This window comes from Trachypithecus francoisi, unplaced genomic scaffold (genome assembly GCF_009764315.1).
Source record: "Trachypithecus francoisi isolate TF-2019V2 unplaced genomic scaffold, Tfra_2.0 Contig01558, whole genome shotgun sequence".
Classification (NCBI taxonomy): domain Eukaryota; kingdom Metazoa; phylum Chordata; class Mammalia; order Primates; family Cercopithecidae; genus Trachypithecus; species Trachypithecus francoisi.
This window is the reverse complement of record NW_022681440.1, coordinates 6516385-6804742: the sequence shown is the minus strand read 5'-3', so window position 1 is coordinate 6804742 and position 288358 is coordinate 6516385. Positions and strand designations below refer to the sequence as shown.

Below are 288358 nucleotides of genomic sequence, written 5' to 3'. Positions count from 1 at the left end.
ATTTAAGCTGTATGGCACAAACTATGAGAGAATGAAACTATAGATCAAAGGAATGTGGAGGAGTCTTCATCCAAAGCTCTAACTGTTAAACAGGAGAAATCACATCACAAAAATTCTGTACCTGTCATCAATGTGAAAATGCCATCCTTTAAACAAATGAGTAAAACTGACAGGCGAGCAACCATACGTCTGTAATTGCTGTGCACTGTCATTCAGCTAAGCACCAGTTTTGGTGTCTGCAAGAAAATTCATTATCAGGTAACTGATAAAAACAGGAAATTTGTGAAAATATTTTTATTAGGTGGATGAGGCCTCTTGCACAATTCCAGAAATTCATAGTAGAGAAATTATTCAGTGAGAAATCCTTCTCTTAATACAGCAGCACTTCTATAATAGATCAGAATTCACATGGTGTAGAACGCTCAGTGACATGAATGGAGGGCAGTCCTCAGTAAATTACTCATTCCTTAGTCAATACCAGCATTTTTCCACTAAGAAAACAATCTTGACATGATAGTAGAAGAACCTTCAGGCAGCCTTCATGTCAAAAAAGACAGGAAAGAAAACTCTAAAAAGCCATTGAGATGTATAGCTGGGGGACAAGACATAAAGCCATCAAGCACATGCTTGAGAAAAAAAGTATAGTTTTGAGCAAAGACTTTCTACTTAAAATATGTGGGATGAAATGTACAACTCTGAAATAACCTGGGAATATTGAATGCAGAATTGCGTGAGAAGTAATAAGATTAAATTAGTACTGTCAAAAATGCAAGCATTAAATGTTGTTGCTGAATAATCTAATAGGTTGATTAAACTCCTGTGTTTTTTTTTTTGTTTGTTTGTTTGTTTTTTGACACAGTCTCGCTCTGTTGCCCAGGCTGGAGTGCAGTGGCGTGATCTTGGCTCACTGCAAGCTCCACCTCCTGGGTTCACACCATTCTTCTGCCTCAGCCTCCAGAGTAGCTGAGACTACAGGCACCCACCACCACACCCAGCTAATTTTTTGTATTTTTAGTAGAGATGGGGTTTCACTGTATTAGCCAGGATGGTCTCAATCTCCTGACCTTGTGATCTGCCCGCCTCGGCCTCCCAAAGTGCTGGGATTACAGGCATGAGCCACCGTGCCCAGCCCAAACTCTATGTTTTTAATTCAGTTTTAAACACATAGATTTGGGTCAGTTAGAAAATGGGGACGGGCATGGTGGGTCACACCTGTAATCCCAGCACTTTGGGAGGCTGATATGGGTGGATCACTTGAGGTCAGGAGTTCGACACCAGCCTGGCCAACATGGTGAAACCCCATGTCTACTAAAAATACAAAATTAGTTGGGCATGATGGTGTATGCCTGTAGTCCTAGCTATTCAGGAGGCTGAGGCAGGAGAATCACTTGAACCCAGGAGGCAGAGGTTGCAGTGAGCCAAGATCATGCTACTGCACTCCAGCCTGGGCAAAAAAGTGAGACTCTGGCTCAAAACAAAAAGACAGTGACATTCAATGGAACTAATATATGTAGAACATAAAATTACATGTCCTAACTATATTAGTGGTATATATGTACATGGTAATGATTAAATCAAACATGGATTATGAAAGACTCACTTTAAAAGTACATTCTTATGGTGCATACATTTGCCTTTTTGTTTTTAAACCACTTTATCAAAGTGAATTGACAAAAGCTGTTATTTAATGTATACAACTTAATAAGTTTAGAGATAAGGATAAGCCCATGAAGCCGTCACCATCATCTTTGCCACATTCATCCTCTCCAAAGGTTGCTTCCCTCATTTGTCATTGTTTTCTTTATGATAAAACCACTTACATAACATCAACCTGTAGCAAATTTTTAAGTATATAATATAGTATTGATAACTGTAGGCAATATATTACAAAATTTAACATTGCAAAAACTAATTACAAATGAATCTATTTAAATAAAAATTGGCAGTGCTGGATAATTGTGGTTAAATTTGCATGAATATCTTCCAGAATCAGGTACAAGTGTCGTAACATAGAGATTTTTGTTGCCATGGGCTTTTTTTTCTTTAAGAACCTTTCTGTTCTGTGTGTAAATGTTTAATATTCTCACTTCTCCTAACAAGGACTCTTTTACTTTTGGAATCTTAGCTTATGTCTTCCTCTCTGGCCTTTAAAGCTTACAATTTAAATGAGTCCGTTTTTTTTTTTTTTTCTATATTTGTTTCATCTTTATTCACTGCATCCTACCCAGAAGCAGAAGCCCCACTATTTTGCACAAAACAAAAATTTCAGCTTATTTTTCCTCAGCCTAGATAGGCTATCTTTCTTCTGGGGCTTTATATTCCCTTGATGCTAATTTTCAAGTGCTTGAGAAAAACCAGTGTGATACATCATTGACTCTCCCCTTTCTCATGAATTCGACCTCAGAAAATCCTGTCTCAACAGGCTACCCTCATGCCTTAAAGCAGCTGTTTCATGTATTTCATTTCAGTTTTGTTACTGTTAATGGTGGGTTGGTCCAATGAAAGCCACAAAGTCATGATGGGAACAAAAATGTTTAACTCAAATATTTTAAGCCAAGTAATGGTTCAACTATTTTTATGGGTGAAATATTTAAATCAGAATTTTCACAATAATGACTATTTCTATAGGAAAACGTTCTCCACAGTTCACAGCTTAAAATCACATTAAATCCATTGGTGTCACCTACCTCATTTACCACATGCCACCATAAGGCCCTGCTCTTTTGGGCTGTGACAGAAGTCAGTATATTTTCTCCCTGTGCCACATGTGTCCCTGCTCCCAGTCCTGGGTTTCTGTGTTGATGCCAAGGTATCAGATACCCATAGTAAGAGCACACACATGCACAGCCAGATTTCCTTTGATATCAGATTAGTGATTCATGCAGAACTTTTTAGGTAAGGGGTAGTAAGTTTTGAGTCATCAGGTCATTGCCATGGAAAGGGAGGTAACCCCCAGGTGTTGCCATGGCCGTGGTAAATAGATACGGCACACTGGTGGGTATGTCTGGAAAGTTGCTTTTGCTCTGGCTTTGTTTTAGCTAATCGTCAATCTGGTCCAGTGTCTGAGCCCTGCCTCTGGAGTGAAGTCCCACCTCCTACCTCATCCTCTCCTCAGAGATTAGGTATTCCTCCTTAATCTTAAGGGTGCTGTAGAAGGGCAGAGGTCTGTATTCTGTAACTGTTTCCTGCTGAGCTTATGGGCATCGGCCCTGCCTAGCACTGGAGGAGTAAAAATCCCTGGGTAACTCAACTAAGGGACCCAGAGGCAGGACACTTTTTCATTATCTGGGTCAGTAGACAGGATGGGTTAGAATTCTTCTGCCAGCATTGTCTTTACCTGGAAGTTTTGTAATCCAGAAGACGCAAACTTTACTAAGAGGTTAAACAAGGAAGTGACAAAGAATAGTAACACGATAGCTATCAAAGGTCCTAGGAGACGTAAAAACCAGGTGAGACTCGGAAGGTGCTTTTGATAGTTGACCAGATATAGCTGGGAGTCAGTGCCCTGATTATGTAACCAGGTAACTTGCTCATAGATCTTTTGAATGTTAATCTCAACTTGTCCAGATTTGTTAATATATGTGCAGCAGGTTTTACTAATAACTTCACAGACTCCTTGTTCAGCTAGTAAATAATTCAACGCTAGTCTCTTATAGAGAATTACATTTGCCAGAATCTAAGGACTTGAATTCCCTTTCATGCCTGACCTGTGATGGTGGCTAAGGTTTCTAAGGGTTTGAGTCAAGTTCCTTAGGGATTATGAGCTTTAATCCTTAAGTGGATTATGAGCTTCAAATGGGCAGTTGGATTTTGAACCTAAATGCCACAGACAGCAGTGGTTGGTAAAGAGGTGGGCTAAACAAACGGAAGGGAGGGACTGTGGAAGGGAGAAACGGAAGAGGTAAACAGTGCTGCCCAAGGGGAGACCTCAGAGGCCCTGACCTGCTGGAGAACCTATCCAGTAGCAGAGACACTGAAAAAAATACTCACGTGGCCAATTTTCTACCATTGTAGGTGGTTCTCCATTATGCCAGGGGCCTGAGAACTCCCAATTCCTTTGACCAAGAGTGGCTTGAGCAAGCTAGTTGGAAGACAGCACACAGGAAGAGGTTAGCAACTTGCTATTAAAATGCTTCTAACTTATAGGGCAGAAAAGGGCAAGACCAATACTCCCCTAGGGAGAGGGCTATAACTCATATATCCCTCAGAATCCTAGAGGGAATGTCAACACAAATACCCCAGAGCATCCGGAGGGCGGCCAAAATACCAATGCTGAAAACTCAGAAGGGCCACGTTTCAACCAAAAAGGGTCCCTTCACCAAATGCTGAAAACCCCGGGGCACCCAGAGAGTGGCCAACAGTCAATCCAAGACCAAATTGGGGTCACCGAACAACCTGACTCTAGCACCCCAGAGTGAAAACAGTGGGGACCTCTCACAACCAAGTGCCCTGCCTTAATTGCCCCCAAACAATTAACAGAAAGTTAAAACCAAACATAAGACTGCACACATTTTAGGACTGAAAATAAAATAACTAATGGAACAATACAATGGAGTCTGAAGAGAAAGCACTCAGGGAAGGGGTGACAAGGACGTGGTCTAGCCAAAGGCTTTTATTTTATTTCCTAGTTCTCCTGATACTATGGGGTGGGGGCAGAAGGGACACTCACCTGTCCAGCAGGACAGATGTGGTGCTGACTGATTTTCCCCATGGGACCCAGGTGAAGCTCTCCCCAGGATACCTCAGCTGGGGTGGACTTAACTGCCACAATGGGCGGGGCCTGCACAGGGGGTCCAGTAACCCACTGGTCTGCCAGTCAGAGAGGTGGGTGTCACATAAGGTGGTGACACTATGGCTGCCCTGCCAGTGGGCTCAGCTGCTGCAGTGGGAGGGGCCTGCACTGTGTCAGTGACCCACCAGGCTGCTGGTGGGAGTGGTAGGCCCCACATGAGGCAGTGTCACTATGGCTGCTTGCCCATCTGAATGGCTCCACTGCCTGCCAGGGAAAATGATGGTTCTGAAAAGAGCCTTTGATTCATGTTACAGCTCAGATGTTACAGCTAGGCTTCGACGCCTTTCCACTCCTCATCCCACCAACTGCCATCCTGCTGATCACTGTCCTGCTGACCAGCATCCCGCTGATCACTGACTGCCTAGCCTATTGTCAACTGCTGCATCGCAGACTGCTGCTGGCCAATCACCGATTCACAGACTGCTGCTGGCTGCTGATGGCAGATTGCCACTCCTCAATTACCAATTGCCATCTCCCATGACATTGTCTTTTCTTCATGCCATGTTGGGTGCCAAGCTGATGCAAGGTGAGCCCCACAGTGGGGCTTAGCCCAGAGGGTGCTTGGCTTTGCCCAGGAAATAATTCAAGGGCAAACTAGAGGTCAAAGAAAACAACTTTATTGAAGAGCAATGTTACAGCTCCAGCAGGGTTACAGCTCTGTGACTGCTCCTGCAGAGCAGGGCTACTCCATAGGCAGACAGTAGCAGCTCGGGGCAGTTTTGCAGTCAACTTTATATCCACTTTTAATTACATGCAGATTAAGGGGCTGTTTATGCAGAAAACTCTAGGGAAAGGGTAGTGACTTTCGGGTCACTAGGTCATTCCCATGGAAAGGTGTGGTAACCCCTGGGTGTTGCCTTGGTAATGGTAAATTGACATGGCACATTGGTGGGCATGTCTGATTGGAAAGCCGCTTCTGCTCCAGTCCCTTTTTAGCTGCTCCTCAACCTGGTCCGGTGTCCCAGCCCCACCTCCTACCTCGATAAGAGGATACAGTAAAGAAACCAGCCTAAATCAACTACAAGAAAGATGGTTAGAACAGCAACCTTCACTGCTCATTATATGCGAATTATAATGCATTAGCATGCTAGGAAACACCCCCACCAGTGTCATCACAGTTTACAAGTGCCATGGCAATGTCTGGAATTTATTCTAAATGGTCTGTGGGGGAGACACCTGATTCCAGGCATTCCCTGCCCCTTTCCTAGAAAACTCATGAATAATCCACCCCTTATTTAGCATATAATCAAGAAATAGCTATAAAATACCCATCTAGCAGCCTGTAAGGTAGCCCTGCTTTGCCTATGGAGCAGCCGCACTTGTATTCCTTTACTTTTTAATAAATTTGCTTTCACTCTACTGTGGTGGCTCATTCTTAAATTCTTTCCTGCTTAAAGCCAAGAACCCACCTGACCTCCTGTGCTGAGCCTAAATTTTGGGGATAGAGATGGCCCTGCATATCACTAATCATGAACAGAAATAAATGTAGTTAAATCCTTGCCTTTTGTGATATCCATGAATAAACATGGTATGCAAGTGCTAAGTATAAACTTGGAAAACATGAAAACATTATTTAGAAAATTTAGAATAAAATTTAATTATATCAAAAATCTGAGAGAAAACAAAACAATAAATATAATCAGGCAATTCACAGGTTGGTAACAATATATGGCCCAAAACCCTGGCCAAAACAAAGGGGCTACAGGACCCATGCAAGTCCAAAATCCAGCGAGGCAATCAAATCCTAAGCTCCAAAATGATCTCCTTTGACTCCATGTCTCATATCCAGGTCATGCTGATGAAAGAGATGGGCTCCCATGGTCTTGGGCAGCTCTGCCACTGTGGCTTTTCAGGATATAGCTGCCCTCCCAGCTGCTTTCATGGACTGGCATTGAGTGTCTGCAGCTTTTCCAGATGCACAGTGCAAACTTGGTGGATCTACCATTCTGGGGTCTGGAGGATGGTGGGCATCTTCTCACAGCTCCAGTAGGTGGTGCCCCAGTAGGGACTCTGTGTGGGAGCTCCAACCCTACATTTCCCTTCCACACTGCCCTAGCAGAGGTTTTCCATGAGGGCCTCACCCCTGCAGCAAACTTCTGCCTGGGCACCCAGGCATTTCCATACATTGTTTGAAATCTAGGCAGAGGTTCCCAAACCCCAATTCCTGACTTCCATGTACTCGTGGGCTCAACACTATGTGGAAGTTGCCAAGACTTGGGGCTTGCAGTCTTTGAAGCCACAGCCCGAACTCTACATTGACCCCCTTCAGCCATGGCTGGAGTGGCTGGGATGCAGGGCACAAAGTCCCTAGGCTGCACATAGCACAGGGACCCCGTGCCTCGCCCGTGAAACCACTTTTCCTCCTAGGCCTCCAGGCCTGTGATAGGCAGGGATGCTGTGAAAATCTTTGACAAGGCCTGGAGATATTTTCCCCATTGTCTTGGGGATTAACATTTGGCTCCTCATTACTTACACAAATTTCTGCAGCTGGCTTGAATTTCTCCTCAGAAAATGGGATTTTCTTTTCTATCACATTGTTAGGCTGCAAATATTCTGAACTTTTATGCTCTGCTTCCCTTATAAAACTCAATGCCTTTAACACCACCCAAGTCACATCTTGAACATTTTACTGCTTAGAAATTTCTTCTGCCAGATACCCTAAATCATCTCTCTCAAGTTCAAAGTTCCACATATCTCTAGGGCAGGGGCAAAATACTGGTGGTCTCTTTGCTAAAACATAACAAGGGTCACCTTTGCTCCAGTTCCTAACAAGTTCCTCATCTCCATCTGAGACCACCTCAGCCTGGATTTCATTGTCCATATCATTATCCGCATTTTGGTTAAAGCCATTCAACAAGTCTCTAGGAAGATCTGAACTTTCTCATATTTTCTTGTCTTCATCTAAGCCCTCCCAAGTGTTAGAACCTCTGCCTGTTACCCAGTTCCAAAGTCGCTTCCACATTTTTGGCTAGTTTTTCAGCAGCACCCAACTCTACTGGTACCAATTTATAATATTAGTCTAATTTTCATGCTGCTGATAAAGACATACCCAAGGATGGGCAATTTGAAAAAAAAAAAACAAAGGTTTAATGGACTTACAGTCTCACATTGCTGGGGAGGCCTCACAGTCATGGCAGAAGGCAAGGAGAAGCAAGTCACATCTTAGGTGGATGGCATCAGGCAAAGACAGAGCTTGTGCAGAGAAGCTCCTTCTTATAATATCAGATCTCGTGAGACTTATTCGCTATCACGAGAACAACACGGGAAAGACTTGCCTCCATTATTCAATTACGTCTCACCTGGTTCATCCCACAACACCAACCATGCTTGGCTAAATTTTTATTTTTAGTTTCATAGAGATGGGCTCTCACTATGTTCTAGCCTGATGTCAAACTCCTGGGTAAAGAGACCATCCCACCTCAGCCTCCCAAAGTGCTGGGATTACAGGCGTGAGCCACCAAAGCTGGCCTGTTTTTCTTGATATATCAAAATTATTCCATACGTCCAGATAACTTTTCATGTGGTTACTAGGAGCCATGGATTTCCCTGTCCAAGGTACCAGTTTTTCGGTTACGTTTCTCTATGATACAGGGTGCACTCACAGCCCCGGACAACTCTCCACCTGTCTGATGAAATTCAAGTAACCTTTTCACTAGGTTTAACTTCCAAATAATCTAAATGGGCTTCTTATAAACAAAAGCAATCGCACTACAGGAAATTTTTCTTTACCTTTCTCATAACTAGCCTAAAAGACAAAAATAAAGATTGTGCATGTTTTCAAGGCAACTCCTGTCTTGTCTTAATTAGGTTTTAGATTACTTAGGAAAACAGAGCTATAAAAGGGTTAATGTTTTTACATTAACCCTTTTTACATTAATGTAAAAAACCCTTTTTACAAAGGGTTAGTGTTTTTACAAGTAACTTTCTGTATTGCTATGATTTAACGATGACCCCTGATTCTGTTTGATTGAGTGTTTCGAGTCTTCTGACATCTTTGGCAGGTTTCTTCAAGATTAAAAACCTACATTAATTCTTTTTGGCCTAAAACTAACTTTGGGATTTTGAAGGTTGACACCTGGAAACCCTCAAAAATATTGCTTCTTACCTTATAGAGATTAAATGGTTAGACTTATTTGATAAAATATATGGGAGACATTGTCAAGTGCTAAGTGATGGAAGATCTTTCAGTTACACTTATAGGCATGCTATTTTGACATAAATGTTCCAAAAATTATATAAATTCATGAAAATCTGTTATCAGTCATACTTTTGTTTTGTTAAATATCTTCTAAAGTTATATTCATATAAATATGTTATAAATGTAAGTATTCTAATTTTATATACCACTTATAAAGATCTCAGGGACCTGATGCGAAGCTGTAAGACATGATTCTGGTTGTTATAAAATGCTACATGTAATAAATATAACCAAAGTTTCTTGTCAATTGGGAACTTTTGTCAGATTTTAACCATGGTTAGGATCAGCACAGTGGCTCATACCTGAAATTCAAGGACTTTGGGAGGTTGAGGTGGGACAACCTCTTGAGCCCAGGAGTTCAAGGCCAGCCTGGGCAACATAGTGTGACCATGGCTCTACAACAGAAAACGAAGTTAGCTGAATGTGGTGGCATGCGCCTGTAGTCCCAGGTAGTCAGGAGGCTGAGATGTGAGGATGGCTTGAGACCAGGAAGTCAAGGTTGCACTGAGCTATGATTGTGCCACTGCACTCCAGTCTGGGTGACATAGTGAGAATCTGTCTCAAAAAGATTAAAAAACAAAATTTATAACAGTATTACTGTTCCTTCAAAAGCTACTCTTACAGGAGTGGCACAAAAGATATCAGGGGAAAAAAATACCTCTTAAGTGCTATTCCCATTGTCTTCCCACAAAAAATTGCCTGGTTCATTATCCAGTCATGAAAACAAACAAAAAGGATAAACCAGTTCCTTATTACAGACCTGGACTAAACTCTTATGTATAAAATCATTCTAGGCTTAAAATACATAATGGAACAACTGAAGTGCTTTACAGTCTTTTAAATGAATAAACTCTTAACAGAGCTTGGTGACCAGATTAAAAAATATAAGATTGGATAGAAAGTCATTGATATGACCCAACTGGTCACTACGAGTAAGCTCTTTGAAAGACATTTAGAGCAATAAAAAATGCTAAAAGAAAGAATGAACAGGCTAATAAACTAATATCTTTACAAGTACAACAGCTATAGGAACAGACCTCCTTGTATATATTATAACTCAAAACTGAGCTGTCCTAAACAAAGGAACCCTGGGTGAGGTCTGTATCTCGAGATGGCTGCATTCATTGCAAACAATGAGGTCTCTGGAAGACATGTCATCCACTCTTGAAGTAGTCCTCTAATAGGCGGGCTCCCTTTGGGCCACACTGTTTTCCCATCAGAGAAAGTCCTTGAGGGTTTGACAATAATCCACTCTGCAGAGGTGGAGGACCTGAGTAATTATCTGGTGAGGTACTTCCTGTAATACCTTTTTTTGAAGTTAAAAAAAATGTAGGTACATAGTAGGTATATATATTTATGGGGCACATGTGATGTTATGATACAGATATGCAATGTAAAATAAGCACATCATAGAGAATGGGGTAATGCATCCCCTCAACCATTTATCCTTTGAGTTACAAACAATCCAGTTACACTCTTCTAGTTATTTTTATTTTATTTTTTTTGAGACGGAGTCTCGCTCTGTCACCCAAGCTGGAGTGCACTGGCCAGATCTCAGCTCACTGCAAGCTCCGCCTCCCGGGTTCACGCCATTCTCCTGCCTCAGCCTCCCGAGTAGCTGGGACTACAGGCGCCCGCCACCTCGCCCGGCTAGTTTTTTGTATTTTTTAGTAGAGACGGGGTTTCACCGTGTTAGCCAAGATGGTCTCGATCTCCTGACCTTGTGATCCGCCCGCCTCGGCCTCCCAAAGTGCTGGGATTACAGGCTTGAGCCACCGCGCCCGGCGTCTTCTAGTTATTTTTTAATGTACAATTAAGTTATTATTGACTATAGTCACCCTATTGTGCTATCAAATAGTAGGTTTTATTTATTCTATTTTTTTGTACCCATTAACCATTCCCACCTCCCCACTGCCAGCTCCCCCACCCACTACCCTTTCCAACCTCTGGTAACCATCCTTCTACTCTATATGTCCATGCGTTGAATTATTTTCTTTTCTATTTGTTTGTTTTTTGTGTTTTGTTTTTTTGAGACAGAGTCTCACCCTGTTGCCTAGGCTGGAGTACCATGGCATGAACTTGCCTCACTGCAGCATCCACCTCCTGGGTTCAAATAATTCTCCGGCCTCAGCCTCCCGAGTGACTGGGATTACAGGTGCCCACCACCATGCCCAGCTAATTTTTTTATTTTTAGTAGAGATGGGGTTTCACCATGTTGGCCAGGCTAGTCTCGAACTCCTGACCTCGTGATCTGCCCCCTCTTAGCCTCCCAAAATGCTGGGATTACAGGTGTGCACCACCGCGTCCAGCCCAATTGTTTTCATTTTTAGATCCCACAAATACGTGAGAACATGTGATGTTTGTCTTTCTGTGCCTGGCTGAATTCACTTAATATAATGATCTTCAGTTCCATCTATATTGTTGCAAGTGACTGGATCTCTTTGTTTTTTATGGCTGAATAGTACTCCACTGTGTATACATAACACATTTTCTTTATTCATTCATTTGTTGATGGACACAGGTTGCTTCCAAATCTTAGCTATTAACTAATATTAAGATGATGAAGATTCTTGTACACTATTTGTGGTTACTGGAGTCACTGTATTCACTTTAATAACAACTCTAATAAATCAAAATATCCCTCTGAGTAAAAAAATATTTCTGTGGTGGGTGTTTCAAGTCATATCCAGGGAATCCTCATGTCTCAACCTGTCCAAATCATTCTTGGACCGTTTTAGAAAAACATACTTTCCTCCTATGTGATATTGCCCCAGGAAATTTGATGGAATAAGATTTACTTTCTGAGTTGAGAGAACACATAACATTCTCTTTCAAGGGAGAAATCATCTTGGAGTTTCCAGATTCGCCAGAACACAAAGTTCTCTGTTCTCTACAGGCAGGAATTGATAACATTGACACTCAGATGTACACAAACCCTCACCTTTCTAAAGTACTCAAATCTTGTGGGTGTTCTCCTCAAATGACATAAGAAAAATGAAAAGTATTAAACCTATAAAATATCAAATAGACTATTCTAAACCATTGCCTAAATTTTCCCAATATCCACTAAAATTGGAGGCAGTTCAGGGACTTTCAACAATTATAGAGGAATTAATTAAGTGAGGATTTATAATCTCTTGCCTAGTCCCTACAACATTCCAATCCTACCAGTCAAAAATCTAATGGACAAGTTGGAGATTTGTTCAAGGTTTATGTGCAGCAAACAAAGTTGTAATCCCAAGATTTCCTGTGGCCCTAAATCCAGAAACCAAACAGAGGAAAATTTAATGGTGCCAGGTCTTTATGGAGGTCACTGTCACCACACATGAATAACCTGGATGCAAAATCCGGGGACATAATCAACCTTCCTTAACTGGATATACACAATTGCCTGAGGAGAAATGTTTTGCTAAAGAGGCTAAGCTTGATTAGATTTGGCTTAATAGGACCCAAGTTATTCAGCTGGGTCCTTTGGATTATATGGTTGATGAGATGATAGGAGTGATTAGCACATATAATTGATGAGGCTATCAACTGCATAAAAAGAGGGTTCACCACTCAAATGGTGCTTTCCTGGGAGAGTGGAAGAAGCTCTGAGCACTGGAGTGTGGTGACGGCGACCTCCATAAAGACCTGGCTCCATGGGATATTCCTCTGTTTGGTTTCTAGTGAGTACTGGAGAAATTTTCGCCAGGGCAGACACGCCCCATTTATTTTGGTCAATAAATTTTAATGTGAAAATTATTATTGTTTAATTGGACTACAGGTATTTGGTGGCAAGCTCTCTGAGGGGAGTTTAGGTTACTGCAGACATGTAATTTTTCTCAAATTCTGGTTCATATGTAACGGTCAGAGGAAAACTTATCTAATCTTGGCACACAGGAGGTGATTTTTCTGGGCTGGGCTTGTTGGTTAATGCCTGTAATCCCACCACTTTAGAAGGCTGAGTCGGGAGGATCACTTGAGGCCAGAAGTTGGATACCAGCATGGCAAACATACTGAGGTCCCATCTCTACAAAAAAATTTAAAGTTACCTGGGCATGGTGGTGGCTCATGCCTATAGTCCTAGCTGCTCAGAAGGCTGAGGCAGGAGGACCACCCTGAGCCCAGGAATTGGAGGTTACACAGAGCTGTGGTCATACCACTGCACTCCAGCCTGGGGGGACAGAGAGAGACCCTGTCTGGAAAAAAAAAAAAAAAAAAGTTGATTTTCTGTAATTAGATTAGTGGAAGTATGCAGTACACAAATAAGTACAATAGGCTGAGATCCAGAGAATAGTTCTCTGAGGAGTGACATATATGTTTAGACTGTGGGAAGGAAGAATGAAGAAAAAAATGTGTGTGGATTGAGGTGGATGTACATGTGGATGAAGGGTGATAGTAAACAGGGAACAGATAAAGTCATGCTTAATTGTGATTGTCCACTTCTTAGGAGCCCTGTAAAAGATTGGTTCATGGATGCCTGGTGTTGTCATTAACAAATATTGGCAACTAGGGGGTGTATTTTTATATGGTTTTGTGGGGGAGGTAATGTCCGCAGACATTTCATTGTCTGCAACTATGCAAGTGGAAATGATCTCAGAAGTAGAATCCAGACAAGAATCTGTCACTGTCAGTTTGGAGATAGCAACGGAAGAAATGGAAGCAATTGAATTAAGAGTTCCAAGATAGTGTGCAAAAAGAAGAGAGAAGAGAGTCTAGGATGGAATTCTGGGTCATTTTCATAGTATGATTTGTGCTCTTTGCAGAGAACTCAGGGGAATAGAGACTACAGAGTAATTTTAAAACAGTAGTATGAAAAGGAGATAATAGTTCAGTTCTTTTTTGTTCCAAGTAAAAGACTAAGGATCACCCATTAGGTATTTTATAGAACAATTATTGGTGGTGCTGGCAAGACATATTAATGAACAGACCATTGGTGGTCTTAGTAAGTCAAACGGTGAGAGGGGATGAGGAAATGCTACCATTTTGACTTTCAATTTTCAGTTCAACTGTGAGGGAAAGCAAAGGAAAGCAGATACTAGAGAGAAAATAGGTTTAAATTAGGTTTTTATTTCAAAAGCTTCATGATGATAGATTGGGAAGAGTAGGAGAGGGAGCTGGTAAAGGAGATTTATCGTATAAGTGGTAACATGAAGCTCCCAAGGGCAGGAGATAAAGTTTGAGTTTGAATCCATTAAACATGACAAGGGAAGAAAATACTTCAGTTTTATGGGCAAGAAGTAGTAATGGATGGGTATGGATTAAAGTATAACTGTAGACTTCATGGCAGAGAGCTAAGGTAATTGGTGAGAAAATTTAATTCATCTTTGTAGGAGAAGGAAATTCCATCTGTGTAAAGTATGATAAAGATAAGTATGTGCATGATGCAAAAGCCATGGAGTAGATCTGCAGTATTTATGGAGCTACAAGAATAATTTAGATAGCAAGATGCAGCGGGATTGCCAGATACATTGGAGAGTTACTGGTTATTGTGTGTCCATATTAGGCCAGGATCAATCTCCTAGTCATGTTCTCTGTCAGAACTGGCTGCCGAATAGGAAAAAATATGAAGCCACTAAGATTGGTGTTTAGATCCAGAGTAAGATCAGATAGTACGAGGTAGTAAGAGGTCAAATGGACAGATAATTTTTGATGCTGCTGGTCAATATTGAAGAGCATCATGGTGATTAAGCTAAGCAGTGAAAATGATGAACTTTGAGGGCCAATGGAAAGAAACTAGGTTCTACTAACTCTAGGGTCCCTGCAGTAGAAAAATGTGGGCATTGGAAATGATTCTGTGAACATGCCCAAAGGAGAGAAGGTTATGATCATGGGGTGTAGCCTCTGATTTTTTAAAATTTGAAATCAACGGTAAAACCTAGGTATAGGATGTACTTCTCAAGGTGACCATATTTAGATATGTGAGTGTGTGAGTAGTATTACAGTTAGACGAGAATTAAAATCTTACCAGACATGTGGCACATGTCTATAGTCCCAGCTGCTGGGGAGACTGAGATGGGAGGGTTGTCTGAACTCAAGAGTTGGAGGCTGCAGCAAGATATTGCACCACTGCACTCCTGCCTGAGCAACAGAGGGAGACCCCCTATAAAAAAAACAAACAAAAAGAAAAAGCTGTACTGGACCCAGTTTGGAGCTGTGAAATTTTGTCATGTTACTAAAGCCTTCTGAGCCCACATTCAGCTCACTTGTTACACTGATAAAGAACCCCAACAGCAGGGTTATTAGGAGTTATTTAGACAAATAGATACGTATATAACTAGGTAAACCTGTATCTATATCTATGATCTTCAAGGAGAGGGTCACATGTAATTAAAGTTTAAATAATTTACTTTTTATTTTTGTCTGAACCTTAGGTGAAAGGAGTGAGTTAAGGCTACGTGAAGAACTCTGTCAGAGAGTGCATTGATCACCCACCTGAACCTGGGAAGACGGGAAACTGACTGAGACGCACCACCTCAGATGACACTGACAGGGCAGGATCTTAGGCCCCCACTGCCACATCTGAAACAAGCTCCAGGTCCAGTCTATTACCCAGCACCTGGCCAGTCTCTATTAGCAAAACTGCTGACTGAAGAAGAACAAGTTAGAATAGCTCGAAGACTAAGCCTTCTACAGTGTCTGCCTAAAGAAGTTTATGGCCCTGGAAGAGATAAATCAGAAGAGGAGATGCCAGAGTCTGTAGTTTGTTTACTGGAATTTGTTTGATGTCTGCCATGCAAGCACTCCTTTCACCTGGACTGCATAGACTTGGCTGCTGTGATCTTCCACATGTCCCTGCTGCTGGAGGCCAGTGGATGCAGCGCTGTCTTCCCTGAGACCAACTTGGTGACTCCAAGAGAAACATAATTTTTGATGGTTTTGGTTTTTTGCCACTAAACCAAACAGCCAGGGAATAAAAATTATGATGATGCACAAAAAGTTTTCTAAAATTTTTTAAATAACTATAGATGCTGGGATACAGTAAATGACATTTTAGAAACTTAGAGGAAAAAATAGGGTGATTTTTCTTATGGACAGCTTGACCAAAGTTTTATAAATACAAATGCATTTAGATTTTGTTTTGGCTCTAGTACATAAGAATTGTATAGTGTTGCAGCAGCTGTATTTGTTTTAATTGTATGTGAAGATGAGGAAAAAGATTGTGGTCATTTTCACTAAATGAAATAACTTCTCCCAAGTGCAAACCCTTAACTAAAGTTACTGTCATTTACTTTAAGTTTTTTTTTAAAGAGCTGCATTTAAATGTTCAAATAAACTCTCACAAGGCCCTTATTTTTTTTCTCCATCATTTTATGAGAGGTTTAACTTTTTAAATGTCTCATAAACCCAATCAAAGTTTTAAAAGGGGAGCATCCCACACAAGAAGCCCAGATGAGTTTGATACCTATGTAATCAGGATATGTCCCCAGGAACGTAGTGCTAATTAAGTTTATTCTCTGTGTTCCCTGCTTAAGGAGAGCTTTCCTGTGTAACCTGCCTCTGTGTGTGTGTGTTTCTTTTCTTTTCTTTCTTTCTTTTTTTTTTTTTTTTTGGTAAAGGGGTCTCACTATATTAACCAGGCTGGTCTTGAACCCCTGAGCTCAAGTAATTCAACTACCTTGGCATCCCAAAGTGCTGGGATTATAGGCATGAGCCACCCTGCCCAGCCTCTGAAATCTGCCTCTGAATCTAATTGGCTCCTGTCTCCAGTTTTGAGTCTTCCACTAAACTAGAAGTGAGCCAGCCTCATTTCATTTCCATTTATTTTATAAATGGCTATATAATTTTGAAACCATTTTTCTACTGTTAAAAAACTATGAGGTCTGTGGGAAGAAAAGGGAGAACTTTATTTTATGTTTAAGAAAAAAAAAAACTGGCACGGTGTGATAGCTCAAGCTCTGAGCCCAGGAGTTCGATACAAGACTGGGCAACACAGTGAGACATGCGGCCAGGTTACTTTGGAATCTATTTAATGGTAGGTGGAGCAAGAGACTTTCAACATGCAAATCTAGCACCAAAATCCACTGTGCAAGAAACAAGAGCACATGTAATAATGCTACTGTTGTGTCCCACGTCTCCCAAAGGGCAGGTCAGCACATGAATTATAGGGCAAGGGAGTCAGATTTGGAGGAAATTCAGCTGACTCCAGATATCTTTGTGAAATCTAGAGTTTTGCTTTAGTAATTATCATTAGCAGTAATATCCCTTAATTTCCTAATTTATGGATATAAAAAGCATTTGTCAAATTTAAGTACCATATAAGACAACGTTAATAACTACAGCATGGGCAAATGACCATGTATCATGTGTATCATGAAGGGTTAGGATTACCACCCTTTAAGTCTGAAGTACCAGAAAAAGAAGAAAAATTCTAGTACTAGTAATTGAGATCTGGTGACTGTGATTTGCATACATCTGATTTTTTAATACTCACAATAACCTTGCTATTTACAGATCAGTGTCCCATTTATATGAACCAGGTTCAGAAAGCTTTATTAATATGACAAAATTACATGGCTAGAAAATGACAGAGCTAGAATTGTAATGAAGGTCTGTCTCTGAATCTCAAATTTCTAAAAGGGATTATTTTGAGGAATAGATATCAGACCCAGCTTTATCACCTGTCAGATAAATTATCAGAGACCCTCTCCTTATCACAACCCTTCTCCTTTCATCCAGTTCGCATGATGAGTCCTCATGCCCTCCCACATGGTAAACTCCACTGCGCTGACCCTACTTCCCAAACGTCAGGCCCCAGCTCTCCTGACTGTACTCACACTTACCCATTTCAGCACATACACACCAGACAAATGATTCCCACAGCCCTCCGGTATTTCACCACATCTGCTGATCAAGAGCCGAGTCCAAGACGACTCTGAATAGCTCTTCTTTCCGAGGCTTCCTTTGCCAATTTAGAGTTATCATAAAGTCAACATAGCTAGTCACGGAGCTAATGATAAAAAGGGATCTGTGCCTTATTTGTGTAATAAAATCCAAAAGGAATTTTTAATGTTCCTGGGAAATCATGCTACCCCTGAAATGCAACTAAGAATATCAGAAGGAAAATGTTTTCTTACCTTTTAATTGTACACCAGAATTAGCTGACAATGTTTATTTATTTATTTATTTATTTATTTATATTTTTTTGAGACAGAGTCTTGCTGTGTCACCCAGGCTGGAGTGCAGTGGCACAATCCCGACTCATAGAAACCTCCACCTCCCGGGCTCAAGCAATTCTTGTGCCTCAGCCTCCTGAGTAGGTGGGACTACAGGTGCGTGCCACCACGCCCAGCTTTTTTTTTTTTTTTTTTTTTTTTGTATTTTTAGTAGAGATGGGGTTTCACCATGTTGGCCAGGCTGCTTTCAAACTCCTGACCTCAGGTGATCCTCCCGCCTTGGCCTCCCAAAGTGCTGGGATTACAGGCGTGAGCCACCACACCCAGCCCTAGCTGACAATGTTTAATATGAACATATCATAAAGTATGTTCATATTAAATATACAGTTATAGCAGTGGAAGAAAGCTTTATTGAAATAAAATAATTGATATGGTCTAGTTTAAGAAATTATTAATAAATTAAAAACAATGACATAAAAATGCTTTTGGCCAGAGATATAATAATGGACAATTATGACAGCTGCAAAAATGGGTAGAAGCCATCATTTCCCATTTCCAAATTATTAAGCTAAATCTGCCTTGCTCAGCTCATAATTTAATACGCAAAACTTGTTTCTATGCACACAAATATGATAACCACTTAAAATAGGCTACAAAGTGTCTACATTTTTTTGCTAATTCCCTAAGCACATGGGGAATAGACCATGCAAAGATATAATGAGTCTTAAATGCATATTTCTTAATGAAAGCAGCCAATCTGAAGAGATCACATACTATTTGATGTCACTTATATGACATCCTGGAAACGGCAAAACTACAGAGCTGTAAACAGAGCAGTGGTTGTTAGTGGCTTGTTGGGGTTGGAGTGCTGCAGAGGAGGTCCAATGGACAGGCTGAGTCGACCTCCCTTGGTTGGCACAATCACGCTGGGCATGTGTGGGAAAGCTGGGATGTGCAGTGCCAGGATGAAAAAGAAGGCCACTTTCCGTGCTATCAGAGGAAGGTCTTCTTCCATCACACATGTAAGGCTGTCAAGGCCAGTTCTGAGGAAGATATTTTGCAGATATTTTGTATGATTCCATAAATGATTCTGTACATGGGGACAACTTCACTCTCTGGTATTCAGTTTTTCCTACGCTGGGCAGGGAAGTTCCTTTATTTCATTCTCTGTGTTCAACTCAATTCCTTTGGTCTCTGTTTCCTGCTATTCAACCATCTTAGGAAATGTGTTCTAGCAGCTCAAGAATGGCCCATGGGCCTTAACCTCCTCTGAGAGGTTTTTGTCCCGACAGGGGACACTTTGCATTTATCCCTGAAGCAGTTCCACTCCTCAAGGCAGCCTTCTGTGGCTACCTGGACTGTGCTCCTTTGGAAGAAGACCTCCAGACCTCAGCTTCTTCCTGTCTGAGATTAGGGAGGCTGGTATTTACATACTCATTAAAAATTCATATCTTAAAGCATTTTCCAGCCAATCCACCCCCAAAAGATAACATTTTTTTTGAGTCTCCTAAACCAATTATTTAGTAATGCGCTGTGATACCCACCCAGTGCAGGCTTGAGTCAAGATGGGGTGTGGACTCTCGGGAGGTGGCGGCTCCAGGCGTCCACCTGAGCGGGGCTTGGGGTCCCTGAGACGGCGCGGCTGAAGAGTTGGTTTAGGTTTAATTAGAAATAACTTGGCAAATCTGAAAAACATAATTGGGAAAAGTGTTTAAAAAAGACGAAGCCCAGGAGCAAGAGACAAAATCTGGCAGTTCCCTCTCGCGGCCGCCAGGGGTCAGTGCGCACCTGCGGAGGGGGCGGCCATGGTCAGTGCGCACCTGCGGAGGGGACGGGCTGGGGGTCAGTGCGCATTTGCGGAAGGGGCGGTCCGGGCGTCAGTGCCCCGCTGCGGAGGGGGTGGCCGGGGGGGGGGGTGTCAGTGCGCACCGCAGGAGGGTGCGGTCCCGGGGTCAGTGCTCACCTGGGGAGGTGGCAGTCGGAGGCCGGTGTGCACCTGGGGACGGGGCAGTCCAGGGGTCAGTGCACACCTGGAGAGGCAGCAGTCGCGGAGTCACTGCGCACCTGCGGCGGGGGCAGCCGGGGGTCCGTGCACACCTTGGGAGGGGGCGGCCAGGGGTCAGTGCGCACCTGGGGAGGGGCGGTTGGGGGTCAGTGAGCACCTGAGGAGGGGACGGTCGGGGTCAGGGCGCACCTGCGGAGGTAGGGGCGGCCGGGGGTCAGTGCGCATTTGCGGAAGGGGCGGTCCGGGCGTCAGTGCCCTCCTGCGGAGGGGGTGGCCGGGGGTCAGTGTGCATCTACAGAGGGTGCAGTCCGGGGGTCAGTGATCACCTGGGGAGGTGGCAGTCGGGGGCCGGTGTGCACCTGGGGACGGGACAGTCCAGTAGTCAGTGCGCACCTGGAGAGGGGGCAGTCTGGGTGTCAGTGCGCACCTGAGGCCGGGGCAGCCGGGGGCCAGTGCTCACCTGGGGACGGGGTGGTCCAGGGATCAGTGCGCACCTGCCTAGGGGGCAGTTGGGGACCGGTGTGCACCTGGGGACCAGGCAGTCGAGGGTCAGTGCACACCTGGGGAGGGGGCAGTCTCGGGGTCAGTGCGCACTTGCGGAGGTGGGGACGGCCGGAGATCAGTGAGCAGCTGAGGAGGGGGCGGCCGGGGGTCAGTGAGCACCTGCGGAGGAGGCGGCGGGAGTGGGGAGAGGGGACCAGAAGAGGCGTGTGGGGAGATGGGAGAGGAGCTTGGAGGGAACCCTGGAGTGAGATTTGGGGGGGGCAGGGAGTGGGGTCTGAGGGGACAGGGGAGTGTTAGGAGGATCCTGCAGTGGAATGTGAAGGGACGGAGACGGGGGGTGTGGGGGGACCAGCAGGGGATATGGAGGCATGAGGGCTTGGGAGGGTTAGGGGGACCCTGGAGTGGGATGTAGGGCGACCAGGAAGGGATGTCTGGGAAACAGGGGCGGTGGGGTCTGTGGGGAGATGGGGGAGGGGATTGGGTGTGACCTGGAGTGGGACGTGGGAGGATTGGCAGGTGGACTTTGGGGACAAGCGTGGCTAAGGGACCCTGGAGGGGGATGTAGGGGGAACTCTCTGTGGGATGTTGGGAACAACTTGGCTGGGGGCTGGACAGAGTGGGGCAGACTTCCTGTGCTCTTGTGAAAATGCAGCCTGCATAATGGCTAGACCAGAAGACCACAGCACAGAGCAATTTTAGTTGACAGAGCCCATAATGTGATGCTAAATCCATATGGACGTGCTTAGATAGACATGAGATTTTTCTGGAGGGATTCTTCAACTGCTAAGAGTGGGAGTAGAAATAGAAGAGTGGGGAAGGGCACAAAACCTTATTTTTCATTTCTTAACCTCTTAATTTTTTTCTGTTGTGCATGTATTACCATGTAATAAAAATAAAAAATAAAAAATTTAAATAAAAATAAAAATTAATTTAAAATACATGTAATAAGAGTGTAGAGGCATGAAGGACTAAGATAAGGCATGAATAAATTATAGTGTGCTTGAAGTCTTCGCCATAGGATGAAAGGACAAATAGAACTAGTGTTGTTTTCCACATCAAAATATCATGACTTGGCTGAAGAAATATATCTAACTGTATCTGAAATCAAAGTTAATGTTATCAAATAATTCAGACTTAGAATTTTCAATAAATGTATAGAAATTGTTTTATTCAAAGACTAAGGGAAAGGGTGAGAAATTAAGTCTGGCAGTACAATTATAGAACCTCTGGTGTATTCTTATTGGAAAACTAATGTTTTAGGTAAAATGGAGAGGACAGTAGTTACGATAAATACTATGAAATTACTGACTTTGGTAGTCCAGCCAAACATTTGCTTCAGGAAAAGCATCCAGAAATATAATAATTTAGGGACATCAAGGTATACTATATAAAGCGTTGTTGTATGTATTATTTCCTCTTTTCCCTTGAGAGGTAAGATCTGAATTATTATCAGACTCCTAATGAGGAAACACTCTGAGAAGTGAGAAGCCTGCCTTGTGTCAGAGTGGGCAAATCAGAGAGACAAAGGTGTTAGGGCTTGAACTCAGGCCCTCTGACTTTGCAGGGCTGTTTTGAAGTGGCCGCCTTGCCTGAGGCCATAAGGCTGAAGGGGTGGACAGGGCAATCAATACACTGTGGTCATTCACATCTTAAATTATCATCTTACCAAGGAACTACCTTTCCCGATTAGGTGACCAATTCACTATTTATCCTTTTACTATTTCTTAGAAAGCCCAAAGTCAATATATATGCTATCCCTTAGTATAAATTGTAAGGTCGGTAAAGTTGAACTTATTGTTTCAGGCCACTCTGATAAAGGTACATTGAGTACAGCGTAAACCTAAAACAGCTTGGGTTGGGAGACTTTTCAAAGATTTTGGTGCCAATTTATGTTTTCCCCATTGCTACCCTCATATTCTCTTTGCTTTTAGGCATTTTTTCCTTCAGATATATAGGTTTTATGCACAAATGTTAGTGAAACAGACTGTGAAATGGGAAGTGAAATTTTTATCCAGCAAATTTTAGTTTCCACATGAAATGTTTCACTGAATATGGATAATTTGAAAACAAGAATATATTATTTTATAAATTGTTAACTGTTTTGAATTTGGTTAGGGGAAGACAGTGTGGTGATTCCTCGAAGACCTAGAACCAGAAATACCATTTGACCCAGCAATCCCATTACTGTGTCTATACTCAAAGGAATATGAAACATTCTATTATAAAGTTACATGCATGTGTATGTTCATTGCAGCACTATTCACATTGGGAAAGACATGGAATCAACCCAAATGCCCATCAGTGACAGACTCTGGATAAAGAAAACATGGTACATACACACCATTTAATACTACGCAGTCAGAAAAAAGAATGTGATCACATCCTTTGCAAGGATATGGATGGAGCTGGAAGCCATTATCGTCAGTAAACTAACGCAGAAACAGAAAACTCAACACTGCATGTTCTCACTTATAAGTGTGAAGTGAACAATGAGAACACACGGACACAGGGATGGAAACAACACACACTGGGACCTGTTGCGGGGGTGGAGCAGGGAGAGGGAGAGCATCAGGAAAAATAGCTAATGGATGCACGATTTAATACCTAGGTGATGGGTTGATAGGTGCAGCAAACCACCATGGCACATGTTTACCTATGTAACAAACCTGCACATCCTATACAAGTATCCCATAACTGAAAATAAAATAAAATAAAAATAAAATTCAGAAATAACCACCCTCCCCCAAGAAAAAAAGAAGGAAGGATGAGAAAAGTAAGAGGTTTGTTTCTGTGCCACCCTGTTCCAGAAAAGATTTGAAATGGTTTACAATGAAATATTTAATAACATAAAACCAAATGAAGATAGAAAATAATTATAAAGTAAAAATGGAATATCAAGACAGGAATATTAGGAGACGGGTAAGTGATGGGCATTGTCACAGATCTTATTAGAGGCCTAGCTCCTATGCAGAACCCATGAATAACTGGACCTAAACTCTATGCAGCTACCTGATAGATGTATTATGCTCTAAAAGATGTCAGCAAGCGGTGGATAGTGGTTGAATCTGAGCCTGAGTGTATGTTGTATAAAGACGATGTATAAGGAGTAATGTGTTCCCTTATCCACGTAACACCGTCACTGAACAAAAAGCAAAAAGAAAGAGAGGGAGGGAGGGAGGGAAAGTATCTGTCCTATATGTTGACTGTAAGGTTACATTGTTTGAATACCAATGTAAGGAGCTCTGGCACCACATTTACAGACTGCCTTGAGTTCACACATTCTCAACCTTAACAACAATGTAATTTTTGCAACTGGAGACTTAAAAAATTAGGGCGGACAACTACATTCAAAACAGCAGGCTCTGTCACTTCAAGATCTGCTTTGAGAAAGGCACTGACAATTGAGAGAGTCTCTGCTAAGGTGACTAAAAAAATGAACACAAAGGGTTTTTTTCTGTGAACTGAAATGAGCACTGTCATTTTGAACTTTCATAATTTTAGGAACACATAGTTGGTTTTCATTAAGCTGAGGATGGCTTTGACCACTCGGTAAAGACTACAATCTCACAGAGGTCGAAACCATGGCAGATGCTTTAGATGTAGACATAGTCATGTAAATTATAATGCTTCGTTGAAGTGAGAAGAAATCACACTTACATAGTTTAAAAATATCTCACTGGATTTTGCTCAAATTTGTATCAAATATTGTACTGAAGCACTATTCAAGATCAGAGCCCCATGGATAAGCTCAGGAGTTATCAAGAAAAATAGGAACAGATGTGTTGATTTTCAGATACATAGAACTCTAGAGAAAGGATGCGATCAAGCAAAAAAACCTAACATTTCCAAGTGTCAAAACCAAGGCCCAGAGTGGGGAGGGGACTTACCCAGATTCACAGTGAGCAGTGCCAAAGCTGGGCCAGACACACATCCCCCTGGAGCCAGCCATCTCCCCGACATAGGACAGATCAGAGAAGGGTATGAGAGAGGAAGCTCCAAGGAGACTAAATCCAGAGATCAGCAACCTGGTACACTGCAGGGAACAAAGAGGACTCTTGGGTAATACTTGAAAATGTACAGTTCACTATGTAGGATTTGTGTTCCTGGAGAAGCAAGTCGGTCGGTGGCGGCGGGGAAGGTGGGCAAGTGAAATGTACAAATGAATACTGTGATCCCTAAATACCCAAGGACATGAGGGAACCCAGAGCTAGTGACATCAGGGGAGTCAGAGATGGCGCCGTGACAGGCTTGAGTAAGGAGGTGGAGCAGATCAGAGTTCCTGGACAGGACAGTGGGTGGGGTGGACACCTGGGTAAATGGGAAAGCAGGAACCAGAGGCCTGGGGGAATTCATGCTGGACTAGGTCACCTTACGCCATGTGGGCGAAGGGGATCAAACGATTAATTTTAAAAAAGAAACAGATTGTACATCTCCTCCAGATTTAGCACCAGAGATATACAAAGTAATAAGACACAGTTCCAGCCCCTCAGCCTCACCACACAGAGCAGACAACAAAGCCTAAACTGATCAATGCATGCAATGAGAGGAATGTCGCACCAGGAACTCAACAGGGCACTGGGGACTCAACAGGGCACTGGGGAACTCCACAGGGCATGGAAGACCTGTGCAAACTGTTAAGAAAATGAGACGAATTATCTGGGAAAGTGTGGCAGGTTCTGAAGAGCAGCAACCCAAGAGCGGCCGTGGGGGCTCTGAGAGTGGAGTGAGGGGAGGGCAATGAGAAGCACTGCTGACCAAATCCCACACTGGAGCCTGCAGGCTCCCCAGCTCCAGCTCTAGGCCTATGTCCACCTCCCACCAAACGTGTCTCCCCCGCCCGCCTCTGTCCCACATTCTCACTCTGAAGTCATGACACCAGTTTGCTCTTTCCAGAAACATCTGTAATTCCAAAGGAAAAAATCTAAAAGAATATCTAATGATGAACTTTCTCATTAAAATACCTTTTTGATGTTATTTGCCTTCTAGTGAAAATCATACCATTTTTGAATTAATTTTTTAAGTTTTTGAAATATCAAAAGAATATTACATTTTCTAAATTGGTCAGTTGGGTTAAACACACACCAATAGAGACACACACAAAAGAAGCAATACCTGAGGCTTATAGTCAACCGTTACCCAAAATGGACACTCAGAAATCGTTGTGTTACTTATTTTTACTGCATCCTATCTCCTTTGAATAGTAGTATCTGAGATTGGAGGAGGCAATGAGTTGCAGTTCTTTGAGAGCACTGCATTCCTACAGATATATTTGTTTTGTTCGTTTTCTCACTTACCTTTTTCATTCTTGTTCATCAAAGCCATGACGTAACAGGTCCACAGATCTGGAAAACACCTTATTACATAAGGGGGGAAATCGGATTCACACTGCCTTGACCTTAGTCCAAGCCCAGATGGCAGAGTCTCCTCCAGGGTGGGAAAGTAGCCGTGAGCATCCGTTTTGGTCGCCTCAGGTGTGTAATCACTCCACATGTGTAGTCGCCCCATGTGTGTAATCACTCCACGTGTGTAGTCGCCCCATGTGTGTAATCACTCCACGTGTGTAGTCGCCCCATGTGTGTAATCACTCCACGTGTGTAGTCGCCCCATGTGTGTAATCACTCCACGTGTGTAGTCACCCCATGTGTGTAATCGCTCCACGTGTGTAATCGCTCCATGTGTAATTGCTCCATGTGTGTAATCGCTCCACGTGTGTAATCGCTCCACGTGTGTAATCACTCCACATGTGTAGTCGCCCCACGTGTGTAATTGCTCCACGTATGTAGTTGCTCCACGTGTGTAATCGCCCAACGTGTAATCGCTCCACGTGTGTAGTCACCCCACGTGTGTAATCGCTCCATGTGTAATTGCTCCACGTGTGTAATTGCTCCATGTGTGTAATCGCCCCACATGTGTAATCACTCCACGTGTGTAATCACTCCACGTGTGTAATCGCCCCACATGTGTAATCACTCCACGTGTGTCATCGCTCCACGTGTGTAATCACCTCACGTGTGTAGTCGTCCCACGTGTGTAATCACTCCACGTATGTAATCACTCCACGTGTAATCGCTCCATGTGTGTAATCGCTCCATGTGTAATCGTTCGTGTGTAGTCACTCCACGTGTAGTCACTCCACGTGTAATCTCTCCACGTGTATAATCGCTCCACATGTGTAATCACTCCATGTGTGTAATCACTCCACATGTATTCACATAAGCTGCGGGGGGCCCCAGAGGCCAGGTGGCCACTGGTTCTGGGGACGTGTTTTACAAGAGCAAACACACCAGGTGCCAGGTTTTAGAAAGCTTTTCACACCCTGGCCATCATGTTTCCCCTAAAGCAGACCCCAAAACCCAGCAACGCTGAGCGCCCAGGACCGTTTATATCTGTGTTATTGGCTGTTAGAGAATATATGGCATGCAAAGATATTATTAAAGTTGGTAGTGCAAGAACACACAGGAATTCACATCCTGTAGTCTAGATAAAATATTATAGTCTCTGCCACATTTGTGTCACCCAAGGCAAGGACACAGGGACTCTCATTATGATGCATCTGTGCCGTCTGCACACACAGGGCCATTCAAATGCAGCGACAAGCAGGATGGTGGAGTCATTGCCCAGGAAGGGTGCGCCCTCACGTGACCAGGGAGATGGCTCCAACAAATCGTCTGCACACAGGCTTGGAGCTACAGATTCCCCACACTTAGAAGCCATATGCCCCTTCCCAAGGCTGTGAGTGCCTTGGGGCAGGGAGTTTTACCTTATTTATTTATTACCTTTTAAAATTCTGGTAAACTATATATAATATACAATTTACCATCCTAACCATTTTCATGTGTACAATTCCAGCATCTTACTTTCTCAGCCTTGCCACCTTAGTGTCTAGTGTGCGGTCACCTAGCAGGCACTGATTCAATGTGCAATTAACTAACTTTACACATTAAGAAAAGCTGAGGGCCCACATGTGCAGAGACCAAGACCAAAGAGTACACATTTAGAGTAAGGACAGGCACACGCTTTATCTGTGACTTCTTGTCAGTTGCCTTGGGTAGCCTTATTTTCCAGGACTCAGGGTGCTTCCTTGTGGACAGCCAGCTTCTGCTGTTTTTTGCAAGCACACAGCTGTTGAGCCTGAGAGGGTTCCCTCCTCTGTGTGTCCTGAGCTGCTTGTGCCACACCGTGGGGCCTCCCAAGAGGAATCCCTGTCTGCTGACTCTAGAACCAGGAAGAGCAACACATTCCCTGAGTAAGGGCTTGTTTTAATCTTGTGGACTCTGAATCAAGGCTGGCTCATGATGACCCCCTTTTGGCAAATACTTCCAGAAAGCTTGGAACCAGAAGTGCAGCAAACTCACATGTCTATGTCGATGTCATCTCCATTTGAGTTTTATTGCTTTTCTTGCTTAATTACTGCCTACCTTTTTCCCCTTCTTTCATCTTAATTATGATTCAGGCTGCTTTATTCTACTTTTGGGGTGACCAACAAAATCTTTTATGCAGGTGGGCAGAGGGGCAGAGTGCTTCCAGTGCCAGCCCCTCCACTGCTCCTGCACACAAAGGTCATGGGCTCTGATTGCAGGTGCACAACGTCCATTGTCGGAATGCTGTGGCCGGGGACAACTAAAGTCCAAGTGAAGCTGTTGACCTCGGCCTCTCTTCCCTTCCCCAACCTCCTGGTAGCTTTACTCACTGGGACCTGTGACCCCAGCATCCTGGGAGCTCCACGTAGCCCACCTTAGCGTTGGGGTCCAAAGCACTTATCCAACTCACACCTCGCACTGCTGCCGCTCACAGAAGAGACTGAGCTGCTGGGAGCGTGGAGCCGTGCTGACTTTCCTTGTCACTGCCCTGGCTTGAACACAGGACATCCTGCATGGAGCATGGGGAGGGGTGTGGTGGGTATTCCTTGGCTTCCTGCTGCATGTCCCCAGTCATCACATTCTCCTGAGCAGGTGCTTCCTCAGTGAGTGGGATGCTCCATCTGTAGTGAGGACAATTGCATCCTGCAGGCAGAGTGATAAAGAGGTTGAGAATAGGGGAAGGCTGCCCAAGGGGGAGCTTTGAAGCTGTTTAATCTGAGGCCTTTTGTGGAGCCCGACCACCTCACCCTCTCTCACAGAAGGAGGCAATTGAGAAGTTGTGACCCAGTGCAGGCTGGGCTGCTTGCCGTGTGCAAACTCAACAGCAAGAGCAGTGAATGGAAAGCCACTTTATTTCCATGGCTACAGGGGAAGTGGCCAGGTTTACACCTAGAGAAACTGCTTTGAAGGTTGGGCTGAGGGCAGGGGTTTAAGAAGGACAGCTTGATGTGGGAGGTATTTCACTTTGTAATGGTAAGTGAGTGATGTGGGGTGTGAGATCTGTGTCTCTTGTTTCAGCGGCTATCTCGGGTCACAGTCCTCCTGGAGCATGGACTGATAAACTGGCATAATCACAACAATGACCAGGTTGTGGACTAACGGCTTCAAGGGGATCTCTGGAATTTTGCAGCTGGGTCTCCAGGTTTGGTCTGTCTCAAGGTTGACCCTTGTAACTTCTAAGTAAGCATACAGTTAGATACTGTGGAAAGGGTTTACCGTGGGAGAGGGAGGGATGTGGAGTCTATTTTAAGGTTAAGGGGAAAAGGCTTCTGCAGTCGGCTTGAGACTAGTAAGAAAAGAGAAAGAAAAAGAAAATTTCCGACTGCATTTTGAAGCCAAACTGCTCAGTTACAAGGTTAAGGGTTATGAGCCAAGGGGATCCCCTCACCTCTGCATCAGCATGAAAGTCAACATCATCCGCACAGACGTGTGAAGAAACGAGTTCAGAAAGATGGGATATGGCATCCAGGGAGCCCCAAATGGCAGGGCCGGGATTCACTCCCAGGTTTAGTTTAAGCTAAAGACCATGCTTCTTCCAGGACCATGGACTTCCTTAGCACTGCCCCCCGCCCAGTGCTCTAGGGCCCGGGATCCTGAAGATAGGCGGCGTCCCTGGGTCAGATTTGTCCCATGCCACCCTCCTGGGTGAGGCCTGCAGTAAATAAACCAGGGCCCAGGAAGGCCAAGGGCAGGGCCCTGCCCCACAGTGAGGAAGAAGGAAAGAAACGCAGGAGCCAGAAGTGGAAGGCACACAGGAGGGAGGTAGTGAGTGTGGGAGTGGGGGGTTGGGGGACTGAGGGGTGGGGGTGGGAACAGGGGTTGGGGTGCAGATGAGGGGTGGGGGAAGGGGGTGTGGGGTGGTATGTGTAGGGTGGGGATGGGGGTGAGGGGTGAGGGGTGGGAGGTGGAGAGTGGAAGGTATAGGATGGGGATGGGGGTGAGGAGTGGGAGGTGGGGGTTGGGAGTAGGGGATGGGAGGTGGGGGTTGGGGTACAGGTGAGGGGTTGGGGCATGGGGCTTGGGGTGGAGGGGGTGGAAGGTATAGGGTGGGGACTGTGGGGTGAGAGGTGGGAGGTGGTGGTGGGGGTAAAGGTGGGGGGTGTGGGATATGGGGCTGGGGACTGTAGGGTGGGGTGGGAGTAGAGGGTAGGGTTGGGGTGAAGATTGTGGGATGGGGTGGAGGTGGGGGGCAGGAGATGTGGGGTGTGGGGTGCAAGATGGGAGGTATGGGTGGGGTTGGGGGTGTCAGGTGGGAGGTCTGCCCTCCCCTTGGCTCCCACAGGACCAGCTGGAAAACACATTTCCAGTGCCCTCCCAGGAACCGATGTGATTCAAAGAAGTGAAACAGACTCTCAGAAAGGCTTAGCGGGTTTAGCATGCAGTCTCGGCGAGCGCTGGGATTAATCCAGCTGCTGTGAAGTGTGCATGCTTGGGTTTGGTTCCTTTTCAAAGTCAGGTGCTTCTTATCTATCAACTGGGGGTCCCAAAAGGCAAGCTCACCTGGTTAAATAGGGATTAAATGCGCTTTCTATGCAGACTTGAGGCTTTTCCCAGCATGTAATCTGTCAAGGGCCTGAGATAACAAGGGGGTGGAGCCCTGCAGGAAGGCAGCTCTGGGAAGATACTCTGGGCACCGGCAGCTGCCAGCGGAATGGCTGGTCTGCTGCTTGTTTACACAGCAAATTACACTTTCCAATAACATATCATAACAGATTAAGCCTGAAAAACACATTCTTTCCGGGCCAGCAAGTGCTTCAGAGGATTACTCAGCCCACAGGGCTCCTGACCTCCCTGCTCTCAAGGTCAGGGGAGTGCAGGTTCCCATCTGCCGCCTCCAGGGCCCAGTCTGAATCTGGAACGCAGCTGACATCAGCATGGAGCTGCCCTGCGGTCACCACACCTGAGAGCTGGAACTCACAGAGGCCACTGAGAGTTACTTTCTCCTAGGAGACGCAGCCAGCTCTTATTTTAAAGCACATAGCATCCACTTAAATGAATGAGCACTTTAAAAAAATTAGTTTGGAATGACTACAGGGGCTAATTAAAGGCCACTTCTTGGGGCTTGGTTTTTCTGTCGAAGGAATGCTTGATCGCTTCAGCAGCTGCTCCTGGGGAACTACTATATTCCTGCTGATAAAAAATAAATCCATTCCCAGGGGAGGTACCCTTGGGGTCCAGTTGCCCCAGGATCCAGGAGAGCTGGTCTTTCTTGGAGAGGTCAGGAGAAGCAGGGATAACATGCTGTTCCATGGGTCATGAATTTTGGTGGCAGAGGCTGCCCATGAGTGGCCCATGAACATTTGGGGTGTTTGTTCCTGAAAGTGATAGTGTGCCTCACTCTACGGCTCTGACTTAACACAACTACTGGACCCCACAGCTCAAACCCAGTTCTGCCCCCTCACTACTGGGGCTCTTGTTATGGCATTGACTGAGTGCCCCCTGTGGGGCAGAGGCTTGCAGAGAGGCCTGCCTGCTTCCCAGTGCCTGTTCTCGTGGCCTGCACATGCATAAAACCCACACTGTGGGAGTCATTCCTCTGTCCAGGAAGGCACTGCAGCCTCTTCCTCCCTTCACAAAGGCTGCCAAACTCTCACGTAAGAGAGGAACTCATGAAGCCTGCTCCACTGAGACACCGGTGGCAGAATCGGGCCATGTCAGATTTGGGATCATTCAGCAAACACTTACAGAACACTAACCCTGGCCACAGGGCCCAGGGCTCTAGGAGTGTGGCAAACAGGACAGGCAAGGGTCTGGCTTTCAGGAAAATGTATATGAGTGGCAAGAAAGAGCACATGTGGTGACTTGGTGACTACATAGACCAGAAAAGCTCACAGAGCGATGAGCCTGTGTCACACAGTGCATCGTGTGGGGGCTTCCTCCTCCCAGCCTGTTAGAGTCACAGGAAGCCTGGGAAAGTGGGAAGGTCGGGGTGAGGCAGAGCGAAAAGCAAGGAGACGCAGCGGGGAGGGTGCTCGCCCCGTCGAAGTTCAGAAAGAAACCCTGAGGGGCTGCCCTGAGAGCCAGGGCGCCAGCGGGACCCAAAGCTGCAGGGAAGGGTTTGGCTTCTTTTCATCTTTCAATGTGGATGTGACTGGCCTCGATCTCCCTCCTTAGGGCTCATTTCCTCTGTACTGCGGAGAGTGAGAGGCCAGTTGGAAGGTGTTGGTTCCGTTGAGAGATGACTTTGGCAAAAGAATCAACAGGACTGCTTTGAGACTGGACACTGGGGATGGGGAAGGAGGAAGGGAAGTGGAGGAGGCAGATTCCACCGCCTGTAGGAGGAACACCCACGCGCAGAGATTTCCTAGCTCCCTGGTGCTTCTGTCAGCAGCGGACAGCCTAGGCCAGAAGCAAGCCTGGTTTCAGTGATGTCTGGAAGAGGATGTGGGTAACCCCACCTGCTCCTTTGCGGCAAAATTTCCCCAGTGATTTACCCTTAGCTGGAATAAAGGTCAGACTCTCTCTGACCTTCAGTGAGTGTGGGGAGAGGAGTGGAGTGGGTCAGAGAATGGGCACAGAACAGACAGGAAGAAGCATGAGAGGGAAGAGGCCGCTGGGCCTAGAGGCAGCAGCGTTGCCCACACAGCTGCAGGAGCCGTTAGCTCTGTGTATGGTTACTGTGTGACGGACTCCAGATGCCCCCTGGGAGACCACAAGCCACTGCCCCCAAGGGGGGAATAGAATAGCTGCCCTCTCACCAGAAGCATTTTGCTGAAATGGACTCTCAGGCTCTTCCATATTTAAAATCAAAATAGATAAAGCACCGTGGATGTGATAAAGCATGCAGAAAATGCACATACCTTTGGTAGCTCAGCTTCTGGCTAGGGTTGAGTCAGGAAGACAACCTCTTTGGTGAGGTTTTGGTACAATTCAGATTGCTTTTGTTGCTGCAGGGTGGCACACAAACCCAGTGTCACAGTACGCACATCCAGTTCTGGTCTACAAGTGAGGCTGCTTAGGATTCTGCAGCACTCACAGCCCTGTAGGATGGGGTCCATTCCTGTTCCCTTCCAGATGTGTATGTATGTTTGGCTTTGTACTTATTTATTTTGCTTTTTATTTTTATTATGGAAATTTACCAATATGTACAAAAGACAGAATAAAATGTACAAGTCCCTGGCTCACAGAATTGTAAGCAAATAAAATGGGTGTTATTTTAGGCCACTGTGTTTTGGGGTGGCATGTTACACAGCAACAGACAAATAAAATATCCACATTTCCTCAAATGCCTGCCAATCATACTCAGAGTTTTTTGGTTTGAATCAGAGGGTCTCATCCATGATTAATTGGTGTGTCTCTTGCATTTCTTGTAACCTTAGAGTTGGCCCTTCCTCTCCTTTTTTGTCCAAGATACAGAATTGTCTGATTTCCCACAGCGTTCCCATGAGCCATTTAACACATTTCTCCACCTCCGGTACTTGGATCTAGAGGTTGGACCAGTGTGAGGCCCACTTTCTCGTTTTATTTCTTGCCGAATGATGGAAGATGCATGTAGATGCAGCAGCTCCTTTCCTCCTTTTGGGAGCTCAGCAATGAGCAATCTCAGCTGGACCCGGCTGCCCTCAGGAGCCTCAGGGTTTTTGGGTGGTGTTGGCATCCCAGGTGGGCACAGCTGTCCGGGCTCCGTCATGGACCAAATGTTTGTGTCTGCCCCACAAATTTCTGTGTTGAAGCCCTAACCCCAGTGGCATGGTACGAGGAGGAGCCCTAACCCCAGTGGGATGGTATGAGGAGGAGCCCTAACTCCAGTGGGATGGTATGAGGAGGTGGGGCCTCTGGGAGGTCTCTAGGGTTAGATGAGGTCCCGTAATGGGATTGGTGTCAAAAGAAGAGGAGGAGACCAGAGCCCTCCGTCCTCCTGGTGAGGACACAGGCAGAAGGGCCGTCTATGAACCCAGTACCACCAGAACCCAACTGCTGGCACCTTTCTTCGTCTCAGACTTGCGGCCCACAGGATGGTGAGAAAGTAGCCCAGGTGGTGGTGAGCAAACCCTCCTTCCAGATGTCTGCTCCCTCTCCGGGATCCTGGCCTGGAGCTCCCTGGACAGATCACTCATGATGCAGAGAAACTCGCCGTCCCCACCTCTGAGCTGGCTCTGCCCTGCAAGGGTGTTGGCACACACAAGCCTGACAGCCAGGCCCCCTCCCAAACCTGGTGCACCCGAAACTTCTATATTCAGCCCATGCTGTAGAAGAGTGAGCATCCGTCACTTCTGTGTGACAAGTTTTGAACATGAAGCCCTATGTTGTATCTGCACATGTGGCAAGAGTGGCTGTTCCTGAGCTTCTCCCACGGCGCAAGCAAGGTCCACCTGCAGCACATGGTGTCTGGTGGCCTCTCCCTGTGGTGTCCGCAGCCACTGAAGACCATTGCCTAGATTTACTGATGCATTAGGAGCTATGAAATGATGATATTTCAATTCCAAATTTTTATTAAAGAAAAAATTCCTAATTGACTAGTTGTTTACCTTGAGGTCAAGTTCGTATTTTGGGCTTTTTATTTTACTTTGTTTTAGTATCACCATTAACTCATAAATTAATTGTGCTTCAATAGAGTGTTTATTTTCCTTATTGATGCTCACATTCTTACATCATTGGCCAATGGGGGCTTATTTGGGTGAGCCTTTGGAGGTAAGTTCGGCAGGCTCTGTTAAGTCTGTTCCTTTGGGTGTGGTGTGCTGTTGCAGGTGCAGCTGGGATGTGCTTGGCTCAGGCCTGGAACTCTGCATTTCTCCAGAAGCCACAGCTCATTTGCTGAGAGAGGCCACGAGCGACCACAGTCTACTCACAAGGTGTTCACTGACCTGGATTTCATGCCTGTTTTTAGTTTTTTTGTTTTTTTTTTTTTTGGTTGAACTAGTCATTTCATATTGCGTGATTCAAATTCAGGAATACAGTGTTTTGAGTTAACCTCATCCGTTGCACAACGATTGCCTTTCAATCATATCAAAAACTTTGATTCTCAATGATACGAAAGTAATACTCAAATTACGCAGCATATAAATGCCCACCTTGCCTCCAGGGATGTAACTTCACGTTTTTATTTTAACTTGTTTGCTTTCATCATTATTGTTATAGTTGTTAACATAGTGATTTATTTTTAATATTCAGGAAATCTATATTTTCCTGACTTGCTTTTATGGTGGGTGGGATTTGACAATGCTTGTGTGGAGTTTCCCATGGTGGTTTTGTGCTATCCTGAGCGAGCGAGACAGGGCAGGAGACTGGGATAGCTCCCCGAGTGCCGCGGCTCCAGAATTTCTATTGTCTCCACAGCGACATCTTGGCCTTGTGCGTTCAGAAACCAGCCTTCCCCGCTCCCCAGTCTGGTGTGAAGTTTCCTCCCTTTGCTGTATTGCACTGGTCCTGCTCCTGCTTGACTTGGATCTGAGTCTGCTCCTGGCAGCTTTCCTGCAGGGCAGGGATGTGCTCCATACAGGAGTTTGTAGCGAGCAAATGGCTCCATGACTGTGGGATCCTGTTCCATTCATGCTCCCTGTGGCTCAGCTCCAAATTTTGTCCTTTAAGAGCTCCTGGGCCGGGCTCCCTGCTCATACCTCACTTCCCCATGAATTCCTTTTGGCACCTTGAGGTGCTTCTGCTTGTGGGGCCATCGGAAGCATATTTCCCTTCCCAACTTCCTTCAACACAGAGCTTTGAGCTGTGGTGTTTGTCTCTGCCCTGCCACACGTGGGGGCCTTTGTTTCGCTGTAAAATCTAGTACGTGTATGTTTCTGGGAGAATTTGGGGACATACAAAAGCAACAGAACATTGCTGCCACCTTCGCAGAATTCCTCTTAAATGTGCTTTTAATTCTCTGAGGAAACTTAGGACAGGGTTAATAGTAGAAAAGATCGGGTGCATGTTATGTTTAGCTCTACAGAACTCTATGATGTACAGATTCCCATGCATTCAATGGAAATGAATACATCATTGTAAATTGTGTCCAATATAGGCATTCCTCCGACTCAAATTCAGTGTGACTTTCTGGTACCCAGAATTCTCTAGAAATGTCATCTTCTCCAAAAGTTCTTGACTGTGCTGTACTTTTGATATTATTTTGCCACCAAAATTATGAAATAACTCTTCTAACCACAAAGCAAATATGTTCACTATATGCCTCCTCCCTCACAGGAGTACTGTGCATGGTATCGGCCATGGAATCCTGAGAGCAGGGATGCTGGAGAGCAGCTCAGAAGAGGAAAGACAGGGGTTCTGGGTTAGTTCCTGCAGCTGCTGTAAAAAGTCACCACACACTTAGTGGCTTAAACAATTTAATTTTCTTACAGTTCTGGAGGCCCAAAGTCCTGAAATCAAGGTGTGAGCAGGGCTGTGTTCCTCTGGAGCCTCTGGGGGGAAATCTGTTCCCAGCCTTTTCCAGCTTTCAGAGGGGCCCGTCTTTCTGGGCTTGTGCCCATCCTCCATCCTCAAGGCCAGCAGGGCAGCACCTTCAGTCGCCAACGGTGACCTCTGCTTGCATCCTCACACCTTTCTCCTGCCTCCCCCTGTATGGACCTGTGACAAACGCAGATAACCAGATCATCTCCATCTCAAGATCCTTAACCTAGTCACATCTGCAAAGCCCCTGTTCCAGGTGAGATAGAGTATCCACAGACTCTGGGGACTAGGATGTAGGGGCATTTGGGACCTTTGGGGCCGTTATTCTGTGCACTGGCATTCTAGGAAAAACGACCAAGATTCGGGCATTATTCTGACAGGTGAAGCCAAGACGAAACGTTTCTGAACATCATGATGAACAGCATAAGAAGGAGGAACAAGGCTACTCCTGAGGCCCCTTCACCAGTGCAGTCACCCCCATTCCCCAGCCTTGCATCTTCAGGGTGCACCCAGGCTCCTCAGTGAACTGCAGGGTGAGAAGAGTGGCCCTGGCCAGAGGATTCCTCAGCCGAGGAAAGCAGATGAATAAATGACTCATTGTAATTTTAGATTGAAAATCAATCATAGGTACGCACAATGTGGCCAGGGAGTGCCAGAGAGGAAAAGGCAAACCCTGCCTGGGGAAGTGGGGAATGCTGAAATAAGTTCTGATACCTGCTCAGTGTAGAAAAGAAGACAAGAATTCTAGGCTACAAAATCCCGGTAAACGCACAAGGACAAATGGGAGAACATGATTTTTGAGAGACCTGTGAGTGGCTGGGTGTGGCTAAAACCTAAAGGGTCCGGACTGTAGGTGAGGAGAAAACAGAGGACGGAGAAGGAAAATGGATTCTGATGGCGAATGTCTCTGTAGGAAGTTGTACGGGGTTAGGTCTTCTCCTGCAGACAATGCGGAGACCTTGGACATTCATAATCAGAGCTACTTTGGAAAGACCCCCCCTCAGAATACCCTGACAAACATTGTCCGCATCATGGCCTTCTGTGCACAAGTATTTCTTCCTTTACTAATTTGTAAACTCGTTGCAAGTCAAGGCTGCATTTGTCTTAGTTTTCCTTCCCTGTAACTTAAGTTTTCAAAACAATTTTTATAGTTAAATTAAGTTGGACTGAATTGAGACCACCAAATACTATGAAATGATGGAACTTTTATATAATAGGTATATTTATATTAAAGACATATTTAAGACAAATACAATAAAATGTTAATTTACATATTCTATTATGGAATTTAAATAAGCATGTCTTCATTCTAATACCTCATATGCACACGCTTTTTAGAACACCATACTCAGGCACTCAAAAACAACCTGAATTTGAAGGTGTGTTCTCATGTGATGGTTAATTTTATGTGTCAACTTAACTGGGCCATGAGATGCCCAGACAGCTGTTAAAACATGGTTTCTGGGTGTGTCTGCAAGGATGGTTCTGGAAGACATGAGCATTTGAATCAGTGGACTGAGTGAAGATCATGTGCTGGACTCTTCCAATCCTCTGCAGGCCTGAATAGAGCAAAAGGCGGAGGAATGTTGAATTTCCTCTCTGCCTGATGGTGGGGCTGGAACACCAGTCTTCTCTTGCCCTTGACTTTCTGGCTCTCAGGCCTTTGCACAAAGCCACCGGCTTTCCCTGATCTCTGCCTTGCAGATGACAGGCTGTGGACTTTGCAGCTTCCATGATCACGTGAACCAGTACCTCACAGGAAAGCGCACTGTCGCTCTTTCTCCAGTCTTCAGACAGAAGGTTCTCTGTTAGGCACAAGAACAAGCTGTCCCAGCTGTGCTGTCTGTGCTGGAAAGGGCCTTATTGGAGACGCTCTGTGTTGGAGTCCATACTCCACGTTCAAGCGCAGGCCATGTGTCCTCTTCCCTGTTGCCCCAACACCTCCCCTCAACCCCCAGTCCAATTCTGAGGCTGTGGGGGTCTGGGTGGGGTCACACTGGTGTTGAGTGGGGTGTGAGGTCACTAGCCAGGGCCCCTGCAGCTGTGGGGGAAGCACCTTGCCTGAGGAGCCGTGCTTTTCAGTTTCCGGTTTCTAGGGATCTCCAAACTCTGTACCTTCCAAACAGGCTGCGCATCAGGCATTTTCCAATTTTCTTTGTCCTGTAATCTTCCTTTCATCTCAGACTTCACAGTGGAAAGTGGTCTGCAGAGATTGCCCTGTGAATCTCAGTTCCTGGGTCAAACTGAACGTAAGATCAAATTTCTAATCAGTTTGGCACCTGACCACTTTCTCCCAGGACTAACCTGCCTCCTGCATCCCTCTGTGCTCAACTCTCTGCCACCAGGGACCTCGGTCATGTCTCCTGCAGAACCACAGAGCAAGAAAGTGCTGAAAGCTGGATCTGCAGCAGCAATTGAAAGGCAGTGCAGTCACAGCATTCTTTATACAGGCGGCATGGGGTCGGGGCATGCATTTATACAGTGAGGCAGTGGATTTTGTAAAACTTTTCCATCTGAGAAGACAGCGGCCTTGAGAAGTAGCAACAGGACTAACCAGTACAACATTTTACATGCCCATCATGTCTCAGTAAAGTGGTCTTATAAAAGACTGAGGCTTATGACAAAAACAAAGCAAGAAAGCAAAAAAGAAAGAAAAGAAAAAAAAGAACGCAGGTCTGAGGTGGATTCCAGGCAGCAGCAACCGTGGTGGATGGGCTCAGACCAACCCTCGGCAGGGGGGACTGGGGAAGACCCCACAGCTGCCTCGCTAGGGAATGACTGTGGGAAGCTGGCCTAATCCCAGAGTTCCCAGTGCCCTCACGATTGTTAACACAGGACATCCCTAACACACCAGTCTCATAAAAAGAGGCGGGTCCCTAAAGAGCACCCAGGTCCCTCCAGGCCACCCAGGCCCGGGGTCAGTCTGGACCTCCCGTCTCCTGCTTGTCCCCTCCAGGACCTGCCTCTGACACCAGCTGAGTGTGGCCTTTGACATTTCCGGGCCTCCATGTCGTCAGCTGTGAGGTCATCTCTTGTCTTTCTTTCCCTCAGTGTTGGACACTTTCAAATAACGTCGCACTCAGAACTCAACTTGCAACACTCCCATAGGGACACCTTCGGTGACGCCGGCCGGCAGCTGCACCCCTCATCCTGTCTGGGCTGCTTCTAGTCCTTTCTTGGGATCTGAATTTTACCCCTAAACTCTGTGCCAGGGGTAGAGGCCACGGTGCATGCTGAATGACGTCCCGAAGCTGCACTCAAGAACAGCTCAAGATGGCGAGGCACAGACCAAGTGCTGCCTCAGTCAGAAGGAGCCACTCAGACTTTAGACAAACCCAGAGAGAACCCCAGAGGTGAGGATGCCTGGTGCTGGCTGGGACCCGTGCCCTTCCCCACGGCCGACACAGCAGGGCCTCAGATACAGGGCAGACACGCCCAGCCCTGCAGGGAGCAGCCAACAGGCTTCTGGCGGGGACGTGGAATCCGCTGCAGAGTTGTCTGTGTCCCGGGGCATTGTGTTCACTAAATGGTTCACTGAAGTGCTGTCCTGGAGAGATTTTTCAGCTTTAGCATATTTCTCAGTTGCCTTTTAGGAGAAATATCTGGTAGTGATCAAGAAAGCACAGTTGTCGTAAATCAATAACTTTTTTAATGGATTTTTTTCTTTTAAATAGACTTTAGTTTTTAGAACAGTAACATTAAGTGGAAAGTACAGAAAGTTCCCATCACTCCTCCCCTCACGTGGCCTTCGCACTCTCAATGTCCCCCACAGAGAGCTGCATTTGTGACAGTCAATGGGGCCGAGTAGATCCTTGTCACCCAGAGTCCATGGTTTACATCAGGGTTCACTCTGGGTGTTGTTATTCTATAGGTTCAAACAAGTACAGTGATGTATATCCCCCATCACAGCATCATGCAGGGTGGTTTCACTGCCCTAAGAATCCTCTGCGTTCCCACTGTTCATCCCTCCCTCACTCTAACCCCTGACTACCGCAGGTGCTTTACTCCCCTCTAACCCCTGACCACCACGGGTGCTTTACTGTTTCCATAATTTTGCCTGTTCCAGAACGTCGTATAGTTGGAATCATACAGGTATGTACCCTTTCCAGGTTGACTTCTTTCACTTGAGACCATGCATTTAAGCTTCTTTCATGTCTTTTCATGACCTGACAGCTCACTTCTGCTTAGCTGTGAGTCATACTCCGTTGTCTGATGTACCACAGTTTATCCATTCCACTGGAGGGCATCTTGGTTGCTTGCAAGTGTTGGCAGTTATGAATAAAGCTGCTGTAAACCTCTGTGTGCAGGTTTTTGCGTGGACATATGTTTTCAGTTTATTTGGGTAAATACCAGGGAGCATGATTGCTGGATTTTGTGGTAAAATGTTTCGTTTTATAAGAAACTGCCAAACGGTCTTCCAAAGTGGGCTGCGCTGTTTTGCATTCGCACTTTGGAATGGATGAGAGTTCCTGTTGCTCCACCTCCTGGTCAGCATTGGGTGCTGTCAGGGTCTGGATGTTGGCCCCTCACAGGGGTGTGGCAGTGTCTTGCTGACATTTTAATTGCATTTCCCTGGTAACATACCATGTGGAGCATCTTTTTCATACGCTCCTTTGTCATCTTTATGAATTTTACTTCAGTTTTCAACATTCTTAGAGGAAAAAAGAAGATTTTCAGGTAAAGTTTTCTGGTAAATTGAAGATGTAACACATATCTATTCATATGGAAAGTGATGTCACCTCTGAAACATTGATAATTTTCAAGGAGAAGTTTCCACAGAGGACACAGCACAGCAAGCTCTAAGTATTCTAGCTTTGGCCAATTGTGAGAGGCTCTTTAGGTTAAAGACAGAACAAGGTTATTAAAACCACAGGGAAAAGGGGGCATTCTCCAGTCTCTTCATAAAGAAATTGGAGTCTGGAATAAAATGTGCCCCTTTGTTAACAAAATATTATTGCTCAAGAAGTAGAAATATATAAAATGTATATATCATATATATAAGACACACACACACAGAGAGCAAAGAAAAGATGGTTCCAAATTCATTCAAACTGGTTCTGTACTGTGCGCACTTCCATTCTCATGTCAGATGCCGGGTTGGAAGGATTTTGGGTGTCATGTAATCTGAAGCCTAATGATCCAAACAGATTGGATGTGAAGTCAGTAAGAATTTTTTATTGCTTTTTATAGGATGTTTACTGATTTGAAAACAGAATGTTTTTTAAGAGAAAGACGTTAAGTGCCACACACTTCAATTTAAAATGTGAGATGAAGTACATTTCCTTGCCAACAGACACAAAAACATGTAGCTTTTTCTTTTTCCACAGACTTTATAGAGCAGATCCATTATTTCTGTGGAAACCCCTGGTGTGCCTGTTGATGGAATAAACAGTGAGCTTGGGGCACCTCGCGGCTCCCCTGCCACAGGCCTTCCACAGCTTCCCCTGGCTCTGGGGTGTGTCCGGGTTCCGTAGCCCCTGAAGGACGCCTTCCACTCCTCAGGCCCCACAGTCGGCACACTGTGTTCCAACTCTGGAACACATGAAAAGCTCGTCTCCTCTTAATTCCACTGACCATGTTTGTCTCTTTCCTCTTCACATTTGTTGCTGGTTCCCCGCACATGAATGCCGGCCCCTTTTTCTCCAACAGTTAGCAGATGCCCAAGCTTCCCAGCCACCACAAAGGAGTCCTGCCTGAGGCAGGCAGTGCGTCTACGCTGCCTTGGAATCAGATGACCTGGGCTCAAATTCAGCCACTCAGGAGAACCGTGGAAGCACTTACATTACTTCAGCTCTTCAAGCTTCAATCTACCCTGACAGTGGAGTTGACATAATTTAAGAGACGGCACGTGCCTGGTGCCTGCTCCATGCTGGACACGGTCTCAGCTGCGAGGGATGGCAGAGAGGAAGGTGGAGCTCACCCAGGAGGCCAGGCCATGCAGGGCTGTGGGCCACAGTGAGGGGCAGGGGCTTTATTCTGAGGGTGACAGGATTTCACTGCTGGGTTTTGAGCAAGGGAATGCTGTGATGGTATTTACCTTTCACAAAGGGCTCCGGCTGCAGTGTGGAGAGTGGAGGAGGGAGGCAGCGGGAGGCCAGGTCGCACGGGGCTGCCAAGCTCCTGTGGAAGGGACAGTGGCGCTTGGACCCAGTGTAGGATGAGGCGGCCGACAACCTGTCCAGTTTGGAATGTGTGTTGAGTGTAGAGGCATCAAGGCTCACTGGATGGCAGGAGGTGTGGGTTTAAAGACAGTTCCTAAGTCTGGGCCGCGAGCAGCCCGGTAAATGGGGTGTCACTTTCTACAGCGAGGGACAGAGCACGGAGAGAAGTCAAAAGTTCTGTTTTGAACCAGACTTCCAAGTGGAGATGTCCCACAAGAAGTTGGATAAGTGAGCCCAGAGATCAGGGCTGAGGATAGAAATCTGTGAATCCACCAGCATCATGACTCCTGGGACGGCGGGGCATGGCCTGGGGAGGAACAGAGGAAAGGCAGGACCGTACCCTGGAGCTTTACAAAATGGACAGGCTGGGAGAGAAGGGTCCAACTGTGTAGCAAGGAGACAGAAGGAAAGTCAGAAAGGTGGTGCCTTGGAAGCCAAGTGAAAAAACTGTTCACAGAAAAATATTTCAAATGTTGGTTTCTAAAAGGTTAGCGAAAGTGTCCAAGTGAGACCTCATCTCTAAAAAAAAAAAAAAAAAAAGCTGGGCGTTGGGGCACATGCCTGTAGTCCCAACTACTCAGAAAGCTGAGATGGGAGGATCGCTTGAGACAGGGAGGTAGAGGTTGCAGTGAGCCATGATCACACCACTGCACTGCCTGCAGCCTGGGTGTTAGAGTAAGACTCTCAAAATGATAATAATAAAAAAGTGTCCAAACACTATTGAGAGGACAAAGAAGGTGAAGAGTGAGGTTTTTTACTGGATTTTGCAAAATGGACATTAATGGAAACTTGGTTAAGAGCAGTTCCTTTTGAACCCTAGAGTTGGAGGCAACAGAGAGAGGGAGAAGTGGCTAAACGGAGAAAGGAGGACGGGCGGCTCTTTTGGGGGTTTACAGTGACAGGACGGGCTGGTGTCTGGAGGTGGCGGCATGAGCACCAGAGAGGGAAATCAGGGTTTCTGCTGCTTTTTGTTTGCTTTAGTTTTGGATGGAGAGTAGCGTATTTGCATATTGATGGGTTGATAACTCTGGGTTATGAAAAGATCTCATTAATGAATATGGAATACCTAGTCATGCAAGACGTTTAGTAAATGCTGGCTGTTATTTTCATCACTGTCACCTTTTTCTAAGCCTCTCTTCACACGTTCTGGCTGATCCCGGTTTGAGTTAGAGCACTGAGTTTGAGCCACACTTCTGGTTTTATCAAACACTACCTCATTCTACGTACTTCTCACATGGGCCTTTGCTTCTCGGGTTTGGTACAAACTCATGGATGGCAAATTCTGTGCCTTGTCCACTGTCCACCCTGCACTGTGCTGGCTCACTGAGCTTCAAAACCGCGTCCAAGACTCATCTGGAGGAACGTGTTTCTTCTCTCGGGGCGTGCAGACCCAACCTGAGGGAGCAGATGCTCTGTCTTCACCTCCCTCTGTCCCGAGGTCGGGCAGGAGGAGGAGTGGCACAGGCAGCTGTTGTACCTCCCTGTGAACAGGAACCCCAGTGGCGGAGTTCAGATTTCTGTGGCTGGACACGTTCTTGGCCTCAAACTGCACACAAATCACAGTAATTTGGCTCCAAGTTCTGAAAGGGTGGCTTGTGAAAAAAGAACTCTGGAGAAAAATTAAAGCTCAACTTCCAAGGAATTTCTAGTCTGTGTAGTTGTGTTTTATCCCCAGTTGATGATGACATCTAGAAGCCCAAAAGGAAGGCAGCTTCACGTCTGAGAGTAAGCACCAACTTGGAAGTCTAAAAGGCACCATGCATGAGCCCCGTCTCCCGTCCTCAAACGCTTGAGGCTCCTGCACGTGGCACCCGACAGCGTCCCCTTCTCAGGAGGAGAAACCACCACATGATGTGCAGACATGGAACACACTTCCCCCAAGTGCGTGCAACGGAGGTCAGAGCACTAAAGCCGTAACATTAGAGGCAGAGGTGTTAACAAGACAACGCGAGGCCAAAGCCTTCCTAGTCTGCTTTTTCATCTAGTGCTAAATAAAGGAGAATAGAGTTCAGTGCAAGAGAAACTTTGAAGCCAATAAAATAGCAGGAAAAATGGAAAATAACAGGGGGGCAGCCAGGTGATTTAGGATGTATTTTAAGTTTTACGGCAGAAACAGACACAAAAACCTGAGAAAGACAAGTACAAATTTAAATGACAAAATGAAAAGCACATTGTTTGTTTTCAGGATACATAAGACAATGACACAAGCATGCAAATGAGTTCATTTCACAACGAGAACACCTGGACACAGGAAGGGGAACATCACACACTGGGGCCTGCTGTGGGGTGGGGTGCGGGGAGGGATAGCATTAGAGACACACGTAATGTAAATGACGAGTTGATGGGTGCAGCACACCAACATGGCACATGTATACGTATGTAACAAACCTGCGTGTTGTGCACAGGTACCCTAGAACTTAAAGTATAATAAAAAAGAAAAGAAAAGACAAAGAGGAAAATGAGTTCATTTCTACAATTACATGAATCATCCAAACGGGCATTAATGTCTGCATATTACACATCTTGTCTCTTCTGCAGTTCTGTCCTCATTTCTCCACCCTCCTTCAGAGTCTCCATTATTTTCCTCTGGAGATTGGCCTTCAAGGCCAATGGCGGCTCCATGTCAACTCTCTGAAGGGAGTTTGTTTCCATCCTCATTTTTCCTGCCTTATCTTTCAAGAGGCTTCCTTTACCTTCCCTTCTGTGGTTTGTTTCTAAATACGGAGAAGGAATGCAGGCAAGGGAGTACCAAGCCGTCTTTTTAAAAGACAAAAAGGGCACATTCTTCTTCCTTCCTGAGCAACCCATACACCAAATATGTACAGAACACCTGTAAATGGTAGAGGATTCAGATATTTTTAAAGCACAAAACCTACTCTTGAAGAACATACAACTGCTGAGTGGTAACAAAGTTTTGGCCGCTATAGCTGCTAAAAATAAAGTTGTTATATCCTAAAATTAAAAATACAGAAATACATCAATGATCAAATACACTCGATGGCCTTCATTTGCATACGCTCATGACAAGCCTGGTGGGAGGTGTAAGAATGCCTGGGTGTTAGCCCCACCCCCGGGGAACTCCCGATGACGATGTTCACAGCATGCTGCGTGTTGCTCACGTTGTCATTCGTAACGCGTTTTTCTCACATGCACCTAAACTCTTCTGCAGTGCAGCTGGGGAAGGCACCGCTTTTCTATTTCTCAGGTGTCAAAACTGAGGGTCTCAAAGAGGCAAGCACTTGCCAAACTCATGCAGCAAGCAAGGACAAATGAGAGGGAGGCGTCTCCAACCAGGTGCAGGCTGGCAGACGTGGGCCCGTGAGCGCCACCTACCCTCAGATCGCCACAGGGGTCAGATGAGTGAGAGCCACGTGAGAGGCCGTCCTCTTGGGGTTGAGGAGAGAGGCCACGCTCCTCTAGGGGGTCTTGAAGGATGTCTCTGTACAGGGTGGGCAGAGAGGAGAGGGGGACCTTCTCAGAGCAGGGAGGTGCACGCCGTCACCAGGAGCCGGCCAAGAGGCTCGCCAGAGCTGTGGTGGAGGCCGTGCGGACTGTGCGGCAGGGCTGGAAGCTGGTTTCATACAAACAACAGGGAAAACACAGAGTTCTGAGCTGGAGAGGTGCATGGCCGGATGAGCCGCACAGGTGGGTGATGGAGCAAAGGCCACAGTGGTCAGGAAATGCTGTGAGGGGACAGTGAGGAAAGGGGATGTCCCAGGGCCTTCATGCCTGTGACCACAAAGAGGAGATGGCTGGGCCAGGCTCCCCCTTAGCAGGCCTCGTAGCAGTTATGCAGGTGTGATCATCAGTTAATTGAAGAGCTCTCAGGTGAAAAGACACAGAATACTTCCCATGTCGTTGGTGCCAGGGTGGGTTTTTATCTCAAAGAAGGCCCATGCCCTGCAGCTGGGAAATGCCACTCCCTTCACCGCTGCTTCTGCATTTAAAAGTCCTATCAGTGCTCATGGAACTCACAAATGCCTCATGCAGGGGAAAACACACTGCATGAATAGGGATAGCAATTTATAGGACTGATTGAACTCAAAGGCACTGAGATTACATCCTGCAGAAAGAGGCTGGCATACAATCCAAACACTGGCCAAGTCAGGTGGCATTCAGAATGAACGTCAGAAATAGCCTCTATTTTGGCCTCAATCAGCCTCTGCATATTCTTTTTCTTAAAAGCTTAAAGCAAACAGAAGGACACACTCAGTCCTAAAGGTTCTTTGTGGCCCAAGGTATTCTGGCACGAAAACTGCCCTATGCCAGGAGGTAAGTGTTCCAGGAAAGGAGGTGTGGATGGTTTTCAGCCACAGGAACGAGATCCTTGTGACAGCCAATCCTGGGAATTAACTCTGTGACACCAGAGTAAGTATCCAAGGACCGAATGTCTCTTGGGTAAGGCAAATCAGTTCTCCAACTTTCGAACACACCTTCCCTTTTCCAGCCTCAGCCAAAGGAGGCTGGAGCTCAGGTCAGGCTCTAGCATGTGCACGGCCTGTCATGGATGCCCATGTGTGCCTGGGCAACAGACAAGGAGGGTGTGTCTTGCTGGCCCCTTCTGTAGTGCCCTGGCTAGCCCAACACCCGTTGTAAGAGGAGGGTGCTGAGGCCTGTGGAAGCTGCTGCAAGGTCACCAGCGCTTGCCTCTGGGGAAATCCGTGTGGTCCCCGCTCTCAATCTGCACATGTCATATCTCCTCCTTCAGGGAGGCTTCCCATCCCCTCTGAACACAGTGAAAAGTGAGTGTGGTTGAAAGCACTGGCCTCAGTCCATGTTCCCTGATAGACACAGCCAAGTCTGTTCAATGTTTTTTTTCCTGTCAATCTAACCTTTGGCCACAGCACCTGCAGGAAACCAAGGCCCAGGCTGTAAAGAAAGGACGCGACAGAGCCTGCACACCACGGCCTTCACGGGAGCCTGCGTGAGGGGGTGATACAGATGTGGCTCCTCACGACCTGTGGGTGAAGCTGGAACTCTGAGGCTTCTCCATCACTGGTTCCCCACTTCCCCAGTTTCAACGCTCTCCTCTCTCCCCACCCCTGCAAACACATCCTATCATCTAATTTAGCATTTTTCAATGTATTCACAAAAGTCATTTATTGCTCACGAAGGGATCAAGGTCCGTTCTCACAAGCATTATTCCGGTTGACACAGCATCTTCTCGCTTCTGTGACAGACTCACTTAGGCTTGTGCACCTTCTCAGATCGTGTTTCCTTCGGCACACAACGTCCAATTGGTGAAAGACGGGACCCTGACCCCAGCAAGACCAGCATGTTACACCCAAATTTGGCCAGAAGTCTTGAGGGAAAGTCCTCTCTGGTGCACTGGCTGCAAAGCATCATGCAGGCCCTGAGCTTTGTTACAGTTGTGCAGAGAAAACCATGTTAGAAATGAAGCCCACACAGAGACAGCAGAGTCAGAGAGGGAGACAGATTTCCAGATGGTGCTGAGCACCTGGATCCAGCCATGCCTGACGCTCACACTGGGACTTTTTGTTACTTATAAGCCATTTTGAACGGGGCTTCAGCCCCCATTGCCACATAAAATGTCCTGGTCATTCCCCATGAATCTCCATATCAGAGGGGAGCCAGCACCACAGTCAGGCAGCATGGAAGATGGTGCTCAGGGAAGAGAGAGAGGAGTTTCTGCTGCGGGGTCCTTGTCATCCTGCAGACCCAAACATCCAGCACAGTCAGGGCATTCTGGGCGAGGAACCGATCATTAGCCCCTCAGCCACCACAGAGGGAACGAGTAACAGTCACCAAACAGGAGAAGCAAGAAAGCATCACGTGGCTTTGCCTTCACAAGGCCCAGCCTCCACCCACTGTGACAACGATAACACTGACCTAGAGGAGATGTGGAGAGGACTCTGGCTCCCCTTCTGCTGCTCTGTGCCCATGCTGAGAGGTGCAGCTTCTGGAAGAGCTGCTATTTCCATGCCCCCTTGTTTATCTTTTGTTGTCAGATTACAGTATTTCTGATCGCTGGCAGAAATTGGATGTTTCAGTCTGCTGACTTTTGAATCCAACTGGCAGCTTTCAGTGAAGTTATGATGCTCAGTCTATCATCCTTCTCTTTCTCTCCATCTGTCTGTCAATCATCTATCATCCATCCATCTATCATCTAGCTACTATCTACCATCTATCAACTATCTATCATCCATCCATCTATCATCCATCTATTTATCTACCATCTCTACCTACTATCTACCTATCTACCATCTATCAATCATCTATCATCCATCCATCTATCATCATCTCTATCTACTATCTACCTATCACATTATCTACTATCTACCTATCAATCAATTATCCATCATCATCTATCATCCATCTATCATCTCTATCTACTATCTACCTATCTACCATCTATCAATCATTTATCATCCACCTATCTATTTATAATTTATCTACCTATCATCTATCAATCAAGTATCTATCATCCATCTATTTATCTATCTATAATCTACTATCTACCTATCATCTATCAATGATCTATCATCCATCTATGAATCATCTATATACTATCAACCTATCTACTATCAATTAATTACCAATATCTGTCATTTACCTATCCATAAATCACCTATGTTTCTATCATCTGTCCGTCTTCACATGCACACGTGTGCACATGCACACATCTGTGTACATGACGTATGTGTGTATATTCACACTCACGTATATAAGGGCAATTCTTATTTCTTATTTTCAGTATCTCCTCCCTGATCAGTGCTCGAGCTGTCCAGGAGATGCATGGCTGCTCGATGGGTCTCAGAGCCAGTCTGACTGCCCCTACACTCCGTTCTCTCCACACTGTAATGTAACATGACAGGAGAAAATAGTCATTTATTTTAATGAATTCTCCTCAGCAAAATGAAAGATTACTTCAAAATCGAAGCAGCCAGGGCCAACACCCTGGGTGAAAATAATTACACCAATTGCTATGGGGATGTTAGAAACTCTTACAGAGGGCTGAGAAGAAAGTCAGCTTAGAACGTCCACATTCAAAAGTGAAGTTAGTGCTTACAAAGGTCAGGGAACAGTCTAAGGCTGTGAACCCAAGCCCAGGGGGCCTCTGGGCATCAGCGCCAGGCGAGGGATTAGAGAAGTCCAGCTCGGAGAGTACAAAACAGGCGAGATGTCTGAAGTGCATCGCGCCACTGAGGAGAGAGGCCATTTCTCTTACTGTCTCCTGTCTGAAGAGAAGGAGGAAGTAAAAGTTGAAAAACAACAGGAATGAAGTTAGCGGCAAGACCAGCTGGTGCCACTGATGACCAGGCCTGAGGTTAAAAGATTAACCCCCACTCTAACCACGTATGCTCTCGATCTATCACGACCCTTCCACATGGAACCCCTTAGAGTTGTAAACCCTTAAAAAGGCCAGGAACTCTGTCTTCGGAGAGTGCTGTTCTTGCGACGTGAGTCTGTGGAAGCTCCCGGCGGAATAAAACCAAATCATTCCTTAACCCAGCGTCTGAGGGGTTTTGTCCGCGGCTCGTCCTGCTACACCACCAAGAAGTGCCAAGAAGGAAAAAGGCCTCTGGCCCATGGGTGTTGGGTGGAGTCAGAGAAGGTGGGCAGGAGAACCAGAGGGCCTGTGGCACTGACATTAGCAGGCACAGGGACGGTGTCTCGCTCCTGGAGCCTAGAATAGGAAGGATGATGGTGGGAGCTGGGAGGGATGGAGGGAGGGCATTTGATGTGGACAGGACTTCTGCCTTCAAAGAAGGGCATGTCTTTAGGTTCCCTGATAAGTTCAACTTCTCCTGGGCTCAGCCTCCAGCAAAAAGAAGGTGGGGCCAGGTGCAGTGGCTCCTGCCTGGAATCCCAGCCTTTTGGGAGGCCAAGGCACGAGGATTGGCTGAGCCCAGGAGTCCAAGACCAGCCTGGGCAACATAGGGAGACCTTGTCTCTACAAAAACGTTTAAAAATTAGCTGGGCACAGTGGCGTGTGCCTGTGGTCCCAGTTAGGAGGCTGAGGTGGAGGATCGCTTGAGCCCCTGGAGGTGGAGGTTGTAGTGAGCCAAGGTTGTACCACTGCACTCCGGCCTGGGTGAAGAGCAAGACCCTGTCTCCAAAAAAAAAAAAAAAAAGATGGTACTGATGATTCTAGCACCTTCCTCAGGTTTCTTTAGATTCCTGGTTCTACCTGCATGAAGCATTTTGTATGGCAGGAATTTTTTCTTCTTGTAATAAACAGTACACAGGAAATTGTGCAATGAAATGAAGCCCAAGTCATTCTGTCAACAAAGGCAGTGTTTTAGTTAATTTTCAGATAAGATTTCTCAGCACTCTGCTGTGAATTTGCCTTTCTGATTGTTGCAGATAATGAAAGAGGTCATAAAACCTTCTTTATGGGTATTGTCTTCAATGTCATGCAATTCTAGAAATCAAAGCTGGAAAGAAACTAAGACAATTTGTAGGTAATTTCACAGGTGTAGTAGAGGTGTGTTTAATAATTCAGGGCTGCAGTTCTGAAGTGAAGCTAAGATGCCTCCAATAAGAGCCCACACTGCTGGAGGTGTGCGGCAAGGGGTACTTGCAAACACTAGTCATGGGTTAATTGATGAAAGCTTCATGGAAATCAGTATGTCAATCAAGAACTGTGATACACACTGACCTTTAGATGTAGGAATTTTAGTTTTTAGGAAACTAGACTAAGGAAATAATTAGAAATATAAATATTCTTGTACAAATATATGCATGACAGTATTATTATAATGGAAATTATTGAAAATATGTGAATCCAAAATGATGAAGAAGTAGTTAAATAACAAATGATATATAAATGCAATGAAATGCTGTATCGTCATTAAAATCACTGTTTTGACAAATTTTTATCTGCTGGAAAAATGTTTATAAAGAAATATTAAGTGAAATGTTGAGAAATGTATAGAACTTTACGTAAAATATATTAGCCATGCAAATACATGAGTGTACGCTTTTTGTGGATAGATATAAATATTGCATGGAGAAAAAAATAGAAAAGAATCCATCAAGACATGAACTACAAATTTTTCTAAGTTACATGTGTCTTAGTGTTATAGGTGCAGGTTATTAAAATTTCCTTCTCTGTACTTTCTAAAATTTTAATAAAAAGAATGTACTTTTTATTTTATTTTATTTTATTTATTTTTTTTGAGATGGAGTCTCGCTCTGTCACCCAGGCTGGAATGTAGTGGCCGGATCTCAGCTCACTGCAAGCTCCGCCTCCCGGGTTTATGCCATTCTCCTGCCTCAGCCTCCCGAAAGAATGTACTTTTTAAATAATTTTTTTTAACTGGAATAAAACAATTATTCAGGTTATTCACATGATCACCTGAAGTCCCCATTTTCTCAACTTAATAGAGAACTTAACTGACCTCTTCTTATTCCTTTTTTTCTATCCTGGTTCACGCAGTGGATGGAAGATGGCACTGAAGGAGCTCTCAAGTCCTCTCCAAGCCTCACTGTTTACGACGTGATCATGGCAGCGAAGGTACCCGTCTCGTGCTGGGCTCCATTTGCTCTGTACTCAGCCACCAGTCTGGATAGGGTTTGGAATGCTGCCTCAGGCCTGCCTTCTCTCCCATGGGAAGGACATTTGGCCCCAAACCTGGAGCTGAAGGGTTTGGCAGAAGCACCCTACGTGTGGCCTATAGCACAGCACGGTGCCCTGGGCGGCTCCCCACTCACCTGGCTCAACACCACCCTCTTCCTTCCTTCCCGCTGGGCTGCCCTCTCGCCTGCATTTCTTGTTGTCTACGGAACTGAAACTACATAGCAGCATTTTAGGGCATCTCCCTTAAAACCCGCTCCTTTGTTCTCATCCACATAGCTTGTTACTACTTTCCAATGTCATCTCCTGCGGTGATGACCACCTTCCAGGCCAGCGGCCTCGTGGGGTGGCATCCCCAGCCCCGCCGTTCCCATCCCCAACCCGGAGCACCCTTCCCCTGGCCACACAGTGAAAGGCTGGGCTGTGAGAGCTTTGGTGGAAACCAGGTCTTCACTACTTCGTCTCCCTTTATGCCACACACAGGTTTTGCAAGTTCTGGATACCTGTAATTTTTTAAAAAATAAATTGCTATTTTAGTCAATATCTGAACAATGTATGAAAACAATTAGTTTTTAGACCCACTTATTTTTTTTTTTTTTTTTTTTTTGAGGCGGAGTCTCGCTCTGTCGCCCGGACTGGAGTGCAGTGGCCGGATCTCAGCTCACTGCAAGCTCCGTCTCCCGGGTTTACGCCATTCTCCTGCCTCAGCCTCCCGAGTAGCTGGGACTACAGGCGCCCGCCGCCTCGCCCGGCTAGTTTTTGTATTTTTAGTAGAGACGGGGTTTCACCGTGTTCACCAGGATGGTCTCGATCTCCTGACCTCGTGATCCGCCCGTCTCGGCCTCCCAAAGTGCTGGGATTACAGGCTTGAGCCACCGCGCCCGGCCTAGACCCACTTATTTTTAAGCCCAAATGACATCACTCACCCTCGACCACTCTCCTTATTCAGGATACTCAGATTGGAACCGTTCAGCTCCTTAGAAAATAAAACACACTCTTCAATGATCAAGTTTTGCCACCAGAGAGTAGATCTTACACCATTGATTATGGAGGCTGTTTCAAAACAAACAGTTCAAAGAAAGCTTGAACAGCGGTAAGATCACTGCCACCAGTAGGTGGCCTCCAAGAAGCTCCATTTTCAGTTCTCATTTAAAGGCAGATATTTCTATATTTAAAAAAACCAACCTGTGCTGTATAGTCATATCTTATGCACCTGTCTCCCAATTCTAAAACTGACCCCTTAAGAAAAAAAAAAAAAAAGAAAGAAAGAAAGAAAGAAAAAGGAATTGAATCAGCACAAATCACCGGCAAGACAAAGCTCAACTAACATCATATATGGACATTTTCTCTTTGATATTTAAGTTCCAGAAAATCACTAGGGTTTTAAAATTAAACTGACGTTAGTTTTTATATGCTTCTTGTCACAAGCCACGTACTCAGGAATAGTCACAACTAAAATTTTGGGATGGTGAGGGGGAGAGAAAAAAATCAAACAGTGCTTCAGAAACCTTCACTGGGAAGCTGCTCAGGCCTCTCATTTCCCCCCATGCACCTTTCCTGATCCCTGTGAGTCCTGCCCACTCGGTCACTGCTTCTCATAATTCCTCTCCTTCTTTGGTGATTAGGCCTTTCCAAACGAGTGAAGAGTCAGCTTGTTCTCTGTTCATCTTTGCTTCTTGGGCTTTCTCCTGGTAATTCTCCTCAGCCCATAAATAATTCTATTTATTATCTCCCTATTCTTGACCATTTGTTCTGCATTTTCTCCATCGTCCTTGTGATTAGAAACCTCAAACAGAATGTTGGTCATTGGACTCCCAGGCATTTCCTTTGCCTCTAAAATAGGCAGAGCTCCACTCCTGTAGGTCCTAATTGTAATCAAATCGGTCCGTCCTTTTTTTCCCAGCCTCATCAGCTTTGGGCTTCCACTAACGGAGTTTTAGGTTGCATGTCTCTATGTGGACATGTCTTGCTGTGGACAGAGCTGATCGGGAAGGAAACTTATTTTATAAGAATGGGAAGAAATTATCAAGTTAACTGATGTGTAAGGGAGGTGTACCTGGAAGAGACTCTTTAACAGGCAATGCATGTGTGGGGATATTTTAAAGTTTTATTGGTAGAAATAAAATACATTGAACACAAATCGAGCAAATATGACTTGGTGGTTAACAACCTCCCTCTGATGAAGCAGGAGTGCTGCTGTGAGAAAGGGTTGTGCCATTCTTCAAGCACATGAGGGTCGCTGGGTTTTACGGTAGTCTCTGTGGAGAATGGTGACTGGACCACGTGGGAGAGGGGCTTGAGGCAGGAAGGGGAGCAGACTCCAGAGTTCAAGAGGTGTCTGCACACAGTACCCTCTCGTTCTCCTTACGGTATGGCTGTGGGCAGCATTGAGAACCAAGGGTTCAGCAACCCATGCTGGCCTGCCGGTCCCACCTGACCTGAGAGTGGAGGGCACTCTGCGTTTCAGCAAGCTGCTTCCTTGACGATGCCTTTGGTCTCTTATTGTTGCCGGGGAGGCAGGAGTCCACCCAAATCGAGTGGGAAGTGCTGTCAGCTGCTACCTCACTTACCTAGGAGCTTTAGAGGCTCAAGGGCATGACCGGAACAGACTGGAACCCAATGGAAGAGTTTGGATGCAGTGTCTGTCCTGCTCCACCGAGCCCCAGGAAGGAAGCCTTGGCCACTGGCTGCACTGAAGAAGGTCCAATCTGAGTGTGAGGCAGAGGAGCAGCGGCGTCCTCAAAGAGAAGGCCAGGGCTGCAAACCACAGGAGCAGGGCATCCTGAGAAGCAATGGGAGCAAAATCAAGATGCTCAGAGTCTTGGGGCTGTTTCAGAAACCCCAAAAGCAAGAACACGGGGTGTCCGGTAGGTGGAGTCAGCAGTCCCAGTGCCACTTGGGAGTTCAGTCACAGGAAGAACTTGCAAATGGCAGCACAGTGCTGGGCACTTGACCAGTGGGGGACCCTGCACCCCTGAGGTGGCTCAGGGGACAGGACAGAGGCAGGACCTTGGATCCAGGGATGGGGAGCAGAGCACAGCAGGACAAACCTAAACTCGTCTCCATCGTTCAGAAAATCCCCAGCAGCTGGGGAAAGAAGAGAGCGAAGGCGAGAGCCAGGCAAAGCTGGCAGCACCTGGTGCACGGGCTGCCTCTTCACCCCGGCTTGTTTGGGATGGAATTTAAAACACTTTTTGCAAGATCGATTGTGAGCTTTAGAGTGAGAAAAGTATTTCACAAGAACTTTACTTCATTTATAAAGGAGTAGACACGGAGACAAGGCGTCCGTGGCCTGCAGTATTTAATGCACTCGAAACACATTTAACTTCCAGGGTAGATCTGATGTCCTCCCTCCTCCCGTAACTCCCCTGAAATCTCCCTTGTGTTTAGCAGTGCTGTGCGTGCTTTCTCTCACACACACTGCTCAGCCCTTGTGACTCATCTCGAGAACACACGCATCTCAATTCTCAGCCTCCCTACAGCCCGGACTTCTGTTCTAACCTCACGGCTGCCCAGCATGATGGCTGTGTCCAGCCCTGCTGATAGACTGACCGTTTCAGTGTGAATCCCAGGTGTGTCCTGGGTCGTCCAGAGCAACAGCTGTTCACAACAACAGGTCAAGTCACCTCCAGAGTGAATATTATCACTAACGTAACCTATTTGAGAAAGAAAGAAGGGTTTATGTTTTTTGAGAATATTTCCATTAGACGCTTAGACAATGTAGATACTTAAAGAGTTTAACATCTAGAAGACCACAGAACTATTAGAGAATCTTCTACTGAAAATTAACCTGTCATTTTATGGCAGGATACTGACAGAGTATTTTCTCAGGACTGCAACATGGCTGCATTTTTTCGTCATTACACAAGATGTATCCAAGACATTTTCCCTGTTTCAGGCCATTACTCATCATGCGCAGCCACTGAGCAAAGCAGGTTGCAGCGTCCTCAACTGTGAAGTGGCGACGTGAGACACACGACCTCCTGTAACCCTCAGTCTCCAAGAGTCTGGGATTCAGTAGACACAGACTCACTGTGAAGGGTGAGGCCACTCACACAGAGGTGCGCTGCCCGCCTCACCCTCTGAGGGCGACTTTCCACGGCTGGGACTGGAGGAGCCTGGGGCAGATGTAAAAACTACGATCCCAGACGCACAGACCCAGAATAACCACAGCCTGGCTTGTGTTGCTCGGGGGGTGACAAGCGGCACTGGGCATCCCTGCTGGCTGAGACTCAGCCCCAGCCACCTCCCAAGGTTCTAGAATGTTCCAGAACCAAAACGAGAAGCAGATGGCTGCAAGTGAGGGAAATACTATTTCTCAGTAATCATTTACAACCAGCAGCTCCTAAATGCTTTTTTAAAATGTTGATGACGTCACTAACTCAAAGAGACACAGTCCTTCCTGGAGGCAGGGAGAGCAGGAAGAGCTGGCAGGGTGCAGCAGCAGTCCTTGAAATAGTAGGAAAATCCCACTTGCACACTTTGTCTGTGCAGATCCACATCTCCATGGAGAAGAAGCCTAACTCCTATGTTTAGATCTGCCTCTGTTTAGCATTCCCTGCACAGCGTGACGTGAATGCAGAGGGGGATGACATTTGCTGACTGGTGCTTCTAAAGACCTATTAAGGAAAAATGGGACTTGCCCTTAGGCCAAGAAGGCCTAGATACATCCATCATCCCTGGCCAGCTCTTGCTTTTGGTGTGCCCACTGAGCAGCATGAGGGCAGCCTCAAAGACTCACTTGCCGAGCAAACACTGCCAAATGTCACTGCTCTGCACCAACTACCGAGTCAGGGTCCTTCTCTGAAGGCTTCTCCGCCTACTGGGCACATAGAAACAAGTTTAAAATCTGCAGACAATTGAGTCCAAGTGAATCTGACTGGTGCTGAAGTGATCCCAAAGCGGTGAGTTTGGGCAGCCTGACCAACTGCTGCCATGGGGGGCTACACAGAGCTGCCTGCCCTGAGGGCCGGGCCTGGCACAGTGAGGCCTCTTCATAACCATTCTTGGGAATGCCCGGCTCCTCTCGCAGCACTCCATTTTTATGAACCATTTTGAAGTCAGTGGAAATGTGTTTCTCAGGGCCCTTGCTATGGTTTGAACATGTCCCCAAAGTTCATGTGTTATAAATTTAACCCCCAGTACAACCATGCTGAGAGGGAGCCTTTAAGAGGTAATGGGGTCACGAAGGCTCTGCCCTGCTGAATGGATTAATTATCATGGGAGTGGATCTGTTGTGAAAGTGAAACCGGCCCTCTCTCACTGTCTCACACGTGATGCCTTCTGCCATGTTATAAGGCAGCAAGAAGCCCTTGCAAGATGCGGCCCCTTAATCTGGGACTTCCCAGCCTCCAGGAGCATAAGCCAAATAAACTTCTATTGTTTATAAATTACCAAGTCTGTGGTATTCTGTTACAGCAGCAAAAATCAGACTAAGACAGTTGGTCTTCAGAGAGCAGACCTTTTCATATTTGAGGATATTTCATCCTTCAGGGATGATATTTCTCTTATTTTCTCTAAAAATAAGAAAAATAAAAGTCAGATAGAAAGAACAATGAGTGAACACCATGCTTTTTCTCACTCCCCAAGTGGAAAATACATCTGTCTTAAATAAGTGAGTGAACAGTCCTGGATGGCTTCACAACAGCATGTTGTAGAATCAATGCATTCTTCTTAAAACTGCCTACAAAAAGAAAAAACTATTCAATAGCCACAATGCTGTACTCTTTTATTCCATCCCAATGCCAGAAGTACAAGCATGATTCTCCCTTTGCATCCCTCTTGCATCGACCGGAAGTTGAGTTGTGAAGTGAAGTGAAAACCATTAAATAATCCCTATATATATTTTCGTTTTTGAATATTCACTTTATCTTTAGCTAATCTCCTCTAAAGAAGGTGAACAATAGTCCATGGGAAGTACATGATGAGGCCTCAAAGCGAAGATGCTGATAAACCTCAATCCTTTCTGGTTCAGTGTAAACCTTTCCCTCTTGAACTATATGTGTTAACAAACAATTGAAGTTTTTTGTTTTTGCTGTGAGTTCAGGAGACAGAGAGAGATGGGAACCCCACAGCCTCATGCCGGGCAGAGTGGAAGGGCTGGTTCCTGGTTCGCTGACGTTCTCGGTGTCTGCAGGTCCCTATGTGCAGAGCAGCCTGCTCCCCAACGTCCTCTTTCAAGAGCTGCTTGGACCTGAGCTTTCCCAGGCTCTGACCTCCCTCATGCTCGAATGGATACTACAGCCACTTAGATCAGTGTCATCCCATTTAAGAAGTCACACTCCTCAAAGACCCCAAAGACCTGAGACCTGAGAAATCCTTACCTGAGGGACCAACGTGTAGTTCGCTAAAAAAACACTTTTAAACTGTGAATTAACAGTACAAAAGAGAAGCATTTTCTGTACAGCATTTAACTTGAAAAGAATTCATCATAAGTGCCATGATGGATTTGAGGTGACTGTCAGTTTGGCACCAGAAATATGTTTCTCAAACACACACAGTTCCCAATAATATATCAGTGAACCTCATGGGTTCTGAAGACCCCAGTTTAAGAAACACATTTTGATATGGTCACTCTTATATCCAGGTTCATTTTCTCCAAACAACTATACCTTCATTCATTAATGTGTCATTTCTTTCAGGAACTGTTTTCTGAGTCCCAAACATATTTCACAGCACTGTCAAGCTTGAGGTCTGCCTGAACACACCTCTCCTCATTTTCTTTTGTGACTCTTCATTTTATATGGAATTAAACCTGAATTCCTATACATGGCTTTCATAATTATCCAAGAGTGTTTTCTAGACATTTCCAATTCTGACCCATTGCTGTAGTCCCAAGAGCACCTCACTAGCACACAGCTCTGCCCATTTACTTGATTTATTCATTTCTTTAGTAACCACTGGCTGCATTCTAATTTCTGCAGAGAACTGTGCCAGGCACTTGTTGGGGTTCAAAGAAAAATTCAGCAGAGGCCTCCTTCATGACGGACCCTTCTGTCAACACTGGGAATCTCCCTGCACAGGGCTTATTGTCTAATGTAACACTGTGCTTAGGGCCACAGGGTTTGGAATCAGATCTGTGTGAATTTGAGTCCCAGTTCTGCCACTCAACAAGGAGTCACACAATGACTTACCCACACCTGAGCCCCAATGTCTCCATCTATCCAAGAGTGGGCGAACCCCATGGCATTGTTGCAAGCATCGTCTGAGAACCAAGGTAACGAACTGACTGCGGACCCAGGGCAGGCACTCAACCGCAGGATTTTAAGGGCCACAGATAGGGGAATGAAGAACTCCACAGAAGATAATGATGGAAACTGATAGAAGTGAGTGAGACGTTCGTTCGGAGGGAAAGGAAACCTTCATACCACCCTGTCTTAGCAAGATCACACTTCCTTCTTTCCAGCCATTCAAATTACATGAGGGCCCAGCCCAGGCTGTTCATATCCTGGGATCCCTCCTGAACATTTCAGACCTGGGCGCATCCTGCACTCACTCTGAGTTCCTACCTTGCGCCAGGTCCTGTCATCAGCCCAGACAGCCATGGTAAGATTCACCATTTCCTTGGAAAGTCTTGTGGGCTGTCTTCCTGTCCTCTCACCTCAGCCTCTGACCTCCCAGATTCAGCCCGTGTGCCAGGACTTCTCAGCCCGCTCTGTGGGTAGTGGAGAAACACGTGCCCTTCTCCACCTCACCATCTCGGGAACACAGTCCTTTCTCCTGGCCTCTTTCACTCTGGGGCCAGAATCCAAATAGTCTATGAATCTCTATCACTCCCTCAGTGTATTTCAAGGAGCACCAATCTTATAAGACGTTCCCAGAAGAAACTGTTTCTGGGGCCAACTGGTTATGGGAAACATGACTCTCTGTATCATCCTCTTAGAGATTTAAAGTGTGTATTGACTATGAGAAATCTTGCAGTAAGGAAGCCTGTTGATATTTGCCTAACCCAGCATTTCCTAAACTCACTCGTCCATGGAAGCCTCTTGCAAGTGACAGCCGTGCACAATCAACAGGGCCAGGGCTCCACCGGGCATGTTCTGGGAAATGTGCCTGTATGTATCATTGTTCTGTTTCCACTTTTGTTAGCTTTGATGGCAGCAAGATTGAAGGCGCCTTGAGAGAAGTGACCTTGTTTTGAATTGTTTAGTAACAATAATAGCTAATAGGAAACTTTAAGCAACAGACGGGCATATAGTAGGTTCTTAATAAGTGTCCCTCGACAGCTCAGCCTCCCTGGAGTGATCATTTTTCAGGACTCAGATTTACCTGACTCATACCAATATCACTGGCTTTGGCTGTATGCACGCCCAGCCTCATTGCTTTGGTGTATTTTTAAATAAACTATTTTTAGAGCAGTTTTAGATTCAGAGCAAAACCGAGCAGCAAGTACGGAGATTTCCCACATACCCACCTCCCCACATGCATGGCCTCCCCCATTATCAACATCCCCCTCCAGAGTGATGCATTTGTTCCAGTCCATGAACCTCCATTGACACACTGTTGTTACCCAGAGTCCACAGTTCACATTGGGGTTCACCGCTGGCGTTGTACATGCTGTGGGTTTGGTAAAGGGTCTGGTGGCATGAACTCATCATTGCAGTATCACACAGAGTAGACTGGCTGCCTTAAAACTCCCCTGTGCTCACCCATTCACCCTTCCCCACACCACCAGTCCTTATCTCACACAGAGTAGACTGGCTGCCTCAAAACTCCCCTGTGCTCACCCATTCATCCTTCCCCACACCACCAGTCCTTATCTTCCACTGCGTCCGTAATTCTGCTGTTTCCAGGATGTCCTATAGTTGGAAGCACACGGGGTGTAGCCTCTTCAGACTGGCTTCTTTCACTCAGTAATCTGCATTTAAAGTTCCCCTGTATTTTTTCATGGCTTGATAGCTCATTTCTTTTTGCATTGAATAATATTCCGCTGCCTGGACATGCACCGTTTATCCGTTCGTCTACTGAAGGACATCTTGGTTGATTCTGAGTTTGGGCGATCATGAATAAAAATAAATAAGCTTCCATAAACATCCAAGTGCAGGTGTTTGCAATGGATGTATGCTTTGGTGCATTTTTGGTGTGTGCGCTTGAAAACTGGGCTGACAGTTACCTGAACCAAGCCTGGAGAGCAGGACGTGCCCTGGCTGGCTCCTCACCTGGTTCTGAACAAAGAGAGGCACTTTGACCCCCTACACCTCAGGAATGTGACTTCTAGAGTGAGGCTCAGCCTAGCCTGAGGCTGACTGAATTACCTAGCTCTTAATTTAGCAGTGTCTGAAGGCAAAGAGAGATAGGAATAGGCAAATAGCACTTTGCTTCTTAGCAAGAAATTGCAGCAGGTAAGTTTGGAGTACAGAGAGGAAAGATGGTTTTATGTGTTTCTTTAAGCAACTCTCCAAAGATTACAAACTTTCATGAGAGTAAGTGAATTTTCTGGTTCAGAGATTGCAGTTCAAATCTGTTCTACCTTGTAGGCAATTTGATTCATGCCAAACAGAAATGTAATAGAGGAATGGAAGGGCGCTAGCTTAAGTCACGACTTGGATTAAATGGAGAAATTCAGGTCTTGTTGTTAGAAAGTGTGGCTCCCATCTCATAAACCATTCTGAATCTGCAGCCTGCAAACCCCAACCCGGGCCTGTCCTTAACTGAGTTTGTTCCCATCGGAGACTCATTGCAAAGCTTTTGGGGGACATAGCACTTGTGTTCCAAGCGGGCTCTGAGGTAACTTACTGGGTTCCACCAGTACCTTGTGGGCCATTGCTACTCCTGCTTTGTGAGGACCTCACCCTGGGCTAAGGGGGAAAAGCAGCAGGGCCCCATGGACCTATCCAAAAGGAGATTAATCCAGGGTACTCAGGAAAATCTGTGTTGGAAATCCCTGAAAAAATAGGGAAGCAGCATGATGTGTGATTCAGTACAAACTATAAAAGACCTGGAGAAACAAGGCTTCCATGTGAGATTCTTCGGAGCTCTGTGACCTTAGGCCACAAGCTCTAAGCCAGCATTGCCTCACATGTCTGCGTACACTTAGTGATAATACTCATTGCAATTTAAATTAATTAAAATAGAATAAAATGAAAACTTCAGGTCCCCAGCCTCAAAGGCTGCCATATCCCACATATGGTGAGGAAGACCCTGCCAGAGAAAGCTCCCCTGGCAGCTGTGGAGAGCCGTGCCTTACAGGAACGCTCTGACACTTGCTACATGAACTGGTGACTGCAGAAAGGAACAGGCTCACGTGGCACACAGGAGGGTTGCTCCAGCCCTTTTCGGCTTTCTTGGCAGCAGGACGCTGATCAAGGTACAGAGAAACCTGTCAGTTCGAATCCACACTGGCAGAACCACCACAGCCCATGCAAGGCAAGGGCCTGAAAGGGGCAAGAGTGTGGGAGAACCAGCCCCACCCTACTCCCCGCAGACCCAGCTTCCTGCTTGACAAACGTATACAGAAGCTGCTATTGCTCTTTGAGATACTCCACGTAGATTTCATTTTTTTTTCTTAAAAACTCAAAACTCACAAGATTCCCACTTACTTAAAGATCACTGTCATAACCTGTTAAGCATCATCACACACAGCATCTGGCCTGCAAAGGGACCAACATCTGCTCAGAGTGAGGGAGCCTGGCCTAGCTCCAATGGCGCAGACACTAAGGGAGCCCTGAACTGCTGAGAGAGGAAAAGCGTTTTAGGGTTCACCTGCTGGGAGGCTCCGAGTTTCCATCTACAGCTAAAGAAACACTTGGAGTTTGCAGAGGGGCCATGGTGCACTCAACTGCACGCACGTCTCCAGCACTGGACACCCTTGGGCTGTGGCTGCCGGTAGACACTGGGTTGTCCCTGTCCTCAGGCTTCACACATCAGCCACCACAGGTGATAGGAGGGCTGGACAGGTGGGATCACTGGAGGCCACATGAAGCCAGTCCAGAAAATGGGAAACTTTGAAGGGAAAGGAGATGAGGGAGGCCGGGAGAGGGGCAGGTGCTCAGGACAAAGGCAGGAGGTGAGACAAAGCAGCTGGGCAATGGGGCCACGGGGCCATGGGGACAGAGAAGGCCACATTCCCCAGGAGCAGGCCCCAGGTAAGACCACCAACGCTGTGATGGGAGGGAGATGCAAGGTCACCGTAACCACTGTAGATAGAGAGCAGATTATAAATCTAACACACAAGGTACACACCATATATCACATGCAGATAATATCTGAAAATATAAACATGGGTGCTGCATACTGTATTTATATAACCATAAATATACATAGACTACAAGTAGATAAATAACCAGAGGCTGAAAAGCAGAGAAGTTAACACTTTGTGACATATTTATCCATGTGGGGCTGGACCAACCCCCAGTGGGATTTCAACTCCTGGATGTTAGCACAGTTCTTAGGGCACTTTCTTGGTGGAAGGATCCTAGAATCAGACTGAAGCAGTTGAAGCATCACTTTAGATCCTAGGTTAGCTTGCTGGCACTGCCACAACCAAGCACCATAGACTGCGTGGCTTAAACAACAGACGCTTCTCTCTCACAGCCCTGGAGTCTGGACGTCCCAGATCAAGGTGTGGGCAGGGCTGGTTCCTCCCGAGGCCTCTCTCCTTGGCGCACAGATGCCATCCTCTCCCTGTGTCCTCACACAATCCTCCCTCTGTATGTGTCTGTGTCCTCATGTCCTCTTAGGAGGATGCCAGATTGCATCAGAGCCCACCTGATGATCTCATTTTACGTTAATCACCTCCCTAAAAAGCCCTGTCTCCAAATCTAGTCCCACTGGGGGTAAAGACTTCAACATAAGAATTCGGACAGGACAAAATTCAACCCATAACAGATCCACACCAAGATGTTCGAATCACCTGGGCAAAATTGGGACATTGTTCTCTCTCACAGCAGGCGTCACAGGGTTCATTTGTTCAGATGCTGGAACGTTCTTCAAGCCCTGTCTCAGAATCTCAGAGTAGGGGCTTCAGAGGGGCCCTCAGTGACATTGCCTGCTTGAGGGCTGCACCTGAGCTGCTGCCATGGGGGTGACAGCCTGGAACTCGCCCCAGAGTCACCCACTTGTCGCTGATGGTGCCTTGAGCGCGGCCTCCCCAGGTAGAGCTAATTTGATCATGAGCATTGACTCCTGTGATCGGCCTTGGACATTTTTCTTACCTTTGCGTTATTTTCCTATTCCTATTTGGTATTCTCTAGTGATTCAAGTAAGAAGGTAACTAAGTTTCCTGTTTTAATGATACGTTTAGGAAATTCTGATGTCATTTCAAGTGTCTTTAAAAACAATCTACTTAATTGTCAACAACCAAGTGTATGGAAAGTTACATAAAATCCTCTTTACAGATGAGAGAAGGTGGCTGCTGTGGTGACAGCACAGTCAGCAAAGAGGTCCAGAGGATGATGTGCAGAGCTCTTGGCGGCCTGGAGAGCTCCCCAGGTCTCATCCCATCTCGTTTTCATCTCAAGGCCCTGGGCACCCCCCTCTTGCAGATCTGCTTCTATTTTCTGGGTAGTTTGGGAAAATCACACTCTTTAATCCTGAACACTTCGGATCACTTCAAAAAAAGATGCTCAGAAAAAGGAAACTCTAATCTGTCAACCAGGGAAATAAAGTAGCTGTCTAATTACACAGCATCCCCACGGTGAGCAGCCACTGGGCCGGGACAGAGCAGACCTGCGTCCAGGTGCCTAGACTGCCCCCACCTTCGAATTCAGAGAAAAACAGTCCCCATTCACTGCAGCAGCGTTTCTAGGAATAAGGGGAGGGCGTGTGCCCTGATCACTCCTGGTGTGAGCACGGAGAGGGGTCGACTGGTCGGCGCTGCTGAAGGCCGCCGTGCAGTTGTTCTGTCCAACATACCCGCTTCGGGCAGCAGGCTTTGGGCACCCAGAGGGCTGGTAATGGTGAGTGAGAAAGACTCACAGAGGCTGTCGGGTGCGGCCGAGGAGGGTGACTGAGTGAATCACGGGTGGTCGGAACAGGCAGCAGGAGGTGTTGCAGGAGAGGTGGAGACCTGTGGCTCTGGGAGCCCTTAGGTGGGAGGAAGGATCAGTGTCTCTTCCAGTTAGGTTTGAAGGAGGGTGCAGGACTCCCCAGTGAGCCCGGTGGACATGAACTCCAGCTGCTGGGCCCGTTGCCTGGGATGCATCCCAAGGCACACTGCAGGACCTAACCAGTGTCTTCAGCCTCTGCTAGGAGCTTCCAGTCAGAGTCCACCTGCACATTCAAATGTGTGACAAGCGTTCTCGATGGTTCGCCAATGCCCAGGATTTGACTCCAGCCAATCTTTGCACAGTTGTCCACCTCCCTGTTCACTTTCCTTTAAGTCGTGGATAACAAAGGGTGGAGATTTGATGGTGTTGCTTTCTTCCACCGAGTGTGGTATAGCCCACCAGGGCCTCTGAACACTTCACCATCCGTTCTCCAGCCATTTCTCTTCGTCCCAGACCCTTCGCCCTTTGATCTGCCGCCAGACAAGAAGACGTGGAACTGATTTTGCAGATCAGGACCAAACACCTTTGGTGGGTGGAACTGCTGGGTGCACGCGCTTCCTCTCCCTCCCCTACTGTCCGGGCCCTGAAGCTGGAGCTGGTGAAGCATTAGGGCTGGTGAGAGGAGGGAAGTTCCTCCTGGGAGGACAGGCACCCCTACTCGCCTTCACGGAGGCTTTCTTCAGCTCCCAGTAGGTTAGCAGGAGTTTCAGGAAAGAGACGACAGAGGCCATCATATACACAGATGACATTTTTAAGTGAAAGGAAATACAGTCCAAAACTTTCATTTTAGAAATGAAAGAAGCGAGGTCCCGAGAGACCCACGGTTGCGCAGCGTGGGCTGCCGATGGCTGCCCGGGCCTGGTGCGTGTGGTTTCTTGTCTGCTGTGCACTGAGCACAATCTACATGCCAGGCTCTGCCCTGTGCTTCTAAGACATTATTTTTCAATATTCGTGGCAAACTTATGACGTAGATATTGATGCCTCCTTTTCAGAGTAGAAAACAGAGGCTCGCGATGCTGAGAGCTTTGCCCGAGGCGACACAGGACGCTAACCTGTGCTTCCCAGACCCGTGTGCCCCGGGGGGTCTTACCACAATGAAGCTTTGGATTCAGTTCATCTGGGTTGGGGCCTGAGACTCTGAATTTCTAATGAGTTCCAGGTAATGTGGATACGGGAGGCCCCTGGACTGCCCTGTGAGTAGCAAGTCTCTAAACCTTCTGCTTGTCATCACAGAGCTGCACAGGCTGATTCTGCAGCCCTCTCCTGGCTGCCGCTGGCCTCGGCGCCCACTTGCAGAGAAAACTGGTCCTGGCTGTGGAGGTTCAGGGCCTCACCTGGAGTGTGATTCTCGAGGCCACGACCATCACAGCGGCCCGTGGGCGGGGCCCCCACACACCTTCCAGGTCACCCTTTCTCTGCCCAGGGTCTGGCTTTAACCCTGAGGCACTGAATACTCACAGCTTTTCACAAACGCCTGTCACTGGTGAGATTCCTACAAAACAAGAGGCATCGTTTTTCCTGAAACTGATACCATCACATCATAGACAAAAAAGCAAAAACGCTGAGCATTCTGACACTGTCTTGTTGCTTGTTATTTGAAGAGGCAATAAATGGATTAGTAAGACATTTAGGACATGTCAGCTGACAAACTCAAACATTATTCAGCCATTGTTATCAAAAGCCAGATTGCACTTAGCCCATAAAATACTGAAGAAAAAAACTGCGATGAATAATATTTTAAAATTTCTTGGCAAGGGTTTGATATGTACCTACACAGCATCACAAAGTGTGCCTCTGCCTGTGATTCCACCACACCTCACCAATGCGTTCATGAAAACAGTCTGCATGGGCTGTAAATGCTGAGGCCAATGGAACAAGTAAAAAGGGAAGCTCTATTACCTGGGGAAATGGTTTTACTTGACATGACTGAAACAGATGCTGAACAAAACACATCACCTAGAATCAAGAGTATTGAGATTCATAAGTAAATTCATCATAGAAACGTTTCAGAGTCTTTCAAGGTATTGTGTCCTTGAGTTACTCAATAATTTGTTGTTAAGGCAGGTGGAAGAAAAGAAACTTTAGATTCACACAGACCTGGGTTTGGATTCTGTCTCTGATGAATATTTGCTGTGGATGAATATTTCTGGGGAAGTTATGTAGCTAATTTTGAGTTTCTGGATAACAGAGCCCTCCACTAAAGACTGGTTTTACAATTATGTACACAAAATTCTATTCTTCTTTTCTTTTGTTCTTTTTTTAACACTTCAATGGTTGTTAGTACATTCACAGAGCTGTGAAATCATCACATTTTTGTCATTCCCTAAGGGAAACATATGCCCATTAATACTCATTTCCTTCTTTCTTGCACCCACATCGCAAGCCCAGGCGACTGTAAATCTACTTTCTACCTCTACGGATTTGCTGTTCTGGACATTTCATATAAATGGGATTATGCAGTATGTGGCCATTTCCTTAATCCATTACAGTTTTTTCCATTTGCCTCCTTTGTACTGTTACTGTAACATATATTACATTTCTGTATGTTATGGGTCCAATAATATAATTCCACACTTATTGTTCTATGCAGTTGCTTTTCAAAACAAGAGAAAACAGGAGAAAATATATGCATTTATACTTTTTAAAAAATTACATATTTACCTTTACTACTGCTCTTTGTTTGTGTGGATTTGAAAATCGTTTGAGTTCACTTGGTTTCAGCCTGAAGAATTCCTTTAGCATCTCATAAGGCAGTTCTGCTAGCAACAAATTCTCTTGGTGTTTGCTTATCTGGAAATTTCTTCATTTCACCTTCATGTCTGACAGATGGCCTTGCTGGATGTAGGATTATTGATTAATAGTTTCTTCCCTTGAGCACTTTGAGTGTGTTATCCCACTGCCTTCTGGCCTCCAGTGTTTTACGGAGAGGTCAAGTGTTAATCTTACTGGGTTCCCTTCTTTGTGGCGAGCCGTTTTATTCTTGTTCATTCACGATTTCTCCTTGCCTTTGTCTTTCAACATTTTGATTAGGATGTGTCTAGGTATGTATCTCTTTGTGTAGAGTTTGTTGGGCTTCTTGGATGTGTAGGTTAACATTTTTCAGCAAGTTTGGGAGCTCTCCAGCTATTATTTCTTGGACATTTTTTCTGCTTGGAATGTTTTTTTTTTCTGCTTCTTTCTCTCTCACATCTCCTCTGGTACTCTCATTAAGGGTGTCCCGCACTTCTATTCATTTTCCTTAATTATTTTTCCCTCTCTGTTTTTCAGGTTGTATAATCTCTATTGATATAACTTCAGGTCTGCTGGTTCTTTCTTCTGACTGCTCCCATTTACCCCTGGGCTCCTGAGTGAATTTTTCATTTCAGTTATCGTTCTTTCCAACTCCACAATTTTTTGTTTTTTAAAATAACTTTTATTTCTTTATTGATATTCCTTATTAGAAGAGACATTGTCATCATAATTTCTTTTAATTCTTTTAACATGGTCTCCTTTAGTAATTTGAATGTGTTTCTATGGCTGCTTTGACATTGGCTGTCTTTGTCTGTTAATCTGATGTCGGAACCTGTCGTAGACAGTTTCTGTTGCCTTCTGTTTTCCTGAGCATGGGTTTCACTTTCGTGTTTTCTTGCATTTTTGTGGAAACTGGGCATTTTAGGTAACATATCATAGCAAATCTGGATTCTGGTCCTGACCCCCAGGGACTGTTATTTCTGTTTGATTGTTTGCTTGATTATTTGATTAGGGACGTGGCTCTGACATTGCTCCTCAGAGGGCACAGCTTTGGACTTGCACAGAGTCTCTCTGACCACCTGTGGTATCTGTGGTGTGTTCTGGGCTCTCTGTTAAGCTTCTGCTGGTCTGTCTCTCGTTGGTGTCACACACAGATGTTAACATCCACTAAATGTAAGTGCTCTATCATTTTTAAAAGTTCCTGGGGCATAAATTGCTCCACAGACTGATTCAATAAACATCAGGCCCTTTTGCAGGGGCAGAGTGTTGCCAGCTTTTCAAGTCTGCTCAGACTCCTGGAGCTCTTCTCAACAATCTCCCTTCCTGGTTCCCTCTGTTCAAGTTCTAGCTAGCCTGCCATTTCACCCACTCTTAATTGTTGATCAACAAAATCTCCACTATTTTTGCCAACTCCCTTGGGCTTGAACTTCCCCATGCTGTGTTCCAAATAAAGTCTGTCACCTCAGGGACATGCTTTGCTCTTAGTCCTACCTCTGCTCCTGGGGACCGTGATCCAGTTCCACCAGAGTGACACCCTTGCTGCACGAGCCGGTAGCTGGGTCGGTGTGGTAGCCCCTCATCTTCCTAGCTGGCGCCTCCAGACATAGAACCTCCACACTGTGAGTGACTTGGTGTGGGGCCATCCAGGCACATGTCCTCAGTCTGCCACGTCTGGGATGGGGCTCCCACCCTCTGAGGACAAGCACAGGCTGAAGCAGGGTCCTCTCAGTTGCAACCTCCTGGAACAGTGCTTCTGCAGTGCAAACTGAAAGGGATGAGAGATGCTGGTGGCCTGCCTTCCTGGGGAGAAACCACAACCCCAGACCAGGAGCTGGGGAGACAGACCACAGCATCTTGTTAGCTGGAACTTCCTGGAGCAGAGCTTTCATCACACTGTGCTTTGGGGGTGAGGAAGGGTGGATTGTGGCTCTGATACCACTGATTCTTACCGTTCTTACTGAGATTTGATCAATTTATTTGAGTAAATATTTATCCACCTGCTGGATGCCTTTAGGATAATTTCTAGTTTAAAAAAATTAATGTTCTGTGGTTAAATGGTTATTTCCCTGCATAGAGGGCCTGCCACGCTCCTCACATCACCATTCCGGAAACTCTCCTCCACTGCTTCTTTCTGTAAATAAAGTTTTATTGGAACATCCAGACATGATCATTCCTTTACATATTGCCTACCCATGCCTTCACCCTTCCACAGCAGAGTTCGTAACTGCCACAGAAACTGTTGTTTAAAAGCTTAAAACAGTTATCTGGCCCTTTACAGGATTTTTATTCCAGTGTTTGTCCTAGATAATAATTTGATACAAATTTGTGTTCATTTGTTAATTCAAAAATATGTAACTATTTATATGCTGGGATAAACCAAAGAGACACAAAGTTTCATCCCTCAGGAGATTTCAGGTTGGGAGAAAAGATCGTTTATTTAAGTCAGAAAGACCACAAACATAGGCCAGGCTTGGTGGCTCAAGCCTGTAATCCCAGCACTTTGGGAGGCTGAGGCAGGAGGATCACTCGGAGTTTGAGACCAGCCTGGGCAACTCCGGATTCAGATCTCTCTCCCACGGCACTGCCCTCTTTCATCCCTCTGCTCAGAATCAAGTCTGAAAACGCTGTACACAAATGGAAAAAGCCAGGGCATACCTGGGCCTGAGTTGCCAAGAAAAGCTTGGAAAGCAGTTCCTGAACTCTCCTTAGAGAGGCAAGATTCATAAGGGAATAATTCCCCCAAACATAATAGAGACTTGCACATGTCAGTAGGTGAGCAGTGGCATTACAAGTGACGGTCACATCAAGGAGAACGAGGGTGTCCTCCTCTGCGGATCACAGCAACTCAGCTCTGTGCACGATGCTGTATAGGGTCATTAATGCTTTTGCCAATGTGTCTGTTTCCTAACCCTGGACTCTGACTCCTAAAGAACAGATCCAGGTTTTCATCATATTTGCTTCCCTTGTGTCTAGGATGGGACCTGGTACATAGGAGGTGCCGAATGCCCAGTTGCCGCATGGTGGGTTGGGAAGCATGAGATCTCAGTGCAGCGCAGCACAGGCTCTGCCTCTGTGGTTACACTTCTCTTGGGTGTGTGTTGACGACTGAATTAACTCTCTCATGTTCCCAACCCCAAGGTTCCTTATACGTGAATGCGTATGCTGCATGTCTCCAACAACAAGTTTGCAAAATATTTAAGACTTCTCCTGTTGCTTTAAAACTCTCACCACATTAATAAATATAGCATCTGAAAATGTTCTTGCTGGAAAATGTGACCCTCTGGAAAGCATTCAAAGCATTTTCTGTGTTTTGTGCCTGGATTTCTAAGGGGACCACAAATGGGTTAGATGTTCTTAAAATATCATTACATGTGATTTTGCATCTTGAGTGGAAGATCCTCAGACATTACAATAACTCACTGTGACCATTTTAAGTATGCAAATGTAGCACAAATTTGTCTGCATTTCTACTTAAAGTTTTCCTGAAAATGTGTAACGGATTTCACTATTCAGAACCAAATACAACTTAATATATGTTTATAATTGGAAGTGTGGAAACGAAGTCTGTAAAGTGGTGTGAATGTTATGTGAAATTAATGGCATAAAATATTTACTATTTGCCTTTAGCACAGGAAATGTTATTGATACAGCTGCAGACATTTTTAGGACTTCATAGGAAACCAAAAATTCTAAGCTTACTAATGACAATAATACATAAGTCTTTCTTTTTCATGAAAAATAATTTGTTTGGGAAAAGGAATTGTTTGGATCTCACTTTTAAGAATGTATGAAATGGCTAAAAGAAACCTTTAGCCTCTGTCTTGCATTTGGAGAAAACTAGCTCATTCTTCTAAAAAATATATGAAATATTTTAAATAAGTATTGGTTTAATGAAATCAAATTTCCAGTGTACCTTGTTGCTGTCTAGGGTCCAGACCAAGATGAAAATGGGACTCGGCATCACTGATATCTTAATATCAAACCATCTTTTCAATCTGCTTTCATTTTTTCTGACATTTCCCACTATCTCCTTTCTGGGATATGCCTCCTTGCAATTTTTGTAAGCCTTTGTCCAGCTTGATCTTTCCGTTGGTATCTCCACAATCACTCATCAACATGGAATGCCCAACATCTGGCATAAGAACTGAGGAATAACCAAACTGGTTCTGATCCAGGATCCTTCCAGACATGCACTCCAGCTCCCAAGACCGGATTCTGTGAGGCCTTGGCTGTTCTCCTTGAAGTCAACCCCAAGTCTAGAGACCACTCCTTGGGGATGTTCTGGAAGAGACAGTCTGGAGGAATGGCAGCAAGGCCCTTTGCACGGAGGCTCTGGGAGCCCCTCACAGCTGAGCTGAACACTGGTTCATTCATCTTCTATCATCACACCCTTCCCACTGCCCACAGTGGGGCTTGGAGCCACCTCCCATCCATGTTTTTTGCCACACACTCAGGGGAGCTTCAACTCCGCAAGGTTCGGCATTTGTCCCTGAGGGACGACATTTCCATTTCTTTCCAGAGAAGCACCTGTTTACCCTTACCTCGTCTTTCTCATCTTTAAGTCAGGTTTTTGCACTTGCTTTTAAATCTGATATAAATTACCAACAGCCATGCCTTTTATCCCTCTATATGCATATGCTGTGGAAAATCTAGATTGCTCAAGCCACCTTCTGCCAACAGAAATAATGCTGCCTTTCAGCAAGGTTTGCTTTTCTGAAATTTTCAGTCATCCCACCCTCTAGAAGGAACAACTTTAGAGAATAAGACTGGCCAATATGCAACTCCCAGAATTTTCTCAGAAATGTTTCAAAAATCTATTGTTATTCTGGACACTGAGAGAGCTCATAGTCCCCCTTTATCTGAGGAGGATATCTTCCAAGACCCCCAGTGGATGCCTGAAACCACAGATGGTACCGAGCCCAACTGCCGTCAATTCTTTTCCTGTCCTCCCCTCCACCCCCAAAATTTAATGGCCTTTTTTATCTGAACCAAGCACTTACTGTGCACTGTGGCTGTACCTTTTGCACTCTGAGGTGTGACAGCAAAACTTGGATGCATTTCTTTTTCCTTCCTCACAAGCTCATGCATAGAAGATTCATTCTTACCATAGACATTAGGAACCTCAGCGCAGGATTTTCTCCTTAGTAAGTCAAGAACTTTCACCTGTTTACTTAAAGGAGTCACTTTGCAGCATCTCTTTCATATTTCTGAATTACAGCACCACCACTCTGGCACTTAAGTAAAACGAGGGTTCCTTGAAAACAAGGCATGATATCATCAAGGTATCATGACGATCTGACGACCAAGAGGGCCACTAAGTGGCTAACAAGCAGGTGGTGTAGACAGGGTGGGTCTGCTGGACAGGCAGGTGGGGTAGACAGGGTGGGTCTACTGGACAGGCAGGTAGTGTAGACAGGGTGGGTCTGCTGGACAGGCAGGTAGTGTAGACAGGGTGGGTCTGCTGGACAGGCAGGTAGTGTAGACAGGGTGGGTCTGCTGGACAGGCAGGTGGTATAGCCAGGGTGGATCTGCTGGACAGGCAGGTAGTGTAGGGAGGGTGGGTCTGCTGGACAGGCAGGTGGTGTAGACAGGGTGGGTCTGCTGGACAGGCAGGTGGTGTAGACGGGGGGGTCTGCTGGACAGGCAGGTGGTGTAGCCAGGGTGGATCTGCTGGACAGGCAGGTGGTGCAGACAGGGTGGGTCTGCTGGACAGGCAGGTGGTGTAGACAGGGTGGATCTGTTGGACAGGCAGGTGGTGTAGAGAGGGTGGGTCTGCTGGACAAAGGGAGGAGTCACACCCCAGGTGGGGCTGAATGGGATGGTATGAGACTTCATCACCCTACTCAGAAAGAAACACGATTTAAAACATATGAATTGTTTATTTCTGGAATTTTTCATTTGATGTTTTTGTACCATGATTGATGGAGAGTAACTGAAACCTCAGAAGGCAAAACAGTGGGTAAGAGTGACTTGCCGAACTTAACAAAATTTGCTCCTAGAAGCTGTGTGTGGTTGGTTGTCTGATCTGTGACTTCCTTTAATTCACTTCTCTGAGTTCCTTAAAGGTAGGAATCATGTTTCATTCATCTCATGGCCATATTTCCTCAAAAAGTAATTGGTGAATGGTGGAAAATCTAGATTGCTCAAGCTGCCTTCTGCCAACAGAAATAATGTTGCCTTTCAGCAATGGTTTGCTTTTCTGAAATTTTCAGTCATCCCACCCTTTTTAGAAGGAGCAACTTTAGAGAATAAGATTGGCCAATATGCAACTCCCAGAATTTTCTCAGGAATGTTTTAAAAATCTATTGTTATTCTAGATACTGGTGACCAGATGCGCGAGTGGCTCAGGCTCTGCCACCGGCCTTCTCCATGACTGTGTTTGTAGGGACAAAGCATGGTAGCGAACAACCTCAAAACCTCCGTGGCTTGAAAACACAAAGCTTAATCACTTGTCCATGCTTCTGTTCCACTGCAGGCTGGAAGTAGCTCCCGCATCCTCAGGCCCAGGTGAAATAATTGTACCATCCTGAGCACTGCCAGGCTCATGGCAGAGGGGGAGGGTGCAGGAACGTTGTGCGGCTTTCAAAGTTTCTGCTAATAAGGGGCAGAGTCACTTCCATTCCCGTTCCATTGGCTGGGCCTGGCCACGGGATGAGTAGCAGAACCTTTCCAGCCAGGAGAAGCAGAGAGTGTCTGGAGGAAGAATACAAACTGCCCCCAGCTCCCAGAGTTAATCCTACGAATTCATCAACACAGTGATACGCTTGCCTCACTGGCTTCGTTTCGAATAGACAGAATCACAGAGGCTAGTTGTGCTGGGAGATTTGTAGGTCTTGCAGTCCAGGGACACAAAATTAGAAGCCAATGATGAGGTGCAAGCCTGACAGAGGAGGCTAACGGAGTCCGGAGGGCGGGGGCTGCGGGCTGAGTACACACGCCCCACTGGGGAGCAGCCATCTCCGCGGCAGCCAACGTTGCCCCAGAGAGATGAATGCAGGCGCAATGTTGGCAGCTATTCCAATGTGAAAGAAACTAAAAATCCAGATTTTTGTGTAACAATATTCTAATCTTTACAACATTAATCAACTGGGGGAAAAAAGGTCCACAGAACTTTTGCAGCCTGTGAACCACCCATTTCTACCCAAATTTAGCCCAAACCTCTAACCATGCACAAGCTCACACAAATATAGCAAAGCCAGAAAAGTATCCAGAACTCCAGACGCACTTCACTACTAACAGGCCTCCAACCTGGGTAAGCGTCGGAACCGTTTATCTAAACACTGAGGTGCCCTGCCAGGCCAGTGAAGTGCATGCTGCTCGTGTGTGACCCATTTGTAACCCCTCAAGGCATAATAAGTTGACTATTGTGATTTCAGTTAATAAGTTGATTTTACACCAGTCCTTCCTGATACAGCTGAATCAGGTCTTTCCCATTATTCACTCCTCAGTATATCACCCCTTCTGTTGAACAAAATTAAGTAAATATTTAAAATCTCTTACCCAGGGGTCAGCAGATTATGATGCAGAGGTCAAGCCGAGCCCGTCTGCTTTTGTATACAAAGTTCTCGTGGAACAGAGCTGTGAGCCTGCCGTGTGTGGTCTCTGGCTGCCCCTGGACACAGCTGCAGAGCTGATTCCAGCACAGACCTTGGGGCCCACAGAGGAGGCGCCTTCCCTCCGTCATCCCCACAGAGCACCAGCCACCGCAGCTGCTAAAACCTGCAGAACACACTCCATGTCCCTTGTTGGCTTTCTTCACATCAAGTGGATAAAACTGGGTCTGTACAGCCTAAAGCAGCCCATGCCAAGGTGCTCCTCTGGGACTGAGCCTTAGTCACAGTCCTTGTGACTACAGCACATCCATAGATGGGAGCTGGCTGAGGAATCCATGTGTCTCCAACTGCTCAGAGTTGGGAAGAATCCATACTGGAAAAATGTTCCGTCAGTGCTCTTCCTTCTGGGAAAAAAACTCGGGGAGCTAGGTCAACCTTGAGGGTTAATGTTGCTTGAATATAATCATAATAAATATTCAGCATGTCTCCTAAGACCTGGAGTAACATCAGAGACCAAGCTTGGAAAACCACAAGGAATGACACCCAGTTTCCGAGAGTCATTCCACGCTTTACAATCAGCCCACAACCAGTGAGTCCCAGGAAGCCCAGCGAGACTGTGGCAGGTCCTGACGCGCGGCATCAGCCTAAGTCTGAGCCCAGAAGAAGCCTCTGCTGCCACAACCACTGTGTGTGGTCACGGCTCGGGTGCAGGCCCAACAACAGTGGGCCAAGGGCAGGCTGGGATGTGGCCTGGACTGGACGGCTGGCTCAAGGGGGATGGCTTGAAAGAGAATAGAAAGGAAAAGGGAAGAATGCAAGTGTCCAGGTGGTTCCCAGAGCCAGGAAGGAACCACGTACCACAGACAGAATTTCGCAGGTGCGACGGCCGTCCTCCAGCCACACCTGACTCCTAGCTGTGCTGCCCACTTCCTCCAGGGCCTCGAGGGCCCAGGATGCTGCTTCCTTAAAAGGAGTGATTTTCCTCCAGAAACCTGGTTCTCTCTCTCCAGGTTCCAGTCATTCCTAAAGTTCAGTTCCTTCAGGCTTGTGGAGGAAATTCCCGCAACAGCATGGCTTCTCGGGCATGCAGTAAGTCAGACGCTTGGCTTGGCACACATCAAGCATTTAATAAAATCTATTGGAAAAGGAGGAATGCCTGGCTGACTCCAGATCACAGCCGCAAGGGGCTGGCAAACAAAGCTCTGGATGGTCAGCACCTGCAGCTGGAAAACAGGGACTCAGGCATGGTGAGGCTCCATCCACCCCTCGGCTTCTCTGATGGTCTGACTCCCCCAGCCATCCTTGCCCCTGAGCCTTGTGCACAGAACATCCCTGGGAAGATACAACCAGCTTCACCGACTTCCTTCCCCGTCTCAGCCCCATAGACACGTAACTGAGAGGGGGGCGTGAAGAGTGAGCTTCCAGCACGTGGCACAGGAAGCCTGGACGCCGGCAGGAGAGGAAACTGCGGTGTCACTGCCCGCCGGCCATGGAGGCTGCAACCAGCGCGGCTCACGGGGTATTCTTCGTATCACCGGCCTCCACATTTCGTTCTCTCCAGGCCAAGCGCACACAGTGGGACCATGAATCTGTGCACATTTTTACTGCCATCATGTAAGCCACTCTGACCAGAACAATTTTTAATTTTTAGAACTATTTTCTAATCTTTTCATAAATTTGAGAGAAAGAAACATTTCAAGCAATTCTTGCTATAAAATAATGGCTATAGCATTTATGCAGCACTGAGCCTCACAAAGCACCCCATTCACATCGTCTCACTTCACCATCCTAACGGCTTCTGAAACAGCCATCTCCAGACTTCACTGCATCCAAGACAGCATCTGTTGAAAAACACGGCAATATGTTATGTGTCACTGAGAAAGAAAATAACACTGCTGTTTAAGCCACAATACGTGGTGACTTGGAAATGATGAAAAGCAGCATTTCCCACACTTTTTAAAGGAGGAGAGTGAGGTGATGAGGTCATCCAGAGAACAGTGGCAGAGCTAGGTTTTCACTTGAGCCTGCAGAGTCTAAATGATGCACAGTGCACTCTGCAGCTGGTCCCTGACTGCACACAGCAGGTGGACACAACAGCTTCTCGCTCATGCTCCTGGGATGCTGGACACAACCAGGACCCTGGGGCTAGAACTGGAATTCCCAGTGTGGGGAGAGGAAAGCCTCCCCTCCTTGCCTCTGGCATCTCCCCTCCCAGCCCATCTCCCCACATGTCCTGCCACAGCAATGCCCTTCCTTGCAGCGTTTCTGGAAGCCGACAGCAGCTACATACCTAGATGAGCAACAGGCTCCTCCCAGTAAGACTGGGAATCGTCTACTGTCTGAGACAGTGGAATCCATGTTTACAGTCTCCCAGGCAGCGTAAAGTGGAAGATGGTCTTCCCCATTCTCTGAAAGTCAGACTTCCTGGCTGGGTGGGCACTCCCCGGGCTGCACTGTCCCTGGGCTCCACGTGTGGGGTGCGTGATCCCCACTGTAGCTGGGAATGGCAGGAAGGAGACCCCCAGCAGGAATACACGTTGCAGGAACCCCACAGCCGAGGCTGGTTGCTGACTCTCACGCGGGCACTCCGAGCCGGTGTCCTTGTTTCCTGGAGAAAGCGGGGCGCTGCGGCAGGTGTCCTGGTGGCTAGAACGGCCCTCCCATGCCGGTCCTCTGGCATCTGCCGTGTGACTTCCTCCAGCCGATGGAACGGAAACAGAAACCAGCACATCAGCTCCAAGTGGAAGCTTCTGAGCCTGCGAGAAACCTGTGTCCAGTGTCCGAACCCCCACCTGGGTCCTGGGGGACACCACAAGCAGAACCTCTGGGTCAAATTTTATGTACACGTGACAAAAACAAAAAAGAATGTTTTTTTCCTTCAAATCACTGAGATTTTCAAGCTGCTTGTCCACGTGGCATAACCTGTCCTGACTGGACGCACACTCCGCTCTCCTGTGCCAAGCATCAATACCGATTTTTGGTGAAATTTTTCCACATCGGCAGGGCAAGCCCCTGCATGTTTCCTCAAGTGGAGACAATGACAGCACAAGCAAACATTTTGGATCACACACAAATATTCACAAATAAGATGTGTTTAATGAGCATGATGCTTCATGCAATAATAGCAGTGGCAAAAACGGCCCACACCTACATTCTTATTATGTTCCCCGTGCTATTCCCAGTGTTTCTCTGTCACTGTATTTGCTGGTTTGCTGAGAGCATTATGAGATTCAGTGTTCCCCAGTGACTTTTCACATTGGCTAATGAATTCGGCAAGACACTTATTAGCGACTTCGTATGGCCTCGTTGTGGCAATAACTTAGTATGATTAAACTTAATCAAACACCATGTCAGTAAATGACATGATGTCACTCCACCGATGACATTCATAAACAAAATATTAGGGACCAGACGTTCCTTGAAGTAACTTTCCAGGATGCTGCTGGTGGTGTGTTCACAAGGTTACATAATCAGGAAATTAATCGTACCTCGTGCTCCACAATTTGGAGCAAATCATCCACCTGAGACCTCACCAGACTCTCCCGTCAGCAGCGGCTTCTACCTGGAGGCTGCAGACAGGAGCGCAGAGGCCTGTCCGTCATTCCACCTCCATGCCCTAAAATCCAGCCCTGACTTCTTAATCCCAAGCCCAGTTCTCAGATTTAAGGCCCTGTCTTCTCTCGCGTTGCCATTGCCGTATTCTATAATGTTATTTAGACCAACAACTTAGGAACAAAGACGCGGATGATGATACGACCCAAAGTGCAATCAATGCTGAGCAGGGGTGCGGGCGCAAGGAAGGCCCACCAGGAGCCCGGGCTGAGTAGATTTTCCGATAGGAGCACAAACTTCCATTCTGAGGTTCCTGTCAGCAAAAAATTCATTAAATGAGAGAACACTGAGGGCTTCACCGTCACAGCTAAGAAAACATGTTCATCTCTTTAGAGAGAGCTTCCCCACAGCCCTAACTGCTGCAGACCCCACTCCCCGCCACTTCCGCATCTGTAAATCCTGCACACTCGGGTGAGCGCTGTCTCCAAACCTTCTCCATGGAGAAGGACGAGTCCTCCTCACTCCAGTGAGAGACCACCACACCCGTGGCCAGGCACTGGGGCTGGCATGAGGCTGCCCTGAACACCGGGAACAGGGTCTTGACTAGTTCAAATTAGGTCAAGATTTTGCACTTCCCAAAGCAGGCCTTTGCTCTGTTTCTCCAGTCCCAGGGGCTTCCTGAAACGTGGGGGTCCTTCTGTCACCTGGGCTCCCACTTCTCTAAAACTCCCCCAGGCTCCCACTTCTCTGAAACGCCCCCAGGTGTGACTCTCGCCTGGGAAAAGGACATCTTCTCCCATTACCTTTTAGCTTGTTACAACTGGAGAAACTCACTCAAAAGGCTCTGGACTTGTACCTGCCCCCGAGAGGCCAGCGGGGAAGGCCCCTACCTTGGCCCTGAACCTCCGCAAGGCCTCATCTCCTCCGCAGCTCTCCCGCTGCTCTGATAAGAGAACCACCACTTAGACCCGGCACTCCAGCTCCCAGGAGACTGAAACACGGGCATTCCCAATGTTGGCTCCTACGGCCTCAGCATTTCTTCCTCAATGAGCAACGTATGCACATTGAGAGCCGTCTTCACCTCGAATTTCAGATTTGCCCATTTTACTTCTCCTCACTCTGCCCCAGCTCTGCTCTCCTGCCTCAGTTTCCCAGAGAGTGTGGAATCCTCTGAGAACACAGTCACCTTCCCAGCCTCTGGACACCATCACAGTCTCTTCTTCCTGACTCTCCACAAGGCTGCCTCTTCTGCCACTACTTTCTCAAAACATAGCAGGAGAAGGAGACAGGCAGCTTCAGACAGTGAGAAAGAGAGGCAGACGTGAGCCGCAGACACCTCTCCATGCCCAAGGTGGGACGCTGTTCTTTCCTCTTTTAAGTGGGAGCAGCTCCCCACTCTCTCTCCTGCAGGTCTTCTGGGGGACCCTGGCCCTGCTCCCTGAGGAACCTGCAGTGGGGAGGGAGAGAGTCCCAGAGAGGTAGAGACAGAGACAGGGACAGAGAGAAAGACAGAGACAGACAGGGACAGAGAGAGGGAGAGACAGGGACAGAGACAAGAACAGAGAGAGAAGGGGAGGCAGAGACAGGGACAGAGAGAGACATAAAGAGAGGCAGAGTGAGATAGAGGGGACAGCGAGCTTTGAGCTCACACCACCCACTGGCACATATGGAAGGTCAGAGGGACACTGCCAGCCTGAGGGGTGGCTGCGTTTACCAACTAGAAGACGAATCTACTAGTGAATATGCAGGAAAGCATGAATGTTCAGGCTTGCACACACATTATGACTCAGAAATTCCCATTCCTAGATATTTTCCCTAGAAAACCTCTTGTGAGAGTTCACTGAGAGGCAAGTGCAGACATGTCCCTATCAGCACTGGTTGAACGAAACACAGCAACATGGTGGGATCTTAGAAAGGTAAAAAGAAGAACAAAGCAAGCCACAGAGAACACAATAATAACGTCGTAATAGATCTCAGAAATGCTAAAATATGTATTGTACAGATATTGAAACTATTTTTTAAATGAGGGAATACTTTGTTTAATGCTGGAGAGTGGCCACATCTCCCAGGGAAGCAGGAACGCAGGGCCAGGAAGGAGCCGCAGCAGCTTCAGAGGTCTGGGGGGTTTCCATAGATTGAGAGGGACAGCCTCTCCACAGGGGTTCATTTCATCAGTAAATTTCAATGCTTTCACATACTATTATGTATGTTCTATATTTACCACATTTTCTTAATAAAAAATAAAGAATATTTTCCCATCTTAATATCACCAATACCTTAAATTGAGGTAACATTCTCCCGAGCCCAGTGCAGCTTTCCAGTCACTGAGTGAGGACAGGAGGCAGCTTTCCCCAGCAGCCACGGAGGCCCCAGTGGGGGCGGGCAGGAGGGTATGTCCAGGTCCCTGAGAACCAAGTCGGTGCTCTTCTGATCAGAAGCCTGAGCGATCTTTGTGGTCTTCCAGCAGCTGCTATTGCACAGAAGCTATCCAAGGGCCACCCCAGGACTCACCAGCCTCCTGTGGGAGGCGTAGATCTCCAGAAAATTTAGACTTGGAGTCTGATCTTCATCAGCAACCAGACCACCGATGCTGGGACCCCACGTGGGACTGGGACTTTGCACCCAGAAAGTCACTAAGTTCCAAGGAAATTGCCTGGTTTACTTTGCAAAATTGAACCTGGATCCATCCAAAGGTGGTTTATAGAGCACAGATTCCCTGGATTAATCCGGTTGGCCATGGCCACTTGAACCCCAATATCTCAGTGGCTGAGCAAAGCAAGGCCTTATCTGTTGCCCACATGGCACACGGATGACTACAGTCACCACATGCCTTCTTGTGCCAGGGCCTGGGCTCCAGCAGCAGCTCCCATCTGGAAGGCACCATTCTTACGCAGAGCAAGCAAGAGTCAGCCACAAAATGGATTTTAATTGGTTTGCTTAGCTTTGGCACATGCTTGTCTGTGTATGTCAGTGTCTGTGCATGTCACATGTGAGAGCAAGTCCATGGCCCGCTGACCATCACAGGGGCAGAACATGATGTTCCCCGCAAGGGACACACGCGGGGCGGGCCCTTGCCCGACGGAAGCCAAGTAGTTGGATTTAATAACACAACTATTGCATCCTCACACCCTAACTCTCTTCTCTTAGTGTTTGGACTAACTTTAAATTTTTCAAAAAATGTTTAATTAAAAGCAATTATTTGAGATAGGGTCTCACTGTGCTGTCCAGGCTGGTTTGGAACTCTTGAGTTGACACAGTTCTCCAACCTCCACTGGGACTGTGGGTGCATGCCCCCGTGCCCCCGTGCCCCCATGCCCCCGTGCCCAGCTGATTTTAACTTTGATCATGCATGAGACCGACTGGTGTTGGGAACCTTCCATAGAATGGACACCTGTGGGATTCCATGGACTACACACCTGGCAGCAGGGCTCTAACCACCTGGGCTCCAATCCCAGCACCAGCACTGGCCAATTGAGACTGATTTTCACAACGAAGACCAACTGTACTCAGGAACTGGGCGAAACAGGCAGTTGTGATTGTACTAAGGGACCAGTGGGTTTCCTTACATGTGAACTTCAGCTTTTCCACTTCCAGCTTTTCCTGTCTTTGTCTGCAGACCTCCTGGGGCTCTTGCTGGCACTGTCCTCCCTTTAGACTGTACTGTCTTCATTGACTGCTCCCAAGGAGGTGTTAAGACACACAGTGGGCTTCCCTCTGAAAGACCTTTTTAAACAAACACCTTTCTCCCCTACACTGCAGCCCTGGGAGGTTTTGTCAGGATGTTTAGCTAATTGGCAGGTTCTGCTTCCGCGGGGGGAGATGCACCATTTAAGAGGATTAAACGAGGTTTGTTTAAGTCTCTCGTATATACGGCTCAAATAAGCTGTTGTGTTTGCTTTAGACTTCACAAGATCCTTCTTGCATGTTTAAACAGATAGTCCAACAGGTAGTTTCAGCTGCCAGCTGCTTCCTGCATTTAAATCCCAGCCTCACGGAGTTTATTTATAGAAGATGTTTTCTGAACCCATGAAGCACATCCCTGAACGCACAAGAGAAAAGTGATGCTTGCTGTTAGTCTGCAGCTTTGTGCAGCCAGTGTCCTCTCCATGAGCTGTGCCACAGGGCACATTTCCCGGCCAACACCACACCCTGTGACACGGTGGGATTCGTGCTGACTAATGGAAAAAACACCAGATGCTGGAAAGAGATAAAGGAGAGCGTTACTGCAACACTGTGTAGAAGAAAGGCCATAGATGAGAAAATACAAACCAGTCTTGTCACCTACAAAGACACTGGAGCCCCGGACACAGAGCTCGAAAAGCCTCCTTGGGGTCCCGTGGACAATCCTCAACTCCAGGCGTAGCGTCCAGGAGAGAAAAGAGGTGAGAGAAAGGTCCTTGGAGACCAGCCCAGCAATGAGGGCACAAAGGAATGGCCCCACATCGATACATGACACACGCACATCGCCGGCACACAACACGTGCATGCGTATTACATGTATGACACATGTATGTAACATGCACACATCACACTTGGACGCCTGTGGTACATGCATTCGGTGACACACACAGGTATGGGACACGTGTAAAATGTACCCTACATTAGACTGTAATATATGACAACCATAAACAAAGTTTCTGAAATAAATGAAATGTTTCATCTTCCCACACAGAGTGGACGCGGCGTCCCAATAAGCCTGCACTGAGTCCCTCTGGCCGCTAAGCGGCGCTGGAGCCGTCCGTGAGGCGGCGGGTCCCCGCCCAGGACTGTCCTTAGCGCAGAAGAGGCGGACCGGCCCTGCGGACCCTCAGCACCAGATGCCGGTGTGACCCGCAGGACTGTTTCCCTCAGCGCCAGGATGCGGGTGTGACCCGCAGGACTGTGTCCCTCAGCACCAGATGGGAGTGTGACCCCCAGGACTGTGTGCAGGGCAGGGTGAGCGGCTCCGAAGCACGTGCCACCTGGTTGTGAAGCAGCCTGAGCTGCCCCCAGGGGCAGGAGACCCTCTCTGGCCCCCAGGCTGCCTCCCTGGTGCTGGCCTCGGAGAGGACGTTCTCCCACCAGTCCGTGCCGCAGCCGTCACTTCAGACCTGGCCTTGAACCTCTGCCCGGGGTCCAGGTGCCTCAGACCCTTCGTTCGTGGGCGAAAGTGCAGGCCTCACTCCTTGTCGTGCACCCAGGCTTGGTCCCCGCCCAGTCTCTGGCCTGAGGACACTAACATGGGCGCCGTCTACGTGGAGGCCAGAAAGTGGAAGTCAAACACATGTGCCTGCTAATTATTTAAATTTATTTCTTATTCTTCCTATTTATTTATTCAGAGAGAGGATCTCACTCTGTCGCCCAGGCCAGAGTGCATTGGCGATCATGGCTTACTGCACCGTTGACCTCCCAGGCTCAAGCAATTCTCCCACCTCAGCCTCCTAAGTAGCTGGGACCACAAACATGCACCACCACACCTGGCTATTTTTTAAATTTTGTAGAGATGGGGTCTCATCGTGTTGCCAAGGCTGGTCTCAAACCTCTGGGCTCAAGCAATCCTCCCACCTAGACCTCCCAAAGTTCTGGGATTGCAGGAATGAGCAACTGTGCCTGACCACAGTTTTCTTTGTTAGCAGTCAAAATGAAAAAGAAGAGGCAGAAAGAAGATGTTCAGCTGTAATTCCTAGGAAAAAAAATATGTTTGGGCCAGGCACAGTGGCTCACGCCTGTAATCCCAGCACTTTGGGAGGCTGAGGCGAGCGGATCACGAGGTCAGGAGATTGAGACCATCCTGGCTAATACGGTGAAACCCCGTCTCTACTAAAATTATAAAAAATTAGCCAGGTGTGGTGGCGGGCACCTGTAGTCCTGGCTACTCGGGAGGCTGAGGCAGGGGAATCACTTGAACCCGGGAGACAGAGGTTGCGGTGAGCTGAGATTATACTACTGCATTCCAGCCTGGGCGACAGAGTGAGACTTCATCTCAGAAAAAAAAAAAAAAAAAGAGAGAGAGAGAAAGGAAAAAAAGAAAAAATATGTTTGCTTTCATTATGATCTTCTTGAACAAAGATGAACTGAAAAAAAAGGAAAGGAAAAGTCACCGGAAGTAAATTAGAAGAACAAAACAACAACTCAGGAGGCTGGGAGAAAAAGCCGTGTTTGGAAAACACAGGAAACTGTGAGGCTTTTCTGCCGCATCTGTGTGATCCTACCCAAGCTCTGGTGTGGGAAGCGTCCACGCGGAGGCCCTTCTAAGTGGCTGAGTTTGGAGACATTGGAAGACCCGGATGTACAGAACGGGCCTGAACATAAACACAGATTCTTGCACTTGAAACAAAACACTGAAAATGAAACTTAGCAGAAAACCAAACGTATCAACGTCCTTTGAGAACGAATAAGCATAGGGGTGTGGAAGAGAGCCGGGCCAGCCTCAGACTCAGCCTCCCTGGAGCCTGAGACGTCCACTTCTGTGTGGTCCCAAGGGAAGGGGTGTGGTCCTCTTCTAGCCAGCCACGTTTTCCTTTAAGTAAAAAGGCAACCGACAATCTTTCTCAAGCCATCAAAAACCCAATGAAAATCCATCCAAACAACGACAGAAATCAACCAAAGAAATAGGCCAAGAACAAGGATGGCAAAGTTAAAATTCACTTCAACAGGCCGGGCACAGTGGCTCACGACTGTAATCCCAGCACTTTGGGAGGCCGAGGCAGGCAGATCACCTGAGGTCGGGAGTTCGAGACCAGCCTGACCAACATGGAGAAACCCCATCTCTACTAAAAATACAAAATTAGCCAGGCATGGTGGCCCATGCCTGTAATCCCAGCTACTCCAGAGGCTGAGGCAGGAGAATCGCTTGAACCTGGAAGGCAGAGGTTGTAGAGAGCTGAGATCAGGCCACAGCACTGCAGCCTGGGCAACAAGAGCAAAACTCTGTCTCAAAAAAAAAAAAAAAAAATTTCACTTTGACAGAGAAACTAAGACTCAACTAATGTGAGCATTATAAATAAAGAGAATGTAAATGTTATGAAGTTGAAACATTAAGTTGGAGTTTACTGAAGAGAAAGCTTTTTCACGGCCCATACCTCTCCTGCCTTTACAGATTTTCTTTTCCTCGAGCTACCAAAAGATGCCTTTGTCCTTGAGGTCTGGTTACAAATCAAGGGACTTTACGACATTCATCTTTATCACTTGGAACAGACGATAAACAGGTACAAATGTTTCATTTTTTTTTTAAAGATGCTTTGTGTTCTCAGATCTTTGATTTTTTTCATTTCTTCGGTCTTCTTTAAGAGCACCAACTGCGCACATGCTATTTTCCCGTCGTCTCCAAAGCTACCGTCTTCTCGGAGGTCACTGCAGTCGCATTGCTGTTTTTCGTGTCACCCTGTGTGACTTCCTCAGATCTGTTCCACGCGTCAAGGGCTGTTTCCTGTCAATTTATTCTACTTCTTCGGGCTTCTTTGTCAGCTTACATCTGTTTACATCTGGAAGGTTTTCCTCTCGTGTTTATTTCCTGATTCTTTCCTCACTCCACAACCTCCCCCGGCCCTTACACCCTTCAGTTCTTTTCCCCAGAAGGGTTGGACTCTTATTTTTGAGCTATTTTGTTGTTTCTTTGGATGATTTCTTCCTTTTTTGCCCTTTTCAGTTTTGCTTTTTTTTTTTTTTTTTTTTTTTTTTTAAGATCCCAAAGTGCTAGGATTATAGCCTGTCACCAGGCTGGAGCGTAGTGGTGAGATCTCGGCTCACTGCAACCTCCGCCTCCCGGGTTCAAGCAATTCTTCTGCCTCTGCCTCTTGAGTAGCTGGGGCTACAGGCGTGTGCCACCACGTCCGGCTAATTTTTTGTATTTTTAGTAGAGATAGGGTTTCACCATGTTAGCCAGGATGGTCTCAATCTCCTGACCTTGTGATCCACCGGTCTCAGCCTCCAGAGTGCTGGAATTACAGGCATGAGCCACTGCGCCCAGCCTTGAAACATTTTAAAGACAAAAAAAGAACAAATAATTGTATAAAACAGTCATATTCCCACAACCAGAATTAACAAAATATTTTGTCACGTTGGTTTCTAGTCCTTTGAAAAGGGCTCCGGCGAGGTGGAGGGATCCTTAAAATAACACAGGTGCAGCCTCTCCCACCCCGGGCGGCCAGTTTGAGGTGTTTGGTTTGTATTTTTATATTATTGTCTTTTAAGTTTCACATATCTATATATTTGCATTTATCCATTACATAAGCCTGTCTTTTGAGCATGTTACTGACATAAAGGGCACTGCATGGCGTTGATAACTCCGCTCCTTCCTCTTTTCACTGTGCTAGTTATCACAAAACCCATTTGGTCTATTTCATTCACTAGTTTTTGGCTGTTCACACCTAGGCTTTATCTAGGCTATTTATCTAAAGTAGCCTTTTGAGGGTAGAATGAGGCAGGGGCCCTGTTCCGCAGATGGAAGCCCAGTCCCCCGGCTGTGTGCTGGGTGCCTTCTTCCCCGACTTGGGAAGCTGCCTCCTGGAGTCACAGACTCCCCTGCGAGACTCTGCCTCTGAGCTCTGCACTTTTCTGCTGACCTGTTAATGCCACACTGTTTTCATTACCATACCTTTGTATACCTTTGTATATATTTGCTTTCTCTTCCAATTTGGCTTTTTTTTTTTTCCAAAAAAGTGTTTTAACTGTTTTTTCTCCTCAAACCTTTTAAATGCTGTATTTTAAAAAATGTTAAAAAAAACAAAAGTAGATGGGACAGGAGAGTCAGCTCCTATGTGTCTGTCCTCAGCATCAAAAAATCACCGAATCAGGCCCAATTTCATTGCCTCTGCTCCCCCACCAGGCTCTCCTCCTCCCCCAGACTCTTTTAAAGCCAATTACAGTTTTAAAGCCAATTACTACACCATGTCATCTGGGAGCATTTCTGAAGGCATTTATTCATGTATATTCTTCTATATGTGCTCTAGAATCAGTTTGTTAAAGTCCCTCTATATTTTCATGAATCTTGATGGAATGTTCACTGAATGCTAAGATGTTGGAGAATTTACTGTTATCCAAAGTGTAACATTCCTGTCCGAAACACTGGTGCTTCTCCTCCTCAAATTCTTCCTTTGTGCCTTTCAATAACATGTTTATAGTTCTCTAAAGGAAGGTCTTGCACATATTTTTGGATTTTGCTGCAACCCTGACTGTCACAGATTTTACTGTAGCCATGAGTGGTCCACGTTTAGGGTTCTATTCCCCGTCTGGTGACTGCAGAGTAAATAAATGCTAAGAAATCCTGGTATGGCTCTTGTTCTCTGCAATCCTGCCGAACCCTTGTATTGATATTAGTAATTTAATCATAGATTCTCTTTAATTCTATCTGTATAGAATCATAGCATCTGCAAGAAAATCAATCTTTTGCTTTACTTTTTTTTTTTTTTTTTTGACGGAGTCTCGCTCTGTCGCCCAGGCTGGAGTGCAGTGGCCGGATCTCAGCTCACTGCAGCTCCGCCTCCCGGGTTTACGCCATTCTCCTGCCTCAGCCTCCCGAGTAGCTGGGACTACAGGCGCCCGCCACCTCGCCCGCTAGTTTTTTTTTTGTATTTTTTAGTAGAGACGGGTTCACCCTGTAGCCAGGATGGTCTCGATCTCCTGACCTCGTGATCCGCCCGTCTCGGCCTCCCAATGCTGGGATTACAGGCTTGAGCCACCGCGCCCGGCCTTGCTTTACTTTTTTATTGTTATAGTTATTCTTTTTTTTTTTTTTGTACTTTTAAATTGAATGGCGATGGCTTGGAATTTCAATGTGTTGCTGAATAAGAGCAATGATAACTGGCAGCAATTTTTGTGTTCCTGATATTTACAGGCAGTGTATGCTTTCCATCTGCCTAATGTCTTTTTCCTGCCTACGTGTTTGATTTTTCCTGGTGTCTCTGTGTAGCCCTGTGCCATTCCTGGCTGGTGTCGTTCCTCTGGGGAAGAAGGCAGCTCTGCTGAACCAGCTACATCCCCCGGCCCGGCAGGAGGCAGGACGAGGGAGTGAGCTGTGGAAAGAACACGTCCACCTGGGCTTGCTCCTCTGAACACCTTCGACACTTGCACCCTCCTCTTCCACTCCGTTCTCCTCCTCTGAGCTTTCTCGAATCACCAGTGGGTGGAGGCGGCCTCTCGCTCCTGTCCACCGCATCACAGGCCGACACCCTAATCACGGACAATGGAAACAGCTCCTGGACTCAGGTGCATTCTCACCCCCACATCTCCATTCCTCCTTCCCAGTGGCCCCTCAGCCGTGGTGCCTGTCTGCAGCCAACACTGGGGCAGAACCTGGCTTTGGGGCAACGAGTCCTCCACAGAGTGGGTCGATGGGGTGGGGCATTCAGGCAGAGTGACACGCGGGTTTGCCCAAACTTCACCTCCGGTAGGGGGTTCTTAGGTGTCCCACAAAGGCTGGCAGGGATCAGAGGGCAGGACTCTGCCCTGGCTGGGCCTGTTTCTGTCTGCCTGCTCTTTCCCTCCCCTGCCCTGCTCATTGCCAAGTGTGTGGACATGAGATGCAGCAGGGACAGAGAGCTTGGACGTGGGGGGGGCCTGTGACCCTGGGGACTTACGGAGCCTGCTTGGGTCACACCGTACCTCCTCTCTGCCCTGCGCCTGGCACTAAGCTGCCTTTCAAGGCTGATAATGTGGGCTCTGTTTTCCATCTGTCTGCATCATTTATGTTGAGAAGCTCGCAGTCGTCTGATTTGCCATGTTATCACCTCAGGACAGTTAAACAATTAACGGTTTAGCAGCAGGAAGGTAACTGCCACATACACAGTAAGTGTCCTGGTTAGAAAACAAGCAATCAGAGAAAATACACTTTGAAAAGAATGAGTGGGCGGCTGAGTTTCCTATCTTTCACCTGGTAGATTAATGGCTGTATGTCGACACAGCGACAGGCTAACATTTTCAAGTAGAAAGACATATGATTAAATCTCTCTCTTGATGTTTTCTGCAAATTGCTTCTCTAAGCTCTGCTTCCAAAGGGCAGCTCTCCAATTAGAGTCAGAGATTATTATTACGGGGTTGGCAATCACTCCGCTCCCGTAGCTGACTCATTCTTTAACGTGCTAATTAGCAAATATATCCCATGTCTTGTATCATATTTGACCTTCAAGTTGTGTTCTTTTCGAACTGGAACCATTTCATGCCATTCCAATGAAATGGAGACATTGCTCTGAGGTTTCTGACCCCTCCCTCCAAAGGGCCCCGTGATCGGCCGCGAAGCCACGCACACACCCCTCTCTGGATCATTATTTTCCAGAGGTTGATGACTTAATAAGTTCACTTTCATTCTGCAAGTTTACCATCACTCTTCTTAAAGCGATAGTTTGTGTGTTCGTGACAATTTGGAATTGTTACTGAAGTGGACCTCACACTGGGGTCTGGAATCCTAAATTGCTACCTAACGGTCACTGTGAAGAGAGGGTGCTGTACCAACCGCGTCTGCACCCCACGGGGTCCAGAGAGGACCAGAGGCCTGGGCCCCACCAGCTCACGGAGTTGGTCACGAATTCCTCTTCTCCTTTCTCTCCTTACTTCACGTAGTACATTCTTTCTAAAAAGATTAAACGGCGTCGCATAAAACTGATACACCCGCTTCTCGCTCTTTCAGCTTCCAGAGGCTCCAAGGCCCTCGGTCCTGGCCAGGCCCCTCCATGGTCACAGCAGTGATGGCCTCGTCCTTCCCACATGAGGGCCCCGAGGGTGGCCCCGGATAACTCAGCGTGATCTCCCACCCACGGGCCCTGCCTGGAGCCCGAGTCCGCCTCAGCTGGGTGTCCTTTCCCCCAAGCCCAACACGCTCAGTCTCTGGGGATCAGGGTCTGTGCGTCTCTGGTGAGGGCTCCACCTGCCCCAGCAGGGCGCCGTGGCTGCGTGGGTCCTGTGCCAGCATCTGCCTGGCTGTCACCATGGACGTCTGCCTGAAGGCAGCAGTTCTCCGCCTTCCCGCCTGCTGGGAACCTGGTTTCTGCTGCCTGGTTTCTGCCTGGCTCCCACGGAAAAGATCGCCACATTCTCTGCTTCTCTCCACTGTCTGCCCTGCTCCGACAAGCACAGCCGTTTCTGTCGAGTGCCTCTCAACCTCAGAGTTCCTGCAACGCTTGAGGTGAACAGAAAGCCCAGGTCTCTCCATTCAGGGCGGGTTCGCAGACTCTCACAGCCCCTACACTTGTCGCTCTCAGCAGCTATCTCAGAACCTGTTATTTATTAACCAAGTGATGTGATTGGTCTCTCTGCTCATTAGACCATGACCTCTATGGGGACGTGAACCTGTTTGTTCCCACACTGAGGCTTCAACCCAGGGCCTACACTTAGGAAATACTTGACATTTTTGAGTTTGTGAACAGACGAGCACGTCCCCCATTAAATGAAGCTGAGTGAAGTGGAGGCTTGAGGACAGGGTGACAGCGGGAGATGCAGCCGTGGGGGCAGATTCTCCCTTTCAGTGACGTTGTCACCAATGCAGCAGCTGACTGGCAGCTGACTGTGTACTGGGGTCAATTGGGCAGCTTCGGTCTGTCCCTCTGCAGAGATGGCTCATGGTGCAGATATGCAGCGAGCAGGCCTGGCTCTCCTGCAGGTCAGTACTCACCCACCTGTGCCTCAGTTTCCTCTTTTATAAAACAGTGACAAGGCAGTCCTCCCCTCGTAGCAATGTGGGGGTGGCTGAGGGAGCTGTGAGCCCTTGTCCCTGGACTTAGGACAGGGTCTGGTGCCCTTTGAGACTGGGCCACCCTGTAAGCTCCAGCACTCCAGTGACTCCAGCAGCATCAGCTGTGCTCCACTCCCACGAAGATGCTCTAGAATGTAGACACACCATTGCTTTCATGGAACCAAGAGAGGAAAAACCCTTCCAATTAAACTATGACAAGCCATGTAACTAAGATACATTCTGATTCCTGAAATGTGAGGCTGTGATCACCATGTGTGCCCCAGCATCTCAAAGATACCAAGGTCCCGAGGGAAGAGACTGAGGACTATGCTGGGGCGGTGCCCAGTGGGGCACGATGGCTGAGCAGGCTGGTGGGGGCCAGCTGCCAAGCCGGGTGGGCTAGAGCCCGGGTCCCATATCACCTCCTGGCCCAGGAGCTGGCAGAATGCGCCTTCACGTGGTTTTTGCTGTGGCTCCTGACTCTGCCAGGATGAAACACATTTTTCTCAAAATTTCTCGCGAACACAAACTTGATATTTTTGTTCTCAGAATATTTACTGGGAAAGGGCATAAGGACAAAAAGGCACTTTGTTTAGTAACATTTTACTGAATTCGTATTTAATTCATCACAAAAGCATCTAAGCGCCTTGGTGGACCCAAAACCACACCTGGAGACACATCAGTCTCAGACCACAGTTGCTAGAAGGGCCCTTGTGACACCTCAACATGTTCCCAGGGGTCCCAAGACCTCAGCCTGGGACTCTGCACCCCAAAATGAGATTTCAGCCCTTAGTCGGATCTGCAAGTTCTTAGCTTCTACAGCAGCCTCCAAGATGGGCGCTCATTTAACATGGCCCTGTACACCCTTGAGCACCCCAACTCTGAGTCTCCCCAGCAGCCAGGTGTTGTCCTGCTGTGCAGAAGCACCTGACTGTTTTTAAGCTGGTGTCGACACACTTCCCTGTCATTTACCCTCGTTGCACTTGTAAACTGTGCCTGCGCGATTCAGGTCTGTGTTGCTGTGGGGCTTGTGAAGACCCTGCTGCAAGGTGGGCTGTTACCCCTGAGGCATCTTCTTCAAAGCCTGGATTTCTATTAGTTCATTTTCAGGGGTGGAATGGCTGCATGCATTTCCCACCTGTGCACCCTGCCCATGGTAGACCAGAAGGAAGATTAGGAGGAAGGAGTTTGCAGCAAAAGAAATGTTTTTCTTAATCTCTAAGCAGACTATACAGACTGTCCTAGCCTTATCTCACAGCCAGTAGTGAATTAATCAAAACCCAGAAAGCTGCTTCTGCAGGAGGGATGAGCACTGCTAAGAAGCTGCTGCTAATGTCCTTCGGGTGATCCTCTTGTTTTTTTAAAACATAGACTTGTCTCCATTGGATTATTTCCCTTCTCTGAGAGCCCCTGCAGTGGCTCATGCTCAGATCAGCATGAGCCCAGATGCTCCAGGGTCCAGCACAATGACCACACCCAGCCCCTCGGTTACCTGAGGTGAGGACGAGTGAAGGGGAATGAGGAAGGCCCTGCTGCAGGGCGGGCAGCGCGGAGGGAGGGGCTCGAAGGGGCCGGGAGTCTGCTTTCTCTGGGAGGGGCCATGGGTGCAGGCGACAGACACACCTGAGTACTTGGGGAATCATCTTCCTGACTTCTCAGCTCTGGGCTCCAGGGTCCAGTCCGGCTCCCACCCACACAGAAGGAAAAGGATGAACAAACTGAAAATCAACAACTCTTCTTTCACCAGTCAGAGAGGTGAGTCACCGGGCAAAGCACGGCCCCCAAATCTGGAGGCACAGGCAAGCGGGTTCCGAGAACCTCAGCTGACAGGAGCAGAACCTCTGTGGGGCCAGCGCCAGGGCCCTGAGCTGCCCCTGATCAATCTCTGGAGACGCCACCTGGACAAGTGAGAGAGAAAAAATCCAGGGGGACCCAGTCATGGGGGACCTGCACTTGGTGAATTTTACCTCTGAGAGCTCGACCAGGTTCCCACAGTAAAGAGGAAAAATCGGCCGGGTGCGGTGGCTGCGCCTGTAATCCCAGCACTTTGAGGGGCTGAGGCGGGCCAATTGCCTGAGCTCAGGAGTTCGAGTCCACCCTGGGCAACGTGGTGAAACCTCGTCTCTACTAAAATAGAAAAAATTAGCCAGGCGTGGTGGCGGGTGCCTATAGTCCCAGCTACTCCGGAGGCTAAGGCAGGAGAATCGCTTGAACCCAAAGGCCGAGGTTGCAGCGAGCCAAGATCGTGCCACTGCACTCCAGCCCAGTGACAGAGGGAGACCCTGTCCCAAAAAAAAAAAAAAAAAAAAAAGGGAGAGGGGAAAATCCCCTCTTACTTACAGCCGGGGGAAGGATTATTTTGAAATACACCCTGTTCTCATGAGGGCTGCTTCAGGGGAAATTATTTCACCAGAGTCTAACAGACCCGAGTTCTTCATCAGTCTAACCTACCTGGGGAAAAGCAAGCCCCAACTCCAGCCCCCTCTGGCCTTTCCATCCCACCCAAGGGGGAAGGGGAGATACAAACTCAGCAGCACTTTGTGAGGTCATGGCACAGGGCACAGGCTCTGGAAACTCTGGTCCTAAATCCTAGGGCCGTGTGCACACCTTCCAACCACCACAGTTCCCTGTCTGCAGGCCCCTCAGCAATAACGGGTGCTTCCCAGGAAGAATGCTCGTTTCAGGCCTGACTCTAGGAGAACTGCCTTTCTGATGTTAAGGTGTCAGAGGGCTCGCTTCCAAACCCTGGGTTAAATCATTTAGTGGCACATTTAGCCATTACCCTGTGAGAGTTCAGAGAGAACGAACGTTCACATGCAAAGAAACAGTAAACAGGCCGGCGCCGTGGCGCACGCCTGTCATCCCAGCGCTTTGGGAGGCTGAGGCAGGCTGATTGCTTGAGCCTAGGAGTTTGAGACCCGCCTGGGCAATGTGGCAAGACCCCTCCTACACAAAAACTACAAAAATTAGGTGGGCGTGATGCCCCATCCCTGTAGTCCCGACTACTTGGGAGGCTAAGGCAGAAGAATCACTGAGCCTGGGAGGTGAAGGTTGCGGTAAGCTGAGATTGCCCCGATCCACTCCAATGTGGGCTGCAGGAGTGAAACCCTGTTTAAAAAAAAAAAAAAAAGGTAAAAAGAAGAACAGTAAGCAAGTTTGCGTCTCTACTCCTCCTCAAGGAGAAGCAGCCATTGTCCCGTAATATTCATAAACCTGCTGTTGAGCGTTCTCAGGGAGTCTTCCCTTTCTCTCCTGTGTATTTGTAACGGCCTCTCCTGTGCCGTGCTGACGTCTCCCTGCCATTGTTTCTGCTCTAAGTGCCAACTTGGGGTTCAGGTCTCACCGTTACCAGCCTGGTGTCTGCACCATCCCTTGTGGTTTTCTTAAACTCTCCTCACAATTTTGTCCACAGTCCTTTTATTAAACCCTCCTTAAGTGATCCTAACTTGAATGTTTCTTTGTTTCCTCTCTAGTGGGACTCTGACTGACACCCCTGAGAAGGCAGAGGAGGATCAACAATGTAACATAGACCTCTTTCCATCCCCTTTGGCAAATACACATGTCACGTGGTTGCTGTTCTCTGTCTTAATTTGGATGGTGGAAGTACTTTGCCACTTCACTGATCTCTCCCTCACCTCCTCTTGGGAGAAGGGCAGAGAAATGTCGACGCCACAGCAAACCACAATGAGTACCCAAGCGCCTGCAGGACCACGGGGAATTCTGGGCACCGCTCTGCCAAGAATCCTTCCTACCCCCTATTTTCTCAACCAAAATGCTGTCTAATATACTTTCCTCACTTCCCTGTACCCACATGAAAAATGCTCGGAAACTGACATTGGGTCAAGTATATAGAAATAGTCAGTATTTAGTTTTACCTCAGAAATTGTGGTCGTTCTGTTATTTATAGCGTCTGCGGAAAACGCTCATTTGCTCTTGGAATCCAACGTTCTTCATAGGATGTCAAGCCATGTTTTCCAGGCACGCAGGGTTTATATAGTAGAGCCAGGAGCGTTTCATTTGTCCTTCTTGCTGGCACCCCCCTGGGCCGCTCAGCACAGGAGGAGCAAAGCGTGAACTGAATATTGGCATCCAGCTGGGCCACGTCCAGAGGTTGGCAGACATCCCAGTATGTCATGCTTTGCTCCTCCTCTGCTGCATTTGTTCCACGAATGTTGATGGCACAATGACCACACCCAGACCCTCTGTTACGTCCCCTGTGGGAGGTCAAATAAATGAAAATGACTTGGTGCTGTCTTCAGAGAGGCTGCAGTTCAGCCCAGCCACGTGAGGTCACCATCAAGACCACCTTTTACCCAGAGCCCCTCAGGACTAATGTGGAGATTTGGGGAGCCTGAGTCTGCCCGGATTCTCTGATTTGAATAGAGCAATAACACTTTCATTTGCTTTACATGTTAAGTGAAAGCCCAGTCAGTCATTGGAACAAAGAGTTTGAGGGTTTAAAAGTCAGGTAGGAACGCACGGATCTGTAGCAGGGTTCCAAGCCTGTCTACCCAGGATCAGTTGGAAAGATGTTTGATAATGGAGGGTGCAAGTTTTACCACCATTAAAATGAACGACACCTGGTGGAGGTATGTTCCAGAGCTTTAGCAAGCTCTGCAGGCGAGCCTGGGTGCACAGCCTGGCAGACTTGGGCGCCATGTGTCTAGACCCGGGGTGAAGGTGGTGCTGTGCATTAGGGCGACAAGCTACTTGTTTATGCCTAGACCCCATCCCAGAAAATCTGTGTGGGCATGACAGGGCTTGAGCATCCATATTTGAAATAAACAGTGCAGTATTGCAGGTGACTCTAGTGCAAGCAGCCTGGGGACCACAGGCGGAGAAGCATGGTGCAGAGGACCCCGAAACACAGGAGCACAGCACCAGCACATGTGCCGTGGCTGGGGTTCTGCACATGATGGCTTCAGCTCCACAGATGGCGGTTTCCCTTAGAACCATTTGAGGCTTCACTTAAAAAGAACAGTGGCTATTTCTGAGCGGTGGAATGATGGGTGGTTTGTAAATGTGTCTTCCTATGTTTGTCTGAACTTTCTGGGTTTTTTTTTTTTCTATCTTCATCCATTTATTGATGCAATAAATATTAAGCATATAGTATATGCCACCTACTATATTGTGTCAGCAAAGTGAGAGTGATTGATAATGTAACAATATAGTAATTAATATAGGAGCACAACTAATAAATCTGTCTGCTTTCTAAGCAATAATTTTGGAGAGGTATTTTTATCCTCCATAGTTTGGTTCTTGGCCTCCTCATTCATAGAAATCATATTATATACACTACCCAGGGCCTTGTCAAAGCCTATTTAATCAATAGCAACCTGACATATTTTATTTGCTCCCTTTGAGTTGACTCATCTATTTTATAAACGTGCGGGGTGAGGCTTTCTCTTCTTCTTCGGGTTCCTTTCCCTTATCTTTTTATTTTCTGCAACCTCTTATTGTTCATAACCACACTTCTCTTATTTGTCATCTTCCCTGGTTTTAATCTCTAGTTAATATAGGAAAAGCTTCATACAAAGTACTGACAACAGTAGCAAATCAGTATCCTAATGTTCTACAGCTGTATTAAGCAAGGAGCCTGTCAAACTTCAGTAAATAAAACAGCAACAGAATCTGCAAATATCTCCCTTTACCAACCTTCTTCATGCATTCTTTCAGTTACACTGTGTAATGAATAGACTCTTCTGGCCCAGAACAATAACATCCATAGATAAGACTGCTTATACGAGAAATGTGTTCTGTAATTTGTCCATTCATTCATTTATTAACCAAGTATTTGTTTAGTGTCTGCTATGTGCCTGGACCTTGGATGCAGTAGACAAAAGAGACAAAAATTTCCGCCGTGGTGAAGCTTATGTCTTGCGGGTAGAGACAGACAGAATAAATAGGTAGAAGACACAGTATGTTAAAAGTTGGAGAAATAAGCACGTGTGAGGCGTCCCTGAGTGTGTGGAGTGGCAGTTCTAACTGAAATAGTCAGGGGAGTGCTAATAAGCAGTGGCTTTTGAGCAAACCCTTGATGAGGTGAGGAACCACTCATGCCGTAAAAGACACCTGCAGGTTAGGGTGTCCTCAGGCTGAGAAGTGGCTTATCTCATGCCACCTTTTCAACTTGAAAGATACAGTTTTTGGATGATACTGCACAGATACTGTCTTACTGGGCAACATTCCTTCCATTAATAAAAGGTAAAACCAGAGGGCACTTTACACATCACAGCAAGAATCACAATGAATCTATGTTTCCTTCTTATAAGTGCTCTTTTAAAGTTTGATAGCTCAACAAGTATTGTAGACTGTACAGCTGTCCTTCAGTGGAAGGAGAAACATCTACACAAAGTATGTCATTTATTTTCTTCTCAAGCTCTTTCTTTAAAATACCTGCCATTTGCCATGGACCGCTAAGGCTGTCTGGCTCATAATGTTAGCAGGATCTTTTCCACTTGTGTAATTTGCTCCCGGTAAGGCAAAAAAATCTCAAAATAATAATATTCTTGCATTTTTTTTCCTCTGCTTCCTTCTACATGACTCTGTACTCACTAGTTGATTACAGCATCCACATTGCCTTGAAAAGAAGTAGGATTTTTTTTTTTTGAGCTGAAATGAAAAGTGGAAGAAAGAGTAAATGCTCCTTTTTTTTTTTTTTTTTTTTTTGCTTCCCAAACAGGAACAGTACAACATGAGGAAGTGGAATCAATGCACAGAAATTAAGCTAATATCTTCAGTCTTTGTAACATCACTTGAGCAGCTTAACAAAGTCACTCATGCCTAGTGGCCCTATTAGTTGCCCTTCTCCCATCAATGTGCTTTGGAATTTCCATCAGTAGCTGGCTATGCATTACTCACGGATCAGAGAGCAGAAAGACTCAGACCTTGCCAAGTCCCACCTAGGTAGCTACACAGGGAGCCCTCTATTGACCATGGCCCAGAACAGGTGCAAGCTACTTCCCATATGAGAGGGAGGGGCACTGGGTTAAGAACCTGGTGACTGAGAAGGAAATATCCCCACCAGTGCTTTGGTGGGAGTAGAAAATGGAGCCCACTCCTGACACCAGGAAGTGCCCATCTGAAGTTTAATTGAAGACAAAAACCCCAATTTTGGTGCCCAAATGTCTCTGCCTTTTGAAATTATCATGTAAATTCACTGATAATTCTCTTAGATTCATGTGGAGACATTAGTATTTTAACTGTTATTCATGCCTTTTAAAGTGATCTTTAGAAGGCCCTACATTGTGTTCTACTTGCTTGGCAGGGCTCCCTCCTAGAAGCTGGGACAATAAACTTATGCACATGTGGACTGCAACATCAGAGCCCTGGTTCTGTTGAGTAAAATTATAGAGAATTTTTCGGAAAACAGGCAGAAGTGTGGTATTTTTGCTATTCTTTGCTTCACTTATCTACAGAGGTGGATCAAGACACCTGGGAAGTGGAAAATGTGGGTTAGCAAAGAGAGAAGAGGCTGCTACTAGGCTGGGAAGTGCCTCCCTCATTTACAACTAGCCGGAGACACTGAACTTGGCTGTCCAGGCAAGCCTGGCCTGGGATATACGAAATAAACCTTGGCCTTTATACCGACTTATTCCTTAAGCCAAGTTGTTTCACCAACTTGGTTCTGAAGATCCAGATCCCAGTTGGCATGAGTCCATCCCCCTTGCCATCTTCAGCCCTCCCGGTGGAGTGGAGGTTCTCACCTAAATAGAGAAGCTAAATTTCTACGTCCTGATTTTACCTTTTCCATGTGTGCATCAGGCATTTTTCTCCAAAAGATAGGAATCATTTGTGTTGACATCTTCACTTATTCAATTCCACTTTCTCTTCTAACTTAGTAAGGATCTCTGCTAGTTGAATTGGCTTTAATTTCTTTTTCTCCCAGAAGTTATTGGAAGAATGCCCATTAACCATTTCATCATATTATATCTATATGCCAAATTAATTTTCCAGAACGTGCAGCATATCACCATAATGGTTTGCTAAGACCAGTTGCATTAGAAAATATTGCCTTTCTATTTTTTCTGTATTTTTAAATTCAATCAAAAAGGAATAAACTTCTGCTGACAAAACTGCTTGGAAAAACCCATGCTGTTTAACACGCAATTTTCCAATCTTCAGTTTACTAGCTTCTTTGCCGAAACCCTGGTGATGCGGCATCTGTGGCAAGTTGTCATCAGTTGTACAACTAGTGGCCCTAACTGGAAACTTGGAAAATTCCCACTCCTGGACAGTCTGGCACATGGAAACATTCTTCTCAAGATGTGTTAGAATGAAGACTCATTAATGAACAGAAAACACCAACAGCTCTCATAGTTTACAACAGGCACAGGCCCAGTGCAGGGCTGGCGGTGGCTGGAATCGGCTTGGGGGAGTGGACCAAGTGCACCCCTTCCCGGCTTCTCATTCAGTGTTGTCTCATGGGCAGTGTGAAATTAGCCATGGTTGGAGTCTATACATAACAGAAATTAGCAAACGCTACAAATAAGGGCTACCTCACACGCCTGCCCCTCTTCAGAAGAGCTCACCCTGGACATAATGCACTTGGCTACCTGGGCCGTGGCCAGGGTCTGAATGTTTGGTTCCCCTCTAAGATTCCGATGTTGAAATCCTAATCCCCATATGACAGTGTTAGGAGGCAGGGTCTTGAGAGGTGATGAGGTCATGGAGAGGAGCTCTTGTAAATGGGATTCATGCCCTTAGAAGGAGACCCCAGAGAGCTGCCTCTCCCCTCCAGTCACGGTGGGCAGGAGATCTGGGTGAGTGAAGTCAGAGGCTGTCTGAGGGCCAGCTGAGAGGTCCTGCTGCCTGGACACCCCGCCACCAGTGGCCTCATATTTGGTGGACATAGGGAGAGAGCTCTAGGAATTCCAGGCTCAAATGACAACAGAGACAGACACCATCTGTTGTATGAGCAAATTGCAGCCAGGAGTTTGGTCTGGGTCTGAGTTCTGCCATCCCTGCCTGGGCTGTGATCTCATTGCTCGGATCTCATGTAAGGCAACAGAGAAACAAAAAAGCCATGCCACCATGGAAATAACCATTAACATGATGAGCAAACACTGATACCACATCTGACATGACTTTGTGGCCTTGGCCCCTCCCGGCGTTTCAGCAAAAATTGTGCCCTTTGGATTGTGCATTTCCAGCTAGATCTGCAGCCTGTCTGTTGCACCTCTCTTTCCATTCCTTCTCCACCATTAGAGGTAGATATTCAAGGCTCCAAAAAGTATAAGACTTTCATCTCAGCCTTCAGAGGGCTTTCAGTCTCCATGGGGAAGTGAGTTTTTCTTTTTCTTTTTCTTTTTTAGTAGAGAGCAGGGCTGGGCTAAGATTTAAATAACTGAAACTAATCATAAGATGCTGAGTTTCCTGGAAGACAACCTAGGCCATACCATCCTGGACACAGGAAAGGGCAAAGATTTCATGACGAACACACCAAAAGCAATAGCAACAAAAGCAAAAATTGACAAATCGGATCCAACTAAACTTAAGAGCTTCTGGACAGCAAAAGAAACTATCAGCTGAGAAAACAGATCATCTATGGAATGGGAGAAAATATTTGCAAACTATGTATTTGACAAAGGTCTAATATCCAGCATCTATAGGGAACTTAAATTTACAAGGAAAAAAAAACCAAACCACCCCATTAAAAAGTGGGCAAAGGACATGAACATACACTTTTCAAAAGAAGACATACATGTGGCTAACAAGCACATTTTTGAAAGCTCAGTATCACTGATCATTAGAGAAATGCAAATTGAAACCATGATAAGACACCATCTCACACCAGTCAGAACAGCTATTACTAAAAAGTCAAATAATAACAGATGCTGGCAAGGTTGCAGAGAAAAGGGACACTTATACGCTGATGACAGGAGTGTAAATTAGTTCAACCATTGTGGAAGGCAGTGTGGTGACTTCTCAAAGAGCTAAAGGCAGAATTGCCATTCGACTCAGCAATCCCATTACTGGGTACATACCCAGAGGAATATAAATTGTTCGACCATAAAGATGCATGCATGTGTATGTGCACTGCAATCCACAGCTCACTGCAAGCTCCGCCTCATGGGCTCAAGCAACTGCCCCACCTCAGCCTCCTGAGTAGCTGGGACCATAAGCCCACACCACCCTGTTCACAATGGCAAAGGGAATAAATCAACCTATTGCCCATCAATGATAGACTAAATAAAATAGAAAAGTGCTACATATACACTGTGGAATACTATGCAGCCATAAAAAAGAACAAGATCCTGTTTTCTGCAGGAACATAGAAGGAACTGGAGGCCATTATCCTCATATCCTAAATTATGAGAACACATGGACACATAGAGGGGAACAATACACACTGGGGCCTACTTGAGGTGGGAGGGTGGGAGGAGGGAGCGGATCAGAAAGAATATCTGTTGGGTACTAGGCCAATACCTGGGTGATGAAATAATCTGTACAACAAACCCCCAAGACATGAGTTTACGTATGTAACAAACCTGTACATGTAGCCCTGAACCTAAAATAACAGATGTTTTTTGAAGATCCTGGGTTTCTGAAGTCCCCAGGAGGTCAGGAGGAAGAGTGAACATATGAGACCGGCGTGGTCAGTGAGGAACTTGCAGGGATGGCAGAGGGGCAGGGAGCAGCAGAGTTTGAGGAGAGGAACCAGAAGCCCAGCCCTGGGCCCACCTCTGCCTTCCCCTGTGTGTGCCTAACTCAGCTTTCAGGTGAGAGCTGGAGCTCAGGAGGTTATGTGCTCACTTGGAGTTGCACATCTAGGAATCCAGATGATGGTCCCACATCTGCTGTGCGCCCGCCCTAGTATATTGCTAGGACAGTTAACCTCCACTCAGGGGCTGCAGCCGGCCAGCTGGCATCTACCAGGCTCAGCTGAGAGGGGTTCAGAGCCTAAAGGAGCTGTGGCGCGCCAGGTCTAGGCTGCCTGCTGGCTGCTGTCAGGATGAATCCTGTTGTAGATTGATTTCTTTTTAGCAACCAGAGACTTTCAAACGTCAATGGCCATACAGTCTCCATGTTATCCTTCCCATCCTGGCACCACACACTCCTTCTGCGGCAGCCACCATGGGTGCCTGAGTGAACAGCCCCCAAATTCTATTCTAACTCCTTATTTAAAAGATAAGGAGACCTAAGACTGAGGAATTTGAAATAAATAAGCAAACCGGCTTGCCTGAGTTCACTATAGCTGCCTGCTGGCCTGTGACTCTCACAGCTAGTACAACCTTCCAGCACCTTCCACGACTGGTTTCTATAAGAGGGGATTGTTTTTCTCCCAGTCCGCCTAAACATTCTGTAGGTAATTACAGCACTCATGGCCCCATTTTCTCACTGTGTTATTTGCCACCCTGGGTCTGTTCAGATGGCAATCTCCTGAAAACCAGGCTCCTCCTCCTTGTACCCATGGCACCGTCGTGGTGCCTGGCTGCTGCATTAGCTCTGAGAGTTGCCCTCCCAGTTCCACGTCAGGTGGTCGTGTTTTGTTTTGGTGGCTTGGTTCATTTTTTCTTATTACAGTATTATCACTGCATGGAAAGCAGACGTGGTCTTCCCAAGTTGTGTAAAGACCCGATTAAACAGACGCCACATGCTTCAGAGAGGTAGGAACAGGAAGAAGGAAGGGATTCCCTGTGCCGGAAGGAAAGCAAGTCTACATTGTCCTGAGAGTCAGGGACTACACCTGTCTGTGCAGCATTTGGGAATGTCAGAGGAGACAACTGTGCGGTGTGCCCTGGAGAAGCGTGAGGCCCCTGTGCTCACCACCACCCTAAGCCCCTGTGAGGCAGGGGGCACCTGGTACACTGTGACCAGCACTCTCCCATCTTCCTGCCAGGAGGAGCTCTAACTCTGGACAGTGGCCGTAATGATGGGCTTACATTTCCCCAACTCCTTAGATACTGTAAGGTTTGACTTAAAGAAAATTTTAAACTATGATTTTCCAACAAATTGATTGCCAAAAAATCTCTGTGGTTAAGGAGGCACCTCCCTACTGGTCACTGCTTCCCCATGCCAAGCCTTCTCCACAATCTCCAGCTGTACCACATGTTTACAAATGCGTTTCTCCCCACCCCCTGGGGTTTTTCTCCTCCTCCAGCGGTGAAATTTCAGAGGGCATTGAGTGGGTTACTCTTCACAAGCACAGAGTTAAGCCCAGGCCTGGTAGAAAGCACACAAAGAAGACCCAAGACCATGCATATGCTGACCCACGTTGGACGGAGCTGCGGCATGGCCTCCTGCTGTTACTCTGTGGGTTCCTGATCCTGTTCTGTAGGTTTCTGCTGTTACTCTTTGAGTTCCTGCTATTACTCTGTGGAATCCTGCTGTTACTCTGTGGGTTCCTGCTGTTACTCTGTAGGCTCTGCTATTACATTATGGGTTCTGATGTTACTCTGCGAATTCCTACTGTTACTCTGTGGATCTCTCTGAATTCCTGCTCTTATTCTGTGGACTTCTTTTGTTGCTTTGTGAGTTTCCGCAGTTTATTTACCTCTTTACCATCCAGACAGGAATTCTTTCACTAGGAATTGTGTGGATGCTGGCCAACTGGGCTAAGTTTAATATTACTATGTCCCCTATTGTGGTGGTGGGGCCTTGGCTTGGCAATTTCTACTAATACCCCATATGCAGTTAATCTTGACCCAATAGTGAAAGAAAAATAAAATCTCAGGCCTCCAAACTTACTACGCCAAAAGGAAAAGCACACACACACACACACACACACACACAGCCTTTTGTTCCCTAAAGCTTACTTTATCTTATGTGAAATGTAGATCTACTGAGTATGAGATAGATGCATAACCCTCCCCCATACCTGTCTTTCCACATGTGAAATTTAGATTTGCTGTACTCTAATCAGAGCCTCAGAAGAATGTGACCGCTTGCCTCATAGCCTACTCTCCCCTCTTTCTCCTGCTGGTGCTTTTCCCTTTAAATATTTGGAAAAATGTACAGGCCATAAATCCTACTGTAACCTGTGTTTCTTCTTCCCCAGGCACGTCCACAATTTTGGCAAAATAAACCTCTGAATCAATTGAGATCTGCCTCAGACACTTTTTGGTTTACACAACAATCCAATCATAGATTTATTTGTAAATACACCTTCACAAGTTAAATCACAGAGCTACTGAGCATTATTTATAATAGCAAACTATTGCAAACATTCTAAAGCCCATCGTAGACGTCATAGAGACTATTAGAATAAATTCATACATTTATATAATGGAATAATCTGCAACCTTGAAAGGAATGAAGGAAGGAATAAAGAGAGAGGGAAAGGAAGAAAAGAGAGAGCGAGGGAGGGACACACAGGTGTTTAAATTGGGGATGTACAAGCAATATTGCCTACTTCATTGCCTTCACATTATTTAAAAACATGTGGTCAAGAAACACTATTATAAGCACATCAGAAATAACTTCTAAAATTACTTTTCCAAAATATGAATCCATACTATACACTTCCTGTAATGTGCACCAAATGTAGATGCACACATTTTTAACAAGGAAAAGACTAATACTCATATTTGCTTGCTACACACCAGACGCTGTTTTAAATGTTTTGCACACGCTAACTCATTTGTTCTTATAGAAATCCTGTAGACCTCACCGCCACCTCCATGTTTCTGGGGGGAAACTGAGGCACGGGGCTGCGGCTCCCGGAATCACCTGGCCTTCTCGGCCACGCCTGCCTCTCCCCCTCCAGCCGCCCCACATTCTTTTTTCCTAATTGGAAAAAACTATTCACGCTGCTCCTCCAGGGCATTTCAACCTTCTAGAAAGATCTGACAAGATTCGAAACTGTTCTTATAAAGAGAAGGTGCTTGTGCCTGAATGCTGAGTGTGAGCGCGCAGTGATGCCCGAGAGTGCAGGCACCCCAGGCTTGGCGCCCAGCCGGGTGGAAACACGGCCGCAGGATGGAAACGCGCCGCGGGGCTGCCCAGGCTTCTGTGGGACTCGCGCGACGCGGGCACGCGCATGCTCTCACGGGCACGCACATCCTCGGGGACGCGCGTCTTCAAGACACGCGAACCCCTGAAGGCCCTGGCCGGCGTCCTCCCGTGAAGACCTGGACCGGCATCGTCCCCCGCCACGCAGGCCTAAATCTCAGGTCTTCACTATCATCTCCCGGCGATCGCAGGGATCGCGGGCACCGACCCCGTCCGTCCCTGCCCACTCAAGCCCCACCCTGCGCCTCCACGCCTCCACGCCCTGCACTCGGGACACGCGCGGACAGAGGGGCGGTGCCTACTACGCAGGCTCACGCTGCTGGCGTCAGGACCCGGCAGCAACACTGCCACGCGCATCCGCACCGGCCAATCAGCGCGGTCAGGGGCGGGGCTTCCCTGCGGCGCGCCGGGAGTCCGCGGCCCACTTCCGGCAATAATCGCCGCGACGCTGTCAGGTGCGGGCCCAGGTCGCCTGCGCGCCAGGTGGGCACGGGGGGCCGCGGGCGCGTCAGGTGAAGACTGGGGGCCGCAGGCGCGCTAGGTGGGTACAGGGGTGCCGCGGACGCGTCAGGTGAAGACTGGGGACCAGCGGGCGCGTCAGGTGGGGACGGCTGGCCACAGGCGAGTCAGGTGAAGACCGGGGACGCCGGGCGCGTCAGGTGAAGACGTGGGGGGTCTCTGGGGCGTCAGGTGGGGACGGGGCACGTGGGAGGGTTAGGTGGGGACCGGGGACCGCGGGCGCGTCTGGTGGGGAGGGGTTTGCCGCGGGCGCGGCAGGTGGGGTCGGGGTTGCAGCGGGCGCGGTCGCGGACATTGGACCGCGGGCGCGGCAGGTGCGGACGTTGGACCTCGGGCGCGGCAGGTGGGGTCGGGGTTGCCGCGGGCGCGTCAGGTGCGGACGTTGGACCGCGGGCGCGGCAGGTGGGATCGGGGTTGCCGCGGGCGCGTCAGGTGGGGTCTCGGGGGCGGCCGGCGGTGTGGAGGGTTCGAGGAGCCGCGGGCGAGTCAGGTGGGCACGGGGGCCGCCTACAGGTGCACCGCGTGTCTTCATCCTCTTTCCCTGCCCACCTTCTGCCACCCCTTCCCGCCCCCACCCTCCTAGGCCCTTTTGCGGGCCCGAGCTTGTGTCCGCCTTGCTGGGCAAGGTGTTTCGGGGACTCCTCCTGCCGCGTTTGCCCTCCGGGCCCGGCCCTTGCCTCTTCGCCGGTGGACACCTGCCTGGGTGTGACCTTGCGTTTCTCCAGGCCACTCTGCCCCGTCTGCTGCTTACCTTAACTTACTCTTCTTTTTCCCTACTCTGGGTCTGTGGCTCTGGCTCTGTCTCCTCCCTTTAATTCTTTTCCATGCTTGTTTTTCTTGCAGCAGACACTTAAGTTTGCATCCTTCCCCCCACAGTAAGAGCTCAATTTGACCTTTTTCTCAATTAGATTCCACCTCTATCCTTGGGCCTATTCAAACTCATTTTGAAAACTAAAGAATCTAGAGAACAATTTCTTCCCTTATGAAGCTGTCTCTTGCTGCCTCCAAATCCTTACCATCCGGCCCTAATCAGAAAAAACGTTTACTCTTTCGTATTCTATTTTCTCCTCTTCTTTACATGTTTTCCTTTCCCATGAGGAATCTGTGATTATCTCTGCGTCCTTCTTAGAGTAAATCTTATTTTTGACTCTCGGCCCTCAGTTTGCCATTTTTTTGATGTCCTTTCTGGATCAAATTTGTACACACTTATAAGCAAAACAAATAGGGAAACGCATGTGGTCTTTTGAAATGGACTGGAGTTTTCTTGCCTATCTTGTTTTCCTTGTTTTAGTGTCTTTATATTTAGATTCATCATTACTTGAGATCATATTAGTGATATGTAATAGACGATTAAAAAAATTAGAAAGCTTATAATTTAATGGCATCTGTTTTTATAGGGTTTTCAGGAGCTGCTATTATAAACATATAGTGGTTAGAAGCGTGGATCCTGGAGTGAGACTCCATCAGTTTGAATCCCAGCTCCACTAAACTCTTTGCCTCCGTGTCTTCGTCTATAAAAGAGGTAATTAAACTTGTAAAACAAGAATAATGTTTTCTACCTTGGAAGACAGGGTGAGGATTAAATGAGACAACATATGTAGATTGTTTAAAGTAATGCCTAGCCTACAGTAGGCTCTAATAAATGTTTGCCATTATTATTATTCAGAAAAAATCTGCTTGTTGAAGGAAATACCTTTTTTTGTTCTGAGTCTCTCATGACAAGAGTTTCCACCAGCAAATGAACTTCATGAAGTCCTTTTCTACTGAAGTTCCTCACCCACATGTCCTACCACATGAAATAGAAATTAAGGGAAGATTTAAAATAGTTCATCATTGCAGGCTCTCTGAAATAACTTGGCATAAAATGTGCTTAAAATTTGCAAATTATACAAGCTACACCCTTTGAGTGCTTGCTCTTAAAAATTTAATAATTTTCAGGAGTAATTTCTAGTTTTTTTGTATTTGCAGATTCCCAAAACAAAGGTAATTTTAATTAAGCGTATAAAGCTTTAGCAATTCACATTTTTTTTAGCTGAACAAATACATTCCCATTAAAAGCAGTGGGTCATGATCATTCTATAAAACTTTAGTAACATTGTTTTCTGATTTATAAACTCAGATGCCTCAGATTGGGAGTATTTTTGAAATTTTGAGATCCAGACCCCAGACCTTTTAAATTGCAACTTGTCTTTTTTTGTTGTTATTGTTTTTCTTTTTAATCTGCATCCAGAGTGTGTGCTTTAGTTCATGAGCTGTATAGATTATGCTTTAAGATAAAACTTCATTGTGATCCAAAGAGCATACCATGACAAATCTGTGAAGTACACGTATCTTCAGAGACACAAATCTTTTCCTCTGTGTTGAAAATAAAGAATTTGGGCATGGACTGTTTTTTTTTCCATGGCTGCATTTCACTACTTTCAATCCTTACAAAATCAAACTTAGCAGCTGAGAAAATCAGACCAAACTATTCATTTCTCACTGAGTTGCTAAAATGAATTACCTGTAGTGTTTAGGTAGTTGTAAAAGAATTATAGTAATGGAAACACTACGCAGGCTCTTTATGTAAATATTATAGAGACTGTTTGTGAAACTAGGAGGTAAGCGTATTAAACGATAAGTGGGCATAGTGTCCCAACAGATAAGTACGATGTTTGTGTGTCATCAAGTTTTAAAATATTTTGTTAGCTGAGGATACCGGGATGTACATAGGACAGTCATCTAGATAAGGTTCTGTTGGCAAGATGTGTGTTGCCTAGTTGTTTTTTCTGTCTCCATGTTTTTCATCTGATCTATCCTGCAAGCCCTAGAACATTTTTATTCTCAGAACAACACTGCTCACACTCATCTGTTGCTGAAAAACTTTTACTTACTTACAGAGTAAAGTCTAAACACCTTTGATATTCTCCTATAATCTGGCTTCTAGTCATTTTTGCAGCTTATGTACCAGTCCTCCCATAAACTTTCTCCATTTTATCCAATCTTTTCTGCTTATTTTTCTCAAATCGTGGCACACATTTTGACCTTTATACTTACTCACCCACCATTCCCATGATTGATATTTTTTGCCTTGCCTCTCCATTCATTTGAGATCTAACCATACTTTAGGGCCAAGATCAAGTCCTAGTTTCTCGTCAGAGCTTTCCCAACTGATTTGCTTTCTGCTCAAATTTAGTTATTCTCTCTTTACCACAAGTTACAAGATTGTGGACATAATGTGTATGTATGTATACATGCACACGCACATATCTACACATAAACATACTTTATTATATTACATTTGTATGGAATTTGTGTGTGTTTTGCTATTGTTCTTTGTTAGTTCCTTAGCTAAATTGCACACTTTTGAGGGCAGGAATACCTAGCATAGTAACATTTAGTTGGTGCTCAAATGTTTGTCATTGAAGTAATCCTGTATTTGGTCTGTTAGCAGTATTTTTCAGGATTATCCACTTGATTTTTTTTTTAAACATAGATTTCTGAATCCATAGTTTCAAGCTGATATTGAGAGATAATTTGATAATTATCAGAGATGTTCTGGCAGCCGATTTCTGTTATATGTGTTTTATGAGACTCAAGGTGCTACTTCAAACAGTTATCTGCTACTTCATGGTCTTTGCTGCCTTTGGTGGGAATGTTCTTGAAAATCATAAAATCAACTGTATGCTATTAGAGACGATTTTAGATAACTCTAGGTTGACTGAACATGGGCATTGAGTTTTGCATTTTAGGATGTTCAGTAGTTGTGAAGCAGGTCTGTGAGACAGTTTATCAAAATCATGCTGAAATTTAAGGAATATTTAAAGTATTTTCTAAAGCAAGAATTTAAATCATTATGTGACTGAAAAAGATATGTTCTGACTATAAGTCAGTTTAGCAAGGTTTGAGATTTTCTTCGTGTAAAGAATAATTACTTCATCATACATTTCCTACACCAGTCAAGAATTAAGCATTTGTAGTTGATCCAGGAATATTGTTGAAGTCTATGTAATTTCCTTCTTTTTTTTTTTTTTTGTATCTTCTAGGATTGTATAAGTGCCCTTTTAATAGTTTGTTTTTTGTTTATTACAGTAAATATAGTTGGGAGGTGGTGTTTGGAGATGTTCATCTCTCATTTATTCTCCATGACATAAATATTCTACATTATTCTCTAGGATATAAATATTCTACATTATGAAATACTCTTAAGTCTGTTCGGGACATGAAATTAAAGTAACACATTACAGAAACCACTTTTGCTTGAGTAATTCAGCTACCTTTCTGTAGCTAAATTCAACATATATTTTGAACTCTTGCCATGCTTGGCTTTTTTATAACATTTTCATTTCTGTCGATCATTTCTTTCTTGAAATACATTTTTCTTCTGACTTCCTACTTCTCCCTCTACCTTTTTGTCTCTTCCTTTTCAGTTTTCCTACTTGGCTTTTATCTGCTGGTCCCTTAAATGGTGATATTTCTTAGGGTTTTTTAGGGTGATATTTCTTTTCTCTCTTGATTTCCCTCTCTACATACCCTGTGATATTGTTTGTGTGGTTTTGATTAGTATCTAAATGCTCATTATTTTCCTCTCTCTCTCTCTCTCCAGTCTAACTCTCTTCTGAACCATGGATCTATATATTTATTCATTCAGGAAATAAATACTTATTGAGCTCCTGTTGTATTCCTGGCGTTGTTCAAGGTAATGAAATACAGAGCTGAACGAGACATTGCATTTTCTTGGAGGAAAACAGATGATAAACACACTAATCTTTTCAGACAGCCCTTACAACTATGCAGGCAGTAGATAATGGCTTAGGCTGGTAGGGGTGGGGTTGAGGCAGCAGAAGGGTGCTGTTTGGACAGGGAGTCAGGGAGCCTTTCTGGGATGTGACATTTTCAATCAGCAGTGTGAACATCTGAGGTGGTTTTTAGCCTCATGCACAGTCTCACTGTGTATGAGAATCATCTGTGGACCTTTAAAAACTACATAAACTTAGCCTTCACCCCCAAATATTCGTATTAACTGGAACAGGATGAGACTAAGCACTTGAATGTTTAAAAAGCTTCCTGCGATGTTCATGCATAGCAGTAGTTGTAAATCACTGACTAAGAGGAGCAGAAATCAAGTCAATGGGAAGAACTAGCATTCGAGCTCTTGCTCTTATCAAATCGTGAACTTCATGGAGTCAATCATGAAGTTGCATCATTTTTTAAGTCATAATTTTTATACCTGGAGTCTAGTATTTCAGACTGAACAGGCATGTCCAAACCTGAAATTAATATCCCTTATCTCTCCTCCCCTAATAAAACCTTGCTGTTCCTTCTGTACGTCTTATCCCAGAACCAGAAGCTACAAAACAAAATCTATATAACTTCCTTGATTTCCTCCTCATCTTTCTAGCCAGCCAGTCGTCGAGTGCTGTTTGCCTCTGTCTCCTAAATGTTTCTGCAGTCTCTGCTCTTCTGTTTCTTCTACCACTGTACACTCTCACCTTTTAAAGGCCAGCATTCAGAAGCCTCCAGTCCTAACTCCTTTCCTCCAGGTGACCCTCACCCCATACGTTCTCAGTGTCATACTGAGTTCTTTGTAAGCCACAAATCTAATTGAATCACTTACCTGCTTACATCCCTTTTTTGGCCCCTCAATGCCCTCAGAATAGCATCCAGCTCCTCTGACTTGATCAGGCTTTAAATGACTTCTCCATCCTTAATTCTGGCCTGCTCGCTGTCATCTATTGTAAGCTTCAACCAAACTGAACTACTTGGAGTTGCTGAACATGAATACATTTCATTTTCGGTTGCTCCTAACTTCTGGCAGAGAGAGAATACTTGTTTGGGATTGTATTCCTTATTCCACACTCACTGACCCCTGCTTGTTTTTCAGGTATGAGCTTGGATGTCACCTCTAGTAAACCTTTCATGGCATATGCAGTATTAGGCCAGTAAAACCACCTTTACTTACCCCATTTTATCACTTTAGTACAATCAGAGTACTATGTTATTGTCACTATCACTGCTGTCCAGCCAACATTTAATGAGCAGATACTTAAATGTTAAGAACTTTAGTCTTTAAAATTAATGAATAAATGTTCTAAGTGAAAAGAAACTTGTGCATTATATATACTTTTTAACATAAATTAACTTTTTTATAGGAGAACTATGCCATTTTTGGGTCAGGACTGGAGATCTCCTGGATGGAGTTGGATTAAGACAGAAGATGGCTGGAAGAGATGTGAATCCTGTAGTCAGAAACTTGAAAGAGAGAATAACCATTGTAACATCGGTCACAGCATGTAAGTTACAGCTGAGCAGAACCAGTCATTTGACAGTTTAGCATGTATGGCCTTACCTATTTTTCAAGTCCCTGCAAAGCTCCATAACTTTTGAGACTTGCCCACCCAGAAGGCTGGTGTGAAGAAGCAAGTTATTTAGCTAAAAAATGAGGCTAGTAGATTGCCTAATATTCATATATAGATGCTTTTTTCTTTTTTTTAATTTAAAACATTTAATTCTCACGGTAATCTGGGAGAGAGGTATTATTAACCACACATTATAGCTGAGGAACCTGAGGAAATTAAAATATACAGTTTTGGTGGCATATATCAGAGATGTAATAATAGTGGCTTACACAAGACAAATCAGTTTTTCTCCCTTGAAAACCTGAGTTGGCATGATAACTTTGCTTGTAATGTTGTCAAGGGGCCAAGCACAGTCTGTCTTGTTGCTCTGCCATCCCAAGAGTGCGGTCTTACCTGCATGATCCAAAACGGTGTGTTTATTACCTGCCACATTTGTGCTCAGGCCGAAGGGTAGACACGCAACCTGTGCTTCAGTGGCACAGTCCAAAAGTTACCTGCATTGCGTTCTTGCCCATACCTTATTGGCTAGAGCACTAGTGCAAGGGAGGCTGGGGGTTGTGGCCCAGCCATGTGTCCAGGTAAAAACCAGAGACTGCATGAGCACAGAACCAGGGTAGGTGGGTATGGTGTGATGACTGCAGTGTCTACCACAGTAGCGTGTGAGAATTTGGAGGGCCAAGAAGGTGTTGAGATAGCTTTTCTGGAATGTCATGGGTCTAGTCATTTATTGTATATTATTTTACATTTGGGTAATTATCAACTGTGTGCTTGGTGGGCCATTTGTTTTTCTGACAGAAGTTTAGTAACTTTAGACCAGCGACTGGCTTGTGCAGTATTTGAAGCAGAAATTAATTTTCTATGTTAGTTATTGTGAGGATAACACATAATATTTGTTAAATTTATATTGTAGCAGTTCTCTGCCATGCTAAGATTTATTTAGTGTTGATAGCTGTAAAACGTATTTAAGACTTGTAATTATGCTCTTGGTATTGCATAATGTTATATACAGTTATGAATTTTCTAGGTCATTTTTACTCATAATTTTTATGGCAATTTTTTTTAAAATTTAAAGATGGTTGGCTATATCTAGAAATGTTAGGTGTCTCACATTTACTCCCAATAGCCACTATTAAATGTGGATTTTAGGATGGGGAGATATATTACAGAATATCAGTTTTAAAAAAAGCTGTAATGCTTGAAGTACAGTGTTACTGCTGCATCTACAGTAGGGAATTTGTGGAAATTTGGTTTTTTCCCTCATGTGTTCTTTTTCCCATCATCTCAAACACATTTTAAATGTCTGAGAATTGTTTTTTTTCCCTCTGCACACATAGAATTGGAGAATACAGTCGAGATATGTTTTGTTTGCGTAACTTGTTACCCCTCTGTCTCCCTTTCCCCTTCCCCCAAACTTACCTTCAGATCCACCCCTTTGAACCAATGGCTGCTGTTAACACAAGCATCCCTGTGCAAAAAGGCTTTATGACAGCAACCCTGGCTGCCCCCTGTGGGGCACAGTGAGCGAGAACTAGTCAGCACCACCCTTTACCCCACCTAGTTGCTTTGCGGTACTGGGACCCCCGCCCCCCTTTCCTACTCTGCCGTCTTGTTCATCTTCCTCTGACTTCTGTTCGTTCCTACCAAAATGCAAATCCAAACCTGTGGGTAGAGGCTATTGGTGATCTGAAACTGCAGTAGATATAATCCTGTCTCTGGAAGGAAAAAACATTTAGCTTTGAACCTAAAATTGATTTTAAAAAGATAAGACCATATGTAACCACCATTTAAAATTACTATGTAAACGGCCTTCTCTTTCCCCCACGTGTCTTTGAGAAACATAGTGCTCCCAGTTCTTTGATTTAAGGTGGGCTTTCTAAATGTGGAAAAGGAACTATAGTAAAAATAATTCAGGTAATCAAGATTCTACCTAACTTTGTTAATTTTCTTTTTTTGTGAATGTGCATGAAAATAGAAGGCCTTTAGTATCCTTCTGCTTACTTTCAACTCATTTTAGTATTAAAAGTTTAGATAACATTGGTAAGAAATTAAGCAATTCAACATGGTTGATCTGGGGGCAGCCAGCCAGTTCATACTCTGAATCCTTGATTAAGCTGCTCTTTCAAACAACATTCATGATATTACTGAGGTTTAAACATAGTTTGATGGACAGAGGATTCATCTTGAACCTGACCTAAGGAAGCCTTTTATTAGGCTGTTGATTCAGAATAGCAGGTAGGTCGGCTGGGATCCAGATTGAAGAGAGGACAGCCAGTGAAGGGTTTCAGTAGACAGGTGAGAAATGTTGAGTGCTGCCTTTGGTGATGTCGGCACAGCTGGACAGAGGGTCAGGATCAGTAAAAGAGTGAGTCACAGATTGAGTGGACAAGCCAAAAGGGTGGCCCTGAGAAGGACTCTGAGGGTTCAGCTGGAGAAATGTAAGTAAATAACCTGGCTGGGTCTTCTCTCCAGCATGGTGTTGCTGCCACTCAGTTTTATGTTTGACGACAGAAATTGTATGATTCCTATAAAGGAAAGATATTGAAGAAGAGTGTCTAAATACTATATATCGTTAAGAATTTCTAACTTTTTCTGTCAGCTTTCAGTGTTGTTATGGGCACTGTAATTGCCTATTGTTATTTCAATATAACTAGAGGCATTGTTGCGGATATATAAGAAGTTGTTCCTGGTCTTTTGTGAAGTTGACATTTGACAAGGGAGTGTGTAGTCAGATGTAACACATTCAGCTCAGTTTTGGCAGAGGTGCTTCTGGGGTCTTTGCATTGAATTTACTAAATCTTTTTTATTGCATTATTTTTATTTATACCTCATAAAACATTATATTTTCTATTCAAATTTGAATGTCTTAACATTTATTTTGGTAATTTGGTTCTCAGTGGGCTTGGCAATGGGAGCCATCATAAATTTAAGGTTCTACCAAAATTATCTTCAACTCTAGTAGTTCCCAGGATATCCCAAGATAATGGAATTCTGTAAAAAGCATTTTTAAATTGTGCATCCCCCAAGGAAACAAGATAGAAGAAGCTACATTTTTGGTTCCCTTATGAGAATGTGAACATAGTCTCTGGTTACCATGAGGGATAGAGAATTCAGGAGATCCTTCTAGCCCTTGAAGTATGTACTGGGCTCAAAAGCCACTGTACCTTAGAGAGCAGACATCCTGTATCCATTTAAGTAAATATCCTTGTTAGCACATTGACATTTTCCCCTTAGGATGTTTAGAGTATTGTTACAGGTTTCAGCAAAAATCCAGATGACCTTCCTTATAGCCTTTCTTTAGTGACAGGAAAGAAAAAGAAAATTAATTTCAGTGTTGGACTCAGCACTAACTGTTTCAAGCAGTATTTGTTGTTAGTGCTTCTTAAATTAATGATTTTCTCTGGATCGTAAACTCTTGACTCTGACTTTAATATTATCTCTTCCCCAAATTTGTGGGTTTTGTCAATTATAAAGCAACATGTGCTCATTGTAAATGAAAAAATTTACATGTGTCCTAAAGCATAGAACGTGAAGGGTGAAGTTCCCTTTTTCTAGCTCAGATCCTGTCTGCACAGTCACCCCCTGCATGGTCATGCTCACCAGATGTCAGAGTCTGCAAAGAATTACGGTCATTTTCTCCACTCCAATCCCTGCTGTTGCCTGGTGGTTTCAGTGTCCACCTGTGGTACTCACAGCCTCTGGCCTTGGTACTGTCCTCTTTGTTCCTAGCATCTCCTTCTGTCCTCTCCTCCCATGGTGCAAACCCATGAATTTGGGCATCCCAGTCCTTAAGCATAATCTTCTCACCTTCCAGATTTTTTGACTACCACCTCAACTCTTGACTTATTTTTTCTATCCTATCCATCTTTTTTTCATGTCTCCTTTTGTCCAGCTTATATTCCATGATCCATTGTTTCAGTAACACTCTTGCCAATACCCTAAACTCCATCCCAGTCTTTTTTTAAAAAACACACTCAAATGGCATATTCCCAACCCTAAATGAACCAACACATGAGCAGCTAATAAATGTAAGAAAGAAGATTCCAACCAGAGAACACAGCGGGGACATCATCCATTCACTCACTTGCTTTCTCCTGAATTTATTCTCCCATTGCTTGCTCCTCCTTGTTCACCCACTCGTTGATTTGCTCTTTTCACTTGCTCACTCATTTGTTCTTCCACTCACTCTGTGAACTGATGTTTCTTGGTCATCTGCTATGTGCCTGCAGGGCCTCCATGCAGCCCACAGCCCCAGTGTGTTTGCTTGGTTGGCCTGCTCTACTCCTCTCTGTGTCATCAATATTTCAAACCTCCTTCACTCTCCTCTGATGTTTGGCTCCCTACACGCCTCCTTCCCCATCTTTCCAAAACAACCAGATCTCTTGTGTCACCAGGAAATTCAGAGCCATCAGACTTTTTCTCAGAACCTTAAGTTGATTTAAAATTTTCATCTTTATTAACTTTATCCTGAATCTTTATTTTCTGTCCAGAACACCCGAACAGAGGCTCATTTTCGTTAATTATCTCACAGGGAACAGTGAGTGTGTTGCCCTTTGCCTGTTGATTACCCCCAGGGGTAGAGTCCTAGGGATTTTTCCTACGTGAGGGGTAGTGGCTTTTCTCTGCTCTTGATGGGAAGGACACAGCTTTCCCCACCCCTCCAGAAAGGATTTCCTTAGAAATGGAATGGGCCAGAGTCCTACCTCTACTTCTTTGTTGGCAGATAAAATCTACCCAGGAGCCAGACATAGAGATGTCTCTGGTCTTGTTATCACACATACTGTTACACCTGTTTAGTCCAAATGTACTAAGGATTTACTGTGTGCTATGGTGTCAGGATACAGCGATAAATGAAACGTGAAAACCCATGTCTGATGGAGCTTGCATTCTGGTGAAACCGATAGGCAGTGGACAAGATGAGTTCCGTAGTGTAGCGAGTGTGGTAATATGTGGGAGATAAGAAATGCTCAGGACAGGTGGTGTTGGAGGAAAATCTACAGAGAGTGGCCTCTAAGAAGGCATCTGTGGAAGGAAACTTAGGCAATGAGAGCAGGATGAATGGATGTCTGAGGGCAGGGCCTCCCCAGCAGGGAAAGAAAAAGTGCAAAGGCCTCAAGGCAGGAGTACATCATCTGTCATATTCAGGGAGAGCAGGGTTCCAGCATTGCGGAGGGGAGCCCGGAAGCGGGGCCAGTAGGAGACAAGATCCCAGCCTTACTGGGTCCCAGCTGTGAAGTAGCTGTTGTCATGGTAAGGACTAGGGCTTTTCTGAGTGAAGTGGGGAATCAGGGTTTTGAGCAGAGGAGTGATTTGTTCAGGCCTATGCTTTAACAGGATTATTCTGGCTACTGTGTTAAAAACAGACTTCCAAGAGGCAGGACAGAAGCAAGTGGACCAGTTCTTAAGAGGCTTGGGTTAACCCCCATGGAAAATGATCATGGCTTGGAGAGAAAGGAGGTGGTGGGTGAGGAAGGGCTCAAATCCTTGGTGTATTCTGCAGGTGGAACTGACACATGGAATGTGTACGGTGCACTAAGAGGATTGAGGGTGAGACTAACGCTTTGGCCTGAGCAGCTGGAAGGTAGAGTTCCATTAACTGAAATAACATGTAAATCCGCATTGTCTTGCACAGGGTCCCTGGGTCTGTGCCTAGAAACAGAACTGCAGGGTCACAGGTCATGCACCTCTTTCCCTTTCCAGTGAGGTAGTGTCACCGTGTTCTCCTAATGCATTGCATGTTCATCCTTTTCTGCCACTTGTATTTCCTGGAAGTTAGTTGTTCGATGTCAGTGCATGCTGAGTTCCTCATTCATTATAATGATGGCATTTCATTGTTTAGGTATACCATAAATTATTTGTCCAAGCTTCCAGTGACATCATTTTGGCTATTTCCCACTTACCATTCTTTCTTTTTTTTTTTTTTTGAGACGGAATCTCATCTTTTTGCATACTTGTGTGAGTATTTATGAAATCTAAGTTCCTAATAGAATTATATATTTAAAATTCTAGTATTGCCACATTACTTTCTGTAATTTTGCACTAGTTTATGCTCTGAATAGTAGTGTACACAAATTCCCATTACTTCACACTTCACCCAAGATGTGTGTGTGTCAGTGCAGGTTACACACTGCACAAGGGGAGGGTTTCATCATGAGGGAATAATGGCTGAAATGCATCTGTGTGCCTTGTGTGGCTGCATGTATGTCTTCATCTAAAGATGCTGTCTGCTCCATGCCATCTGCTTTTTGGGGACAGTGCACAAGATGTTTACAGCAGCCTTGTCTTTGTAATTACTTTAGCTAGTTTGGTGGGCGAAAAACATTAGACATTTTATTCCTTTTCTTTCTTTCGTTTGTTGGTTCTTTTTTTGGGGGGGGAGGCGGATGGACTCTTGCTGTGTCACTCAGGCTGGAGTGCAGTGGCATGATCTCTGCTCACTGCAACCTCCGCCTCCCGAGTTCAAGCAATTCTCCTGCCTCAGCCTCCTGAGTAGCTGGGACTACAGGCACTCACCACCACACCCGGCTACATTTTTGTATTTTTAGTAGATACAGGGTTTCACCATGTTGGCCAGGATGGTCTTGATCTCCTGACCTCAGGTGATCCACCGGCCTTGGCCTCCCAAAGTGCTGGGATTATAGGCGTGAGCCACTGCGCCCAGCCTGTTTCTTTATTAAGTAAGAGAACTCTTTCAAAAGAAATTATATTTTCTCTGTTTACACTTATAAAAAATTGAGAAGATAAGAATAGTTTACAAAACACTAAGATGCACAGTGCAACAACCGGAGAAAGCAAAGCTTTTTCAACCAACATAGTTCAATTGGGAAGGGAAGGATTTTTCAACTGGATAAACATGTGAGGAAAAATGAACCTCTACTACTAACTCTTATTGTGGATATAGCATTAATTTTAGATGGATTGTAGAATGAACTGTAAAAGCTAAAACTGTAAAGTTTTAAGAAGAAAACAGGATATTTTCACAATGTAGAGTAGGCAGATTGCTTACACACAACCACAAACTGTGAAAGAAAAAAAAAGATGAACTTCTACATATTAAAAACTCCGTATCTAAAGTCATCATTAGAAAGGCAGAGCAACGGCCAGGTGCCATGGCTCAGGCCTGTAATCCCAACACTTTGGGAGGCCAAGGCGGCGGATTACCTGAGGTCAGGAGTTCAAGACCAGCCCGGCCAACATGGTGAAACCTTGTCTCTACTAAAATTACAAAAAAAAATTAGCCGGGCATGGTGACAGGTGCCTGTAATCCTAGCTACTCAGGAAACCGAGTCAGGAGAATCACTTGAACCTGGTAGGCGGAGGTTGCAGTGAGCAGAGATCCTGTCGTTGCACTGCAGCCTAGGCAACAAGAGCAAAACTCCATCTCAAAAAAAAAAAAAAAAAGAACAAGATTTACTATAAAATATAAAATCACCACAATCAAGAGAGTGGTATGTGGTACTGGTGAAAAGATAGATACACGGGTCAGTGGAACAGAAGAGAGGACCCCAGATAAGTCCATACAAAAGTGGTTGGTTTATTTTTGACAGAGGTGTAAAGGCACCTCTTAATATATTCCATGGAGAAAATGTAATCTTGTCAACAAATGGTGCTAGAAGACTAGATGTGTATATGCAAAAGAAAAAAAAAAAAAAGAAAGAAAAAAAATTGACCTGTACAGCTCACATTTTATACAAAAATGAACTCAACATGGATCATGTATCTAAATGTAGAATGCAAAAACTGTAGAGCTTAGGGAAGAAACCCAAAAGAAAGTCTGCATGATCTTGGGCAGAGTTTTTTGGATACGATACCAAAAGCATAATCCATAAAAGAAAAAAAATCTATATTTGCATTTTATTAAAATTTTAAAATTCTACTCTCAGAGAAAACATTTGTAAGTCACATATCTGACAAAGAGTTAGTATCCCGAACACATAAAAAACACTTAAAACTCAACAATAAGAAAACAATCCAGTAAAAAATTGGGCAGTAGGTTTGGTGAACGTGTACTTCACCAGACGACTTGCATGGATTGCAAAGAAGCCCATGCAAATAAGCAGAGAAAAATAAGCATGTGATGCCCAACATAATTTATTGTTAGGGAAACAGGTGCAAGCAATCCGGAAGATAAACACTGCAGCTAGCCTGAGGCCACAGTACCATTTGGGGCAAGCAGCTGACCAGCTAGAAATGTAACAGTATGTGCTGGGGAATGAGACTGCCCAGTGGGCCTAGTGATTTGGAAGGCTGTGCACCTTCCTCATAAGGTACCAGCACAGGCCTACCTCAGTAGCTAAGATGAAAGAACAACCACAAAGCATCCGAGTGCTGGCAAGGACAGTGCCAAGTGCTGGCAGGAATCTGCTCTCCAGCCCTGCTACTGGGAATGCAGAGTGGCACAGCCGCTCTGGAAAACAGTGTGGCAGCTTCTTACTATGTTACACTGCCTTAGAACCGAGCAGTCTCACTCCTAGGTGTTTACCCAAGGTAAGTGAAAATTCATGCTCACACAAAACCTGCATGTGACTGTTAATAGAGTTTTATTCAGTAATTGCCAACACTCAAAACCAGATGTCCTTCAACCGGTGAATGAATAAACAAATTGTGGTAACATCTCTACAACAGAATACCAGTCAAAGGTCAAAAGGAACAAACTGTTGATTCGCACAACATGGATGAATTTTAAATTCGTTTTACTTAGTGAAAGAAACCAAACCTAAAAGGCCTCCGTACTGTATGATTCTATTGAAAGGATGCTCTAGAAAAATCACAACCGTAAGGAAGAAGAACAAATCAGTGGTTGCCAGGGGTTAAGAGTTGGGGAAAAGGAGTTGATTACAAAGAGAGTGAGAGGCAGTTTGGGGAGTGATGGGACTGTGTTAGATTTGACTGTGTACCTGTCAAAACCCATGGAACTGTGCACCACAAAATTTCACTAAAATCAACAAGGATGTTTGTGTGTGTGTGTGTGTGTGTATGTGAGATTGGGGGGAGTGCCCAAATGATACAAACTGTGACAGATGAATCAAATGGTATTACAAACTTACCCAATAATCCAGGGGTCCCCAACCCCCAGGCCACAGATCGGCACCAGTCCGTAGCCTGTTAGGGACTGGGCCATGGAGCAGGAGGTGAGCAGAGGGCAGGCAAGCATTACTGCCTGAGCTCTGCCTCCTGTCAGGTCAGCAGCAGCATTAGATTCTCATAGGAGCATGAACCCTCTTGTGAACTGTGCATGTGAATGATCCAGGTTGCGCACTCACTCCTTATGAGACTCTAACTAATGCCTGATGATCTGAGGTGGCACAGTTTCATCCGGAAACCATCCCCCGCTCCCCGCCCCAGTCTGTAGAAAAGCTATCTTCTAAGAAACTGGTCCTTGGTGCCAAAAAGGTTAGGGACTGCTGTGATAACCATAGTGAAGTGGATGTGGAATTAGCTGACCTATCAGTAACTTTGGAAAACAGTGTTTTGGCAGGATGCTTTAAGGCTGAAGACAAAACCTCTAGTTGGTGCACTTGTTTCTCATAGGGGCGTGGGTTAGCAATCTCAAAACTGTATGTTCTAGGAAGACATTACAAATAAGGAAGGATGGTGCTAGAGTTATCTTGTGGTTCTGGATCAGGGTTGGAGGTGTCAGCGTGAACTAGGGCTGTTGGTTTTTTCAGAGAGAGAGAAATGGGGGTCTATGCGTGTATAACACATCTGTCCACAGAGGGCCTTAGAGCAGTGACACCTGCATCAGTGACCAGAGCCAGGCTGAGATACTGGATCCTAAGGGCTCCTCAGGGAAGGGGTTGGTTCCAGGGCTGGGGTAGGGCAAGTGAAAGGTGAGTGATGGGAGCCTGTCAGATGTCAGAAGGGCAGATGCCCACCAAAAAGTGCTCCGTTGGCCAAAGCTGGAGCAGTTCGAGCCACAGGATAAACAACAGTAGTAATGGATTATAACCTAAAAAAGAAAAGAAATGGCCATCCATTTAGGCTGATATCAATACATAAATGAATGCATAAGTGAGGGATAAGGAACAGCTCTTCCTTGCAGGATAATTCCAGTTAATAAATGTAGAAAGAATAAGGGAAGTAGAAGGCCACCGTGATAATTGTTATAAGCACAGTCCCTTGACAGATGCAGCAAGGTGAAATCTTTCTAATAGATGAAAGAATTAGGAGAAATAGAATATCTGCCAAGTCTCCCCCCAAATAGCTATTCATTACAAAGGGAACAATACTTTACAGTGGAGAAACATGGCAGACACTGCCCCAACCAAGAGCTCAAAGGTGACATCGTATTGGCAGCAGGTACCTGTGGTGCTGTGTGAATGGCACATCACCTGTGGAGGTTTTCCCTAAGTTGAATCAGGAGAAAACAGCAGACAAACCCAGTTTGAAGGACATTCTACAAAATAATTGACCAGTACTCCTCAAGGTGATGAGAGGAGACTGCAAACTCTTCTGGCATGGGGGGCCATGGAAGTGTGTCAGCTAAGCACAACGTGGATGCTGGACCGGGCCCAGGAGCAGACGGGCTCTGGTGGGCAGCCTGGCAAAACAACAAAGCCTGTGGTTGAGCTGGGAGTACCATGCCAGAGTTCCTCTTATGGTGTTGATCCTTGTTCTGTGGCTGCACGAAGGTGGGTAGAAACTTGGGGACACCATGTGCCCTGCCTCTGAAACTTGTGCAAGTCTAAAATCATCTTTAAAAGTCTTTTTAAGTTATCACTAAGAAAATTAAAAGGCGAGCCAGACATCACTTAGTCTGACTGTGCTGTCAGTCGTGTCTGGGGCCTGCATCAGCACAGGGCTCGCAATGGTGGCTTACCTCTTAGCTCCCAAGGAGAGGCAGAGTTGAGAGCCTCCCTGGTGATTGACTTAACAGCTGTATGGAGCTTTCTATGGTGTCTTGATTGGGTATGTGTTACAGGAGGTACACAGGTCAGGACTCCCTGAACTGTATTTAAAAGTCTGTTCTGCTGTGTATGAATTATGCCTCAGGGGAGAGAGAAGAGAACTTATGCTCCATTTGGAATTTATCTTGGAGCGTGCTGTGAGGAACAAATCTGTTTGTGTCTTTGTGCAGTAGCTGTCCAGTTACTGCAGCAGTACCACTAACTGAAAAGCCCCTTCCCTGCTGTGTTGAGATACCTCTTTTTCCCACACTAAATTTCCACGGGCAGTTGGGACTACGGGGTTTTCTCTCTGTCTTCCTGGACTTCCCTCATTACACTGATGTAAACAGAGAGGCTTTATGCTGTGTTTTCATGTCAGCTGGGGCTAGAGTCTTCACCACTGCGGTTCTTACTCAGAGTTGTCTGGTTATTTATGCTTACTGGTTCTTCTTCACCTTTTATTTTAGATACAGAGAGTCCATTTACAGATTTGTTACATGAAAATACTGCATAAGGCTGGGGTTTGGAGTACAGATCCTGTCACCTAGTTAGCGTAGTACTCAATAGGTAGTTTTTTTAACCCACCCCTACTCCCTCTACCTTCTAGTAGTCCCCAGTGTCTGTTGTTCCCATATTTGTGTCCATGTGTGCTCAATGTTTAGCTCGCATTTATAAGTGAGAACATGTGGCATTTGGTTTTCTGTTCCTGCATGAATTTGCTTAGGATTAAGTCAAGCTCCATCCATGTTGCTGCAAAAGATGTGATTGTATTCCTTTTTTATGGCTGTGTAGTATGTCATGGTATATGGGTACCACATTTTCTTTATCCAGTCTACCATTGATGGGCACCTGGGTTGATTCTGTGTCTTTACTATTGTTAATAGTGCAGCGATGAACATATGAGTGCATATGTCTTTTTGGTTGAATGATTTATTTTCTTTTGGATATATATATATATACCCAGTAATGGGGTTGCTGGATAGAATGGTAGTTCTATTTAAGTTCTTTGAGAAATCTCCAGACCACTTCCCACAGTGGCTGGACTAATTTACATTCCCGTCAACAGTGTGTAAAGCATTCTCTTTTCTCCTCAGCCTTGCCAGCATCTGTTGTCTTTAGACTTTTTAGTAATGGCCATTCTGGCTGGTGTCAGATGGTATCTCATTGTGGTTTTGATGCATTTCTCTAGTGCTGTGTGGTACTGAGCCTTTTTCATGTTTGTTGGCCACTTGTGTATCTTCTTTGAGAAGTGCCTGTTCATGTCCTTTGCCCATTTTTTAATGGGGTCATTTGTTTTTTTGCATAAGTTCCCTGTAGACTCTGGATATTAGGCCTTTGTCAGATGCATAGTTTGCAAATAATTTCTGTCATTCTGTAGGTTGTCTGTATCCTCTGTCTGTAGTTTCTCTTGCTGTGCAGAAGCTCTTTCATTTAATTAAATTCTACTTGCCAATCTTTGTTTTTTGTTGCAATTGTTTTTGGGAACTTAGCCAAAAATTCTTTGCCAAGGCCAATGTCAAGAAGAGTGTTTCCTAGGTTATCTTCCAGGATCTTACATTTTGAGGTCTTATGTTGAAATCTTTAACATATTTTGAGTTAATTTTTGTATATGGTGAAAGATAGGGGTCTGGCTTCAATCTTCTATATATGGCTAGCCAGTTATTCCAGCACCATGTACTGAATAGGATGGTCTTTTTCCACTGCGGTTTTTGCTGGCCTTGTCGAAGATTGGATGGTTGTAGGTGTGTGGTGTGGCTTTATTTTTTAGTTTTCTGTTCTGTTCATTGGTCTATGAGTCTGTTTTTGTACCGTACAGAAGCTGTTTTGGTTACTGGGGCTTTAAAATATAGTTTGAAGTTGAGTGTGATGCCAGTGTGATGCCTCTGGCTTTGTTCTTTTTGCTTAGGATTGCTTTGGCTATTTGGGCTCTTTTTTTATTCCATATGAATTTTAGAATAGTTTCTTGTTCTTCTTAAATGCATTTTACAATTAATTTGTTTAGCTCTAAGAAAAAAACATGATTTTATATTGCAATAGCATTAAATTTAATGTTTTTTTAAAAAATGTTTCATCTACTTCTAACTTATTGCAAAGAGTTTTATAAAGTTGCCTGTAATGATTTTTTAATGTTTTTCTTCATTTTTATGAATCAAACATCCTTGTAACCACACCCAGGTCAAGGAATACAACTTTATCATAATCATCCCAGAAGCACCCCCCACATGTCCCATTTCGATTATAATCCACTTCCTCTCCCAAAAAATAACCACTTCCCAAACTCTTATGATAATCATTTCCCTAATCTTTATAGTTTTATCACCAAGTGTATATCCCTAGACACTATAGTTTAGTGTTGCTTTATTCTTAAAATTTGATATGTTTTTAAAGTCCCTTTTAATATACACATTTTTCTCTCTATCCCTTTCTTTTTCTTGTACAATTTTTAAATTTTCTTCTGTTAGCACTTGTAACTTTTTTTTTCCTAATCAGACAGATACTTAGTGGTTTGTTTTGATTATTTTCTCTTGAGAGCCAGCTTTTGGATTTGCTTCTTAGTTCTATTCTTTTTCTACTTAATAATATCTGCTTTTATTTGTAATAATTCCCCCCTTTCTTTTGGTTCACTAATCTTTTTCTGGCTTTTTCAGTTATATGTTTAAATAATTTATTTTTATTATTTAAATTTGTATTGATATAGGTATTTAAGCTATAAAGTTTCTTGTGACATTTTCTGAGTCCTATACATTCTCTGTATATTTTCCCAGCCTTTTATAGCTATATATCTTATATGCAGTATGGTGCTTGATTTTGCTTTGTGAACCAATCCAAGACTGTTTTCCATTTAATAAGTGAGCCAAGTCTGTTTTTTACATGACAGGTAACAGGGAACCACCTTGTTCTATTTTATTTGCTTTTACCCTTTTGGTATTTAAGAGGGCTTTCTTGTTATCTTTTTTTCTTTCTGTCTTTTTTTTTTTTTTTTTCACTTTTACCCTAATGCCTTTATAGCAAACCCTTAGATTCTTTTGTTGGCTCCCCACAGTACCCGATACTGCAGTTAGCTGATGGACACCCCACTCCCGGTTGGCCCTGCACATCTTCTCCCCATCCCTACCACTTCTCTGGTGGTGGTTCTTTGTCTGCATTGTCTAAGCTGGTAACCATGGCATGCTGCACCTTTATCACCATCATGTGCCAGCAGCTCCACAAATAAATACCACCCGGCAGCCACACCTTTGCCTCTGCCTCTAGTCATTTTGGTTTCCGGAGCTTATTCTTTAGCGGGTCATCCCTCAGCTGCTGGTCATCGTACGTCCTGTGTGTGTGTGTACTCATAAAAATGTGTGTGACTTTTATCCTTGATGGTCACTATTTAGATGTTAAATCTTTGGCTTGTATTTTTTTCCCTTGAATATCTTAAATATGTGACTGAACCTGTTCTGTTCTGGACCTGTAATCCCTACTGCAAAGCCACTCACAAGTCCAGTTTTCATCATTTCTGATTTTACAGCCATGCATTCTTAAGGGGGAGGAATTTATAGAACTGAAAACCATGTGAATACCCTAGTCATGAGGTGGCTGATTTTGTCTGTCCAGGTAAGATGGTGCAGGTAGGGGCTGTGGTGGTCCAAGTGGCACACGTAGGAAGTCACAGGATGTGGGAGGCGTTGTTCTGTGTGCCCTGTGCACAGAGTGTGTGATGCCCTTTGACGGGTTTGCAGCCTCATCTGGTGGACTTCCTGGCACAACCCTTCTTGAAGGGTTGCTGCATCTGAAGCTCTTTAAGACGGCGTTTCCCTTCGGCCAGACTGCACTCTGTGCACAGTGCAGATGCTTCTCCCTGTGGAGTGCGAGGGGCCCACATTGTCTGTGGCTCCACCTGGCCTTGGTGCTTATTGCTCTCTGCTCTGCTGCTCCCTTCATGTAACGCGGGTGTGTTAAGAGTCTGTAAGTGTGTTGTGTTAGATATTTAGGAAGGAAATGTTAATCCTAAAAATAGGTTTCACATCTTTTTTTTAACTTACATAAAATTGACTGGACTTTTTCTTCTGGATTATCTTTTTGTAATCAGAGACTAATAATATACTGATATGAAGTACCTTTGTATCAGGAAAATGGATAAATGTAAACATTCGCCTACCAGGAGAAAATAATATGACCTGATTGGAAATGTATGGATAAAAAGCTAGGTTTAGTAGGTAGCCACTGATGAACAGAGTAACTTAAGACAACCATTGGGGATTGTTAGAGCAGAGATTGTAGCTCCCTTCTGAGGAGGAGCTGACCAAAATGTAGTCCAACTCCTGCTTGACAGAAGAGGTACAGCCAAACTGATCCGAAGGAAATGTCAGAGGAGGCCAGGTGGGAATTATCAACAACTGTGTTTGAGGGTTTGTTCCACTTTGTTTTGGTTTTGGTGAAATTATCACATTATGCATGTTATATTACTTTGGCACTTGGAATCATGGCATTTATGCTGAGATTTTTTCTCCCTAAAGTCTCTTCTGTTTGATAGCATGTATGTACCTTTCATAATCAATATCAAACTGAAGTAACTTAAAAAGATAGATGATTGTATTCATTTTCTAGGGTTCCATAACCACAAACTCAGTGGCTTAAAACCACAGAAATGTCTGTCCTCACAATTCTGGACGCCAGAAATCCAAAATCAAGGGCTGGGCAGGGTTGCTTCCTAATGGCAGCTCAGGGAAGTTGAGGTGATGAGTATGTATTATTTTTTACTACGTGTAGTATAGTACTTTAATAATTATTAAAACTTAAATCATTCACAAATATCATTTTTCTTACTGGTAACAAAAGTTTTCTGATATATCTTACAGCAATATAGTTAAGAACTGATGCCCTTGATTAGCAGTTTTAAAAACCGGAGGCTTACCCTAGCCTGTCTTACTTTCCTAGACTTGTGTGGAAATGATTTGAAGATAATGGCCCATAACAGCACATTCCTGTAAAGCCTGTGCTTAGAACCCTAGAGTGGTCTGGGAGATGAAGATTAAGACCTTGTTGTCCATCTCTTAAGGAAAATACCATCAGAGGAAAATGCAAATCTTATTACAGGTCATCACGAGAATGAGAATGAGGATTATAATGTATAGAAATTGGAACTTAATTATGGGAAACAGTTCTGTTCTTGGCTCTAGTTTACTTCTATTTGGAGTTGTTTTGTTGATTCTTCTCTATTCTCTTCTCTTCCTTTTCTTGAGTGGAAAGGAACTTGGAAAAGTCATGCGCTGGCCTTGGGTTGTCAGAGGAAACTTGGAGTGTCATTGCCTTTTGGGCACATTTGCAAGCAAGGGGGTGATGTATGCTGTGGTGCGGCCTGGGTGTGGGGAGTTGAGGGCTGTTAGCTCCATCATTCAGACATGTTTTAAGTTTATGGAAACTGTGTTTCTTACAAGTGCGTTTGTGCCCTGTTTCAGCTTGTGTTCTATGAGGTTCTATTCTTTGTTTTTAACGCTTCCCGCCCCCACCCCATCCCTCCGACATGCACCTCAGACAGCATGAACAAGACAAACTGCTACTTCCTCTCCTCTCTTGCACGCTGTCTCTTTATCTTTAATTACAACAAAATACACATAGCATAAAATTGCCATCCTAACCATTTTTAAATGTACAAGTTCAGTGGTGTTAAGTACATTCACATTATTGTGCAACCATTACTACTATCCATCTCTGGAACTTTTTCATCTTCCCAAACTGAAACTCTGTCACCATTAAGTGCTAACTTTTCATTCTCCAGCACCCCCAGACCTGGTAACTGGCTTTCTACTTTCTGTCTGTATGATTTGACTTTTGAGTACCTCATATAAGTCAAATCAGACACTGTCCTTTTGTAACTGTCTTATCTCACAGCATAATGTCCTCAAGTTTCAGCCCTGTTGTAGCATGTGTCAGCATTTCCGTTTTCAGACTGAATAATATTCCATATTGTGTATAGGGCATACCACAGTTTGTCTTTTCGGCCACTGATGGACGTGTGGGTTGTTTCCATGTTTAGCTGTTGCAAGTAATACTGCTGTGACCGTGGGTATACAGGTATCTGTCATTCTCCGCTGGGTGTACAGGTATCTGTCATTCTCCGCTGGGTATGCAGGTATCTGTCATTCTCCGCTGGGTATGCAGGTATCTGTCATTCTCTGCTGGGTATACAGGTTCTTTCATTCTTCGCTTTCGGTTCTTTTGAAAATATACCCAGAAGTGAAATTGCTGGATCATATGGTAATTGTATGTTTAATTTTTTGAAGAACCTCCATGCTGTTTCCTATAGCAGCTATACCATCCTCCATTTCCACCAACACTGCACCAGGGATCCAGTTTCTCCACATCCCTGTCAACACTTGTTACTTTCTTTCTTTCTTTCTTTTAATTTGCCAGTAGCCTCATAATGTGTGTGAGGTAGTATCTCATTGTAGTGTTAATTTGCATTTACCTAACAATTTGTGATATGGAGCATCTTTTCATGGGCTTGTTGGCTGTTGTATCTCTTCTTTGGAGACATGTCTATTGAAGGTGTTTGACATTTTTTAATCAAATTGTTGGGCAGTTTCCCTTGTTTTTAAGTCAGAATAGGTGATGTTTGTCTTGCTCATGAAACAAAGGTTATAAAAAAGGAACATGTTTGCTATGAGATGTAGTTGATACATGCAGAATGGAAAGATTTATAAATTGAATACTCCTTTATTAACATTTTAGTGTGTTGAATTTAAATTTCAGAGGCATTCATCTTTCTTCTCTACTTGTACATTTTTGTTTACCTGACAGTGTAAAACCCACAACCCCAAAATAATGGTTTTTTCCCCATTTAAAATACTTTGTAAAAATAGTAGCCTAGTTACTGGTTTCTCTAAAGTAGCCATTTTCCCTTGGTTGTCATTTGTGAGCCCAGGCTTGGTCCTCAAGTCTAACATAGACTCCCCAAGGCCCTAACACTGAAGTTCTCTGAGCCCTACCACTGCCCACGTGGGCCCACGAAGTGTCCCAGCAGTGCCCAAGAAGGTCACCTCCACCTGTGGAATCCACAGTGTGGGTAGCCCCCAGGGAGCCACAGCCATCTAGGCCCAGATTCACAGGAGGACGCGGTTACTGCAAGTATCTGAACCTGGCCTCACCACCTATGGACAGAGTTGATTCCAGCTCAGTGGTCCATGGGATGTCTTTCGGTTCAGCTTGCTGTTTTGTCCACACTGACGTGTTGGAGCTCAGCTGCATGGAGTGTTCTTCTCCCTGGACGTGTGAGATTAGTCAGCAGTCCTCTCTCCTTCCATATTCTGTCTTTATTTCTGTGACACTATTTCTGGAGAACATCGTATCTGTGCTTTTCCTTTGATAAGTTTGTAATTTTCATTAGAAAAGCCCTTTTAGATTCTAAAGCTTCTGCATTCAGTATTTCAATCAATGATAACAAACTGGTATAAGACTAAATATGAAATACAACCATCAACACATTTCCATAAATTGGTGGTGTAATGTCTGCCACAAAAAGTTCAGTTGTTTGTATGTTTTTCAAATGCGCTTTGCTTGTCTTGATGATTTACAACTGTTGGCAGTGCTGTTTAAGTCTGTTCTGACAGTGAGAAATTGACTCATTTGGCAAAGTCAGCTGTTTTTACTAAAAGTGAATACTGGTGAGTGGAAAGGGGCTTATATACAATTTTCTTGTCAAAGAACAGTGAGCGGGAAATAAGCAATCTTAGTTCCTGGGATTTGAGCATCACTCTCGCGTGCCTCCACCAACCAGCTTGTCTCCACAGAGCTTCCTTCCTCGCTTTAGACTGAAAATCTGTTATCAGTGTGTGGAAAATAAAAATTTTACACATCTTTAGTTTTGAGGATGTGGATTACTATTTACAGGTGTTTTTTTTTTTTTTTACTATAAGGAAGAAATTTTTTTAAAAAGTAAAAGGTGTTCACATTGTCTAGTTATTGCCTTATGATTTGATTTTCTTGTTTCACGAAGAAGAAAAACTTTTAATTAAATGTGTTTAAATAGTAAAAATATACATGTCACTTCTGCTTCCAGTTAAGTGTGTTAACATGTATTTGGTTGGTGCTTAATAAAAAAATGTTCAGTGAATAATTAACTTCAGTTAAACCCTTAAAAATATAGAGAGTAATCAGAAATATTGAGTGGTTGCTCAGCATGGGGTAAGGGATACAGCAAGTCATTGGTCAGTATCGGGTATCATCATATTCTTACCATCTTTTTTTCTGGAGTTTTAATAGTTGTTTTTAAAAAATCTCTATATTTTAATAAAGCATTTTGATGTTTGAAACTCCCTTGGATAAGCATATCAAGACCCTTGAGAGATTCTAAGACATGTTCAGCACTTTCCGGTATAATATTCTCAAAGAACCAGGACACATCTTATTTCTCAAAATGAAAAAAAAAGTGTTAGACATTACCCTTGTAATTTCAAGCCCACAATCTGTCACTTTGAAGTGTTTGTATCGTTTTACAAAAGAAAAGCCAAATGAAGATCTCCCTGAAAAAATATTTTAATAGAATATGTCTTTATTTCAGTATCTTAAATAGTGAAGATGGAGAAATATTCAATAATGAAGAGCATGAATATGCATCCAAAAAAAGGAAAAAGGACCATTTTAGAAATGACACAAATACTCAAAGTAAGATCATTCTCATTAATTTTATTTTGTCGATTATGTTGAAATACTAAATTACTCTGACAATGCTATCTTATGAAATAAAAGGTGATACAAATATGTAAATAACAGCCCAGTATCCAGCATCGCCCACTTATTTAGTGGTCAGACTTTTGGCAGCTCAGCCGTTTCAGTGGGTAAGATGTGCAAAAACAAAATAAGAGATGACACAACCCACAAAACAGCCCATGCATATGATCTTGAATTCAACTCATTCTTGAGCAGTGAGGCCAAACTGAGGGGTGTCCTGACTTGAGTTTCGAAGTCACTGAAGATTCAGAGCAGGAGACAGACAGTCAGAGCTGTAGTTTAGGATGTTAGATGGCAGCAGGGGAAGGCTGGAGGTGGGACCTGTCTGTGAGAGGGCGTAGGGCTCTATCATGGCACTGCCTTGCAGTTTATCTGTGAGTTACCAAGACACATGTTCGTCTATAGTAGGCTCCCTTACCTCAGGGGATAGACCTCCAGTGGATGCCTGAAACTGTGGATAGTACCGAACCTTATGGATACTATGGGTTTTTTTCTGTATATACACACTTATAATAAAGTTTAATTTATAAATTAGGCACAGTAAGAGATTAACAACAATAATAAAATGAAACAGTTATAGCAAGATGGCCGCCATCACTCCTCTTGCACTTTGGGGCCATTATGAAGTATGATAAGGGTTCTCTAAACACAAGCACTGCGATACCTCAACAGTTGTTCCGATAACCAAGACGGCTACTGAGTGATCAAGGGGCAGGTAGTGTAGGACTCGCTTGACAAAGGGAGGATTCCCATCCCAGGCAGGACAAAGCAGGACAGTGTGAGATTTCATGACACCACCCAGAACGGCACAGAATTTAAAACTTAGGAATGGTTTATTTCTGGAATTTTCCATTTAATGTTTTCAAGCCAAAACTGACTGTGGGTAATTGAAACTGTAGAAGGTGAAACTGTGAATATGGGGGAGACTACTTTATGAAGAAGATAGGGTCACATGGAGAATACAGTTAGTGTGATTCTTGAAACTTCAAGATTTATCTGAAAAATGTGTTTCTAGGGAGTACCATACAGAGCAATAGAAGAATAGAACTTTTTATTAGGGTACATAGGAATTTAGTAATGTAATTGCATTTTATAATCAGTTATGTCTTCATATGGCTTCAGTCATTAATAATACTAATTTTCTTCTAAGTTACTAGGACTTGGTACTGTCTGAAATCATTGTTCATATCTTAAACTGATTTAAGAAACAAGGCAATTCTGTTTGCATTGAACCAAGTAAAAGCATTTCTTGTGAATATAGTAAGTCAGATAACTTTGTTAACATGTCCAATTATTTAAATTCCTTTAAAATCTTCATTTTTGAAATGATTTGCCAGATTTAAAAAACAAAGTTAATTTTTATTCTAGGTTTTTATCGTGAAAAATGGATCTATGTCCATAAAGAAAGCACAAAAGAAGTAAGTATTCTATTATAAATAAGAGAGTATCTTGGATTGTTTCTGTTCAATATGGAGTCACATTAAATACATTTGTTAATAAAGTTGCATGAAACACATTTCTTTTGCAATATCAGATCTATGGTTCAAATTCTGACAGATAATAGCATATGAGGAACTTTTGAGGTAGTGATTCTCCATTGTGTGTGCTTGCACTTGCATGTGGTATGTGACTGTGTATTTGTGCATACATTGGTATGTGTTGTATATATGGTGTGTATGTATGGTTGTGCATGTATTTGTGTACACATTGGTGTGTGGGATGTATGGTGTGTGGTGGCATGTGGTATATGTGTGCAGTGTGTGGTTCCTGCCTACCTGTACATATCTGAGTCAGCAGCAGGTCTATTTAAACCAAGCATGGACTCCTGCAGTCACACACATTTTCTCTGTGTTAGCATGAACCTCTGGTGCTGATGGGCATGTGTCCTCCCTGTGGTGTGTTTTGGAGTGTAGGACATCTGTGAGCCCCCTCGTTCCACGTAAAGAGTGGCTAACATGAAATTAGTAATTGGGTTGGGTTTGTGCAGAGCCGTGTGAACTCTTTCCCTGCCTTTCTTTTGTCAAGTTAGGCTAAAGCTTTTTCATGAGCCATAAGACAAACCAGAGAGCTTCAAGCTGTTTCCTGTTTCTTTACTAGGATCAGGGAAGTTGAGTTCCTTTTTTAGTCCAAGAAACTCTGCATTTGCATAATTTTGCAACAATTGGGGAAAATAATTTAGGGAACTATTGTCTATCATCTGTTTTTTTAGGGTAAGTTAAATATTCCAGAAATGTTTGTAGATGCTCTGAAGCTAGTCCAGCTTCTGAGAAAGAAAACTTAAATCTATTCAGTTGTGGTTAGTGGGTATAGAATGAATCAGATCCTTAATATACACTCTAATACACCATTAGAAGATTGTTTGACAGAATCTAACCTAGTTTGTAAAAAATGAAATTTAGTGCTCATGAAAGACCATTAAATATTTCATCTGCTCCGTTGCCATACTGATTACAGAACAGAGGATCCCATCCAAGCTAGCATATGCAGGAAAAGAGGATCTTATTGTGAGGCTGTGGGGATGTTCCCTGGAGTCCTAGGAACCACGACTTAACCAGGCTGAGAGGGACCAGAACTAGGACTGGGTGCTGGTGTCCCTGCACCACGTCATGTCTCCACACCATCACCTGGTATAGAGCAAGTGCCTGCTGCTTATCCATGCTGGCTGGTGTCTCACCGCTCTGAGGTTACATGCTGTGGTTCTAGGTCCAGACATGCTCTTTGTGGTCTGCTCTGTGAATCAGATTTAATTTTCGGTTGTGAGATGGGTGGTGACCTTGGAAAGTGCCTGCTGCACCATCATGTAGAATTAAGAGAGAGAAATAAAATAGGAATATCAACTGTGAGGGATTTCAGATAATTATCTGTATCAAAATTAGCATTTCCTTTCCCCCCGAGTTCCCAGGAAAATGTTTTCTGCATAGCAGGCACTCAGTCAACATATTTGCATGTTTTAAATGAATTTTGTTGAGTTGTGCACACAGTAGGGCGATTGGGGTTGACGCACAGAAGCACATGAGCCTCTGAGTGTATCAGCTATCAGAGACAAAGATGCTATGACTCCAGCTGCTTTCTCTAGGACATCTCAAGTCACCTGTTTGGAATTTGAGATCGATCATCTCATGTTTTTTATTATTGTTCTCCAGCTTATTTACCTCTACAACTTTGAAATGAAAATCTGTAGATTTTAAATATTTCAAATATGGAGGATGGAAATGGAGTTTAAAATGACTTCTGAAACCTAATGTGCTAATCTATACAAACCAGTATAGGATAAGGGTATATCATGGAAGAAAAACATCTAAGAGAATAGCAGCAGTGTTTACAGTACTGAAAATAAATTGTTTCATTTTCTTCCTTTGGTTCTTGGACCTGTGGGTCTAATCACCAGTTTTTTTGGTGTTTTGGGTTCTTGGCATCCGTGCTTCCAGCCTGAAAGCTGCCCATGTTCACAACTAGCACTTGCCTTCAGCCCTCTCCATCCCAATGCTGGTTTTCAGAGGCACCTTCTTGCTGCCAAAGCGCCTCTCCCAGCTGTGATCCTTGTGGTTGAGCATACTTCCAACCTGGGCAGTGCATGCCTCCCCCGCAGAGAAATCCTGTGTTTCAACTGTATATTTATAACACCTACATCCTTACAATGCAGCTAAGCACATGATTTATGTATTTTTAGTTGCGTAGCCTAGAATAATACAGTTTTTTTTTGTGATCTTAGCCTTAACATCATCCACACCCCAGTTTGTCCCCAGCAAAACAAACCAGCAAGATTTTTAAAAAAATTTTCTATTATACTTTAAGTTCTAGGTTACATGTGCACAACGTGCAGGTTTGTTACATATGTATACATGTGCCATGTTGGTGTGCTGCACCCATTAACTCATCATTTACATTAGGTATATCTCCTAATGCTATCCCTTCCCCCTCCCCGCACCCCACAACAGGCCCCGGTGTGTGATGTTCCCCTTCCTGTGTCCAAGTGTTCTCATTGTTCGATTCCCACCTATGAGTGAGAACATGCAGTGTTTGGTTTTCTGTTCTGCAAACCAGCAAGATATTTAATATACATTTTTCTTTGTCATTACTTCAGCAGGTGGTAAAAAATGTCAGTTAACGGTGTCTCAGTTATACATAAACAGCTTAAATTATTAGCATTGCTATAATTTTACTATTCTCTCATCTAAATCTAATAAAATCAGTCTTCAGGATAAAAACAAATGTCCTTTGCCAAATTTTTTTTTAATTGCACAATTAATTGACATTAACTGCCAGTTGTTTTTGGCTGATTGACTAATTTTAACTTCTATGTTGCTCTTCCAGAGGCATGGCTATTGCACCTTGGGAGAGGCCTTTAATCGGTTAGACTTCTCAAGTGCAATTCAAGATATCCGAAGGTTCAATTATGTGGTCAAAGTAAGTGTTCTGTAACAAAAACTACTTTGATGACTCTTTTGAACAATTATATTTTGAAGATTGTAAGTGTACAATGTTTAAGATGCTTTTGGCAGCTTGAAGGTGTGCCTGTTTGCTGCGTGTAATCGAAAAACAGAAGGGAACAAGTTCAGGAGAAAACAGTGAGATTGGAGGATTTCTCCAGTGTTGGTGGCAGAGGTTGCAGAACCTCAGTGGGAGCAAACACTCATCTCTCTGTGGCTCTGTGGTTGCTGAGGATGCCACAAAGTGGTCCCCTGGGGGTTGCACCATGCATCTACGTACCGTGTCAGTGATAGATCGGTCATGGGATCTTTACCTGATGATTTCGCAAATGTTTTCTGCTTCACATTTTTCACAAAGAATGAGCCTTACGTCACAGAGGAAGAAGTAGCTAATAGAAAACAGGAATTTCATACAAAATAGATCTCCACAAAAACCTTATTGCATTAATGATCTCCTTTTGGAAGAAACTTTTATCTTGGGCCACACTCAGAAAGAAAGGATCATAGCCATATATTCCATTTATTGTTTGCTTTTGTCTAAAGATTAATTACTATGTGATTTATGCACCTTCATTCTATGGATAAAATAGAAGCTATAGTTTATGAAGCTATTAATTTTGTGTTTCTAATGGTTCTGTGAGACATTGGAGAATGTTTCTTTTAATTGCTTTTAGGCATTTAAAAGTGCTACTGGGAGGACAAAAAATTTAGGGAATTAAATAACTAAGTCTTAGATAATTTTATTTGTTATGTTTGGTTCTGAGCAGAATTTCCAGGGCTTCTTATGTAACTACTACTTACAACTCCTGTTGTGCTCCATTCTTCACTGAAGCCCAGCCAACACATGCAGGCTGGACTTACCCGGTGTTTTCTGAGTCCTTCTTTAGATATTTACACGCTGGCCAGCAGGGTGTTCTCGATAGGTACCTTTCTTGTAGACGATGAAACGCAGATTTGACTCAGCCTTGTGGAAATTTTCAAGACTTAAGTAGGCAGGAAAAACATCAGCAGAGAGGTCTGTTTAGCAGTAACTAGCTCTCCATGTAGCTCTCTGATAGTTCAGACCATACTGAGTTGCTTTATAGTAGCAATTCTTGACCATCTGTCTACATAAAAGGATTTAATTTTTGATGCGAGTGAGAGAGTAGGATGAGGCACAGGAGGAAGTCATTGGCTCCTGGTGATTTCTGTGCTGGGTGCCCTGCTCTGTCATCTTTGGTCACTGACTCTGGAGAAGGTGCGAGTGTTCTGTGCTTTGTCAGAGCAGGAGTCCATAGACCAGGGCCAGTATTTTATCAGTTTCAGTCATTTGAACGACTGCATGATTTTTTTTTGTCTGTGTACCACATACTACTATAATTTGCTGGGTAGCTTTTCTTCAAATTTACTTTTTTAAACAGAAATACCTACTTTAGCCTCATCCTAAACACTAATACCTGTGAAATGGTAAATTTTCTGTCGGTCATTTGTCTAATACATATAAAATAAATGCATAACTATAAAAATTAAAATGTGCTATGCACTCATGTACCAACTAAACTTACCTTGCAACCGTCTTGAGAAGGGCTGTGTTTCTCCAAACCACCTCTCAGAGGTGGAGCGAGGGAACTGGTGAGCCTAGGAAGCAAAAGGGCTGCATTGTTGCATGACTGTCCCAGCAGCCTCACAGGTCTGTGCATCTCTGTTGATTGCTGCCTTCCAAGCAGAGCCTTGCTTGGCTCATCTGTGCTCCTGCTCTGTGGGAATCCCACCTTCCCTCTCCTGCAGTCGCTCCAGACCTTTCACAAGTCCAGCAAAGTTACCTCTAAGTTACCTTTGTGACTATGGGAAAGCCTGAGCCTGTGTGTTGCCTTGGATTGAGGTCCTCCATGTCCCCATCCTAATTTTTGCCCTCCCTGGCCCATGCCAGTACCCTCTTCCGCTGGCTTTCTTTCAGTGTGTACTATTTTTTAACTTTATCATGTGCATTTATCATGCATGCTGTGCAGGTATTTGGTATTTGTTTGCTGTTTTAAATGTTTATAGCAACACTTACTACAACAACTGAGAGGATTCTCTTGCAGTTCTTCTAAATAATATGATTTTCCATAATTTAGGCTAAGTTGTCCATAATGTCACTCAGTATTATTAGAATACCTATAAACTAGAAATGTAGAAGCATTTTTTTGAAATGCTTGATAAAAGGTTTCCTTTTTTTCTAATGGCATTTAGTAATATCTGCCCTTAAGAATTTGTGTGCAAAACTTAATATGCATCTTTTTTTTTTTTTTTTTTTAAGGTGGAGTCTCACTCTGTTGCTCAGGGTGGAATGCAGTGGCATGATCTCTGCTTCCTGGGTTCAAGTGATTCTCCTGCCTCAGCCTCCTGAGTAGCTGGGATTACAGGCATGCACCATGATGCCTGGCTAATTCTTTTTTGTATTTTTAGTACAGATAGGGTTTCACCATGTTGGCCAGGCTGGTCTCAAACTCCTGACCTTAAGTGATCCACCTGCCTCAGCCTCCCAAAGTGCTGGGATTACAGGTGTGAGCCACCATGCCCAGCCTGTATCTTTCAACTAACATTTTGTTTTATGTAAAATCATTTTGTCCATCTAAACTTACGAATTTTAAACTGAGACTAATCAATGATTACTACATAGTCTTAGGATAAAAGCTAGTATAGAATATAGTGTTCAATTACAGATTGTTTCAGTTGTCAAAATAAAGGTAAGTAGTTTGGAATGGAAATTTCGTTTTTACTCTAATCTTTGAAGTTGAGTTTGAGCCAGGTGTGTTGTTGGAGGCATAAAATGGCCCCAGCTTTTGTTCACTGTCCAGGGGCAGATGCTCTTCACTCAAGGCAGGAGGAGCCCGTCAGTGTTGGCATCGCTGAGCACCTCCTGTGTGCAGATCAACGTACCTTGTATTTTCTAACTAATCCTTTCAAGAAACTTTGAAATCCAATTCTGTTCACACTCCCACCATGAAATCTTGTGTGCCAGCGATCACAGGGTTGTTGCAATACCAATGCAAGCCTACCTGGCTGGGACCTTGGCCTCGCCACCCCCATGATATCAGCAGCACTTCCCTGGCCCTCAGGTGTGCCAGTGGTCACGTGTTTAAGTTGTCTGCATCCCCATCCCAGTTGAGCCCAGGAGCAGGGGCTTGGTTTGTTCACTGCTGTTCACCCACTGCTGAAAATAACACCCCCTTTGTCAAAGTGGAGTAAGTGTGTCCCAGCTGCAGTGAGGAGCCGCACTTCCGTGAACTCGGAGGTGCCCAGCAAACCCAGGACGGCTGTAACACAGAGAGGGAGACCAGTACCCAAAAGCTGTCTGGAGGAAGTAGAACTGGGTCCTGAGCCTGTAGGTTAATGTGACTGTGGGTTTTACACATTTGTTGTCATTCCCTTGGAGTCCTGGGCTTGCTTATAGCACTGAGAAGAACAGCCTGCTCCCTCACCCCCCTGGCAGTCAGGAGGTGGCTTCTGACAGCCAGGCGCGAACAGCCCCAGGCTTGGGAGGTGCATGCAGGGCAGTGCACAGCATGAAAGCTTCCTGAAAGCTGCACGGTGTGCAACTGAAATTTATAAAAATGTTAAATATGCTGTGTTTGCTAAAGTACACACATCTGTAGGAAAAACGTTTTCAGAATCGTAAAGTTTATATATCTACTTTTAGTTATTTGGTAAATTATCTGAAGTACTTCATTCTCTGCCTATGGCTGGACCAGTCAGATAGTACATCCAGTGTCACATACTTTCAGGGGTAGAGTATTTTTAGTTTAGTATCTTGCCACCATTTATTTTTATGTTTTCATTTGCTTTAGATGTAGGCAAAGAGTCGGTCACTCTTGTCTTTATTCAAAAATTTCTGTGTCCCTGGGCGTTGCTCTGCCCCTCTGAGACTCCCCAGTCCTGTTTCCTTTAGCCCACCTGCTCCTCATGTCTGGAGATGGACTTCTGCTTCCCAGTATCCCAGGGATCTGTTAAATGGGGAAAAGTGGCCAGGTGCAGTGATTCATACCTGCAATCCCAGCACTTTGGAAGGCCGAGGCAGGAGGCCAGCCTGGGCAACATAGGGAGACCCTGTTTTTACAAATAATAATAAGCAAGTAAGGAAAGACATCTCAGGCTAGAATCTCTGGCTATATGAATATTTTTTTTTCAATTTTTTTCATAATTTCTACTAATGACTACTCCATAGCAGCAAGTTAATAGCAGCAGCCTCACAGCAGCGCATGGGAAAGATGCTCAGTGAGTGACCCTCTGCCCTCCCCGGTGTGGACTTGAGGGTGAGGCAGGGAGGGAGAGAGGCTCTGCAGCCACATGGCCGCTGTTGGAGTTCTGTCTCTTTCTTATTTATTTACTCAGGGATCTCAAGCATATGACTTCGTTATCTCATCCATAGTATCTAGTAGATTTTAGCATCTACGTCAGAGCACTGTTATGAAGATTAGATTATTCCATCATAGGAAGCTCTTAGAACAGTCTGTACTCTGTGTTAGCCACTATTTTTATTTTCTTTTGAGGAGGATGTAGGCAGAGGGATGACAGCTGCATGGAGATCCATTTATGACCCAAGAGGTAAAGATGAGAAAATGGGGCCCAGAGAGATGGGCTGAAGGTCACAATGGAATCAAGGACAGAGACCAAAAGTGCAGTCATCCTGACAGCCGTAAAGAGCTTTTTCATTAAGATGTCGTTTTCTAAGTCTGTAAACTTTGATTTTCCTCTCATGTAAATTAAGTGACTCTCTTAAATGTGTCATGACTTTTTTTTTTTTCCAATTTTTTTTTTTTTAATTATACTTTAAGTTCTGGGATACATGTACAGGATGTGCAGGTTTGTTACAGGTATACACATGCCATGGTGGTTTGCTGCACCCATCAACCTGTCATCTCCATTAGGTATTTCTCTTAATGCTATCCCTCCTCTAGTCCCCAAACCCCCGACAGGCCCTGGTGTGTGATGTTCCCCTCCCTGTGTCCATGTGTTGGCATTGTTCAACTGCCACTTATGAATAAGAACATGTGGTGTTTGGTTTTCTGTTCTTGTGTTAGTTTGCTGAGAATGATGGTTTCCAGCTTCATCCATGTCCTTGCAAAGGACATGAACTCATCTGTTTTTTATGACTGCATAGTATTCCATGGTGTATATGTGCCACATTTTCTTTATCCAGTCTATCACCGATGGGCATTTGGGTTGGTTCCAAGTCTTTGCTATTGTGAACAGTGCCGCAGTAAACATATGTGTGTGTGTGTCTTTATAGTAGAATGATTTATAATCTTTTCATCATGCTACCTGACTTCAGACTATATTACAAGGCTACAGTAACCAAAACAGCATGATACTGTTACCAAAAACAGACATATAGATCAATTGAACAGAACAGAGGCCTCAGAAATAACACCACACATCTACAACCATCTAATCTTTCACAATCCTGACAAAAACAAGCAGTGGGTAAAGGATTCGCTATTTAATAAATAGTGTTGGGAAAACTGGCTAGCCATATGCAGAAAACTGAAACTGGACCACTTCCTTACACCTTTTACAAAAATTAACTCAAGATGGATTAAAGACTTAAACATAAGACCTAAAACCACAAAAACCCTACAAGAAAACCTAGGCAATACCATTCAGGACATAGGCATGGGCAAAGACTTCATGACTAAAATACCAAAAGCAATGGCAACAAAAGCCAGAATTGACAAATGGGATCTAGTTAAACTAAAGAGCTTCTGCATAGCTAAAGAAACTATCATCAGAGTGAAGAGGCAACGTACAGAAAGGGAGAAAGTTTTTGCAATAGTCCATCTGACAAAGGGCTAATATCCAGAATCTACAAAGAACTTAAACAAATTTACAAGAAAAAAACAATCCCATCCAAAAGTGGGTAAAGGATATGAACGGACACTTCTCAAAAGAAGAAATTTATGCAGCCAACAAGCATATGAAAAAATGCTCATCACTGGTCATTAGAGAAATGCAAATCAAAACCACAGTGAGATACCATCTCAACACAAGTTAGAATGGCGATCATTAAAAAGTCAGGAAACAACAGATGCTGGAGAGGCCGTGGAGAAATAGGAACACTTTTACACTGTTGGTGGGAGTGTAAGTTCAACCGTTGTGGAGGACAGTGTGGTGATGATTCCTCAAGGATCTAGAACCAGAAATACCATTTGACCCAGCAATCCCATATGACATTTTAAAATAATGACCTGGTGAATTAGATGGAACTGTCAAAAAGGGCTGTCTTTAAAATTTCAGATCGTGTTGCCAATCAGGCTTTTGTTTGCTCTGGTGAGTGTTGTTGTAAGTGACACAATCCAATGCTGATTTATTGTTGTATAATAATTTATTCAGTAGGCCCTGCTATATCCCAAGCACCTGGCTAGTAGTAGGCACTTGTTATTCCTAAAATGAATGAATGACTGAGCATACAAACCAACTGTTGTATACGTAAATGTTTTCTAAGTTACTCCAATTATTTTTTTACCACAGTTAAACTCCTCCGTAAATTCTACTTGAAGAACTATTAAGATACTCCAAGATAATTACATTTTTGCTGATTGTTGTACTGAACCTACAGGTTGCTTTTCTGTTTTCTTCCTTCAAACAAACTGCATAGTCAGAAACAGAGGAAGTTATTTCCACTTTTTTTTTTTTTTTTTTGTATTTTTTTGAGACAGAGTTGCTTTGTCGCCCAGGCTGGAGTGCAGTGGCGTAATCTTGGCTTACTGCAACCTCCGACCCCCGGGTTCAAGAGATTCCCCTGCCTCAGCTTCCCGAGTAGCTGGGATTTCAGGCAGTTGCCACCACGCCCGGTTAATTTTTGTATTTTTAGTAGAGAGGGGGTTTTGCCATATGGGTCAGGCTGGTCTCGAACTCCTGACCTCAGGTGATCTGGCTGCCTCAGCCTCCCAATGTGCTGGGATTACAGGCGTGAGCCACTGCGCCCGGCCTATTTCCACTTTATAAAAAGATTCTACACAAAGATGCCCTCTAATTTCCTAAGTTAGCAGGACTTGACTTACACAGAAAAAGATATGTTTACATATATATTTTTCAATTTTCCTAATTGTTGATTCAAGAATTGGTTGTAGGCTATTTAATTCCAGGTACCTCCTATAATTGCCCCCTTAAAAATGCCAGATTAAAGTGTATTAACAAAGTATGTTAATGCTCCTAAGAACAGATTTGTTAAAGGAAGTCCAAGAAATGACGGTGTTGTCACCATTCAGAAATGTCCATTTCCATTGAAGGAAGTGCTGCTCGGCTCGTCCGAGAGTCTGACCTCAGTTGAATTAAATTTGACCTTGTAGCTCTGATGTTTTTAAGAAAAATTGAACATAAATTGCTGACGATGGTGGATAGGTGGTGTCAGGCAGTTTGAGCACACTGGGAATATAAGGCTCCTCATTAGATGGCATGCCAAAAAGAGCTTGTTCTCCAGGCAAATATCCAAATTATATTGGCAGCTTGAAATGCTGGTATTAATAGTACTCTGTAAGTATCCACTGCCATCTTCGTTTTTCTTTAATTCTCACCATATTTATCCTATCAACAAGATAATTTGTAGAGTATGACTAAACGCAGCAACTAAGAATGCTTTTACCAAAATAAAATTATATGTTGTGTAACAGTTCAGTTTCAGATGAAGAAGCAGTCTTTCTGCCAGTGCTAGAAGTCAGTGAACATTTGACAGAAAGTCAAAATGGTTCCCAAGAAAGCAGAGAAAAGGGACAACCCCCAAAATAGAATCACCTCTCACAGACCACTGCTTGAGCAACGTGTGAGTTGTAGGAGGGGCGCTGGTTCCTAAGCCTGAAGTGGAGGACATGTTTCAATCCAGCCGGCATGAGGTTGTGGTGTGGTGCTTCCTTTCCTCGGGGCAGGGGCAGGCAGGCAGTCCACACATTGCTAAAGGACTGGAGGAAAGTGGCTGGAGCTTCCAGAGAATTGATGAAAACTACAAAGTCTGCATGGTTCTGCATTGGCTCGCTAGATTACATCCCTTTTTTGTAAAAGACAATAAACTTAAGAAGTCTTTTTAAAATTAGATAATCAAAGTTGAGATCACTGAGGGCTGTTCCAGGTTATTAATTCTGTCTGGCACACACACTAGATGGGAAGCAGCAGAGCAGGAAGGCACAAGCACGGATTGTGGGATCCCCCTGCTCTCCAGGTCTGGCCTCTCCCTCCTCAGTGATGTGGCCTTAGGGCCAGCTTCTTCTCTCCCTGCCTCAGTTTTCTCATCTGTAGAGCGGGGATAATAGTAAGACCTACCTCACAGGGGCATTACCGGCATCAGAAGGGCATCAGCTACTTCAGATGGTGCCTTTATAATAATCACTCAGTAAATGCTTACAGTTAAATATAAATCTAAAGGAACCCAAAGGTGAAGACTGAGCAAAGTTGATTTGGTCTGCCCAGTGAAGAATACTTTCTGTGTTCTGTAGTAAGGCTGACTTTAAAAATAGAGGTCGTGGACATTGTTTCTCTTCCCTTCCCCATGTACATGAGGCCCTTCAGGATCACAGGCACACATGCGGTGCCAGTTTGCTCCCAGATCCAAGAGTGTTCAGGAATGGACCTTGAATTTCAAATAGCTGTGATTTTATTTAACTTTATCGAATTCTAGTTTTATTATATTATCACCAGAGAGCTTGGCCTTTAAGATCTCTAATTCTTTGAAATGATTAAGTTTTCCTTTGTGGACTTCTTTGTAATTGATTTTTATAAAGATTCTATTGATGTGTGAGAAAAATACAGATTCTCTATTTGAAGGGTGTGCTTTCTTTCTGTTTATCTAATTCTTCCACATCTTTACTTGTTTAGAATTGTCAGATTTGAGGAGATATGCAGTCATGCACCACATAACGGGGTTTTGGTCAGTGACCGACCGCGTGTAGTGTGGTGGCCACATAAGATTATTTCCTATTTTTACTGTACCTTTCCTGTGGTTAGATAGATTTAGATACATAGATACTTGCCATTATGTTACAATTGCTGTTCAGTGCATGAACATGTTGTCTAAGGTCTGTGGTCTAGCTGTGTAGGTGTTGTGTAATACACTCTGTGATGTTCACACAGTGACAAAATTACCAACAATGTGTTTCTCAGATTGTAACCCCCTTGTTAAGCGACCCATGACTATAAAAAACTTCCTACAGTATTTGTGTTTTTAACAAATATTCATTAAATTCCCAACAGACTCTGCTTTATAGCTAATTAGAGGCTTGTGAATGATGATGGTTTCTTTGTTAAATGTCTTTTGCTGTGTTATCTTAATTACCATTTTAACCGGAAATGCAATCTTTTCAACTATGAACACAGCCCTTCTTACCTCTATGCTTACGTATGCCTGGTGGTGTCCATTTTGTAGTCCTGTGTGTGTAACTAGTCTAAACTGACCGTGCTTCTGAAGGATCAGAAGGCTAATCCCATGCCTTCTGTTGATGAGTTCAGTCTTTTTAAAAGGAATTTTAAAACATGATATTAGAGAAATGTAGAAAACTTACTTCGATGATGGGAGAGGGGTGGTCGGGAAGGCTTACCTCCCAGGGGACATGTGTTCTCTGTTCCTGGTATTTCCTCCCCTAGTGGAGCAGCAGGTCCAAAACCAAATGTCTCCAGGGTCCTTTTCACTTTTTAAAATTACTGAGGACCCCAAAGAGATTTGGGTCATGTGAGTTATATCTATTAATGTTTGCCACATTAGAAATTAAAATAATTTTTAAAATATTTCTGCATTTATTTAAAAGTAAGGATTGGGCTGAGTGCAGTGGCTCACACCTGTAATCCCAGCCTTTGGGAAGCCGAGGTGGTCGGATCATCTGAGATCAGGAGTTTGAGACCATCCCGGCCAACATGGTGAAACCTGTCTCTACTGAAAATACAGAACTTAGCCAGGCATACAGAAAATTACCCAGGCATGGTGGCACGCACCTGTAATCCTAGCTACTTGGGAAGCTGAGGCTGGAGAATCGCTTGAACCCAGGAAGCAGAGGTTCAGTAAGCCGAGATCACGCCATTGCACTCCAGCCTAGGGGACAAGAGTGAAACTCCGTCTTAAAAAAAAAACCAAAAACCAGAGGACTATCTCACACCTTGGCACACCCTCCTGGTGTCTGATGTGATGGAGGGGATTATTCCTCATCTCTGCTCCTGAGTTCAGTCTTCTGTAATGTAGCATCTTGGGGCCTCTGGAGCACTTTACTGCACACTAACGAATGTGAGGGTAGAAAAGGAAAATCCTATCTTAGTGAAACTGTGGAAATAGTTTAGACCTTGGGCTCCCTTAAGAGGCCCCTAGACGATGCTTTGGGAACCGTGGTGGTAGAACTGTCTCCCAGATTCCCTCTGCCCTGACCCCTCTTATTGGTGAGAAACAGACATGTGTAACTCTTCTTTTTTCCTTTGAGGAATAAAAGATACTTGTACATTTTCATCTGTTTCTTTCATGTCTTCAGTGTTGTAGGGCAAGAAGCCTATCTGGGGAGGCTTTGGTTATTAAGCAATGCTTAGGGCTTGCTGGCATCATCTCAGTCTAGGATTCAGATTAGGAAGTCCATTGCTGTGTGAATCTGAATCGCATCCGCCAGTCCAGCTATTATTAGCAATAATGCAGATAATAATGCTGATAACCTCAGTTGGCCTGAATCCTTTGTCTCTAAATTGATTCTAAAGTGAGGCAGGGAAAAGGGGTGCTATTCAACATTAAAACAAGGAAGAAATTCAATAACAATATTCAGTTAATTTGAAAAGATAAAGGAACAGGATTGAAACTTTAACAATGGTCTTCTCAGCTTTACTTGGCGTAACCTGATCTTATCTCTGGCCAGTGCCCTCAACTGGTGTATTTTAGTGTAAGATATTTTTATGTAAATATGTTAGAAATCACAGAATGTTTTCCCCCCAAAGATTATCATGTAATTGTCACATTTATAATGTTATTTGGGACTGAGTATATGACTTAGTGATTGCTCATTCTGGAAATCAAGAAAGGCTGGAAGAGTTGGAAGGAAGGGATGAAAAACTCCGTTTTCAGAGAAACGAGGCAGATGCAATTCACAGACTCTAAAATGTGCATGAAGCTTACCAAAAGTAGCTAAGCTTGGGCAGCAATCGTATAGGCAGAACTGAGCAGAAGGGCTCAGGCTAACAAAAGCACTTGTCAGGGCCCGGTCTAGAAGATGAGCCCCACATGCCCTGTGCACTGAGAGCCTAAGTCGCAGATGTTCAACTCCAGCTTGCAGAGTGCAGAAGTTTCAGGCAGGACCACTGACAGCAAAGGGCTTCCCGGATCCAGTTTTACTCAGAGATATGGGCTGGGGGGTCACCCAGGGATTCACATACATGCAGGTAGCAGCTGGGGGTCAGAGCGCTGGAACTGGGAAGGCTGAAAGCTGCCGTTCCGCCTACCCTGAGGGCCTCTGCAAAACAGGCACCTTGGAAGTTCCACCTCACTCTGAAATGCCTGTTAGAGAAGAAGGTGATGTCACTGCATGGATATTCTCTAAGGAAATTGTGGGAAATGTGTCTGTGAAGCAGGATGGAATCATGACCAGACAGTTCATCATGAATGAAAAAAAAACCAGGAAACTCACGAAGCAGTTCTGTAGCAGAAGATCCCAGTGCAGGAATGCCACAAAACAGAAAAGAGATTTTAATGAGGTTGAGTATCCCTTATCCCAAATGCTTAGAACTGGAAGTGGTTTAGATTTTGGATTTTTTCAGATTTTGGAATATTTACATATACATTATGAGATATCTTGGGGCTGGGATACAAGTCTAAATTTGGAATTCATGTATGTTTCACATACACCTTATATACATAACCTGAAGGTAATTTTATATAGTATTTTTAATATTGTGCAGCCCTCACCTGAGGTCAAGTATGGAATTTTCCACTTGTCAGTGCTCAGAAAGTTCCAGAGTTTGGAGGATTCTGGATTTTGGAATTAGGGATGCTCAACCTGTATAACCAAGTGAGACAGCAGGAGACAAAGCCAAGTTGGCAGAAGGAAGATGGCATCTGCCGGGAGAACCACCACAGAGGCAAAGGTGGGATTGGAAGGGCCCAGGAGAAAACAGATGTTTTGGGAAACACAAAAAAAGGTGATGGAAATAGTACGAATGAGAAAATTAATAAGAATGAAACCATAATCATGAGTTTAAAAGGAACTAGAAAGAAAATTACAGCTGTAAAGAACAGGGAAAGGGGTTCCAGCATATTTATCATTGGAATCTTCAAACAGGAAAACAAAACAAAAGGACAGAACAAATATTTAAGGATAATGTTCAGGAAAATTCTGCTCAGGTAAAAATAGATGGAAGCGTACATTGTGGGAGGGCAAATTTTATGCTGGGGAAGGTTGAGAACAGGTCATGAGTGTGCCAGATCCTACAGGAATTATTAAACTCTGAAGATGAGGCAAGAACCTACCAATGGGTAAACAACGTGTCATCTCTTACCAAGGGAAAAGATCAAGGTGGCTTCAAATTTCTCCAAATTCTTCAGATAGTGGAGTCATCCTTGCTTATGGGATCCTGCAGGAAGAAAGGATGGCCCATGAATTTTATGTCCAGTCAAACTGTCTTTTGTAGCCAGGCTGCAAACAAACAGTATTGATCATGTGAGAACTCAGGGAATACTTACTGTTTTCATGAGCATTTCTGGCTAGAGAAACAATGTCCATCAGACTGGATGTCAGTGAATCTCCACAGCATCAGCTGTGTGGCTGAGGGTGGTGGAGCAGAGAGTGAGTGGAAGGCAGAGGAGAAAAGGTCAGTGGTTAGAGATTTGTTGACTATCTCACCTGTAATCACAGGGAGGCACTAAGATGTCTTTCACGAAAATCAAGTTGTACAGGAGAGGGATGGAAGGAAGGAGCAAGATGAATGGCAGTTTTATCACAGTGTGGAACAGGAAACTAACAACGCTAAGACGTGTTATATGAGGATTCCACAGGAGAGGGAATTACGTAGAGTTAAAATTCCAAAAGTAACCCCTAGGACAAAGTAGTGCCAACATTTCTAAGTTTCAGAAGAACTACAGAGAGAACGAACACTTTTTCAAAAAAAGCTACAAAAACATGTCATAAAATTAAGACCAAACATGTTGTATCTATACATGTAAACACATAACCTTATACACATAACCTGAAGGCTGGTAAAAGATTTCAGATTGGATCAAAGAGTGAAACCCAACTCCAAGTTGTATGTAAGAAGCACACCTAAAACAGTGATTTATAAAAGCTGAAAATAAAAGAATGAAAAGATATATTAGGCAAAAATAAAAAATAAAGTGGGACAAAAAGCATTAAAGGAAAGTGGCAGCCCACTTTTTCCTGCCATGATACACATCAGAGTAGGGGCAGCTGGAAGAGCAGAGCGTCCCAGGAGGGCTTTGGTCGTCATTCTCACAGGAGACCTCTGCTTCACAGGTCCTGTCACAGGGATTTGTTACTGTGGCTTCCTAGAATACAAATTCTACAGTATTTTATTTTAATGCAATTTATTTGCTATTTGATAATGAGTTTTTAAATACAAAATGCTATTTAATAATGAGTTTGGTGGTGTTTTTCCTTTTTAATTTCTACATGGAAGGGCTGTTTGATTTTCTGATTGTCTGTTCAGCAAACAACTGCGAGTGTGGGCTTAGGATGTGAAAATATTTGTTAGTGCCCAACCATTCATTCTAGCCTCTTTCTGGTATGCCCTTGTGCTACAGAGACTGGAACGCTAAAAGCTCCATTTCAGACTCTTGCAGCCTGGGCTCTGGGAGGAGATATGCTTCCACTAAGTAAATGAATGCCTGCAAGACTAGAAGACAGAGTTGCAGGCCGCGGCTGCCTCAGCTCCCTTGTATGAAGGTCTCTTCAGGTTTGCACGGGTAGTGACTGTTTCCTGTACCCGGACTCTGATACAGTGGCTTAATTTAGGATGGCATGTTAGAAATCTCCATGCACGTGTGTTATATCGCTGTGGTTTATAATTCCATATTAAATAGATTTATATATTGCTCAGCTTTTTTTTGTCTTTCCTTTAAGCTATTGCAGCTAATTGCAAAATCCCAGTTAACTTCATTGAGTGGTGTGGCACAAAAGAATTACTTCAACATTTTGGATAAAATCGTTCAAAAGGGTAAGATGATCACTGTATTTTTAATACTCTAAATCTTAATTAGAAATTTGGTGCAGGCCGGGCACGGTGGCTCAAGCCTGTAATCCCAGTACTTTGGGAGGCCGAGGCGGGCGGATCACGAGGTCAGGAGATCGAGACCATCCTGGCTAACACGGTGAAACCCCGTCTCTACTAAAAATACAAGAAAATTAGCCGGGCGTGGTGGCGGGCACCTATAGTCCCAGTTACTCAGGAGGCTGAGGCAGGAGAATGGCGTGAACCCGGGGGGACGGAGCTTGCAGTGAGCCGAGATCGCGCCACTCACTCCAGCCTGGGGCACAGAGCAAGACTCTGTCTCAAAAAAAAAAAAAAAAGGAAATTTGGTGCAACGAGATGGGATTTTTCTTTGATCTTTACCTAGTACACATGCTGTCAAAAACAGTCATGTAAATAATGTGATAACATCAGAAATACAGGTCATCCCTCTAGTTCCCAGTGTTCTGTTACTGCTGTTTACTTTTTTAAAGTTGCTTTTGCATACAAAGCGATATACTAGGAAAAATAACTAATCCCAGAACTTAAAAAAGCTGTTTTACCTTTTCATGGTTTTAGCTAATCATAGTTCATTTTAGATGTATGCTTCCAAAATTAGCAGGATTGTGACTTACTCACTTAGGCATCAGATAAGCCAGTAATTTTCTTTTTAATTAGCTTGCCTTGGTAAGTTACTGGCTGTTAGTAAGTGGAACTTTAAATTTTACACCATGACTTTATACATACATAGGAATATATGACTCTATATTTAAGCCACTTCAAAGTAGCCACTTTATGATAAGTACAAAAGAAAGTATAAACTAACCATTTTAAAGGCAAAATTGTAGACCCAACTGAAAATTTATCAGATAAAATTTTAAAGTTTTAAAAAATGTCATATTTGTGATATCTCAAAAATGATGTCACTTTTCGGTTGCAGTGAAATTACATCTTTTTTATTGTGCTAAAATACACATAACATAAAATTTACCATTTTAGCAGTTTTTAAGCATCCAGTTCATTGGCGTTAAGTACATGTATATTACTGTGCACCCATCACCACCATTCATCTCCAGAACCTCTTCATTGTCCCAAACTGAAACTCTTGTCTCCTTAAACACTGAGTGCCATTCCTCCTCCCTGCCAGCCCCTGGTAATTATCATTCTACTTTCTGTCTCTATGAATTTGACTACTCTAGGTGCCTCATATAAGTGGAGTTATATATTTGTCCTTTTGTAACTAGCTTATTTCACTTTGCGTAATGTCTTCAGGGTTCATCCATGCTGACTATGTGTCAGAATTTCCCTCCTGTTTTAGACTGAATAATATTCTATTCATGTATAGATCACACACTGTTTGTTCATCTATCAGTGGACATTTGGGTTGTGAAACCAGATTGTTTTTGAAAGTGTTGCTTAACTGTGTCAATCCATAGTTTTATTTTTATGTATTCCAGTTCTTGATGACCACCACAATCCTCGCTTAATCAAAGATCTTCTGCAAGACCTAAGCTCTACCCTCTGCATTCTGATTAGAGGAGTAGGGAAGTCTGTATTAGTGGGAAACATCAACATTTGGATTTGCCGATTAGAAACTATTCTCGCCTGGCAACAGCAGCTACAGGATCTTCAGATGACTAAGGTATAAATATCTCGGCATAAGAGTTACTACACTCTGTTTTTGTATTACGAAAGTTGTTATCTTTTCTAAGCATACATGAAAGACTGCTATAGCTTTTTGAAAGATTTTCTAATGCTTTCCTAAGTATTCATTAAATTGTTTTAAAACAGAAAAGGACCAAAGACCCCTAATGGCTTATAATTGCTATTGGAAAGGCAGTGGGAATAGCAGTCATTAAACCAGGCTGATCCTGTGGGTGATTAGATATAAACAAATTTACCTTCATGGGAAATTGAATATTTCAGTTATTAGAATAACATTCAGTAAATTAAGGCTAAATTGTATTGCCAGTAATTCTCTATTTATTTAGTTGTTGCTTCTCCCGAGTTAGTAATTTTTTGTCTTCTTCCTTACTGTCTTTTTTGGGGATGTGTTTATAGTTCTTGGCAACAATGAACAAGGCCAAAAGAAGTTGGTGCAAATCACGTCAGTTGTGTTTGATATTTTTTCTTAATTCTGGTAACTAGTTTCAGCAAGAAAAATGTTCACACCAGTGCCTCAGGTATTTACATAGTGTTTTATTTAACTCTAGTACTAATAAGAAAAAGAATAAACTGAAGATATATCTTAGTGGTGTGACTTATGTAGCCTTAGTGGTATAAATGATTCTGCAGATTGTACTGGGAGGGTCATAGGTAACCTTTTATCATAGCACCCCAGGTTCCACATAAAGGAATGGTTTTCAAGTGCCCTTCAAATGCCTTAACTTTTGGCTGTTTATTTGCCATCTGAATATGGGACTTAAAAAAGAGTGATGATTGCCTCGTTTTGAGTCTGAAATTATCATTAATAATGTAACATTCAGCGTGGGTAAGAGTTAAGCAAGTTTGTTATAAACGTTGGACTCTGTTCAGTTGTCTTGGTGTGACCCTATAGTCGTTCAGAGCTTTGCACAGGCTGGCTCTTCACTGCCTCTTTTACTGCGTTCCCCATGCATAGGTGAGTTGTACTAAAAGTCCATCTGTAAGACATGCATGGCACGGGTTTGCTGTAGAAGTCCTGACATGAGTGGCCAGGCCACATGGCCAAAGTCCCCTTTCTCCTGATGAGATGGATCCATGGTAGTGATGTCCAGCAGGTGACCTTCTCGGGGAGAGAATAGGGTGTGTCCTTGTCCATGGTGGGTTTTCATGGTCAGGATCCCAAGGAAGGGGGTGTTTGGGAAAGGCCAGGAAGCAGCCTTTCTGGTCTGGCTGGGAAGTTCCAGGTGGGATTAGTGGCTCTCCATTCTTTGGAGAGAGATGTGGAGCCAGTGGGGAGATGTGGACCAGTGGAGACAACAACAAAGCTCCAAGGATTGGGCCACACCTCACCAAGAGGAGAGAAAGGAGAAAGCAAGGGAGAAGCTTGCGTCTTTGACTGGGTGGGCCGAGACAGAGCAGGAAGGCACAGCTGTATGCTGAGCTTCCTTCTGGATCTTCCTTCTGTTCATACTACCTGGGAAGAGGCATGGGCTGAGGGATAACAGAAGTGCATGTGGCCCCAGCTTGACCCACTCAGGGCTACCCATAGCCAGTGAAGGAAGACACTCTGCTTTTGGCCTGGGATGGTTCCCACAGCCCTGGTAGGCAGAGCACACTCACATGGCAATACCTCTCTGCCTCAGCACAGAAGGATAGGTGTTACCATAGTGCCATTTTGATCAAGTGGGAAAAATAAGGCACAAGAATGAAATTAATGATTAATCTTTGAGGAACAAGAAAGCAATGATAACACAAAGGTGCCAGTTTTCGTCATGTCCGCTCAAGTCTTATCATCAAAGACCTTGAACTGGTTTCTTTTGTCTCATTAATGGTTGCATGCTGCCTGGCATCTCTTCACCTCAGTCCCTGAGTGCTCTCTGAAGCAGGAAGCTTGGCATGTGCCTCTGTGAGGATCTTGGCTTCTGGACCCTGTGCCCTGCTTCCAGCCTCGAGGAGGGTCAGGTTCCTTTGTAGGAGTTGGCCAGAGGAGTTTTACCTCTCTGAGAATGTTACTTGAAACCAGTGGAAAGAGCACTTTACCAACTCAGTTAACTGAGCTGCATTTGTGGATGCCAGACTCAGTCAGCCAAATTGGTCTGAGGCTGCTTAAGGTAAAGATCTGGTCTCCTGACCTGCCGGCTGATGCTGAATTGCTACCTCACACTTACTCATGTGAATTTTGAGGTGACTCGAGCAGATGGGGTTAGAACAGAGCAGCTGAGAGCCTTCCCGGATCCCTGACAATGGAAGTCCAAGCACACCGCCTGAAGTTCCGCCATGTCAGCCTCACAGGATACAGGGACCAGCTTTCTCCAGTGAGCTGACAGTCGTCTTTGTCTTCTAGATTATCCCAACAAGAAACACCTTGACACCTCTGGCCAGGCGCAGTGGCTCACACCTGTAATCCCAGCCACTCTGGGAGGCCAAGGCGGGTGGATTGCCTAAGGTCAGGAGTTGGAGAGCAGCCTAGCTAACGTGGTGAAACCCTGTCTTTACTAAAAATACAAAAAGTAGCCGGGTGTGGTGGCAGGCACCTGTAGTCCCAGCTACTCAGGAGGCTGGGGCAGGAGAATTGCTTGAACCTGGGAGGTGGAGGTTGCAGTGAGCTGAGATCGTGCCATTGCACTCCAGCATGGGCAACGAGAGTGAAACTCCGTCTCAAAAAAGAAATACCTCGACGCCCCTTAAATCTAAATTCTCATAGTCCCAAAAGTAAGCAGAAATGTAGTATATATTATGTTGAAAAGCTCCTAAGAACATCAGAAATTTTTTTCTTGAAAAACAAATATACTTTGCGTTTAAGCTGCATTTGAAGATATGGCAGTGCTGATGAATTGGAAGTGCTTTCATGTGCACATCTCTGTGACTCAGTCAGAGTGGACACACAGGTATGTGTTCACATGCTTCCTCACCCAGTCAGCACTTCCTGGATGCCCCCATGTGCTTGCTAGGCCCATCGGAGGTGGGACACATGGATCAGCAGGCGTGGCCTTTAGCGTGGGTTGTCCGAGGGCCCAGGGAGGTGAGCCCATGATGAGTCACAGAACTCGGTGAGTTATAACAGATATGCACACAGGGCTGTTGACATTACATTGGTTCACTAGTGATGTGATGTTTTAGGTAGAGCTTGAAGAATGGGCCAGGTACAGTGGCTCACACCAGTAGTCCCAGAACCTTGGGAGGCCAAGGCGGGCGGATCACAAGGTCAGGAGATAAGAGACCATCCTGGCTAACACAGTGAAACCCCGTCTCTACTAAAAATACAAAAAATTAGCCAGGCATAGTGGCGGGCACCTGTAGTCCGAGCTACTTGGGAGGCTGAGGCAGGAGAATCGCTTGAACCCAGAAGGCGGAGGTTGCAGTGAATGGAGATCACACCACTGCACTCCAGCCTGGGCGACAGAGCGAGACTCCATCTCAAAAAAAAAAAAAAAAAAAAACAAGAATGAGGGGAAAGTGTCCAGGTGGTGGCCTGTTGGTCAGTGCTTAACAACTGGCTCTCCAGGGGCAAGAGGTTTGATTTGTAGCATTAGTCACTTTTCCACTATGACTGACTTCAAGCCACCAACGAAAAGTAAACTGGCTAACAAAATTCCCAGAAGTTGCAGAGTTGACTCCTGTGAGAATGTATGGGAACTTCCGCATCTAGGCGCTGATAAGAGTGTGGTATGCCAAATGTGTGTACTGCTTGGAAGAAGGTGCAGGGTATTAGGATCAGATTCACGCCTTTATGGGCATTGCAGAGTGTTTGCTGCTCTCTGCCAAGGGTCATTGAAAGGTCCATGTTTAGAGGTACCCCTTCAGTGCCAGGCAGGGACCAGCCAGGTTGGAGGGAAGCAAACCCTCATTGCATTCATGAGGAATGACAGTTAAATGGGAAGGATGAACTTGGGGATACTTTAGCAAAAGACTAGACTGGTGACTTTGAAGTGGGTGCGAGGGAAAGAAGAATTGAGGGAGACTTCAGTTACTCACCACGTAGTGAGGGGATGGGCCTCCCATGGAGAAGGGCAGAGCAGTTGGGAACACGGACTTGGGACCAGGCAGACTGGGCTCGAGGCTGGACCCTGATCGAAGCTGGACCCCGATCTTGGGCAAGCCCGTCAACTCATCTGTATCTCTTGTTTTTTTCTGTGTAAAATAGAATGATAATAGCAACACAAGTTTCTGTTAGCAGAAGTGCTTCCACAGAGAAATGGGAATCATTAACAGTCGCATGTAATAGCTGAGACTATCCTAAAGCAAGAGAAGCAGACAGCAGCATCGTTTCTTCCTTCCATTGTGGTGTAGGTGTGAGAGATTTCATAATGGCAGAGAGCATGTAGCTAATCAGTGGAGGAGGTGTGGCAAAAAACGCAGCAGGATTTCTGACATGTTCAGCAAGACTTTTGTGCCTTGTCACATTTCGAGATTTCGTTTGGATGAGAAGTGCTGGCATTTCTGCTACACCCTCTTGTTATAGCCATTAACAGGGCTGTAAAACCAGACTCTGCCAGAAATCCCAAATGCCGAGTTGTCACACCAGACTCTATAACTCTACTAATCCAGGATTTTTTTCTTTGTACTACCTTCATACCACCACTTCATACTCCCTTTAAACTTTGTAATTTTAGCAGCAGAATATTTGTAAACTCCTGTCTGCTACAGAAATTTTTCTCAATAGGAATTAGAATGAAGCACCTGGAAGACATAATTCTTGTGAGAGTGTTAGACTTTTAGTTGGGGGTTAATTTACATGCACGTTATAGTTTTGTTTTGTTTTGTTTTTGTTTTTGAGATAGGGTCTTGTTCTGTCGCCCAGGCTGGAGGGCAGTGGTTCAGTCATAGCTCACTACAGGCTTTAACTCCTGGGCTCAGGTGATCCTCCCACCTCAGCCTCCTGGGTTGCTGGGATTATAGGTGTGAGCCACCCAGCCTGGCCATTTTCTCTTTTCTATGTGCTCTCTGCCATATGCTAGATAATAAAGATGGAAGGATGGGCTAAGACTTGAATCAAATGTGTCAGACTCATCAGTAATGAACAAAGAAGTTTGCTGAGAGCCTGCGGGCACCATGCTGGCTCCTGGGGAAGTGATATCTCTTGCACTGTGCAGCTCCATAGCCTACAACAGGGTGCAGTGGTGCAGTCCATGAAAGCTTCATGATTATGTCCAGAATGTTAGAGCACTTCACAAACTGTCAAGCAGTGTTGAGGCCCCGCTCGTGTCTGGCAGATGCATAGTGTGCTTGATGAGGTGAAGGCTGGAGTGCATCACTGGCGGTCCATCCTCGTGCTGCCCACTGGGATGCACGAGAAGCGCCCTGCAGCAGTTTCCATTCTGAAGTCCTAGGAAGTTGCTTCCATCGCGAGGGCATTATAGGGGAGCAGGAGAAGAAAATGGGGTGTCAAGGCACGGGTGCCCCAGTCACCTCTCCCTACACTCCACTGTCCACAGAGGTCAGGCAATTTCAAGAACCAAACTCATGGAATTAGCTCATTCTAGCCAAAAATAGATGGTCACTGTGCTTTGTATGCAGCAGGATTATAGAAGGGCATGACACATCAGAAGGAAGCCAGCTCTCCCTGTGGCCAAGTACATATATCAACCTATTGGGAACAAAAGAAAAATACGAATCAGAAGCTCACGGGTGAGCAGACTGAGGTCAGGAACCGAGGCGGGACCAGGTAGTCTCTGTCCTGCCCAAACAAACAGCCAGAACCCCACTGTCAGGAAGAGGTGCTTTTAGTGAGAATGAAGGGAATCATTTAGATACAACTGAGGCCTGAAAAGTCTGAAACAGTATGAGCTCAATCCACAGCTTTCTCAGGTCAACCTCAGAGCAGAGGTTAATTTTTGAACTGATTGAGCCCACTTCTCGGGGCCAGGGACAGCCACCCTTCCTCAGCTGGCGCGTGCACACACGTGTGTCTTCTGAGGGCAGATGCGTTGCATTTACTCTGGTGTGTGATGGGGAGAAATGGTTTGTAAACTTGAAGTCATAGAAATATAAAGCTGGAAGGTTGGGGGATGTTGGACAGAGGGTGAAAGGTTTCTGTAGTGCAGGAGGAGTCCACTCTGGAGGTTGTCTACACAGCATGATGACTGCAGTTAATAATTATACATCCTTCACTTCAGATTTGCTAAGAGTAGATCTTAAATGTTCTCACCACAAAAATAAAAGGATTATGACTTGAGGTGACAGACAGCGAGCTGGGCTATGGCCACTGGTTCATAACGCATACAAGCACAGAACACCATGTGCTGCCAGTATAGACAGATTCCATTCATCACTTACACCTCAATAAAGAAAAACACCCCACAAAGCTAGAAGGGGCTTTGCAGATGATGTGGTCAGCCTCCCTCATCACTGGGGTGACCAGCTGTGACCCATCCAGGCCACCCAGACAGTGGTGTGGCGCAGGCCCTGCCCCCTGCTGGTGATGGGTGTCATGTTGCCCTCGTGGTGCGTTGGACTCATCTGGGCAGCAGTGCCACATCTGCAGACCCTGCTCTTCTCCAGGTGTGTATCGATGCCATAGAGGAGTACTGACCTCCTGATGCTGATAGACACCTGGCGCATGGGGAGGTGCAGCAGTGGGGCCCCACCCAGGAACAGCCTGGTTCTGTCCTGCTGTGCAGCCCTCCCTTGCCCTCCTCCTCCAGCCCTCCCCAGGGTGGTGGATGCAGGCCCCTTGATGCCTTGCAATGCATGACCTGGAGAGCTCCTTTTGTGTTGCCATGTTTTGAAGCATTCATTCCAGCTTGACTCTTCAGTTACTGTGTGAACAAACACTGGCCATCTTCTCAGTGAGATGCTGTTGTGTTTTCCTTTCAGCAAGTGAACAATGGCCTCACCCTCAGTGACCTTCCTCTGCACATGCTGAACAACATCCTCTACCGGTTCTCAGACGGATGGGACATCATCACCTTAGGCCAGGTGACCCCCACGCTGTATATGCTCAGTGAAGACAGACAGCTGTGGAAGAAGCTGTGTCAGTACCATTTTGCTGAAAAGCAGGTGAGTGGGATGCAGCAGTGTCCCCTCAGGCTGGGAGTTTAGTAGACTCTGCCTAGGGGGTCATACCTTATAAACTCACCTGAAGAGAAAGAATGGCTGAGTGTTTTCCACTTTGAAAGAACCAGGAACAATCAGAATTTATTGAGATTGCTGTGGTTTCTCTCCTATAGAATGTAAGGTTTATTTTTCCTGTTGAAAAAGAACCATGATTCTAAAATAACCCAAAACTGAACAGCAAAGCATGAGCTGAGTTCTTTTCTCTCCTGTTGATAACGAGGTGCGTAGAGTCCGTGGCTCGCTGCCTTTTCTCCTGATGTGATGAATCAGATTCCAGTTCTGCTTTTGACCAAGCTGCATGCACATCTTTGAAAAGTCAGGCGCCCTCTGTGTGCCTCAGTGCTGTCAGCACTTGGTAGATGGCACTCCTGAGTGTCCACAGCACGCCCCACCACTGCCTTTTGCCTGTTGCACTTGGGATTGCCCGTGGGGCAACATAAGGTGTGTTCTGCTGTCAGTGCTCGAGGCCTTTCCAGGGTGGTCTGCTCATTCCTCATCCACGAGGAGACCCTGTGGTCCCTGTTCCTGGGCCTCTGCAGAAACTGGGGGTTCCCCTCATCACCCCACAGATGTCCAAGGCACCTGCTCTGCCCGGGGCTGGGCGCAGCCAGGGAAGGCAGGTGGCTGGAGGGAGGCGCGTTGTGCTCCTCATGGGGTGGGATTGGAACTGTGGTCAGCACTGTGAAGACCTAGGATGGGACTGGGTGCCTTTCATGAGGAGCACAGTCTTGAGCACAGTCTACCCTTGGAGTGCAGGGCAGCGGACAGGGCCTAGGCAGAGAGCAGGACCCTACCATGGGGAGGGTGCTGTGTGTGTGAGTGGTAGATGGTGAGGAAGCACAGCAGAGGCCAAGCCACATGAAGAATCTTTGTCTGTGTCCTGTGAGCTCAGGGGAGCCAGCAAAGCACATGGAATTGCAGCTTTCAGAAGAGCTTCTGTTCTTGTTTGAAGACTAGGCTGGAGTGGATATAAGAGGATCCATCAGGATCCTGCCTCAGGAAAATAAGAGTTATGGGCAAGGAAGTGCATGAGGGCAACAGGGAAGACATCAGAAGATGACCCTGAGGGATGGGGGCTCCCACAGGAAGGCGCTGGCCTGGACACAGGCCTCATGGAGTGTGTCTGAGAGGTATGTGGAGCAAGGGCCTGGACAGATGCATATGGAGAGGACAGGAGGCAATGGGATCAGCCTGAGCAGGGCCTGAGGGCACCAACCCCAATGCTGAGTGATAGATGAGGTGCCTCAGAACCTGGGGGGAGCTGGACCCTCAAAGCTGTGGACAGAGAGATTAATAGGACAAAGAAAAGCCTGTGAGATTTAGCTGAGCAGAGGTTATGGATACCTTGGGGAGAACTGTCTCAAGTGGAGTTGTTCGAGAGAAGCAAAAGAATTCCAATATTAATTTGAGTAGGAGAACAGTGGATCGAATTTTAAGTCAGCACTGGGCATGGGGGAGGGGGTGGATAGACTTTTGTGGGGAGGACTTAGATCCTAGGAAAAGAGGTAAATGAAGGTCATCTGGGATGAGCCCTCTGCCTCCCAGTTTGCCCTGGGACACTCCCTATTGCGTGCAGGCCCGAGCTGTTCCCAAAAGGCGTTAATGAGAGTGCCTGGCAGGTGTTTATACATCTAGACCCTAAACATGCTTAAGGATGTCTTTTGGCCATTTCTGTGGTCATTGCCATTCTTAAAAGAGTTACTTTAAATAAGTTAAACATCTGTTCTGCACCGATATCCTAGAAAAGTTGCAATTAGCACCTGCAGGTGCATCTCATTTGTACATATTTTCTTATCTGAATCATAAAAACACAGCATCAGAAAATAATGATCTGTTCTTCAGGCGTCAGTAACTAACATTAAGGCCCTGAAAAAAACAAAGCATATTAGAAAGAGCTTTTAGGAGAAAGCACAGATAAGGAAGCATCCTCAAAGTAAAACTAGATACCTGAGAAAGCTGGACTGGTTCAAGAGAGTATGGAAGGAAAGTCAGCTGAATGCCCTTGACTGAAGCATCTGGTGGGATGTTGCATTTGAGTTCAGAAAAATCACAGATCATTATTTAGGAGAAAAACCATGGGAGGGGATTCTCCCGTGAACACTGGTATAGCACAGAATTCGTAAGAAGTAGAAATGAGACAACAAATGGTTGTTTTTAGTCTCTGGGAACTAATGTTTTAACAGTGCCTGCCTGGAGGACACAGAAATTAATACTAAATACAAACAGGCTGATAACTACTTCTTTTTATTTTGCAAGTAGTCTTCTTTTCAAATTTTATTAGAAACAGGATTTCCTCATTGACTCCATGATAGTTTCCAGAGTCCTCAAAAGCCATGACTGAAGTATGAGTATGTTATACAAGTGATTGTTTTTAGCTATGAAAAGTAAAACATGCTCATTGCAGCAACAGCCTTAAAGCTAGTACGGTGTTGTGCGAACAAGTTAAAGGCCCCCACCCCAAGGCATCCCTGTTTCTCCTTTAGCCCATGCATTTTGTTTCATTTCAGGCTTTTATGTGCACTCAAACATACACATTAATTTATCTAGCTGTGCACTGGTCATTTTCAAAACTGTAATTGAAAGTCACTCTGTAACACTGATGTTTTTGGTAACACCTTTATTAAGATACCCTCCACTTTATCAGCCATCACTACAGTCAATGTTAGGATATTGACATCTGTATTAGTCCATTCTCCGCTGCCAATAAAAGACATACCCAAGACTGGGTAATTTTTAAAGACTCACAGTTTGACATGGCTGAGGAGGCCTCACAATGCTGGTGGAAGGCAAAAGAGGAGCAAAGCCACATCTTACAGGGCGGCAGGCAAGAGAGCATGTGCAGGGGAACTGCCCTTTATAAAACCATCAGATCTGGTGAGACTTATTCACTATCACAAGAACAGCATGGAAAAGACCTGCCCCCATGGTTCAGTTACCTTCCACCGGCTCCCTCCCACGACACATGGGAATTATGGGAACTGCAGTTCAAGATTTGGCGGGGGACACAGCCAAAACATCAGCATCACCTCAGGAAACAAAAACAAAAACCAAAAAAACCCGTGCTCTTCAGCTACTATTCCCAGCCCTAAGCAACCCCTGATGGACTTTCTGTGTCTGTGTTTCCCTGTTCTGGACGTGTCATATAAGAAGTATCTGTGGCATCTGCTGTCTTGTGACTGGCTTCTTACCCTTTGCATGGTGTCCTTACGACTCCATGTTGTAGAATAAATCAGAGCTCCATTCACGATTGAATAATATCCCACTCTCTATATCCACATTTTGTTTATCCATTCATCAGCTGGTTGACAGTTTGTTTGATAAAAGTTTGTGGCTTTTACAAATAATGCTGCCATGAACATGTTCGAGTTTGTGTGTAGATGCCTGTTTTCATTTCTCTTGGTTGTAAACCTAGGAGTAGAATGACTGAGTCATATGGTGGATTCTCTTTAACTTTTTGAGGAATTGCCAGATTGTTTTGCCAAGTGGCTGCACCATTTCACATTCCTGCAGCAGTGTGTGAGGTCTCTCAATTCTCCACCCCTCCCTAATGCTTCTCATTATTTCACTTTTTGATTAAAGCCATTCTAGTGGGCATGAAGTGGGTCTCATTCCATTTCCCTGATGCCTGGATTCTGAGCATCTTTTCATGAGGTTATCATCCATTTCTGTGACTTCTTTAGATAAATGTCTTTGCAAGTCCTTTGCCCATTTTTAAAAATTGGGTTGTCTTTTTATTATTGAGTTTTAAGTGTTCTTTATGTATTCTAGATATAAGTCTGTTATCAAATATGTGTATAGCTTATTTTAATAACATATTATGGACATTATTCTGGATTGGAATATTTAAGTCTGTTTAACAGCTGCTTGGTATTCCATTATACAGGCATAGCATAATTTATTTGATTTGTCACTTACTGATTTAAGCCAAATTGTTTTATGTACTACACTGCCTTTGAAAAACAATTTCAGATAGAACTGGAGGCTATTATTCTAGGTAAAATAACTTAGGAATGGAAAACCAAATACCTTATGTTCTCACTTGTAAGTAGGAGCTAAGCCATGGGTACACAAAGGCATTCAGAGTGGGTATAATCCACAGTAGAGGCTCAGAAGAGGGAAGGGTAGGAGGGGGAGCGATGAAACACTACATGGTGGGTCAGTGCTTACTTCTGCAGTGATGGGAGCACGAAAATCCCACACTTCAGCACCGTACAGTTCATCCATGTGACCAAAACCCACCTGTACCGCTAAAGCTATTGAAGTTAAAAAAAATTAAAAACTAAAATAAAATGAAAAAGTTTTACACCTAATATTATGCTTTGAAAGTCATCTTATGCTGATTCTGAATGGGGTTTTGTTTGTTTAGTTTTGTAGACATTTGATCCTTTCAGAAAAAGGTCATATTGAATGGAAGTTGATGTACTTTGCACTTCAGAAACACTACCCAGCGAAGGAGCAGTACGGAGACACGCTGCATTTCTGTCGGCACTGCAGCATTCTCTTTTGGAAGGTACTGATTTAAATACACTCTTGGAATTTCAGCATTAAAATTTGGTGAAACAAACTAATCACTTATATTCTAAGTGTAAGACTAAAAAGTGGAAAGTACTGTTATAAATAAGTTAAGGAGATATATTTTACCAAATATTGGGGTAGGGGAATAGATGTTCATTCAACTTGGGCTTAAACCAGAAATGCTGAAAACCAAAACGCTTCTCCTTTTTGTAGAAGTTAGCATGTAGGAGGGCATCGCAGGTGGCTTGCAGCCACTGGCTTTTCCTGGCAGCAGCTCCAGGTTCCCTGCTGACCCCCAGCCTGAGGCTGAAGGCTGGAGTGTGACTCCTCTGCCCATCTGAGGACAAGTGCACCTTGCTCGTTTCCCCAGACTTAGCCCTTGGCCCTTTATGTCCCCACCGTCTGTGTAGGGCCAGGACCAGCTTAGGCTTCATTTCTCAAAGCCACATTCTTAGAGAAAAAGCATCCATAGAGAAGTCCCAGATTTAAAATCTGCATTTTCTCATTCATACATTAACAAGACTATTGTTACTTATTTGCAAGTTTCTTCCCTTCATCCAGTTACTTCCTGTTCTCACCATCCAGACTGTGTGTCTGAAAAGAATGTTTTTCACAGTTAGAGGTAACTGCTTATTTCTTTTTTTTTTTTCTTTTTTCCTTTTTGAGATAGGGTCTCGCTCTGTCACCCGGGCTGGAGTGCAGTGGCATCACTATGGCCCCACTGCAGCCTCTACCTCCTGCCTCTCGAGTAACTGGGACTACAGGCAGGTGCTACCATTCCCAACTAATTCACTTCTTTTTTTTTTGTTTTTTTGAAGCAGTGTCTTGCTCTGACACCCATGCAGTTCTGGGTGCAGTGACGCAGTTATGGCTCACTTCAGCCCCGACTTCTGGGCTCAAGTGATCCTCCCACCTCAGTCTGCTGAGTAGCTGGGACCACAGGGGCGAGCCACCATGCCCAGCTGATTTTTTTGTTGTTGTTGTCTGTTTTTTTGTTGTTGTTATTAGAGATAGGGTTTCACCGTATTACCCATGGCTGGTCTCAAAACTCCCAAGCTCAAGCAATCTGTCTGCTCCAGCTTTCCAAAGTGCTGGGATTACAGGCATGAGCCATGGCACTCGGCTGTTATCCACTTCTTTCTTAACATGTTAATATTATTTCACCCTGAAGTATGTTTCCATGGTCTGCCTTGCATTTGAACATGTTTGATGTTGTGAGATTTCACCATGGGGGAAAAAAAGTGTTGAAACTAGGCAGAAGCTGCTCCTGGAGTGACCCTGCTGAGCTGCTGGCTGCTCTGCGGAGGGAACCCCCTGACTGTCCCTGGTCTAGATGAGGCCCTGCCTCTTGCAGGAGTGGGCTGTCTCTGCCTCTTGCCTTCTCTAGGTCTAGGGAGATGAGGCTTTTGCCTGATAGACACCGTAACCTGTTGTGATTTTACCTTTGCTTTACGTTTATCTAAATTTGTTACCAGATAGGTCATAAGGCAAGCTCTAGGCTGTTGGAAAGAGACAACTGCTTTTCATTTCAAATTACATTTATTCTAAGTGTGGCTTTAAAAATTAATCCATGATTGAGCAAAGAATGTAAAGATGTGTTTTTCTTGTATTATTTTAATAGTTTTATTTGGTTTCTCAAAGGTAAACAGCATCATACATGAATATGAGATTTTATTTCTGATTTATTATTTTATATTTTGGTATGACTTCTCTCCTGAAATTAAAAAGATGCAAGTTGTGTTATGTGTTTCTGCAGTAGTACAACTGTCTTGTAGAATATTATCCCTTAAGAGCAGGGAACATCTTGATTCCAGTTTATTCTCAACTTGGTGAGGTCAACGAATCAATTCATCAGTAAGATTAGGTTATACAGGAGAGAGCCCTCATTCTATTCTTTTCTCCCCAGTTATATGGCACAAAAAGCACAATATGGGGGTGAGTTGTCTGCAGTAGAAGCCACAGGCAGATGCTTGTGGACTGAAGGAAAGCGGTCAACTGAGTGAAGTCCAGGTTCTCACCCAGCTTTGACACCTGACCCTGGAGGGAACAGGGCCCCCTTCTGTGTAGTTCCTTCTAGGACTGACACCTGTTCTTCTCTGAAATATTAACACTGAAAACATGTGGCTGTGTCTTCAGTCACAGAGTAAGAGTAGACACAATACTGTAATTTGTAAGTTGAGTGAGTGCTTCTCCTAAGAGTTACTTTTCTTTTTTCTCCTGAGCAGATTGTTTTGTACTATAGAACTATTAAAAGCAACGATATTTTTATGGGGAAAATACCATTCACAGAAGGGGTAGAAGGCTTTCAGTTTTGTATGTGATAGTGTTTTTCTTAGAACAACATTTATGAATATTGGAGCTCTCCCCGTCTGCTAAGCAACTAACAAAGAAAAACACTCCTTCGCTTCTACATTGTTGGGCCGTACAGACCAACCTCCCTTATCTGAAATGCCTGGGACTTGAAGTGTTTCAGATTTCAGATTTTTTTCATCTGTTTCATTTACACAGAGCTTGAAGATAATTTCATACAATGTTTTAGTAACTTTATGTACTTGTTAATGTGCAGTTTTCCACTGTGGCATCATGTTAGTGCTCAAAAGTTTTGGATTTTGGAGCATCTCAGATTTTTGGATTACAGGTGTTCCATGTATATAAGGATATGTTGCCTTAGTTTCCTGAAATATGTAAGTTCTGATTTTTTAAAATTGAGAGATGGTGTCGCCTTCCAAAAGAATTTGCTTTGCCATTCTTGTCTTTAGTGAACCTTATCATACTTGATCAAGTCATGGAAATTGAGAACAAGTCTTTCCTAGCAAAGACAGCTGCCCATCTCTTAGTTCTGGGAGCTTCATGTCTTGCCCCTGGAGGCTGCGATGTCCACTTCACTGCAGCTACAGTGAGTGGCCCCATCACAGCTTCTCCCACTGAGTATCATTCTAGAAGGCAGTCCACGGTTTTAGTTCTGAATCCATGCATGGAAGTATTCAAAAAGAGCCATCCCTCCTAATTTAACCCCTGAAGGTGTCAGGTACTTCTGGCCCTGTCTCCCGTCGGCTCCATCAATGTGGCTAAGTGGAGGTGAGTGGCCTGGTGAGCCAAACCCAGATTGGAGTCAGGCAGACCTGGACCTGCCTCCAGGGTCTCCTGAGCTTGCTGCCCTCCCAGGGTCTTGGTTTGATGCCATGACCTGTCACACAGAGGAGCTGTGACTGTCCAACAGTCTTGCACCTGGAAACCTGGCACATAGCTGGTACTCAGAAAATGGCACTTAGGGTTAGGGTTACTGCTTGTTTTTTGTTTGTTTAGCATCCCAGGAGTTTGTGTTGACTGAGAAACTCAAGTAATATCAAAGCTAGTGAGAAAATGAGACTGGGTGTTGGCGACTGTAAATTCTTACCTGGCCCTGGGACTTGGTCATGAGCCGACACCATGGTGCATCTGTCTCAGGTCGGCATCTGGTGTTTTATCATTTCCCACAGTACATAAAGCTTGGAGCTCGGCAGTCAGCAGTGCTGTGGAGCTGCTTCATCTGCTCCCAAGCTGGTTTCCCATCTGTTCTGGCTCTGCTATATTGGAGTTCTTTTTTAACTTTTCTACCTGCCTTAGTCAGCCTTTCACACAGTCTGTAAGTAACTGGGCTGAGTTCAGCTCTGGAGCCAAAGACTGACTTCGATGGCCCTGGGAGGGTACACTGGTGCACCCTGCACTCAGGGTCACTGAGAGGGGTGGCGTTATCTCCTGGCTGTACAAAACCTCAGTTAAAAACTGTAGACTTGTCGGCGGGGTTAGGGAAGCCAGGATGAGAGTTTGGCATTTTTATGTCCTGTTTTTTCTTGGTGTATCAGTTGCCAGAATAGAGGTCTGGACACCTGACGTTCACCCCACAGGCCTGTGTGGACATCAGGAGCAAAGTTGGAGCCAGAATCTAAAATGAGGTCTGCATGGTCTGGTGGTCCTGGTCTTGTGGGGGAACCGCTTCGCTGGTGTGGCCTGAACCAGCGGGGGAGGACAGCACAGGAGGGCAGCAACTGAGGCTTAGGTTTGTGTTGGAAAGTGGCATCCACTGGTCTGAAGAAACAAGTGTCAGAGGTGAGGGCTGGCTTAAAGTGTGGAATTGACTTAATGTGCATTATTTAGCACAGAGCAGACCCTTTGGACATTAAATAACAGAACTTTCCCCCAAAAAACTTATAAAATTTTAATATAAACTGCACATGGTAATAGCATCTCTTTTTCAGTGAATAATTTTGAAGGTTTTCCCCCAAAAAACTTATAAAATTTTAATATAAACTGCACATGGTAATAGCATCTCTTTTTCAGTGAATAATTTTGAAGGTTATTTAGCACGGCAGCCTCATTAGTTGCCAATTTGAAAGACGTAAAGGTAAAGATATGTTTGTCTTAAGCCTGTCTTCAAGTAGTTTGGGAATTTGGGTTATCTGATGATGCCTTGTTTGCTTGCTTTAAATAACCTTGTACTGTCCAAATTCAGTTACCTGATGTTTTTAATTATTTTCGTTAATAATATGAATCAAACCTGAATTCCTACAGTCTGGCTCTTTCTAATCTTTTTCTTTTTTTCCCTCCCTTCACTGCATTCCTTCCTGCTTCTTTCTTCACGATCTCAAAGGACTACCACCTTGCTTTACTATTCAAGGTACTTCCCTGTCTTGCCACACATCCCATGTTCGGGATGAAAACATTGCATTGTGCTGCATCTCGTGTACGTCATCCTGGTCACTGCCCAGCTTGATTCCAGCTCTCGCTGACTTGAGCTTTCTCAGGACCCTGAGCAGGGCTTAGTGGCCACTTTGATCACCTCAGCAAGGACTAGAGTGTTCATGAAATATTTCGCAGAACAACACCTGAGTGCTGAGGGAGGGTGCTAGATGTGCCCATAAACACTTCACCACACAGCACCTGGGTTGGCAGCACTGCCAGGGCATGCCATGGAGAGACCCAGCACTGACCTCAAGGCCTCTGGTCCCATCTACGTACGTTCCTTCTAAGATTCTGCCAGCCTTCATTCACAAAATTTTTCTTTCGTCACTTCTCATATTAAATAAAATTCTGGATCCTTAGGTATGTGAGCATGGCCAGCTCCCTTGGAGCAAGCAGGAGCCTCAGGGGCTGAGGCCGTGTGTCCCCACGCTCATGTCCTGTGCAGGGAGCCCAGGCTGATTGAGGGATGAATGGTGGGAGGAGGGAACCCTGTGCACCAAAGTGCACCAGGAACAGGACAGGACAAAGGAATGGCTGGGACCAGAGGACAGAAAGTCCCCAGTGGTTTCTTCTGTGGCCTTGTAGATTCCCGGGCAATGCAGGGTGGTGTCAGCAGCTGGCTCCTCTGACTCAGTACCAGATTCGGCACTGGAAGGCTGACCTGGGGCCACCGTCTCCTGCCCTACCTGAGCAGGAGTTCCATGGAAAACCTCTGCGTAGAATCGGCTGTGGCTGCCCTTGTGTTGATCATTCTCATCCAAGTTCTCTCTCATGTACCTCTGAGGTGGGGCCCAGGGTCCATGTCAACAAGCAGCTGACGACCCCCCAACCACCATCACTAGAGTGTGGCTGGTGGTGGGCCCCCTCCTAACCATCTCCCACCTCCCTGCAGGACTCAGGACACCCCTGCACGGCGGCCGACCCCGACAGCTGCTTCACGCCTGTGTCTCCGCAGCACTTCATCGACCTCTTCAAGTTTTAAGAGTTGCCCCTGCCATCCCTGTTGGAGATTGTGCATCATGCTGTCTGTGCAGGGCTCGTAGTGAGTATTCTGTGAGGTGGGTGGAGACTCCTGGGAGGCCCCTGCTTCCAGAAAGCCTGCACAGGGGATGCATGGTTGCATTTTCATCATTGAAGGTCAGAGGCCAAGGAAATCATTTCTACTTTAAAAACTCTTCTTCTAAGCATATTAAAATGTGAAAATTTGCATATTATATATATATATAGTTCAAAAATGTTTCAGGTGGTCAGCTCCACATTCTTTGTTAACCTGACACTAACGGCCAATAATATGCTTCTTAACTGTCAAATTACAGTTTCCCAATTTTATACTAATTGGGGGTGGGTGACAAAACAGTTGATCCTTGTAAATACATTGTACAGAATATTTATTTTTTCTCAAAATGCATTTTAACTACTACATTGGCTGTGCCCAGATGAGTCCTCTTTGAATAGAAAGTGAACCCAGGGCAATGATAGCCATTCTTGTCTTAGGGCTTATGGATCGGGGTATGAATTGTGCACAGAGCCCAACAACGGGCAGTGGTCTCTGTGGTCCTAAGGCATCCAGCACAGGTTCTGGCAAGGGTACCCCTGCTGGGGGTGTGGGCTGGTCTGTGCACAATCCCAGACTGTGATGGCAACAGCCCAGTGCAGTCTGAACTTCAGTTGTGTTGAAACTACTTTAATAGACAAAGTAATAAATCATGTTTACCTATTGATACAAACTTCATCCGTTTTGCATCCTACTGAGAAATGTTGTTAGTGATTTTGATATTTAAATCCTTAAAATATTGCTTTGTTTTTAAAATAACGCATGTGTCCATTTTAGAAAATTAGAATATCAGTCCCACCACCCAAAGATTATCGTGCATGCTGAAAAGAATATGAAAAATCCCCTCAGCAGGCATAGGATAGAAATGCATTGTTGTATATTTCCATTTTTGAATAGGGTCAGGGAACCTAAGCAAATCATTTCTACTTTTTTTTTCCTCTAAGCATAATAAAATTACACTTTTATAACTTTATAAATAGGACTAAAAAAAGATTCTGGATTTTCAGCCCCACTTCTGTGAACTGACACAAATGGCCAAGAATGCATTTATTTGTCAAATTATAGTTTCTCCTGAGGCGATGCAAATACCTGGGGCCTCCATGAGTATATGTTAGTTTTTCATAAAACCATAAATGCCCTGTATCCCACTGTTATTTCACAACCCCTCCACCCCACCACCCCACCTTTTTTAGAAACATAGAACCATATCCTAAATGTTATTTGGAAACTTGGTTTTTATTAGCTCCATAGAATCACCCAGATGGAACAGGCTTTATCATCACAGCATCCTGGGGTTCCCGAGTGTCTCCCTGTTAGCATCAATAACTGATTAGCATCATCACACATAACAATGTGGCCGTCTCAGAGTAAACCAGTAGTCAACATCATGAGTGAAACATATTTTAAGGCTTTTAAATATATTTCTAGATTGTTTATGGAAAAAAAAATTTTTTGGAGTTTTCGAGACAGGGTGTTGCTCTGTCATCCAGGCTGGAGTGCAGTGGTATGATCTCGGCTCACTGCAACCTCTGTCCCCCAGGCTCAAGTGATCCTCCCACCTCAGCCTCCCAAGTAGTTAGGACCACAGACATGTACCACCATGCTCAGCTGTTTTTTTGTATTTTTAGTAGAGATGGGGTTTCACTATGTTGCCCAGGCTGGTCTCAAACTACTGAGCTCAAGCAATCCACCTGCCTCAGCTTCCCAAAGTGCTGGGATTACAGGCATGAGCCACCGCGTCCAGCTGAAAAAAGAAATTGTTTTAATCTAGGAAAGGGAATAAGTACATGGAGTTTCCATTATCCCTGAAGCACAGGTATTTCTTTTTCTGTTGGTGCTGTTTTAATAAGTGAAGAATTTGATGTGTGATAAATTGTGAGCTTGAATATTTCCATATATTTATTGTCCATTTGCTTTTCTTGTTTTTGGTAAATTACTTAATGTGTTATTTGCCTGTTTTTTGTGGGGGGGGATGTTAGTCTTTTTTCATATTAGTTTCTTCTTAAAAGGAAACTATCCTTTTGAAGTTGTGGTTCTTTCCCCTAATTTGTCATATACTGTTATTGTCATTTAATTGTTAGACATTATAACAGTTCTCAGCTGTGCTATCGAATCACAGATACGTGCATTTAACTTGTATAAATTGCGCAGTACTTGCCTGGAAAACATAACCATATTAATAGTGTAGGATTCCAGCTGTTCTGCTGGGCTGGCATATTTCCACAGGCCATGGATACAGCTAGCCGCACTGCCAGTGCATGAGTCACAGCCTTCTGCAGGTGCATTCGAGGAATAAGTTGTGGGAGCTGGGCAGGTAAGCAGGGATGGTTAACATTGCTGGGGAGAGATTGAAAGGTTAACGGAGGGTATAAAGACAGAATAAAGACAATTTTGAGGCACTTACAGAAGATCAGACAACACCAAACAGAGATGAGAAGAGGAATCATAAATCTCCACATTGGAATGGTATTTTTGAATACAGTTTCTCTCACAGGGCCTTCCAAAAGTAGAGATGCCACTCCTGTGAGATTAAATTACATTCTGATGCCTTCATTGCAATGAAGTAGATAATTTAGGACACCAAGAGCCTAAAGCCAGGCAGTAAGTTTCACTCACCCATTGTTCCTGCAAAAGGCAATGCCAGACACTGTCAAGATAGAATCTCCAGTCATTCTCGGACTTGTTCCCAGTCTGCGCTGCTCACTCAGGGTTGGGGTCTGTTGACACCCAGTTACAACTTCCTTTTGCCTATTTTGAGAGTCAGAAAGTCACATTCCTCACCTAATTTATGAATACACACAAATTGGAAAGGCATGCAGTAGCCTCTCAGGAGCAGACCGAGTTGTAGTTGTCATGGTTTACTGCGTGATGTACAGGATCTCTGTATGCACTGTGTGTGTGTCCTCTACAGGGCTGTAGACAGCAAACTGTGTCTACTTTATGGAAAAAATTTAACGATCTATGAACAATTTTTGCCTTAAATGGTGCTTTTAGAACCAAACTGTCATATAAGATTTATCAGTTCTTTAACACCTTTGTAGATTCCTGATACTAGGTACAAAATCATGTCATCTGTGAATAGACAGTTTCACTTCTTTCTTTCAGCCTAGATGTCCTTTATTCTTCTTTCTTGCCCCACTTCGCTGGTTAGAATCTCTAGTACGATACTGAATAGCAGTGCAAGGGTAAACATCCTTGTCTTGTTCCTCATCTTAGGGGAAAGCTTTCAGTCTCACCATTAACTATGATGTTAACCCTGGGTTTTCCATAGATACCCTCTATCAGGTTGAGGAAGTTCCCTTCTATTCCTAGTTTTTTATCATGAAAGGGTGTGATGGATTTTGTCAAATGCTTTTTCTGCATCTCTTGAGAAGATAATGTGGTTTTCAGCCTTCATAAGATCAATGTGCTGTTATTACATTGACTGATTTCTGTATCTTGAACCAACCTTGCATTCTTCATGGTTTATGATACCATTTATACATAGCTGTTGGATTTGGTGTGTTGGAACAGCCAGCCCTCTGTATACACAGGGGATGGGTTCCAAGACCTCCCACCCTGCCTGTCACCCACCACCTTGTGATCTCTTGGGTTTTGGTGTCCATCTCATAGGATAAGCTTAGAAGTGTTCCCTCTTCTGTGTTTGTGGTGGTTTCTTGTTGATTCTTTAAATGTTGGAGAGAACTCCACGTAAGATTTGAAGTCACTGAGAAGCTTCAACTATCTCCCCTTTTGGAAATTCATTTGTCTTACTATCCTTTAAGAGGATAAGACCATTTTTTCTAGCAATGCCTTATAATGGTTTTTTTTTTTTTTTTTTTTTTTTTTTTTGAGACAGAGTCTCGCTCTGTCACCCAGGCTGGAGTGCAGTGGCCAGATCTCAGCTCACTGCAAGCTCCGCCTCCCGGGTTCACGCCATTCTCCTGCCTCAGCCTCCCGAGTAGCTGGGACTACAGGCGCCGCCACCTCGCCCGGCTAGCTTTTTGTATTTTTAGTAGAGACGGGTTTCACCGTGTTAGCCAGAGATGGTCTCGATCTCCTGACCTCGTGATCCGCCCGTCTTGGCCTCCCAAAGTGCTGGGATTACAGGCTTGAGCCACCGCGCCCGGCCGGTTTTTCTTTTCATTGCGAAGGCCTAACCTAGTAGATAAATGGACTATGAAACCTAGTCTGTTCTGCTTATCTTCAGGATTATCAAAAGGAAAGGGTGCTGCCCTCTGAAAAAAGTCAGAAGCGAGCTTGGCTTATGAAACTTGACTTTTTAATCTCCCTCTCTTCATTATGATGTGTGCACGTGGTGGACACCACTCACCTCCCTTTAGTCCCTATCTAGTGCAATATCGAATGCTACCCAATGACAAAGCCAAGGGATTAGCAACAGGTAGGAGGAAAAATAAGGACCTGCATACATGACTAACCAGCACCAGCCATTGGGGCCTTCTGATGGCTGACACCAGCATCCACCCTGCTCTCAACCTCCCTGCACCCATGTCTATCTCAACAGAATTGCTGCTTTTGTCTTCACTCAAGCCCCACTCCTTGTCCCTTCCTGTTGTTTCTGCATAGAGGAAGCAGACCCTCAACTTTGGAAAGCAGTGTCCCCCCACATCCCGTGGGCTAAATGCCACTGAGCTGGTAGGAGCTGCTCAGGTATAGCCTCTACCTCCAGAATTCCAGCAGGAACTGCATCACTCTGTGCCTAAAAAGCCCTGGCTCACAGCGTGAGAGTGTGTTCTAGGTGCTAACGTGGCACCTACACACGCACCCCCAGCAGAGTCCTCTCTAAACTCAGGCAGTGCATGGCTGCTGCCATTCCCACCCTCAGCATCTGTGAGATGAAGGAGTTGCTCCCCAGGGCATCTGCCCCTATACAGGCCACGTGGATCTGCCATTGCTTTTCACACAAATGCCTAGGAGAGGCTATTAACCCTCCTAGTTGTCCTTTTTGTACTTGGTCCTCTCCCTTCCAATCCTCACTGTCCACAAGAGTGACAAAGAACAGAGATGCCAGAGCACCAGCTGGAGGGACAAGCGGGAGAAGGCACTGCTGGTGCCACAGGGGTCTTGGACCATAACCAGGGTTCACTGAGGATAGGGTTCCTTTGAAATGCTCTTGTTCTTCCTGTTTAAGGGAGAGCAAAAAAACTGAGGGCATCTGTGTCAAATAGGAGAGACACCTCAACTGTCCCGTTTTTGCGTGGAAATTTCATTTTTATTTGATAATCATTTGAGAAAGTTGCACAGATGAAGGCAAGTTGGCTTTTATTATCTACCTATGTAGTCAATTCTAATGTCATTTAAAAGAATTTGATGTTAAAATACACAGGAAATTTACCATCTTATCCATTTTAAGTGTGCAATTTAGTGGCATTAAATACATTCATACTGTGCAGCCTTCTCTACCATGTATCCACAAGTTTAAGTTTACAAGACGAACTTCTGTCATCTTGTAAAACTGAAGCTCTGTACCCATTAAACACCAATTCCGTATTCCCCATCCATCAGCCCCTGGCAGCCTCTGTTCTACTTTGCCTCTCTGAATTTACTGCTGTCGGGACCTCGTATGAGTGGAATCAGAAGGGATTTGTCCTTTTGTGGCTGTCTTACTTCACTTAGCATAATGTCCTCAAGATTCATCCAAGTTATAGCAGGTGACGTGATTTCTTGTTAAGGCTGATACTCTGCTCTGTGGGTAGACCACATTTTGTCTGTGCACTCATCTGTTGATGGACACTTAAGTTGCTTCCACCTTTTAGCTATTGTGAATACTGCTGCTGTAAACATGGGTGTGCAAATATCTGAGCCTCTGCTTTCAATCATACGGCAATTCTATGTTTAATTTCTTAAACTGCCATAACTGATTTCCATGGTGGCTGCGCCATTTTACATTCCCACTGAAGGTTCCAATTTCGCCACATCCTTGCCAACACCTATTCTTAATCATTGTCATTCTAATGAGTGTGACGTGGTATCCTGCTATGATTTTGATTTGCATTTCCCTAATGACTAGTGATGCTGAGTATCTTTCTGTTTGTTGGCCTCTGTCTTCTTTGCAGAAATGTCTATTTGGGCTCTTTGTCCTTTTTCAATCAGGGGTGCCTTTTTGTTAAGTTGTAAGAAGTCTTTATATGTTCTGGGTATTCACCCTTTTCAAATATATCATTTGCAAATACTTTATCCCATTCCGTGGATTGCCTTTCACTCTGTTTTCTTCTTTGATGCACGGAAGTTGTGTCTTTCTTCTAGTTACCTGTGCCTCTGGTGTCATATCTAAGAAATCACTGCCAAATCCAATGTTGTTAAATTTTTCCCTTACGTTTCTCCTAAATGTTTTAGTTTTAGCTCTTAGTTTAGGCCTTTTGTCCATTTTAATTTTTATATATGGTGTGAGGTAGATCTAGCTTCATGTGAATGTCCACTTGTGTAGCACCATTTGTTGAAAAGACTGTCCCTTCTTCCTTGGTCTTGGCCCCATCAAAAATCATTTGACCCATATGTGCAAGGGTTTATTTAGGGATTTGCTATTCTATTCCATTGGTCTATGTGACTCCTTGTTTCAATACAACACCATTTTGATTATTGTAGCTTTGTCATAAGCTATGAAATAAGGAAGTGAGAGACTTCCTACTTTGTTCCCGTTCAAGATGATTTTGGCTGTGTCAGGTCTCTTGAGATTCCATGTGAATTTCAGGATGGAAAAAAGAAAGCCACTGGGATATTTTGATAGAGATTACATGAAATCTGTAGATTGCTTTGGACTATGGACATCTTAATATTAAGGCTTCCAATCCATAAACACGGAATTGCTATTTATTTGTGTTGACCTTTCTTTCAGCAATGTTTTATGGTTTTCAGTGTACAAGTCTTTTGCCTCAAGTTCATTCCTAAATATTTCAGTTTTTTGTTACAATTATAAATGGAATTTTCTTAAATTTCCTTTTGAGGTTGCTTGTTATTGTGTAGAAATATCATAGATTTGCTGTGTTGATTTTGTAAACTGCAGTGTTACTGAAATTGTTTTTGTGTGGGTGTGTGTATGTATGGACAGCGGGATTTTCTACATATAAGATCATGTCATCTGCAAACAAAGATAATTTTGCTGCTTCTTTTCCAGTCTGGATGCCTTTTATTTCTTTTTCTTGCCTAATTGCTCTAAGACTCCAGTACTGTGTTAAATAGAAGTGGTGAGACAGGGTATTTCTGTCTTGTTCTTGATCTTCAAGTAAATGCTTTCAGTCTTATTGAATATGATGTTTACAGTGGGATTTTCATATGGCCTCTATTTGAGGTTGTTCTATTCCCAGTTACTGAGAGTTTTTATCATGAAAGGGCATGACATTGTCTCTAATGCTTTTTCTGCATCAGTTGATATGACATTTTTTTCCCTTCATTCTGTTAATGTAATATGTATTACATTTATTGATTTGAGCATGTTGAAACATCTTTGCATACCAGCTATAAATCTCACTTGGCCATGATGTGTAATCCTTTCAATGTCCCCCTGACTCGTGTTGGCCGTATTTTGTTGAATACTGATAAAAAAAAAAATCTTGATCAGGAATACTGATGTGTGGTGTTCTTTTCTTATAGTGTCTTTGTCTGGTTTTGGTATCAGAATAATGCTGCCCTCATAGAATGCATTTGGAATGTCCTTTCCTCTTCAATTTTTTGGAAGAGTCTGAGAATTGATTTAATTCTTCAGATGTTTGGTAGAATTCCCATATGGCCCTGGTCTTGTCTTTGTTGGGAGGCTTTTCATTACTAATTCATTCTCTTGACTAGCATAGGTCTGTTTAGATTTTCCATTTCTTCATGATTCAGTCTTGATACGCTGCTGTGTGTTTCCAAGAATTTGTCCAGTTCATCTAGGTTATGCAATTCATTGATATATAATTGCTCTTAGTACTCTTAGTTGTAATGTTCCCTCCTTCTGGTTTTTAGTTGTTTTTCTTAGTCACTCTTGGCCAGAAGTCAGTTTTGGTTATCAGCAAACTCTTGGTTTCATTTATTTTCCTCGATTACTTTTCTGTTCTCTATTTTTTGTCTCTGCTCTAATCTTTATTATTTCCTCCATCCTGCTGGCTTTGGGTTGATTGCTCTTCTTTTTCTAGTTCTTTCAGATGTACATTTAGGGTTGACTTGAGATCTTTTTTTAATATTTGTATTTATAGTTATAAATTTCCCTCCTACCACTGCTTTCACTGTGCCTGTTTTTTGTATGTTATGTTTAATTTCCCTTGTGATTTCCCCATTAATCTGCTGGTTGAGAGTGTTGTTTAATTTTCACATAATTGTGTACAGGTTTTCATCTAGTTACTGATTTCTAGTTTCATCCCACTGTGGCCAGAAAAGGTATTTTGTTTCTTCAGTCTTTTGAAATTTCTTGACTTGTTTTGTGGTCTAACATACTGTCTATCCTAGAGAAAGGTCCATTTGCACTTGAGAACAATGTGTGTACTGCTGTTGTGTCTGTTAGGTCCAGTTGCTATGATGCTGTTCAAGTTCTGTCTTGTGACTGATCCTCTGTCTGGTTGTCCTGTCCATTACTGAAAGTGGGCTATTACTGAAAGAAGTCTCCTACTCTTACCATGGAACTATCCATTTCTTCCTTTGATTCTGTCAATGTTTGTTTCATATACTTTGGGGCTCTGATGTTTGGTGCATATATATTACATCTTGGTGAATTTTCAAACTTTTTAAATTTCAACAACATGAAGATGAAATTATAGGATGTCTGGGATTTCCTTTGAATCCATGGGACTGGGAGTAACTACAGACGAAACAAGGCTGGCTGGTAATTTGAGGCTGCAAGGATAGGTACACATTGGGGTGTAAAGCAGGGCTCAACACTTTTTCAGTAACGGAGCAGATGGTAAATATTGTTGGCTTTTCTAGCCATATGGCTCTCTTGCCACTTTGCAGTAGCGGCATGAGGCAGCCACGCCACGCACCAGTACATGTGGCTATGTTCCAGTCAAACTTTTTGGACAATAAAATCTGAATTTCACATACTTTTCTTATGTCATTAGATATTACCCTTTCACCTCTTTTCACTGTTTAAAAATGTAAAAATCATTCTTAACATTTGGGCTGTGCAAAAACAGATGGTGGACCCAATTTTGGCCTGTATTTTGCTTGCCAACCCGATTTATACTTTTGTATCTATTTGACATTTTCCATTAAAAGTTATATAACATTACTTTTTAAATACCTGTTATTTTTTATTGTAAAAATAATGTATTTTCATTGTAGAAAGTTTTTTTAAAAAGCCAAAGTATACACATAAAAATGTTACCCATGAATTATGAGAATTACTTCAAGGTAATTATTCTTATTTTGAAATAGCTTTCCAATATTCTATATCGCTTTTTGAAGATGCATAACATGATCCCAAATAAACAGTTAACTAAACACCACCCTCCTCACACCTCCTGCCCAGAAACCCGCCCATCTGGAGCTGCATCTCCCAGGAAAGGAGCCTCTAGAGGGAACTGCCTTCTTGCAGTTCTCTAACCTGGATTCCCAAGGGAAAGATGTGCATCTTCATGCTGAGCTTTGAAGATTCTTACAGAATAAAAATTCTCACCATATCCTTCTGTCTTAAATAGCACCAGTTTTAAAGTCTCCAGGGAGAAGAGATTTCTAAAACTCTAGTTTCCAAAGAATGAAAAAAAATCACTTCTCAAAACTCAAATGGTATTTCCCGTCACCCCCACGCCATCCAGATTTGTTCAGCTTTCTTGAAAATAAATTATCTAAATTTTTAAAAATATTTTCCTAAAACTCTATAATGCCAAAGGGATCAATATCATCACTTGTTGTGAAAGCTAAAACGCTACCCCTTCATCAGTAAGTGAAAATATCTGCAACTCTGAAAAACCATGCTGAGACATTAACTTCTAAATACTTAAATGGGGCCCAGTTGCAGTCCCTCACACTTGTAATCCCAGCACTTGGGGAGGGCGAGGCCAGAGATTGCTTGAGCCCAGGAGTTCAAGACCAGCCTAGGCAATATAGCAAGACCTCGTCTCTCAAAAAGCCAGGCATGGTGGCACAACATAGTCCTAGCTCCTCAGGAGGCAGATGTGGAGGCTGCCGTGAGCTGTGATTGTGCCACTGCACTCCTGCCTGGGCAACAGTGTGAGACCCTGTCTCAAAAAATACATAAATATTTAAGTGTATCCACCCAAACTGATAGCCACCGAGGGGGTGGGGGTGGTCACTGTTTATTACTGATAGACACACTTGAAACAGTTGAAACCACTCACTGCTCACTGGTAAGGGAACAGTTGGTCACCAAAAGACATCAAGATGCCAGCATGTTGATAATAACCTTCAAACATAATCAGAAACCTAGTGGATGGAGATTTGCCAAGAAACAGCAGGTCTTGGAGATACAGTAACCAAACCCCAGAGAATGGAATACCTCATAAAGGTGACAAGCCCTTCAGTGGGGATGAAGCCAGTCTCTGAGTCAGAGAAAGGCGCAAAGGAAAGCATCACGTTCCCAAGGCACACATGCCAGGAGAAAACAAGCCCACCAGCAGGAGGCCTGCCTTTAACACTCACCTGCTGGTGTGAGAGGAGACGAGGCTGCAGGCGCATCAACCCTGGCTCTCCTACGTAATATTCACTCGGGACTGCTCATGCCTCTCCAACAGGCTCAGCCACCATTCATGCTCCTTATCTGTTAACCCCTCCCCAAACCCTGCTCTTCCAGCAGACGGCGCACACTGCCACACGTAGCTGAAAGGATAGCCACGTGTGGGGAAAGCCAGAGGTGCAGTCACTCCCCAGTGACTTATGTTTTCCCTCTAAGAAGTGTCACATTTCAAAACACCAGCTTATTTAGTAAACCGGTTTTTCTGTACATAACCCAGACAGGTACCTCTTTGGGGCCCCCATGTCTACACAGAGTTGGGCACTGCCCTGGACTCTGATCTACCTGATGGACAGCTGGTGCAACTTTATCAGCTGTCAGCCTTAAATGAAGAGGCTCAGAAAATACGGGATGTGTCGAGTGCATTCGATCACACAGCTTGAGGACGGCCACCTGGGGGATGGGCCCCACACCAGCAGGGTCAGCGTCCACAGTGGGAAAGTTAAGGCTTCACTCATACAGGCAGGAGCTGAGATGTCAGAGTCATGCTGTTTTCCACAGACCAGTGCACGCTATGGCGATTTGCACCATTACAGATGGCTGCACTCCACCAAGTGAGGAGCAGTGATCTCAGGGGCCTCGTCTCTGGTGCATCTGGTCATTTATAGGGAAAGAAAGGCAGAGGTTGCAGCTGCATGCGTCATGGCTCCAGCTGCATAGCTGCATTCCATCCAACATTCAAAATAGTTTTTTAAGTGCTTTTTTAAATTTTGGTTTCAGGGGGCACATGTGCCGCTTTGCTGCATGGATATGTTGCATGGTGTAGGGTTTGGGTTACTTTTGAACTCATCACCCAGACAGCGAAGGCAGTGCTCAGCTTTTCAACCCTTGTCCCCCTTCCTCCTTCCCTCTTCCCTTTTGGAGACTCCAGAGTAAAGTTCCAATGGCTTTAAGTTTGACTTACTCAGTTTCACACAGCTTTATAACCAAAGGCCACACAATCATGTTACCTCTCAGGAAAGCAAGGGGCTCTGTAGCGTCTTGGCTGTTGTGTGAGCGACGTCCACGAATGCAGCCTTCATTTCAAGTTCTCCTCTCCTTCCTCCTCAATTCAGGATCTATCAAGGGGAAGGCGATGGGCTGTGACATGAGTCACACTCACAGGATCCCTATAGCGCGGAAACAACAGTGTCTTCTGATCTCAAGGTGGTTAGCATGTTTCTAATTCCCATGGAAATCAGTTTGCTAGTGCCTACCACAAAGCTGCTTACATTTGCGGGGGGCAGGGGGATCAAATGATCTCACCTGCATTTTCATTGCTGTGACCTCTTTTCTGGATCTGAGAGGGAGGACAGCAGGTACCTGTCCCACGTCGTGGGCCACATCCGTGGCTCTCTGCTTGCAGAAGAGGTACCAGGACACAGCCCTCGAGAAGCATAGAGGGCACAACTGAGAGACGCTTAAGGAATAAAGGGAGTCAGGTTGAAGATCCAGTTGTTACCACCTGAGCCTATGTTACCACTAATGGTGGATGTCAGACACCATGTGACCCTGCTGGGCACAGGGCCCAGGAGCTACCCGGAAATCACGCAGCAGCTTGGATTAACCCAGCCTTTAGATCCAACTTCTGGTTTGTAGGAAGTACTAAGGATGGAGGAGTGAGTTAAACACCTCACACAACAGTGTGTTCAGGAAAAGCTGGGAGGGAAGGGACACGGGGCTCCTGTTTCCAACATGAAAAGGTTTCAGAGACAGAACCACCATATAGGATGCATGGTCATGGTTTTGGGGGAAAACAGCTAAAAGGTATTTTCCAATTTTCCAGACAACTGGGCACACACACACACACACACACACTAGATGATATAGGAAATTAATTTTGTTAGGTGTGCCAATGATACTGTACTTATGCAGACAGCATCTTTTTTTTTTTTTTTTTTTTAAGAAATACATGTTGAAGTACTCGGGGGTGATAGGGTGTCTGTAATTTACTTTTAAATGGTTAACTAAATATATGTATGCACACACAAAGCAAATATGACAAATACAACCATTATTGAATTTCAGTAGCTGAGTTTACGGGTGTCCATTGTACTATATACTTTTGCATAGATATTTTCATCATAAAAAATTTAAAAACTGAAATTGTCAACCTCCCCCCACCCTGAAAAAGCCAAATTAAAATACACACGGTTAATTATGAGAATTAACCACTATTTGAGGATTAAGTGTGATTTGTTTCTCTTCCTTCATCCCACTGGCCTCAGGAATGAAAAACACTTTAAAGGGAGAAAACAGTAAAACTCTGACCACGATCCTCCAACCCATCCTGTCCTGTCTGCTGCTTGTGTCAGAGCCACTGAGGGAAAAATCACTATTTAAATTGTCACAATGGCTGGGCGCAGTGGCCTACACCCAGCACTTCGGGAGACTGAGGCAGGAGGATCACTTGAGCCCAGGAGTTGGAGGTTATACTGAGCCCTGATCCTGCCACTGCATTCCAGCCTGGGTGACAGAGCAAGACCCTGCCTCTAAAAAAATTTTTTTTAAATAAAAAATAACTGTCACACATTCCCAAGGTGCATTAGGCTTTGCTGGGAGACGGCCTTTCTAGTTCACCATTGAGCTTAGCATTTCCTGCTGTTAAAATTAGAATAACTTTTATTCAGGATGTGCTCCTCCGAGATGAAACGGATGTCTGATCCTGGGAGCGGGAGGAACACGCTGCAGTGCACTTCCAGACTCTGGGAGGAAGAGTGGGCAGGCACACAGAATGTCAGGAAGACGGTCCCAGGCAGCGGGGACATTCATTGTGTGTTTACCGTCAGTTCTGACAGCCCGGCTTGAAGCTTCCTTCTAAGGATAGAGACTGAGCAGAGACTCCACGTGTCCTGGGCCCCAACAGACAAAATTAGAATGTGCAGGAGCCTGGGCAACTGGCAGACTTTAAAAGCAAATTCCAGGTTCAAGCCTGTCTTTTTAAATATCTGCCCAAGGCTGCCATGGACCAAATTCCTAAAGATACCTTGTTGCCCTAGAAATGTCTCCAAAACGCAGTCATCCACTAGTTTTCCCACTTTGTCCAGAGACTTGGCTCCCACCTCCCCCAACATGACCTTCCATCAAATCCACACTCCACACAAAGAAAATAGCACCTAATTCTGATGAAAATGTCTGCCCATGGGACAAAGCCCTGCAGGGCCCAGTCCTGGCCTCCAGGGAAGGCGGGATTGGGGGTATGACACTAGCCCCCCCGCAAAAGCTATGCCTCACCTCACACAACCTCCCTGGTCCTCACTGGGTGAGGCAGAAATGCCACCGGCTCTACTTCCCGTTGATGTGGGGACATTGATACTCTCTAAGACTGAGAACTAGCTTTTAGACCCAGAAATGGACTTCATGGCATCAAGGGAGAAACAAGCAAGAGAAGAGTAGAAAACGAACAAAACGAACGGGAGGGGACCGCAATGGACAGTGGTTCACAGAAGAAGGCCTGTTTTAGAAGAAAGCAGCAGCCTCTTGCGGATGGCAAACAGGTGAGAGGAGCCATGGGTCAGGGCACCAAGGAGCCAGCCAGGTGAGCTGGACCCTTGGTGGCACAGGGACCTCAGGATCTGCAAGAGGATTCTGTGAAAGCGCATGATTAAGAGGCCGCAGGTGAGCCTGCCCGAGAACACCTCCCACACGAGTTGCCCCACGCTCTCCAGGCGTGGCCCCTCCACTGGCTGTTCGGCAGTTCCAGCCCTGAAGCCCCTCCTCACAGGGCCTCCCACCATCCCCAACCCTGTCCTCACCCACCAGCTTCCTCAGCAAGCAATTCTTTAAAGTGAATCAATTTTAAAGAGTATTAAGTATGTTACAGAATAGATGGCACTCGTGTGACAAAAATGAGAAATCCAAGAACTGAAGTTCAGAAGGCGCAGCCCCAACCACACCCCTGACTTTTCTCATGTGAATGGAAGGGCATTGCAGAACCCCAGTGGTACATGCTACCCGGGCAGGTCTCCCTTCTGCTTCCAGTGCCTTCTGCTCCCTGGGCCCAGGGCTCCGCCATGGGAGGAGCCAGTGCAGCTGTCACGCGGGCGTCTCCTGTGGGTGTCCTGTGAGGGTGGCTGTCACGCGGGCGTCTCCTGTGGTTGTCCTGTGAGGGTGGTTGTCATGCGGTGGGTGCACAGGAAGCAGCCATGGTATCTGGGGCTGGGAGGCAGCAGGCACGGGACCCAAATCTGGGCCCTACAAACCCTGGGGACCATGTCCCAGTGGAAGCACCACCCTGGGCCAAGACCCTGAAACTAGAGCAGCTTTGGGAAGGTGCTTTCATGTAGAATGGAGAGAGACAAAAGTGGCTTCCTGGCATTTGGGCGGGAGGTGGCAGGGGCTGCATGCAGAGCTGGGATGCAGGCCTGAAAGCTGCATCTGCTCCCCTGAGAGCACCCCAGACCCCGACCTGAGCAGCAGGCCAGGGTTGGGAAGGGTGCGCCTTCAAGCTGATCATGTTTTGAGTACTTCATAGAACGTGCTGCAGTCGGGCCAGGCTGAGGCTGGGCCCACAAGTGGACCCCACAGAGCACAGCTCAGATCAGTAGAGAGAGGACCGGAGTAGGGAGTTGCCCAGGCTGCACTCATGTTGCTGGCACAGGCCACGGCCTCCTGAGACAGTACTCAGGCCACCGCACACCTTATGAAGGATGCCACCCACCTGGCCAGGGGAGGCCCAGACTTGACACAGAGGCCCCAGAACCACACAGCACCAAACCCCATCAGGGCCCAGCAGCTTCAAAACAAACTCAAGGCCAAACAGCTGTCTGCCTTGGTGCAAAGATCCCAACTTTAGCATCTGACCCCAAAACCCACACCAGAGGGGGACCCCCCTAGGGAAACACCAGAGGTCATGGTAGCGGGAGGTGCCTTCCAGAAGGGAGCCCCAACACTCTCACAGTGGCTCAGACCTGGCGCAGGCTCAGCCCTTTCCTGCTCAGACTCGGGACGTGGCCTTGGCCTCGAGCCTGCCCACCCTGAGTAGGCTGTCCCTGGTGGTCTGTGTGAGCTTCTCTGCACCTGTGATACTTCGCCTCATTCCTGGGAAATGCTGCATAAATACCCACAACTGAATGAAGGTTGCCCTTCCTCCCCACCTCAGCCTGCAGTCTCCCATCATCAGGTGTCATCCCACCTGCAACAGAACAAACTAATTCCAGGCGTTCAAGAAAGGGACTCTCAGACCTCACTCAGCATCTATAAAATGGGCACAGCAAGGCCAGCCTTGCAGGACCGTGTTAAGGCCCCAGAGGGAGGCAAGGGCAAAGCACAGGTGTGTGACGGGTGTGGTGCACACAGGTGTCAGTGCCTGCTGGGACCCAGCAGGACAAGGCCACAGGCTGGTGTTGCTGCTCTAAGCCCTTCCACCTGTCCCCTCCCTAAAAAGCAACAGGAGCTCAGATAGATGTCGCCCGAGCCTATCCCAGCTGACTGCAGCAGCAGAGGCAGCCGAGCCTCCTTCCAAAGCCCACAGGAACAGGCAGGCAGCATGGTCAGGCAGCCCTGCCACTTGTCACTGTTTAAAAATTAGATTATTTTTTAATAACCTAAGAACAAGTACATAAACAACCTAAATAATAAGTAAAGTTTTCATTTTGCTCACTTCTGTTTCTCAGCTGAGGTTTTTTGGCAGAAAGTTTAGTTGAATCCTCAAACACAGCCGTATGAGCTGGAGTTTTCCACTTCAGGGAACTGAAATATATTAATTCAATCAAAAATAGCTTACTTCCTCAGGGGAAGTAAACTGATTTTGTTTTGTTTACGTCCCTCCCACCTCAGCCTTTCACTGTGCCAAGTCATTGCCTAAATTTAATAGCTTGACATTCTGGGAGGCCAGTGGCCTTCACCTGGGGAGGGAGCGGGAGGTCAGCAAGGGGTGCATTTTCAGCTCACCGTGCTCAAGTTGAGACGGAAAAACGCCCCCTAAGGCTTTCAACCCAGTGGCGTAGAAAGCCCCAGACACTGCAACATTCCTGCCTGGCAAGCGGTCTCCTCTATGCCTGGACTGCTCTGAGCTGACTCCACCCCAGGCTGTGCCTGCCTCAGTTTGGTAAATTATGACTTTTTTCCCATGACGCCCACATGGAAGCCGCACCTCCTCAGGGTGAGCAGGGACATGATGCACGCACGCAGCCAGACAGCAGGACACGCACGTGAGGGGCAGAGGCGCTTCAGAGACCGCACCAGCAGGACCCCAGGCTTCCAGCTGCTGCCTCGCTTCCCCGCGATCCAAGGTGGAGCTGCTGAGACAGCGGATCGCGTATCTATGAAGCACCACAGGTATACACGCACCGTGTTTCTTTGTGAATAGTCGGTATTCTTTTCTAATATTTTTTGACACATTCCAGAAAGATTAAGAACAGAGGTAATGGCTCAAGCCTGTAATCCCAGCACTTTGGGAGGCCGAGACGGGCGGATCACGAGGTCAGGAGATCGAGACCATCCTGGCTAACACGGTGAAACCCCGTCTCTACTAAAAAATACTAAAAAAATAGCCGGGTGACGTGGCAGCCCCTGTAGTCCCAGCTACCCGGGAGGCTGAGGCAGGAGAATGGCGTGAAACCGGGAGGCGGAGCTTGCAGTGAGCTGAGATCTGGCCACTGTACTCCAGCCTGGGTGACAGAGCGAGACTCCGTCTAAAAAAAAAAAAACAGAGGTAAAATTCACCCCATAACTCTTTCATTTAAACATAACTATTAAAATGTATCATTTATCACGTCTTACTGTGCTGCTTCACAGCAGCAAGGGGGACACACTCCAGCTCCAACGGGAATGTGTCCGCATCACCAGATGACCCGTGCTCCTGAGGCAACGTGGCAGCAAAAGGTGGGTTTGCCTCATCAAAGGCCACCAACACCAGTGCGCTAACATCAGATTGTCTTGTGTTAAAAAATACAGATTGCCAAGAAAAAGTGGCTTTTAAAATAAATGCATTGTTAAATCTGATGTTCTCAGAAGTCAACATAGCAGAGAAGTAAAAGTACAGGGTACTGACGATAGATAAAAGCACCAGGTATTGACAACAAGGAGATAAAACCCACATTCAAGAGCTCAGAGACCCTGGCCCGGGAGGGCAGGTGGAACCGGGGATGGAAGTCCACAGCCGGTCCCTCACCTGCCAGCAGCGTGATCAACACTTACCTACCTGCTGATGCCATTTAAAGGTAAAACCTTCTCGGCTGTCGCTGCTGGGGGAGGTGTGAATGAAGCCTGTGGCTTCCCAGGTAGAGTCAGGGCTAGCCGCAGGGCTGGATCAATAAGGCTGCCAGTACCCAGCATGCTGCCCTTAGAGGGAGTCCCCGCCCCCCGCAGGTTAAGAACTCCCAGTAACAACAACAGGTGCTGTGCTCACGACCTCAGAACGTGGCAGGCTCCTGGGCCATCGCAGTGACTCACAGCAGTCCTAAGAGACAGGCCTGCTGCTTCCCGTTGTGCAGGAGGAACAGGGTCTCTGAGGCAGAGTTGCAAACACACACCCACACGGTGGTGAGTTCAGGACGGGGCCTCACACGTGGCATCACCACAACCTCAGGATGGGAGAGGGATGCATGGCAGGCAGGCACACTGGATACTAGTTGTGACCTTCCAGTTGTCAGGACCTGTACTGGAAATCCCAGTCAACATCACCTTCCTTCCATAGCAGTTGATCTTGGCTCCTCACTACACAAGGGTCCCTAGCAGTGTGCCCCGGCGTGTGGCGTCCCTGCTGTCTCAGGGCTGTCAGCCCAGCAACGAAGAGACGCCCCACAGAAAGAACAACTTGAACACAGCCACGACGAGGACAACCAGGAAGCTCGGTGTGAGCATCTGGGCTTAAGGGAGGGCGGCTCCATGGAACCGTTCCACTGACCTCTAAAGACAGAGAAAAAGGGTCATGGATGAAGTGGTGGTGATCAGCCCCTGACCTGGAAACTGCCACAGCCAAAGAAGCTACCAGAGAAACGTGTGGTGCCAGTTGCCTCCCACTCTGGGCCACTCAGCCCAAATTCTCGGTGGGCTTCAGGATGCTCCCGGGGGGGGTGATATGGCTCTGGGCACGGACCCATCCCCGCCTGCCCGCCTGCTGCCTCGCTCCCAAGGCCCTGCATTCCTGCCCAAACCTCACTGGAAATGTCACTGTCTACACCACCACCACCATAAACACCCAGCGTTGTCTTCCTGGAGGTGGCAGCTTTTATAGCAACTACACCAGTGAGTCCTGAATTCCTAGCAGGGGCTGATGGGCACCAGCTGTATTCCGCAAGGCCCCTCACCTGCCCAAACCCCGTGCCTCCTGCCGTTAGCTCTTTATAATTAAAGTGTTTAAACAGACAAGAGCCTTTGGTTATAGCTATTCAAGACTAAGATGCAGAAAACCTAATGTAAGATTAGGAAGTATTCAATACTTCACAGATTCACCAATATCCTTCAAGCTTCACTATTTTCTCCTCAGAGCCCTCTGAGAACACTCTGACTTTATAAACAGAAAAGAGCCTGAGGTCAGCAGCCGGGACCCTTCTCAGGGCTGGTGCTGCGGGCCAAGGCCTCAGTGAAAGGGTCACACTGAGCAGCCTCAGGCACTGCCGGGCACTGCAGACTGCGTGGTTCCCAAACAACACAGCTCCAATGTTTGAAGTACTGAGCTGTCTTCTTTCAGTAGAATTTTACACTTTTGGACAGCGGCCAAAAGCTAGTTCACTTTTCTGTTATTAGCTAAAAGCTTAAGTTTTCATTTCCACATGATTCTTCCTTCACAGTAGGAATCTCAGAGGTTCTCAGGTAACAGAGTAGTGCTTTTTGTTAAATAGGTGCAGTCAACTGGCTGGACTTGCAGCTTCCCTAACAGCAGACCAGTCCTGAGCCCAGCAGCCAGTGAGAGGTGGTGGCGGTGGCCTGCCCCTGTCCCCCTCAGGGCTGCCAGCAACAACCAGATGTCAATGCACAATGCCCCAGTGGCAGGGAGAGGGCTGGCGGCCACTGCCAACCACTGACAGAGCCACCACAGCAGCTCTAGTAGGTATGAAGAACTAGAAAACAATAAATCACGGAAATCTGAGGCTGAATTGAGCATAATTTCATCTGATTCAGCCCTCATTTTGATGTCTCATATCCACCATTATGAACAATTTGGGGATGACAGAACCGCAGGCCAAGAGGGGAACCACTTGTTGCTGCAGTTTAAATCCCCAGGTGTTGGTTCTGGCTGGTGCCGGGTCAGAGAGTTCACGGCGCAAGTCGCAGCCCCAGGCAGAGACACTTCTACCAAGCAACACAGCACCTGGATGAGGAGGGCCACTCCGTTTCCACCGAGGCCGAGGCCGCCCACAGTGCATTCCTACCTCATCAGCTGGGCTAAAACTGTTTTTTTACCAGAAGGAAAAAAATAGCAGCAGCAAACTATCTCAGTCATTCAGCACTGTTTAAACAACCTTTGGACTATCCTGAGCTTTTTTTTTTTTTTTTTTTAAACAGGGCCTCACTGTCACCCAGACTAGAGTGCACTCTGCAGTTGAGGTTTGTTTTTTTGTTTTTTAAATGATCAAGTTAATGTTGATCTGGAAAAATCATCTTAGCCAACTGATCTCTTCAGAGCTGACTCAAGTGTGCCCTACTGGCTGGTCTTTTGGTTGATCAAGCAAGTATCAACTGAAGAATGACCAAAAAAACTCAAAGCACATTCATGGCTAAAACTAAACTGGGAGAGGAAGAGAGGGCAGAATGGTTCACCTGTGAGACAGCCAGAGGACGATCGGAATTACATGGCAGGTGTGGGTGAGAAGCTCAGGCTTAGGCTCTGAGTGCACCAGGCAAGGCTGGGGGGGGGCAGAGTGGGCACCAATGCCATCCATGCTCCCCAGTGAGGGTGAAGTAGGTGACAGTGCAGTCCACACTCACCCATGAGGCCAGCGAGGAAGGCCGGGGAGGCCACCTGCTCAGGATGCAGTCTGAGAAGCGGGATCCCACACAGCCCTGCATCTCCCTGCAAAGCATCTGCACCCCAAAAACAGCCTCAAAGGCACTGCAGGCTCCAGGGTCCCGTTCCCACGGGAAGTGAACAGCATTCTCTAGAACAGGCCACTGCTTTCTAAAAAACTTATTTCTAAGAGATAGTCATTTTTTTAAAGATAAAGAGAAATGAATTGTTGCTACTATGTTCATGTTTCTCCACTTGAAGGAGTAAAATCTTGCTTAAGGACATAACTCATGAAATAACGAACCAAAAATAGCAGCCAGGGTGCCCCACCTCACTGTTGCCCTCCAGAGTGGAGGGCCCTGCACCAAGGACGCAGTCACACACAAGCCATTCAAATACGCAAAAGACACATCTTGAAAACCAAGGTTGAAGTTGCTCATTTATTCGTGAAAAGTCCACATGTGTTTACTGCATTCTAAAATGAGGCTAAATAGGAAAGGTGCCATTAGCTCTGAGTGATTAAAGCCATCGTAAGCAGATGCCAATAATCATGGAAACCAATAATGAAAGAGCTTAGAAACAATATTTTTATTTTTAAAAAGCCTCAGCACTAAGGAGGAACCCTTCTCTGAAGCCCATCACTTTCCTATTAAAAAATTTAAAAAGTACAGTAGAAGGAGCACAGGACAGCTGTCTTCACACAGGGAAGCTGTGTGTTTACACAATTCAAACACCCAGAATAAAAACCACATTCTCCCATTAACTTGTGAAGATAACAGATTTGCTTTGGTAAGTTCTTTCAAGAAAAGATATTTTTTTCTCCCAAAGCACATCAATAAATATTTATATTAAAAACCATAGTTAATTTAATCAGGCACAGAAGAAAAAATCATTTTTACATGAGTCTTTGTAGATAAGAAAAAATTGATTTACATGCACATTCCAATCCCAATCTGGGTTTGTCCTCACATTTTGAGAAATAGCATAAAGAACTATTTTGCCAACTGTGCGTCACAATTCTATGATTGACGTGAGTTGCAGGCACTTAGCGTTCCAACAGAGGCACAGCAACTGCTGCTGCCATCACACCACAGAGCTCCCCACTATGTGGGCAGCGTCCCCATCTCCCCACACACGTGTGATTTCCAGAGTTTCAAACACAGTGTTTACATTCCTGCGCAGCAAGACCATGTTAGCCAAAAACAAGCCTACACTGACTTCCGCTTGAAAGTATTTGCAGAAGTCATGGAATGGTGAATGTTTTTACTACCCCAGCAAGCACTTCTCTAGGGAGAAAGACAGTTACGACTGTTTACCTGAGGAAACTTAGAATTTGTCAACTTAGCTGTTACACTAAAAATTATGAACTTGTATTATGGAACAAAGAAAACCTCCACAACTTCACCATTTCAAGGCTCTAATACGAACTGGAATTTTTGTTTGAACACCACTTGAAGCATGTCCCCCTTTCAAGACTTGGTAAACTTCTTATTCTATTAAAAAAAGTAGATGATTGACAGAAGGCTAGATGGATGCAGACTGAGAGATGACAGACATAGAGGGTAGGTGAATAGATACAGATGATTGATAGGTATAAGCGATTGATACAGATTATAGATTTAGCTAGATGAATGGATGTATTAGGTTGATGCAAAAGTAATTGCTGTTTTTTCCATAACAGATGACAGATCAAGTAAACCTGTTCTATTAAAAAACATGCAGACGCTGATAACACTGCAGTGTGTTCTGCCATCAGGCACACTCAGTTATTCCACAGGAACAAGCGGAAGGAACATCCACACGCATGAAACAGCACAGAAGTGCATGCCGAGCAACTCAGGAAAGGGTTTTTGTCTTTTTTTTACGTGAGGGGAATGCACAGTGTAACTGGAGGTTTTATTTTGCTTTTAAACAAAAAAGAAAAATATACCTTTTCTTTCAAACCACTTTTACCTAAGATAGATATCTGCAGGACTTGCTGATAAGTGCCAACCTGCCAGGGACACATAACTGGCACCTGATACTGTGCAGGATCACATTGTCAAGGACAGTAAAGCAGACAGAAAAAGAACGCGCGAGATGCTCTCAAACTGGCCGTCGGTTCTTGTGGAGAAAACACAGCTTCTTACAGATCTAACACCCATCACAATCGGCATCTCGCTTTGCAAGAACAAACATATGAGCCTAATAAAAAAGAGGCACTTCAGTATTTTATGCACAGTCTTCACTCGGTAATGAGCAAGACAATGTTTCCTAAATAAAATTATCATCATACTTCTTTAATCTGTAAACAAAAGAGAGAGCAAATGTTTTAAGAAAATAAAGGAACCGATTTAGAAGTTCAAAAGAGGTAAAAATAAAATTCCAAAAAAGAACCATGGTTACTATCCAGTGCACACACAAGAGGTTATTCCTCCCTCAGGAAAAGATGAACATGCATTTTAAGATACTGACATTTTATGCCCAAATATAACCTTTGCTTTTCCAGTATTTGTTTAAATATTTATTTAATAAGAACAAAGTTTAATTTGTCAAGTTAAACAAAATTTAACCTAACTTTGGAAGATTCATCTTACTTCCTCACTGTAATTTTCTGTCAAAAGAAAAGAACTGCATGACTGCTGCGTTTGCATGTGCTACATACAAGAAAAAGGTATAGAAGTCCTGAAACAGAACTGCGACAGAGAGCAGCATGAAGATAATTTGTGGCAAACTGCACATCATTACTGCTATACTATGGGACAGCATCAAAAATTCACATCTCCAGTTTCTGCAAAACATGGACTGATGGGTATTTCTGCAATAAGGCAATCAAATGTACAATCCCTGCATGTGTTCACCAAGGAGTCACAGTGTGTGTGAGAGAGTTCATTAAACAATGAAACAGAGGTCCAAATATGAAATATAGGCAAAAAGTAGACTCTATTCTTTCTAACAGAAAAGACTCAACAACTACATGGTATACTAATAAAAGGCCACCACGTCGGGGCACACTTGCCACGCAGCCCCCCTCACTCCACCTCCTCCGGGCTGTCCGTCAGGTGGCCTTTACTCTGCCGTCGGATGCTCACCAGCCTCCCTGCCGAGCGCAGGCTCCACCTGGAGCTGTTTGCAGAGCTGGCCAGGCTGGTATACTTGGTCGAGCCCTTGGCGTCATCCTCCCAGCCTGACCAGGATGGGTGGCCACCCACGGTGTCCTCAGGGTCAGCTGCTATGTCTTCAAGAGCAAGTTTTGGAGGCTCCCAACCTTCAATTTCATCTGGTTTTTTAGACTGTATATTCTGTTTTAAAACCAAATTGTCCCAAAATCCAGATTTCTTCTCTGCCTTCAACTCTTCTTTTAATCGTAAGTTAGTTCTATAGGAGATGAAAGAGTTAGGTGTTGGTGACCCAGTGGTCTTAGGGCCTCAAGCTGTATCCATTTTACAAACATAAAATTCTTTAAAATTTAAAAAAATTGTTTAGAAAACTAACACAAGTCTATATGAAAAGTTTCAAATATTAAAGTTAAGGAAAAATTAGTCACTACATGTTAATGAAGTGTGTAAAAGCTGTATTTTAGGACACCACTTGGCAATACATAAGCAAATAACTAGTTCTGACAAGAAAGAAGTATTATCACACAAGAGAGATCCTCAAGGAAATAGGAAGGTAATACTCAAAATTTTGAGCAAATCAGGTCTATGAGAATCCAGGGTCTAGATTAAGAAACAAGGAGGGAAATCTATTCAATTTTTCAAATAGGTTTGCAACTGGATTATTAATATAGCAAGGTTGTGTCAAGCATTTAGTAGGTAATTTACTCAACAAAAATAAGAATTCAGAACACCATCTACTACAAAAAGGAAATGGCAGCAAGCGACAGCTACTGAAGAAAGATCTTCAACTACTCTTCACCCTGACTGTCCATGAGCATCACCTGTGAACATTTTTAAGCACACCAGTGCCCAGGCCCTCTCCTTCCAGATGCTGATGTATTAGCAGGTCACCTGACCGGTTCATTAGCAGGTGAACCAGTTTACCCGTCTTCTACAGATGAGGATTGAAGGTGAAGGCACAGCTCCGCCAGAGCACGCCAGGCCACGTGTCTGTCCTCAGTGCACAAAAGTGCAGAGAAGCAGACCAGGAGGCCCACAGTCCTCAAACAAAAGCAAACTCTGTACTTGTAGACTCACCAGGATTCATCTTCTAATCAAACAACTGTCCATAACACGGAATAAATATGCCATTGGTAATATCATTGGGTAGTCACTGAACTTATATTTTCAACTTTACACTTTTTAAAATCCTGAAACACTGATGATAAGTTAGCAAGGTCAGTTTAAATTTATTAAATTTTCTAAAATCTTTTACAGTTTACCAGTCAATCCTTTGCATTTTTAACAGTCATTTTTTTGTTGTTGTTGTTTTGGTTTGGTTTTTTTCTGAAACTACTAAAAATCTTAAGTGTGGCTACAGGCTGCTTTAAGGCTAATAAGTTCAATTTATAATTCTAAGTTATTTTCCACTTTTCCATAACCTTTCAAAATGCCAACAGAGACCCTCATGACCTTTTATCCAAAGTATAGTTTGTTCTTTCTTCATCGAACAACACAACTCATTTCTGGCTTTTTTTTTTTTTTTTTTGAGACGGAGTCTTGCTCTGTCACCTCTGCCTCCCAGAGGTTCAAGCAATTCTCCCACTTCAGCCTCCCAAGTAGCTGGGATTATAGGCATACGCCACCATGCCCGGCTAATTTCTGTTTTTTGGTTTTTTTTAGTAGAGACAGGGTTTCACCATGTTGGCCAGGCTGGTCTCAAACTCCTGACCCTGTGTTCTGCCTGCCTTGGCCTCCCAAAGTGCTGGGATTACAGGCATGAGCCACCGTGCCCAGCCCATTTCTGTTTATTCACAAGGGCGATGTTAACTCCGAAGCACACATCACAAAGTCCATGACCATCTGCCACTCAACAGGGACAGACGGAGTGGGGAGGGAAACAGGGACTTGCCACGCCCCACAGAGTGTCCAGTTACACTGTATTTATGCCATCAAGTTTTCATTTCCACCTCCTCAGTGACTTCCTCCCTCTCCTGAAATGATCATTTTCTTACACAATTGTGACTTACCCTTTGGACTTGGGAGATTTACATCTTTCCAGGAGATGCTGCTCATCATCTTTATTAAACAGTGAAGTCACTTCTTTCCAACCTCGGAAACTTGCTCCCTGAACCTAATAAAAGGTTAAGAAAAATGTCAAATCTGATGTCATGAATCAATAGAACTCCGCTTTCTACTCCAATAACCATGGAGTTGAAATTTAGAAAAAAGAATTGGCAGAGCTTACATCTTAGGTTTCCATACCTGCGTGTACAGTTTTCTCCCATTAGCTACTAGTCATCTCAGCTGTTTTGGTAATATGGTCATAACAGCTTAACAGCTTATCAGTGACGCTGAGTAATCTAAATTTAGTAAGACTAGTCAATAATTATATTTTGCCTAAATAGCTTATGAAAATGATGCTTAAAATCAGATGAAGCTTCCCTCACAATTAAGAATTAGGTCTCCTTAAAACTTGGGAGATTGGGCTGGGCATGGTGGCTTATACCTGAAATCTCAGCACTTCAGGAGGCCAAGGCAGGAGGATTACTTGAGCCCAGGAGTTCAAGACCAGCCTGGGGAACAAAGTGAGACCCCCTCCCCGTCTCTATAAAAAATACAAAAACTTAGCCAAGAACGGTGGTGCAAACCTGTAGTTTCAGATACTCAGAAAGTTGAGGTGTGAGGATCATTTGAGCCCCAGGAGGTCAAGGCTGCAGGGAACTGTGATCTCACCACTGCACTCCAGCCTGGGCAACAGAGCAAGACCCCATCTCAAAAAACAAACAACAGCAACAACAACAAAAACACGTAGGAGACTGACCTTTGAGAAGGCTGTTACGAGAGGTCCCCTAGAAGGGAGGCTTCTCCAAGGTCGCCGGAACAACTCTGCCACTACCTTTAAGCGTCAGCACCTCCATGGCGACAATGACCTTTGCCCTAACCTCTACAAGTGTAGATTTCTGAGAAGAAATAATTTTGCTGACTGTAAACAAATGATTTTGTACAATTTTTTCATTTCTGAAATCAAGATATCTTATAATGAGTAGCATATTGGATACAATGAAATCCATTACTAAGAAGAAAGAATGGAGAAAAACATCTGACAACCTGGCGTGTGTCGAGGGCCCTTCATACTCACTGATTAACATTTCCCAGGGTTTATTATCACATTGCTAGGGCTGGGAAGGGTCTCTCATAGGGTAGAGCTAGCTTTTGAATACTTTGCATTGTTAAAAATATAATACAAAAACAAAGCAATCCTGAAAGCTGAAATGAGGCTGCGGGATGACATTGATCCGAGATAAAGATAATGAATACAATTCAACCAACCCTTTGAGGTAACCCAGTGATTGCCAGGTGCAATGCCTGGGGGTCTCCAGGGTGTAACACAGCCTCAAGAAGGGGCAAAGGGCAGAGATGACCCTGAAAACCAACCAGCAACTAAGGGGTCCCACTTTTACTTCCCATAGGCCAGACCCTCAACTCCCTGTCTGGGCAGAGGTCTGGATCTGTAGACAAGGGGACAGGCCCTCCAACAGCTATGACTGGAGAGGTGTTTATGAATTAGGTCGTGGGATAGGAGCATGACGGCAGTACCCATGCCAAAGAAACCATCACAACAAAAACACTCGGCATCAGGCATCAGCTTTCCACATCACACACTGCACAAAAACCTATCACACAACCCATGTCATGCTGACAGCTTTGGCACACTTGCATGTACATCAGGTAAAGGATTACGTCTGATGCTCAGGGCCCATGGCATGACAGAGCATGTGGCAGGATCCTATCAAGAAGTCTCAAGAACGTAATTCTAGAGGCTGACCCGTCCGGACTCTGGAGGAAGGACCAGGTGCAGTCACTATGTGCCCAGCACTGTGTGATGCAATCCCCACCCACCACGTCCCTCACTCTGAGCAGTGCCCCATGAGACAGACACAGTGAGGCTTCATGACCTTGGGGAACTTGGCTCACGCAAATGGCCAGGAAGCAAAGCCAGGGCTTGAGCTAATGTCTCACTGCCAAGTTGTTATGTTCACCATTCCCAGGCCTGCCCTGTCCCAACACCACTAGGCACAAGCCTGTGCCTCACCCCTCCATGAAATGCCCACCCCTTCCCTTAATCTGTCATCACTACCTTCAGATGCTATTTGCTCCACACACCACCTGCATGTCCTAAAGGTGTGATATGGTGTGGCTCTGTGTCCCCACACAAGTCTCATGTCAAACTGTAATCCCCATGTGTCAGGGGAGGGACCTGCTGGGAGATGACTGGATCATGGGGGCAGATTTTCCTCTTGGTGTTCTCATGATAGTGAGTTCTCATGAGATCTGATCATTTAAAAGTGTGTGGCACCTCCCCTTTCTCTCTGTCCTGCTGCCATGTAAGATATGCCTTACTTTGCTGCCACATAAGATGTGCCTTGCTTCCATTTCTTCCATGACTGTAAGTTTCCTGAGGCCTCCCCAGCCATACAGAACTGTGAGTCAACTAAACCTCTTTTCTTTATAAATTACACAGTCTCAGGTAGTTCTTTATAGCAGTGTGAAAACAGACTAACGCAGAGAATTGGTACCAGAGAAGTGGGCCACTGCTATAAAGATACCTGAAAATGTGGAAGTGTCTTTGGAACTGGATAATGGGCAGAGGTTGGAATAGTTTGGAGGGACCAGAAGACAGGGAGATGTGGGAATGTTTGGAACTTCCTAGAGACTCGTTGAATGGTTTTGACCAAAATGCTGACTAATGAAGTCCAGGATGAGGTAGTCTCAAATGGAGATGAGGAACTTATTGGAAATTGGAGTAAAGGTCACTCTTGCTTTGCCTTAGCAAACAGACTGGTGGCATTTTGCCCCTGCCCTAGAGATATGCGGAACCTTGAACTTGAGGGAGATGATTTAAGATATCTGGCAGAAGAAATTTCTAAGGAGCAAAGGGTTCAACATGTGACCTGGGTGCTCCTAACAGCATACAGTCATATGTGTTCACAAAGAGATGATCTGAAATTGGAACTTATGTTTAAAAAGCAAGCAAAGCATACAAGTTTGAAAATTAGAAGTCTGACCCTCCAAATGGTAGAAAAGAAAACCCTTTCTGGGAAGAAATTCAAGCTGCCAGCTGCAGAAATTTGCATAAGTAATGAAGAGCCAATGTTAATTGCCAAGACAATGGGGAAAATGTCTCCAGGGCATTTCAGAGACCTTCATGGCAGCCCCTCCCATCACAGGTCCAGAGGCCTAGGAGGGAAAAATGGTTTCCTCAGCCAGGCCCAGGGTCCTGCTTCACTGTGCACCTCTGGACATGGTGCCCTGTGTCCTAGCCACTCCACCTCCAGCAGTGGCTAAATGGGGCCAAGGTATAGCTTCAGCCATTACTTCAGAGGGTGCAAAGCCCAAGTCTTGGTGGCTTCTACATGGTATTGGGCCTGCAGGTACACAGAAGGCAGGAGTTTGGGAGCCTCTGTCTCAATTTCAGAGGACATATGGAAATGCCTGGACATCCAGGCAGAAATCTGCTGCAAGGGTAGAGCCCTCAAGAAGAACCTCTGCTAGGGCAGCATGAAAGGGAAATGTGGGGTTGCAGCCCCCACACAGAGTCCCCACTGGAATACTGCCTAGTGGAGCTGTGAGAAGAGGGCCACTGTCCTCCAGACCCCAGAATGGTAGATCCACCAACAGATTGCACCACACATCAGAAAAAGCCACAGGCACTCAATGCCAGCCTGTGAAAGAAGCCGAATGGGGCTGTACCCTGCAGAGCCACAAGGTCCGTGGAGATGCCCAATGCCTTGGAAGCCCACCTCTTGCATCAGCATGCCCTGGATATGAGACATGGCATGTAAAGGCATTATTCTGGAACTTTAGGATTTAATGACTGTCCTGCTGGGTTTCAGACTGTAGCCCTTCGTTTTGGCCAATTTTTCCCTTTTGTTATGGGTGCATTTACCCAATGCCTGCACCTCCATTGTATCTTGAAAGTAACTAGTTTTTGATTTTACAGGCTCATAGGCAGAAGGGACTTACCTTGTCTCAGATGAGACTTTGGACTTTTGAGTTAATGCTGGAATAAGATTTTGGGGAATTGTTGGGAAGGCATGCCTGGTTTTGACATGTGAGAAGGACATTACATTTGGGAGAGGCCAGGAGCAGAATGATGTGGTTTGTCTCTGTCTCCCCACCCAAATTTCGTGTCAAACTGTAATCCCCACACATCAGGGGAGGGACCTGGTGGGACGTGACTGGATCATGGAAGCAGATTTGCCCCTTGCTGTTCTCATGATGGTGAGTTCTCACAAGATCTGATCATTTAGAAGTGTGTGGCACCTCCCTGTTCTCTCTCTCTCCTGCCACGATGTTAAGATATGCCTTGCTTTCCCCTCACCTCCTGACATGATTGTAAGTTTCCTGAGGCCTCCCCAGCCACATGGAACTGTGAGTCAATTAAACCTCTATTCTTTCTAAATTACCCAGTCTCAGGTAGTTCTTTACAGCAGTGTGTAAACGGAATAATACAAGGTGATTCCCCTAAGGGAATCCAAGGTGATTTCCTTTGGATATCATAAGGAAAATCAACAGGAAATGAGATTTATTGAAATATAAATTATTACCTATTGTTTCCATTGAAATTATTAGGAATAAGATGCCAAAAAAAAATAGTCTCTAGTTTATGAACTTCAAACAGAGATCTTTTTTTTTTTCTTTCTTTGAGACAGGGTCTCTCTCTGTCACCCAGGCTGCAGTGCAGTGGCATGATCACAGCTCACTGCAGCCTCAACCTCCCAGGCTTGACTGATCCTCCCACCTCAGGCTACCACCTACAGGCATGCACCACAATGCCCAGCTAATTTTTGTTATTTTTTGTAGAGATGGGATCAAACAAATGTCACTGAAGAAGAAAAATCTACAAATGTACTCAGAGAGAAAAGTTTTCTAGAAATGAACTAAATAGTGAATGTGCACAACAAAAAAGGTAAGTGGATGGTCTTCACTTAGATCCAGAAGTACAAATGTACGGCTGCAATATCTGGGGGCAGGGGAAGGTGAAACACACAAAGTTATGGGATTACAAAGAACTGGCTAGTAAGGCTCCCAGCAAGCCTCAGCGCACAGAGCTCTTGCTGTTCCCGCTCACCGGCCAGTGTCCCCAGACTGAAGGTTCTCCTCTGAAGAGCCCTTTGTGAAGCTGACGGCCTTTCAGTCCTGTGTTCTGCAGTGCCTGGCTTACTACAGCAGGCACCACTGGCATCTGATGTCTCCAGACGGAACTGAAGCACATGGGGCACCAATGTTCCTTTGCAAGGCCAGAGATGTGCTGTTTCCTGTGCACTCTTGGCCTCCTTATCCTCTTCCACCAACTTCTTCACTGTTTATAAACTGTTCATTCATAAATTTTTAGTCTTTCTCACACATAAGCTTCCCAAAAGTCCCATGGGAGCTGTGGGACTTCTACGGTTTCCTGGACCATTCTTCGGTAATGCTCTTCTCACCAGGAGCCAAAGAGTTAACTGGCTCATTCTGTGTGACAGTAAATCTTCTCAGGTGTAAGGATCTGTCAGAGATCATTGACTTGGTATATTCCACTAGATTCTGGTGGCAAGGAGGAGTGGTTTCCTGATGAGTGATCAGTGTTTCTCCTGGGAGCCACTTTCTGTTCCTGGCCCTCAGAGATGTCATCGCCAACATGCCTTGAGCACTCTCACCTGCTGGCTGAGCAGAACAACAGCCACCCACCCAAGAACTAAACGCAGGCCACAGAAAGTGCTCCGGACAGCACCCGATGCCGAGAACAAAAGTCACGTAAATGTCTCAATTTAATGAAGACGACAGTGATGGCAATGGCTCAGACTCCCTGAGCTTCCCATGAATTGAGATGCAGAGCATCTTGGGCCACAGGCCATCTCAGAACATAGGCAAACAAGGCACATCCGTTTAGGGACACCAGGTGACCCACACCCTCCCCACCCAAACCCCAGTGACATGTTGTCAGTCATCTATTCACGCAATGAGTATTATCAAACCCATGAGACTGGAACTCACTCAAAGCTAACACAGCACTGCTACAGTGTCTCCCTGGCCTACAGGCCAGAGATTTAGGCCTCAGACCTAAAGACAAATCTGTAACACACTAGCAAACAAAACCACCACCCAAAGAAGCATCTTAAAATGTGATCTTCAGAAACCCCAACGCACACCACACATGCTCTCCGGAAAGTCAGTGCACGTGGCTTGAACACAACTCACCTATGCACACCAACACCCCTGCTGCTTTTACGGGTATCTGCTGGCCTCCAGGGGCTCGCCCTTCTCCCCACTTCCTTTGCCTTCAAATCTCTCTTCTGTTTTGTTCTTACTGTGAGATACAGAAATGCCCTTATCCCCTAGGCAGTGCAGCAATGTGCAAAGGGAACAGCTTCCTCTCCCTTCTAACTTCACTCGCCCTCGGGATGAGGAAGCCTCAGGCCCACCCAAAGTCTGAGCCCCACAAACCTCACACTCAAGCATCTGGCCGCCTGCTAGGCAGGTCAGCCACCACCCACAGCATGCCAGCCCTGAGGAGGCCAGCCTTCCTGACAAGCATGCCTTAATCTCCCATTTCTGCATAGAATTTTTTAGGAATTCCACCCTTTGAACACCACACTGGGCTGGCAGTAGAACCCACATTTTCAGTTGTGTGGTCTCCACTAACCACACCAGTGATCCTGTAGCACCTGGCTGGCTGCTGCACATCCCATCAGATGACCCTGGAGCTAGGGCTCCATCCCACCACCAGCTTCCTGAGCCCCTGCTCTCACATGAGCCTCCATGGAGAACCAGCAAGGGAATCCCTCTCTACTGCCAGGTGAGCAATCAGAAGAGGCTGGAGTCCTAGAAGGTGCACAAATAGACATGATCGAAGTGTGAGCATGAAGAGTGCTGCGAGGCCACCACTCATCCACTATGCGGGCAGACAACGGCCACGTGCAGCTGGGAGGAGCAGCAGGTTTCAGAAGCACCTCGGGGTCCCTAAGCCCAGGCCAGGCATGGTCCTTCTAGGGCCGAGGTCATCACAGCTGGACTTAATAATTCAGAAAGAATCCATCAAAACCAGACACCTGCCTCTTCTGCAGGCAGAGCCCTGCAGAGTCTGTTCTATGAGAAGGCACAAAAAACCCAAACGCCTCTTGGAGACCAGGAAGAATGATGGTAAAACATTCTTTAAAACTAGGATTCAATTCAGAGAGAAAGCGACATCCAGAACAATGAAGACAGATGAGATGTGCTGTAAAACGCTGGTGATGACCAAGAAGTTAGGTCACAGAAATGAGAAAGTTTCCGCACAAAACAACGAAAAATGATTTTTCCTGTTTTAGCTATACCTTAGTTGTAAAAAAGTGCTTCGTGTTTCATGAAGAAAATTATGAAATATTGTAAAGAAAATTAATATCCATAATTTACCAAAATTATTCCTGTTAGAGAGGTTAAATGGCAGTGTCCTATCAAAAATGTGCAGAGAAGCCGGGACCTCTGGCCAGCACTGAACACACAGGGAGTCGCAGACCTCGTCCGCAGGCCCCACCAGCGCACACATCCAGATCCTATCCATGAGCACAGAGCCTGGGTATGGAAACCCTGAAGGCTTTGTTTAGAAGAATTGAACCTGCCAATCTTCACCTCCGGTAATCAGAAAACAGACCCTCATCTAACCAAGTGACACTCTCAGAAGTGCCATCCTTCATACTTAATCTCACAATTTGTAATCTTGAAATCTTAAAATGTCCAAGATACAGTGTCATTTGCATTTTCTACTATTTTTCATCAAATGTAAAATTTGAGCATTACGTTTTGAATTATCCCAATAAAGCAGATGGAAATTTCTCCTTTTGCCACAGGAAGGGCAGGTGGACTGGACCCTGGCCCTGGGAGAAAACCTCCAGGCTGCTCCCTGCAACTCTGGGTCCTGACAACCAGGGCAGGAAAAGCACAGCAAGGCTGAACCACCGGTGACACCTAAAACCATCCCAGTAATGTGGGCAAGATCAGGAAGTGTCACACCAAAGTACCCGTGAAGGACAGAATCCAGTGCGAGGGTTAACAAGAACGTGAGCCTAACGCTCGGGAAGGACAGAATCCAGAGAGAGGGTTAACAAGAACGTGAGCATAACGCTCGGGTCAGCTCAGTGCGTGCCACATAACCTGCACCTCCCAGTTCAGGCCAGAGTCCATGTAATTTTAATATTTTAATAAAACAAATTTCCTGGTATACGTTGGTTTTGTTTTTTGGAGGCGGAGTCTTTCTCTGTTGCCCAGGCTGGAGTGCAGTGGCCTGATCTTGGCTCACTGCAACATCCAACTCCTGGGTTCAAGTGATTCTCCTGCCTCAGCCTCCCAAGTAGCTGAGATTACAGGTGACGGCCACCATGCCTGGCTCACTTTTGTATTTTTAGTAGAAACGAGGTTTCACTATGTTGGCCCGGCTGGTCTCGAACCCCTGCCCTCAAGTGATCCAACCACCTCAGCCTCCCAAAGTGCTGGGATTACAGGCGCAAGCCACCACGCCCAGCCCTTTCCTGGTATACGTTTTAAAGGTATTTAAGTTCATACGTCAGGGCAATAGAAGAAATCTTTGTTAGGCCAGGTACCCCAATTTCTCGTCAGGAACACTCTGCATCACAGCGGGGTGAGCGTGTGCAGTGCCAGCATGCGACACAGTACAGACGGTTTGCTGGTATCAACCACAGGGCACTGGCATCCCTGCAGTCATGGGCACACAAGACAGCTCTTTGTGAAGATGAAAAGAGGGGAACGTGGAAGGAGCTGTACACGACCCTGACCCACCCTCTCCAGAGCCCACCCCCAGAAACAGTTCTGGACAAAGGCTTAGTGCTGGCATTCAGTGTCTTGAAGCTGTTTTGGGGGTGGTGATGTGGTGAGGGAGGACTCTGGGAAGAGTGAACGCACAGGCCCCAGGCCTCTTCTTGGCATCACCATTGGCTACCACCGCCCGTCTTCCTGAATACCGTGGAAATGCTGTGATCTTGGGAACACAAAACACAGTGCACCCCAGAGGCGAAGATTTCAATTACGTACAACAAAAAGGCACAGAACGGCTTAGTCTTCTTTCATGCCTTCTAAATTTTGAAACTCACAGTGAACTTATCTTTAAACACACTGAAGTTATTGAGAAACTGGCCATTCTAGAAAACACTGGTTGCTGAACCCAGTCCTGACATCCAAGTCAAACTGTGACACCAAATCCCACAGTCATCAGACGAGACCCATCAGGCTACAGGAAGGCCCACAGCCATGTTCACCAAACTGCAGGGTGCCAGGCAAGGACCCTTCAGGGTGTGATGGGGCTACGCGGCCATAGCAAGACCAGGCTCCCACCAGAGGGGATGCTGATCTGACCCCCAGCCTGCCTGAATGCAGTCTGACTCAGAAAACTGGCTTGGGTGACCTAGGCACACCTCAGCACACACAAACATGGAACCCAGAGCCATGCACTGGGACCTACACCCACCTCAGCACGTGTCAACACGCCATCCAGAGCCACGCACCAGGATCCATGCCTGCTTCAGCACACACCAAAACAGAATCCAGAGCCACGCACCAGGACCCATGCCCCCACCTCAGCACCAACACAGAATCCAGAGCCACGCACCAGAACCCATGCCCACCTCAGCATGTGTCAACACGCAATCCAGAGCCACGCACCAGAACCCGTGCCCCCACCTCAGCACGAGCCAACAAGGAATCCAGAGCCATGCACCAGGACCTATGCCCGCTTCAGCACACGTCAACACGGAATCCAGAGCCACACACTGGAACCCATGCCCACCTCAGCACACGTCAATACGGAATCTAGAGCCACACATCAACCAATGCCCACCTCAGCATGCACCAACACGGAATCGAGAGCCATGCATCGGAACCTGTGCCCACCTCAGCATGCATCAACATGGAATCCAGAGCCATGCATCGGAACCTGTACCCACCTCAGCACACACCAACACGGACTCCAGAGCCAGGCATAAGAACCTGTACCCACCTCAGCACACACCAACACAGAATCCAGAGCCACACACTGGAACCAAAGCCTACCTCAGCACACACCAACACAGAATCCAAAGCCACGCACCAGAACCCATGCCCACCCCAGCACATGTCAACACAGAATCCAGAGCCACGCACCAGGACCCATGCCCACTTCAGCACAAGCCAACATGGAATCCAGAGCCACACACTGGAACCCACGCCCACCTCAGCACGCGTCAACATGGAATCAAGAGCTACACACTGGAACCAAGGCCCACCTCAGCACACACCAACATGGAATCCAGAGCCACACACTGGAACCAGTGCCACCTCAGCACACGTCACATGGAATCAAGAGCTACACACTGGAACCAAGGCCACCTCAGCACACACCAACATGGAATCCAGAGCCACACACTGGAACCAGTGCCCACCTCAGCACACGTCAACATGGAATCAAGAGCTACACACTGGAACCAAGGCCCACCTCAGCACACACCAACATGGAATCCAGAGCCACACACTGGAACCAGTGCCCACCTCAGCACACGTCAACATGGAATCAAGAGCTACACACTGGAACCAGTGCCCACCTCAGCACGCACCAACACGGAATTCAGAGCCACGTGTCGGAACCCAGTCCACCTGAGCCTGCCCTGGGCTGACGGCAGCCCTGTCACTGGTTGCTCATCTGTCAGACACCAGCTGTGTGACCTCCAGGAGATGTTTTTCCTCCTGTTAATTTCTGCAAACATATATTTTAAGAACAAATGGAGGACTGGCCTCAAAAAAAGGCCCCGCTGCAGCACTGGGTCTTGTGTTTCCTTTGATATGCTCCAGACAGCATGTTTGGGGCAGCGTTTTCTTTTTCCCTGAGTTTTAACCTGGGGGCGCAGCAATGACGTATTTATTTCAAGAGTCCTGAAGTCGGTCGGGGGGGGCAGGGGGACGGCCAGAGCAGTCCAGGAGCCCCTAAAAAAGCCACTCACCAAGTGAAGTGAGAACGGAGCCCCCTTCCCTGCAGGAGGGATCCAGTTTGCAGAATGTTCAAAAAGGCAGACTCTGGGCTCTGCCACAAACCCTGATTCGCACACAGACGATCCAAACCTTCAAACCACTCATGCTCAATACTTGCAGTTTTGGGAATAAGAAGTCGCCACTCCAGCCCTGTTTGGTGAACTGGCAATTCCTATAAGGATCACCAGGTTACAATCTGGGTCAACAGACTTTGCCATTTATTTCAGAACAGTCAGTCTGAAGATCTTGATACCAGTTAAGTCTGAACACACCAGAAACTGGCACTCAAGACAGTCACTGAGACAAACGAACCTGTGTTCTCTGCTCATTCGCATTTCAGAACCCAGACTTACAAATTCATTCTAAGCTCATGAGGGGCACTATTAATCATTTCTCATTCTGAAAAACTTTACCTATGTCCTTTTTAAGATACATATTTGGAAACTAAATGATTAAGTGTATATTAATAACGGTTATTACTTATATGGAGAAGGATTTGGGGACTAGAGAAAGGGGAACTTTTACTTCTCACACTGTTTTAAACAAAGTATTTTGATGAAATAAAAATATTTCATACATGATGGCTTCATATTCAATTTACAAAAACAATACACATAACCTTCACATAATTTTGTATGCCTCATAAAAACAAACATTAATTAACACATTTGGAATTACTTATGTAATCTAAAACCAAAAACTCTCAACACTGCCTACCTGCAAATGGACCCACAGACCTAAAACGGCTATAGCCACCCTGGTACAAATATTCTTTTGAGCAGGCTTGTAAAGAACTAAAAAGGATTAATTCTGTAAGTGCATTAACTGTACAAGTCCACAAATACCTCTGCCACCAAGTGCTAAAGCAGTTTTAATAACAGGTTCATTATGAGTCTTGTGAAACAGGGGTGGGAAGGATCTTTAAAAAGATAAATATTGTTTTTCACAATATTGAAGATGTATAAAATTTCTCTTCTGTTTTTGTAAAACCAGAACGAGCAATCCCGATGAGGAAATATAATCCATGACTACTGCGAACCGAAATCCAGACTGCAGGTGCAGGAGGGTTGCTAGAAATACCTCAGATGGGAACTTAACCCATGGCCAGAAGCCAGTGTCAGCTCCCATCAACTTCCAGCCATTTCCCATGAAGGCCCTGAAGATCTCCAGCCACAGCAGCGGGAACGCGTGGCCAACAGAAACCAATGCCACCTGCCAGTGCTTTACCAAGGCTTTAGGTTGAGAACAGTAAGAAAAATGATTATTCGCACAGCCCAGGCTTGTGTGTACCAGAAGGGAAATCGTGAGCTGCTATATAAACATCCTCCGATGAACATGAAAAACTCTCAAACTGCTGGGTCCAGAGGCAGCCACACAAACCCTCAGATCACACCCAAAGTCAGCACATAGATATCAACTTGCTGGCTTCACCCAGTGCCGGCCAGGACAGGGTCCCTAAGCAGCAGGGTAGTGGGAGCTGTCTGGAAATGTGGGCGTGGACACTGCTGTGGCCTAACGGCTGAGGGTCTGGGTTTCCTCCTTTTCCTCACCCATTCAGCCATGGCCGCTCTCCCTGCCACACAGAGGGGCAGAGCCACAGGAACACTATTTTTTCAAGAAATGAATACTCTAGATTTCCCTGTTTTTGCTGTGTGAAAATTGAAATTATTTAAACAACAACAACAAAAACACATGTAGGACCTCTGGAAATGCTCCTAAGGGCAAACAGTGAACGAAATATCTATTCAAGAAAATTCTTAAACATTTGGTACAAAAGACGAGCAACCAAGACCACTCCCTTTTCACCCTCCCAGCTCAGGGGTTGGGGAGAATCCACTCAGGAAAGCCACAGCTAACAGCACAGGTTCCCTCTCACTCCAGCTCCAAGTGGGACGACTTTCATCCCAGGAGGAGCTGGACATCTCACATGCTGTGCCCAGCTGCCTGTGGCTGACGCTAAGCCCCAGCTGAATGCTACAGAGAGGTGAGGACTCCCTTCTTCCAGCTCCACTCACAGGAAGGAGGCGTTGCTGTATGTGTGCTGCACTGAAAACAGTGGAGCCCTGATCACCCTTCCTGGGCTCGAGAGGTGATGGTTCCATCCCAGGAGAAGCAAGCTGATATGACTCCCCACTATAGCAAATCTCAGTTCCCAGAGCAGGACTGTCACTCGGAGAGCAGCTTGCCTTTGTCCCCATCCCCAGCTCCAGAGCCTTGGCAGAGAGATGTCCCTGGTGGAGAAGCAGGACATACAGCAGATAGCTATGGACCAGCACTAACCTTCAGAGCTGTGGAAGACAATCTCTTTCCAAAGGAGCCCACTTCATTTGCACAGAGTGTGGAGAAGTTTAAACATAAAGGAGTTCCACCACCACTGGAGTCTGTGGTGAAGTGCAACTGGGAGGTATTAGTCCATTCTCACACTGCTATAAAGGATAATACCTGGGACCGGGTAATTATAAGGGAAAGAGGTTTAATTGACTCACAGTTCTGCAAGCTTAACAGAAAGCATGGCTGGGAAGCTTTGGGAAACTTACAATCACAGCGGAAGGCAAAGGGGAGGCAGGCACCTTCTTCACAAGGCAGCAGGATGGAATATGAGCGTGCACGGGAAGAACTGCCACTTTAAAACCATCTGATCTCATGAGACTCACTCATTATCATGAGAACAGTGCGGGGGAACTGCCCCCATAATTCAATCACTTCCCTCCCTCAACACGTGGGGACTGCAATTCTAGATGAGATTTGCGTGGGGACACAGAGCCAAGCCATACCAGAAGGAGATTTGAGACACAGGCTAACCTGTAGGCTGCTGGCTTTCAGGGAAGAACTAGGGAATAAGACAGCTGGAAGTATCCTTCTTGGGGTCAGAGCAAATATCAAGCAGGGACCTCAAACTATTCCTTCAAAGAAGCCACAGTTTGATTGGATTCATTTGTAGAGCAATGTATGCCCCAGGACATTTTTTAAACCACAGAGCAATCAGCAGCAATTACTGGAATTTAGCAGCTGCATGTGGTCAGGGACAGAGGAAGAAAGGCTGCCACACCTCCCTCATCCCAGGTAAGAGGGGCCACACCCAACAGTGCCCTGCCCCACCAGGAGCCACATCAGGAGTTAAACACCACTGGGGGCAGGGTGGAGAATTGACTTCTCTAAAATAATCCAGCCAATCACTAAGCAAATAAAGAGAAAAACAACAACAGCAAGAATGGGAAAGGGGGAACAGTCAGTACCCAGAGTTGCTACAATGTATCATCCAAAATGTCCAGTTTCTGACCAGTGGGCACTAGGCTTAATACCTGGGTGACAAAATAATCTGTACAACAAACTCCCGTGACACGAGTTGACATATATAACAAACTTTCACCTGTACTATTTAACTTAAAGTTAAAAAATTAAAACATATAAAGTGTCCAGTTTCCAACAAAAAGTTTTGAGGCAGCCAAAGAAAAAGAGAGGCATAACCCATACATCAGAAAACAACAGCAGGCAACACAAACTGCCAGATCTGTGGATTTAACAGAAGAAGACTTCAAAGAACCATTATAAATATGTCACCAAAGCTAAAGGAAAGTATGATAAAGAAAGTATAATAAAGTATGATAAAGTATGATAGTAATGTTGCATCAAAGGCAGAACGCCAGTAAAGAGACAGAAATTATCAAAAAGAACCAATTGGAATTTCTAGAGATGAAAAATATAATACATGAAATAAAATTCACTAGAGGGGCTTTACAGTAGACTTTAGAGAAGAAAAAATTAAGTGAACTTGAAGACAGATTGCTACAGATAATATGTGTATTAGTTCATTTTCACATTGCTATAAAGAACTGCCCAAGACTGGGTAATTTATAAAGAAAAGCAGTTTAATTGACTCAGTTCCACATGGCTGGGAAGGCCTCATGAAACTTACAAAAACGGGGGAAGGCAGAAGGCAAAGGCACGTCTAATATGGCAGCAGGCAAGACAGAGAGCAAATGAGTGAAGGGGGAAGACCCCATTATAAAACCATCAGATCTCATGAGAACTCACTATCACAAGAACAGCATACGGGAAACCATCCCCATGATCCAATCACCTCTCACCAGGTCCTGCCCTTGTTACATGGGGATTATGGGAATTACAATTCAAGATGAGATATGGGTGAGGACACAGAGCCAAACCATATCATTCCACCCCGGCCCCTCCCAAATCTCATTTCTTTCACTTTTCAAGACACAATTATGCCTTCTCAACAGTTCCCCAAAGTCTTAATTCATTTTAGCATTAACTCAAAAGTCTAAATCCAAAGTCTCATCTGAGACAAGTCAAGTCCCTTTGCCTATGAGCCTGTAAAATCAAAAGCAAGCTAGTTACTTCCTAGATACAATGGAGATACAGACATTGGGTAAATGTTCCTGCGCAAATGGGAGAAACTGGCCAAAACAAAGGGGCTAGACACCCATGCAGGTCCAAAATCCAATGAGGCACTCATTACATCCCAACCCTCTAATTGTGTGTTTGTCTTTCTGGTAACCAGCCCCCATCCTCAGGCTATCTAGGGGCTGGCCTCAAGTCACTTTATTAGCATAAGACGAAACTCTTCTCAGGAAATTCCAAGAGTTTTTGAACCTCTGTGCCAGGAACCAGAGACAAAAGATCAGAGGTAATCTTTATTTTAACACCCAAAGACAGGGAGATAATCTTGGAAGCTGCAAGAGAAAAATGACCAATAACTTATAAAGGAAGCCCCAATAAGATTAACAGCTTACTCTCAGTAAAAAAAAAAAAAATGAAGGCCAGAAGGCAGTGGAGTAACACAATCAAAGCACTCAATGAAGAAAAAAAAAATTCTCAACCAAGAATCCTATACCCAGCAAAGACCATCTTTCAAAAATGAAGGTAAAATACAGACTTTCCTAGATGAATAAATCTGAACTTCTTGCTAGCAAACCCACCTTATGAGAAACACTAAACGAACTTCTTCAGCTGAAAATGAGGAACTCCGTACAGCAACTCATATCCCCATGAGAAAACAAAGGGCACCAGTAAAGGTAATTATATAATTTTAAAATACAGTACTGATGCATTTTTGTTTCTTCCCAGACCTAATTTGAAAAGCAATTGCATAGAAGAATAGGGATATACTACTACATAGAAATATAATGTGTATGTAATATATTTGCCAATAACACCACAAAAGATGAAGGTAGAAGCAAAGCTATATCACGCTAAGAAATTGGCTATAGATGGTAAGGTAATAAATGAAAATGTTACATTTAAAAATATACACATACACACAATGCAAAAGAAAGCAGTAAAGAAACAAAATGAAGGCATGAGACATATGGAAAACAAAAAGGGAAATGGCAGATGTAAATCCAACCCTACTAATATTAAATGTGAATGGATTAAAACTCCAATCAAAGACAAATATTACCACACTGGATTTTTAAAACACAATCCAACTAAATGCTGCCTATAGGGGACACACTTCAGAATCAAAGATAAAAACAGACTGAAAGTGAAATGAAGGAAATAGAGATATGCAAACAGCAACCACAACAGAGCTGACGTGACTATGTAAACAAAAGAGTTTAAAAAAATTTTTTTAATGTTGCTAAAGAGAATTTCATCAAAATAAATGCAATAGCCAATCAGGAAGATACAACAATTAAAGACTTACATGTACATAGTAACAGGGCAACAAAATACAGAAACAAAAATGGACAGACATAAAGGGAAAACTAAAAAAATCCAATATTCACAGAGATTTCACCACTTTCAATAATGGATAGAAGATTAACAGAAGATGTGGAAAAACACTACAAACTAATAAGACCTAACAGATAGTTACAGAATACTCCAACAATGGAATGTACATTCTTTTCAAGTGCAAATAGATCAGTCTTCAGGACAGATCATAAGCTAGGTGATAAAACAAACCTGGATATATTTAACAGGATAAAACTATTCAAAGTCCATTCTTTGACCATAATGGAATGAAATTAGAAATGAAAGCAGGAAAAACTCACAAATATGTGGAAATTTCAAAACTCACTCTTAAATTACCAATGGGTCTAAAAAGGAAGTCAGAAAATACTTGTAAATAAAGTGCAGACACAACATACAAAAAACATGGGATGCAGTTAATGCAATGCTTAGGAGAAAATTTGTAGCTGTAAATGTCTACAGAGAGAAAGAAAGATTTCAAATCAACAACTTAAACTTCTACCTTAAGGCAGTGGAAAAAGAGCAAACCAGACCTAAAGGAAGCAAAAGGTAGGAAATCACAAAGATTAAAGCAGAAATTAATCAACGCAGAATAACAGAAGAGAAATAAAACAAAAATTTGGTTCTTTAAAAACACAAAATCGGGGCCGGATGCAGTGGCTCACACCTGTAATCCCAGCAATCTGGGAGGCCGAGGCAGGTGGATCACGAGGTCGAGAGATTAAGACCATCCCTGGCCAACACAGTGAAATCCCATCTCTACTACAAAAAAACAAAAAAAAAAATTAGCTGGGCATGGTGACACATGCCTGTAGTGCCAGCTACTTGGGAGGCTGAGGCAGGAGAACCACTTGAACCCGGGAGGTAGAGGTTGCAGTGAGCCAAGATCGTGCTACTGCATTCCAGCCTGGCAACAGAGCGAGACTCCATCTCAACAACAACAAAAAAATCAGCAAAATTGATAAATCTTTAAACTGACCAAGAAAAAAGACTTAAATTACTGGAATCAGAAATGAAAGAGGAGACATTACTATTGATCTTATATAAATCAAGAATATAAAGAAACATTATGAACAACTGTCCATCAAAACAAATAGGTAACTTAGAAGAAATGGACAGATTCCTACAAAGACACAAACTACCAAAACTGACTCAAGAAGAAACAGAAAATCTGAATAGATCTATAACAAGTGGAGAGAGCACAGTGGCTCATGCCTGTAATCTCAGCATTTTGGTAGGCCAAGGTGGGCAGATCACCTGAGGCCAGGAATTTGAGACCAGCCTGGCCAACATGGCAAAACCCCGTTCTAATAAAAATACAAAAATTAGCCGGGCATGGAGGCACGTGCCTGTAATCCCAGCTACTCAGGAGGCTGAGGTGGGAGAATCGCTTAAACCCGGGAAGTGGAGGTTGCAGTGAGCCAAGATAGTGACACTGCACAGCCTGGGTGACAGAGCGAGATTCTATCTCAAAAAAAAAAAAGTGGAAAAATTGAATTAGTAATCAAAGGCTACCCAAAAAGAAAAGCACAGGCCCAGATATGTTTGCTACTAAATCCTACCAACTATTTAAAGAATTAATACCAATTCTTCACACTCTTTCAAAAAAAACAGAAGAGCAAGGAACATTTTCTAATTCATTTTGTGATGGCACTATTACGCTGATACCAAAATCAGACAAAGACACCATGAGAAAAGGAAATTATAGACTAGTATCTCTTATGAATATGGACCAAAAAAAATTACTCACCAAAATGTCACCAAACTGAATCCAAAAACAGTAAAAAATGAAAAGAATTATGTACCATAATCAAGTGGGATATATTTCAGGAAAGAAAGGTTGGCTCAACATCTGAAAATCAATTAATATAGCAAATGAATAAAAAACAAAAATTATATAAGCATCTCCATATATGCAGAAAAAACATTTGGCAAAATCCAATACGCTTTCATGATAAAAACATTCAACAAAGTAGAAGAAGAAGGGAACTTGCTCAACCTAATAATGGGTGTCTATGAAAATACCACAGTTAATACAACATAATAAATGGTTAAAGACTGAAAGCTTGCCTCCCCAGATCAGGAACAAGACAAGGATGCCCACTCTTGCCTCTTCTGTTCAACACTGTGCTGATTTCAGCCACAGCAACTAGACAAGAAAAGTAAAATGCATACAGAAAGGAAAGAAAGTGAAACTATATTTGCTAACATGATCTTTTGCATAAAAAATATGAAGAAATCCACTAAAAAGCTATGTTAGAACCAATAAAAGAGTTCAACAAAGTTACAGGACACATCATGAATACACAAAAAATCAATTGTGTTCTTACACACCAGCAAGGAGCAATCCAAAAGTGAAATTAAGAAAGCAATTCCACTTACAATTACATCAAGATAATAAAATACTTAGGAATATGCTTAAAATGTTTAAATGATCTCAATAAGTGGAAAATTATTCCATTTTCATGAATCAGAAGACATAACATTATTAAGATGGCAATACTCCCTAAACTGATCTACACATTCAATGAAACCCCTGTCAGAATACCAGCTGATTCTTTGTAAAAACTGATGAGCTGACTCTAAGATGCACACAAAATAACAAGGGATTCAAGCCAAAATAATCTCGAAAAAGATCAAAGTAAGAAAACTCACACTTGCCATTTCAAACTTACCACAAAGCAACAGTAATCAAGACAGTGTGGTACTAGCACATCAATGGAATCAGTGGCATTAATCAATGACAGATCAATGGAAAAGAATTAAGGGACCAGAAATAAACCTACACATGTAAGGTCAATTGATTTTCAAGAAGAGTGCCAAGATAATTCAATGGGGAAAGAATAATCTTTTCAACAAATGGCTGTGTGACAACTGGAAAGCCACATGTAAGAAAACGAAGTTGGATCTTCACACCTGCCTCCCACCAGGGGAAGTGCCACCCATACAACCACAAAACTGAGGACAGGACGCTGAATGCAGACTCTAAATCCACATTTGCCTTGATGCAGTGACTGGGACACCACTGCCAGGTCTGTTGATCTCAGAAACCCATGACCTTAGCTCTGTGTATGGAAACACGAGGAACCGTGTGGCCACAAAACCACCCTGTGACTGCCGGACCCACATAAGTCAAGGAGCCTGAAGCCCTCTCTCCACTTCCAGTCACCTCAGTGACTGAGTGGGGATGCAGCCCTTCCCCGGGACACTGGGAAATGTCCATTTTTGCATTCCAGCTCTATAGGGGAAGGCCCACATGGGAAGCAGTGGGAACATGTGTTGAGTGTGCCAGTTTACCACCTCTCAGCCTTCTCGCACCCCAGTCCTCCAAGGAATGGCACCAACAGGCAGGAGAGTTTTCTTTCAGGGGGAGGGCTACTTTAAAATTAAGATTCTCACTTTGTAAAATGAAGGAATTGGATCATGATGGTATTTATCCTGCAAAATATAATCAGGAAAGGTCAGACAATTCAGACTTTATTCCAATTCAGCTAATATTTATGATTAAATATTCCATCAATACCGGAGACACAGATCAGGTTTCAGGGCTCCACTCACCAGCTCTGCAACCTTGTGGGAATCACACAGAGCCTCCTTGGCCTAAAGTTCACTAAACAGAAGACAGCACTGACATATGTTCTGTGCACAGCCAGAGATCCAAGTACACGCTCACTGTAGGTTCTCTTCCCCTCATTCTCAGTGTCTTTTCTGCTCTGTATTTACTATGACTTATAACTGCTCACTTATCAATCATTCAGAGAGAAAAAAAATGTAAAATTAGGAAATCTCTCTCTGATTAAAACTATGAGTATATACATTATGCATGTAAAGTACTGTCTATATTAGCACACTGAAAGTACAGTTTGAGTGCCCCTTATCTGAAATGCTTGGAACCAGAAGTATTTCAGATTTCAGATATTTTTGGATTTTGAAATATTTGCATTATACCAGTTGAGCATCCTGAATCTGAAAATCCAAAATGCTCCAATGAGCATTTTTGTTGATCATGTCAGCATTCAGAAAGTTTTGAATTTTGGAGCATTTCAGATTTTTAGAGATGCTCAACCTGTACTATCAAAATAAATGACATTCTAGTTGGCACAACCCACTGATGTCAGGAAGAGGACTGGGCAGCCTCTAACATTACTGCTTACGGACAATTAATTGTTAAGTTATAATCGAGACAAGACATAAGAGAGAAATAAAAGTTACAGTTACTGGAAAGGAAAATAAAATTTTTATCACTATATAATTAAATAAGTATGTGCTAAATATATATACTGAATTACAGATTATATAATTACTTTTAGACAATGACTAGATAACTAGAAAATGGGAGAGCATCAAAGAACGATTAGACCTAATACAAAATGGCTGGATATAAAAGATATAAAAATAAGTAGCTTTATTACAGTTAGACAATAGAAAAAGAAATGCCATTCACAAGAACAATAGTTAAAATGTCCAAAAGAACAAGTTACAAGTTTCCTGACTAAATTACATTAAAAAGAAGATTTGAATAAATAAAGAGAAAAAGCATACCTGAATGCCTGAATGGTATGGCTGAACATTAAAAAATATATAATTTACCCCGAAATTACTGCACTCGTCTGGTAGAACGGTTCCTAAATGTGGAGGTGTGAATGGAGATGAAAACATACAGGTCTCAGGAGGTTCACATCTAACCTATTCCCTCTTCATAAAATCTCCCCAGACAGAGTGAGCTACTATCACCACTGGGACTATGGCATGTCCCTCAGGAATGTGGAATACAAATAAAACATTCAGAGAATGAGAGGAAAAGCCATAGACTTGGAGAAAATATTTGGAAAAGGCACATCTGATAAAGGATTGTTGTCCAAAATATACAAGGAACTCTTAAAACCCAACAATAAGAAAACAGCCCTATAAAAAAGACGAGCAAAAGACTTTTAACAGACACTTCACCAAAGACGACATGGAGATGGCAAATAAGCATCTCTCCACAACATTTGTCATCAGGGAAAAGCAAATTAAGACAGCAACAAGACAGGGCCACACACCTATCAGAATGGACAAAACCCAGACCACCACCACCAGATGCTGGCAAGGACATGGAGCAGCAGGAACTCTCATTCACTGCTGGTGGGAAAATGGTGCAGCCATTTCGGAAGACAGTCTGGCAGTTTCTTATAAAACTAAACACTCTCACCATGCAAGCCAGCAATCACGCTTCTTGGTATTCATCCAAATGACTTGAAAATATGACTTGAAAACTTATGTCCACATAAAAACTTACATATGGATGTTTATGGCAGCTTTATTTGGAATTGCTAGAACTTGGAAGCAATCAAGATGCCCTTCGGTAGGTGAATAGATAAGCTGGTACATCCAGATCATAGAATACTATTCAGTGCTAAAAAGAAATGCGCTATCAAGTCATGAAAAGACATGAAGGAATCTTAAACATGTAAACCAACTAAAATTCTAATCTCCTGATGGACTGAATGGACCCCGCTCTTGGCCAAGGGGATTCCAAAGAAACCAGAAAAACTAGTTTAGGCCATGATGGGAAGGAGGGAGTCAGATGTGCCTCATTATACTTTCCTCCCTTTGGCATTCAGGCAAAACTGAACAGCATTAACATTAAAACAGAGACCTTAAGACGAACAGAACCGACTCTTTGTATCAGTGAGATACTCAATTCCAACCTAACTCTGGTACAGCATCACATGACAGCAGGCCCTAAAGGAAATACAAATATTTTACCCCAAACTACATCTGAGTCTTTGGCATGGCCTGCACTGCTGTCTCCTGGGGGAAAATTCATACTCTACAGGGCCCCCCACCCTCCCAGGTCTTTTCCTGAACAAGGAGAGGTTAAACGAAGCATCGGACACCTTTTCAGGTCTGCCAAGAGACCTTCACCATCTATTCTCTCTAAAGCCGCTCCCTGGAGGCCTCAAGAACCTGGGCTTCCACAACCTCCTTTATCTTAACCCTGAGCATTCCATTCCTTTCCAACTTCAGGCAGAGCTTAACCCTTCTAACCAACTGCCAATCAGGAAATCTTTAAATCCACCTACAACCTGGAAGCCCCCACTTCAAGATGTCCAGCCTTCCAGGCCAAACCAATATGTACCTTACATGTATTGATTTATAACTGTAACTTTTGTCCCCCTAAAATGTGGAAAATCATGCTGTAGCCCAACAACCTTGGGCACATGTTCTCTAGATCACCTGAGGCTATACAGCAAAACTGTCATTTCGTCCCAGAATAAATCTATTCAAGTAATTTACAGAGTTTGGATTTTTCTGCCAAGAAATACATCTTACTAAGTGAAAGAAGCCAATCTGAAAAGGCTACACACTGTGCAATTACAACCAAATGACATTCTGGAAAACACAAAACTATGGAGACAGTGAAAAGATCAGTGGTTGCAAAGGGTTCGGGGAGGGACGGATGAACAGGCGGAGCACAGCAGAATTTTAAATCTTAGGGCAGTGGAACCACTAAGCCTGATACTATACTGGTGGGTACATGCCACTGTACACTCATCCGGACCCACAGAACAGACAACACCCAGCGTAAACACTAATGTGAACTACAGACTTTGGGTAACAATGATGCATCAGCGAGGTAACAAAGGCACCGCTCTGGGAGGGATGTTGGTAGTGGGGAAGGTAGGGAATGTGTCGGGGCAGGGGGCATGTAAGAACTCTGTGCCTTCCCTTCAATTTTGGTGTGAACTTGAAACTGCTATAAAAAAAGAATCTATTGAAAAAGAGAAGATGACAACAATAACTGGCTCAATAACACACACAAAAAAGCAAACAGGCATGGGTACACATATTTATAAGTCTAATAAAAGGCAGCCTGCGCTACCAGTTATTAAATGTATTAGAAAACTTCACTAAGACAACTGTAGAACTGAAATAAAAGTATACAAAAGAACAAAGAAAACAGATGGAAAGCCCAACAAACCCCTGTATATAGAGATTTTAGTATACATTAAGAGGCGCATGACAAATAAAGGAAAAAGAACAAAGGTCTGGGAAAGCTGAGTAACTATTTTGAGAGAAAAGGATCTTGTTTTCACAGCAAAATAACTTCGACACAGTTAAAGAGTTATTCCTTTTAAAAGAAGCCATAAAGGAACTAAAAGAATCTGATCTCAGGGAAAGAAATTCCTTTCTAAGCCGCAGGGCAAAAGAAAAAAAACAGGAAAAGTAAATAGATTCCACCATTTCTTTTAGCTTAAAAAGTCATTTACATTAATGTCTTAATAGAAAGTCTAATTTGAAATTCATACAAATTTATTAACAAATCAAATACTGGAGTACAGTATAAAAAATTTAATGTTTAGTCTTTATCCTTGGTTCCTGACACAGAGTTCCTGAAAGTATTGGAATTTACTGTCTTTTGTACACTAATGAGATGATTAATGAGAGGAGAATAGAGAGCTTCAGGATGGGGGCTGTCACCAGAAATGCCAACACCATGATTTCAGGACTAGAACTTTTAGCCCCACAGCCACCTCCTCCTCTGACCTCCAGAGACAGGAGGAGGGCTAGAGATTGAATCCAATCACCAATGGCCAAAGATTTAATCAGTCATGCCTAAGTAATGAAACCTTCATTTAAAAAGCTAAACGACAGAGTTCTGGAGCTTCCGGGTTGGTGAACCCATCCATGTTCTGGGAGCATGCGTGTTCACAGAGGGGTGGAAGCTGTGTGCCCTCCCCATGCCTTGCCTTTTGCTGTGTCTCTTCTGTTGAGCTGTTCCTCTGCTGTATCCTTTCAAGTGACCAGCAATCCTGAAAATTGAGCTTTCTGGAGTTCTGTGAACTACTGGACATGACGGAGAGTCATGGGAAACCCCCAGTTTAGAGTCAGCTGAGTAGAAGCAAGGGTAGCCTGGATACCTAGAACATCAACTTTACCATCTTAACTACCTTTAAGTATAGAGTTCAATCGTGTTAACTACATGCAAACTGTTGTACAACAGATCTCTAAATCTTTTTCATCTTGTAAAACTCTGTACAGACTGAACAATCCCTCTTTATCCCACCCTCAGCCCCTAGTGACCACCATTCTACTTTCTCTAAGAGTTTGCTGTAACCCTCAAAGGGTTGGGCTGCTCACTGCTTGTAGAAAGAACCCAAAATAATAACGAGAGTGAAAAAACTCCACTCTTCAATTTGTGGAGGAAATGTACTTTTTAAAGAGAGGGTTTGGAATACAGAGAGGCAGTGGGGCGAGGAGTTGTCACGTGGTACGTGACCCACTCTGATGGCTCATCTTGAATTATTGCTCCATCTGAGGAAGGGGCTGGCACCATCGTGGCCAGAGGTGTCTGGTCCAAATCAGCATCTGGCCCCTGAAGCTTCTAAGGCAATATGTGACCAGAGAAGTGGGCAATTTGTGTGCTTTACCGGCATCCAGCTAAATAAATGTGTGTAAGGCACAGAATGGGAAAGAAACGGAATGGAGGTCACAGCACATTCAGAGACTATATTTCAAAATGAAACACATACGCAGTTTGTTTCAAAGTTACATCCTGTGGCTGGGGAGAAAAGTGGAAAGAAAACGTTTTAAAACACGGTTTGAAGCCTAGCTGCTCAGTTACGTGACGACTTTCAGTACCTCACCTAAGTAGAACCATGCATTTGTTGTTTTTTAGTGCCTGGCTTATTTCACAGGGCATAATATTCTCAAGTTCATCCATATACCAGCATATTTTCAGATTTGCTTCTTTTCTAAGGCTGAATAATATTCCACTGAACATATGTACTATATTTTCCTTATCTATTAATCCATCCACAGACATGGAGGCTGCTTCTCCTCTTATCATAAGTGGTGCTGTAATGAACATGGGTGTGCAAATCTCTTTGAGATCCTGTTTTCCTTTCTTTGGGATATATACACACAAGTGGGATGGCTGAAACATATAATTCTATTTTTAACTTTTTGAGAAATCTCTATACGGTTTTCCACAGCAGCTACAGCTTATTACAATCTTGCCAACAGTGCACAGGTGTTCCAATCTCCCCACATCCTTGGTTACACTGGTTATTTTGCTTTTTTGTTTGTAGCCATACTAATGGTTGTGAGGTAACATCTCATGATGGTTTTGATTTGTATTTCCCTGATGATTAGCAATGTTGAACATCCTTTCATATGCTTATAGGTGATTTGTGGATCTTCTCTGCACCCATGTCTACTCAAGTCCATTGCCCATTTTTAAATCAGATTTTTTGTTATTGTTTGGTCACAGGAGTTCTTTACATATTTTGGATATTCACCCCTTATTAGAGATATGGCTGACAAATATTTATCCCATTCCAAACGGTGCATTTTCACTTTATTGTTTCCTTTGTTACACGTAAGTCTTAAATTTTGATATGCTGCAATTTGTCTATTTTTGCTTTTTCCTGTGTTTTGGTGTCATATCCAAGAAATCATTGCCAAATCCAATGCCCTGAACCTTTTCTCCCCTCTGTTTTCTTCTAGGAGTTTTATAATTTCTGATTTACGTCTTTAATCTTTTGAATTAATTTTTGTACAGGTGCTAAAGATCCAACTTTAGCCAAGCGCGGCAGCTCACACCTGTAATCCCAGCTCTTTGGGAGGCCGAGGCGGGCAGATCACGAGGTCAGGAGATTGAGACCATGGTGGCTAACATGGTGAAACCCCGTCTCTACTAAAAACACAAAATACTTAGCTGGGCGTGGTGGCAGGCACCTATAGTCCCAGCTACTCAGGAGGCTGAGGCAGGAGAACAGTGTGAACCCAGGAGGCGGAGCTTGCAGTGAGCCGAGATCGCGCCACTGCACTCCAGCCTAGGCAACAGAGCAAGACTCTGTCCCAAAAAAAAAAAAAAAAAGATCCAACTTTATCTTTTGCATGTGAATATCCAGTTTTCCCAGCATCATTTGCTGAAGAGACTACCTTTTCTCCACTGTGTAATCCAAGCAGCCCTGTTTAAGATCATGTGACCATATACATGAGGGCTTATTTCTAACTATTCTGTTCCATTGTTCTATATGTCCATGTTTATGCCAATATCATACTGCTTTAATTATTGCAGTTGTATGTTTTCAAGTTGGAAAGTGTGAGGCTTCCAGTTTTTTCTTTCTTTCTCAAGATTGTTTTAGCTATTCAGGTCCTTTGAGATTCTACATGAACTTTAGAATTCTTTTTCTACTTCAGCAAAAAAAAAGCCAATGAGATTTTCATTGAACCAGTAGATTGCTGTGGGTAATATGGACAATTTAACAATATAAGTCTTCCAAACCATGAACACAGGGTGTCTACTTATGTCTTATTTAATAATTTTCAGCAATGTTTTGTATTTTTTCAGTCTTTCACTTCCTTTGTTATTTCTAAGTACTTTTTATCTTGATGCTATTATAAGTGTTTTATTAAGTGTTTTCTTAATTTCCTTTTTGGATTTTTCATTATTAGTGTAAAAATGTGGCTGACTTTTCATGTTGATATTGTGTCCTGCAACTCTGCTGAATTTGTTCACTAGTTGTAACATTTTGTGTGTGTTTGGGATCTTTAGCGTTCTCCACATGTAAGATCAGACAGTCCCCTATTTACATTGTGCTACTGTCTATGTCTCCCTTCAATCCTCTAAATGTTTGTGTCACACATTTGGGCACTCTGTTGTCAGATGCAGATATAATCAGTATATCTTCCTGGTGAACTGGCCCCTTTGTCATTATAGAACAGGAATTAAAAGAAATTAAAGACTGTGTAAGCAAAAACTCAGTTGTATGTAAGAAAACCCAATTCCACTTGAGGAAAAGAAAGGGCTGGAGTCCTTTAAAATTAACCACCTGTTTTTCTCTCTGTGGCTAGTAAGCCTTATCTCTCCCTTTCCCGGTCATTGTGAAGACTGTTTCTCTAGCTGTGCAGCTACAAGGTCACTAGACAGATAATCTCAAGTCGTAAAACATGTTGCTCCTTGAAAAGTAAGAAATAATGTAATGCATGTCTTAATTAAATACTGTCTGTTTCTCGCTTGTGTAACACACTTCCCCCTGCACAGATCTCCCCCTGCCCCATGAAATGCTTAAAAGGCAGTTTGCCTCTTTGTTTGGGGCTCAGTCCTTTGGATGTTAATCTGACTGAGTCAGTGCACCTAAATAATTAAATAATTCCTTCTCAACCCCTGGGTCTCCAATTCCTCGATTATCCCACAGCAACTACATAGTCCTTCTTTGTGTCTTGTGACAGTTTTTGACTTTTATCCAATAGAAGTAGGTCACTCTTACTCTCTTTTAGTAGAGAACATGGAATATCTCTTGCATGGAATCTTTTTCCATATTTTCAGCTTATGTGTGTCCTTATATCTAAAGTGAGTATCTTGTAGACGGCATGTGATTGGATCTTTTTTTAATTCATTCAACCACATGCGTTTTGGTTGGGGAGTTTAATCCATTTACATGGAAAGTAATTACTGATAGGGTAGGACTTACTATTGCCACTTTGTTAACTGTGTTCTGTAAGTCTTGTAGTAATTTTGACCCTCTTTTCCTCTCTTGCTGCCTTCCTTTGTGTTTAATTTTTTGTAGTGAAATGTTTTTATTCCTTTCTTTTTCTTTTGTGTATCCCCCAGGCATTTTCTTTCTGGTTACCATGGGGATTACATAAAACATAATAATCTATTTTAAACTGATAACTTAATTCAACCCAACACATAACTATATTACTTTATGTATTCCATCACAAATTAATTTTTTGGGGGGATTGGAGGTGGAGTAAGACGGCTGAATGGAAGCCTCCACCAATCAACCTCCCTGAAGGAGCACCAAATTTAACAACTATCTACACAAAAATCATCATCATAAGAACTAAAAATCAGCTTGGGTACCAGCTCAGCCACAGCAGGGTACAGCAGCAATTGAGCTCCTGGGGTCCCTGATGCCAGGCCTTGCCACTTGGACGGCATTTCTGGACTTGCCCTGGGCCAAAGGGGAACCCACTGCCCTGAAGGATATGTCCGAGGCCTTTCAGCATTCACCAGCTGACTGAAGAGTCCTTGGGCCTTGAGTTAACATCGGCAATAGCCTGACAGTACTCTCCAAGGGCCTGGGGCAGCGGTGGCCAAGGGGAGAGGCTCCTCTGCTTGTGGAAAGCCGAGGCAAGAGTGGCAAGGACTTTGTCTAGTGGCTTGAGTGCCAGCTCAGCTGCAGTAGAACAGAGCACTAAGTTGATTCCTGAGGTTTCTGACTCCAGGCCCTGGCTGCTGGACAGCATCCCTAGATACACTCATGGACCACGGGGAACTCATTGTCCTGAAAGGAAGGATATAAGCCTGGCTGACTTTGCCACCTGCTGATTGTAGAGCCCTAGGGCCTTGAGCGAACATAAGTGGTAGCCAGGCAGTGGTTACAGCAGGGCCTTGAGCAAGATCCAGTGCTGTCCTAGCTTCAGGTCTGAACCAGCACAGTCCCAGTGGCAGTGGCCACAAAGGTGCTTGTGTCACCCCTCTCCCAGTTCCAAGCAGCTCAGCACAGAGGGCCTCCATTTGTTTGGGAGAAAGTAAGAGAAGAGAACAACAGTTTCTGCCTGGTAATCCTGGGAATTCTACTGGATCTTAACCAAAACCGAGTTGGTACCTCTAAAAGTCTGCAAGAGTCACAGCATTACTGGGCATGGGGTGCCCCTAATACAGTGACAAAAAACTTAGATCACAACACCCAAGTCCCTTTGAATACTTGGAAAGCTTTTCCAAGAAGGATGGGTACAAACACACCCAAACTGCAAATACTACAATAAATTACTAACTCTTCAATGCCCAGACACAGATGAGCATCCACAAGAATCAAGATCATCCAGGAAAACATAACCTCACCAAACAAACTAAATAAGGCACCAGAGGTCAATCCTGAGGAAACAGAGATATGTAACCTTTCAGACAGAGAATTCCAAGTAACTATCTTGAGGAAACTCAACAAAATTCAAGATAACACAGAGAAGGAATTCAGAATCCTATCAGATAAATTTGACAAGGAGATTGGAATAAGTGTTTTTACATCAAGCTTTTATATCAAGCAGAAATTCTGAAAAATTTACAAGCTGAAAAATTCAACTGACATATGAAGAATGCATCAGTCTCAACAGTAGAATTGATCAGGCAGAAGAAAGAATTAGTGATCTTGAAGACAGGCTATTGAAAATACACAGTCAGAGGAGACATGAGACAAAAAGAGTAAAAAACAACGAGGCCTGCCTACAGGATCTAGAAAATAGCCTCAAAAGAGCAAAGCTAGGAGTTATTGGCCTTAAAAAAGAAGTAGGGAAAGACAGAGGGGTAGAAAGTTTATTCAAAGGGTCAGTAACAGAGAACTTCGCAAACTAGAAAAGGACATCTATATTCAAGTACAAGAAGGTTATAGAACACCAAGCAGATTTAACCCAAACAAGACTACTTCAAGGCATTTACTAATCAAACTCCTAAAGATCGAAGATAAAGAAAGGATTCTAAAGTCAGCAAGAGAAAAGAAAAAAATAACATACAATGGAATTCCAATAGGCCTGGCAGCAGGCTTTTCAAAGTGGAAACATTACAGGTCAAGAGAGACAGTGGCATGACATAATTAAAGTGCTGAAGGAAAAATACTTTTACCCTAGATTATCTGGCAAAAATATCCTTGAACCATGAAGGAGAAAGATCTTCCCAAACAAAAGCTGAGGGTTTTCATCAACACCAGACCTGTCCTACAAGAAATGTTAAAGGCAATTCTTCAATTTGAAAGAAAAGGATGTTAATTAGCAAGAAGAAATTATCTGAAGGTACAAAACTTACTGGTAATACTAAGTACATAGAAAAACAGAATATTATAACACTGTATTATAGTGTGTAAAGTACTCATATCTTATGTAGTTTATTTCATGAACCAATTAAAAATAACTTTTTAAGATGTAATACAATAAGATATACACGGAAACAACAGAGAAATCAGGGGGAGGAAGTGAAGGATAGAGTTTTTACTAGTTTTTGCTCGTTTTTTAATGCAATAAGTGTTAAATTGTCATCAGTTAACAATAATGGGTTATATTATTTGCAAGCCTCACAGTAACCTCAAATCAAAAAACATACAATGGATACACAAAAAATAAAAAGCAAGAAATTAAAACATACCACAAGAGAAAATCACCAACAGAAAGACAGGAAGGAAGGAAAGAAGACAAGACCACAGAACAACCAGAAAACAAATAAGAAAATGGCAGGAGTAATTATTTATCAGTAACACTGAATGTAAATGGACAAAACTCTCCAATCAGTTTGAGTATGATTGCCATTGGTATTTATTTAAATGTTAGGTGGAATTCAGCAGTGAAGCCATTAGGTCCTGGGCTTTTCTTTGCTGGAAGTCTTTTTATTCTGGCTTTGATCTTATTGTTATTGGTCTGTTCAGGTTTTGGATTTCATGGTTCAAATTTCACAGGTTGTATTTATTTCTTCTAGATTTTCCAATTTATTGGCATATAGTTGCTCAGAGTAGGCTTTCGTGAGCCTTTGAATTTCTGCAGTATTTGTTGTAGCCATGCCCAGCTAATTTTTGTATTTTTATTAGAGACAGAGTTTCGCTATGTTGGCCAGGCTGGTCTTGAACTACTGGCCTCGAGTGATCCACCCATCTCAGCTTACCAAAGTGTTGGAATTACAGATGTGAGCCACCGTACCCATGCTCTAGTTCTTTAAAATGCACCATTGGGTTGTCAGTATGATACTATGAATCTGTTGCATATGGCTATTATTATGTGGAGTTATGTTCCTTCTATACACAGTTTTTTGAACGTTCTTATTATGAAGAGATGTCGAGTTTTATCAAGTGCTTTTTCAGCATCAATCAAAATTATCATATGGGTTTTGTCTTTCATTGTGTTGATATGATGTATCACATTGGTTGATTTGCATATGTTGAACCATCCTTACATTCCTGGGATAAAAAGATCATAATTATCTTTTTAGTATGTTGTAGAATTTGGTTTACCAGTATTTAGTTGAGAATTTTCACATCTATGTTCATCATATTGGCCTGTGGTGTTCTCTTTTTGATATGTCTTAGTCTGGTTTTGGTATCAGGGCAATACTAGCCTTGTAGAATAGCTTTGGACATATTCCCTCCTCTTCTATTTTTCATACTGAAAGGAAAAATGAAATCCTTTCCTCTCAGATCTGGTACATGACAACATGCCCACTTTTACCACTATTCAACATAGTACTGGAAGTCCTTGCTAGAGCAATCAGACACCAGAAAGAAATAAAAGGCATCCAAACTAGAAAGGAAGAAATCAAATAAACATTGTTTGCAGACATGATCTTATACTTGGAAACACCTAAAGGCTCAACCAAATAGGCCCACCACAGTGACTCACGTCTGTAATCCCAGCACTTTGGGAGGCTGAGATGGGAGGATGGCTTGAGGCCAGGAGTTAGAGAGACTCCACCAAAAAGCTATTAAAACTAACAAATTCGAAATCAACAGACTTTTATTTCTATATACCAAAAGCAGACAATCTGAAAAAAAGTCAAAAAAGTACAAAGAAAGTTAAATACCTAGGAAGTAACTGAACCAAAGAAGTAAAATATCTCTACAATGAAAACTATAAAACACTGATGCAAGAAATTGAAAAAGACATAGAAATGGAAAGATATTTCATGTTCATGGACTGGAAGAGTCAATGCTGTTAAATTGTCCGTATTACCCAAAGCAATCTACAGATTCAATGTAGTCCTAATCATACCAATGACATTCTTCACAGAAATGGAAAAAACAATCCTAAAATGTATATGGAATCACAAAAGACCCAGAATAGCCATAGCTATCCTAAGCAAAAAGAACAAAACTGGAGGAATCATATTACCTGACTTCAAATTATACTACAGAGCTAGAGTAACCAAAACCACATGGAACTGGCATAAAAAGACACACAGGTCAATGAAAGAGATTAGAGAACCCAGAAACAAATCCACACATCTACAGTGAACTCATTTTTTACAAAGATGCCAAGAACATACATTGGGAAAAGGACAATCTCTTCAATAAATGGTGCTGGGAAAACTGGATATCCATATGCAGAAAAATGAAACTAGACTCCTATTTCTCACCATATACAAAAAAAAAAAAATCAAATCTAAATGGATTAAAGACTTAAATCTAAGACTTCAGACTATGAAACTACTAAAAGAAAACATCAGGGAAAGTTTCCAGGACACTGGAATGAGCAAAGATTTCTTGAGTAATATCCCACAAGCACAGGTAACCAAAGCAAAACTGGACAAATGGGATCACATCAACTTAAAAAGCTTCTGCAGAGCAAAGGGACCAATCAACAAATAAAAAGACAACACACAGAATGGGAAAAAATATCTGCAAACAACCCATCTGACAAGGGATTAAGAATCACAATATAAAAGGTTCTCAAAAAAGTCTATAGGAAAAAACCTAATAAGCCAATTAAAAAACGGACACAAGACCTGAGTAGACATTTCCCAAAAGAAAAAATATAAATGGTAAATGGGTATATGAAAAGGTGCTCAGCATCAGTGATCATCAGAGAAATGCAAGTGAAAACCACAATGAGATATCACTCACATCAGTTAAAATGGCTTTTATCCAAAAGACAGGCAATAACAAATGCTGGTGAGAATGTGGAGAAAAGGAAACCCTTGTACACTGTTGGTGGGAATGTAAAATAGTACAGCCACTATGGAGAACAGTTTGGAGGTTACTCTAAACACTAAAAACAGAACTACCATAGGATCCAGCAATCCCACTGCTAGGTATATACCCAAAAGAAAGGAAATTAGTATATCAAAGAGGTATCTGCACTTCTAATGTATACTGCAGCACTGTTCACAATAGCCAAGATTTGGAAGCAACCTAAGTATCCATCAACAGATAAATGGATAAAGAAAATGTGGTACATGTGTACACAATGGAATACTATTCAGCCATAAAAAGAATAAGATCATGTAATGTGCAACAACATGAATGGAAATGGGGGTCATTATGTTAAGTGAAATAACAAAAGCCAGCCAAAGAAAGACAAACTTTGCATGTTCTCACTTATTTGTGGGAGCTAAAAATTAAAACAACTGAATTCATGGAGATAAGAGTGTACAAGGATGGTTACCAGAGGCTGGGAAAGGTAGTGCCAGGGGTAGAGTTGGTGGTGAAGGGAGCATGGTTAATGGGTACAAAAATATTGTTAGCATAAGATCTAGTATTTGACAGCACAATAGGATGACTATAGCCAATAATATTAAATAATTGTACTTTTAAAAATAACTAAGAGTATAATTGGATTGTTTGTAACAAAGGATAAATGCATAAAATGATGGATACCTCATTTACCCTGCTGTGATTATTATGTATTATATGCCTGTATCAAAATCTCATGTACCCCTGTACCAGTCAGGGTTCTCTAGAGGAATAGAATAGAATAGGAATAGAATTCTCTAGAGGAATAGAATATATATATATATATATATATATATATGTGTGTGTGTGTGTGTATGTATGTGTGTGTGTGTGTATATATATATATAAAGGGGAGTTTATTAAGTAGTATTAACTTACACAATCACAAGGTCCCACAACAGGATGTCTGCAAGCTGAGGAGCAAGGCAGCCAGTCCGAGTACCAAAGCTGAAGAACTTGGTGTCTGATGTTTGAGGGCAGGAAGCAGCCAGCACAGGAGAAAGATGTAGGCTGGGAGGCTAGGCCAGTCTAGTGTTTTCATGTTTTTCTGTCTGCTTTATATCCTGGTTGTGCCAGCAGCTGATTAGATGGTGCCCACCCAGATTAAGGGTGGGTCTGCCTTTCCCAGTCCACAGTTTCAAATGTTAACCTCCTTTGACAACACCCTCATAGACATACCGCAGGATCAGTACTTTGCATCCTTCAATCCAATCAAATTGACACTGTTTTAACCATCACACCCCCTAAATATATATACCTACTATGATCCCATGAAAATTAAAAATTAAAATTTTAAAAACCAAATCATATATTTTTATATTTTTATCTATTAAGTTTTATAGTTATTTTTATGCTTTTATCTAATTCTATACCAGAATTTAAAGTTGTTTACTCACCACCATTACAATATTATAGGATGTTTTTGTCCACATATTTCCCTTTACCAGAGTTTTTTCATATGCTTTCATATTGTTGTTTAGCATCCTTTCACTTCAACTTCAAAGAATCTCTTTAGCATTTCTTATAAGGTAGATCTAGCGGTTATGAACTTCTTTGGCTTTTGTTTATCTGGGAAGGTCTTTATTTCTTCTTCATTTTTGAAAGATGGTTTTGCCAGCTATAGCATTCTTGTCTGGCTGGATATATATATGTGTGTATATATATATATTTTTTTTTTTAACAGCACTTGAACTGTATCACCATACTCCCTTTTGTATTGTAATGTTTCTGCTGATAAATCTGCTGATAATCTTATGGGGGTTCCCTTGTTACATGACAACTCACTTTTCTCTTTCTTCTTTCAAAATTCTCTACCACTGACTTTTGGCAATTTGATTAAAATCTTTCTCAGTGTGGACTTCTTTACCCTTTCTTTGGTTTCATCCTACATGGAGTCCTCTGAGATTCTTGAATCTGGATGTCCATTTTCTTCCTCATATTTGGGATGTTTTATACCACTCTTTATTCAAAAAAGCTCTCTACTCCCTTTTCTTTTCTCCTTTTGGGACTTCTATAATGTGTATACTGGTCCACTCAGTGGTGTACCATAAATCCCTTAGGCTTTACTTTTCTTTTTTTTTTTTCTGATTTGATCAATTTAAATGAGCTGTTGAGTTTGCCGATTCTTTCTTCTGCATGATTGGGTCTGCTTTTTAATCCCTCTAGTTAATTTTTCAATTCAGTTATTTCTCAGATCCAGAATTTGTTTGGTTCTTTTTTATAGTTTCTGTCTTGTTGTTGATATTCTTGTTATCGCATTTTTTTCCTAATTTCATTTGGTTGACTATCTCTGTTCTCTCATAGCACACTGAGCTTCTTTAAGATGATCATTTTGAATTCTTTGTCAGGTAATTCATATATCTCTATTTCTCTAGGGTCAAATTCTGGAGATTTATTTTGTTCCATTAATTGGGCCATGTTTCTCTGTTTCTTCATATGTCTCATTATTTTTTGCTGGGATTTGCGGCATCTGAAAAAACAGCCACCTCTTCCAGTCTTTATGGACCGGATTGGTACAGGAGAAGACCTTCACCAATCAGCTCAGCTCGAGATTCTGGGGCCTCTCAAACCTTTTCTGGGGATGAAACTTCTCTGGGCTTGTACATGTACTGTCCCAATTAGAGAGGTCTGCCAGTGTCTTTCAGAAAAGTTGCTTGTAATCTCTCGATCCCTCTGGTGTTTGTGGCACTGCAAGTTGTCTGGAAGGACAACAGGCTGTGGAGCTCTCACTTGTTCTCAGCAGCCCACAGGCATTCAACGTATGCTTGGTTCTATCAGCGCTCTGAGTCAGGCAAAACAGGAACCAGTCTCTTGGGCATCACCCTGAAAAGCCAGGATGTTGAATGCACTTTCCACTCTTCCCATTCCTGCCTAAGAGATAAGCCAAAAACCACATGCTCTCTCCTGACTGCGCTGAACTGTCCCGACCTCCATCCACAGCACTGCTGGGTCTCTGATGCTACAAAAAGCCGGTTAGCTCTTTTTCTCTCTGAAGCCCCTAGGCATCCAAAGTATGCCAGTTCCTGTTCAGCACTGAGTCAGGAGAGACAGAAACCAGTCCATCAGGTGACCCCCCAAAAATTTAGAATGGTGGACGTCCATTCTTCACTTTCCACCCGGACCCATAAGGTCTGTGCTAATTCTGGGTAGGGAGTGTCAGAAGGAAACTGAATTGCAGGACACCCAGCTGGTAATGAAGAATTGGTTGGTGTTAGAAGAAACCACACATACGGACACTTTTTTTTAATCTATGACAAAAATGAAAAGGCCTGAGGATGCCATCCTTAATCACAGTTCCAGACTGCCTTTTCTCTAAACTTTCTTGGCATAACTTCTTTCCACATCAAACAAATGTCTGAATTATACTGTGGGGACAAAACTTCATTTTTTTAAAATATCATCACTATAAAACAACTTTATTTTAAAAAAGAAATATTAATCATCTTCAGTCAACAAGCTTAGTATTAACCATACTCAAATATCTGGCAAAGAACAGCTAAAAGGAGATGTAAGTAGTTACAAGAAAACACTAAATCACACCGGATATTATTTCAACCTAATATTTTATGGTTTAAGAAATTGGGACAGGAATGAGGGGATTTCAAGCAGCACTCTGACAAACAGTGTGCTCCTGCGGTGGTTGCGTAATAAAATCTCCTGGCTGTGATACAGTTTGCTGCTATAGCAGAACAAAACGAACAAAAGACATGGTTTATATTTTTCTCCTAAGTCCAGGAGAACAGTTAGGTGTTCAACAGTGTCAGAAATCCAGGTTCTTGCCTCTCACTCCTCTGCCACCTCTGGACACTGCTCTCATCCACAGGGTGAAAGAGAGTGCAGCACATCCACTAACCTCTGTGAAGTGGAAAGAGAGGCAGCAGCACACATCCAGGAAGGTGCCTGTGTTGCGTCTACATGTGGTGGCTAGCACTCAGTCATGAGCCCTGCAGGGTGAAGGATGCTGGGATTTCAGGCTCTGGGGCAGCCATGTACCCACTGAAACCTGCTATTGGGGGAAACGTGCATTCTGTCTCAGAAGGGCACATATTAGCCCCCAGGCTCCCCAGCAAGACACATTTCTTGCTGTCTACAGAAATGCACTCCAGCTCTTCTAGCTTCTATACTCTGTTAGGGTGAAGACCACAAATACAATCACAACTGTTCTAAATGTCTTCTCCTTGAATACCATCTTACTCATTTTATCACAGGATAAGGACCAAATAAGACCATTTATGCAAAAGCGCTTAAAACTATACAAATGCACACTTACTAATAAAATGGAAGCTCAGGAAGAATATAAGTGAGCTTCGTGACGATGCTATTTGAGTTTAGCATTAAGACTTCCTATTTTTACCCTAAATCACAACAAATTCTGTATCACAAACTCTAATAAGTTACCTTACAGTCAGAAGAGATTTCAAAGATCCTTTAGTCTAAACTAAGGGTCAGCAAATAAGGCCTGTGTTTGTAAATAAAGTTATACTGGAACACAGCCACGTCCGTTCATTTACATGTTGCCTATGGCTGCTTTCACCTGCAACTGCAGAGCTGAGTGGTTCTGACACTGCATGGCCCACAAGGCCTAAAACAGTTACTATCTGTTCTTTTACAGTAAAAGTTTGCTGACTCCTACTCTAGAGCCCTCACTTAAACAGGAAGTCTGGAGAGATGAACTCATTTGCCCCAATGTCCCAAAATAAGTAACAGCGCTGGGACCCAGGCCTGCCTCCAGACCACTTGAGACAGGCTTTTCTAGCACCATGCTGTCTCCCTTGTTCTTCCTGGTCTCAACCACTTATCAGCCAAATTATGAGTTCTGAAATGGAGAACCAGGTTCTTGTACATTTTTTACAGTGTCACAAGCCAGAAGCATGAAAGGCTCTCCCTTCCGACCCCGTGTCACTGCTGGGTTCCTCAATTCTGTACAGCAGATATCATTTCAAAGCCAGCACATCCATCAGCAGCTTCATCGGGCTGCTCCCACAGCCAGGCCACCCCAGGGACTTCCTTGGGACTTTCAGGGCAAGCCTTCTCCGGACCAACCTAGCTCAAAACTTTCACCTGCAGCTGCTTTTCTGCCTTCATCTTCACATCCAAAGGCACCAGCTCTCATCAGCACTCTTTGGCAAGCTCACCTTTTCCTACCTGTCCTGACAAATCCTGCATCTGAAACTCAGGTTCTCATTTCACAGCTGACCTCCCTGACTAGAACCCCAGCTGTTTCATCAGCATCTTGCCCCCAACCTCTCCTCCTCAGACAGGTAATCTTTACAAAATACAACCAAGGTGTTACTCAGAATTCTTCAACATTCAGCTAAGAAATGAAGTCTCCACTCCTTAATGGGATTTTCCCAGTTCTCCCCTGTACAGCCCTCCTGTGTCAGTTCAACTGCTTCATTTTCTACCCCCCTCCCCCAATCATTAAGTAAAAAGGGAAGTATATAAAGCAGAGGGTAGGCAGATGTACACTGGTTTTCTTTTCTCGAAATGTTCTCGCGCTTCTCACTTGCTAATTTACCAGAGAACTGTTTATCTCCCATAGTAAGACTTCCATCAAGAAACTCTTTGATACAAAACTCAAGCATGACAAAAATTAAAAGTATACTGTGATGTTTACTGTATTGGAATTTGACCTAAAACACAATTTTATCAGTGCTTTCCAAAGGCACTGACTGTTGAAGCCTTATTTTTTAATATTTAAAAAATGGGAAAATAAAGAAAACCGGTATCACAAATTTATCATAACCTACAAGGTAAGAGAATGCAACAGAGAATATAAACCCAGAGACACTTGGATTCAAATTCCTATTGGTGTCTACTAACACAAATTATTTATAAGGCTGTAACTTTACACGAGTTATTTAACTTCTCTAAGATCACCAAATATAAAATACAGTTTAATCTCATTATTCACAGTAGTTATGTTGTATAAAGTTGCCACAAACAATTAGCAAATACTGAATTATTGCTATTATGGGAAACCCGAGGCTAGGGCTCCCGTGAGCATGACCTTGTTTTACATGCATTTGTTTAAAGATGCCTGATTTAACATCTGCTGTTGATTCATTCACACCAAACTCTCAGCCACCAGCCCTGTAACTCATGCCTGAGCCATCTCTAACACAGGTGCTCCCTACGGAGGGAGGGTCACAGCCTTCTTGTGCTTGGGAACACTACACAGTGCTTCAGCACTACACTTGGGGGCTGTGATAAACAGTGAAATCATACGCAAAAACAAAAATGTAAAAAAAGGTAGTTCTCAATAGACTGCATGAAAGACACATGCCTCAGTTGGGAAGGAGCTCGATGGGTGACAATGAATGTTTGCTGCTCTCTAAGTCTGTGGACGACTTTGAAGGCACTGTGAGTACTGACTTGGGGATTACAAATAAATTTTAGCAAGTAGCTGAATTTGCAAATGTGGAATCCACAAATAATGAAGATGAACTGTAACTACTTTTTGGGCTATTGTGAGAAGCTGCAACAGCTGTAAAACACTCACTCCAATGCCCAGCACATGGCAGGCACCAGTACCATCATCCAGGATTCTATCCTCCAAACCAAGACACGCTCTGACTAAAAACAAAACAACACATTCTAAAATGCATTCCATTCTCTGCACACAACAGCAGTCGTCATAAAAGGACTCAAGTTACCTTTCAAACGCTAGAACTAATATCTGCCACCTAGTTTATAACGTTTTTGCACAGAATATTGTACTTCCATCTGAAAGATTATAAAGCTACATCATGGTTTTCTTTAATACACATTTACTAATATCTTGAAAAAAGCCACACCCAGAGCCCCGAAGGCCTCTCCTTAGATTCAAACTGGTCTGCAGGTTGTCCACACACTCGCCTGGTTTCCAATTTCCAAGTCTTTGGGAGCAGCTGCACCACCCTAGCTCACGGGTCCAACCATTTCTAGACAAAGCCAAGATGAGAGCAGGCAGTCTTCCCTCACAGCAGCCTCCACGGGACGCCCAAAGCAGAAACTGTGGTTCGCCTGGTTACACACAGCACCAAGACAGAACGCCAGCTAACATGGGGTGAAGGATCAAACAAACATAAAACGACCGCCCTGTGCTGAGATGACAGGAAAACAAAAGGAAGCGTCCCTCGTCCATGGACTGCATCTCAACTCACTCTGAAATAACAGGTAAAATCCTCTTGAGCTTCAGTCTTTGGCTTTTAACTCCTACAGCAAGGCTGATGAGCCCCACACGTACACCCACTCCCCAAATGCAGACGTAAAGCCAAGTCGCCCATTCCTCCCAACGGGTGATCTTAAAGCAGAAGACAGACTGCAGGGCCTTCCATCGTATGGACAAGTGCCCACCTGAGGCAGGTCTGAGTGTAGGGGTGGAGCCCACCCACCTGGCTCAGCAAGCTAGGTTCCACATTCAGTGACGTTCAGTTTTCAAGACATTGACTGACTCACAAAGTGAAACCCACAGCCTAACTCTAATGGTAAGAATAGCAGCTTTTAGACACACTAAGTCATGCCACCTTAAGTTCTTGCAAAAATCAGTAAAAGTACATCTTATCAATTAGGGTTTTAAACTCTCAGGAATACAAATTTCAACCTATTATTAACATTTACAGGTGAAGATTATACAGAGTAATATGCTAAGGCCTGAGAGGCAGATATTTAAACCCTCACCATTCTACCATTCAGTGGCTTACTAAAAGGACACAGTCGAGACACCTGGAATTTACCTAGCTAATTGCTTGGGGAGTTCCACAGGCCCACGCAAGTAGAAGAATCCACCGCCGTCTTTAGTGAGCTGATCTGAGTCTGGGAGAAGATCCTAGAGCTGTGCTTTCCAAATCAGTTGGCATTCACTAAAAACACTACTGAGGACCTAAAATAAGGCTAGTAGAAATGAGTTTTTAATTATTCAAATTTCAATTTTAAAACATTTCATTTCAGTTACTGGAAAATGTTTAAGTATGTTTGGAACAACTCAGATAAAGCAACCTAGTCTTTCACCTGTACATTTTATAAACTCTAAATACTGACCAAGTATTTCTGAAGAAAACTTAGCATCCAAATTGATACACATTTATTAATATCTTGTGCTGGTAAATGTAAAATACACATAGATTTGAGACTGAGTATGAAAAAAATGTAAAGGATGTAACAAATTTTATATTGATTACCTATTGATGTAATATGCTGAATATATCAATTTTAAATATTTAATTAAAACTTTTTAATGTGGACACCAGAAAAGGTTTTGCTGTGTTTCAGTGGAGGAAAGCACCCCTCTGTTCCACAGGCAGGAGCTCCCCAAGCATCAGTTAAGAGGAGCCAGCTGAATCCAGAGCACATAAGCAGCACACAGGATCCTCCTTCCCTTCTAGAATATAACTTGACCCTTCCTGCTTCCTCTCAAGTAATCACCCACAGAGACTTGACTCAAGTGCTTCTGCTGACTGAATATCTGACTCAGCTCATATGAGAGTCCAATTAGACTAACCCTACAAATATTGGTTTACCCAAGAATGAATCTGCATCGAGATCAGCTCCCCTAAGGCTGGAGAACTCCTGCTCCCCGCTCCAGACTCCAGAGTTCCCACCCTGACTCAATTCTGCAACTCCCATCGGGTGCCATAACGTGGAAACCCCACACCAGGTACACTCCTCTCATGGGCACGGCTGAGCCCCACGTGGGCCTGGCTCCCTTCCTGGTCTTGGGGATAGAGCAGTGAGCATTCAGCCTAGGATGAGATGGTCCTCCGGAGAGGCTCGCACTGTCTGAATGTCTGTGGCACAAGTGAGGAGTGCTGAATGCGGCTGTCCCAGGACCCCCCCTGCTGCACCGCACCCCACTCCACTGTCCACATCAACTCGGCCAACGAGCACGTGCCAGAGCAAGGGACATCAGAAAGCCAAATCCTAAGTCAGTAAAAAGCATTAACTATTTCTATTATTTAACAACAAGACCTACTTTTTCTTCTTTGTGTCTGTTTGCCAGAGAAAAATATTAAGGGCTGGATATGGATGATTTCATTTACTTTTCACTTTTTCATTTCATCCCAGGGGCAGGACAATCTAGTTTGCACATACTGGCCATGGGGACTACGAGGTTTTTAGAAGTCTTCATTAGGCTTATAAACAAGAATTTGCCAGGGTTTGAGAATTATGACTCCTTTAAAGTCAAATGCTAAATTAGCCTCCTATCAGTCTCACAACTACCTGAAACACAAGAGGACATTTCCCAGAGAAGAAGGGCCTAACTTCAACTGTCACCTGATTCCAAGTTGCAAATCCTGCCTCCCTGTAAAGATAGTATAAATTTAGCAATTTTATCTTGAAAACATGAATACAATAGGTTGTACCTACTTGACTATATAAAGAGTAATATCTCTTTCATCTTCACAATCTGTGCCTATGACGTGTCCCATCCTAAGTGCTCCTTCATAATAAAATTATTTTCTTTCTCTTCCTATATTGTTAAGTTTTCTTCGTTGGGAAGAGGTTTTGTTTTTAAAACAAAATGTCTGCAACCTTTCACCACTGATAAAGAAGAAGCTTCTGCGGCATTGTTAAAACAGGGAGACTCTAATCAAGGCTATCTCAATAGAGGAGAGAGGTTTGGTTCAGCTTCCAACAAGCAAAGACAGCTGTGATTTGCAGCCAACCGCAAAGGGGTCTCAAGATGGAAAGTGACCAAGAGAAGACATCAAGGGTGGGGGATTCTTGCTACAGGTGGGCCAAGAACTCAGACATCAAGGCCAGGAGATGAGGAACTCAATCAGACATCAAGGGTAAGAAGGTTCTCACTGCGGGGACTTCTACTGAGGCTGGGCAGGACAAAAGCGAGGTCCTGACTAAAGCTGGGTCAGCGAGAGTCTGTTGGCAGCCATGTGGCCTTCCCGGTCCCTCCTGCTTTGTGCCCATGTGTCAGATGGTGGCACCAACCCATATCAAGGGCTTATGAACAGGGGCTAAGCACCGCCTCAATAAACACTAGTGATAGCTCTATTTATCCCAATTTTACAGCTAAAAAAACAAAACTGACACTTGACTAGGTCAAGTGGCTTAACAAAAGGCAGAGATAGGGTGTAGATTCAATCATGGCTCAGCAGAAACCAAGTCCAAATCTAAACTACCCAACTGTACTTTCATGCAAACACAGTTATCTTGACTACAGTTCCATACATTCAGTGACATGGTAACGGGTCTGGTGTAGAAGTCTTTAGAGGTCTTTATTGTAAACATATAAGAAGCTATTGAATATAAATAAGAGAAAGGCAAATTAAAATCACACTAAGATGTGACTTTTCCCCCATCAGATCTAATATCTTGAAGACGTGCATCACACCATGCTGGTGAGAAACATTCGCACAGGCTGCTGGTTGGAATGTAAACCAGGATGCCTCTTTCAGAGGGCAATTTGGAGACATCAAAACCACAAATGCATGCATCCTTGGACAGCTCCACTTCTAGACATGTGAAATAACCATGCTGCAGGCCTGTAACAGAAACAGACTAGAAATAACCCCCAAAGGCATCAATGGGGGACTCGTTTTTTAAATTTGTATTTAAAAACCTGTATATCCATGTAAGGAAATGCAATTACTGTGGACTGAATGTTTGTGTCCCCAGAACTCACATTCCCTCACGTGATGGCATATGTAGGTGGGTATCTGAGAGGTGATGGGGGTGAGATGGGAGTCGTTAGGGTGAGGCCCCCATGATGGGATGAGTGCCCTAACATGAGGGTAGGAAGCTGGAGCTCCCTCTGCCTTGGGAGGATGTAGCGTGAAGGCAGTGCCCTCTGCAAACCAAGCAGTCGCCCCTCACCAAGAACGAAGCACCCTGATATAAAACTTCCAGCCTCTGGAACTGGAGAAATAAATGTTTGTTGTAGAAGCGGCCCAGTTAATCCGACTCTGTTACAGTGGCCTGAAAGAACTAGGATGACTATATAACATTTAACACACAAATACAGACGAAAAAATGAAGAAGCTCTTCATGTACTGGTAAGGGGTACAACTTACTGCAAATGGGAAAAGGCAGGTGTGAAGGTGTTCACTGCAGGTTAAAGTCCGCATAAGAAAAGAATTTTTTTATTTTTATTTTTATTTTATTTTATTTATTTATTTATTTTTGAGACGGAGTCTTGCTCTGTGGCCCAGGCTGGAGTGCAGTGGCCAGATCTCAGCTCACTGCAAGCTCCGCCTCCCGGGTTTACGCCATTCTCCTGCCTCAGCCTCCTGAGTAGCTGGGACTACAGGTGCCCGCCACCTCGCCCGGCTAGTTTTTTGTATTTTTTAGTAGAGACGGGGTTTCACCGTGTTAGCCAGGATGGTCTCGATCTCCTGACCTCGTGATCCGCCCGTCTCGGCCTCCCAAAGTGCTGGGATTACAGGCTTGAGCCACCGCGCCCGGCCAAGAATTTTATTTTTAAAGAGAAATAATGGAAAACAGTAACAAAATGTTAGCTATGCAGGGAGAGAAAGGCCTCTGCCTCCCCACATACCCGACCTCCAGTAGAACATCAAGCCTTTTCTAGATTTCAGAGCACTCATCAACACCAGCTATTGAGTTTACTCCACTCCTTTCTTCCCAGACGCCACTAAAGAAAAGGTCACAGAGCCTCACAGTGCCATAAAATAGTGACTTTGTGTCATCTAAACTAAGATTCACTATTCCTTGGCTCTCCCCAACTCCAAGCATGATTTTAAAACACCTGAAACAGTCCTTGATTTCTTTCTTCCTTTTTTTCTTTGCAACGTCTATAGAATAGTCTAAGCCTTTTAAGTTTGTAACTGAAAATATGCCAAAAATTCTGAGTTTTGTTTAGAAAGCCATTAGTTAAGGCTATCCAAATCCCTATGCAATCCAGTTTAGAGGCAACTGATGAACTTGTCTACACTGTCCCTGTTAGACCCATCTAAACCATCCAAGTTGAATAGTTTTCTGCACTTCTTTGCCTACTATTTGCATAAAACTTTGAGGGGCAGGGATTAGAAAACGGCTCAGCAACCTTTATATCCACCATAAGAGGCCCAATGAAATAAATTTTGTCACAGAAATCTAATATCATTTAGTATCACATAGCCTTAAAATGGATTTTTTCCAGCTAGCAGTGCTGAAATGGGACGCACTCCATGAGACACATACTACGAAGAGAACAACTCAAGGTACAGAAAAATGTGAACAGTGAGACAGCAAATCTTTGTTTCTGAACATACACTTATGTATCTGCATAAATGTTTTATGGACAGATACACAAAAGAACTTAACAATGTTTCCCATGGGGAAGAAGTTAAGACCTAACAATCTCAAGAAATATTTTACCATATGCATTAGCAGTTCTTTAAGTAACATTAGATTCATCAAAACTTGTATCTTTCTGTTGAAGGATTGCAATGAATGATTCTCCTTGTAAACCTTGCGGTTATATTTTAATACAAAATAGATGTGTATTTATGACCGAAAAAAAAGGCCCATAGCCTAAAAGATGCTCAGAGAAATGTACTTTCTAAAATGTTAAAATTATTTTAGTAATAGTTAAGTGTCTCTTAAATCGAAGTAAGTTTGAATGCTTCACGTTTCAAATTTATTAGAACCAAACATGATCTACTTTTTCATTAAAAAAAAAAAAAAGGGCTGTGTAACCTGATGTTCAAGAAAGGCAACAGGACAGGTATGATTGCAAACTGAATGCTTTTCTAGAATCAAGCAAAATGTGCTCTCAACCTGCACGTTCAATATCACACTGACTGACAGATTTGGAGGGTAGGACAAAAGACTAAGAATGAAACAGAACTGAGAACTTCTAACATGACAGTGAATTTAACAGATTCAATAAATCCTATTTGCATATTAATTCCTACTTCTCTCAACTTCAAAATTTTGTAGGCAGAAGTTTTATGAGACTTTTCATGAATTTTAAAATTTAATTCTAATTTAATTTAAATTTAAATTTAATTCTAACTTGTCTTAATTCTGTTAGTTTTGCAATAAAGATCAGTCCTCTTGAAGAAATTAAATTTAGAATATGACCAACCTGTCATAATTAACACAAATTTTCTCTATTTTTATATAGCAATGTTTTTCAACACAAACTTTAGATACCCTTAATAAAGTAACATAAAAACCACAGTCAAAATTCACGACTAGCAGATAACTGGGAAAACCTTCGGTACAGTCATAGCTTTTTAAATATAATACCAAAGGCACACCCATGAAAGAAATAATTCATAGTGAAGCTTCATTAAAATTAACTTCTGCTCTGAAAAAGACACTGTCAAGAGAATGTGAAGCCACAGACTGGGAGAAAATCTTTGTTAAACACATACATATAAAGGACTAGTATCCAAAACATACAAAGAACTATTAAAATTCAATAATGAGAAATCAAACCACCTAATTAAAAAATGGGGTGAAAGATCTAAACAGACACCTCAACAAAAAAGGGACACAGATGACAAGTATGCATCTGAAAACATGCTCATGTCATTTGTCATCAGGGAAGCACAATTCAAGACAAAGAGAAACCACCACACACCTACTAGGATGGACAAAATCTAGATACTGACAGCACCAAAGGCTGGCAAGGAGGTGGAGCAAAAGACAATCTCATTCATTGCTCATGGGAGTGCAAACTGGTGCAGCCACTATGGAAGAGGGTTTGGCAGTTTCTTATAAAACTAAACACTCTCATCATGCAATCCAGCAATCAGGCTCCTAGGTATTTACCCAAGTAAGTTGAAAACTTACATTCACACGAAAACCTGCACCTGATGTTTACAGCTGGTCTATGAATAAACTGATGTTTATTCATAATTGTCAAAACGTGAAAGCAACCAACATGCCCTCCAGAGGGTGAAGGGATAAACTGTGGTACACCCAGACAGTGGAATAGTATTCAGCGCTAAAAAGAAATGAGCTACAAGCCACGAAAAGAAACGGAGGAACCTTAAATGCATCTTTCTAAGTGAGAGAAGCCTACCTGAAAATGCTGAATGCAACCGAATGACATTCTGGAAAACTATGGGGACAGTATAAAGATCAGTGGTTGCCAGGGGTTCTGGGGAGGGAGGGGGCACAGAGAGTCTCTAGGGCAGCAAAACTCCTGTGTGATACTATAATGGTGGGCATACGTCAGTACACATTTGTCCAAACCATAGAATGCACATCGTGTGAGCCCTCCCAGGTGAGGACCATGAGCCCACGTAGGTCCACAGATTGTAACAAACGCACTACTCTGTGGGGGATGATGATACCGGGGGGCTGGGGATTCATGAGAACTCTCTGTACTTTCTGCTCAAATTTGCTGGGCACCTAAAACTGGATACCTGAAAAATAAAGTCTAAAGTTCTTTCCCCCCCAAACCTATACACACTTTAGACGTATAGATGACAGGCAGGGCGCGGTGGCTCACGCCTGTAATCCCAGCACTTTGGGAGGCTGAGGCGGGCGGATCACCTGAGGTTGGGAGTCCGAGACCAGCCTGACCAACATGGACAAACCGTCTCTACTAAAAATAGAAAATTAGCTGGGCGTGGTGACAGGTGCCTCTAATCCCAGCTACTCAGGAGGCTGAGGCAGGAGAATCACTTGAACCCGGGAAGCAGAGGTTGCGGTGAGGTGAGATCACGCCAGAGCACCCCACCCTGGGCAACAAGAGCGAAACTCCATCTCGAAAACAAAACAAAAAAAACAGTATAGATGACAATTCTGTAGAGAGAAAATCAGAAAAGGAGCTTTATCGAAGGCACTGCTACTGATTGAATCTAGGTGGAGGATATGAGGAAGAATCTCCTATTCTACTTTTCTGCATGTTTGAAATTTTTCAAAATAAGAACCTAAGGCCAGGCATGGTGACTCACACCTGTGGTCCTACTACTTTGGGAGGCTGAGGCCCGCAGATCACTCGAGCCCAGGAATTCGAAATCTGCCCAGACAACATAACAAGACCCCATCTCCACAAAAACGGGTTTTTTTAATTAGCCAGGTGAGGTGGTGCACGCTTGTAGTCCCAGCTACTACAGAAGCTGAGGGAGGAGAATCGCTTGAGCCCAGGTAGGTTGAGGCCATAGTGAGTCGAGATTGCGCCACTGCACTCCAGCCTAGTCGACAGGGCAAGACCCTGTCTCAAAACAAAAACTTAACCAAAAAAAAGTGGGTTTCAGGATTCATTAGGAAAAATGGGAGAACATAGGAAGGCTCAGTTTAAAATTCTCAAGGCTCTATCCAGAAACAATAATGTGGCTCATCTTTGACCAACATTAGTTATTTACAGTTTCTTCAGTTAACTCTGTAGCCACATATAAATTCTCATCATTACATTCAAGAAGAGAGCTGTTTGGAGTAACCATAACATTTTGAAATTTTAAAAAAAGGGTAGGTAAGCACTAACGCTACCTAAAAGAAATTTCTCAGACAAGTTCAGATAGTGACCATATTTAAGCGCTTAACATAATCGGCTCCATTTTCCACGAGTTGGGAACAGAATTTAACTTTTATAGGAAATGTCTATCAAGAAGAAACAACTCCAGTCCCTAAGAGAAACTCTTCTGCTCGGAAACTATTTCCAAGTCCTTGGAAGAAAGGTACAAATCCTTAGCTTCCATTCGGCCCTAATAGCATCAGGAGGAAGCTGCCAAACGTTTAACAGAAAAAGATATTTTATGACCCTCATTCAAAAAAAAAAAGCTGGATTTCTGACCTAAATTTCATTGTACATGAAAAAGAGCACTGCAACGGAAAAAGGGGGACGGGGGAGGGGGCGCACATCTAAGGCACACAGGGCCCACCTGGGAGCACTTTTAATTAAAAAATTCTAGACATACCAAACATATCTCTACACTCGTCAGGCAAAGGCCTTTCAGTTTTCAGTATAAGGGACTTCTGCCGGCTTCCTTCAGAAGAATCAAGGATTTAAGAAAATACTTGTTATGCAAACAAATATTTAGCCCACTTAACATTGAGCTGCGGTCGTCCAAACCTGCTTAGTGTCCGCGAGGAGGCCGTCCGGGTGCGCGATGATTCAGGCCTTCTCCGCCAGCTCCGCCCGGGACGCGAGCACCCGGCGTGGACCTCTGCGTCCTGGGCCCACGAGCCCAGCTTGCGGGGTGCGCGCCCCGCGTCCCCGTTCTCCTGAGGCTGCGCCCCGAGTAACACGCGTGGGGGGCACTGGGCCCCCCTGCAAGCGACGAGAACGCCGGCAGCCCTGGCCAATAACGCGGGGAGGGGGTCCACGCGGACCACAGCGGCAACTCAGCCCGGGACCAGTCTCGGGTCAAGTTCTCCGACTCCGCACTCGGGCACCTAGCGGGCCGCGCCCCGGAGCTACGCGGCCCCAACCTCACCTGCGCGCCCAAACTGTGCCCCTAACTACCCGCACCTCCACCTGCGCGCCGCCCACCCTCGCCCTCCACCTGCGCGTCCCGGGCCTACTCGCACTCCCCACCTGCGCACCCCCTCACCTGCGCCTGGGCGGCGGCAGCGGCCGGTGGCGGCCCCCCACGCAGGCCGTCCTCCTCCTCGGGGGGCTCGTCCAGCAGCACCCGGCCCCGGCCCAGCTTCCACATGGTCGGGCGGGCTCCGGCGTCCCTCTGTCCGTGCGTCAGGCTGTGGGTCCGCGTCCCTCCCGGCCACCGGACGCTCTGTCTGCGGCTCCTGCGGGACGCGGGCCCAGTGGGCCGGGCGGGGCCAGGCGGCGGGCGGGGCGTCCCCCAAAACTAGACCCGCCCCCTCCCCGCCACGCCCGCCCTAACCCTCCCCAGGACCCGGCCCACCCCCAAACCATCCCCAGAACCAGGCCGGCCCCAGGCCCTCCTCAGGATCAGACCCGCCCCCCGCAACCTCCCCAGGCCCGCCCCAAATCCTCCCCAAGACCAGGTCCGCCCCCGAACCTTCCCCAGGACCAGACCCGCCCCCAAATTCGACCGGGTCCGAATCCCATCCCCCACAGACAGGTCAGCCTCGGTCCCCTCCTCCCAGTGCCGTCCCCGCCACTGCCCCAGCGAGACCCTCGCCCCTCGCTGCTCTACTGAACGACGTCCTCACCCCAGGCTACCCCGTCACCTGGTCCCCCCACTTGGCCCCCACCTACCCCTAGCTGCTTCCTCACCCGGGAACCCCCCCCCATCCTGAGCCCTCACCAAGCCCCTGGCCCTGCCCTCTCTCCGGTTCCCTGGGTCCTCCTCTACCCCCGAGCCCCCACCCGGCAGCCACAAATTCCCCTCAACAGGTTCCCTCCTTCCCCCGCACCGACCCCCACTCACTCCCGGGCTGCCCCCTCCCCCCACCCGCTCCCCGACCCTGGCCGGAGGGCGTGGCTACGTCCGCCCGGGTCACCAAGGCAACGGCCGAGAGGCGCAGTGCGCACGCGCGCCCCTGACGCTCAGGCCGCCGCTGGGCTGAGGTGAAGGTGGAGGGCGCGTGGTCCGCGGAGCTGCGCCCATACCCCAGCGCTTCAGGGCATCCCTCGGAGCCTGGGCGCCGGGCCTCCGGGACTTGTCCCCTCCGGTGCCCGAGGTCGCAGGATAGCGGGGGACGCCGAGAGGAGGCCGCGCCCAGCCCGGGTGGGCGGTGGGGCCCCTGGGGCCTGGAGTGCCGCTGCCTCGGCCCAGACGGACGGCGGTGGGGGGTGGGGATGGGGTCGGGGTGCCGGGCCGCGCAGACACCCTGGGACGCCCGCGGAGCCCGGGGTGGGGCCCAGGGCCCGGAGAACGTTTTCCCGCGTGGCTATGGCTTTGTCAGTGTGAGGAGCGGGAGAGGCGGCCACAGATTCCTGAGGGCAGAATCGCCTGGTTCCCAGGCCGAAAGGAGCCGGCGAGGCGACCCCCGAGCCCGGACGGAGTCGCGGGAACGGGGGACTCTGGACGTCCGGATCTTCCTGGGCGTCCGCACCCGCCCAGCAAGTTAATTTTTGCCGCGACGCGCTTCTTATCGCTTCTTTCTCACACCAAATGTGTATTCATGTGTTCAGTCATGTAAAAGCGCATTTTAAAGGAGGATCCAGAACTATGAGTTCCCTTGAAAAACTGCAAGCTTCGTAACTTTACAACTCTTAAAAAAATGAAATGTACCTTTAGAGTTTCCCAGAAGTGATGAGCAGCAAAGCTTTTAAGATGAAAGGGGCTCTGAATTGTCTTTGGGAGCTGCCGGCCAGGATCACCGAGAACCAAGGGGGTGGCGCCCGTGCCCAAGGCCTGGGGGTCCTCGGGGCCGTGCGCGGGACGCACAGGGAGGGCAGGGACTGGGCCTGGCAGGGGCCACTCAGCCCAGTGAGAAGAGCCAGATACTAACCTAATGGTACTAACCTAACTATACAATCACCCGGAGAGGAGGGCAGCACCCCCGCCCACACCGCTACCCGGTGACCGCTAAACACACCAGCCACAAACATCACGAAATAGAATAAAACACGGGCGCCTACTAAGGACCACTGCACCCAATGCAAACTAAATTTGAGAGTTCCTCTTCATGCAAATGTTAAGAATGTTAAAAATGTATATATGCTCCTTTCAAACAGGCCTAATAGGCCAGACCTCCTGGGCTAAAAGGCTTAGAAAATTGCAAATGCAAGATGGCATGGTGTTTCTCCCGGGTGCTGTCAAAATAAGCACACTGCAAGCACAAACTGATGAAAGTCAAAAACTATCAAACAGAGGTTGCAAAACAAAGCTAGGATCCAAACACAGCCTATTCAAAGACGCTACAATTTAAAACCAACTCAGAACGCTTGGACAAATAACACAAATCCCCCTGGCTAATGCGAAGGAACACAAGACTTATGCCCAGACAGCTGGCTTCCTCTCAGTCTGTCGACATCCACTCCATGAATTGTCATTAAACTGTAAGCCCCTGCAAATCCATGACAATCTGGAATAAGGAGAGGCTTGTTAAATCAAAAAGCTAACTTGTTGAATATTTTAGACATTTAGCTTTCTTCTGCAGAAGAGCACAGCTGATCAGGATATCTACAACCTAAAGGCCTGACACAAATGAGAGGGAAGGGGGTTAGGTGGGAGAGAGAAACAGGTGAAAGGGCTGTTACTGAGCAGCAGGCATTTCTGGAATTTTGAGAAGAACTTCCCCGAGTTCGATGAATTTGACTCAGTTCATTCATTACCTCCTCTATGAGTTTTATATAATTAAATCATGCTATTGTTAAAGTCCATAAGAGGCATACTTTACACAATCCAGTGTCATAAAAATAAATTGTTACCACTAAAAATCCATTTGGGATCGAGAAAGTCATGGTTAAACAATCTTTTCATTTATTGAGGCCTCCGTTGGAGGGAGCTATTCATTTTAAACTGAATTGCCCTTATTGGCTAATTTGGCCACTGAAAATTCGCTGGTGCAGGAACTCTAATTTTTTACTAAGTAAAGATCAAGTGTGTCATCAGGCTCTGAATTCAAAATGCATAAGGCTCAACTTAGTGAGATTTTGCTCTGGCAAACTTAATTTTAAATAGGAGTGGGGTTTGGGGTGCCATATAGAACTTTCTAGCAACCAAAGCTGTTTAAAAACTACAAGTTTCTTATCCGTGGAGGTAATTAGGCAGAGGCTGGATCTGAAGACAGTTGTACCCTCAGTCCTCTCTGACTTTTTAAAAAAATGGATACAAAATATTTTACATATTTGGGGGTACATTTGATATTTTGTTACAAGCATGTAATGTGTAATGATCAAATTAGGATATTTGGGTATTTTTCAATTCTATGTGTTGGTAATATTTCAAGTTTTCCTTTCTAGCTATTTTGACCTACACAATGCATTGTTGCTAACTATAGCTACCCTACTCCGCTATCAAACATTGCCTTCTAACTGCATGTTTGTACACATTAACCAACCTCACTTTACTTCTCCCCCAACACACACACCTTCCCAGCCTCTGGTAACTACTATTCTATTCTCTACCTCCAGGATATCAGGATTTTTTTAGCTCCCACATATGAGTGAGAATGTGTGATATTTGTCTATGTCTGGCTTATTTCACTTAACATAATGATCTCCAGTTCCATCCATGTTGCTGCAAATGACAGGATATGATTCCTTTTTATGACAGAATACTATTCCATTCTGTATATGCACCACATTTTCTTTGTCTGTTCTTCTGTTGATGGACACTTAGGTTGACTCCATATCTTTACTATTGTGATTAATACTTGAATAAACATGGATATGCAAATATCCCTTTGATATAATAATTTCCTTTCCTTAGATATCCAATAGTGGGATCGCTGGATCATACTGTAGTTTATTTTTAGTGGTTTTTTTTTTGAGAAATCTATTGCTGTACTAATTTATATTCTCACAAACAATGTATAAGCTCCCTTTTCTCCACATCCATGCCAGCATCTGTTATTTCTTGTCCTTTTTTTTTTTCTTTTCTTTTTTTTTTAGATGGAGTCTCACTCTGTCTCCCAGGCTAGGGTGCAGTGGCGCGATCTCGGCTCACTGCAACCTCCGCTTCCCGGGTTCAAGCAATTCTCCTGCCTCAGCCTCCCGAGTAGCTGGGACTACTGGCACATGCCACCATGCCCGGCTAATTTTTTGTATTTTTAGTAGAGACGGGTTTCACCGTGTTAGCCAGGATGGTCTCGATCTCCTGACCTCATGATCTGGCCGCCTCGGCCTCCCAAAGTGCTAGGATAACAAGCATGAGCCACCACACGTGGCCTATTTCTTGTCTTTTTAATAACAGCCATTATAACTGGAGTAAGATGATATTTCACTGTGGTTTTGATTTGCATTTCCCATATAATTAGTGATGTTGAGCATTTTTTCATATACTTGTTAGCCATTTGTATGTCTTCTTTTGAGAAATGTCTATTTATGTCCTTTGCCTAGTTTCTAATGGGATGATTTTTTTTTTTTTACTGTTTAGTTGTTTTAGTTCCTTGTATATTCCAGATATTAGTTCCTTGTCAGGCGGATTGTTTGCAATATTTTCTACCATTCAACAGTTTGTCTTCACTCTGTTAATTGTTCCCTTTGCTATGCAGGAGCTTTTTAGTTTGGTACCACTTGCCTATTTGTGGTTTTATTGCCTGTGCCATTGAGGTCTTAGCCATAAAATCTTTGCATAGACTAATGTCCTGAAGTGTTTTTTCTGCATTTTCTTCTGGGAGTTTTATAGTTTCAGGTCTTACATTTAAAGCTTTATCCATCTTGAGTTGATCTTTGTATTTTGGGAGAGATGGGGTCTAGTTTCAGTTTTCTGCGTATGAATATCCAATTTTCTTAGCACCATTTATTGAAGAGCATGTCCATTCCCCAATGTCTGTTCTTGGTGCCTTTTCAAAAATAATTTGGCTATAAATACATAGATTTATTTCTGGGCTCTTTATTTTGTTCCATTGGTGTTTGTGTCTGTTTTTATACCAATTCCATGCTATTTTGATTACTATAACCTCGCAATATATTTTAAAGGCAGGTAGTGTGATGACTCCTGATTTATTCTTTTTTACTCAGGATTGCTTTGGCTATTGGGGCTCTCTTCTGGTTCCACATGAATTTTAGGATTTTTTCCTGTGAAAATTATATTGATGTTTTGATAGGGTTTTCATTGAATTTGTAGATTTCTTTGGACAGTATGGTCATTTTAACAATATTAATTCTTCCAATTCATGAGCATGTGATGTCTTTCCATTTGTTTGTGTCCTCTTCAATTTCTTTCATCAGTGTATTGTAGTTTTCCTTGTAGAGATCTTTCACCTCCTTGGTTAAATTTATTCCCAGCATTGTTTTATTTATTTGTTTGTTTGTTGTAGCTTTTGTAAATGGGATTGCCTTTTTTATTTCTTTCTCAACTAGTTCGTTATTGGTATATGGAAATACTACTGATTTTTGTATGTTGATTTTGTATTCTGCAATATAACTGCTTTTATCAGATCTAAGAGTATTTTGGTTTTTCTTTAGGTTTTTCTAATGTGAGATCAAGTTATGATCTTTAGGTTTTTCTAAGATCACGTTATCTGCAAAGAGTGAGAATTTGACTTCCTCTTTTCCAATTTGGATGCATTTTATTTCTTTCTCTTGCCTGATTGCTCTGGTTAGGACTTTCAGTACTATGTTAAACAGGAATGGTAGATATGGTTTTTCTTGTCTTGTTCCAATTCTTAAGGGAAAGGCTTTCTGTTTTCCTCATTCACTATGATGTTAGCTGTGGGTTTATCACATGGCCTTTATTATATTGACGTATATTCTTTCAGTGCCTAATTTGTTGAGAGTTTTTATCATGAAGGGATGTTAAATTTTATCAAATGCTTTTTCTATATCTATTATCATATGGTTTTTGTCCTTCCTTCTGTTGATGTGATGTATCACCTTTATTGGTTGATATATGTTAAGCCATTCTTGCATCTCTGAGATCAATTCCACTTAATCATGGTATATCATCTTTTTGATGTGCTGTTGGATACATTTTGGTAGTATTTTGTTGAGAAGTTTTGCATCTATGTTTATCAAAGATATTGACCTGTAGTTTTCTTTTTCTGTTGCATCCTTGTCTGGTTTTGGTATCAGAATAATGGTGGCATCATAGAACAATTCAGGGAGAATTCCTTCCTCTTCAATTTTTTGGAATAATTTGAGGAGAATTTGTGTTAATTCTTCTTCGTAAGTTTGGTAGAATTTGGCAATAAAGTCATCCAGTTCTAGACTATTCTTTGTGGGGAGACATTTTATTACTGATCCAATCTCATTATTGGTCTGTTCAGATTTTCTGATTTTTCCTGATTCAATCTTGGTAGCTTGTATGTGTCCAGAAGTTTATCCATTTAATCTAGGTTTTCCAGATTGTTAGTATACAGTTGTTCATAAGGGCCTCTAATGATCTTTTGTATTTCTGTGTTATCAATTGTAATGCCTACTTTTTCACTTCTGATTATATTTGGATCTTCTCTCTTTTTTTCTTGGTTAGTATAGCTAGCAGTTTATCAGTTTTGCTCATCTTTTCAAAAAAAACACCTTTTCCTTTTGTTGTTCCTTTGTATCTTTTTTAGTCTCCATTTCATTTTGTTCTTCTCTGATCTTTATTATTTCCTTCTTCCAATTTTGGGTTTGGTTTTTTTCTTGGTTTTCTAGTACCTCAAGTTGCATCATTAGACTGTTTATTTGAAATACTTCTACTTTTTTTTTTTTTTTTTTTTTTTTGAGAGAGGATCCCACTCTGTTACCCAGGCTAGAGTGCAGTGGTGTGATCACAGCACACTGCAGCCCGAAACTCCTACGCTCAAGTGGCCCTTCCATCTCAGTCTCCCAAGTGGCTGGGACTACAGGTGTGCACCACCACACTGGGCTTTTTTTTTTTTTTTGAGATGGAGTCTTGCTCTATGGTCCAGGCTGCAGTGCAGTGGTGTGATCTCGGCTCACTGCCACCTCTGCTTCCCAGGTTCAAGAGATTCTCCCGCCTTAGCCCCCCAAGTAGCTGGGATTACAGGCACCTGCCACCAGGCCTGGCTTTTTTTTTTTTTTTTTTTTTTTTGAGACGGAGTCTTGCTCTTTCTCCCGGGCTGGAGTGCAGTGGCCGGATCTCAGCTCACTGCAAGCTCCGCCTCCCGGGTTTTACGCCATTCTCCTGCCTCAGCCTCCAGAGTAGCTGGGACTACAGGCGCCCGCCATCTCGCCCGGCTAATTTTTTGTATTTTTAGTAGAGACGGGGTTTCACCGTGTTAGCCAGGATGGTCTCGATCTCCTGACCTCGTGATCCGCCCGTCTCGGCCTCCCAAAGTGCTGGGATTACAGGCTTGAGCCACCGCGCCCGGCCTTTTTTTTTGTATTTTTAGTAGAGACAGGGTTTCACCATGTTGGCCAGGCTGATATCAAACTCCTGACCTCAAGTGATCCTCTTGCCTCGGTCTTCCAAAGTGTTGGGATTACATGCATGAGCCACTGCGACCAGCCCACTCAACTAATTTGTTTAATTTTTTTTGTAGAGATGAAGTCTCACTGTGCTACCCAAGCGGTCTCATTCCTGTCCTCAGCAATCCTCCCACCTCTGCCTCCCAAAGTGCTGGGATTATAGGAATAAGCCACCATGCCTAGCCTTTCTAGTGTTTTGATGTAAGCATTTATTGCTGTAAACTTCCTTCTTAGCACTGCTTTTTTTGTATCCCAAAGGCTTTGGCATGTTGTGTTTTGATTTTCATCCGTTTCAAAACATTTTTTGATTTTCTTCTTAATTTCATCCTTGACTCAGTGGTCATTCAGATTTATGTGGCTTAATTTCCATGTATTTGTACAGTTTTCAAAGTTCTTCTTGTTATTGATTTATAGTTTTATTTCATTGTGGTCTGAGAAGATATTTGGTATGATTTTGATTTTTAAAAATTTGTCAAGACTTGTCTTGTATCCTGACACGTGGTCTATTCTGGAGAACGTTCTATGTGCTGATGAAAAGAATGTATATTCTGTAGTTGTTGGGTGAAATGTTCTCTAAATGTCAGTTAGGTCGATTTGGTCTAAAGTACAGTTTAAACCCCCATACTTCTTTGCTAATTTTCTGTGTAATGATTTATCTAATGCTGAGAATGGGGTGTTGCAGTGTTCAACTGTTATTGTATTGGAGTCTTGCTTTCCATGGAGATCTAATATTTGCTTTATTTACCTAGGTGCTATGGTGTTTGGTGCATATATATTTAGAATTGTTATATCCTCTTGCTGAATTAATCCCTTTATCATTATATAATGACCTTCTTTGTCTTTTTTTTAGTATGTTTCACTTAGACTGTTTTATCTGATATAACTACTCCTGCTTACCTTTGGTTTCCATTTGCATGGAATATCTTTCTCCATCCCTTTGCTTTCAGATTATATGTGTCTTTACAAGTGAGGTGAGTTTCTTGTACACAGCACATAATTAGGTCATATTTTGTTCGTTTGTTTCAACAGTTGTCTATTGTACACTTAAAGATTATTTTTTAATCCACAAAACGTATTTATATATTTTATGTGAAAAGTTTAATCCATTACATTGAAGGTAATTATTGATATATGAAGCCTTATCTTTGTCATTTTATTAAATGATTTCTGGTTGTTTTGTATATCCTTTGTTCTTTTCTTTTTCTCTTATTGTTTATCTCTGTGGTTTGGTGGTTTCCTGTAGTGATAATATTTGATTCTTTTCTCTTCCTTATTTGAATGTGGGTTCTACCAGTGGGTTTTATACTTCCATGTGTTTTCATGATGACAGACACTGTCCTTTTACTTTGAGATGTAGGCCTCTGATATGGTTTGGCTCTGTGTCCCCACCCAAATCTCATCTTGCAGCTCCCATAATTGCAATGTGTTGTGGGAGGGAGCTGGTGGGAGATAATTGAATCATGGGGATGAGTCTTTCTTGTGCTGTTCTCATGATAGTGAATAAGTCTTATGAGATCTGATGGTTTTAAAACAGGAGTTTTCCTGCACAAGCTCTCTTTCTTTGCCTGCTGCCATCCGTGTAAGACATGACTTTCTCCTCCTTGCCTTCCACTATGATTCGGAGGCTTCACCAACCACATGGAACTGTAAGTCCATTAAGCCTCTTTCTTTTGTAAATTGCCCAGTCTTGGGTATGTCTTTATCAGCAGCATGAAAACAGACTAATACAGCCTCCCTTAAGTATTTATTTTAGGGCCAGTCTAGTGGTGATTACTTCCTTCTGCTTTTGTTTATCTGGGAAAGACTTTATTTCTCCTTCATCTACGAACTATAACTCTGCTGAGTACAGTATCCTTGGCTAACATTTTTTCTTTCAGCACTGTGACTATATTGTCCAATTATCTCCTGACCTATAAGGTTTCTGCTGAGAAATATGCTGTTAGTCTGATAGAGTTTCCCTTATAAGTGACAAGATGCTTTTCTCTTACTGTTTTTAGAATTCTATTTTTGCCTTTGACCTTTGACAGTCTGACTATAAGGTGCTATGGAGACCTTTCTGAATTGCATCCATTTGGGGATCTCAGAGTTTCCTGGGTCTGAATATCTAAACCTCTTCTTAGAGTTGGGAAATTTTTAGCTGTTATTTTGTTTAAAAGGTTTTCTATCCTTTTTGTTTACTTTTTACCCTCATGGACACTGAAAATTTGAATATTTCGTCACTTTGTGGAGTGCCATTTGTCATGTAGTCTTTGTTCTTTCCTTTTTATTCTTTTAATATTTGACTGGATTATTTCAAAGGATCTGTCTTCTCGTTCTGAAATTTTTTTCTTCTGCTTGCTCTCTTGGGGAAGCTTTCAAATACATATTTTTTTCATTCAATAAATTCTTCAGTTTTAGAATTTCTGTTAGGTTGGTACAAAAGTAATTGTGGTTTTTGCATTGTTGGAATTGCCATTTCATATTGGAATTCCGTCTTAAATGTGGTTATGTTATACATCATTTTAACGTACATTGCTTTATGTTTTTTGCTAACGACATTACTTGCTGTTTATATTTATTTAGATGATGGAAATGATGTTAGACAAAAAGCAAATTTGAGTGATTTTCTTATTTGATTTCAAAATGGGCTGTAAAGCAGTGGAGACAACTCAGAACATCAACAATGCATTTGGCCAAGGAACTGCTGATGAATGTACAGTGCAATGGTGGTTCAAGAAGTTTTGCAAAGGAGACAAGAGCCTGGAAGATGAGGAGCTTCTTCATGGCTCCTCATCAGAAGTTGACAACCACCAGTTGGGAGCAATCACTGAAGCTTATCCTGTTACAAGTACACGAGAAGTTGCTGAAGAACTCAACATCGACCATTCTATGGTCATTCAGCATTTGAAGCAAATTGGAAGGGTGAAAAAGCTCAATAGGTGAGTGCTCATGAGCTGAGTGAAAATTTTCAAAAATCACCATCTTGAAGCGTCATCTTCTCTTATTCTACGCAACAACAATGAACCATTTCTCGTTTGCATTGTGACGTGCAATGAAAAGTGGTTTTTATGACAACCAGCAATGACCAGCTCAGTGGTTGGGCTGAGAAGAAGCTTCAAAGCACTTCCCAAAGCTAAACTTGCACCAAAAATAAAGGTCATGGTCACTGTTTGGTGGTCTGCTGCTGGTAGACAATCCACTAGAGAAAACTTCAATGACTTCAGCTAGCATTGGTCAACAGAAAGGGCTCAATTCTTCTCCATAATAACGCCTGACTGCACATCGCACAACTGCTTCAAAAGTTGAACAAATTGGGCTACGAAGTTTTTCCTCATCTGCCATATTCACCTGACCTCTTGCCAATCTACTACCACTTCAAGCATCTTGAGACCTTTTTCTGGGAAAATGCCTCCACAACCTGCAGGATGCAGAAAATGCTTTCCAACAGTTCATCAAATCCCAAAGCACGGATTTTTACACTACAAGAATAAACAACCTTGTTTCTCATTGGCTAAAATGTGTTGATTGTAATGGTTCCTATTTTGATTAATAAAGATGTGTTTGAGCCTATTATAATGATTTAAAATTCATGGTCCAAAGCTGCAATTACTTTTGCACCAAACTAATACTTGGTTCTTTATGATATCTCTGGTAAATTTCTCATGTATATTCTTTTTTTCTTTTCTTTTTTTTTGAGACAGAGTCTCACTCTGTCGCCCAGGCCGGAGTGCAGTGGCGCGATCTCGCTCACTGCAAGCTCTGCCTCCCAGGTTCAGGCCATTCTCCTGCTTCAGCCTCCCGAGTAGCTGAGACTACAGGCACCTGCCACCACGCCCGGCTAATTTTTTTTGTATTTTTGTACAGATGGGGTTTCATTGTGATAGCCAGGATGGTCTCGATCTCCTGACCTCATGATCTGCCCACCTCAGCCTCCCAAAGTGCTGAGATCACAGGCGTGAGCCACCGCGCCCAGCTTCTCATTTATATTGTAAACTGTTTTTCTGATTTCTTTGTATTGTTTATCTGTGTTCTCTTGTATCTTGCTTAACTTCTTTAATAGCATTATTTTGAATTTTTTTCCAGGATTTTACAGCTTTTTTTTTTTCATTGCTGGAGAATTATATTCCTTTAGAAGTGTCATATTTCCTTGCATTTTTATGTTTCTTGCATCCTCATGTTGGTATCTGTGTATCTGGTATAACAGTTGCTTTTTCCAATTTTTTAAATTTACTTTTGTAGGAGAGGATTTTTTCTGAAGATGTATCTATGCTTTTGGCTGGGTAGGGCACTTTGGCTTTGACTCTGGATGCATGCAGTGGTCTAGTCTCCATATGATTTCTTTGGCTGTAAATAGTGTCAGTGGTATCTGTGATTTCCTCAGTGGCTTAGGGTGCGATTGTTAGTGGAGGCTGTGGTACAGTTTTGCTGGAGATAGGGACACCAGGTCAGCCAGTCCTCAGGCCCCAGTGGTGGCAGCAGCAGGTCAGGCGTGCCTGGCCTTGGGCTTCAGGGCAGCTTCTGCTGCACTGATTGAGCCAAATCTTGGTCCTCCAGGTGGCTTGCTCAGGTGTCAGTGGTGACAGTGGTGGGCCAGGGGAGTGGGTAGGTCCTTGGGCCCCTGGGTAGCAAGCATGACAGGGACAATGGCAGTAGTCGTGGAGGGACAACCCTCTGGTTCCCATGTGGTGGTAGCCCCAGTGGGCTAGGTGGGCCAGTCCCCTCCTCTCAGACTTTGAAATCAATGAGGTGGGTTATGTTCTGCCATGGTGCCTATTCCTCAAACACCTGTGGACCACGGAGGGCATGAGTGTTCAACAGAGTCTGCGCTCTCTACTCCTAGTGGTTATATTCACCAAGTTAAAGTGAGACTCACAGAGAAACTTCCACTCTCCTGAAAGTGGTTTTTATTAATATCAAGGAAACAATCAATAATATCTGGAGACTTCAGGTAATCTGTAAACTTTAAGATCAATATGGCCTTAAAGTTCAACCTTCATATCCTGATACATTAAAATTTATATTTGTATCCACCCACATTTCTCTCTGCACTACCTGAAACTGTAAGAGTATGTTAATATAATACTCTATACCCTTGCCTACCTTCTGTAAACCTCCTCATATACATGCTTCTACAACTATACTATAGTCATATATACTACAACTATATACTACAGTGTTAAGAACAAAGTGTTTGCCAAATAAATATTCACTAATGGATCAATTAATTCTCTTCATTGAATAGTATTTATAAAATAAAAATAAAAGTTCCATCTAATATTGACTGCTTTCTCTATGCCAGGCATTCATTAGTATTTTATATACATTTTCATATTTAATGGAAAGACCAGAGCAAATTGACCTGGACTGCAATTTTAGCTCTACTAAGAAAACACACAATCTAAAAGGATTTCCACCAAACTGTAATGCTGGTTACCTGTGAGGGGTAAGCTTGGGGGAACAAAGTGAGAAAATTCAACTTTGGTGTGTATAGTCATAGATGTATGAATTATAACACATACACACATTTTGTATAAACCTTATATATCTAGTATGTGTTATGTAGGCAAAGTGTTTAAAACTTATCTGCTGTTTTGAAGTTTTAAGAAATTTAATATGCTATAAAATGTAAAACATTTAAACATTGCAACAGATAGGAAATTTACAACAAATTTAAATTAAATATGATTCATATTTTCTAATTCATTTCTCTTATTTTTCATGTTCAAAGCCCTACCATAACCTTTGTGACCCTATCCAAATATATACATAATAATGTGCATATATAAAAGGTCATACTTCTGCCATTAAATATAAAGTACACCATAATAATACTAACAATCACATATATATACAAAATTTGGTTTTTGTCTTGGTACTTTTCTATATTTTTCAAACTAAAAAGTTATTTGACAAATACAAATGATTTTGCTCTATAGCTTCCTAACTATTGTGACCTTGAGCAAGGCATTTTGGCATTTTAGCATGGTAGCTATGATCATCCTATAAGATAGGGATGATATGGCTTCATGGAGTAACAGAGATGAGCAGATGAGACATGGATGGGGCACAGTATTGGCACTCAGATGTCGTGCAAGTCACTGTGAGACTGGGGAAGTTGAGTGCCTGCCCAACCCTGAGCCTCAGCTCTTCACTCACACCCTGAGCATGACACCCCCACCACCTGCAGAGCCCTACTAGCACAGAATGGGTGCATGTAATGTGTGAAGCACTAAAACCATTAACCCACTTGTTCATTGGCAGACAAGCTGTGTGGGGTGTTGAGGCTGCTCAGGGGATCTGGACACAGCCCTTATTCCTCATCAGGACAGCCTTGCCCACTCACATTCCTAAAGGAAGTATGAAGGCAGGGACAAGCAGAAGCACCCCGCCCCAGTCCCTAGGGCCCCTCCCAGGAGAGTGTCCCCATCCAAGGTGCCTCACCTTGCTGAGGCCAGTGGTGACCACCATGCTCTCATTACCATGCCAGAGGCCATTGCCTTTTCATTAATTCCCACTTTACTGCAATGAAATTATACAATTATAGGAACAATAAATACACTTACCCTTGCACAGCAGGCTTTATTTTCAAAGCACTTTTGTATCTGGTGTCTTGTATGAGTCACAACCAATATCTTAATTAACAAGGGTAATATTTATTTCCTTTTTAAAAATTATAATTGTTGTTAAAGGTGTTAAAAAGCCATCCATGGCATGTGTTAAGACAGGGAGGAAGACTTTATTCAGGGGTCATTGTGACAGGTGCAGGGACCACTGCAATGGGGGTTTGGCAGTGGCAAAGAAAGGATGGACTCAGTTCCAAATACAGCAAGGAAAAGTGGGAGTTTACAGCAAAGGAGCAGGGTGGGGGTCTGTGGATGAAAAATGCTGAGAGGAAACATAAGAGTTAAGGAGGATTCTGGCTAAGCTGAGTGACCAGGATTCTTCAGAAGACAGGCCAGGGTGATCCCTGGGGGAGGGTGGGGATGAGGAATTTGACTAATATTAAGCGTGATCAGGTATTGAGAGTTGGGGGGGATCTGGATAAACCAACCTAGCAGGGTTCTTGCTAAAGGTGGGCCCCCCGGGTCAGGCCTGGTGGAGGAGAGGGCTCAGGAGGCTATTTGGTGCAGGAGAGAGTTGCCTCTGAACAATGTAAATCCATTCCTTGTTGTGTCTCCTCTTGTTTATTAAGGACCTGCAGATCCATCTGGTGAGACTTTGTGGTAAAGGGCATTTGCAGGATGGTGTGAGCAGTCAGGCATTTAATGAAGGATGTTTCTTTGAAAATAAAAGAAAAACCAGCCGGGCACAGTGGCTCATGCCTGTAATCCCAGCACTTTGGGAGGCCAAGGCGGGTGGATCACCTGAGGTCAGGAGTTCAAGACCAACCTAACCAAGATGGTGAAACGCTGTCTGTACTAAAAATATAAAAATTAGCTGGGCATGGTGGTGGGCACCTATAATCCCAGCTACTCGGGAGGCTGAGGCAGGAGAATCGCTTGAACCTGGGAGGTAGAGGTTTCAGTAAGCCGAGACCAGACCATTGCACTCCAGCCTTGGCAACAAAGCAGGACTCTGTCAAAAAAAAAAGAAAGAAAGAAAGAGAAAGAAAGAAAGAGAGAGAGAGAGAGAGAGAGAGAGAGAGAGAGAGAAAGAAAGAAAGAAAGAAAGAGAGAGAAAGAAAGAAAAGAAAAGCTATAACTAATGGTTGTAAACCCAGCTTTTGAATCCACAGGGCAGCTCGTCAAGATTTCTAAATTAAGCTCAAAGCATCATTCAATGGAGGTGTGAGGACCGCAGTGGTGATCTGACAGTTTCCTGGTGTGCAGTTTAATGTTTTTGGTGAAGGCAGTGGGTGTTCCAGTAAAGTTTTGGAGTGGTCTATTCAGCAGTGGGCACACAGGTTACTCATATGTGATCTACTGTGGGGGATTCCTTGAAGCTTCTTCAAGGAAACATCTTCAAGGAAGATTCTTCAATTCAGGAGCTCACCCAGACTTTGCCTGCAATAGCTATAGATTTGGGTGAATTCTTCTCTACCAGAGGTCCCAAAAATATCTTAAGTTTCCTGAATCTGCCAGGAAGTGACTTTCCTTAATTACCTGCAAGGCTGAGAATCCTGTAATTGAGGTACCAGGACGGTTTTTCCAAGTAGACTCTGTAAGCATTGGCTCTTTGGAGTTAACCTTACTTCCCTAAAGCTGTCTGGTCACCTCAGACTCTATGCAGATTTTCACATGTGACATTCTAGTAAAAGCCTTGGTAATATATCCAGTGTATCCTGTTACAAGTAAAACATAGTCTTATTGAACGCATGCAAATAACTGTGTTGCCATGAAAACAAAAATACTCAGAGTTTTCCAATCCTGAAGCAATCAGGAGGGGAGAAACAATAAATGTTTCATTTCTGTTTACAAAACTACAATAATTTAAGAGAAAAGAGAAAGGGATTTCTTGTGTCCAGAAAAGAGAACAGTAAAGGATCATCAGTGTTCCAGACAATAACTATAATCATCTTTTATCCGTTCATTCAGTCCCATGTGGTTAAAACTTGCTCTGTGTGACCTTGAGATAGCAGTTTCATCAACTATCAGCTTCTCCAGAAGAGCTCTAAAAATTCTGATTCAGCCCAGCATGGTCTTGTAATGGTCAATTTTAGGTGTCAACTTGACTGGATTAAGGGATACCCAGATAGCTGGTAAAGTGTTATTTCTGGGTATGTCAGTGAGGTTTTTCTGGAAGGGACTGGCATTTGAATCAGTGGACTGAATAAGGGAGACCTCCTCTCACCAATGTGGATGTCATCATCCAAGCCATTGAGGGCCCAGAAAGAGCAAAAAGGCAGAGGAAAGGCAAATTCTCTCTGTCTCTTCTAGAGCTTGGACATCTTTCTTCTCCTGCCCTGGGACACCAAAAGTTTAGGTTCTCTGGCCTTGGGACTCAGACTAAGAGTTACACCATCAGCTTCTCCGGTTCTAGGACCTTCAGACTTGAGCTGAGCCATACCACTGGCTTCCCTCAGTCTCCAGCTTGCAGACAGCCTGTTGTGGGACTTCTCAGGTTCCATAATTATGTGAGCAATTTCCCTAAAAGAATCCCCCCTTATCGATCTCTCTCCTATTGGTTCTGTCTCTCTAGAGAATCCTGACTAATACAGCTCTCAAAGTTTTTCAAGTGATGCCATCACAAATCATTCTGGCCTACACCTGATTGCAAATGCTTTCAGGGAAGAATCAGAGTAACATAAAACCATCTGTGAATAACAAAAGATTTTAAATGGGTATGGTTAGATATGTGATGAGAATTCATTTGACAAAATACTTTTTTTAATAATAACAATTGAAATTGTGACCGATAATGTCGAACTGGATAAAGCATGGCCAGTGCAGGCACTGACAGTTGTCCATATTTCTGCACAACTTCTGAAAGAGTTACATTAAGACGATTTACCTATATAAATACAACCTAAAGAAGGTTACACACCCCTTCTTATTTAACAATGACTTTTCATGCAGTTCAACATATCAAATAAACCAAATTAGGTTTTGACATTCTCCTACAGGTTGTCTTAGTCAGTGCTGTGCTGCTATAACAGAGTACCTGGGAGGTTTAGTTCTTACAGTTCTGGAGGTTGGGAAGTCCAAGGTTGAGGGCCTGCATCTGGCAATGGTCTCTTGGCTGCATCATTCCATGGTGGAAGGTGGTGGGATATGTTGGGAGGAAAACAGGTTGAACTCATCCTTTTACAAGAGTCCACTCCTGCAGTAACTAACCCATTCCATTAACCCATTCATGCAGAGCACTCATGACCTAATCACCTACCAAAGGCCCCACCTCTCAACATTGTTGCATCAAGGATTAAATTTCCCACACATGAAAGTTGGGAGGAGATACATTCAAACCACAGCAAAAGTGTCTTCATAGTGGCACATGTATATTATTGCAGCACTATTCACAATAACAAAGACTTGGAACCAACCCAAATGTCCATCAATGACAGACTGGATTAAGAAAATGTGGCACATATACACCATGGAATACTAGGCAGCCATAAAAAAGGATGAGTTCATGTCCTTTGTAGGGACATGGATGAAGCTGGAAACCATCATTCTCAGCAAACTATCACAAGAACAGAAAACCAAACACCACATGTTCTTACTCATAGGTGGGAATTGAACAATGGGAACACTTGGACACAGGAAGGGGAACATCACACACCGGGGCCTGTTGTGGGGTGGGGGGAGGAGGGAGGGATAGCATTAGGAGATATATCTAATGTAAATGATGAGTTAATGGATGCAGCATACCAACATGGCACATGTATACATATGTAACAAACCTGCACATTGTGCACATGTACCCTAGAACTTAAAGTATAATAAAAAAAATTTTTTTTAAAAGCATAACAAAAGTGAAAGAAGTCCTTTGGAATTATCTGGGACCTTCTGGGAAGTTTCAGGTCAGTTCAAAAACAAGATTTCATTTAGGATTTGATCTGGGAAGGCAAAACTGTCAAAAATATTTTTTAAAAACCTTAGCTATTTTAAAGGCAAGAAATCTCCATTTTCTTAAGTAATCCAAGACATAAAGGTTAACAGAAAGCTCGGCTAAAGCAGTGTTAAGAGGGAAATTTATAGCACTAAATGCCTGCATCGGAAAGCTAGAAAGATCTCAAATGGACACCCTAACATCACACCTAAAGAACTAGAGAAGCAAAAGCAAACCAATCCAAAAGCTAGCAGAAGACAAAAAGTAACTAACATCAGAGTGTAACTGAAGGAGATAAAAACATGAAAACCCCTTCAAAAACTCAAGGAATCCAGAAGCTGGGTTTTAGAAAAAATTAATAAAATAGACCATTAGCTAGACTAATAGAAAAGAGAGAAGACTCAAATAGACACAATAAAAAATGATAAAGGGGATATTACCACTGACCCCACAGTAATACAAACTACCATCAGAGAATACTAGAGTTTACAGAAATAAACTAGAAAATCTAGAAGAAATGGATAAATTCCTGGACACATACACCCTCCCAAGCCTAAACTAGGAAGAAGTCAAATCTTTCAATAGACCAATAATGAGTTCTGAAATTGAGGCAGCAATAAATAGCCTACCAACCAAAAAAAGCCCAGGACCAGATGGATTCATAGTCAAATTCTACTAGAGGTACAAAGAGGAGCTGGTACCATTCCTTCTCAAACTATTCCAAACAATTGGAAAGGAGGGACTCCTCCCTAACACATTTTATGAGGCCAGCATCATCCTGACACCAAAACCTGACAGAGATGCAATGAAAAAAGAAAACTTCAGGCCAATATCCCTGATAACATTGATGTGAAAATCCTCAATAAAATATTGGCAAACCGAATCCAGCAGCACATCAAAAAGCTTATCCACCACAATCAAGTTAGCTTAATCCCTGGGATGCAAGACTGGTTCAACATGTGCAAATCAATAAATGTAATCTATCGCATAAACAGGACCAATGACAAAAACCACATGATTATCTCAATAGATACAAAAAAAAAAGGCCTTTGATAAAATTCAGCATCCTTTCATGTTAAAAACTCTCAATGAACTAGGTATCGATGGAACATATCTCAAAATAATAAAAGCTATTTATGACAAACTCACAGCCAATATCATACTGAATGGGCAAAAGCTGGAAGTATTCCCTTTGAAAACTGGCACAAGACAAGGATGCCCTCTCTTACCATTCCTATTCAACATAGTATTCGAAGTTCTGGCCAGGGCAATCAGACAAGAGAAAGAAATAAAGAGTATTCGAATAGGAAGAGAGGAAGTCAGATTGTCTGTTTGCAGATGACATGAGCCTATATTTAAAAAACCTAATTGTCTCAGCCCAAAAGCTCCTTAAGGTGATAAGCAACTTCAGCAATGTCTCAGCATACAAAATCAATGTGCAAAAGTCACAAGCATTCCTTTACACCAACAGTAGACAGAGAGCCAAATCATGAATGAACTCACATTCACAATTGCTACAAAGAGAATAAAATACCTAGGAATACAGCTAACAAGGGATGTGAAGGACCTATTCAATGAGAACTACAAACCACTGCTCAAAGAAATGAGAGGACACACAAAAAATGAAAAAACATTCCATCTTCATGGAGAGGAAGAATCAATATCATGAAAGTGACCATACTGCCCACAGTAATTTATAGATTCAATGCTATTCCCATCAAACTAACACTGACATTCTTCACAGAATTAGAAAAAAAAATACTTTAAAATTCATATGGAACCAAAAAAGAGCCCGTACATCCAAGTCAGTCCTAAGCAAAAAGAACAAAGCCAGATGATGGGTTTCCAGCTTCATCCATGTCCCTGCAAAGGACATTAACTCATTCTTTTTTATGGCTGCATAGTATTCCATGGTGTATATGTGCCACATTTTCTTTATCCAGTCTATCATTGATGAGCAACACAGGAACAGAAAACCAAACACCACATGTTCTCATTCATAAGTGGGAGGTGAGCAATGAGAACACATGGACGCAGGGAGGGGAATATCATATACTGGGGCCTGTTGGGGTATTGGGAGAAAGGGGAGGGAGAGCATTAGGACAAATACCTAATGCATGCAAAGCTTAAAACCTAGATGACGGGTTGATAGGTGCAGCAAACCATCATGGCACATGTATACTTAGGTAACAAAAGTGCACATTCAGCACATATATCCCAGAACTCAACGTAAAAGGCCGGGCGCGGTGGCTCAAGCCTGTAATCCCAGCACTTTGGGAGGCCGAGACGGGTGGATCACGAGGTCAGGAGATCGAGACCATCCTGTCGAACACGATGAAACCCCGTCTCTACTAAAAAAATACAAAAAACTAGCCGGGCGACGTGGCGGGCGCCTGTAATCCCAGCTACCCGGGAGGCTGAGGCAGGAGAATGGCGTAAACCCGAGGAGGCGGAGCTTGCAGTGAGCTGAGATCCGGCCACTGCACTCCAGCCTGGGTGACAGAGCGAGACTCCGTCTCAAAAAAAAAAAAAAAAAAGAACAACACTGGAGGCATCATGTTACCTGACTTGAAGCTATACTACAAGGCTACAGTAACCAAAACAGCATGGTACTGGTACCAAAACAGACATATAAACCAATGGAACAGAATAGAGACCTCAGAAATAAGACCACTCATCTACAACCAACTGATCCTCAACAAATCTGACAAAAACAAGCAATGGGAAAAGGATTCCCTATTTAATAAATGGTGCTGGGAAAACTGGCTAACTGTATGCAGAAAACTGAAACTGGACCCCTTCCTTACATCTTATACAAAAATTAACTCAAGATTGATTAAAGATTTAAATGTAAAACCCAAAACCATAAAAACTCTGAAAGAAAATGTAGGCAATACCATTCAGACATAGGCATGGGCAAAAAAATTTATGATGAAATCACCAAAAGCAATTGCAACAAAAGCTAAAATTGACAAATGGCTTATTAAACCAAAGAGTTTCTGCACAGCAAAAGAAACTGTCATCAGAGCGATAAGACAACCTACAGAATGGGAGAAAAATTTTGCAATCTACCCATCTGACAAAGGTCTAATATCCAGAATTTACAAGGAACTTAAACAGATTTACAAGAAAAAAACAACCCCATCAAAAAGTGGGCAAAGGACATGGACACTTCTCAAAAGAAGACATTTATGCGACCAACAAACATGAAAAAAAGTTCATCATCACTGATCATTAGAGGACTGCAAATCAAAATCACAATGAGATACCATCTCACGCCAGTCAGAATGGTGATTATTAAAAAGTCTAGAAACAATAGATGTGGGCGAGGCTGTGGAGAAATAGGAACACTTTTACACCGTTGGCGGGAATGTAAATTAGTTCAACCATTATGGAAGACAGTGTGGTGATTCCTTAAGGATCTAGAACCAGAAATACCATTTGACCCAGCAATTCCATTACTGGGTATACACCCAAAGGAATATGACTCCCTAGGCTGCAGATATTTAATGAATATCTATTATTTAATTTAACCTAGTATAACTTCAAGGTTTCAAGTTACTAACAAGAAACTCTTTTAGGCAGATACAATATTACACAAGACTAATCATCTCAAGTTATTTCCTTGTTAACTCCTTTAACCTTATTTGGCTAGTAAACCCAAGTATTACACTTAATGCTAAAAACTCAGAAGACACAGTGTTTTTATTAAACTGACAATATTAAACTATTCTTATTTACCAAAGATTTGCTCAAGCCATGCAAGCTCAAAAAGGCATTTGGAGTAGTTCCTATTCTGAGAGTTGGGAAATATTTAATTAGTATAAGTGCTCATTTATCTAAGTCAATTTCAATAGAACTCCTTGAAGGGATTCTTTGAGTCCCTCAAGAGTCCCTCTGAGGGCAGGGCCCTAAGTTCCAGAGACTGAGGGGCTGGGGTGGGAAGAGAAGGTCTGGCAGGTGGACAGAGGGTGGTGGGGCATGAAGGGTGCCTGCTAAGGGCTGCAGGGAGGGGAAGCAGAGAAAAAGAAGGAGTGGCCAGAACCTGGGGAGAGCTTCAGGTTCCAAAGAGGCTGGGGAAGCTCCACATGACCCTCAGCAAACTCCAGCCAGCAGGGAGGGGTAGGAGGTGGAGCATGCAGTCCACAGGGCTCAAGAAGGGGGTTCAGTCCAGAGAAGCAGCTGTGAATCCAACAGAGAGAACAGGGGGCCTCAGAGAGAGCCGGGAGAAAGAAACTTCCAGCCCAGGAGGCAGAAGAAGCCCCACTCAGTGTGCAGGGTTGGGAGAAGAGCTTCTAGCCCAGGAGGCACCATTCAAAGGAAACCCAGCTTTAGCCTCGCTCCTGGAGCATGTGCAGAACCTGAGGAATCAAAGCCTGTTCCCACCTCCAGAGGACATTTGTCTGGAGCCTGACTCTCCAGTGAATCCATTGAATCAGAAGCAAACACAAAGGCTTCAAAGGTGAGCACTCAGGGGCCTGGGTGAAAGGTCTGGGGTCCAGTGGTGAACTTGACCTCATCCAAGATGTGGTTCCACAGCTGTCAATGGCAGAATGATTCCCCAGTACCTGTCAGAGCATGGTGAGGAAGACCCCATTCAGGACTTCGCCATAGGTGCAGGGACCACCAAAATGGGGTTTTGCAGTGGAGGAGAGAGACTGGGCTCAACCCCAAATTCGACAAGGAAAAGCGGGAATCTATAGCCAAGGAACAGGGCCGGAGTTAGGGTGAGGGTGAGGGTGAGGGTGAGGGTTAGGGTTTGGGTTCGGGTTAGGGTTAGGGTTAGGGGTAGGGGTAGGGTTAGGGGTAGGGGTAGGGTTAGGGTTTGGGTTAGAGGGTTAGGGTTGGGTTAGGGGTAGGGGTAGGGTTAGGGTTAGAGGGTTAGGGTTTGGGTTAGGGGTAGGGTTAGGGTTAGGCATCAGAGCAGGCTTCTTGCTGAAGATGGGGCCGTCAGACATCACGTGGTGGGGGTGGGGTGATGAACCCCATCAGGTATGGAGGGTCAGGGGTTCCTACTAAACCAACTTCAGATTCTTGCTTAAATCAGTCTCTTGAGGAAGTGTCCATGTGTAAGGAAAATAAATCTTGGGACCCCAAACTCATTAAGCCAAAGGGAAAAGTCCAGCTGGGAACTGGGTCACACAAATCTTCCTCCCCTTTTTGGTTCCTAAATAGGATGGCTACAAGGTGAAAAGCTACACATTTCCCACATGTCTGACCCACAAGGAAATCCCTAGGGTGCTCCAAGATATTTACCCCAAATATCTTGTTATTTAGAGAAAAATACCCTAAAGCATTTTTGTTAAAGTTCACCATGGCAATGTCAATGGATAGCTTATCATTACAGGTGCACTCACCCCTCTGCCCACCTGGCACAAATACACATCTGATTGCTCCCCTGCTCCATTTGTCTATATTATCTTATGTAAAAATGCAGATTCACTGAGCATACTTTTCCCCTCTACCCCCTCACATGAAAATTGTGTACTTCTCAATATCCTGCTCTTTCTTCTTTAACTGTGGAGCCCTCAAAATCATCTCCAGAAAAAGGCCTAGACCCGTCTCCCGGGCACACGTTAAACTTTGGCAAAGAAACCTCCTAAAATGATTGAGACTTGCCTCATCATATTTCTTGATTGACATCCAAGGATAGGCATAGCTGAAAAAAAACTCAGGAATCCAACTGGAGTTTGGTCAAGGAGAGAAGCTTTGGAAATGCTATTCTGTATTTAAATAATTACATTTATATGCCTTTAAAATGTGGAATCTGAAACTCATAAACATATGCATTGTTAAAGTCTGTGACCTACAGTCACGACAAAGCAGTGGAGGTGAAGACCCCAGACAGCGGCCAGCCTGACTGCACATCCAGGCTCCAGCCGGCAGCTTCAGGGCTTGGGTAACTCACATGCTGTCTCCATGCCTCAGTTTCCTCATCTGTCAAACAGGAGTAATAGGAGCGCTTAGCCCATGGAGTGGCTGTGAAGATCTTAAAATAGCGTGTGGTTATAGGAGGTGCTTACCAAGCCTTTGCTATGATTATTGATCTCTAGGGACTTGCAGTCACCCTGAGAGGCACAGCCATGCCTAGACTGGAAAACTGTTTTTGAACCACAGGGCCAGGAAGAGAGAGCTGGGGGCAGGCCCTGCAGGGTGGGCGGGCGCAGAGCTACGGGCAGGGGCCTCTCTCCTCCCAAGCCCAGAGCTATTTCTCCTTCCTTCACGCGGAGTTGGCCAGGCCAAAGCAGGCTGAGCTCGGGGCGTCCACACACCACCCACAATACATGCTATGCACACACATGCCACACACCACACACACGACACACCCCATATACACACATGCCACACACACGCTCCATACACAACACATAACACAGGCACACATACTCTACACGCACCACACACCAGCAATACCAGCAGGACGCAAGCCCGTCTCCCTCCCTGTGTTCCAGTCCATGCCGGGGCCTAGGCCTGACCTCCTGCAGGGACAGGAAGTGGAGGAGGAGGGGGTGGTGCTGACCCATGGCTAGGTCCCCGTCCACCATGGAGTTTGCCATTTTTGTGAAGATGTCAATGCAGAACATTTTTAAAGCAGAGACACAGCAGGCCGCGTGACTGCAGTCTCTGGCCAACTCTCTCGGTGGCAAATTCCAAACCCCAGAGGAGTAAAGCCAGACCCGGGGGCAGGAAGTTGGACCCGCCCTCGCTGCTCCAGGGTTTGCCCAGAAAAGCTCTGGGTGAAACAATGTGAGGAAGCTCAGGTATCAGTCAACAATGGCCTGGTCATTCCCAGCCCTTTTCAGGTTTTCTGCTCCCTGGCTGAGGCCGCTGGCATCGGCCTATTTTTTTCAATGATTATATTTTTAAAGGTTTTTCCTTAGATAATTTGCTTGTCCCATTTAGCAGTAAAATATTTGCTATAATGGTGTTAAAATATTCTATATCTTTTAAAATATATTGTGTGTGTTTTTTTCCTGCTTTAATGAATAATGCACTTCGTAATAGGCTACTTGGAAGCTAAGGAAGAGCACAAAGTAACTAGAAATTCGCCAATCTGATAACCTAATAATCAAGCCAATCAACTTGGCACTTCACCAAACACAGGGAAAGCCCATGCTGCCTTTGGCAAACGCCTGGTGACTCAAAATTGTGATGAGACCCCAAGGCTCCCTTCCCTGCCCTCCCTCCAGCCACACAGCTCACAGGTAGCCCCCAGTCATCCCGTAGGATGGGGTCCAGCCTGGCTGGAATTTTGGCAACTCTCCAATATCTCCTTTCAGGAGTAATCGCCTCCTCCACCTCCCCTCCCTCTCGTCCTCCCACAGACCAGCGGTGACCAGTCTGAGCCCAGCCTGCCCGCCACAGTAGGGTGAGTGCTGCACCATTCCTTCTTCTTCTTGGGGGCCACACAGCAGCCTCCATCAGCCCCTTCCCGGAGGCCTGCCAGGCAGGCTCTCCCTGAACCTCTCCAGCCAGGCTCCTCCAAATCCTCTCCCAACCAGGCCTCAAATTTAGACTTCTGTGTCACTTTTTCTAGAGGAACCCTGCTGGGCCGGTTCAGCCAGAATCCCCACCCTGAAGGGCTGCGTGCCCTGTGTCCAAGGAGAGCTCAGAGACCCCCAGTGAGGCAGGGCGTGTTGCAGGGAAGGGAGCGGGCGCACACCCCCAGTTCAAGGTCTGAGTCTGCCCTGGGAAAGTGGTCCCCATGCTCAGGACGGTTCTGGCTTGGGCTGGTTGGCAGGTTAATGCTGGTGACAACGGGATCCCCAAAGTAGCTGCAGTCCATGTGCTTATTGGGAAATGCGGGAAGGACAGCGTCAAGATCCAAAATCACCTCCGAGCAGGTGTGAGCCATCCCAAGGTCTCAGGCCAGGCAGGGTCCTCACTAAGCTACCTATGCGAGATGTTCTTCCTGGACCCTATCCACAAAATCCCCAGGCAGGGACATCCAGACCCCAAAATATGATTTAGTCATTTATAAAAATAGTTTCCCCTAAAATTAATGGAAAAAGACAACAAACTCTTAAAGTCTAAGAATTAAATATGTGTTCATTTAAAAAATTTACACAATGCTGAGAAAATGCCGAAATAAAGCAACGAACATTGATTCCTGCTGCTCACAGTTCGGGAGGCAGAATAATGGCTTCCCACAAAGATGTCCCTGTCCTAAGCCCCAGAACCTGTGACTATGTAAAAGAGGAAAGGGGGATTGTGCTTGCAGATGCAATTAACTTCACCAACACTGATCTTAAAATATGGAGATTGTCCTAGATTATCTGGGTAGGCCCAACATAGCCACCGGTATCTTTAGGAGTGGCGGCAGGAGCAGAAGAGAGGATCAGAGATCTCGAGAAGGACTTGGGCAGCCTTGCTGGCTGCAGAGATGGAGGGGCCTGAGTCCAGGAGCATGGGACCTTCTGAAGCCAAGAAGAAGAGGAAAAGGAACCTCCCCTGAGCCTGCAGAAGGAGCCAGGCCTGCCAACACCTTGGCTTCAGCCCAGTGAGCCTGTTTCAGATTTTGACTTCCAGACCATACATTAATTTGCTTAATTAACTTATTTTATTTCTTTAACATTATTTTAGCAGCAATACACACCTAGATGACATTCATTGCATTTGGGGAAACTTCATTCAGAATTTCTGTTTCAATGTTTAAGAACCTTTCTGTTCACTCTTTTTCTGCCCTTTAAAAAATTGTACTCTAGGCCAGGCACAGTGGCTCACGCCTGTAATCCCAGCACTTTGAGAGGCTGAGGCGGGTGGATCAGAAGATCAGGAGTTTGAGACCAGCCTGGCCAACATGGTGAAATGCCATCTCTACTGAAAATACAAAAATGAGCCGGGCAAGGTGGCGTGCCTCTGTAATCCCAGCTACTTGGGAGGCTGAGGTAGGAGAATTGCTTGATTCCAGGAGGCGGAGGTTGCAGTGAGCTGAGATCATGCCACGCACTCCAGCCTGGGCAATAGAGCGAGACTCTGTCTCAAAAAATATATATATATATACTCTAAATTCAAATTTTTCATCCAGCCTTTCTCCATTTAATATCATGTAATAAGAATTTTAATAAGACATTAAAAATTCTCAGTAATACAAATCTGTGTATTTCTGCAGGAATGCTCCCAGCCAAGTTTCTCACACCATGACAGTGTCCAGACGGAGATAAGTGCTCTGTGGTTTATTACAGCTCTGGCCACGCAGCCATCGTCCTCACAACTGTGTGTCCGGCTACACTGAGAGTCCCTGGAGTAGATGCCTCTCCCTTGTTCATGTTTGTGCTCAGAGCTAGGACCTTTCAGGAAGCAGGTACTCAAAACAGACAGCCTGACCGAACAAATTTAAATGGATCCATTCACAAAGCAACTCACCTCATCATGTCCCAAGGTCTTTTAGAAATATCCTTGCCCATTAAAAATGAGATTCTCTTGGAAAATGCAGTACTTGACCTCGTCAAGGAGGTGGCGTTCTCACAGGTCTGATGCCCACGGAGTCCCTCCCAGAGGAGCATGGGTGACCGCCCTGCATGTGGCTGACGCAGGTGGTCAAAACAGGCTCTAATTTCACTGATTGATAAAAAGGACTTTAGGGCTGGGTGTGGTGGTGCATGCCTATAATCCCCACACTTTGGGAGGCTGAGACGGGGGATTGCTTGAAGTCAGGAGTTCAAGATCAGCCTGAGCAACACAGAGAGACTCCTATCTCTACAAAAAATTAAAAAATGAGCTGGGCCTGGTGGAGCACACCGACAGTCTCAGCTACTCAGGAGGCTGAGGCAGGAGGATCACTTGAACTCAGGAGTTCAAGGCTGCAGTGAGCTACGATTGTGCCGCTGCACTCTAGCCTGGGCTACAAAGTGAGGCCTCATATTAAAAACAACAACAAAATACTGTTTCCGACTTGGTGTGGTGGCTCATACTTGTAATCCCAGCACTCTGGGAGGCCAAGGCGGACAGATCACCTGAGGTCAGGAGTTCTAGATCAGCTTGGCCAACATGGTGAAACCCCATCTCACTAAAAATACAAAAAATTAGCTAGGTGTGGTGGTGCATGCCTGTAATCCCAGCTACTCGGGAGGCTGAGGCAGGAGAATCACTCGAACCCAGGAGGCAGAGGTTGCACTGAGGCGAGATCATGTCACTGCACTCTAGCCTGGGTGACAGAGGAAGACTCTGTCTCAAAAAAAAAAAAAAAAAAAGAATTACTGTTTCCATTCTGTGAATTGGATGAATATATTTTGTTAAGATGAGCAGGTTCAGAAACACAGAAAAATACGTCATATCCAAAACACAGTACACCAGAGAGGACGTAAAGCAAACTCACGGATGGAACTGTGCCCCTGCCCGCTGTCACAGGTAATGTGGTTGCCTGCAGTGTTTAAAAGTGTGACTTGAATCATGAACTTTTGATGGGCTAGTGAGATTCTCTGAGGGTTGGTTGATTTGGGGGCTTTTCCCTCAAAACTGCATGTAGCAGCTTGAAGGGTATATGCTGGTTGGCCAATTCATCCCCAGATATTGTGGATTATAGACACCAAGAGAATATGTGACACTTTGAGAACAGAAAACACATCAACACCCAATGCCTCGCAACACCACAGGTGTCCAGGGCAGCGGCAGAAGCCAGGTGTGCCCAGTCTCGGGGCAGGAGCCACAAGGATGTGGACAGGCCGAGGCATCCACAGCTGGCTGAGGCAAGGGAGCGGCGCCATCACTGCATTTTCAGGAGACGCACGGCCAGGCTGAGGAGCAGGAATAAGAGACCCAGGTGGGCCCGATGGGGCAGGGGCGGCTCTCCAGGAGCTGGTGCACTATGGGATTGGTGGGGGCGCACTGAACTTTCTCTGCTGACCTGAAGCTATGGGCAGGGACAAATGTCCGGGTAGGGTCATGTGAGGCCATTGGGGTTGCTTGTCACAGGGGCCACTGCTTGGCCTCTGGGACCTGTTCCTGGTGCACGTGGCCGGCCCTCCTGCATGGCAGGGGCTGCGGTGGCTCCTGCTGGTGATGGGGTCGCTTCCCCAGCTGGCTATTCTGCATCATGGGCCTGAATTCTATTTTTACAATTGACTGGTCCCTTGTCTGTTTGCGTATTCAGTCTCCCATCTAGGAGCAGGGGGCGTGCCCTGTCTCAGGCCTGGCTGCAGAGGAGTCACAGGCCCCAGAGCCCGGTCTGGGAAGAGGGTGCTGGCAGACACTTCAATCTCTTCTTTCTTCATCGCAGAGCCCAGCTCTGCCCAGAGCCCCAGCCCTGGGCTGACAGAGGCTCATCCCAGCCAGGAGCCAGTCAGTCCCCTCCTGCCACACCCATGCCCACGGCAGCTAAGCACCGACCAAACGGCTGCCTCACCCATTATCTCCACACTCTTGGGATTTGGGGCATGAAGAACCATGTGCAGCCCGTCAGGAGCCTGCATTATTTTAAGGTGAACTCTTGGGAAACAGCTGGGGAACTGCCTCTTCTTACTCTTTAAAAACTTACTGGTAACTGCTGCTGACTGAAGTGTGTATTCAGGGCACCTCAGATCTCTGCTCCTGCGTTGCAGACTCAAGCACGGCTCAAATAAACCCTCCACTTAGCTTAATTTTGTCTCAGCTTCTTCCCTTCAGGCTGACACAGGCAGCACCACCTCCAGCTCTCTTGCAACGAGCAACTGCAAACACCCCTGTTCTCTGAGATGAGAGGCACAGAGCTCCCTGCTTGACACTGCCTCCACCCTCATCACAGTCTGAAGAAGGCTGGACCAATGGCTGATAGACAGGAATTTTGCACCAACAATGGCTCTTGGGGGCAGATTTCTGACATCTGAAAGCAGATTTTTGACATCTGAAAGGGAAGATTTTCCAGTTGTAAACCAAAAGTAAAATCCTAAGCTCTCAATTGACTGAGAGAAACCTGAAAAACTGAATTCCAGGAGGGAGGGAGGACACTCCCATTATACGCCCTCCCCGTGGAGGGCAGCCACGACTGACCAGCACTAAATCCAAAATGAGTAAGAATAGGCCCTCTGCGGGGACCAAATTCCAACCTGACTCTGGAGCAGAACCACACGACATAGCAGGTCTTGAAGGAGATCAAAGTATTTCACTCCAAAATGGTTCTTTGACATATTTTGAAATGGCCCTGCAGAGCCTTTTGTGGGGGAAATTTGCATCTGTAGCGAGTCTCCATTCATACTACCAGGCCTTTCCCAGATCCAGGAGAGTTGAATCGAGCCTGACACCTTTGAGGTTGGAAAGGAGACATTTTCCATCCTTCTCTCGGAAGGCTACTATCTGGAAGCTTCATCTACACAAGAACCTCGGCTTCCACAACCCACCTTATCTTTTTTTTTTTTTTTTGAGACGGAGTCTCGCTCTGTCACCCAGGCTGGAGTGAGTGGCGTGATCTCAGCTCACTGCAAGCTCCGCCTCCCGGGTTCCTACCATTCTCCTGCCTCAGTCTCCCGAGTAGCTGGGACTACAGGCGCCGCCACCTCGCCCGGCTAATTTTTTGTATTTTTAGTAGAGACGGGGTTTCACCATGTTAGCCAGGATGGTCTCGACCTCCTGACCTCGTGATCTGCCCACCTCGGCCTCCCAAAGTGCTGGGATTACAGGCGTGAGCCACCGCGCCTGGCCCCCTTATCTTAATACAAGCATCTCTTTCTGCTGACTTCCTCTTTAGACAAAGCTTTATTATTTCTACCAACCGCCAATCAGGAAATCTTTGAATCCACCTCTGACCTGGATGCCCCCCTTCAGGATGTCCCACCTCTTTAGGCTAAACCAAGGTACACCTTCCATGTATTGATTTACAATTTTACCCACAATTCTTGCCTCTCTAAAATGTATGAAACCAAACTGTAATCCGGCTGCCCTGGGCACATGTTCTCAGGACCTCCAGAGACCGTTCCCTGGGCTATGATCACTCTACTGGCTGAGAATAAACCTCTTTAAATACTTCACACAGTTTGGTTTTTCAGCTAACACAGGGAAACACTGGTATGGCCCTAACTGCCAGGACACCCTGCCGCTGGCCTGTGAGGGGAGCGGGTGGGGATTTAGGCCAGTGGAAGCCTGGCTGGGCATACTTTTGTTACACGAAAAGGGTCCCCATTCAGCCCGTAAGAGAGGGTTCCTGGATCTCGCACAAGAAAGGATTAAGGATGAGTCCACAGTGCAAAGTAAAAGCAAGTTTATTGACAGAGTACAGTGGTGAAAGAACAGCTATTCTGTAGACAGAGCAGGATGTTCCCGACAGGGAGAGGACGAACGCGTCCACCCTAGGTACAATGCTTGTTTATGTATAGGATAAAAAAAGGTCATGGGGAGATGTGCTCTGCTACAAGGGTTTGTGATAAAGTATTAATTTTCTTAATTACTATATTTTGCAAGAATTCATATTATTATCTTTAAAGCAACATTAGGAATGCCTTTGTTCTCAAGATATCAGGATATTAGGACACTCTCAAGCCTGGGTCTGTTTAGTAAACATTAATCTGTTCCCTTCATGGTAAACATCTAGAGGCCAGGAATGACTTTCTTTCCGGGAATGCAGCTCAGCAGGTCCCAGCCTCATTTCCCAGCCCTCACTCAAAATGGAGTCACTCCAGTTCAAACGTCTCTGACACTTTGATGTTAAGGAGCTAAACAGGCAGTGTTCTAATAGAACTACAGTGCTTGAGGAAAAGTGCAAGACCAAGTCTGTTTGCAGCTTACAGTCATTCTTCTAAATGTTTCCTGTCTGAATATAAAAATCCACTCATAAGTTTATAAAACAACCAAGATCCGGTTACAGATCAAACAGCTCTCCTTCCTGTAAAGGAAAAACATTCCAAGAGTTCTTCCTTCAGGAAGGAAGGTGGGGCTGGGGGCACAGGTGAGAAAGGTGCGGGCATTCCTAAGTCCACAGCTCACCTCCACGCTTAGTGCTGTTTCTGTCCACGCTTTGTCCTTGTTCTAAAAAGTCTTATTCAGTTGTAAACTAAACCCTTTCTGAATGAAAACAGAAAAAGCCCAGTCATGTTTTCATACAATCAGCAATTTAAATTTAAAATAAAAAATAAAATCTCCACAAAAATATGCCCACAGATTTTATACTTGCGCTGAGGAGACAGGAAATGTTCTCAAAGGTCAGCTCGCTATGATGTGGGAGGTGTCATGTGGAGTCAGTAGATTACAGAGGCACCGAAGGTGCATTAAATGTGGAAATACCCAAAAGCAGAGAGAGCATCCCAGAAGGGAAACAGGCCTGTCCCGGAGGGTCCCGGAAGGGCAGGCATCCTGGGAGCCAGGGACAGGCCAGGCCAAGGCCTTGATGGAGTCCATGCACTCGGTCCCTGGTTGACGCATATCAAGGAGGCCTAAGCGCTTAGCACGTCTCTCAGAGGCACCTTCTAGAGAAAAGGTGTTTGCAAAGTACACTGAGGCCTTGAGACATAAAATGAAAGGAAGATCACAGAATGCAATTAAGAGGACCCGGCACCTGTAGTCTCTCAGCAACCTTGGAGGTTCATGGAGATGCAATCAAGCCAGTCACTAAAACCATGAGCAAAGGCGGAATGCAAAAAAAAAAAGCAAACAAACCCCAAAAAATAAAAGCACAATCATTTGCTTTCGTCTGCCTGCCACACTTGCTATCTTGCGTGGCCACAGAACAGAGGAGCCTGCGGCAGCCCCAGTGCAGTCCCTGCCTTCTTGGAAGCTTCCCTTGGCCATGGCAGCTGCTCGGAGCCTCCTCTCCCTGAGATCACAGCAGAGGCAGAATTGTGGGTGCCTCCATCCTGTGTGTGCCACAAGCCTCTCCAAGACTGGGCCTACATATTGGGGATGACGCCCTCCTAAAGCCAGGGCTCCCCGAGGTTTCAGCCCCAGATGCTGGGGGCCCTGGGAGCTCTGGTTCCACATGGACACACTCACACTTACCACGTTTGCATTGAGAGCTCTGGTTCAGAAAATAGAATCATTATGCACAGAGGCTGAGTGGGTTTTTTGGCATCCAATTTTTTAATTGGCTTATTAAAATGTATGGTGCTTTAAAAGGAATTACTGGCCCTCTCTTACTGCCCTGTCACATCATGTTCCCAGAACAGTGACTGTTGGGTGTGTGGCTGGAACAGCTGCAACCCTGGCCCTGTTACAGGTCGTCCAGCCCCCACCCAGGCCCACTGGGTCAGACACTCGAGCAGGGCCTAGAGTCTGAGTTTTCTTAACCCCTAGCCTACCCCCCAGGTGGTTCTGACACCGGGTCAAATGTGTAAACTGAAAGAGGACCCGAGACAGGTCTCAATCAACTTAGTTTGTTTTGCCGACATTAAGGACTCACCCGTGACGCAGCCTCAGGAAGTCCTGGGAACGTGTACCCAGGCGGTCGGGGCACAGTTTGGTTTTATACATTTTAGGGACACAGGAGTTCCAGGCAGAGACCTAAACTGATACCTGTAAGGTGTACACGGCTTCAGTCTGGAAACGGGGGACAATTCAAAGTGGGGGTTTCTGGGTCCCAGGTAGATTGAAGTATTTTCTGATTGGCAACTGGTTGAGTTACTATCTAAACACCTGAAATCAATAGGAAGGCAGGCCTGGGTTACAATAAGTGTTTGTGGAGATCAAAGTTTCATCCTGAAGATGAAGCCTTGCGGTAGCAGGCTTTGTAGAGAACGGGTAGTAAATGTTTCTTGTCTGTCTTCGGTCTAGTGCTGATGTTTGTGAGGCATGCCTGACCCCCACTTCCCATCATGGCCTGAACTCGTTTTTCAGGATAAGTTGGAATGCCTTTGGGGAGGATCTGCTACCTGCATGAGGGGCTTAGAATTTTATATTTGGTTTACACAAGTGACAAGCATCATTGTGCTACGTCATTCACCTTTCACAGAGGGGTCACCTGGCTGCCCAGAGGTCAAACAGCCATGTGGGGACCAGACCTGCGAACACCCAGACCTGTGATCTTCTGACGGTGTTCACGGCGTGGCTCTCTGAGAAGAGCAGGCAGGTGACTCCAAACCACCAATCCATGAAAACAAACGTGCCTCACGATGTGATAAGTAATTGATACTATTTATTATGATAGCTGCTTTTCTGAAGAAGAGGCTGTCGGGAATACCTGTAACTTCCTAATGTTTTATCCGTGTACTTGGGATTTGTCCAAGAAGGACTTTCCAGTTCACACAATTAAAACAATCCACAGCCTGTAATCCCAGCACTTTGGGAGGCCGAGACGGGCGGATCACGAGGTCAGGAGATCGAGACCATCCTGGCTTACACGGTGAAACCCCGTCTCTACTAAAAATACAAAAAACTAGCTGGGCGAGGTGGCGGGCGCCTGTAGTCCCAGCTACTCGGGAGGCTGAGGCAGGAGAATGGTGTAAACCCGGGAGGCGGAGCTTGCAGTGAGCTGAGGTCTGGCCACTGCACTCCAGCCTGGGTGACAGAGCGAGACTCCGTCTCAAAAAAAAAAAAAAACAATCCACAGAACAAAACCAAATAGAGTGAATGAACATCTGAGTTGATCCTGGTGAGCAGCCTGCCACGGTACACTGTTATCTCATTCCAAATTAGATACCAGTTTTCCTTATATCTTTCCTTATAATAGCCTAAGAAGGAAACGGAATTTCTCTTATGTCCAGTTTCTGAAATTAGGAGTAAGGTACCTTAATTTATGCCTAGAATGATTAAAACCAAGGATGCTTAGCCAATTACTGAGTGAATATGCCTATTTATGGGAGAGGAATTGAAAGATATAATTCTCAAGAAAATGTGGAAAATCTCCACATCCATGAATGACAAACTAAAGCGTAGCTGAGCCAGTGGAGACCCAGCCACTGAGGATACTTTCTGAGCATTCACTGATGTCTGTAAACTGAACTCTGCAATTGGAAACCTCTCACATTGCCCTCAAACTGGCAAAACTAGAAGCTAATTCAAAAATAATTATAAAACCGTTCATGAGCATTTAGATTTTTGTATTCCCCTCAATAATCAATGAGGAGGCAAGAAGTAGAATGCGGACAGGCATAGCTGGGTGAGAATCCCGGGGGTGGTGCAGAGGCAGTGCCAGAACACGGTCGCCCGCCACACCGGCTGGGTCAGCAACCTCCCGGCCTTACGGCTGGGCCACACTGGCTTTCGCAGGGAGCAGGCAGCAGCCGGTAGGAAGCCTGTGGTGCTCTCTCCTCATCCTCTGTCCTTCCTCCCTCCATGAACTGGGCTGTGTTGGTCTGGGGAGGAATGTAGTGTTAACAAAGTGCAATTATTACTAAAATCTCTCATCCCTAGATTTCTCCAACAAATAACTCTGAAAGAGGGAGAGAGCGGAAGGAACCATTCACTTTGTGAGAAAGGAGAAGAGGGATTTGTTTTGTGTACAGATGGAAATCTCTGTATGAGAAAACAACCTTCCGCGTAGACCCAGAGGCCAGGAGCCCTCTCAGACCCGAGGATTCCTTATCGGGGCAGGAATGGAGTCATTTTACAGCCCCTTCCCTCCGTTCCTATTTCCTGGAAGGAAATCTGGTCTCAGGCTTTGAAGCCTGTTCAGATGTTGGTGAAAAATAGCTGAACTCCAGCTGCTTGTTTAAAGACAAGAATGGCAGAGGGGAAGGAGTTTAGATAATGCCCAGTAATCTGTTCTCTGAAAGAAAAAGATACTTTCATAGAACAAGAAGAGAACAAAATGAATGCACCGAAGGTTAACAGCTAGCTGCCCATCTGCCGCCCCCGCAGGAAGTTTTACTTTCCAAAAGGAACTTCTGTGTCATATCCAGAAGTTTCTTTTATCTCAATAGGTAAATTTTGTCTCCAAAAGGTCGAACATTGTTTTGCTTCCTTTCCTAGTGTAAAACAAATCTTTTTCTTAACACAACTGCATTAAAAAGTATCATTAGTACTTTGTAATGATCTCATCATTCTCTAATCACACTCAATGGAATATTGTGACTAAAAAATTTTCCCCCTTTTCCTCTTAGTCCAGGGATCCTGTCAGAGAAAAATAATTCCTGCCTGTTTTGAAATCTGTGGGCACCAATTTGAAACCTGGGTAATCACTGACCTGTCACTGAGCTTGCTGGTGACCCAGCCAAGTGAGAGCCAGGGTGCACGGCAGGAGACGGCCCTGCAGCTGGGCGCTGACTTCTTTCAGGGCTGACCTTAATGTGACTTCATTTAAGGGTCAGAATTATATACAGAAGGAGTCACTAGTATCAGTGCAGAAAAGAAAGAGAAAGAGGCGGGAACTACTTTCTCTTATTGGAAATAGTTTAAAATTACACCTAAGTGCTGCCAACTAGCCTGGCCCCTTCGTGCCTGTGACGCTCTCTCAGCCGCTGGCTCCCTTCTCCCAGGACGCTGACATGGCTTCCTTGACGCTGATGTCAACCCGGGAAATACTGACGACTTGTTAAAGGTTTTGGTGGAACAGGGTCCTCTTGCCACTGGCACTTCTGTAACAGGAGTGAGAATCGCATCTTCTGGTGTTGGCCTAATTGTTACTAAAAGTGTGGCTGTAGATAAAGAAACCTCAGAGGCCTGTTTTGCAGCTGAGATGACAGCATGGTATTATTTCAAAAGAAACCATACCCGAATGAGGCTCCATGAATACAGACTCAGCAGTGGGCAGCGGCACGGCCCGAGCTGCAAGGAGCATGAGGAGGCCACAACTCCATCATTGAAAGGCCAGTGTTTTAGGGTTCTGCGCACATTTATTATTTTTGAATCAGTCACTCATCCATTAACAACAGTTTATGAGGAGCCTGACTTGCCCCAAGGCATGCTGAGCCCCACTGGGTTGGTTTCCTATTCCCGGAGCCACTCCCAGCCTGACGAGGACCGACACAGGCCCTGCATCGGAGCTGGCCATGGCGAGGGGGCAGCCACTGCTCCAGGAGTGCGTCCAGGAGGCCAAACGGTGACCCCTTAGCAGTTGCTGCCCCATGCAGCCAGGACTGGACTCATAACCAATACCTTCCCTGATTTTTTGATTTTTTTGAGACAGAGTTTTATTCTGTTGCCCAGGCCGAGTGCAGTGGTACAATCTCGGTTCACTGCAACCTCCACCTCCCAGGTCCAAGCCATTCTCCTGCCTCAGCCTCCCGAGTAGCTGGGAATACAGGCACGCGCCACCATGCCTGGCTAATTTTTGGATTTTTGGTAGAGACGGGTTTTCACCATGTTGGCCAGGCTGGTCTCAAACTCCTGACATCAAGCAATCTGCCCACCTCAGCCTCCCAAAGTGCTGAGATTACAGGAGTGAGCCACTGTGCCCAGCCACCTTCCCTGATTTTTCTCCTACTTATAATTTAAGATCAACCAGAGAAAGCCCAGTGTGCCCCCCGCAATGCTGCAGGACCGTCTCCCACTTCCGCTCCCTGGCCTGCCTGTGAGTCTCCACCAGATACAATGATGGATGATGGATGATAGATGATAAATGGATGAGCTGGGAAGCAGAAGGAGGATGGGTGGCAGAGCTGGAAGAGAGGCAGGGATGGGCAGAGGGACGAGAAGTCACAGGGCAACAGGTTAGAGGTCGGTGATTCTGGGTTGAGGGTATAATTGGCGAACAGGAATTATCTTTGTTATTCCTGAACCTTCTCCTTAGGCTGGAAATTATTTCAACCTGAAAAGCCCATGAAGGAAAGAACGAAGTAGGCTGGATGCCAGTGAAGGGGCCAGCCTGGCTCTCTCTGTCTTTCTCCTGCCCATTTCTGCAGGCCACCAGCATTCTCCCACAGCAGAGCTCTGGGCTCACAGCCTTAGAGACCCAGGGCCCAAGTGGCAGGCTGTGTTTCCTTTGTTCCTGGACGTTCTGGCCAGAAGATCCCCATGGAAGGCCTTCGATGGCTCTGTCTCAGGTCAGGCCGACTCTGTGGACTGTGGCCAGGGTCGGAGCCTCCGTGGTCAGGATCCCAGCCAGTTCCCAGCTGCCACCTTGGGCTCTTGGTGATTTGCCAACCGCACTCGCCTCCCTTCCAGGGAGCATCTGATGCCCCTCCCCAACCCTCCTCAGCCCTCCCTGAGTGGTGCCATTCCCAGGTTCAGAGGCTGACACGGGACCTGGGCAGTCCAAGCCCAGCCAATCCCTGGACTTGACTGGGCCATTCTTTTCTTCTGAACTCGAGTGAGAGGAGGCCCCACAGAAGGCAGGGCCCACATCGCTTAACCCGCAAGTCCTCTGGGCCACTGTGGTCCTGCTTCCTGTGCCAGGTGTCCCTGGGCTCAGATCCTCCTTCAGGTCCTGACACTGCCTGGGAGCTTGGCCTGGGGACTCCTGTGAAAACCACGCGGCACAGACCACATTGATCCCTAAGTCACTGTTGCTGTGTGTGGGCCAGGGGCACCCACTTCCTGCAGCAGGGGTGAGTTCTCTGCCCTAGTATGAGGACAGAATAGTCTGCAACCTTGCGGGGGACTCACAGCGTGCAATGACCAGCGGGCGTGGTCAGGACCACACAAGCCCAGATGCATCCCTTGCCCCCAGATCCCAGGAACTGGGAGACATGTGGCTAGGGACATGTTTCATGTGTTGTCAAAACACTTTCCTTGGCACAGTCCTTTAAATTACAGTGAAAGCCACTGGGATATGCAACTGATTTTAAAGCCCAAAGTGCCACAAGCTGCCAGGATCATCCTCTGGGGCTTAACGGCTTCATTGTGGCTATTGAACGAAAATTGATCGTAACGAGTTGGAAAGTCACCAGACGTCATCTATGACTGAGCACTGGAGACCAGGCATAGACCATGCTGGGTGCACCCCTGCCCCTGCCCTCCCTCTCACCAAACACTCTGCCGGGTTTGCTGAAGTCCACAGGAGATTGTTCAAGGCACCGTTCCAGACCCCTGTGCCCCGGCAGCTGAAGTGGCAGCACATGGCTGCCTCGCTAGGAACATCCACATTTCCAGCTATGGGTACTAAACTCAGGTAAAAATCATCCCTCTCCCAAACTGGAACCTTGCTGATGAACATGTTCGCTGCCCAGACCGCACTGTATCTCGAGTCATTGTCCTTCTCCATCTAGCTCTGGTCTCTTCCGTCGGAGAGGCGTGGGCCATGTGGTCTTGAAGTGCCCCGTGGCTGGAGCAGTTCGAAGCAGCCGCTGTGGCTCTGTGGCCGCCGTCGCCCTGCACTTCCTCAGGTCCTTCGTGAAGTCTCTGAGGGCCTCTGATGGGTATATGGCCGTGGAGCGCAGCAGACACTAATGGAAACGAGACTGGCAAAGACGCAGGGCAGCAGCCCTGGAACGCAGCTTTAACCCAAGCGGCCTTGAGCTAGGATGCCGCTGGCACAGCCGTCCTCTCAGGGAGCAGCTACCGAGCCTCAGAAGAGCATCTGCCACGGCCCCGAGCAGAGACCCCAGCAAGGACGGTGGATCCATGGGCCTTGTGGCTCTGGAGTGTGGACAGTGGCCTCAGCACAAGACAAGGGTCTGCTTGGGACCCCTCCCTCCATGGTGTGGACACTCACTTCCCCATAGCACGTGGGACCAAGGACGTGACGGTGCCGGGTACCTTGGTGCCATGCACTGAACGCTGTGTCCCTCACCTGGGCCCTAGCAGGGAGCATGGACTTGGCATCTCTATGTCCCCTCTGAAGGGACATAAGCCCCCGGGTGACTGGGCCATATCTGCTCAGGGCCAGGTGATGGCTTCCTCATGACGCCAGCATGCCGGCTCACATGTGCTTAAGTGCCAGAGTGGTTCCCAGAGGGCCTGGGACTCAGCACTGCCCCCACCACGGAGCCCAGCTGGGCACAGGTGATGGAGGTGCCCCCCGGTGACATGAGTGGCAGTACCATTGAGGGTCTCGAGATGCCAGTCAGCATGGCGGGGTCACTCAGGCAGAGCGTGTGAACTGTGGGGAGGTGCTATCCGTAGATGCACTGCCTGAGGCCCAGCAGGCATGGTGGTCCTGGTCCTGTGCGTTTACTCCTCTTGTCTGAGGGCTGCTCAGGGCACTCCCTGGTGCTCCCCAGAAGCCTCTCCTCGCTTGCTAGTGCAGCCTTGCCTGGGCTGCCTGTTCTCCCTCTTCATGTCTCAGTCCCGGTGTGCTTGGCCCTGTGCTCACCTGTGCTCCTGTCACCACTGCAGGCTGGGAACTCAATGTCCCATGCACTACCTGGTCACCGCATCCCAGGCTGAGTGCAGGACGCGTTTGATGAGTGGCTTTGCAGCGTCTGTGCCTGGCTGTGTTTGTGAGCGGTACTGGGTTGTTGACTGTACTATCTTCTAACTCTGTTCTCTCCATTCTGCTTGGCACATCCATCCGTGCTGCTGTGGGAGCCTCCAGGTTCCCTCTGGCTCCTGCTGGGGACTCCTTCACCGGGCGGCACCTGCCCACACTTCCCACCTGACCGCAGCCCACATGCCGGATGTGCTGCCGCTCCACTGTGCTCACCAGCATTCGGGGCTCGACTTCACGGGCTTTTCAAGACATGTGGGTGTAAAGTGGTGTCTCATTGTTTTCATCTGCATTTCTCTCCTTTGCAGTAACTTTGAGGTTATGAGCACACACATGGTGCTTGTGTCTCTTGAACTGGCTTCCTGTGGTGGCTATCATATGACCACGGATGCAGTGGCTTAAACACACACACTTATCTTGTCCGCAGTTCTGGGGTCAGAAGTCTGAATGTGGGTCGGGAGGGCTGTGTTCCTTCCGGAGGCTCCAGGAAGAGCTGACTTCCCCGCCTTTCCCAGCTCCCAGAGGCCCCACATTCCTGGGCAAGGCCCCACATTCCTGGGCAAAGCCCCTGCCTCCCTCTGCAAAGGCCCCAGGAACATCCCCGGGCCCATCCGGATCAACCAGGCTCCTTTCCTGTCCAGGGCCCCACCCAGCACCTCTGCAAAGGACCTTGTGTCCTGACTCATCTCCACAGCTTCTGGCAGCAGGGACCCAGCCGCTTTGGGAGGGTCACGTCTCACCACAGATATTCATCCATAGCACTTGTACATCCTTCTGTTGGGTTTCCTGCTTTCTTCTTGATGACTTGCAGGAACTCCTTGTATATTTTAAATATAACCCTGGGTGTGTCTGAAATATCGCAAGTATTTTCCCCCTGCATGGCGTGGGTTTATGAACTCTGCCTACCACAGACTTCACTGAGCAGAAATTATTAATGTTGACATAAAATTCTATCTTTTTTTTAACCTTATGGATGGTGCTTTGGGATTCTTGTCTTAAAAAATCTTTCGCAACCTACAAAGTTTCTTAGTCTTACTGTCCTTGCCTCTTTTTTTAAAAAAAATTTAGTTTTTAATTTTTTTAAGATTTGGAGATGGGGTCTATGTTGCCCAGCCTACTCTCAAACTCCTAGGTTCCCATGCTCCTCCCATCTTGGCCTCCCAAAATGTTAGAATTACAGGCATGGGCCACTGTACCCAGCTCCTAGTTTCATTTTTTGTTATTTAAGAAATTAACCCGCCTGTAATCCCAGCACTTTGGGAGGCCGAGACGGGCGGATCACGAGGCCAGGAGATCGAGACCATCCTGGCTAACATGGTGAAACCCCGTCTCTACTAAAAAAATACAAAAAAACTAGCCGGGCGAGGTGGCGGGCGCCTGTAGTCCCAGCTACTCCGGAGGCTGAGGCAGGAGAATAGCGTGAACCCGGGAGGCGGAGCTTGCAGTGAGCTGAGATCCGGCCAGTGCACTCCAGCCTGGGCGACAGAGCAAGACTCCGTCTCAAAAAAAAAAAAAAAAAAAAAAGAAATTAACCCATCTGGAATCTACCTTTGCTTAAATGTTGTAATGTAGGACCAGTTTTATCCACATTGTGATTTTCTAAATACCATTGGCCAAACTGTCATTCTTCCATTGTTCTGTGATGTCCTCATCATCATTTACGTGGGTCTACTTTGAACCCTCCTTTCCCTTCATCTATGAAAATGTTCCTATGTCAGTACTATAGTGAATTTTTAAAAAATTATCATTAAAATTTTAATATATAACAGAAGAGAGTAGTATAAATAACCCATGTGTCCGTCTGCAGCCTCAACGATAACCAGTCTCTAATCTTTTGATGCCATGGCTGTGTACTGTGGCTTGTTATTGGTAGGTTATTTTCCTGCCTTGATCTCCAATGAAAGAGTTACTACATCTACTAAATAGGCATTTCTGCCTTCACATGCATTTTAGAATAAATTTATTGAGGTCATCAAAAAATCGAGCTAGAAGATGAATATTCATAGTATGAAACACTTATAGCAATAAAAAAGAATGAGTGAAAATTGATTAATTAAGCATCTAACTCAACAATTAGAAACAACACAGCAAAATTAACTGAAGGAAGCCAGAATGAAGGAGCTAAGACAGAAGCACAGGCTAATACAATAGAAAAAAAGATAACAGGTGGACTAACAAATTAGAAAGCTGATTCTTTGAAAAATAAAGCAAGATAAATTGATAGATAATGTTGTCAAGAATACAAGGTGAGAAAGCACAAGTATACAAAATAAGGAATGATGAGGTAAAAATAACAAGGAAACAGATGAAATTAAAAGCAGCATGAGACCATCTGCTCAATGCTATGCAAATCAGCTTGAAATCCTAGAAGAATGGACAATCTTCTAAGAAAATATTGACCAAATGGATCTCAAAAGAGATGGAAAATCTAAATTAGTCACTTTATTTTAAAAAAGAGGTGCTCACCACCGACATCCAGAAGCAACAGGTGCAAACATTTTTATAGGAGAATTGTAACAAACTTTAAATAGTGGATAATTCCAATAATTTAAAAACTCTTCCAGAGCATTGGAAAAGAAGGTAAACCTCCCGTTTTTTCTACACAGCAAATAACATTAGTGACCAAAACCTGAAAAGACTGCGCCAAAAAGAAAACTACAAGTCATCCCCAATCTCACCTATACATATCAATAAAAATGTAAATAAAATATAGTCTGTTATAAGAATGGTCTGAGCAATAAATAAATATATAAAAAGCAGAAAGAAAAATGTAGAGATACAGTAGCACATTTAAAATAGTGCAAGGTGATCAAGGAATGGCAGGATGGTTCTATGATAGAGTATCTATCATTAACATTTATCATATTAATAATTCTGAGAAGAAATTATATCATCTTCAGAATTGCTGTAAACATATTTTTAAAACATTCCTTAATATTGAATAAAATGAGATAAATATTTCTTTACTACTAAAAACATATCTAATATGAAATATTAATATGCTTCCTAGTTTAGTACTTTCATTGGAATCAAGAAAAACCAAAAATACCCAGTACCAGCACTACTGAATAACATTATACTGGAGGCATCAGTGCATGCAATTAGATAAAAGAAACAACACAGAGCATACAAATTAGAAAGAAGGAGACAAAGTTGTTTACCAGTACTAAGACTGTACATCTAAATTTTCAATAGGGTGCAAGACCATTCAATGGGGAAAGAATAATCTTTTCAACAAATGCATCTGGGACAGCTAGAAATCCACACGCAAACTAATGAAGTTAGACCCGTCTCTCACAACATATACAAAAATTCAAAATGAATCAAAAACGTAAATACAAGTGCTTAAATCATAAAACCTTTAGAAGAAAACAGAGCAGTAAATGTTCACGACCCTAGGCTTGTC

At 44.6% G+C, this 288358-nt stretch overlaps 4 protein-coding genes and 2 long non-coding RNA genes across 32 annotated transcripts in view; 3 read left to right on the top strand and 3 right to left on the bottom strand.

Moving 5' to 3' along the window:
* The window catches only part of ZNF596 (zinc finger protein 596), a 15797-nt gene extending 14996 nt beyond the window's left edge, over positions 1-801 (top strand). For all 10 annotated transcript variants that reach the window (XM_033178056.1, XM_033177991.1, XM_033178035.1 and 7 more), the window contains one exon: positions 1-801. This exon is cut by the window's left edge and continues 1359 nt beyond it. The gene's annotated coding sequence lies outside the window, so the exon portion shown is untranslated.
* A 104900-nt stretch (positions 802-105701) lies between these two features.
* On the top strand, positions 105702-170873 carry FBXO25 (F-box protein 25). 11 transcript variants are annotated; one of them, XM_033177853.1, is made up of 13 exons: positions 105800-105955; positions 107331-107455; positions 110519-110611; positions 112065-112205; positions 131697-131800; positions 133235-133284; positions 136181-136273; positions 150339-150432; positions 151902-152086; positions 158905-159087; positions 163511-163654; positions 168290-168316; positions 169274-170873. In XM_033177853.1, exons 4-13 carry the CDS (start codon positions 112072-112074, stop codon positions 169361-169363), a joined length of 1104 nt encoding a protein of 367 aa, XP_033033744.1. In that variant the 5' UTR covers positions 105800-105955; positions 107331-107455; positions 110519-110611; positions 112065-112071; the 3' UTR covers positions 169364-170873. The 11 variants fall into 11 exon arrangements, with proteins under 11 accessions (XP_033033761.1, XP_033033794.1, XP_033033744.1 ...); XM_033177862.1 differs by lacking the exon at positions 110519-110611; XM_033177914.1 differs by lacking the exon at positions 131697-131800.
* On the bottom strand, positions 136270-158309 carry LOC117063990. Its single transcript, XR_004429205.1, has 4 exons — positions 156064-158309; positions 148762-148836; positions 137841-137913; positions 136270-137732 (listed from the first exon to the last, which is right to left on the bottom strand). It is a non-coding gene; the product is annotated as an uncharacterized LOC117063990 (long non-coding RNA).
* Positions 170874-171593: 720 nt separating the features above from the next.
* LOC117063985 lies at positions 171594-186527 on the bottom strand. Its single transcript, XR_004429204.1, has 2 exons — positions 180381-186527; positions 171594-171772 (listed from the first exon to the last, which is right to left on the bottom strand). It is a non-coding gene; the product is annotated as an uncharacterized LOC117063985 (long non-coding RNA).
* Positions 186528-190379: 3852 nt separating this feature from the next.
* On the bottom strand, positions 190380-246090 carry TDRP (testis development related protein). Of its 2 annotated transcripts, none has more exons than XM_033177954.1 (4): positions 245928-246090; positions 244945-245137; positions 195074-195177; positions 190380-193323 (listed from the first exon to the last, which is right to left on the bottom strand). In XM_033177954.1, exons 2-4 carry the CDS (start codon positions 245047-245049, stop codon positions 192978-192980), a joined length of 555 nt encoding a protein of 184 aa, XP_033033845.1. In that variant the 5' UTR covers positions 245050-245137; positions 245928-246090; the 3' UTR covers positions 190380-192977. The 2 variants fall into 2 exon arrangements, with proteins under 2 accessions (XP_033033845.1, XP_033033852.1); XM_033177961.1 differs by lacking the exon at positions 245928-246090 and adding an exon at positions 245574-245633.
* A 20830-nt stretch (positions 246091-266920) lies between these two features.
* Positions 266921-275191, top strand: LOC117063929. 7 transcript variants are annotated; one of them, XR_004429173.1, is made up of 7 exons: positions 266921-267270; positions 270134-270177; positions 271120-271308; positions 271921-272112; positions 273049-273158; positions 273404-273570; positions 273913-275191. XR_004429173.1 is itself a non-coding variant. In XM_033177816.1 (4 exons), exons 1-4 carry the CDS (start codon positions 272076-272078, stop codon positions 274274-274276), a joined length of 678 nt encoding a protein of 225 aa, XP_033033707.1. In that variant the 5' UTR covers positions 271805-272075; the 3' UTR covers positions 274277-275191. The 7 variants fall into 7 exon arrangements, 1 of the variants encoding a protein (XP_033033707.1); XR_004429176.1 differs by having other exon boundaries at positions 270089-270177; positions 274027-275191; XR_004429169.1 differs by having other exon boundaries at positions 270089-270177.
* Positions 275192-288358: the final 13167 nt, after the last annotated feature.

Bases quoted from the DNA above. Each gene is read 5' to 3' on its own strand.
- FBXO25 (XM_033177870.1), top strand. From the start codon at position 112,072: ATGCCATTTTTGGGTCAGGACTGGAGATCTCCTGGATGGAGTTGGATT. The intron at 133,285-136,180 runs GTAAGTATTCTA...TTGCTCTTCCAG, and splicing joins ATAAAGAAAGCACAAAAGAA to AGGCATGGCTATTGCACCTT. The intron at 152,087-158,904 runs GTATAAATATCT...TTTTCCTTTCAG, and splicing joins AGGATCTTCAGATGACTAAG to CAAGTGAACAATGGCCTCAC.
- TDRP (XM_033177954.1), bottom strand. From the start codon at position 245,049: ATGTGGAAGCTGGGCCGGGGCCGGGTGCTGCTGGACGAGCCCCCCGAG. The intron at 195,178-244,944 runs GTGAGGGGGTGC...ACCTTTTATTAG, and splicing joins CTGCCGCCGCCCAGGCGCAG to GTTCAGGGAGCAAGTTTCCG. The intron at 193,324-195,073 runs GTAAGTCACAAT...CATCTCCTATAG, and splicing joins AAATCTCCCAAGTCCAAAGG to AACTAACTTACGATTAAAAG.
- LOC117063929 (XM_033177816.1), top strand. From the start codon at position 272,076: ATGTTTGTGCTCAGAGCTAGGACCTTTCAGGAAGCAG. The intron at 273,159-273,403 runs GTAATGTGGTTG...GCAACACCACAG, and splicing joins GCCCCTGCCCGCTGTCACAG to GTGTCCAGGGCAGCGGCAGA. The intron at 273,571-273,912 runs GTGGGCCCGATG...TCTCCCATCTAG, and splicing joins AGCAGGAATAAGAGACCCAG to GAGCAGGGGGCGTGCCCTGT.